Below are 218,132 nucleotides of genomic sequence, written 5' to 3'. Positions count from 1 at the left end.
GGCGTTCACCCGCGGGCCCGGCTTTCCCTCCCCACCCTTAGAAGGGTGCGAGGGTGAAGTCCAGCCGCCGCCTGGCGCAGCACCCCAGCCAGCGGACGCCTTGGCAGAACTTGGTTATTTTTTAAAAGCCCACGTGGAAGCCAAAAATGTTGCCCCACGGAGAGAGAAGATGCCACGGCCCTGTCCCCCTGCCAAAAGATGTCCACCGCTTCTGCCCAGCAGCCTCCTGAGGGCTTGCCCTTGAGGAGCTGGCTGGGCGCCCTCGGTTTTTGTGCCCCAGATCGTGTGCAAGAAGTATCTGCCAAAAAAACCCCAATGTAAATCTTGTTTTCTTCTGCATTTTTATCAAGGCGCCTTGCAGATGGGAACATCACCGCCTCGCCCGTGTTTCTGTCAGGGTGAGGGAGTTGCTGCCTCCTGGCCTGCTGGAGGAACGAGGCACCCCCATTTTGTCATGCAGCGAATGCCACAGGAATGAGGATGCCGCTGGATAACTTATTGTGCAGGTTGTGGGCTTCGGATGGTGCTTTCAGGTGGCTGAGGGGCGGGCCCATCTTCTCTGTATTTCTCTCGGCAAACCTGTTTTGTTGTAGAAATGTCAAATCGGGGTTTTCATTGCCCTGCATGATTATAAAGCAGTCCAGGGAAATCAGTGTCACTTGGCTCCGGATGATGGCAATATCACCTTTTGAGATGGGCGGAAAGTCACCGACGGGCCGTGGCACCTCTGCTTGTCAGGGCAGGGGCACCAAAATCCGTGCTCTGCCCTGTCTGTCTTGGGGTGTGGGTTTGATTTATTATTCTAGAAGTACCTTCCTGATTGCTTGTCAGACTAAATAATTCTCAGTCCTAAGTATCTGCCCCAGTTTTTTCCACAGTGGTCAGGGAGCTTTAAACCCATTTTCAGCTGGTCACTAGTTTGAACTTCAAAGCACAAAACAAAGCCAAGAGTGCCATAGGTAGTGCCCCATAAAAATAAAAATGTAAGTATTTACTTTAAAAAAAATATATAATGCCACACTTGCAAATAGCTTTCATTAGTCATGCAAACTAATCTCAGCTGAGATTTATATTTAGCTTTCTAATGCTGAAATGGACTTTGTCCACCTTTTGGTTTCGATCAAAAAGGAGCTGCAGAGGAACAAGGTGCAAGAGTGCAGGAAAAAATCAGTTTCGTCCTGTTCCTATGACTTTTCTTTCACTTTCTTTCTTTCATTTCCCAATAATGACAGCAGAATTTGTACAGTGCAAAAGTGACCATTTCCACCTGTGCAGCTGGACTGACCTGTTACGAAGTTTATGCACTGGTCTAGTCTGAAACAACATTGCCCGCGGTACATAGTTCACATACATTTAATACACTGAAGTACGTAATACTTGCCTCTTGGCTAGTGGTAGCTGGTTACAGAAACCTGTTGCACATTAGGTTTTATTAAAAGAGTCCTACGGGTCTGCATTCCTAGGAATTATAAAAGTCTCCATTTTCTGTTTTGTCTTTGAGAGGTGTAGGTGAAAAGGAAAGAAGTGCTCCCTTTCCAGTGCTGAATCAGAACAACGGCGCTGCTGGAGCGCATGGTGGTAGTGGAAGAGGCCAAAGACTTCTGTACAAACTGCAAGGAATTTTGTGAAGGCTAGTGCACTGAAACCCCCATTTTTCTGGTTCCCATTAAATCCTTGTCCTCACAGCTGCATCCAAGGTCACAGAAAGGGCAATGCAGCAGGGACAAAACTGTCCCCAAATTATTGTATAGGATGTGCCTTTCCTGGATTTTATTACCTATCAATTTAAGATTATTTGAAGTGTTTCAAATACAGAAAACTTGCCTCAAATATATTTGTAGCTAACCTGATATGTTTTACAAAATGTAGCCATAAATAGAAGTTTATTTTCCATACATCCCGCCTGCATAACTATTTAAAAATTATGTTGTATACTGAAATTACATTTTTACTATCGACAAGTACATTTTAACCTGGATCAAACAATATAGCCATTTCTCCAGAAAAGGAGGACCTCTGCATCTGTCCTAGACTCGGGCTACTGGTGCAACATTCTCTGTGGTTCCTTGGTACCATGTTGCAAGCATCTGCAAGGCTTATTTTGGGTTTGGTCACAGGTTGGGAACATGTCTTTCAGGTCGATCTGGGGAGTACTTCCTGAGTGGCTGTGCTGAGCAACATAAATGCAGCCCCTGTCTGTCGTCTTTTTATTCCAGCACAGACAGCTGCTATACCTGGTATTTTTCTCCTACATCTTCTTCCCTTGCTCTGTCTTGCACAGCTGGACCCCAGCTCGTACCTTCAGCCTTGACAGCCTAAATGAGAAATTTTGCATCCTTCCATTTCTGGCCCTATCTCTTCTGCAGAAAGGCAAATTCATTATGAGCCTATAATTTCTAAGATATTACAAATGTGTAGTCTAACAAGAGTACAAATGCATGGCAGGATAAACTTAACCTAAACCAGGAGGAAGCAGAATCTCTGTCCTCTACACCTAGAAGCCATGACCATTAAAGACAGGAGAGATGTGAATGGCCTCTGGTGACCTGCCATAGGATCTGGTGGCTGAGTGATGTTTTGCAGTGAGAGAAAATTCATTTTGATACAGCTGTTTTTACTACAAACAGAAGAAAATTAAAACAAATTTTAAAAATGCATATTACTTAATAAGAGATTCCTCCCATTCATAACTTGTTCAATACTAGATGATAATTATTCTTAGCAAATATATCATTGACCATTTCTTCTTTAAAAATATCTTTCTACACTAGCACTGTCATCTCCAAGACTCCTCAAATTCCCACACAAGAAAATTTAAAATACCTGAAATAAATGAAACAATTGAAGAGGAGGTAAAGAGTGTCCCAAACAGAGGAAGAAGAACCAAATCTCCTATTTGGCACATTGTTACTGATTCTCAGTAGAACAGTCTGGGATGCTTCACTGGCATGTGTCAACATAAATACTTGCCAAAGACAGTACTTATCATAAGTACTTACACTTTTTGCCCCTACAGACAATATAAGAAAAAGATTAAAATCTTCAGTCCCTTACAGCATTTGTACCTTCGTATTTTGAATAAGAAGCACATGTAAATCTTTCCAGTCACCACTGAACATAAGCAAAAAATATTTAAGTAAAAAAAATTACTTTAAACTTTAGTGAAGGCTAAATACATCTGTCAGTAAATATGAATTGGTTTGTATTTATCATTATTTGTGCATGCATTTTTAAGACCTAACAAAAATACCTGTAGGTCGAAGCATTTGTGCATAATGTAAGAAATAGTTTTTGCATCAAAATGCGTGAAACTTAAAAGCTTAAGAGCAGAAATATAAAAAATGTTTCTTGCTTTTAGCATGCTGTTTGATTACACTTCTGAATAATTTTCAACACTTGAAAATTCTGTTACAATAGTAGTCTCAGCCATTGAGTTTGATGACTTTGTTAGCTCTGAATTCCACAATTAACAGACATTCCCGCATATGAAGAGATATTCCCATATATTTGTCTCCAAATATCCATCTTTTCTGTGTTATCTGTACAAGTTCTGTCCTTTCTGTAGAGAGTTAATAATAACTCAAAACTTTAATTTTGCTCTAATATATTTTAGTAAGAAATTCCTAAACGCGACTGAGTTGTTTGTTATTGAACAATGGAATGATGTTTACAAATGCAGTTTAGACTGCAATACTGAGGAAAGCTGTAGACAAATAATTAGTAGAGATGATTTCCCTAGAGGGGAATATTAGTGTTTACTTTTTTTCTGTGTTTTTAATCCAAATCCTAAACCCTTACTCCTGATCTCGTTGAGCAAGCTGTTTGCCGAGTTGTTGGAAATGATGTCTAAGTACGTTCAGGCCCATAGTAAATAATTAATACCTAATGTCAATTCTTTCCACTAATTGTATTTCTTCTGCTTATTTCTGTTTGTGCTGTGGGATATCTTAAAAAAGTATCTCTTAGTAAAAAAGCTTTGGATTTTCTTCAGTGCTTGGTTCTGCCATTCATTTTCTGCATGACCTCTGTGAAAGTACTTAATCACTCTTAATAGCATGAGTGGAACAAGAATGCATTCATTAATATTTGTGAGGCTGCCAGATACTATGCTGTTGCAAGCATTTACAGTACCTTAAAAAAATCATAATTGCACTATCCAGCTGGTTAATGTTTATCCAGTTACTGAACAGCTAAACAAAAAGCAGAGAGGCAGACCTACTGTTTGCTCTCCATCGGTATTGAATTTGACAGGAATTTTTCCATGCTAAAGCTGTAGAATTAGTCAGTAGATGAAATACCATTAGCAGGCCTCTGTAGAGAATAATGAGCTGAAAGCATGCCCAGTGCTAGTCTGCAATTAGGGTGAAAAGTGAAATATGGCAAGAATCAGAATACCATTTTCGAATCTCGCTTTCCAGAGTATAACCTTTTCATCCCCACCAGGGGGAGTGTACTTGAACATAGTAATTAGTGGGCACAAATAGTGTGTGTGAAGAGGATGGTTTCCTTTGCCACTTTCTTGAAATAGAAAGGGACTTTGTGATCTTTGCGAGCAATTTATTTTCCCCCTGAAATTCCTTTTGCTTCAGCTATCGCATTATGGCAAAGAAGCAGCACGAATGTTTTTCTACATCCTGGGCTTTGAACATATTTTGAACATTCCTTTTTTTAAGCACTGATGTCAAGTACAAGATCTAGCTCAGAGTTTACCTAGAACAGGACACTAAACAGCAAATTAAAGTCTCCTACATCATGTCATATATATTTATTAACATTGCACGTGCAGCTTTGGCATTAGCATAGTCAGAGAGGTCCAAGTCTATATCTGTTCATCTTGGGTACAAGTGCCCAGGTCGTCCCTACTGCTCCTGATGGTAATTGAGGCATAACTGACTATTCTCAGCAAATTACTGTACTCTGCCTCTGGACTGCTCCTCTTCTCTTTTTTTCACCACCCATCAAACCTGAAATACTGTTCAGCTCCGTAGTCCATGAAATCAAGCTCATATAGAGGGGTCAGGTTAGACAGAGACTGGATTGAGAGCAGCCCTGAGGAGAAGGACTTGGGGGTGTTGTGGGATGAGAAGCTCAACATAAGCTGGCAATGTGCGCTCACACACCAGAAAGCCAACTGTATCCTGGGCTGCATCAAAAGAACCATGGCCAACAGGTCAAGGGAGGTGATTCTGCCCCTCTACTCCGCTCTCTTGAGACCCCACCTGGAGTACTGTGTCCAGCTTTGGAGCCCTCAGCACAGAAAGGACATGGCCCTGTTGGAACAGGTCTGGAGGAGGGCCACAAAGATGATCAGAGAGCTGGAGCACCTCTGCTATGAGGACAGGCTGAGAGAGTTGGGGTTGTTCAGCCGGGAGAAGAGAAGGCTCCAGGGAGACCTTATAGCAGCCTTCCAGTACCTAAAGGGGCCCTACAGGAAGGATCGGTAGGGCCCTCTTTATCAGGGAGTGTAGCGATAGGATGAGGGGTAATGGTTTTAAACTGAAAGAGGCGAGATTTAGTTTAGATACTAGGAAGCTATTCTTTACTGCGAAGGTGGTGAGGCACTGGAACAGGCTGGCCAGGGAGACTGTGGATGCCCCATCCCTGGAAGTGTTCAAGGCCAGGCTGGATGGGGCTTTGAGCAGCCTGGTCTAGTGGGAGGTGTCCCTGCCCACGGCAGGGGGGTTGGAACTAGATGATCTTTAAGGTCCCTTCCAACCCAAACCATTCTATGTGATTCTATGATCAGTCTATGTTGTTGGATAGTAGGAGATGGGCAGGCAGCAGGTGTCATGATTTGTTTGCGTAAGCAAATTTGCAGCTTTAGCTTGTGGATATATTATTGTAAATTCTTCAGATTTTCTTTGAAATAATAATTTGTCCCTTTGTGTCTAAAGAAAGATATAGCCTCATTTGAAACCAAGATTTAAACATACTGTTATGAAGTGCCTATTCAGCTTTTCAGCACTTGACAGCAAAACCTGAAATATTTTATGGTCTGCTGCATATAAAAATATTCATGTAAGTCCTGTTGGAACAAATGGGTTCACACATATTCTTTACAAGTGGTGATATCAACATTTTTACAGATGTTTAAAGGCATTTTCCTCTTTGAAATATAGTTGGTATCTCTCCCAGCCGATGAGAGCACTTAGAGTACTTCAGACTCATTGTAGGGATCTGAAGAAGGGAGTGCCCTCTGCTGCACTGTATGCAGATGGGAGTTTCAATCAAATTGTTAAAGGGGAAAGATTACACTTGGAGGACTACCATCAAATTCACTGTCAGTATTCTCAGCAGCAGTTACTGATACTATCACTGGCTGGTTTTGTCCAAAGCACCGCTATTACTTTCAGTCATTCAATGAGATAAAATTCAATAATAATTTATTATCATGGACTACTTCTAAGTGGATAATTTCTTCTCAGTACATGTGAAGCAAACGGTACAGGTTATGGTGTGACACTCGGGTACTATTACTAGCCACAATAGGGCAGGGACGAAAAAGATTACACTGGATAACTTCAGGAGGAATGGCTGGTGAGGGGGAAATAAATGAGAATCATTGAGAGCAGAACACACATCTTGTAAGGGGAAAAATAGTAGTCACAAACCAAGAGCAAGAATTTCCCAGCTGGGAATACAGCACCGGGAAGCTATTGCCACTGGCCCGGGCAGTTCATCGGAAAGGCACTGCCTCCGCGGAAGGGAGTGCGTCGCGGTGGTGAGGAGAGCAGGAGAAACAAGCCCGTTGAGTGCCGGAGTGCAGAAATGCTGTTGGACTGGAGTCTCAAAGGGATAGGACATCTCTAGGTAGCCTTGGGAGGAACTCGAGTGGTTTCCCTTGTGTTTATGTGGTTGGTGAAGGCACCAGGCTGGAGGCAGCTATTGGGAAGAAGATTGTTGGGAAAGGGAGGCAATCAGATAAGCAGATGGAGGGAAATAATACCTTCTGTTTGTGATATGTATTGTTTAGCTTCCTTACTCTGTAGTTGTATCCCTTTCAGACAGTACTTTCAAAGTACAGAGCTAGCAGAAAAATGGAAATGAGGAAATACAGCAAATATCTATGACCAAAAGTATTTCTGTCTCCCAATCTTGTGCTCACTCATGCCATAGAAAATGCAGGATGCAGGGACATCAGCATAGAAAAGTGCACCGCATGAGGTTTTTTTCCAAAAAACTCTTTAGAAAAGTCTTCAGGAAAGGTGTTCAAGGCCTCAAATGTGTGGCAGAAGCAGTGTAAATTTTACTGGAATTTTTATCTCGCTACATTTTTTTGCAGAATAAAACTTGACAACATATTTGCAATAAGCATCAAAAGGAGAGGACTGGATTCTCCTCACCATTCTCTATCTCCTGTAATCTTTTCTTTTATTTCCTTTCTCTTTTTTCTCTTTTTTTTTTTAATCTTTTTTTTTTCTATTTATGGCAAACTGACACGATAATTTCTGGGAGTTGGTGGTGTTCCCATAGAAACAGCCTTGATTTGATGATATCACTGCAGGTTGCTGCTGTTATTCTGCTATGTTCTAATTAAAATAAAATCTTCCTAGATAAATTGCATTTAAATCTTAAGAAATTTTTCTAGGTAATTGGGCTGGTATAATCTTCATTTTTCTTTTGACCATGTCTGTGTGGGGGCTAAAAGACTTACAATGATCAAGACACCATTCTTTTCAAAGCAATCTTTTTGTCTCAGTTCTCCAGTGTTCATAAAACCCAAGTGGGCTTTTATAGCTAATAATAGTAGTTATAAGTGGCTTTAAGTGATTTGTGGAATAAGAGCTGTAACTATTACATGCCACTGAGGAGCTGCTTCTTTTACTCAACGTTTAATACTTTGCAATAACAACTGTTGTTGTTTCAGCATCTCAATGCACTTTGTGTTATTATGACTTAAAGTGCTAATGAATTCTGCATCAAAAGCCAGATGTTTTAGTATCTGGGATAAAACTCCCCAGAGAAGGAGTTCAATTGCCTTGCAGTAACTGTCCTGGAAGTGCTGCCAAAGGCACGGTGTGTCAAAACCACTCTTTTTCACCTTTGTGTTTGCATCCACCTTCCCTGCAGAGCCTAGAAAAGGCTTAATTGCCAACTCATCTTTTCTAAACACTGAGATGAAAACAACGTTGTGGGTTTTTTTTAGTTGTGAAGTGAATGATGTTAGGGGATGGAAGGGCAGGCAGAATGGAGTTACTGAAGCAGCAGGACTGAGTTTGTGTGAGTTTGAGAGAGACCCAATGCAATTATTGGTGCAGACAAAGATGCCTCACCTTTGGCAAGTGAAAACTGCTGCTGTGGGGTTTGCTGCCATCCTGTTTGAGGAGGCAAAACACAAAGAATATCATCCAGCCCTCATTCTCTGATTTCTCCACCTCTGGCAATCGAACCCATGTGATCACAAGCATTAGTACTTCTTAGTAAAAGGCAACATGATTAACACCACAACTGTCATCTCTCCCTAGGAAAAATAAGATTATTAAGTCTTTTGCAGAGGAGATGGTAATTTATAAAAATGTAGAAGTCCCACAGGTGGAAAATCTAGGAACAGAATTTGGGGCAAGATCTTTTTTTCCACTTTCTCTATGGTAAACTTGCCATCAAATTCCCTTTCATTTAGTGCTGCTATTGTGCTTTGTCATTTGTTTTTGATCATATATTTATCAAGTCACTATGTTCATCCTCAGATAAACTCTCATAAATAAAGAAAATTTACCTGAACATCAGGTAAAATGGGCCAAAGCGGAACACGTTCTTAGAAACTACTGGGAGATGGAATGCATCAAGGCAGAGATCACCTTTTTATTCTGAGGCTGGAATATGCTGTTTATCAGAGGGTCAGCGAAGGCTGATCCTAGATATTGCAACGGTAAAAAAAAAAAAAAGAATATTTGTTCCCTTAGAAAGTATTGCACTACCCAGACCTGCCCAATCAGCTCATCTTGTAGGCATGGCATGCACTCCAGCTCAGAAGCTAAATGAATAAATAAACAGAACAAGCCCAGATGAAATAATTTCTAATTGAGTTTCCGAGGTTAGCAAAGCCACACTGTGCAGAAGAGCAGCCCAGCCCTAATCAGGCTGATTATTCTGGCGTTTAGCATGGGAGGGCTGCAGAACGGGAAAATCTTCCCCTGAAGCCGCCCGGGTTGCCCACAGCTCCCTTTCCCTCTAGAAATCCCTGCGGCAGGGTGGGTGCCAAACTCCGCAGGTGCTCTGCAGCAATGAACCTCGTGCAGCACATTTCACCGGCCGAATCAGTCTCTGTACAAAGGGCAGAATGACCTTGCGGAAAACGAGCCACCATCACGTCGCTAGCAATCAGCCAACACCTCTGGGTTCTACTGGGCTGCCAAGTCTACCCCAGGCAACTACAGTCCCTAACAGTCCCTACCCCAGTCACTAACAAAACACGCTTTAAATGTTTCCAGGCAACAAAGTCACCATGTCTTCACTGGTTATGCCATTTGCTTTTTTACCCAGCAGGCAGATACTTTGTCTGAACAGCTAATTTCTGCCTTTTCTTTGCCTTCTAGTACTCCCCGGCGTATTGAATACCACCACCTTCTCCAGTTGGGGGACAGTTTTGGAGTCCCAATGAAAAAAGGAGGGACTTTGATGTAGAATTTGATGAAATCAGAGGTTTCACACCAAGTGGCTTTTACCACAGCTATTGCTTTTAATGTAGTTAGTGATCTGTCTTTGACATATCCTTTTCTCTACTCATTGTTGAGGCCATCTATGTTACAACAGATTGACCCTTTATTTCACTTCTTTCTAAGATTTCCAAGTTTTTAGTTTGTTATTTGAAGCAAAGACAGAAAAAAATCCTTTTGGTTTGACTAGAAAACTGTACTTTTTAAATTTACAGTTCATAAATATCCTGTGAATGAAACAAAACTCTCTTCCTTTTTGGAGGGTGGTACATTTCTTTGTGAGTTTTGATAAAAGTATATACAGTTTGGAATAAAATCAAATTTATTAGGCAAAAGTGTTGTGCTTACACCAGATTCAGCTTAAGGCATCTTAGCAGCATCAGCAAAAATGAATTTTGCCGCCTGGAGAAGAGGTCTGTGTTCTTCCTACCACAGGAAGAGGAAGGGAGGGAGGGGAAGGACAGAGCTATGATGAAGAGCAGCGAGGGCAGTTCAGGAGAGCCAGACTTGCTGCTGCCAGAGGAATGGATGAGGATGACAACTGCTTATTCTGAAATGGTGCATTTGTGTCCTGAGCAACAGCCCTGACTGTGTTTTCAGGCTCCGGCTTTGACAATGCTGCCCGGGTAGCTGTCACTGTCTCTGCCGCTTGTAGTTGACCTGTGTACATAACCGGCTTTCACTTGGGGTACAGGAAGATGATGTTCAGATCCTTTCCTTGCCTGATTTGGAGCAAGGAATTATATTTATGTGGGATATTTTAGGAGAGTACCTTGGTCATTGACTCAGGGAGTGTTTGAACATCTGCTCTTGAAACTGTCCACTTTGGTTAACTCCAGTCATTAGAGCTGGCCCTGGCAGTCACAGACAAATGCCCTGCAGAGCACCACTGCTCGTTCTCTGGCCCGAAGAACATTTGAAGTCTATGAACAACTCCTGCACTAAAGACTGTGGGAAAACAGTCCTGTTGCCATGTCTGTGGCACTAAACCTAGATGTGGTTCTTGGTTCCCAAAGCATGGAATCATTCTTGATTCTCACCAAAATTGCCATTTTTCCATTCTGTTTTTCACCCCATTCAGCACACAACTGAAATTTTCATTTAGTTTTACATTGTTTTAACTATAATATACTTTCACATCATCAACTCCCACTCTGATTGTAGCGTTTCCTTTTTATAAGTGACAGTACTGCAAGGTTCGGGTGTTCTAGAAATTTGAACTGAACTACAAAAGACAGAAGAAATGGATTTTCTTTATTTTTCTGAATCAAATTTTGTTTTCCTAGTTTTTAAAGTTCTACGTGTTTTTATGGAACTGTGCCAATCTGATCCAATGTGTTTCTGCAACCTTGGGGCTCACACAGATGACTGAGGTATGAGGGCTTAAGAAGTTATTGCACATCAGCTAAGCCATGGCAACTGTCCTGTGTTCAGGCTTAGCCCACAGCAAATGCTATGTAATGTGAGTTATCTTAAGCCTCTTTCATGATGGACTTATCTCTCCTCTGTACTTTCCTGGGAGGCTGCTGGGTGTCGTTATTCCAGTTGCACTGATTTGTCTGTTTGGGGGCTCTATCCCCCTATTCTGTAAGTAATTAAATCACCTCCTCCTATACATTTAACCTTTAAAGTCTTTCCTTTTTTACTTCACTTCATGTGGCTGCTGCTGCAGATATACCTTATCATGCTTTGCTCTTACGTGGAAGTCTGTACTAAACATTACAGACTGGGTAGAGGAAGGTTTTCAGCACAGAAGAAGGAAAGAAGGGGAGTGAATGCAAACAAGCCTGTACACAAAAGCAGCGAATCCCTCTCTAGAGGAACGCCTGCTGTATAACAGGCCTCTCATCTTACCTGGCAGCTGCTGCACGAGACTCCGAAGGTGTGACCAAAAGTGATGGACAAAGAGGGAAATATAACGGGTGCAACCAGGAGCGCCCAACAGATGCAAGACCGAGGTGTGCAGCTACTGCTGGGGGGTGACCTCGGTGCAGTCCTTCTTTGGTTGTGGGGCAACTCTCGGAGGCACTGCCAGGGCTGCAGGCCATGCGTCAGGTGCATTTGTATTGCAAATGCTGGAGATGCAGACTCGGCAGCCAGGCATAGGTTAATGCCTGGAAAAAGGGCCTGGAAAACAGCAAGTCTAATTATGACGGTCTTGCAACTGAAGTAAAGAGGAGAGTGTGACTGCTAAAGGCTCAGATACCAGACAAATGAGCAGAATGTCTGTAGTCTATCCAGGGAATAAGAATGGTCTACAAAAATACCTGAGGTGCTACGTCTGCAGACCGGGACAAGTCCATTGAAAGAAACACAGCCTGACCTGAGCACCCATCGTTGCTGAGCCCTGGAGCTTGTGTGCCTCCTAGGATTGGGTTAAGTATGTAACCATTTAGAAAGGGCATGATCAGAGATAATACCCAACAATATAGAATCATAGCATGGTTTAGGTTGGAAGGGACCTTAAAGATCATCTAGTTCCAACCCCCCTGCCGTGAGCAGGGACACCTCCCACTAGACCAGGCTGCTCAAAGCCCCATCCAGCCTGGCCTTGAACACTTCCAGGGATGGGGCATCCACAACTTCTCTGGGCAACCTGTTCCAGTGTCTCACCACCCTCGTAGTGAAAAATTTCTTCCTAATATCTAATCTAAATCTGCCCTCTTCTAGTTTGAAGCCATATGCTACGAGATGTTAGGAACTAAATAAACAGACACAAAAGAGAGTTGCAGCTTGAGGGCTATGGGATTCAGTTAGCTGGACAACTGACCACTGCTTGATTGACAGTAAGCCATTGCTGTTTGTTATCCTGTCTTAACAAAGTACGGCTAGTGATAAATCTGGTGTCAAGTTGAGCTCTGTGGCGGAGCAAGGCTGTGAGTGAATTTGGTTCCTGGAAAAAAATAGGATTTGAAATCAATTTAGGAGCAGCCAATTTTGGCTTAGCAGCTGCACCCTGGAGAGCCAGGAGCAGGAGCGAGGCATACCTTGGGGGAGCAGCCAGTGCAGGGGGGGCCTGGGGAAGGAATTCATTTGAGAGTGCTTTGTTCTTATGGCATGAAACACAACAGGTCTGAAACAAATAAACAGAACAGTTTTAGAACAAATGTCTTCTTGTCCACCTTTTTAGCCTTTGGGGCCTTGGCTTACTCTCCTAACACATAGAGGTGGAACTAATGCAATCCTGACGTCCACGCCTCACTGGAGTCCAAACTCAATCTTTTTTCCAAAAATGAGCTAAATATGGATCAAATGTGGATCGGATTTTTGCATCTCAGGCTCTTCCATGCAGTTAATAATTCTAGGAATATTCTTCCCTCATCGTTTGTGTAATGAAATGCAGCAGTTATTTAGTGGCCTACTGTGAAATGAAGAACGGGACCACCTGTCAATGGCTGGTGGAGCTGGGTGCTGCAAAATCGTCCTGCCAAGTCACCAGGAGGCTGCCACAATTTCAGAAGAGATTAGTGCAGTCACGGGACACCTACAAAATCTGCCTCAAATATCTGCAGTCAGGTGATTACTTTCTATATGAGGTTTTATCTCTCTGACAGATTGTTCATTGCAGCATTGGGTCCGTGAAGAGAAGACAGTTGGCCTATTTCACTATTTCATTACTTTAACATTAATGAAATTTTATAAACACATTATAATGAAGAGAGTTGCACAGATTAAATAGAAACAACCAAACATTGCCTTAGACCCATAAGCAGATCTTTAAATTCTGAGACAGTTGCCAAAGTTGTGACTATTTTCATCATACTCTCCTACACAGAGAAATAAAATCTGTGCTAAACACGTTAAATATCTATTAATGTATATGAACATGTAAAAAGAAAAAGGGTTTGGTTTGACATAAATGTGGTTGTCATTACTGTAATAAAGTATACACACACCCAAACACAGGAGGATGCTGGTAGAGAAAGCTGATCCTCGTCTTCTGCTTCAGTCTCTCAACGTGGCTTAAGCTGACAAAAGGATTAATGACCTTGTCACATCACAGAGGTTAGAAGTCACAAACTGACACTGCTCCTATTGCAATAACTGTAGAAATAACAATAAAGGCAAGAGACTAAGAGGCCATTTTGATAGTGGTGTTCACAGCTATTCGTTCATTAAACCAGTAGAAGTTTAAACACACCAGTTCATTGTTCAACCCCCCCGGCCAAATTTCATCTGCTTGAGGTAACCAGACTTGGCTGAACCGGAGTGCAAGCCCCTTGTGGGAAGTGATACAGATCCCGTCTGTGCTGATTCACAGAGGCGTTTCGCAGCTCACAGCTACGATGCCATAACTCTTCATCTCACGCTGCAGCAGCACATAGATTCTCGAGGTTTGTTTCTCCCAGGGTCCCTGGTTCGTTCCTCAATGTATCAGTCAAGGCAGCAGCCTGCACGTGAGCTTCCACTGCAAAAAAGAAACTGCATGTAGGACCCTGATAAGATTGGGAAGATAGCCTAGTAAATACGATTAGACAACACCGCATCCTAGGCAGCCAACATCAGCAACTTTTGATGTATAAGTTGTCCATGTAGTGGACTGGGGCATTAACTTTGAAAAGTACCTTCACCAAGTAAAACTTTACAAGGAATTGCATTTGTGTGATCTGTTTGGAGGCATAATTATTACAAGCTGCACAAATCGGGCAGTTTAGTCCAGCAACAGCTACGTGGGGAGAGGACAGATAATACATTGCTATTGAGGTGCTTTGCATCTTTATTCCCTACTGCTGCCCAATTTACCTCTAGTTTTTGTACCATTTAAGCTATATCATCTTAAAACCAAATGCAATTAACATGATAACCATCATGCTGCTAAAATAAGGTTGACCTAGTCCCTTGAGTTTAGAATATATTCCCAACCAGTGTTCATATTCCCTAAAGCCACTGTCATAATCCAATATAATCCTCATGGGTTTGTATGCACGCGTGAGCCGTGGAGCCTTTCATCTCCCACACTCCTTAGGACTGCATCTTGCCCACCACACGACAGATTTCAACTGCACCCTGTTCCTTTGAGCGACAGGAAGCAGGAAAATACAGGTCTGGCATTCCTCCCGGGCCTTAAACAAACACATACCTAGCTACGTGGCTTTATGAACATATTCCAGCTATGAGTAACGTTTGTATAATTGCATGCATGGTAAAGCATCGGGTATTTTATCACAGTATCTTCGGGACATGAATTGTACATTCCGTAACAGTGTGACTGTGACACCAGTAGTGGCCACATCCTGAGCACAGTCTACTCTGATACCCATGGAGTGACTGACAGGAGCTGGACCTTGCTTTCAGGTTTAACTTCCAATGCAATTGCCAGAAGTTGGACTTAAGCGTGCAATCTGTCTTGAAAGATAAAGTTATTTTACAAAGCAGCAGTCTTTATGCAAAATTTCCTTTGGGTTGGCTCCTGAGAGGCACTCGGTCCTTGCTGCTCACCAGGAAGCCTGTTGGTATCAGCAGTTTGGAGAACGGTCTTTTCTGAAACACAAGCCAAGGTTCCCCAGCCAAGGTTGTCTGTGTTGAATCACTGGCTCAAAACAGGGTGCAGTATAGTTGCAGGAGGCTCTTTATCCCAGAGAATGAGAGGAAAATCATCTTGTGTATGTGTGTGTTTTTCCGTCTTTGGAGCTGATTGCATTAGGTGATGTATGTGGTTGGTCACATCACAATGAATTACCAACTCGAACATTTCATGATGATAAGGTTCATGGATCACTGGAGACAGACTTTCTTTGTTTAAGTGCCCAGAAAGAAGTTGCTCTTTGGCATTTTTATTTTTCATTAAATAAATCATGTGAAACTAGAGACTTGTTCCCCACCTCGTGCGTGACATTTAAAAAAACCTGGGATAAACAGGAGAGGATTAATGATTATGTAAGCACTGAATTTTACAAAGGGGAGGATCCCAAATGCCCTCGCTTTTGTTAAGTGGCAGATCGTAGCCTGCAGAAGTTTTGGATGAAATTACTTCTCATGAAGTCCGGAAAAGTCCAGGGACACACCACAGTCCAGGAGCTGGCCACCACTGATGCTGGATTCTGTAGCTACACCTAAACCCAAATTTCCTGAACACCATGCTTTCCTTCTGCATCGTTGGCTTTTATGAGCAGTAAATAACGTGAGACCAGAGAACACTCTCTGATTGCAGAGCCTTCCAATGATACTGTGGAACACAGTCAAACTGGTCTGAAAATACTGTTTAAAGATGACTTTGCTTTAAAGAAATTGCTAGTTGTAATCCCAAGCATTAAGATAATCTAAAAGTGATACGAAGGTAAGTCGGTTTTGCAGAAGAATCAATGATGCTGTGACTTCTGTCATAGAATATTGAAATTTTAATTTAATTGAAATTTTAAAATGGAAAGCAAATAAGAATGGATAATGTAATTGCAGAGTCATATTCAGTGGATTAAACACTTTGACCACTATGTAGATGTAGCATATGAAGTTCCTTTTCAAGGACTTTCAAATTGACAGTTTTCTTTCGTGAATCAAGAACTTTTAAGCGATAGCTTTTGGTAAGCTTGGTGTGGTAAATGGAAACAAAAAAGATGATTGCCCTACCACAGAATCACAGAATGGCTGAGGTTGGAAGGCACTTCTGGAAGTCATTGGGTCCAACTCACCCTGCTCAAGCAGGGTCACCTACATCCAGTTGCTCAGGACCATGTCCAGGCAGCTTTTGAATGTCTCCAAGGAGGGAGACTCCACAACCGCTCTGGCCAACCTGTGCCCATGCTCAGTCACCCTCACAGTGAAGGCTGCGCTTGCTGATTTTAAAGGTCCCTTCCAATCCAAACCATTTTTTGATTCTGTGGGAGTGTTCAGTCAGGTTCAGCAGGGCTTTGAGCAACCTGATCGAGTGAAAGCTTTCCCTGCCTATGGCAGGTGGGTTGGACTACATGGTCTTTTAAGGTCCCTTCCAACCCAAACCATTCTATGATATTATGCAAACTGTTTCCTGATGTTCAGATGGAGTCTCCTGTGTTTCAGTTTGTGACCATTGCTTCTGGTCCTGTCACTGGGCACCACTGAAAAGAGCTCCACCTTCTTTAAAGCCTCCATTCAGATACTTGTACACGTCAATGAGAAGTTCCGCCGAGCCTTCACTTCTCCAGGCTGAACAGTCTCGGCTCTCTCAGCCTTTCCTCACAGGAGAGATGCTCCAGCCCAGGATACTGTTGGATTTGCTGCAAGGGCACACTGCTGGCTCATGTCCAACTTGTCGTCCAGGACCCCCTATGAGTAATCCTGGTTCCACTGCAATCATGCAGCTTACAAGTAACATTTGTTAGTCCAGAAAATTTGTGACTAAATAATAGTATGCTAATTTTTAAGAGACTTAGCTACTTGAATCCCAGCCAGCTAAAGAAGTAGATGTGCTAATGCAATCATTTCTATTGAGTTTTCTGAATGGTGGTAAGTCAGAGTTGTACAGCCTGGGTGGTTCTTGCCCTCATAATAACCAATGTCTATAGTCCAAATAAGTTACCTACTTAGGGCTGTTTCTTTTACAGCAAAGCATGGTAGTGACAGCTATATGTCATCTATATTTCAAATGCTTTACCTCCTTGATTAAGGAGGTACCCCCAAAAATAAAAAAATCATTTGATTGCATGATCCTTAATATTTGCTTTGCATGTGTTATTATGGCGATATTTTGATCTGCAGCGTCATTTCCAAGCACTTCTATACATGCTGCTTCTGCTACAGGAGCTGAAAAATGGCATTAATCCTCCTTTACCACTGGGTGGCGATCTCTTAAAAATTATGAACGCTAAAAACCTCTTGCCCGATCTTTTAATTTCGGTATAACTAAAGGAAAACTCAGAGATAAGACTTTAATACTTCTGAATAGCAGTCAGTCTAAAGGAAAAAAAAATATCCAAAAGTCTGCTTTCTAAGCATAAGACATCCCAGCTACGTTGAAAACAATACCATCATTTTATAATGTCACCTGTGCCGAAGTATTCAGGTGCCGCAGAGTTTCTTATGACTTCTTCAGAAGCAGCAAAGGGCTTTCTACACAGCCAGATGTAACTCACAGCTTTAAAAAAATGTTTTAGGTGTAAATCCTCTCTGACTGACAGGCATTTTGAAGTGAATCATGTTTTCAATCACTGACTGGGATTTTACTGATCTGGACACATTTACACATAAGTAAAACTTTTCTGCTTGCAGCCTGAAGGGACTTTGTCATGTCAGCAAGTCCCAAATATATACCTATTTAGTATAAGAATTTATAAAGATTTAGAAACACCTAAATGAAATCAAGCTCTCTAGGAGTGCAATGCCACATTAGCTAATCTGCCTTTGAATTCGCCCATCCTTTTATAGAGTTTTTCAAATTTTATAATACTGAGAGTGGTCTGTGACCATCCTTTTACAAAACAGTGCTGCTTCCTAAAGCCAAAACCTTTCCGATTTTTACCGTACGTTCAGTACATGTAATGCTTCTTATTTGCCATCCTTCTCTACATTGAACAGTCACAGTGGAGTAGCTGGTTAAAATACGTTTCTTCTCATTCTTTGATTATTGACCAGATTAGGAAGCCACCAGGAAGCCTTTCCCTCCAAAAATGGCATATCGAGTGCAGTTCTGCAGATACACTCATTCCTTTATCATGCCCTCAGATATGAAAGTGGAGGAGGCAATATGTGAGCAACAAGACAGACAAAAATAGACAAACTTTTTTGAGAAACCTAGCAATTAGTGTTTTCAATATACCGAGTGTATCTATTGTCCCCAGGCAGAATTTCTAAATGGATTTATCACGTAGCCTTAAAATGCCACTGTCTGTATACAAGCATTGCTGAATACTCCAAGTTCTTTTAACTGGTTGAACTAGCAGGTTTGTCAAATAAGAGTTAGGTATAGGTTAGATACAAAACTAGCAGCCAGTCTTGCATCCCTAGAGAAGAAATCTCCCAGGTTTGAGGAGCTTTACAAAAGCGATACCTCACAGATGCGTGCATTATTGCGCTGCCTCTATTTGAAAAGGTACTTGTAGTTTAAGGATAATTTGATTAATGTTGAGATATGATTGAAAATGTCTTTTATATATAGCTATACTTCTGTTAAAGTTTTTAACAGCTGTTTAAAAACTCCAGCAATAATGAGCTCCACATTTGGCCCGGATGGCACCGCAGTCCTGCAGCAAAAAATTTAGATTTAGTATAAGGTGATCACTACTTTTTCCCAACCCAATCAGGAGCCACGAGGCATGCTTATTTCCTTTGGACGACAATTAAATATAGAGATGTGGTTTTCAGTGAATGAGATAAATAGGTTGAGCCTGGACTCTGGCAACTGCAAACAAAAGCACATGAGCAAAGGTTGGCACCACACCCGGCTACCCTTAGCTCCTTTATTTTCATTTACTCAGCTTAGCTACAGCTGAACAGCTTGTGATAGGCCTCCTCGCAGTCGCAGCACATGCTGGAGAGGTTAACAGGATCAAAGGGTCTTTGGATCTCCCCAGTCTTTCATCTGTTGCTTATCCTAATGAGATAAGAAAATAAGTGCCATAATTTTTGGAGTTCATAAGACAGTGTTCAAAGTATGAAACCATAAAAAAGCAGCATCGTGGAAGGGAATAAAAAGTTCTTCGCTTAGCTACAAGACTTGAGGAGTGCAGTGACTCTACTGGAGCACAGTTTCCAAAATGTTTGTCCATATGTAACATGTTATTACGGTAGCAGTCACTCCTGCCCTGCATCTCACGGACTGACTGACTTCTTCGTTGCTGGCTTTTGGATTTCAGCAGGAAACTTAACCCTCTGGATGCCGTGGAAACACATAATCGCCCTTCTGAGCAATCGCTTGGCTTGCAGCCAAGACATTCTTGCCTTGGCTGAGTAAAATGGAAAGGAATTATGGCCACAATAAAGCATTCGGCTTACTAATTGCTATTTAATTGCTGTTCAGCATTTCCAATGCATTAACTAGCAATGACGGTGTTACATAAACACTCGAAAGCACAAGCCGACTCTTTAGGACGCAGGGAAAAGCACAGCGTGTCTGAGTGTGCATTTGTGCGTGTGTGTGTGTTCATGTGCGTGTTTGGAGGCGCTGGACATGAAAAGGCTTCTCTTCCCTGCTCTGCATGACACACAGCCATGAAGCGTATGGATGTCCCCACCAAAGGAATAGCCACTGAGTCTGGGGGATTCTTACCTACAGACTTAATGTCCCCAGAGGATGTATACACTTTCAAATACCAGAGCTCTCAGGCCCAAAAAATGGGCCTCCATTTTTTTAAGTGAAACTCCTGCGTTTTTGCTTCCTCCCCCACCCAGGAACACCCCTCTCAAAATGTTGTGCTTCATTAGAAATGCAGTCTGAAAATGCAGGATGAAAAAAGAAAAGTAAAACAAAAGCAGAGAAGAATCATTTCCTCTTCTGTACATGGGGAGAAGAAGAAAGGCAGGGAATAAATTCAAACCTAAAGAGATTCGATATTTTTAGGAATAGCTGTCAACAAAAACCAGTTCCCTTCAGCTCTGGAAGAATGCTCAATTTTTCATGAAAAATCCTTCGTGTCACTGCATGGCTGCTGTGTGCCAGCCTGTCTACTTGCACAGGACAGACCCGGAGCAGTTATAATCTCAGGCTGGGTTAAAGACAGTCATAATGCCCTGGGAATGTGTGGGATGTGCTGGGCTGGGGGCAAGCTGGTGCGAGGCCTCCCTGTGCCCCCGGCCCCTCTGTCCCCATCCCCTTGCACAGGGAGAGCTGGGGGAGGTGATGGGACTAGGACCGTAAGGCACCCTGCAGCATATATCCAAAGCCTGGATACAGTCAGCCTGATGCGACGAGCGAAGTGCGGTTGTGGTTACAGAGAGCTGAGCCGTCGTTGATGTGTTGCATTTCAAATACTTTCAGAGTGCTGCAAATCCTGAAAGCATTCTCAGCTTTGTGCACAGCAGGAGCATGGACCTGCATTTCCCATGCACCCCACTCTGTATCTCTATATATCTGTATTAACCTGCATTGGCAGGGTAATAGCTAATTCACATATGTGAATCTTATTTTATTGTCCTCTGCAGGCTCTTATAGAATGAGGGAACACCGATCCAGAAATCCCATCAGTATTGTCCCACCAGCAGCTGTCGAGATGCCTTCCCTATGAAGTGTGCGCTCGTGCCGGTATTCCTCACCCCTTTCCTGCGGCACTCCTCCATCAGCGTCTTGCGGCGCAAGGGCTGAGCCACCAGCATGTATGGGCGCTGCGAAGATCTGAAGAAGTGCGCTCCTTCTGTAGGCGCATAACGTGGGCAGATGTCTCCGACATTTTGGTTACGATATCTCTAAGGATTATATAATTTCAAATCCATTTTCTGCCACAAGCTTCATGTCTGACTTTGGTCAAATTACTTAATCTGCAAAAATTGGGCGTAAAATAATTTCTTGTAGAAGCCCTTTGGGGCAGAGACTTTCTCTCTGAGACATAGCTGTGTAGCATTGACTACAAAGAACTGTGGATTTTATTGAGAGTCTCTTGACATTCTTGTAACATATAATGAAATAATTACATAGTAGTCATGGGAAATTTTCTCAGTAACCCATAGATTATCTGGTTTGAGGGATTATTTTGGTTATTGAATCTGACTTCGCATATACGATGAATTAGGAGGTTTTCATGAACAATTTCTTGCTTGAACTGGAGCCTCTTTTCTATAAATAATTCTATTACCAGCTTAAAATTGCAACAATTTTTTAAAAAATTACATCTTGTTTATAATCTGAGTTTGCTGCCATCCTGTCCCAGATCTTGTTATATCCTCGTCTGCTAGATCAAGGAGCCCGAGATCAAAGTTTTGTCATGCTGTGGCTCCTTTGTTAAGCTAAATAGATTGAACTCCTCTTGTCTTACACTGTGAGGTATGTTTTCCAGTGCTTTAATCATTCTTGTATGATCTTGTATGATCAGTCTTCTCTCTAATCATTCCCAGATAAATGAACTAGACGTTCTTTTAGAAGTGGCTACACCAGTGGAATGATGGAGGCGATGTGCCTTCCCCACTCATTCTCACCAGTCTCCTGCTCACACATCAAGGTTTACAGCAGATGTTTTGGCCGCGGGAAGCTTGCAAAGAGGGCTCGCCCTTCATGCTCTGGTTGCCCTGTGATCTCTCTAAGAATTGTTTTTGTTTGTACACATTGTTTGATGCGACCAGAAGACCCAGATTGGACTCTATCCAGGACCTGTCTTCGATTTTTACCCACTAACTCCAGTCTTTGCGTTAGCTCAAGCTTTCAGTGATCATTAAGACTGGGAATTATATTTTCTTCATGTCACTGATAAAAAAAAGTTAAATGACAAGAAAATAAGAGCCAATTCATGTGAGATTTTACTGGCAACACAACCACGCTAATTTCCCACTGACAGTGAGATTTTGGACCTGTCAAGTTGTAGCTATTAAAAATATGTACAATATTATTTTGTGTTCCTTTTGACTCAATAAAAACATAGTGTCTTTCCATGAATATTTCTCTGCCTAAGGTTTCTGTACCTTATAGGTTGTACTTTATAGTCAAGGTATTAAAGTATAAAAGATATTTTTTTTCCCTGCAGTTTCTCCATCCAGTGTTCAAAACTGAAAGCCATCTCCACATCAGCAACAGCAAGGGCGGCTGCGAGTGGGCGCTTCTTGTAGATGTTGTGCTCCCAAAAGAGCACCCACCTGCACCTAGATCTCCCTGCTTCAGGGACACACTCTTCTGCAGGCTCCCACCCACTTGACAGTCTTGGCTTGCTCTTGGACTGTCACTAGTACTGCAACCAACTCCTCTCCATCATTTTTTGAAGTCTTATTTGAAGATACTGGTATTTTGGTATTTGGACAGCACACAGGTTTACCCAGACAATTTTCAACCTGCTCTCTTTTTCCCACAAAAAAAGTGAGAAGTCTTGAAGTTTACAAGTAAGCAGTGAGAGCCTCTCCTCCTCTCGCTGCCAGGACACCCAGCCACATTAGGTGAACAGATGAACCTCCTGCTGAACCCAACGAGTGGCCAGGAAATGCCAGTTCTTCCTCCATGCTCTAAAACTTCTCAGCCAAAGCCTTTCACTGCTATTTAATCATTTAATTCTTATTGCTAATCCCTAACCTGAGTTGGCAGATTTACTGCTCCAAGGCTGTGCTTGCTGCTGACAGATGTGAATGTGGATATATGCTGTCTCCTCGAATTTGAGCAGCCCCAGGGTGGGCACTGTGTCGCCCACTGTGTAAAGGTAACGTCCAGGGACTGCTGCAAGGGGCTGAGCTGGGGCATTTCCTTGTGTTGGTTCATGCCTGCTTTAGGGTTCTCTAGCTGCACACCAAACTATCTGAACAACATTTTTGCTTGGTTAAGAAATGATTGGCTTCAGCTCAGGCTGGAAAAGGTCGGTGTTTGTGGGCACACTGTGAGAAGTGCTGGGAGAGTAAGGCACACGCGCTGATGTGAAATTTAGAGTCCTTCCGTGATGGTTTGCTCCGGACCCTGGAAACACCTGCACTCGCCGGTTCTTACGGGGCTTTTATCTACTGCTTCTTTATCAGAGCTAGTCATTCCTTTTAACATGCACTTTGCAGAAGCCATTTATGGCTTCAGCTTCCCCGAGGCCAGATGGCTGCACTCCTCAGAGTCATTCTAGAAAGGGCTGAGTTTTGGCATCTATGCCCCCTTACAAATCTTATTGCTGAGAAAGATCCTAGATCATCCCCAGTAAGAGGCTGTTCTTTATGTTACTCTACCTTCCCGTAGTACATGCCAGGTATTGTGAAAGCGGTGACGGTCTTTGCTGGTGTCAAAATTATCCTAGGTCCATACAGGGACTGCAATCCTTCAGCATGTTTCCCACGACCAAACTAATGTTTTCAGCTAGATCAGCTTAGTATAAATTTCTTTCCTCGGTGGAACTGCTCCTCCTGTGTCCATAAAACAGCCAACAGAGACAGCCGGCCATTATTTCTCCCTTTACGACCAACTGCTTGGAAAGCTGGAAGGAACCAAAAGAGATCCCTGGCTCCAGCCTCCTGCCCTAAGGCAGTGTCAGCTATATTTCAGAAAGGCCCTTATCTTAAAGCTGTGTACGGCAAAGGCAAGCCTTCCAAGCTTTACTTTTCTAATGTCAAATCTAAGCTCCCTTTTTGTAGTGGAGACCTAACTCCTTGTGTTAGCTACCAAGGACACAGCAAGCAGATTATTCTTTCTTGCAGCAATTTTATAGGTGTTTCGAAACCATTATGTTTCCTGCTCTTTCTTTTCCTATCTAGATTAAAAAACTCTAATTTCTTCAGACTGTCCTCATATATCATGCTTTCGAGGCTTTTGATCATGCATATTAAGTACCTCCTATAGACGCTATTTACTGTCCCTCTTTCTTAATGCCTGAAGGATTCAAACCTGGACTCATGCAGCAATTGCAATCTCATCAGTGCAGAACAAACTTCCCAGGCCACGCTACTCTTGATTCTATGCCTTTTCTGCAACAGTTTAACGGCCTTGTTGGTGGGTAAAAAATGAGCCAGAGTGTCTAAGGGGCTCCAAGTATCAACATGACATTCCTGGTCACAGGGGTCAGAACGCAACTTCAGGATGAAAAGGACTCAGAGGCCTGGACACATAAGACATAATCATCAATTTTCTACAGTTTTTTTCGTTGTTGTTGTTGTTTTGCTTTCAAAAAGACTTCCTGCTGCTTCTGCAATAAACTAGAGAACAGTACATCAAATGCATTGTCAGTAAAATTATAGGGATCTTATGCTCATTAAGGATATAGACTCTTTGGTAAATTACTGTCATTCTTCACTTTCATTGAGTTACTTGTGTGATGCAGTTCATCCAGACTGCAGCAATTCTCGCTGCCCTACTTGTTCTGCTACCACAGCCTCTCATTTGTATGCAGTCCTTGCACTACTTTCCTGGTAAATTCCATACTAAAGCAAAGGTCTTCCTAGCAGCCATATTCCCGTGGTTCTGAATGGTGATTTCCAATGTGATAAACCAAGGAATATCCTTCCTGTCTTCCTTCAGTTCCTTAAAATCAGCAGGATGCTTCGTCTGAGGTCAGCTGGAGGGGTTAGGAATCCAGAAAGGAAACTTCAAGAAGGGCCACGGAAATTTCATGCTCCTTTTCTCACAGAAGGCAGCAGAAATTGTGTGTCTAAAGCGTATTAAAGATTTCAAAAAATGATGTAAGAATTCTGTAAAGCTCAATTGTGAAGCACCCCTTGGCCTCAGGATGATATGAAAGGTTTTAAGCCAAGTGGTCACTTGCTATTTATGAAAGATTTTTAATCCTAAAGGGTGCTGTCTGTAACTCCCTGAAAATAATGTGATTAATTTCTGAATGTTTTGCCTACTTGCATGAGTACTTCCACGTTTCATTTTTCTTGCAGAGAGTACAAAGCAGCCACACCATGAAAGGAAAAGGATTTTAAAGAGAGATAGGTTCACACTTTTTTCCGCCTCACTCAGAGAGATATTTTTCTTCTGTTGCTTTTCTTCATTGAAATGTTCTTCATTTGAAATAGAAGAAACTGAAACATATCTTGGTACTGTGTGGTAAATATACCACAGAAAACACCGAGGCATTTAAACAGATATACGAACATGAGCTGATCACTAGCTGATGCAAGAAGCAGTGATTCATGAATTGGGTACTCAACTTGAAAAGTAATTTAAAGGAACTGAATTTTCAAGGAGGATCTCAGCTTTTCCTGAAAACCAGAACTGCCAAAAGAGAAGCAGTATTTAGCATTTTAGCCAGCCTTGCCAGCTCCGTGCCTGGCAATGTTAAGTTCCAGAACTGTTTTCATCTGCCTTTTAATTTCCCTTGGAAATATCCCATCCATTTACGAGGAACCCACCTTCCCCACCCACTTGGCGGATCGCAAGTGAAATTATCTGGCTGACCAGGAGCAGCCTTACCTCCGCGTTCTCCTCCAGCTTTCCCTCCTCGCCCATCTTTTACATTCACTATTTACATTTGCAAGCCATTTCACCAGGGCACAGGCTGCTTCCACTGAAAGCTTGGTCATGGGGTTTTTTTGTAGTTTTTGTGTTTGTTTTTTTTTAAATGGAGTGATTCATTGTGTCCAACCCCAAAGCCTGTTTGCTAAAACATCTCCAGTTACTGATTCTCTAGGTGAACCCAAACATCCATTTTCAGTAGCTCATAGCAAAGGGCAGCCGCAGCCACCAGCTTTGCCAGTCTCCAGCTTGCCCCAATTGCCGTACTCTCTCGCTCCTTTCAAAAAGGGAATGTAAGCTGATCAGTGAATAATGGCTTTGCTATTGCAAGTATGTGAACTTAACCCACAGGGAATATTCTGGAGAAAGGAGTGAATTCTGAACTAGTGCTTAAGATTTCAGAAGGTGGCACTGCCGTGAGTCACGACTTCATTGGAAATTCAATGGCAGAAGTGGAGTTTGCCAACAGGAATAGGATTGTAAAGACTGAAGTGCAGTTGAATTCAACCACAGCTGCAAAAAGGTGTCTTTTCCAACAATAGACAGCATTATATCAGATTGTCAGATATTTGGTCTACGTTTGAAGCGCAACATATGAAAATAATGTGAAAATACAACACAGCAGAGACAGGGATATAAGAGAAAACTGTCTTCACAAAATTCACTTTCCTGGTGCCTTTTGCTAGAGGAAATTTTTTAAACCATGTGAATTTTCTGCATTGAAGTCTTCTCATTCTAAAAAAGAGGTTACCTTGGTGCCTGCCTAGTTCATAGCCCTTAGCTAATTCATGTTTGTAAAGCACTTTGAGCTCCTCAGATAATGAATGGTACTACATGAATGGGAAAATATAGTTGATCTCTATTAAAGATAAACCACTGTTTAGTCTGGATCTCTCTATAGTCATGGGAAAAAAACCCCTTCTCTCAGCCCTCTCTAACACATGGGTTCAGAATATTAATTCATTCAGGTTTGCAATATTTCGTAAATTCTTAGTTCTTTGAAGTTACGTTTTATTTTCAGAGATTGACCTAAAACTACGAACTCTAATGCATCTCAGGCCTGCAGTTTAGGCACATCCTAATTTTTAAGATGGTATACATTAATTTATTATTAAACCAGACTGATTGGTAGCAAGACCTTGATCTCAAAGCAACCATTTGACTTTAACAGAGGAATAACCTTTCAAACTATCATAAGTTCTGGCGCCAAGATTCTGCCATGACCTGTGTTATGAAAATAATATAATCTGTGGCAATATAACAGTACTGAGTTACTACCGATAGCCTCATAGACCGTAGATAACGAGCACATCATGCCATTTTATAATAGCTCCCTGCAATGTAGTTGCAAGAGAATGATAGATTGCTTGTATACTTTTTATGGGACTCTCATAAGATAGCGCGTATCTTCCAGCACTATCTGATGCATAAACTTCATTTTAGTATATTTGCCTGTCAAAACATCAGATTTATGGTGTCCAAGTGCAGTCATACTGGATCTGAGCAAAGGTCCATCCAGGCCAGTAGCTGGGCTGTGCCGGCAGTCAGTAGCAGATGTTTAGGGAGAGAGTATAAGAATAAAGCGTGTGCACAATTATGCTTCCTGCAGTATATCCTCACAGACCCCAACAGTCTAGATGGGGACTACCTGAGACAGAGGTTTAAGCCATGTCTTTGTACTTAATAGGTTTTGATAGATTTTTTTTTTCCTTCTGCAAATTTATTCATTTCACTTCTCTCAACCTACCTGTACTTTCTGTCTTGACAAAAACGTATGGCAAGGAATTACACAGCTTAACTAATTGTGAAGAATACTTCCCGATTGCTTTAAACCAGCTTCCTCGAGCTTTTGCGTAGAGGGAGAGAATTATGGTGTCCTGCTTGCTCTTCTTCGCTGTTTGTGATTTTGTATAGCTGTGCTGTCTTTTCCCTACTGCGCTTTTTCCAAGCAAATCTGTCTAAACTCATCTTGAACAAAAACCTTTCTGAAACCGCGATCATCTTTTTACTTTTCTCTATACCTTTTCTAGCCCTATCACATTTTCCCTGAAATAAAGACCAGAACTGCCTTCAACAGTCACACAGGTCAAACCATGAGCTTGCACTTTTCAGTTTTGCTCTGTTCCTTTACCGATAAATCTTAACATTTTATTTTACCTTTCTGGACTACCACAGAGTACTGAGCTGGCATTTTTGCTGAAAGAGCCAGCACAAGTTTCAAGGTCTCTTTACCAAATAGTAATAACTCCTGGAGAGTTTACGATTGTACGTGTATAGTAAGGATTGTTTGCCCTGGACCCATTACTGTACTGACTTTGACTTTCATCTGCCATTTTATTTGCCAAATCTTGAGATTGTAGTTTAAACTCTGACTCTTCTGAATAATCAATAGTCTTGTCACCTCGCCCTCCGCTGCCTTTTCACCTCAAGCCACTTTCTGCACTCTGAAAATCGACTGTTTATTACCTTTTGGATTTTTTTTTTTTCTTTTAAGCTATTATTGATTCATGAGAGGACTGTTTCTTTTATCCAATTTAATATTTTATTTCCCGAGTAACACGGGAATCGTTCCGTTCAGATCTGAATGGAAGACAAAACTTTTTAATCCCATGCCCTTTATACTTTCACAGCCTGTCTTCACACTCAGAACGAAAAGGAAATGTCTTTCCTTAAACATAACAGCTCTGGATCCTACAATCAAATACGTATCATGTTAATCATATGTATCATATTAATATCATCATATATACAATGGTTGCTGCACGCTCAGAGCATTCGTTTGGCCGTATAGTCTTATAGTGATGCCATAGCCTGAGAAACACAATAAAGCTCACAGCATATATATGAAAAATCATTTCTTTTACAGAAGTAGCAGGAAATCTAGATTTTTCTGCATATAAAACTTGGAGAATAAAAGCAGACTTGTTCTGCTATGGTTGAGGCCAGCAGGAACTGTTGATATGCTCCACTAAATATCAGATATCAACAGTACAAGAAGAAAGCTTTTCTGTGCTTTACAGCTTTTCTCAATTGGGAAATTAAATGTCCTTTCATCTACCAGCCATGGATCAGGATAAACTTTAGTACGTTACTACTTAAAATGCCAATATAGGATTTGTTGTTAGGCATTCAGTCATGCTCATAAGGCAAATAACAATAAAACAGAATAAGTGTCAACCCTGCTCCCAGTTTGTTATTGGCCTGTTTCTTCTGACCGTACCAAATTAGACTGCTTGCCCATCGAAGAACATACAACATGCATCAGGATTTACCTCCAAACCTCTTTTATAACGGATGTCACTTCTGAAGACACACCATCGTGTCTTGTTCCTTTCTGGCAGGTTACCCTGCTGCATCTGCAACCAGCACAGAGCACATTGTGTCCTGCTCCTCAGCTGCTGGTCTTCCTACTCCTTCAATCTTCCAGCCCTGGCACAATTTACAGCTCAAAGCCGGCAGCATTTGCAGCACTCATGGCAAGCGCATAAAGAATGAACCGTATTCCTCATGCTCTGGGCAGGGGATAGAAGGACTTTTCCCTGCAGATTTCTGGCTCCCCCCTCCAGGTCCCTTCTGGGACGTTTTCAGAAGCAGACCGTCGAGCAGGTATTGGTCCTGTGCTGTTTGCCATCACTTTCTGTGGAGCTGCCAGTGTGGGACACATCCATTTCTCGGGTTTTCTAAGCCAGCAATAAGCAGAGCTACTTGGCACGTGAGAGTCAACGCCTCTCACATATGGAGATGGGAAATTAAGAAGCCTTACGCTGAAAATTCAGAATTTGGAGAGCAAGAGAGTGAAGGACCTTTCACCTAGGCCTTAGCAGCTCCATACGGCCGGGCAGAGGACAGCAGCAACCATGCGATGGGAGTGAAGTTATTAGGGAAGGCGACAGAGCAGAGATTAAAAACTGTTTTGGTGCCCACTGAGATTGCTCCGGGCCCAAGACAAAACAAGGCTGATAGATTGAGCTGGAGCCTATGTGCTATTTCTTAAAGCTCTCCCTTCACCACTTTTAGCAGAGTGAACTGTGCGTCCCCTGTAATGCCTTGAGCACCCAGACATACTCTTACACAAGTGTTAAAAACAGCAGATTAAATCTCCTCCTCTCCAGGGAATCTAATAAAATCATAGGCCCGGATTACTCCTGATTTAGTTTACACAGTACTCTTAAATTTAAGCTAAATTAAGCTATTCCTACGGTGTGTTATTAGTTATGGATAGGAGACAGCATTATAAAACCTGTGAAAGTTGTGTCCTTAGCCAGGTCATCGGTGTCAAGAGGAAGGCCTGCAAACACAAAAATTAACTTTTATACCCCTGTTCCTAATGAATAAAGCTTATGGGTATTTATGTTGAATGTAATTAAAAGCCTAATTAAAACCTTGCAATCCCATAGTTGTATTTTCCTTTGAAGTACCAATCTGCAACTTCAGCATGCCTCTCAGGACGGCGTCGGGCAAAGCGAGTGTTAAGACTGACGCATCAAAGAGCAAAAGCTTTAAGTGTTATGGAGAGCTTAAGTCCTCCAAACAGGATCACTCCTGACAGAGAATCAGAATCAATAACAGCAGCTATTGTCAGCGCCCAACAAATAAAGCCTGTAAACTCCATATTTTCAAACTGGTCAGAGGGTGAGAAAAAACTTGCGTGAGCAATAGGCTGAGTCTGGGATACACAATTCATATAGGTTAAAATCTCAGTAGTTTCTAGAAGCTGGTTCTCTGACCTCCTTGCCTTAAGTTGGTCATGCAACTTGCAATAGCTCCTGCTCCAGAGGAACTTGTAGCTCCCTTTAAAAAAAAAACAACAAAACACTTGGATTTTTTTTCTTTTTTTTTTTTTCTGAAGTACCTATGACAAAAGAAGTCTTTTTAGTGATTTTTTTTTTCCTGGAGCTTATTACAGTGGTATAAAAAGACAGACAGTCTCTATGAGACTGAGGTTCTTGCTGGAGAAAATAAATTTTAAGGACCTACTATGTGCCATCTCAAGAAATGATCAATGTTAAGCAATTTTACGTATACACAAGGGACTATGCAATGGTCAGCCTGACACAGCTGGAATTGCACAGGTAAAATCCTCACTCTTCTTGCAGATTAAACTTACCAGGGCACTCTAGATCATCTTAAGGTTACACCATAACTGATATAAAAAATACTTCCCCTGGAGGTGAGTTTAAAATCTGGAGAGTCACTAGAAAGAGTACAGGAGCGTAAAAGTTGTCATTTACCGCAAAAGGAAAGTTCCTGGAGCTGACAGACTTGGGTGTCTCCGTGGGGAAGGAGGCTGAGGACGCCAGTTTGTCCCAAAGGACGTGGGTGAAAAGCTTTTCGCATCAGCCCCTCCCTACAGTAGGAAGGACGTTGTCTATTGCTGTGTAATTGTGAATATTTTATTGTTTGAACATGAGACAGTTTAACTGCTGTAAAACCCAGTGTGTCATGTCACCCTGCATGTGCCTGGAGCTGTCTTCCATGGTTTGTTTTTTTTTTTAATGCTGAATATGACAAGGCATTTTAAAGATACTTCATGTTCTAGTGCAGGCACAGGAACTCCTGCCAAGTACTCGTTCACCCCTAGGAGCAGAAAGCCATCCCTTCTGCTCACGCAGCTCCCATGCAGACGAATTCAAAAGCATTTAGCAAATATTATCTGCCTAGAAATTGGTACATGGTGTTCAAAAGCACAGCCATATTTAGATAAAATATAGCAAAGATATAGCTCGTCGTAGCAGTTGCAAAAGGTGCATGCTAGGCCTGAACCATTGAGAAATCATCAGGGACAAACGCAGACCTTACCGTACTTTTGTGTAAAGGGTCCTTGCTCTGGCGCAAATAAAATGCATGACTTTTGGCCTGCTAGCACAGTCAAGGTTCACTGAGGACTTGGGTTTTGGACTGTGTTCCAGTCTGGGAGTCCTCAAAACTGGGCTCAGGTGAAAGTCCTGGGAACAGGCAGGAGATTTTTGTGTCTTCTCTTTCTTCTGGGACATGCTTTCATCAAGGCATGCTCCAGAGCCCAGGATCCCCTCTTGAGCTCAAATGCCAGCACGATTTCTTCCACAGAAGTGCGTAGGGCTTATTTTTTCATAACAAGAGAGGCAGATTTTTACCAGGTCAAACCAAACGTCCATCTAGTCCTGTACCCTCTGACGGTAATTGATAGCATATATTCCCTTTCCTCATATTCTGAACAGGATGAACACGGGCTAATCCCTTTGCTATGCTCTCCCACTTCTGACAACAGATCAAGGCTTTCTGTTCGAGAAATTCCCATTGGGGGGTTATAACCCCATCTTTGTGTTAATAGCTCTCCACGGACTTTTCTCACTAGAATTTGCCTAATAGTTTTTGAGCCCCATCAACCACACTGAGATACCTAGCCTGACGTTTAAAGCTCTTACTAAGGAAGGTGGCCACTTCAATTGTGTTTCCCTCATGCCTGAGGGGACTCAAACCTACCTCTGTCAGCAGAGTCACCTGAGGCTGCAAATCTTCCCAGTCTGTTGAAAAGGCAGGTTTCTCTAACTACTTGATAGGGCAAGGCATCTTCATCCTCAGGCATATTTTTAATAGCCTCGGGGCAGATTCAGAGTGAAGATTAACAGCAGAGTAACAGAGCAGCTGCTCAAAGCAGAGAGCAATTAGCTGGCCTAATGAGAGAGCAAACCCCACCAGTAAGACTGATCAAAATGGCACAGTGATGATAGATTGCCATCAGCACGAAAGAGAACTGTCAATGTGCCTCTCTTAAACCAATTATTTTAGTGAAAAGTCTGCATGCTACCTACATGTTTGGATCTGATCCATTAGCAAGGATAATGAGTGTCAGGCTTAAGGTCCTTCAGATCATGCGCCGCTTCCTACGGGAGTGGACAGGCACCTAGGTCAGTCACCCATAGTCAGCTCCATCTTCAGATGAGATCCCGCAACTCTCATTCGCAAGAATTTCACGGGTGTGTTTGTGAACAGATACGGACCTTAGACAGAGGGATCCCTCCCCATAAATTCAGCTTTATTTTATCATGTAAAAATGGCTTCTCTCCAAGTTCTTTAGTCAAGCCTTCGATGAACCACACCCCTTCTCAGGCCTGGCAAACATATCCAAATGGTATTACCGCACTACTCAAAGGCAGATGAAAGCAGGTGGGGAGCTGTCACAGCAACAGGCAGCAGCAGCACAGCTCCCACAAGCCAAAGCACAAGTAGCTTTGATTTGGCAAAGAAGGGTAATTAAAAACATGCTCCTCCAGGATCCCTGTGGCATTAACTCCTCCAGGATCCCTGTGGCATTAACTCCTCCAGCAGTAGCTTTTACTTTCCATTTTGCTGGTTGAGCAAGCCCTGTTTTCTCTCGAGGTGCTCTAGGGGATGTGTGGTAGACTCAGAGCCCTTCTCAGGTACAGTGCCACCGAGGAGTGACGCGGGGCGTGCAGGGACGCTCCGGCCAATGCTACAATCCCCAGGCAAGACAGGAAGGACAACATTTTCAAAATGCTTCCTGCGTGTAATAGCCTATGCTGATTTGCACAGGTCCACGCCTAAATGCAAATCCTTCACACATACTGGCAGGTGGCATCTTACACGCAGATACCCAAGTCTGGGTGTCACACATGTCCTGAGAATACCCCGTTTGTCAGTGCACACCGAGCATTCGCATGCATAAGTACCCAATCTCAAGAAGCCCAGTTTCTACTGCCATATTTTCCTCTCCCCAAAGAGCAGACACTTCTTGGTATCACTTCTAGAAGCCTTTATAGAGCATGCAAATGCCAGAAAGGACCAGCAAAGCTTTGGCAAGTGGCCTTTCCCCAGCCTTGCGAACGAGCTGAGGATCTTTGCGGTGACAGTTCAGGCCCGAAAGCAAGTTAAAATTGTATTGCTGGTTACTGCTCTGGATTGCAGGGTTTGGAAAGGTGTCGTATGACTGCTGCTTGACACGGGCATTTGTGAAGCAAACATTTAAAAAAAGAGCTTGAATAGCTCTTAATTAAATGGGTTTGCATTGTGCTGGGTGAGGGTGTGCCCCATCCTGGCTGGCAGAGCGAAACAGGTAAAGGCCAAAGCAGTAACTAACACCAAAAGGAGGGGAGGGAGTCGGGGGGGCTCCGCACACCTCAGGATTTAAAACTATCTTCAACCTTTGGTCTTGTTCTCAACGGGGACAAAAAGGGCCAGAGAAGATTTCATTGGGGTTTCTAAAGAAGCTGTTTAGCCGCAAAAAGCTGATCTAGAGGTGGAGGACAAAGGAACAATGGCTCTGCCGAAATGCTACACGGGGCTGAGCTGAAACCATCTCGCTGAGAGGTTCTGTAAGGAATAATTTCAAGTCAAGGCTGGAAAAGATCAAATAGCAGCTGGAAAGCAAGAATATACCAGGGAGGAGGGGAGAAAGGAGCTATACTGCTTCGGCACAAACGGCTGAAAATACAGGATAAAAATTACATGTGTTATTAGGCAGTTCTTTTGCATTGTTAACTCTATTTGCCTTGGTAAATAAACCAGAAATGTACCTCTTTAACTTCCTCATCTTAGCACAGTTTTGATTGTTTCTAAGAGGTTATGCTGAAGCTTAGATCCACAAAGGTACTGAGACACCATTGAAGCAAGTGGAATCAGACACCTCAATGCTTTTGTCAATGCGCCCATTTAACCACACTGGAAATCTGCAGCTGCACGAGGGGAGATACATACTCACACAACCACACCACTTAAAATACACATTGTAGGTTATAACTAAATTGGTTTTCCAATATGTACAAGTGTGATGCCAATGCTACAAATACAACTACAATTCCATTTCTGCCTGTTCTCGTTAAAGTCCCGGCCATAGTTTACAATGCACAGCATCAGTAGCTGTCCTGGAGAAGGCTGTGCAATGACCCCTACGTTTAAGTGATGTTCAAACTCCCACGTATCCAAAGGTTCCTCTCAGGGATCGAAAACTTTAGAAAGCCCATTTGAACCTCTTGCTACCACTGACTACAGCTCAGTTTTCTTCGGCAGTTTCCGCATAGCCTGATTTCTGGTCTCAGACCAGATGCATCGTTCCACTCAGGTACTTACTGACGAGCTTTACTGTAGCCCTTTAGCTTGAATGTCCTTTCTTTAAAGTAGGGAGGATGCATGGGTTTTTTTCAGGAAGATGAAAGAATCAGTCTTCAGTGGTGAGCTCACTTCTCCAGAGCTCTCCACAACTGCAAGGTATTGGTATTAATTTGAGTTTAGGTTTAAGCATAGGTCATAGGAATATCTTCAGACTTTGTGGAAATGTTTTGCAGGAGACAAGCCCAGCCAAACTTCTGTTCCGGTACAAAAAGAGAAGATCAATAAATAAAGCCAGAGAGGTAATATGGGGTAAATTACTAATTTAAAAGGTGACTGTATGGTAAATTATTATAGCAGAAAAATAAAAATGTATGAATTAAGGAAGAATAGCTGTCTATAACAATAACAGATAATATTTTAAGTGCTTCAACTGATCATTTCAAATGGGGCCTCAGCTTTTGAAAGCTGCTTTCAATCATGGTCAGCAACGTTTGCTGTTCTGTGATTCCTCACCTTCTCACCATTTTCCGTTTCACATGCAGTTCAGCAGATGTTAATTAACACCTGCGATAGCTAATTACCTGGAGGCATTTTCATATCTACTGTTAGCCAGCTGAGAACTGAGCCAGAAACAAACCGTAGCTTCCCAGCCTTGCAGGAAGAATTAAACTAGCTTTCAAGGCCCCGTGTAACGTGTAGTCATTGGTTTGTCTCTTCCTCAAGAGAATGCCAGTGCAAAATGGTGTCCTTGTGTGTTCTGTACCTCTGGTCATTTCGTAACTACTACTTCTCTAGCTACTTAAGGGTCCAGCAAGGAGGTTTCTATAGCATTGGCATGCCAAGAAAAAAACCCCAAAATAGAGAAGCCAGAAAACATGTCTTTTCTCCTCTTCCTCCTCCTCGCAGAGGTCTGAGCTACAGCATTTCTAGGAAGTACTGTTGGCAGGATTTCTCTTTGAAGTTTACACCACGTGCCTTGTCCTGAACCCAATGATGTTAAACAGGACAGGTAAACCAACCCTGATTTTTGGAAACTTCTGTCGCTGAAAGCGCATGCCAAGATAAACACAAGCAAGGACGAGCAGACTACGAGGCTCCTTCTGTTTCTCAGGTAGTCGGATTTCCAGAACCAAGACCAAGGCTCAGTTCTGCTCCTTTTCATAAAATTGAGAGGGAATGCACCCAGAAGGACATGAAGAAATGAATCTATTATAACTTTCCCTTTTCCCTTGGACACTGAAGTGTTGCCCACTCTCCTGTCACTGAACAGTCCTAGCGAGATCAGTTCATCTGCTCAAACACTTACAGGCTGAGGATAAGACAAAGATCTGGAAAGCAAAATGGACTGAGGTCAGCAGTGAAAACAAAAAAAAGAAGTGAGCCACTAAAGCTCAAGGATACACAGTACCTCTAATTTTTCATTTCAACGGACATAACATAGGTATGGTTCTTATTTTCAGGAACGCAGAAGATCGTGCTTTTTATCTCTTTAGCGTAAAAGGAACTTTGGATCAGGGGAACGACCTGAGGCGTTGCGAACAGGCAGCAGAAGATTCATAGCACGTAAAGGCTTGCATCTGAGAATCAAGCCTCCTTCACACATCCCAGAGCAACTGATAGCCTGGTAACTAATAATACCCCGAAAAAACATTCTAACTCATTTTTACTCACATGGAACATGACATCTCGATCTGATGAGGATTACTCGCCAGAGTAAATTTTTCATTTAAAATCATGCCTTACAGCTATCACGGCAAGCTGTTTGCTATCCCCCAAACACGTATTATCTGATGTTATATTGCTTTACCTAGATAAAATGGGCAGCAAATCAAATTCGTAAGCTGCAGTTGCTAATCAATATGCTTTAGTTGAGGACTACATCCAAATATTGTTTCTTAGAGCTACTTGTGAATTTCAGATGTGTCATTAAGGATGAAACAGATAAAGAGAAACTAGTTCACTACTTCTGGTGTCTATAAAATTGAGCAACTTTATCCCATTTGTTTTATTCTGAAACGAAAAATCACAGCCAGCAGGTCTGCCATCTTATTTACAATACATTAGTGATGAAGGGGAAAGGTTTGTTTTTCAAAATGGTGTAATTATATGGTCTCAAGTATCATTCTATAACTAACTCTCCCTCACCCCAGCTTTTAAAAGACATCTTATAAAATACTAGGTTTGGGTTTCTTTCTTTTGCCCTACCAGATAGGATCCCAAAAGGCAGCAAAACGAACTTCCAGTTTGTACGTGGTTTTCTTCCAATTAGCTCTCAGATGTTTGAATGAGCTAAATTAAATATGGGCTTTAACGTGAAGCATCCAGCTGCACCGGCCAGGCCAAGGCTGGGAGTTCCGTCCTTCAGATTTTAGCCCTTGTATGAGGTTATCTTGTTAATGGGCGAGAGGCTTGATATTTCAAATATTAAATTATCAGTGCTTGCACTACAGTGAAAACAGAACTTAAAAAAAAACACCCCAAAACCAGTGAAGGTTCCTCATCCTGCTGAAACTGTAAAGGCCCCCTCTCCATTTTTTCAGTTCAGTTTAAGTCATACCCTGACATAGCATCTGAGGTTAAAACTCTTGAGGCTTTCAAGACATTTATTCCAGTGTTTCCAATTTAGGATCATTTTCTGCAGGTGCTCCCTATAATCTTTGTTGAGGTCCAGACTGACCAGCCTACAATAGCAGGGAATGATTCACCAGACAGCTACTCACAGATTTATTTTTAGTTTTGGCGAGAGCAGGAATAAGCAGGCATATATTTTGCAAGTTCATTTGAAAAGTTCACTCTATTTACTAAATATTTATTTTTGCCTCAAAACTGCAATCCTAAGCAGTATGTGGAATAATATTAAGAAAATTGCACTACAACTGACATAGCTGAGGTGGAACCTCATCTGCTTATTTCCATTTATTTTGTCAGTAAGTCACTGCTTGCTTTTAAAAACAAACAGCAACTACTTTCTCAGCTGCCCCACTTCCTAAACCTACTTCCTGATACATGGTCTTTATAAAGATGAGGGAAATACCTATATTAAGAATGCCGACAAGCCTTTTAATAATTCAAAGCACAGAAATGCACCATTGTTATAAGTGGAAAACTATTCTCCAATACAAAAGAAAGGTCCAATTTTCTCCACTTCAAGGGTTAAAAAAAAAAATAATTCAGGTGCTCCATAAAATGTGGTCTTTTTCTGTATCAGCTTAATTTATTTACATGTGCATGGATGACTTAAAGCTTTACCTGATGCTCAGGTGACAAACAAAAGGACTATTTCTGCCCCACAAGTTGGTTATGGCCAACAGGGCTTCTCCCCCCTGGCTGTGGTGCACGAGTCAGCACGAACCTAGAGATATTTCTGCGCGGCCCTTGCAGGGAGGGCGGGGAAAGTGAGACGAGGCAGGCAGCCCGTTTTCTCATGGATCTAGTTTTTCAGCGGCTGCTATCAAATTCATTGAAGCAAGGATTTGGCTGAGCAGGAAGATAGAATTACGTCTCCTTCCCACAGCTCAAGGTCAGGATAAAGATGGAGGATGGCTGCGAGCGAGTCATTTTATCTGCATTTATTGACTTTATATTTCAACTGAATTTCCAAGCTGAAAGTACCGTACACAAGGATTAAGACACAGCTAATATTTAGTCACACATTAACCAGCACTGATATCGGATCTTAGCAGCCATCTGAATAGCACACCAAGCTTCTTCTCAAATAAAACCCAAACTGGTAGGTATCTTGTGCTGAAGTAAGGACATGCAACTAATAAACCTGAGACATTTCTAAAGTGTAAATAGAGGTTCACTGTAGAAAGAGGTAGCTCAGAGGTACAGAAGAGAGGAAACTGTATTTTCACAACAGCGTAAGGATTAAAAATGCAGAAAAGCATCTGCATGAGATGTATAAAACACTGTCCAGAGGCCTGGCATGCTCAGGCCTCTGGATAGTTGTGAGGATCTGACCCTCGCAGAGCTCACGCTAAACCAGACGCAGGAGTAAGAAATGCACCAGAGCAATATCTGCTTACTTGTTCTTCCATTTTGGACACGCACATACAAAAAAGGTTCTTTGGGCCCTAGAATAAATGAATACAGGCGGAACTTTTTTTACCTATAATAAATACGAACATGTTGCCTTCCAAAGGTGGTACGACAACCCTGGCAGCAAAGCCACCCCTTTCTGCCCCCTTTCCCCCTGCCCCGGGCTGACTGTAGCTGAAGTAAGGTTTTCCTTCATCCGTCTCTCCGTTCCCAGCTTCTAAACTTTCCTCCTTCTCTCTCACACCCCTTTGTCTGAGGCCGGGGTTGCTCCAATTGCTTCTTCTCAACAGAAGGATTTCAGATGCCCCTTGACGGAAGAGGCTCCACGTAAGAAAAGCATCTCCAAGGAGAAAAGTTTAAGAGCTCCCCCCACAACCGCCCAGGTCATTGCTTGGCCAGCATATAGTCAGGAACATAAAAAGGCAGCCCCAAACCAGTACCTTGTAGTTTTACTAAGTGAAATAAAAAAAAAAGCATATGACTGCACATTGGGTGGAAAAGAGCTTTTATGGAAATAGATTTGATGCTGCAGTCTCTTTGTCCTTGGGTTTCAGAGCCTGAAGGAGTAGGTGAGTGAAGGACCGGTAAGTACTGAAGCCAGCCAGGTTGCCCGAGTTTATCGCACAGGAGCTTTTGAAGTTCATTATATATTATTACACACATTGAACCATTGGGCACTTGCCCGGCATCTACTGTATCATTTCAGTGACTGGTTTAATCTGTATTTTCACCTGGAACTCATCTCTCAGCTCTTGTTTCCTTTCAGGTCACTTTTTATTTTTAATTGTCCTTAAATCATTAGTTACAACCAAACAAAATCGTAACTGCATAATACTTGACTGCTAGGAAATAATTTTCAGTCCCTGCCGCTATGTAGTATCTTATCTCACAGTCAGAAAAAGTCTAAAACCATTTTAACAATAGAAAGTATATTGCGAATGCATTTAAAATAAATAAATCAGTTGTTGCTACATCCCCTACTATCAAGAAATGTGTTAATTACCGAATGTTTTTTGATGAGTTTGCTCTGTAAGGCACAACACCAGTACAAATCTGGCTTATGGTTTACTTTATCCAAAAAATCCCGGAGCTGATAGATGGAGCAGACAGCTGCCCAAGTTAAAGCGCATTATCTCGCTATCAAAAGAGATCCTGGGAATCTTTAACCTTGCTTCACAAGCCTTGGACACAGTAAAGAACATTTCCAGTGGTGGCCAAGCCCTTTTCCACATTAGGAGTACAACCCTGCCTGTGCTCTCCAGGGCTGCTCTCCTCTCCCAAAGAGAGTATTTACATTTTATCGCACAATTTCTTCATCAGAACTTCATTATACCAGTTATCACCAATTATGCAAAAATCATGTGTTCCCTGGGTAAACAGCGTGAATTTCTAGGTAACAACCGGCCTCCCCCTGTAACAGAACTACGGGAGACCAGACTCTGAAACACAGTGAGAAGAGGGAGAAAACCAGCATGGTCCTGCCTTTTGCATATTTCAATACGACACGATGTGGGGCACGGGCAAGCGCCTGCCCCTCGCCATACCTCTCTTTTGACCCCCGGCAGGGGAAGGAGGATGGCTTCACAGCAGGACAGGAGCAGGTACGGCACCGCCGGAGGTCCTTGGCCCCAAAATTAGAGGAGAGCACTTCGTTCCCCCCTTCCTTCGAGAAGGCAGCGCGTGAGATGAGAGCAGCAAAGCCCCTCCTTGGCTGAAGAGCAGAGAGGAGCTGGGTGACGGGCCTGAGAAGTCACTGCAGTGGCTCACGGCAAGGGCCAGTGGGAAGGCAGAGAGAGCCCAGCGCCAGCCCTGGGATAGCACCTTTGAGTCCGCTCACCACAGTACAGGGAGTGGGGTGTTTATTGGTGTTATTTCGTTAAGACAATCGCGTCGTCCTGTCAGCAAAGGGTTTGGTCTTGGCGGTGTTCGTGTAACGCAGAGGAGTCACTGGTCTGGCGGAGGTGCTGGGCTCCCTGCAGTGTCCGGTCAGTGGCCAATGCCACGCACCTCCATGTCGCCCACGGGGCCAAGCGACCCAGCTGCGGGGCAGCCGCAGGCTCTGGGCCACCTGTCCTGCCGGTGTTCCGGCCACCCGTCCCGTGGCGGCTCCTCACGGGGCCGCGGCTCCGGGGGCGAAGCCTTCTTGGGCTACTCGCTCCCTTGGGCGTCATGGCCCCGGGCACCGCCGCCGTCGAAGACCTCGGGGCTGTCGGCCAGCAGCGAGGTGCGCACCTTCCTCCTCTCCTTGAAGCGACCCGAGTGGGAGACGCGGAGGCTCCGGCGGTTGCCGCCGCCCGCCCCGGCGGCCTCGCCACTGCCGAAGGGAGACGGCTGCTCCTCCCGGCCGCCGGGGCTGGGGGGGGCGGCGGGGGCCGACTCGCTGGCGGCGGGGGGCGGCGGGGCGGCCGCCGCTTCCTTGTGCTTCTTCTTGCTGGTCAGCGACTTCCACCAGGGCCCCGCCGAGCTGGCCTTCACGCCGGCGCGGGGGGCGGCGGTGGCCGCCGCGCTGTCCGCCATCTCCGGCTCCTGCGGGGGGTGGCGGGGGTGGTTAAAGAGAGCGAGGGCGGGCCGGCAGCCGGGCACGCCGCCTCCCGGGACCCCTCCACCGCTCCGGGATCCCGCTTCCCCAGGCACAGGGGAGGCGGGCGGCGCTTCTGGGGGAGGTCTGCCCTTCGCCGCGGGAGCTGCCGGGCAGGGAGGGGACCGGTCCTGCACGGACAGGCGGGTGGGCACCGGGGGAGGATTTTCGCGCTGTGCCCCGGTGACAGGCCGGGAGGCGCCACCCCGCCTCCCCCTGCGCGGCCGGCAGGGAGACTTCAAGGTAAATAAAGCGGCGGAGCTGGTCCGCGAGACCTGCGCTCGCCACCCCCCCTCAGCCCCAGCGGCGGACCCGAGGCCCGGTACCGTGGGGGCCGCTGCCTCCGCGGGCGGGACGGGGCGGGCAGCCCGCGCACCTCCCGGCGCCTCCTGCGATGGGGCACCGCTCCCTCCCTCCGCCCGCCGGCTCCGGGGCGCAACAGGTAGGGCGGGCGGCACTGACCTGCGGGCGGCCGGCAGCGCTCTCCTTCTCCCCACGGGGAAGCGCGGCCGCTCCTCCCTCCCTCCCTCCCTCCGCGGCCGGGAGGCGGCTGTGCGGCGCTGCGGCAGGTGGCGGCCGGCCCCGCCGCTCGCCCCCGGGGGCGGGGCGGTGGCCAGGCCGGCCCCGGGGCCGGGGCGGCTCGCGCTCACCTGCCCGGATCGCGCCGACTGGGGCGGGGGAGCGGCCGCGGCGGGGCCGGCCCTCGGTCCTCCAGGTTGCAGAGGGCGGGGAAAGGTCGGCGTGACCCGTCCCCCCGCTGAAGGGACAGCCGGCGGCGGCGGAGGGAGCCGTGGCGACAGCGTGGGCACAGAATGGCCACCCGGGGCTGCCCGCGGCAGATGCGGGGCCGCCGGGGTGCGTGGCCGGAGCAGTAACGCCTGTTGTTCGTGCACACGGTAGATGTTGCCGGGGTGAATGTTGTGTGGCCGTGAAGAAAGTAAGAATTGCCTTTAACTGCCCATCTTTAAAAAAGCAAATGTGGCTGACGTGCTAAGAAAGGCAGTGCCATCTAATATTTATACTTAAACTGGCTTAGAATCGGGACTTTGAATTTCTGTGTGATGAAAGATGGCCATACAAATGTCTTTCCCTTTTTTTTTTTATTCATCCAGAAAGGAGAAAAAATGATTTGGTTGTGCCACCCTATTGTGTTAAACGTGGTGATTTGCTCTTTGGAGAACTATGCCACGTAATATACATTTGATCCCTAACACCCCTCCTGTCAGCTACACGTTCAGTTACCCAAGGGCCCTGTGGAGGAGTTCCTGAAGGCAGAGGTATTACAACCTCATCTTCTTTGGCAGGTCAACTTCTGCTACTTGCAGCTTCCCCGAATAGCCCATAAAGGTAAGACATATGGAAATCGGTGAATGCAGGTTACTGAGGGAGAGGAGCCTGGGGTGTGTGTTTATATTACTCTCTAGATTGCTCTCTTCAAACCCAAAGGCTGGGATAGGGAAGCATGCGTGCACAACACACTCAAAAGTACTCTAAATTGTCTATCATTCTAACTGATACTAGCAGCAAAAAATCTCTCCTATGGAATAAACCAGTAACTTAACTTCCAGTGAGAAAAGATAGCCTTTACATTCCCTCCTAACAGGTAAGCAACTAGCATTTTCTACGATGCATAGCACCAGGGGATGGGGCTCTTTTGGGCCAAGGACAGCAACAGACCATAGGGTCAAGTTTCCCCCACAAACTGTAACGTACTGCTGTACTACTCATTTGTATCTACGGAGAAAGGGAACACGAGCATCTCCCCTCATCTCGTGTCCCAGGAAAGTGCCTGGGAAAAAGGGAATTTATGAAGAAATAAGGGTAAGTCCTTTCCACAGAACATTACTGGTTGGCATTTATAGCTTCCATTCTGGTTATAGGCTTATACAAAACATTTACCACCATATTACTTGTTTATATTATTTTCATTACCATGGACCTGACCTCTTAGCTCACATAATGCCAAACTTAAATCAGTGTGTTTTTTTCAGTTCAGCCTGTTTCAAAGAATCTTACAATGGAAGAGATTTGTCCTTTTTGCTGCTGCACTGAAAGCAGGGTCTACTGAAAAGAGACAGGCAGGTTGGAAAGCTTTCCGAGAGACGTGTGAGTGCGAGGGTGCTGCCTGCATGAGTACGCAGTGGCACAGGAGGACAGCAAAAGCTGCTCTTGCCTTTGAACGTCAGTGCTACAAATCAGTCACAACACGCTGTTCCGCAAGATTGTCACTAGGGTTAGTGTTTATATGAAAACAACTCTTGACAGTGAAAATGTATGATCTGCCCCTTTCTTACTGCAACAGTACTTGTTGCATGCCTTCAGTACACATATATTTGCGGTGTTGACATGAAAATAAAATAACCAATTGCCTCTTTTGATGCATTAAAGTTAGATATTATATTCATTTAATGTGACTACTGAAGTTAAATTCTGTCCTTTCTTTGCAGAAGAGGATAAAAATTAATGGGGTTTCATAGTGCCAAATAGGGTGGATGTGCAGCATTCCAGCAGACGCCCCAGTACACTGCAAAATAAAACTGTAGGGCCTCTTATCCTACACTGTAACATGCTCCTTTTGTGTAGGATTGGATCATGTTGACATAAGGTCTCTTCATAATTCTGCAGGCTCTCCAATATTCAGAAGTACACCGGTGTTCTCAAGATTCAGATTCCCAAAGACTAATGTCAGCTCTCAAACTAACCTTATTTATAACACATAAACTGTTACTGCAGTGGAAAAAAAAAAAAAAGGTGCTTGATGCGCTTCCTACCACCCTTTTTCCAAACTTTGCAGACCCTCTGCTGTTCAGGTTGAAACTGGACCCTGGAAACCTTAGATTACCAAACCATACACTTAACTAATTGTGTTGAGGGGACCCATCTCACATCATAAGGGAGGCACCATCCACTGCAGACATCAGCCTTCCTGACACCATGGACTGCGCAGTGTCCAGCTGCACTCTGGAACCTTTCCACTTCCAAAACATAACAGCAGCTTTAACCCTGATATTAAATGCGGTTATAACTATACCAAGGGGATCCAACGATGCCCTCAGAAGGATAAAGGCCACTAGTGAATATTGCTATCCTATCTCATGCTTACCTTGAAGCCCCAGACCATCCAGCAAATATACTGGACTTCTGAAACTTGTGATTCTCAAATGCTAGCCGTAAGGCCAAGAACATGTTTGAGCCTACTGTAGAAAAGAACATGGCACTGACACCTGTGAAGAGCAGAGGTCTTTTTAAGTCTGTATTCCCAGCAATATTCAAGAGCATGCTTGAATCTTCAAGTTTCAGTTCCTAAACTGTAACCCTGACCTGACGTACAACTGAGGAATTGGCCCTTAGGAAGAAAATCCACAACACTGATACCTGCTGGCACAAGGGGGCCTCTTAGCATTCAGCATTTAAATTAGTTCTTGAAACTCCTAGATCTCAAAGCCTAAATGTCATCCTAATTTTAACCAAAGGACCCAGGTGTGCAGGAAAAGACCGCACAAAGAATGGGCTCCCATCCGCATCAGGCTGTCTACTCTGAAGAAGCCAGCAGTAACCTCAGCTCTTTAAGCCTTAGATTTCCAAGCGCTAGCAGCATCTCAAACCTCAGCCTTTATTATAAGCACAGGAAGGACTCCAACCCTTTTGTAAAGGTTTCCCTGCTGACACCAGGCTGCTGCTTAAGGCTGTGGGACTGCAGCATCCACACCCAGGCTATGTCTATCCTCCCAAAAAAACAGTGAGTTTGAACCCTGCACCTGGTGAATTGGCTCTCTTGTTAGTGGTGACTTGCTGGCATGATTTTGACCTATGTCAGTGAATACCCACTGTTCAGGCATGGTTTGAAGGCAGTAAGAGCAAAGGATTATTCCCTCTAGGCAGAATGGATAAAACTACACCCATTTGTCTCCCTCCATAATCCTCTGGCTTTATTGCAACAGGTCTTGCACCCTCAAACACTTCAATATACAACGACTCCTGATGTTGTAGTCTAGGACATGCGTTGCACCATCTCAGCCTCAGGGTATGAAATTACCAGTTTGATGCATTATTACCAGTTTGCATTATTACAGGCGATAAATCACAGTTTTTTATTCAGTGCCTCTAGAAAAAAAAAGTACTCAAAGACCATGGGTGACACCATAGGACCCGGAGGGAACCTAAGTTAAGTATAATGTAATGTAGACAGGGCAAGTCCGTGCTGGTTGGCATGGGAGAGGTCCTTGACCCCATTTTATTGAGGACACAGATGTAGTCTTAACTTTCCTAATCTTACCTCCAATGCTAGTGTGGACAATATCCTTGCTTACAGGGGATAGCTGCCTACCAGTAGCTCTATGAAGGGAACTAACTAGTCCTGTACTGGAACGTAAGACATTAGCTTGTATTAGTGCTAGTGCTCATCCTCATTCAATGGGAAGCTCATCTTTGTTAATAAATCTGTCTCAGAACACAACAGATTCTGAAACTTTACCTTAACAACACCTATACCTATAACGAAGCCCCAAAACTTCATCAAAACAGACCATAAACACAGTTCCTCAAACTTTCAGTTCCTGACCAGCCACCAGCCCTTTCTTGTATCCCATGATTCATCCCCCACAGCAGAAACAAGCAGAGGAAAGTAGGCCCCTAACATCACCAGGCCTTTTCTTATGTCTGCATATCTAGCAACAAACAGGCTGCTGCTTTGAATCCCAAATGCTAAACCTCATCTTCTCTCTCACCCTTATAGTGTCTGAAGATAAAACTAAGGTCATGTTTCTGTAGCAGAACATAAAAATAAAGATATTTGTTGTTAACGTCAGTAGCCTTCCTAGCTCTGCAGGCCTTACAAAAAAATCAGTTCATCCAATATCCATACTCCTAACCAGAGAACTCACACACTGTACAGAAAGAGTTGATCGTTATTGATATCAGCACGCTGCAATTCTTGCAACTTCAATAACAACTCAGTTCTTTAGGCTTTAGATTTTCAAAGCCTATCTTTATCCCTACTTTAATTATAACTGTAAGATTCACATCTGTAACAACAAAAAACCCACCATAAATATCTGTCTCTTACTGACATCAGCCCTATTCTGAATACTGAGGGCTGTGCAGCATCCAGTAACAATACAGGTTCTTCAATATTTGCATTTGTAACCTAACTCTAACTGTTACCTTGTTACGAACACCTATGGACCTCAGTCTCCTAATGTTCTTGGGCAGCAGCATGTGTAAATAATATGGATCTTCTTGGACATCGGTCATAGCCGTACCTGCCCTATAGTAGAACAGAAAATAAGGTATCTTCAAATATTGCCAGCAGCAATTTGTGTTCTTCGAGATCTACAGTTCCAAACCCTCCAGCTAACCCTACTCCTCATTCTAAGCTTCACCTTAGTAGTAATAAGTGGCGTGTACTTTTGAGAAAAGAGAGAATACTTTGACTCCCACCTTGTCAGGCCCTGCAGAACCTTGCAATGAAGGCAGCTTCCAGTGGCAAGCTTGGTTCCTGACATCCCCAAGTCTACTGTAAAATGAACCCTGAAGGTTCCCTACTTACAACCTTCTGCTCATTTCTATTGTAGCTTATAAAGCACTGGTTCCATCAGACACAAACTTTCTTCCTAACTGCAGTACTTGTAACATCCTGCGGTAATCCAGGTCCTTCAGGCTTTGAACTGCCAGTCCTGGCTCTAGCTGTTGCATCAGCATAATTATATCCAGAATGCCATGCCTTCAGAGAAAGATAATGTAAAGTATGGTCCCCATGTAAGATCCATTGATGTCCTAAATCTGCAAGCCCTAGAGCATTCAGCAATAATCATAGTTCCCTAAGGTTCAGATTTCTGAATCTTAACCATGATCTTTACTTTAATCAAGGAATTAATCTCTACAGCTAAAGAACATAAAACGTATGGACGCTCTCACTCTTATCTTCACAAGCCCTGTGGTGTCTTCATTCCCTTTAGATAGCTGTAGGGGATATAGCGATGTAATTCTGCTTTGAAGATCCAGTTAAATGGCATTCTTCTCCTTGTGTAAGTGTTTTGAATTACCTTCCTACTCAGTGTTTTCATCAGTTCCTGGTTATTGACCAGGGGGTTCTGTTTGCACTCGAATCTTCTTCCTCCCTTTTCTGCTGACCTTGACTCTGTACTTGTCAATAAAGAAATAAGAAGGCAGCCAGACAGGCTCCTGCTGCTTGTGCCCTTTGGGCAAGGTTTGGGGAAAGTGCAGCATCGAGGGAAAGTATCGTAGCCTCTCCAGCTACTGCCACTTTGGGGAGCTTGAACAGCTGGAGAAGTGCTGTGGACCTTTCTGTGAACCTTCCTCCCATCCCATCTCCTTTTCTGTCCTCTCCAGCCCCTTCTCAGAGAGCAGGGCAGCACCTACTTAGCCATTAGCAGGATCGGGGGAGCAAGCTGCCTTTGCCCTGTCTGTACTCTGCGTGGGGGAGCGTGGTACTGGAGGCAGCTGAAGGTAGCGCGGAAGAGGCTGGGGGCTGCCTTCATCTCCAGGTGGGAGGGAGGAGGAGAGAGCAGCAGCCTAGCTCGGTTAGGAAAATGCTCTCCCTCCAGACATGTGAGTCCAGGCGGGGCCCTGTGCAAACACAGTTAATCATCTCATGGTGATTGAGATGACCTCATTTGTACAGGTCTGCACTGTGCAGTGTTTGAGCTTATCATAAAAGAGAATATGCAGCTGCTCCACGCGCTCTGCAAACCCCTCTCAGTACCTTCACTTTCACCTCCTTGCAGCCTGACTTTAAGCGCTCCTTCAGCCCAGCTATTAATTACCACAGGCACTCCTGCCACCTCTCCGAGACCTTACCAAAAACCAGAGTTTTGCCCAATGCTACACCCGCAATCCCTCCTCCCTCCTGTATCCTAAATTTGACAATAACCCACAGCTTGGATCTGTCAAGCACCTTGTTTCAGAGGAGATCCCAGACCTGATACATTCCTTCCCAGAGTCTCAGGCCAAGTGCCCCAGCAGCTCTGTCTCTCCTTCATTAAGCTCAAATGTTGTGTGAGCTTTGAGACTGTTAAGTGTATAGGAAAGTGTAGCTTTACCTCTTGCTTAGAAATAAAATGAATGTGGTACCAACTCACCCAGTTTTGTGCTCTGTTAGACCCGTTCTGTAGCTTAAACTGACAGCAGCTCACAGAGCAGTACTTTAAGAGCAAAACTCTGTCTCCTTTGTAACTTCATTTTAGAAAGGTTTCCTGAGGAAACAAAATATCTGCACTTAGGCTCTTTGTCTGCTTCTCTTTTTGCAAATTCTGCTCTTTTCCTGGTGACTTCTGCATCCTTTATCCAATTCCAGTGGTATTTGACAGCGGGAGAGAGAAAAGTAAGTTTCACTACAACTGATCCCTGGGTAGAGAAGCCCCAAATCAGTGTCTCAGTTGAGGGAACACTTCAATAGTTCCAGGTTCATTCTTGCCTGGCAGCTGCCTCTTCAGTAACCATGTGCTTTGGAGTCAGACACAGCACACGCTGCCCCGTCTCCGGCGCCCTGTTCTCAGGAAACAAAATTCCTTTGCTCAGTGGCCCCGTCAGGCTCGAAATATTTAAACCTGACAGCAACAAGTCTCGCAAAGACAGGGGTATGAAGAAGAGATTTCAGCTGTTCTGCAGCACTCAGGAAAGTCACTACCTTAGAAACCATTAACTTCATTTAATGTTTCACTAAGCGTGGCTGAGACACTTCTGCTTTATGGGTGGCAAGTCGTCTCACCCCGGTAGCTCCAAGGACCAGCTGTAAGGGGGTACAGAGCTGTGCCCATCACACCAGAAGATGGGGCTAGCTGAATGGCAGATGGGAAGCATGGGCGGATGCCGGCAGTCGGGGACTGCTGCTGCACCCACAGCGCTCCACCAAAGGCCTTCTCCAGTAGCTGGAGGGGAACAAGGTTCCTGCCGAACATCCAGCTGCAGACAGGCACAGGTATCTTCCCTGCTTCCCGAGGAGCAGAAACAAAATGACCTAGCAGGGAAGTTACATCAGCTGAAACACAGACTTCTAGAGCATCTTCCAAATGACTCTCACTACTCTCAAGCAGCGCCTCATGTGAGATATATCATCACACTCTGCTGGATGCTTTGAAGCAAAGGGAAGATCCAGTCAGACACATTTTTTTCTGCGTACTGGAGTATAGGTTTGCATTACAGAGACACGTGCTTTGTCTTCTTTAGCAGTCAGTTTTGCAGAGAAAAGTCCGCTGGCTGTTTATTTCCATGAATGGTGAATGTGGACCAGAGACAATCGTATCTCAGAGGTGCTGCTCAGCCCCAGGTGCAATGGTGATGGCCACAGTAAGTCTGACATAAGAGATGAAGGGTGTGCAGCACTAATGTAGCATGGAGGGGACAGGGTCCTTTTATCTCCACACTCAGCATGCCCCTGAGGATGCTTGCCATCGTTTATCTGAGACAAACATAGACAATTCATTAGATATTTGTGTTTTAGGATGCAGAACCATACTGTTCCCTCCATCCAATAGACTAAAAACTTCTTCACTCCAAGGAGACCCTGCATGGGTGTTTCTAAACACACTGCTTTGTACTGTCATTGAATCCTTAGGATGGGGCATGTGTTGAAGACCCCAGACCGTGAGCCATGTCAAAGCTACCAGTTTGCTCATGGTAGAGGGAAAGGGAGAAGCAGAAGTAGAATGGCTTGTTTGTCTTCCTGCAAAAATAAAAAATGGCACTAAAATACTGTTCGTGCCTTAAAAAAATAACTCATTACTGAACTGACCAGAAAAAATAAAGAAAATCATTGTTAGTCAAATGTCTGCGTTCAAGGGAGTGGCAAAGTGCTCTGATGGCATTGATTCCTGGATATTGATTGGATTGATATTGTGATTCATTGCTTGCTTGAAGTTTTACACAGAGGTGGTTCAGGGTGGCTGCAGGAAATAAATGTGTGCATAGGGCTTAGCTGTGGTAGTATGGGCATCCAAGTGCCAATCTGAAACTGCTGACACTCAGTAAAACTGTTTTAAGTTTTCCAAGTAGGAAAGTTTCCAGCAATGTCAGGATGGTAATTAGCGATTGATTTTCATTTGGCAGCTTGCCATGTGGTCAGAGTCACAGACACCAGAAGTCTTTTAACACATTTAATGGGATTTTTCCTTCCATTTACACTATCATAAATTACAAAGCATATTTCACTTCACAAAATAAAACCATTTCCAGATCATTTTTATGACAGTATTAAGTAGTACATAACCTACAACAAATAGTCCTGTAAAAGGCAGGAGGATCTATGGAAGTACTGGGAACTCAGACTATTTAGCATTTGCTCTGCAATCTGGGTTAATCTATCTAGCCCTTAGTTATTTCTCTAGAAGACGACAAATTTACAGTCATACCCTACACCTCCCTTCATTATCATAGTTACACATATTTTTCAATTTGAATAGAAACATGTGCTCCCTGAAATAATTCAGGAAACTGCATCACTGAGTTACCAAGCATATGATACAAACTATCAAGATGAGGGATTATTATAATTTTTTTTTGTATTGAAAATTGAGTTTGGTAGTAAAGTATGTTGATGTTCTATGCTTGCAGAAACATCTCATGCTCAGAAACAGTTCTAACATTAGGAATAAGTTGCAGTTAGACTATGAACTCTGTAGGTCAATGTTTGTGAGGGGAGAAAAATATTAAAATTTGGTAATAATTAAATTTACCAACTCCCACATTTCCTACACATTCTTTCTTTTTTTTTTAAACAAACCATCATGAAACACATTCAAGATAAATACCTACATTTGTAGCAGATTTACTGTACGTTTATAAATACAGAAACATGACAAAACATAACTCGATTTTTACAGAAAAACCAAATCCTTCATAATTAACCCAAAAAAGTGCTAACTTTTCAACAAGGCCAGAAAATATCCAGTGTCCCAGCATCACTTAACTTACATATTACTGTAATCCAAGAAAAATCTGGCATGTGAAACTGATACTACCACCAGGACTTTTGAAAAATTCTCAATAACATATTTTACATTGGAGTAAAAAAAAAAAAAAAAAAAAGAGTAGAAAATACTATGTGTTTCGGGAAATTTCAAATGTCTAAAAGTGTACAGTTTAGGATGCTAGTGCCTAAATGCGAAGAAACCTAAGGAAAGCTGGAATACACACAAAAAAAGAATTCTCCTTTAAAACACTTGCAATGAAAGAGGTATGTCAGGATAATACTGCATTAGTGGTAATTGTTTTCAATATATCATAGCAAAAATGCTGGAAAGAATTACGTGGAAAATAATCAATGCACCGCATTGATTTATAGTTTGTTAAAATAAAATGCCATTCTTTCAGCTAGGTAAAGTAAAAATATCTTTATAATATAGGTTCTGTTTCACAATTGACATATATAATTATGTCTCATGGAGAGGGAAATGTATAGGCGTATACAAGTAACACTGATTAAGTACCTTTTTGCTTCTCTAGCCATATTAAAATATGTTTTGTGTTTCTTAATAAGTTAACAATAAAATTGTTTGCAACTTCTCAAAACAAATATACATCTGAGGCAAGGCAAAAGATACAAGGTAAGAGGATTTTTTCTGACCTTTTTTTTCCCTTCTACAAAAAGGCATATGTCTATGAGACATAAGCTTTCCCTAAACATTTTGGCATCCATCTGCAACTTTGCAGAAATTGAAGTGCAGTCAAGGAACTTTTCCTTTATGTTTAAAAAAATTTAAAGAAATGTTGTTTTTCCTTCCAACTAATTATTTTAAAACAAATGGCTTTGAAGATGCGCCTCTCTTCCTCTAAAAGAGAACATCTTCATTTTCTATTAAAATCTGCACAATTAACTTCTGGTACCGCATGTCATTCAGCGTAGCAAGGGTACTGTCCTCTGGAGGTCTCATTAAAGTAGGTCCAAACACTATTCCCAGGTTTTCAGCATTCATAAAATTTTCCTTTTCATGCAAGGTAACCCTAAAATAGAAAAAAAAAAGAAAAGAAAAAAAGAAAAATAAGTAGTTGTTTACTTCCCAGAAGAAAAGAATATATGCGCCTCAATCTGTAGTCCCACTTCACAACAAGCATTGGTAGATAATGGAATTTTTCAGTAACAATTTCTACTTTCTCTCAATATAGTAACTGCTTCCACGGCAAGTACAATGCAGTTTTGGTGGGACTTTGAGTTCCAGTGCCTTTAAAAACCCCTCAAGTGATTTTTTTCCACATGGCTATCCGTTAGGGTGTAAGAATTAGTGTCAATTGCTTTTTTGAAAAACATAATCATGGTTTAAATGGTGATGTACAGAGCAGGCCTCTACTCTACAATAACTACAGTTCCCTGGTGTGTTGTACCGGCGGTGCGGATGTGCTTCCAAGAACATGAACCCAGATTTTCTTTTGATTACCAGTGATCCCCACGCTTCCAGCCTGCAGGAAGCCACCCATTCACGCATTTCTGCCTTGCTGGCTGCCTCAGGCCAACCAATATCTGAGTGTTCCCGATTGCTTGTTATACTTTAGGGGTAGGCTGAAACCTGGAGCAGCCTGAAGTCAGACTGCTACAAACGCCATCTACCCTTGACAGAGAACAGAAATACTTCTAGGAAGGAGCCGGGGCTGTCTGTTCCCTGACATGGGGCATATAATGTAAATACAAAAAAAGTAGGCTACATGTGGCTGGAACAAACACAGGCTGCCAAGGATGCAGAGAAGTCATCCCTTAGGCCTGCTGGGAAAGGCAAGGTGTGCTCGGGGTTTCCCTCCAGGTAATGGAGCTGGATCACATCAGTGTTGTCGCAGCAAGCCTTTGGCATTGGAGTTGGGTCCTGAGGGTGCTCCTGCATTGCACTGTAGAGGCAGCCCTGGTCCCTTCATCGGTCACGGTCCCTCATGGACCAGACACTTGCCGTTACTAAGTGGAGCACGGGTGAAGTTTCACATCTCCTCCACACGCAACTCCTCTGCCAGGGTGGAGCACATCTGGTTTTGGAGCCAGCTCTCCTGGCAACGGCTGAGACTGGCCTTGGCCATGGCAATTCCCAGCTGGGCAGCAGCGGGGCAGTAGCTTCCCCCATGCCATCAGGGGAGCACAAAGAGGCTGAAACCAGGCGTAATCTGGTCTTCCCTTGTTTGCAAGGTCTTTATATGACTGGGTTTTGCTTCTACTGCTGCAAAGAGTGGCTCTGTCACAGAAAAACACCATTCCCCTTTGCTTTCAGGACAGAAATCTGTTACTGCCCTTACAGATGCGTCACCATCTTCTAACACAGGTATGTTAGCTGTGCTTTGCAAGGAGAAGAGACAAACCACAGCTGTCTAGCCCAAGCCACCTCTACGCAAGTATATGCATAGCGCTCTGCTTTCCATCTGAGGCTGTACGCAGCAGAGACGTTAAACAGCAGTGCCGCGCCACATGCATCTTCCTGGCACCTCTGTGCAGGAGCGTGGGGCTTGCTGCATGCCCTGGGGTGAACACAGAGAAGATGCACAGCTTCACCGACACATCAGCATGGATGGAGTTGTACATATTTCGCCACAGGGGGGACTGCTCATGCTGCTGTATTTCCTCCAATTTTGAGCAAAAAGTTATCAGAAAGACAACTGCAGAAAACAATTAATTAATTGGCTGACAAACTAATTTTTCATCGCTGACATTGTCCTCTGCCGGATTTTTCTGTGCTTTTAACAACAACTTGGTGCAGTTTCTTTTCTGTTGAGAAGCAGAGCTGGTGTAGAGGCTGTGATCCTGGAGTCTTTTCCCTGACACCGGTGCATGTTTTCTCCATGCAGGAAGAGCCTTATGGGGCTGGAGTTGGGACTCTTAAGCTACAGAAGAGCATAGTCAGAAGCTAAAGGATCCTTCCCTCTTTCACATTCACATCTCTCTGACAGATCTGCCATAGGAACTGACATGCACTTGATTTCCGTGTGGATGCTGAAAGCTACAATTTGGGAAAGGAGAGGAAATTCATTGTGTGACTTGCAGGTATTTGAGAGAGAAAGCTTAATCAGCTCTTTGGACTATTTTTGTCTAATCAGTAGTTCAGCTCAACAGCTGCAGAGGTCGTGATCCTGCAGCCTTTTCATAGACTCCTTGACACCGGTGCATGTTTTCTCCATGAAGGAAGAGCCTTACGGGGCTGGAGTTGGGACTCCAGCAGTTCATGGAAAAGAAGGAAGGCAAGTCAATACTTGGCTATTAAAAATTTGCTGCAGGGACATGAAAGTATGTCTGTGTGCAGGTCCCTGGCTTGTCTACAGCCTCCCCGGGACTTCTTAAAAGCCAGCATGGTTCATCCTGAGTTGCCCACACATATGTGCTGACAAGGGTGGGTGTTTGCACATCTCATTTCTGCAGAGTGCGAAGAAGCTCCAGCGTGCCCAAGTACTGTCTCACCAAAAGGAAAAATTACTCAGTTGTAATGACCTCAGCCTATTCAAAATGAGGAAAAGGCTCTGCATAATGAGAACCCGATTGAGCATGAAATGCACTTCACACAAGCTCTCTGATGCAATTTTATGGGAGTTGAGGTCTTTTTGGGTTGGCATTAATAGTGCAGAAGAGTGCAGATCAAACCCAGAAAGTACTCCAAATTTGCAACCGGGTTGCAAGTAGTGGGACAACTAAGAAGAGATCAAAGGCTAGCTGTATAAGAGGTGAGTAGTTTTCTTCCCCCCTTATCCCTTTTTCTGTTACTTCCAAGTAGCACCATAAACTTTAACCAGAGAAAAGGGACATCTTGGGCAATATATGCTTAAACGAAGGCCTGCTTTGAGATGGCAGTGCCAGTCTTTAGTCAGCTTCAGTTTTTAAAAACTTACAAAGAAGACTTCCCGAGGCATGTAAATACCCAAAGTAGCAAAGAGGAGTTAGCATAGTATTGAAAAACAGTTCTTAGTGAAAGTCATTTAATGAAAGTGAGGCACCCTCTTTGTAGCACTTCGTAATTTTCCTAGGTACCTAGCTGAAAACTTGGCAAACTTGGCAGTACATTCCCAAGTCACTTTCAAAAATGAAATTCAGGCACTTCTGAAAACTTTGTATGTCTTATGAAGCCTTATGTATGCATTATGTATGCCTAAAGAAGCTTTGGAAAGCAAATGTGGCAGAGTGTGTTTAAAACCGAAAGAGATACAACTGGCAAGGGCCTGTATTGCTTTTACTAGTCGTATAAATACAGGCCCTACTTGATTCTTGGCTTAACTGTGATGTGAGCAAACAACTCGTAAGAGACAGCTCTTTCCTTTTAGAGTTATGTGTCGTTCAAGAAGACGAATCAGGAGGTAAGGGGAGGCAGAAGAAAAACACGATCAAGTGACTTACTGCAGCACACCTAGCACATCTCTGAAGTACCCACCATTCCGGTATTTCTCAGATATTATCTGCCTCAGAGAAGCATGACAAATCTCAATTAACTCTTCAAAGGTTTGTGATGATCTGCCAGCAAAAGGATCTATATGTATGCATAGCCAACATGCATTTATACAAACATAGCCTGCCTGTTTATTTGTAACGTTACTGTTTTACCGGCAGTGCCACTAAATGGAAGCTTTATTGGTACTTTCAGTAATACCTCTCATTCAAAGCAGAAAATTGTGAAGCTCTTCAAGAATTATCCCACATGCCAATTAACTCACTTTTTGAGATGAATCATTAGGTATCTAAGTGTCTCGTAGTGCGCAGCAGGGAGTAACATCAACACTTCATGTATTGCTTCTAGTCGTTCATCAGGATTGGAGATTTCTGTAAAAACACCAAACAGGATTAATGTTAATAGAGCTTTCTACTTGTAAACATCAATAATTCAGGAAGCTAAGTTATTATTATGGTGTCATTTACCAGCCATTGACTGTGCTCGGAGGGATAAATATTAAACTCAGAAACATGCAGCTTATCAGCAACTTTTGCATCCTCAAAAAAAAAGACTTTACAAAGAAATCTGCAACAAAGACCACGGGATAGTCATCTCTATGGTCTGTGGCTCTATCTACAGGCCTGTATAGGTACAGTATCTGAGCTTTGTTAAGTGCTTCATAATACTCTGCCTACAACTGACTTTTTAAAATCTTACATAAGATTACTTCCATTAGCCTTCAATACCAGACGGGAGTGTGGCTATAAGCTTTAGACTGTGCTTGAATGTGTAAATTTAGCTAGAGACTGAAATGACATGGAATTACATAAACGAAGATTTCTGAACACCTTTAAATACATAGGTATCAGTGATCGGAGAGCATCAGTGCTCATTTGGCAATCTCTAAAAATCTGAGCAGGATTTACATGTATTTTACATGAAAAGTATGGATTCCTAAGCTGTGAACTGAGTCAGAGTTGTATTTGTTGCGTGACTTTCCATACAAATGGCACCAGCAGCTTGACATTTTAGAAGATTAAGAATCTTTACGTCCTGCTTTTAAGAGATTGGCGTATCGATGTGACGGGAACTGCTTCCTCTGGGCATGTTCTTTATAGAACAAGTGATGAGCAAGTGTAATTTCTGTGCCAAGGAGGAAGAGGAGAGTGCAGAGGAGCAGTATCTGTGGTTGCACGGGGAGTGCAGGGTGGGGGCAGGCAGAGGGGAAGGGAAGGCAGCGCAGTCACACAGGCAGGCCGCTCTGCCTGCTGCTTATCCACGTACTGGGTGCCATTTCAAAATTACTAAGGTTAATTGTTAAAGAAGAAAGCATGCTACTTCTTCAGACACGTCAGTTCTTTGGCATGCTTTGCTAATAATCTGATTTTGATGCAATCCATCTGGTGAGTTTTCATTAGGGACTATCATTACGTGGAAAGCTATGCCCTGGAGAGCAGAATTTGAGGCAAATCTCAGCTCGCTCTGACAACATGATGGCAGTGAATGCTGCTGTCCTCCTCCTTCTCTGGTAGTGTGCACCCACGACCTGCCGGCTCTGGGTGGGGGGTGACTGTCCGTGCCTCCCATCTGGACACGGGTTAGATACCGTAGGACCTAACGAAGAGTGGATGCGCCTGAACTGTGGGGCAGGTGTGGTTCGCAGTGTGCCTCGTTGCTCTGATCCCTCGCTGACTGAAGGAGGGGACCTGCTTGTCAGTGGTGGAGATTTGTTGCCAAAGGAGGCCACCACGCAGGACATGGGGAAAATGGTGGGTAAATGGGAAGCATCCTCAAGGCTCACACTGTTTGCTCATCCCTGACCTGTCATAGATCACCCGGTGTTGCATGCGTGACACCAGCCCTGGGATGGTGTACCTGCATGATGTCCCATCTGCAATAATATTCAGGCAGAAGTTTCAAGTGAAAGAAGGACATGACAGAGACGTAATGAACAGAACGGTGCCCGACTTATTGTCTGTCTCTTCTTTTTCTTTAAGGTGGACAGCTTTATGGATGGGAAATGTAATTAAAGATCAGTACACATTACTACGCAATACTTACTTGCTGCCTCTATGAACTTGGAATAGGTGTCATAGGTGATCACGGGAATCGGCAAGTCTCTGAAGTACAGCTTCAGTGCTCCGGCAATGATGTTTATGTCTGGATAAATAGTGGCAGAAATATCAGCCTTGTCACCATCTGGAAGAGGAGGAAGAAATCTTTTTGAAACCAGGCTAATTTTGACTGAAGCAAGGCTAGGCTTCTAATTCAGATTTATTGTCTCCAACCTGACCAGAAAAAACAACCTGAAAGCATTTGGAAGGCTTAAATGAGAATATATTGCTACCGACTTTACAGTATATGAATGAGGAATGGTAGGTTCTTTATCTTTTAGTAAAGAATTTATTTGCGTACATCTTTTGGAGAGGCTAGTGATTACACCAACAACATTTGCAGTGTACCATCTCACACGTAATTTTTAATGTTGGATGAAAAATCATGTTAATAATATATTTATTGAATTTGGCCCACTTATTCACTGAAAATAAGCTATTAATAACTTGTTCCGATGTTGTATTTTGTATCTGCAGATCAATGCACAGGAGTACGAACCATTCTTTTCATTTTCACTTGGGAAAAAAGAGGCACAGAGAAATAACATAAATTTCTAATGACCCTCAGGAGGAAAATTCAGAGTAAACATCCAAATCTTGTAAGTCCTGCACCAATCTATCTATACTGATTAGCTAGCAAGAAAGCTGCCTGATTTTCTGGATGTCCTCTAATGTCCTCGTATTTGACTTATTTATTTATAGCAAAGATTTGAATTTAAATAGACATGCTATGGCATTTAGCTATACAATTTATTCTGAAATGTGTATCGCAATTTGTTAAATGAATATGGATACTTGTAATGGATGAACAGCTAAATAGATGAATTATGCAACTGAAACGACATACATTTTATTTGCCACATATTATAACACAGTTAGTCGGAACTCCATTATGGAACACTTTTAATCACATGAGCTTAACATTTGGAAGTGTTGCTGGTAAGCCCTGACCCAACACATGGCTTGCAACAAGTGACATTACAAGAACTAGCGGCGAGGTTGTATCACTATTATTTTTCGTGTCCAAATGACTACATCTGTTCTGTAATACCTCGTACCCTCATACCCACATTTTTCTCCAGACCGAGAAATTCTGTCCTGCACTCCTGGGGCCTGTCCTTGGTGGTCCTCCAGTAGACAGACCAGGTAGGACACTGGTCAAGCAGGGGCTGAGGCTGTCTGGATTTAATCCCCAGCTTTACCTCAGGCTTCTTTGAGATCAGTTACACCCCGTAGTCCTTATTCCCCACCTTTCAAGTGAGGATAATAGCACTTCCCTTGCAGGAGGTGGTGAAGATCAGGACCATACGGTGATAGGGGCGGTGAGAGGTTATGCTTGCTTGAACAATGGAGAGGAGTTTGCTTGTATCTGCCAGGATACAGGTGCAAGCACAAGCTCGGGCTGCTACCACCAAGGCACTGACATGCTGTAAAGCCATGGCCTTGCTTGTCTCGCAATAACCAGTGCTTGTAGACATGCCCTGATACAGACAGATGAGTGGGTGTGCTTGATACACGGCGTTTAAGATGGTGATAAAGGCTTTCACAGCAGAGTAAAAGAGTTTTTATTGATTGTAGACATTTTAAACAAACCTATGGCATTAATCTTGGAAGGGATATGTCCTGTCCAATGTATGCACATAATTCTCATTAAGACTAATAGCACTACATGTTCTCATCAAGAGGAGATTATATGCTTAAGTGTTTAAAACAAGTAGCCTTTCTTGATGCAGCTGAGCAGTCTGAATACATCCATCAGCATTTAATTTAATACAGCATCAATAAGCCCTAGGAGGATGTTTACACTGCCCCAATCTTTTGTTTAATCCACACGTTCCAGGCACGGCAGCATTAGTCTTGTAAAGCTTTGTGTGGAGAGCTCTATTTAATTGATGGACACGGAGCACTCAAAATGCTCCACTGAAAACAGATACCTCCAAGGAGCCAGCAGCTGCATCAGAACAGATATAGCAAAGCAGAAGGTTGCATCTATTATCCAGGTCACCAGCACACTAAATGGAACTGTTATTTATTTAGTACTTTTACAAAGCAGCCCAGCAAGCTTCCTTAAAGGGGCACTTCAGCTAGAGTTACTTCAAACTACAATGTACTTCAAACATACCTCTTATTTACATACTCGCGTACTGTAGGAAAAATGCATTAATTCCTGCGTCAAAGATTTTTCTCTTCACTTCAGAGACAAATGTAAATCCATTGGAAATGTAGTGAAGATTATTTTAAAGTGAGCGTGACAATACATCTGTTATAATATACATTCCTGAAGTGGGTATGTAGGGGAAGGTGGATTTTTATTTTCCTTTTGTAGATTTTGGATCCCACCTCCCCCCCCCCGCCCCGCCCCTGTCAATTTCAGCAATTGAGGGCCCTTGGCAGGCTGCACTTATTTCTTACCTCACTAAATTCCTGGATTTGTATTTTTATTTAAACACACTTAAAATTCCAGAAAGAAAAGTTAATTCATTGACGGTAAAGTCATGACATACTTCACAGAGGATCCTCTGCAGTAGCAGATGAACTACTACAATAGATGAACTACATCTATTTTATATGGTACCTTCTGCATTACCACAATCATTTTACTAACTCTCCCATACAGTATCTTTCCTCAGACTGTAATTAGCATTTCCAGTATCACTGCAGTGGCCATATGTTAATACAATCTTTTTTTTAAATTTATTTTGGATTGCAAACATATAGTCAATTTCAGCTTTACAAAGCTAATCCTACCCAAACCCTGTCATGTCTCTTTCCTTGTTACTTTGGTCTCAACAAATTTTGTCGCATTATGTTGAAGTTTGAATAGCTGAAGACAAAGAAAGTCTTTATTCTGTTCCTTAAAGGTTTCAGCTAACTTTGGATGCCATGTTAGTCATCAGCTAACATGGATGCCAGAGAATGAAATGGAATAAGTATTATGTTCTTAAAGCCCTGGCTATGCCTTCTGAATGTGGAATTACATTTCTACTTAGGCTCCTTTTTCCTTAACACTTTGTTTTTATTGCACGACCTTTGCCATGCTAATGTGCTTCTGTGGTTTTTCTTGGATTTGGCGTTTGACAGGTTTTCAGCTACACTGGCAAAAGAGTGCGAGTATGAGTTAGGATGCCTCTAAGTAATCATGTAATATTTAACAGCATAATATTTTTAGCAAGTGTATTGTACCAGCCAGTCATACAAACAAATGGGGGGACAGAATGCACTGGTGACAATGGCAGCTCTGTGGATAAAGCGCACAATGAGGGTTTTCTGGATGCCACAACCCCACAGCTCAACAATGCTGACAGAGAGCAACTGTCGTTCTACAGCACCAACATTCACCAGATTAAATAAATCCACATTATTCCTCTCCTTCTCATTACAAAAATCACTAAAATGGAACATTGTCAGTGCCTCAGAGAGCCTAATGCTAATTTACAGTAGGGGTATTTACACTGGTTTGCCTTTGGAAGGGAGCCTTAGTTGAAATCAGATGAGGACCAACTTCTCCCTGTTTTAAAATCAACTATTACAGCTCCATTGGGCCCAAATAATATTACGTGGGATGCCATTCTCTTCCCGAGCTGTTAACTTTCAAACCTGCCTTTGCTTTTCTGTTCTCACTACAATTCTTTGGAAGCAACAAGTGAGTGTCCCTTTGGCCCGGCGGAATCGGTCAGAGGGAGGACAGGCTTCTCGTCACTGTGCCCCTTCAGCTGCATGTGGAATCAGCAGGAGAGGGACCCTACGGCCGGGTCAGCCCCTGCACCTCATCCCTGTATCATCCCGTCTTCTGGCTCCTGCGGCTTGACAAAGAGCTTGTGAAACCAGGAAGCTTGATGGCGCTACTTGAAGGATGCGCCCTGCGCATTAAACGGGGAGTTCTCCTTGCTTGTTTGTTTGCAAACCCATTTATTAAAAGCTGAATTCCCAGAAATGCAAAAGCGTCCTGGCATTCTAGCCAGGTGCCTGGGGACTGACTGGGAAACGATGGGCAGGGAGGGACCTCTGTAATGGCAGAGTGCAGTGCTCTGCTACTGCAGGCACCGCGCCATACAACCCTTCTCGTAAACCCCTCAACCTCCATTTTAAAACTAGATGAGGTTTTTATCCCTGCTCTTAGCAGAAGGTTGTTTCAGAGCCTTACCTTCAGACGGTTTAAAAATGGTCTTTAAATTGTCAGACTAAATTTATTCCTGGCCAGTGTGCATCTTCTAGTGTTGTGCCAGGACTATCCATTAGATTAAAGAGTTCTCTTCTCTGGTTCATACCCCTGCTCTCAGCTTCTCTGACAGGTAACTACCCCAAGCTCTTTTAAAACACATTTACCTTTTACTATGTGGTGTGCTCCAGAGATGTTTGAGATAGTGACGTTGCCACAGATACGGCCATTTCTGCTGCAACGCCTATCTATTAACCAGAACCGCTCAGGAATTTTCCATTTTATATTTCAGAAACAATTTTTCCTATGTTTCCTTTTTACTTTCGAAAAATATGTTAATTTCCTGTAGTGAATGTGGAAACAACAGTTTCGTAGAACTCCCCACAAACTTCACTTTCTGGGCAGAAAATGCAATTTGAACAAAAAACCTTCCAGGCGTTGCTGGAGGTGAGACCTGCCACCTGGCTCGCACCCCCCTTCTCTCCCAGCTCTGTCACCTGGGAAAGAGATCTGGGAAATTCCACATCCTTGGGAGAGTCCACTCCCTGCTGCTCTGGCTTCTAGGGCTACGCTGGGGTAACTGGGCAGTAGAAAAGCAGATAAGCATCCCACCTGCGGGAATGGGATGCAAAAGAGAAGGTGGGGTCCCTGTCTCTCTAAACTTGGAGCTGACTGGGAAGCCAAGCCCTGAGCTGTCAGGTTGGAAGCGTCTTGCCAATTCAACCTTCTGCCAGCTGACAAGCGCCTTCTAGCTGCACAGCCCACAAAGCAGAACAAAAAAATTCTATTTTGGTTTTCTTTAAATCCCCTTCTGCACAAGAACCCCAACTCCTTCTGCTTTTCCATCTCAGTTCAGGGAGAAAACATTTTGAAAAACTGGAAAGTGAAGTTCTCAGCTTCTGGTCTCAGCAATACTCTAGTGATGCAGTTCTCATAACAAGATCTTGTTCACCGTTCCACTGGTTTTAGCATTATTCATTGCAACACTCTCTCTTTCCTTTCTTACCCCTTTTCCCTCATGAGATTGTTAAAAGAAAATGAAGACACAGCTTTTTATCAATTTAAGCCCAATGGTTTTCCCCGCAGCCTGTGTATGCAAACTCAGTCCTTGCTTTCTCCACTTCCATGTTTACCCATGCTTTTTTTCCTTTGGAAATGCCATACTAGTAGTGACCTTACTCTTCCTGTTTCTAGGTGCTGCCTTCTTTGCCAGTAAATTGCACTTTCTTCCTTGCTGTGGGTCTACTTCAAGTGTGTATCGCCACCAGCTCATGTTATGAGTCTAGCCAATAATAAAAGATACGCTGTCTGTAAAACTGAGCTGTCTCCAACAGTTCCAAGCATTTGCAAAGGGAACTACTGCTGCAGCAGTGCTCAAGTCATGCTCAGACATGAATTTCCATCTGCTTTCTTCAAACTCTTCCCTCTTCAACCTGTGCTTCTCCTTCTGGGTTTCATTCAGGTTGGTACACTTAGAGGAGGATTAACAGACGGAAAAAAAGGGTTTGCCACCTGCAGGGAGCAGAGTGGGACCTATGGGGACTGTGACCCTCTCAGTAGCACCGCTTCACATGGCACATCTGCAACATGGATCTTCCTGTGATAGCAGCCATATCACTGTGCATCTCTTTCACCCAGATCATGGCTGACCTATGTGTGTATATGCGTATGTTCACAACTGCAGCATCCAACACATTTTAAAACGTGTATTTATTTTTTTTTTTAAAGAGTATTTCAGTATAGCACGAAAAGTCACTTCGGCAATTTCTAGTTGGACTTTCTTTGCCAGTGATGTCTGCGTGACAAACTCTCCAAACAAAAAAGTATTCAGCCGCGGCCAGTGTAAGAGGTGCCACCCATAGACCTTGCTGGCCCTGCCCAGCCTCCCCCAGAGCCCCCTCACCTCCTGCCCATGGGTCCCCAGGGCCCCAGTCCCTGCCTGAGCGACATCATAGCTGTCTCCAGCTGGGTCATGGCCATGCCTGTGCCTGGCCGTGCACCCTTCTGGTCGGTACCCTGACCCCCAGGCTGACCTTCTGGCTTGACCTGGACCTGCCTCGTCCCCATGGGCTTGCAATCACTGGGCTGTGTCTAACCCTATTCCCTAATAGGGCAGAGGTAACAACTGAAAAAATTAAGTAGGAAGGAAAACACTATTTATGGGAAAGGAGAAGAATATTTATGTAACTTCTTAAATGTACTTGAAAGTGTGTTTTCTGTTGATGAAGGCCATACTCTGCACTCACATATATACTTAAAATTAGTCCTGTGTGCAAAGACTGTGCACAACCAGAGCCAAGATAATCAGTTAAATCAGTTCAGAAGGGCTACTAGGATGATAATCAGGCAGTGTTTAATTATTAGTTTTTCAATATGTGCTGTACAACCAATGTCCCCAGTGCTCCTCTCATCTGTTGTGCAGATGCAATCACGTGCGCAGCGGTGTGGTGCTTTCTACAAGGCTACACGTGGAGTGACTTCCCAGTTGGAGTTCCTGGTTCTTAAACTCATAAATAGATTATCGTATTGTAAAGCACTGAGTCTACTAAAAATAGGACTAAGAACTTTCCCCTGGTACTATCTAGGCTTGTACTTGAACTAGGAGCTCAGGCTGTGCTGCTAGGTTGAGCAATCATCCCGTCCCCCGAGCACTTAGCCTTCTGCCTACCGTTACTTACTGTTTAATTATTCCTTCCAACTATGAAATATGCTTTCTTCTTACGAAGAGCACTACGGATTAATTTAAGAACTCAGAAGAGACAGGTTGCTTTCTGTACTTCTGCGTATATGCCAGTTTCATTACCATGGTACCTACATAAACCCCAAAAGAACTGAAAAGTCCTAGAACTGAAAGCTTCAATTACAAATTGTTCAAGATTAAAAAATGCTATACCTCGATCAAAGGCCATTTTCACATCTTCAATGTGCTCAGTGAAGCCTGAGACTCTATAGAGGCCCTCGGACTTTAAACCTGAAACAAAAAGTTCCTGGTTAACTTTGCTTCAGTATCCAACAAATATTCAGGCTTACAAACAATAAAGCAACAAATCTAGTAAGTGTAGCAAAATATTAATTGTAATGTGGAACTCTGGAGCATTTAAGGAAGGATCAAGATAATTTTAAATTGTTTTTTAAAGAATTAAATAATTTTAGAATTTAGACTTTCTGATTTTGTTAGGCACACAGTTGATTATGTTAGAGGAAAATCTTGCAATTTGCTAATGGTGGGGCATGTGATGTTATCATGATTTATTCATTTTATGTAGGAGATTTTCCTGGATTTGACTATAATTAATAAAGCTTTAGAGGTGTCCTTTCCTTTTACTAGTTGCTTAATGATAAATACCAATGCAAATAAGAGACCGCCTTTCCCTATGAGCACATTTATTCCCAGTTCTGCTGTCCGCTTTTATTTATACACTGCTGACAGATGATGTTCTCATCCACATCAGCACATCCCTTCTACAGTTCTTTAACCGTGAGAGACCTGCTATTGCTCCAGACCAACATGAAATGCAGGGCAGCCCAGCAGAGCAGGCCCAGCTAGCCAAGCGGAGTCACACACGCGTTATTTATTTTAATCCCAGAGCTCCTTATTGTGGCTACACACAGTGCTAACCTACTTATAAGATCTTTGTTTTCTTAAGAGCGAAACGCATACCTTACATAGTTCTACAGGAATTAAAGAAAGAAATTCAAAGACGTTGAAAAAACAGCGGGCAGCAGGTTTTATCTTAATCAATACGTGTACAAGTAAGTGATTAGATCTCAAATGCAGCATGGCTTCCCGCTATATCATCAGAGCAAAGCTCTTCCGTCTTAGTCCAAACTATTCTTTCTATTTGTCCCTGCAATGATGATATAATCCTGGTAGAGCTTTACGGAGCAATGCAGGGGATTTACTCGTAAATCTTTGATTCATTTCAGTAGATGCTCTGTGGCTTTGAAATCCCTATGGCTGGTATCATCGTGTTGCCATGCAGGTTACTGCGATGCCATGAATTCAACATTATGAGATTCCCGTGCTGAAGCTATGACTAACAAGGAAATTTGGCTTATTGGGCAGCACGACATACACGTTTGCTATCCAAAGCAAAAATACATGATCATTACTCTGTTGTGTTGGAGGGGGTATGGTTTTTCTCCAATCTGGCATGCTTCTGCGTAGCAAAAACCTGTCACAAGCTGGAGCTTTGGCTGTGACATGGCGCCCGAGCCGCAGCATCCCTCAGTCAGTAGCTGAGCATCATGCGAAACCCTGCACAGTGTGTGACACACCACAAAACGTCACAGCCTGTGACCTCACTTCTCTGAGTCGCTTCCAGTCACTTGTGTTCTCTCGCCCATAAGGTCCGGAAAGGTTATTAATAATGGGTTTGATTTAAACCGATTACTCTGGAATTAGAAGTGTCTCTAGGTATGTTAAAAGAAAATAATGAAAAAAGACACACAAACACGAACTTAAAGTTCACTTTAAAGTTCACCCCTTTCAGAAGTGTAATGTAATACATGTTTTGACATGTTTTCAGAAAGCATTTCGGGAAATTGCATTATGAAATGTCATGATTTAATTTTCCCAGCTAATGCAAAGCAATGTATCACCTACGCTAAAAAAACCACCTTCTCTCATCCTGTCTTCGGTGTGCATGAGCATACTACCCTGTCCTAGCTAAGCATGTAATTCAAGTCTTCATTTAATCATGTCTGCTGCTTTCCTAAGCACACAAACCTCTTGCTTCGATCTCTCGAATGCAGGAATCCACAACCATCGGCCTCTGGGTATTGTGGGCTTTCACCAGTGTGGTGAGATCGCAGCAGTAGACTCGCTTTATCCTCTTGAGGTCTGGCTGGCAGTCGTTGGGCACGTATTTGGAGCACTGCTTATGTACGTTCAACCCGCAGTCTGTAAACAAAGTTGGCCAGGTTAATTAATCAATGCTAATGCCGATAGGTCTTGGCTAACAATTTATTTCCTTGGGCCACATGAAACAAGGGGCATAAAGCTAGAATAAATAAGATGGAGGTGGGAAGGACAAGCATGGAAATCTCCTGTAAAAAAAGTACGGTGGGCAAAGTGAACTCCAGCATAGTCGTTAAAAAACTATAAAAGCTCTGGATGTCCTTCACACACCTCTGATACAGAGGTGACTGCTGGTGCAGTAGGGGTCAGTTCACCGCCGGACACGTAGCGATTGCATTTGAAACCATGGGACTTAACTTCTGGGTATTTTAGTCCAGCCTTTTATAAAATTAGCACAGTAATGACTGTCTTCTGCTGGCTAGCTTGCGGCTTAGCGCTGCTAAAGGGTGAGGGACCTGAGATTCACCTGAGCACTCAAATTGTGACAGCTCTTTGAGGCAGTGGGCCTCCCTTCCCTTCCCCACTCCTGCATTTTGGCTCGCTCTGCCACATCGGCGGCCACCCCACCCCTGACTCATCACTTCACTGGGGACTCAAGTGAGCCCTGTGTTTAGTCTGTAGGTCAGTTCAGGCATATAAAAAATGCTGTGAAAGGCATGGTGTAAACAAAAGTGATTCATTTTATAAAATCGTTCTTGGTGTTTTCCTCCAGAATCAAATCCTACTCTTGGTTGCACGGGTGGGTTTCTATTAACTGCTTGATCTCCACAAATTGAATTTTGCTAATAGGTTCAAACATTCAGCCAAATGAATGTATAAGCCTCAGTAAAGCAAACACGAGTCAGATTATCTCAGAGAACTGCGATTCCTGTTTTAATGCCTTCCCAGGCATGCCCACCCCTGACAGGACCTTTTGGGCTAACCTAACATGTCTATCATCACTAATAAGTTATTTACTGGTTTTTCATGTTGATTTACTGCCCGAGCTATTCAAAAATGTAAACACGTCTTTATTACTTGCAGCACATTTCAATATTATTCTCTATAAAATATTCATCAAGCAAAATCATATCATCACTACGAACACACCTACACATTTAATGGAACTGGTGTTTTTTGTGTGTTTCTCCATACAGTTATTACTGCATAATACATTATTGTTCTGTGAAATCTAAACAAACGTGAGCAGCTGCAGTTAGGATCCTCCCTGTATTATTTTCAGTGCTGTTGTCCAAGCCTGTGAAGTTAAATCCAAACGCATCTGTCTACTTAGAGTTAAATGTTGGTAATTTAATGAGGGAGAGTATTACGTTTCACACTAAATAAATAAGCCTTTTCATAAGTTTAATATTTTATGTATGTGAACAAATACACCTCTATGCATTAGTGAGGTCGGTTTTTGCACACTTGTGTTTAAGATCAAATAGCTTGAAAAGCAAACTACTATTAATTTTCCTCTTTGTTTTTAATGTCCTTCTCATATTCTTTGTGTTGCCATCATTCATTTACAGGCAGAAAAGACGTAGCAGTAACCGAGACCGCACTGATTAAAACTGTGCATTTCTGAAAGGTGTTTTGACCCTTCGAACTGCTGTCTAAACTTTAGGTAACCTCCTCTGCCCCTGAAAGGCAGATGTCAGGGTCGGATGTGTTCGGTGCCGGCCTGAGACCCGCAACGCCCAGAGGTCAGGGCAGGGAGAGGTAAGACAGAAGCATATTCGGGGGAGACGCTGAAGGGATTGAAGGTCCGTAGAAAGAAGTTATGAAACCCCATTTCCAATGCACTTGCTGAATCCAAAAGCTTGTGATGCGACAATTATTGCATTTCTGCGAGATGGTAATTTTTCACAAAAGAACAAACAAATTTAAAATAATTAAAACACTATTCAAATGCTATAGTTATAGAGGCACCAGAAAACAAATCCTTCTGGGAAAATGAAGGTTGTATTTTTTGCTTCGCTTGAGGTGGGATACTTAAGGCTTGCAGCCACGCTTGGTGTTTTTATAGGACACAGGTGACAGCCTTTTTGCAGACAAGGGCATTTCTCAGCCATTGGTGGCAAAAAGATGAATTGTGAAGCCTAGCTGCTGGCTGGCTCTGCCATTTCCAGAACTTGTTTCTTAAGACGTAAAAATATTCAGGGATAACTTAATGACACCATAAAGCACAATTCTTAATGTATACACCAAGGCATATATGCACGACCGAAAGGATGTCACCTTCAGCGACCAAGGGCTGGTGGCTCCATTTCTAAACCAGATAATGGGGAAAATGACAGCATTTTAACTTGCGCGGGAGGATTTCTTGCCTTGTTTTGTACCGTAATCCTACCCCCCTCCTCCTGCAGGGAGTGCTGGCTGGGGGCGGGAGGGAGAGCCGAGCACTTCAAGAGAAAGACAGAAAATGTTGAAGGGCTACCTGAACACCTCACTCCCTGAGCGATGAGACCCCACATGAAGTTGGCGCAGTATTCACACCAGTGCGGACCTCGAAACGTGTGGACCTGTAATACAAATGGGGGGGGGGGGGGGGAGAAATGGGGTCACTGGCAGGCAGATGGTCTGACAGATGGAACAACTGAAACTGATAAACAACAGAAGATGCAGTACGAGAAAAATCACACAGTGCCCACATCTTTCCAAAGCCTAGATGAAATAAACCATGGGAACATAAATTTGCTTTGATCTTGAAGTTTATCTTTCAATAGGTTTAAGATAACAGAGAACTGGGCTGCACTGAAAACAAATTGGTTTTGCTAGCTGACATTTTAGCTATCACAGAGGGGAGGAAACCAGGTTCACCAGTCAAAGGAGAAAAAAGTAAAACTAATAATCCAAGGAACTCTAGTCAGTGCTTTTGTTTGACTAGTTCAGACAAAACAGGAATGATTCAAACGCTCTTCAACAGATCACTTGAAAGTAGGGGAAATGTCGTGACAGAAAGTCCCTTTGAGTGCACCACGTTTTAGTTCCCCATAAATGTGTGTGACCACAGATCTGGTGCAAGAGCCATGTTCTAAGAGCACCGGGCAGATTTGAGCACGCTACAACTATGGTGTTACATGTGCATTTTATATGTCCTTCAACACAGGGCAAAACTTGAGGCGGTTGCTGTAAATTTGTATCGGGGATGATAATGAGTGATTTGTGCAGCCACTCCAGGCAGCGGTTGGGTGACGGTCTGATTTTGCACGCTGGAATCCATTAGTGATAAAAGCAAATTACGCCCTTCCCCACTCCAGTAAGTAAACTGAACTCACACAGGGAAAAGATGTCAGTAGGCTCTTTTTCAGCAGAGCAAACTTCATGTTGCCACAGTCCACACATGAGTAAATAAGGAAGAATAAACCGACCTGTGTGCTGAGAGAGCCCACGGCTCCCACGCCAGGTTTTGCAGACCACCGCTGCTTCCTACACTACTTTTCCAAAGGCTACGGCAGAAGACCTTTTTTATTTAAGATGTATGTTCTGGTAAAGTAAGCATTTCATTTTCATTGAAAAGAAGAGTAAATAGTGAGGTCTACACCCGTGTGAATGGATGTGGTATGAGCTAGTTCTGGCCAGAGACTTAATTGAGCTTAACAAAACATAAATCACACACACTCAGGCTGCTATTGCTTCCTTTTCCTTCCCTCTGCTCTTGTTTACCCGTTGGGTGGATGGCTGAAAGGCCACTTCCACCCCCTGGGATGGGGAAAGCTGCTCTTTGCTTTTCATAGAGTAAAAAAAAAGGTCATTGCCCTTTTCAAATAAACTTGGTGAAGTTTTAAGCCAAGCATTTGGCTTGCTAATGTTTTGGCCCCATTTGTCTGCAGGCTCATACCTAAACAAGTCCGTAGTCTTGAGTCCATTCCCCAGGAAGATGAAGTACAGTGATTTTAATACAGACCTCTCTTTATGATCTAGTGATAAAAATGTGAGCCTGACCACGAATGACTGCTGACCAACTACTCACAGTCAATAATTGCATGAAGAAACTTAGGGCAACAGAAATTCTTCCTCCCTTTTAAGAGTCAAAGCTCTGAACCGGAACATCTGGCTGGTAATGCTTATTTTTTGAAATGGTATTTTACCGCTCAGAAAAATGTGTTATCTCTGGGAAACAAGACTTTGCGATAAAGTTTGAGATAAATATATATATACACACACACATCTTGCTCATTTCGTACCTTATTTTATTTTGCAGGGTGGGTAGTGTGAATTTCAGACACGGCTTTTAGTGGGGGTAAATGGCCGTACCTAACATCGGCTGACGACCTGAGCTTCGGGCATATGCTCTATGTGACCTTGAGTGGATATACAACTATGGATACAACTAATTATGCTTGCATCTTTAACATTTTTAGACTGATAACCACATAATTAGTAGGTCTGCACCTGCATTTAATTGTGGGTGAAAATCACCTGCTGTGGCAAGACAGCTAACTATATCTTCTGCCTTGCAGCGGTTTACAAAAGCCAACCTCATGAGAAGTGCTTGTAAAAGCTCAGTCAGGATTTTTAAAACCGCACCATTTCACATTTAAAGTCCATCACAGTTGCTAGGATATTGGGGGCCTACTTGCTCGCTTTACATAAAGCTTATTTCAGCTGATCTCGCTGTGGCATATTTAGAAAATGGCAGCTGATTATTCCTTGATCTCTCCTGTCATTAATGGGAAACAGTCATCAACGCTGACTGAGGGCTCCATCTGAGAAGTGCTGACTGCGCGCCCTCCCCTTGTTCCCTTCAGCTTGGTGGCCCTCAAAGGTTTGGCTCTCTCTATTCATTCACTTCAATTTTTCACGGATCTGCATTTTAGCACAAATGGCGAGTTCCCAACTGAAATGCCCTGAGAAAAGCGAGTTTCTGTGGTTTCTGGTCAAGCTGAAATAGGGAACTACTTGCTATCTCTAACTGGAAAAAGGAGATCTTCAAAAGTTTCTAGATGAAGGTGGAAAAAAAAATCTCTTAAGATGCGGTTTTGAACTAAGTCTCTTATGGCTTGCCATTAATTTTAAAGAAATAATGAATGAAGTCTGTTTTGAATGGTAAGTGGGAATTTTGCCTGCAAACTGCCCTCATCTTTATTTTAAATAAGGAGAGGTGACAGCAGGCCTTAGGTTTTTGAGACGGGCTTTTAGGTTTTGCCCCATCCTTTGTAACTGCATCATTACAAACACCCTGGGCTTAGATTTTTGGAAACATGATCAAGATCCATTTATTATTGGTCCCTACACCAGCCCGCGGTCTCAGGAGACTTCTCTGTGTACACACAGCATAGGCTTGGGCTGCTTGGGCTACAGTCGACGCATAATTCCAACTTTTAAGAAGAATTTACAGAGAAGCATTTCTTCATATAAGCCAAAACCATGACGTTTTCAGACTATACACTGTGCTTTTCTTGTTCAGTCTTTCATCTTCTTTCCACAATGTCTAACTCCTAACTTCTTCACTCTATTTCCTTTCCAGCTCTTTCAAGGAAAAGTTGTTTCTTACATTGATCCTCTCTTCTCTGCTGGACAATCACCAGGCTGCGTGTCTCGTTGCCTTCCTGTGCTCTCACCTTTGCCCGCCAGCCCTCCCCTGCCCTTGCTTCCAAACAGCAGAACCCCCCGTAGGTGCTATCTCGTGCCATTTTAGTCTGTGTCTGAGCCATGTTCACAGGGGGAGAAACTAAGACCAAAGTTAAGGAGTGCCAACACAGTGGCAAAACAAAATAATCCCTTAAGCAAAACTGCAGAAACAAACTAAAAATTGCCCTGAATTGAAACACATGTTTTTTATTGGCATTATGTGGTGCTGTTTCCGAGACAATTTTGTTTATCTTTTCTATTTACATCCAAAGAAAATAAGAGATTTTTCAGACTTTGGCCTGAATACATGGGCATTTGTACTCTCCTGTGGACTCCTGCTGAACCTGAGCTCTTCGCAGGGAAGAAAAGCTGAGTCGGCTGTTATTTTTGTTTAAATACATACACATAATCTTCATGATGTCTGTAAAAATGCCTCCGCCAGACCCTTTGTCTCCCGGACGCAGTGTTTGTCTGCAGTGATTAAGACCAGGGGAAATTTATCCCAGAGCCTCCTTTCTCCCAGCAGATCTTCTGACTTGTCAGTAATCAGCTGCCTCTACTCCACTAGCCCGCCTGCAAACGGGATTTGCCCATGCTGTAGTGGCAAACAGGCACAATATTGTGGTAAATGCACATTATTCAGCTGCATTCGTTCACTTAGAGCAGCACAGAGGCCCTCTCGTGAATTCCCAGACTAGAACAAAACGTGCGGAGCATCCCCAAACTCCACGCGGCTGTCCTTGGGCATGAGGTGACCTCACCACCAGCTGGGACCCCACTGAGTTGGCAGGTAAAGCACATCCCGAAGAGCCCTGCTGGATCCCAACTGTAACGAGATGCAAGAGGACTTTGCGATCCAGTTAGGCTGACGCCCACAGAGTTACAGAAATACCTCTGTGTTTTTCTAAACAGGGCTTCAGAGATTTATTCCCTTTCCTGAATTACGGTATGTCTACACTGGCTTATGCAAAGTTGTCCCGCCAGACAGACGCCAGCTCCAAACCTAAATCCATGCGACTGTGTTGTGTGCTCAGGATGAACCCAGCTTAACAAATCAGTCTGGATCCTAAATCTTTTTTTGTTGTTGTTCATTTGCCTTTAGTGCCTTGAAATTTGTAAGAGAGGCTGAAGGAGAAAGCACGGATGCTCAGAACGGCGCCATTCTCCAAGCTCCAGCGCTTCTTTTTAATTTTTGTATTAGCTTGGAAAGGATGGAGGGAGATCCATCCTTGCTCTGAACGCCTGCCTTGAGTCTGTTTCTTCCTTTTGTTCCTTCTCTCTTCTAGTACATAAGATCTTTGGTGTAAGACCTGCAAAAATCTCATCAGCTTCGCTAAAAATGTGCCCTTCGTTTTTAAGATTCTTTGTGGCTAAATGACAAGAGCTAAAGAGTGTCTGTTTGTTCATGAAGAACTGCCTATGACAAGATTATGATGGACATTGTGACACGTAACCTTTGTCCCCATGAACTGAGCTGAATGATACAATAATACACATCAGTATTCACTTAAAAATGGGGAAGACAACTCTTTGAATGTCTGCAAAATAGCGTTCTCCTTCAGATAAACCCCATATCATCATACCCTGAGTGCTGTCAAAAGCCATTAAGAATTTTGCCGCAAGACCCAAAAAGCCATTCTTTCTCTTTTAAATAATTTCTTAATCCTTTTACGTAATGAATATGGAATATACTAAAGATGCTAGACTTAAATTTATCCGTCTTTTAAACCTCAGTGTTCTAGTCTAAGCATTCTATCCACATTTTTTTTTCAACTGGACATGTTTTAATATACTCCTTTGGAAAACTAACTGTATTTGCATAGTGAACGTATTTGTTCATTAAGTAAATGTAACACTTTTGACTGGCCTTTCTGGGCAATTTATTTTCTTTAATGTTTCTTCCCTAAGTTTTTTTAATTTCCTTTCCTAGGATAAAAAAAAATAATTTTGTGCTGTCAAGCTTTTGAGTACATATATATTTTAATCACGTGGTTTTCCAGTTAAACTATGACTCTTTGGAAACAGAAAGGAACAGAGAGTGTACAACAGCTAGATTGTGCAAACGCAAAGTTAACTGGGCACATGTCCAATTATAAATCAAAGCCAAAACAAGGGGAATTTTGAAGAGGAAGGAATGCATAGGTCAAAGTGGAAAAAAATCTTCGTCATGAGAAAATATTTTCTACTTAAACTAAAATAGTTTTGATATTAAAATGATAATGAGGGCAAAACCCAGAAAGAATGAAAGCTAGTTTAATCAAGCAATAAAATACAGAGTACTTCCCCTATTTCTTTCAGTGCTGATCAGTGAGGTAAATATTGACTTTTCTGTAGACTGGGTCAAGGAGGGGGAATAAGAAGAGGGATGCTATTATTTGCTTTGCTCACTAATATTAAGTTATTGATTTACCAACTACAGCAGAGGCGCTACAGAGGGGAGCAATGTCTGCATGGCAGAATATTTAGAAAAATAAGAAGTGAAGCTTTTTTGCCAAAGCAGGAAACCAGTGAAATCATTTTAATCGGTGCTTCTCCTTTCTTGACAGGCCCGAGATGAGTATCAGAAAATTCTCTTTCTGCTAATGAGCTGAACTATTCTGACAGTGACCCAGATCGGCATCCTCAAGGAGCATTAAGTAAACTGAGGTTTCGAAGCTGAGATGCATTCCTTTCTTGTCTTGTTACTGCCTCTTATTCTCTCTGTATCCATCCCGATAAGCATCAAACCGCAATTTGACAGCATTAGATACGGTAACTGGCTGGCATAGTCTGAAACCAGCACAGTCCTTTTGGCAACACATTTTAGTACAAGCTGCCTGGAAGGTCCGTTTCCAAAGCTGAGTCACTTCCCTGCTGCAGCATGCCAGACACAGCACTTGGGGGGGAAAAAAACCCCTAAGAATCTGATTTTGTATGTATAAGACAGCAAAAAGATGATCCGTTTAAACACCCCGGTGTTTGTCCAGCTATTTGGTTTAGTTTGACAAGCAAACAGAAGCTCAGATCCTACAGCTCAGTGGGACTCTGAGGGCATTTCCTTAGCATATGGTGGTGGAACAAAAGCTGGGAGACAATACCCCTGCCGCGCTCTGCTTTATTGTTAGGGAGCACCCGAGCTCCCTCAACTTCTGAAAACAGAAACGGTCCGAAACGTTTGCTGGTAAAATGCTACTGGCTTCTGGTAACAGCCAGGCTTTGAAAAGGGGGCCTTTTTATCACTGAAAAACAGATACACTTTAAGGTAGAGACAATCAATATGAAGTACTTTTTTTCTTCTGAACAAGAAAAGAAAACTGAATCTGGGCAAAAAGAGCTAAAATGCCAATCGAGTACTGTACTGAGTAGCAAAACCGCTATTTGCATTAAGTGCCTATGTAAAAGCACATTAAGAATGCAGTCAAGGGAACTTAAAGTAGAAAGTAAAATGTTTTTTTCAAGACTTTTCTCAGGGCTAGTACAGATGGGTGCGTGAAAACCCCATCACAGCAAAGAATAAAATGTGAGGCATCAAACCAGAACTTTTCAGCTGAAAAAATAATAGGAAGTTGTGCTTACCTTAAAATTGTGTGCTTTTTCGTAGTTGAAATGGTTGTCATTTTGAGTTAAGGCTGCTCTTCTGACCAAGGAGGTGATCTGTGAATAGGCAAAGAGTTTCAGAGGTTGCCACAAAAGTGCCCCCTTGACTCCCACCTTCACCCCCAGGGCCACGGCCAGGAGCTCTTGGCGCTTCCTCCCTCGCTTGGACTTGTGAACCACGGCGCAGTTTTTCTCATTTTCCAGCCACAGATCCTCCGAGAACATAGCGCTGGGATCCCAAATCTTTTCCCTGTCTTCCTTGGCGCCTGGGAGCCTGACTGTAGTCAGTACGGTACAGTTTGTCCAACTGCTTCTGATGTTAGACAGCAGATTTGAAGCAGCTGCAGCCCATTCTGCCGAGACCTCTGGCATGTGACTTGAATGGGCCGTCTTGTGGGACGGAAGGAGCTTCTGCATCTGAATAAGTAACGGCCTGTGCCGTGCGATTTCTTAAGGCAGATGTGTGCCTCGAACAATAGCCTGAATTCATACACCGAGCAACCTTCCCCCCCCCCCCCCGCCCCCAACCCTCCCCGAGTGGTGGTCTCCAGCTAGGTGCTGCCGAAATACCGGCCCCCGGAGTAGGGGGGTCAAAACGGTGTTACAGCTTCACGCCCAAACGCGTTTCCAGGGACAGATCACTTCAACTCCGCAGCACGTTAAAAATGAACAAACAAACAAAAAGCCCCGGGAAAGCCCACACAACCGAATCCGATACTGCATCCAATTACACTCAGACTCGGAGACTTATCAGCCAGCAGTCTGCATGCCCGGAGATTAAGACCTTAAAACCACGATGATTGTTTAATCCTACGGGGCTAAAAAAAAATTATTTTTTTTTCATATCCTGTACAAAGGGAAAAATCCAGCTGCAGTCCAAGCATTAATAGCACTTTTATGCCACGTTTTAAACCAGGGCATTTTGTCAGCGTGCACTTGGTAGCACGGAGCTAGCTGACTGTCGGGGGAAGTCGAAAGCCCAGCTGGGAGGATGCAGGCGAGGAAGCCTCCAAGCCCTGTGCAGTGCTTGAGTGAAGGCAGGGGAGCTTCACGGGGGTGGAGGAAGCCCATGTCCCCGGCCCTGTTTGCAGAACAGGGTCTGCGGGGTGGCAAGAATCACAGAATCACAGAATGACAGGGGCTGGAAAGGACCTCCGGAGATCATCTAGTCCAACCCCCCTGCCAGAGCAGGGTCACCTACAGCAGGTTGCACAGGAACGTGTCCAGGCGGGTTTTGAATGTCTCCAGAGACGGAGACTCCACCACCTCCCTGGGCAGCCTGTTCCAGGGCTCTGCCACCCGCAAAGTAAAGAAGTTCCTCCTCGTGTTTAGGTGGAACTTCCTATGTTCAAGTTTGTGCCTGTTACCTCTTGTCCTGTTGCTGGGCACCATTGAAAAGAGCCTGGCCCTCTCCTCCTGACACCCACCCTTTAAGTATTTATAAGCATTGATAAGATGCCCTCTCAGTCTTCTTTTTTCCAGACTGAAGAGACCCAAATCCCTCAGCCTTCATAAGAGAGATATTCCAGTCCCCTAATCATCTCTGTAGCCCTATTGATTTGAAGGGAGGAAGTGATTTATGGTTAGAGCCCAGGCACAGGAGGTATCTGGAGCCTGATCAGTCTTGCAGTGCTACTTTGGGCACCCGATTCACTTTTTCACAGGCAGGTAGCTCCCCGTCCCAGGACACGGATGTGTGACACCGAGCATCCCCTCGGAAGCACGTTCAGTGCCCTCTCCCCACCAGCTTCCCTCCCTCCCTCCAGCTCCCCTCTCCTGCTCCCTCAGCGAGTACACACATTATCCACCCGTAAGGGGAGGACATGAGTTACGCTGTGAGATTTAATTCTCTAAGATGTGTCTAACACTCAAGATGCTGCGACAGAGCAACCCGGGGCGCTTACCAGTGCTATTGGGAAAACTGCTTCTTTGAACTGGAGACACTAAAGACCACTTCAGCCTTTTACAGTCTGCCCCACTTCAACTTACCCGGAAAACACATGAAATTAAAGTATTTAATTCACTCATATTAACTTCTGAAGTTAACTTGCCTCTTTTTTTTTTTTCAGTCTGCTTTTACCTCAGGCTGATAAGCCGTAAGGTTCATCTAATTCACTTACTAAAGCCTCCCCCATATAGACTGCCTGCTCTTAGCAAAAGCAGTGCTCTCCTGATTTGAAAGCCCATGGGGACAGATGGTCGGCCGTCGGTAACATCAGGCCGAGCAATTTCAGATAGTGCCCTACTTAGGGGTTTTCAAGAAGTTGTGCAACCTGCAAAATCAGCTTCTCCGTTATAAAACGATGCACCTATTTCTATGTATAGCATACTTAATTCCTTTCTTTTCCAGGTAACTCGCAGCACCTCCTTTCGCGTGCTCCCGTCCTCCAGAGCTTCTGCTCCTCGGCAGGGAGGATCCCCACACAACCCCATGGCTCCCTGGGCAGCTGCCGCCTGCCCAGTCTGTCCCTGGGGCTCGGCAGCGTTATCTGCCCACCGCTGACAACTGGCTGCGACGCATGTATGAACATCGCTCTGCTTGGAGGAAATCCCTGCTGCTCTTCCATATGTCCTCCCGCTAGTGTGTCCCGATTTCTGCTAGCTCAGGACCTTTATCTGCTTTCCAACAGATAAAGACATATACCTCCCCCGCGTTCCCTCAATCTATTTCAAGAGATGAGGAGCACTGGTTTTAAGTACATCCCTGACCCCACCAGCAGCAATGGCTTCAGTCTGGGCCATCATGAAGGAAACTTAGGAGCAGGTTGAAGTTCTTACCACACTCCAGTTTCTTTTCTCAGTACCATTTTAAATGTATTTACATTTATCTGTACCAAAACCCCCAAACTAGCTCTAAGTTGCTAGACACCCCTGGAGCCACAGCATCTAAATCCCCATATACACATAAGCTACTATCTGTCTTGCCTTCCAGCATAACAGCTAAAGTCAGAGAGAGGTCGCTTCCTAATAATGCTCCGATATTTGTATTTATGTCACCAGACTGATAAAAATCCCATTATATAACCAATGTGTTTTACATAACATGGCAGATTTGACACTCAACCTATAGGCTTATGACGATACATCTTGGAATTTCTATTTATTAAACTATTTTTGGAAAATCAGAGTGTCATCCTGGGATCAGACATACAGTACTATATCTAACGGAAAATCTGAGTGTTCGCACAGAAGCATTAAACTCGATAGACGTGGAGAAGGACAACTCAGCCAAACCAGTTCATATGACTAAGGCGGATCAGTATTTACTGTTTATCATATATGAAATTTTATTTATCCCCAAGGTTGGGTTTTTTGCCTTGCTTGGGCCCTGTTTAGACAGTTGTTTAGTGGGATCCCTTGCAAACACAGGATGTGTACAGAAGGCCAGCAGTGAGTGCATCCTCTTAAGAAGCTTAATCATACAGAGCCCGACCAGGTCTGATGAGTAAAATGGTGCTGTAAAACTGAGATGAGCTGGACCACATATATAACCCCTTCCCTCCCTAAATACAATGCAAACAACAGCAACGACAGATTCTCAGCAGCGACCAGTTCCAACGTACTGATACCACAGGCCAACCCCGGTGCTCTCTTTTATCCTTTTTTTTTTCTTAATACAAAATTTACTGCTCATGGTGTCAACTCATTTAACGAGCATCTCTTGATCAAGTTAGCAAGTTAGCCTGCAGCTAAGGAAAAGAACGCCAGCGGCTAAAAATATTGTTGCTGGTTGTCACCGAACGTCTAAGCCAGCGAAGGCTGAAAGGCAAATACGGGCTGTCTGCGTTTTCAGACCAAAGGATTTCTGCGCAACATATGATTTTAGTTTACTAGTCTCTCTGCAAAACACATGTACTGCATAGCAAATTGGGCACTTACAGCAAAATAAATGTCACTGAACCAGAACAACAAAATTAAAAAGGGGGGGGGGGCACACACACGACTCAGTTGTTGCGCCATTTCCAGTACGCCTTCGCAGAGCTGAGCCACGCCATTGTCTCTCCCCTCAAACACTGGCGTCTTGTTCGCCAACAAAGGCCTCGGGGGTAGGAAAGAACAAACTGTAGTACGAAAAGCTTTCGGTTCTGTACATGTGGCACGATTGCTGTCGTCGTCGTGTGGGCAGCGCCGAGGACAAGCAAGTGGCGGGGGAACTTCGCATGCCGCCCGGCTTCTCCATGCCGGGAAGAGATGCTGTGCGAGCGATGCCTCCTCTCCCCCAGCTGCCGCCAGGTCGGCGTGGGCTGGCAGGGACGGGGTCTCCAGTGGCAGGTCCTTGGCTCACCCCTCTGCCTGCCGAAGGGCACAACTGCGGCGGGCAGAGGAGCGGCACGGGCATGTCTCCTTGGACGACACCACGAGTGAAAGGGAGATAGATTGCTCCGTGATGAGCAACGGTGACAAATCCACGACTGATCTCTAACTAAATACACTTAACACCGCAGATAGATACAGTCATAGGTCAAAGAAAGGCCTGTTTCCTCGCAGGCACGGCATACTCGGTAATCTGCCAGACAGATTATGTTTGCTCAGTTGCAAACACGCGGTGGAGATGACACACGGTGCAGGAATCTTGCAGCTATTTGGTTTTCCCCTGGTTTTCTCCCACGGACCCCTTCCCACGATGTGCTGGGGAGACAATCCCGGTGAGGCATGCAGTGCTCTAAAGCGAAACACGGCATGGAGGGGAAAGAGTGGCGGAGGCTAGCCAGCCAAAGCCTTCGCCATTCCACAGAGCCGCCAGCCCGTGCCTCCCACTGCCCCGGCACCGGGAGCTGCCGCTAAAAGGCTTCTGTGCCGCTGACACAGTGGGAGGAAACAAGCTCCATGCAGAAAACGTTCTGAGCATGAATCAGAGCACAATGCCTGCGGAGCGGCACTTGCCAACCCCGTCTTGCACAACCCACTTCCCTAAGGAACCCTGCCGCTGGCGGGAAGGCTCTCCACGTCAACAGAGCTCCAACTGCAGTCGCTGGGAGCATCCCTTGATCGCAGGTCTCTCTGGGCTCCTCAGGGGTGCTGTCTTGCCCACTGAAAACCCAACAGTCTCTCGTTGCCAGCACTAAACTTCCCTAAACTTCCTTTCAGGTGAGCCGGAGCTCAGTAAACTCAACATCGTCAATAAAAAATAAGCACCGCAGGTTTTTTTAAAGAATTAAGATATATCTATAGATTTGCTTTTTACTCCTCGGAGTTTCAACTTCTTCTGTTTACTATTTCTAATAACAGCCAGTCCCCCTGCAAATCACGAGTCTGAGGAGCTGTGGACAATATGCTGGAAGCATTTATGGCAGCGCATTATCTGCGCTGGGGTCCTGTTCTGGAGAGCCTGGGTGCGCTTCCATCACCAGTAATCCCACCTATCTTTTGAGGGTAACCCACTTCAGAGCAAAAGAAACTGCTCATTTAGGAGGACTCCTGCAGTAACTGCTCTGAAGTTAAAATTATTAAAATTCTAATCTTTATAATTCTCCTAAACCAATGCGATTGACTGTTTATCAGCATCGCAGTGACCAGTTATCATTTATATGCACTTCTTTCTCACAGGGTATTCAATCCCCTCCCCTGCAGATAAAAGATGTAATTTACCTACAGCAAATGGAAATATAATCTCCCTTAAACTTCAGATCCCCTTTCTAAATCCTTCTCAAATAGACTTTTCTGTACACATCATGATTATTTTTCTCAAAAGAATGTAGTGAACCAAACGATACAACAGCCAAAGGTGAAATGCTGTCGATTCAGAAAGGCACTAGCGAGACTATTATTAAAAATAATAGTTGCTGTAAGCCTCTTATAGAGGATTAATATAATAAACTATTGTCTATTTTGGAACAACAACTGGAGGTTACATTAAGTGGTATGCAATTACATATTCATCTCCAATTAAAAAAATAGTGGGCGGACTAAAAGCTTTTATGTGTCAGGCAATTGTATCACTTAATGCATTAAGCTGTGTATTTCCCATCCGCTGTTGTATTTAACATGTCTGAAATAGTATTTTTATTTCTTATTTTTGTAAACTATAATAAATACGCATTGTATTACAAACACAATGTTGGTACCAAGGAAGAAACAAGTCCAGAAATAAGGAAAGGATCTGGGTACAGGACGAATTAACTCAGCGATTCCCCCTGTAGAGATTAACACGGTAACAGCAGGTCTAGCCTATTTATTGCCTCCACTTCCTTTCCTCCCACTCTCTCCTTTATCCTTCCCAATCTATCCCCACACTTGTCAAGGTCATTAATGACGTTTTCCGGTCGAGTTAATGAGCCTTTCCTCCGTGCTTAATATTCATGACCCAGAGGGTAGCAGAGGGATGGAAGAGCAGGGGCGTGAGGGCTCAGAGGGGTGGGCGAGGGCAGAGCCGGGCACCGCGGCCATTGCTGCCGCCACCGAGGAAGAGGAGCGCCAGGTCCCCCACCATGGGGCTGGCAGGAGCCACTTCACCTGCAAATAGGGCTTTCTCAGGGAAAGAGCACTGAATTTATTTCTGAATTACTTCTTGTTCCCTGTGTGGATGCAACACATGTGACTGAATTTAACTGACTGCGATGTATGTGAGTAAGTCCCGTTATCACACCTATAAATTAAAGCATTACCTATGATGACAACCGATCTGTCATCAAAACAAAATTAAAACAAAACATTTATCCTGATCTTTGTAAAAAATACGCAGTGATCCTGTTATTCTGTTAATTACGTTGTTTTTGTTGACAACAAAACTAACAGAGTATTTTTCTAACAAATAGACATTTAAGGATGGAATGGATGGATGGATGGATGGATGGATGGATGGATGGAGGGATGGATGGCAGGCGCCTAATCTAAAACAGTAATCTGGGCTCTCTTTATAACCAAAGAAGAAAATCACAAACCTCCAGACAGTGATTCAACCTCTTTTATGAAAGACCAAGTTTAAAATGGGTGAGCTTGAATTTCCTTCTTGCAGCTCATTTATGGATCATATAAAGAAATTAGATGACTCAGGTAGAAACAGATAGCTTGCTTTAAGATATTCAAAATTAGGTAAAATTAATCTCTCTCTGAACTATTTTCTATTTCTATTTTTCTATTATCTATTCTTTCGGAATAAATGGAATAAGGAATAATTTACTTTATCAGCCTCAACTGTATCTGTAAGTAATTATAGAATAATAGCCGTACTTGTTTTGGTTATCAATATTTCCCATACTATAGACCTGGCTAAGAGTCACGCTCTGGAAACACGGAATACTCAGTTTACCATATCATTTGTTACACAGCTGCGTGTACCTTTTTAGGTTTATCGGGGCTCATTGGATGAACTTTTTCCAGAAGTATAACTACAGAGGAGTCAATCCGTAATTAACACTAATTTCTGATGCTGACTATATAGGTAGCCAGTATTTTGACATTTCGCCCACAGAGGAAATAGCCTAGCAACATAATGAACTTAATATCATATACAATGGCCTCTCTGAGGGAAGAGGGAAGTGACTCATGCTCTCTGCAAGATATGGGACTATTAGTCAAGAGACAGAGATTTCAAAAAAATATCCTAAACATTATAGTTTTTAACCAGATCCCCAGTGGATGCTGGCTCAGCACCACGTAAGCTGTACGTATATATGACCCGTTCATCTTTTTATGTTTTCGCTACGAAGCTCTTGCTTTCTGAAGAAACAGCACTTTGTTTAGGGAAGCCAGCTTGCCATTGATTAAAACCGTCGCTGCCCTGCAAGGAGACTGCGGAGCTTGAACCAGAGCCAAACCTGCTGAGCTGCCACAATGAAGCGGAGAAGTTAATGCGCTGACTTCCCCGCTGGGGAGAGAGCAAGAGGAAGGCAAGAATGTCCCCTCTGAGAAAGGTGACGCCTGTAGGCACAGCACAGTGCCCTTGAAGGGATGGGGAAGGGGCTAGAGACGCTGTAAGCGCAGCAGCCCTGCCCTCAGGGTCCTTTCAACTTGTCCATGTGGGGTTGTCGTTAACCATAAAGTGGTTGTGCGTTGAAGGGGCTGGGTGGGGTGCCACGCTCAATCACAGGGTTAAATCGGGGACCATGTTTTGTGAGACTGCGTTAAGTCTGTTTAATGTCAGGACATCAAATGAATGAGCTCGGTAACAAATCCCAGCGCTATACAGCTACTGTGTTGTACAGCTGGTGGGCATAAGGCCTGGATGTTTGACCGTGTGCCTCATCACACACCCAAACACATACATAGCACTGTACGCAAACACCTACGTCCTCACTTTTGGGATAATTCTCATTTCTGTGTCTCAAACGCTACCATGCCCTACAGGCTGGTGTTATCTCAAAGCAATACGGTAACCGGCTGTCTGCCCCCAGTAAAACTCAACGTACAAAAAATAAAATACAGAAAAGTCTTCTCGTTCTCACTTTGCGTTCTGATACTATGTGATGGTGGGAGTAAACATCTCTTGAAGTGAGACCAACTCGGCCTTGTGGCATACGCTCCAGGCTGAACCTTACAGACCAGAGTCAGAGCCTCCGTTCATATAGAGAAGCGAAAATGCAGCCTTCCTCCTCCCCTGGGATTAAGACAAAACGCGGAGGAAAACAGGCTTCAGGAAAGTTTCCCAGAAACCACAGAGTCAGACAGCAATGGCATTTATGTTCGGAGCCACTAACCGCTCGGCAGAGCCAGCTGATCTCTGGAGGGGCTGCAAAGCCACGCTGAGGGAGCTGCCAGAATGTAAAGTATGCTGGGGCACTCTCGGGAACCGACAGCAGCGCCCTCAGTTTTCCCCCCAGCTCAAGACCAGCTTAAAACAAGCCTTCAATGTGGGTTAAAATAAAGATGTACGCAAAGCGAAAGAGAACAAACAATTTGTGAGTTGGTGATCTGTGAAGCAGCGGTCACCTTGTCTAAAAAAACCTGGCAATCTATAAAATTGTGGCTGGACAGTAAGAGCTCAGGAGCGGATTCTCACTGGCGTGACGCTCGCAGGGAGATGGGGATGATAAGCGGTTTGCAGGGAGGAGAGTGCCAATCTCAGAATCAAGCAGCAAACAGGATTTTTTCTCTAGTTTTGGCAGCTGCTGGGTGGTGTGAAGGAACTCCAAAGCTTCAGTCGCGCTTATGAACAGCACGACCGAGTTACACTACCGCTCAGCAGTCACGGCACTTTCAGGTAAACTCCGCCATACAAAGACCTAGAAATGCAGTCATGTGTTTTCCATCATTAGTAACATTTCTGTCCCCTTTTACTGCAGCATCTTGTGACTTCTTCCTTTAAAAACACATAAACTAGGTAGACAATCTAAGGTGAAAGGAATTCTTCATGCCATTTAGAGCACAAAAGAGGCAATTAGCAAGTAAGAACACAACAAGTTTTCAGGTTGAAAGAGTACTTTTTAACAAGCCTCAGCCATTGCACTTCACCAAAAAAAAAAAAAAAGAGAAATGCTAGTTTTATAAAAATGCTGTGCTTTATGACTGTGAACTTCTATTTCAGTATCCTTTAGGAATTGCGTGGCAAAAAAAAAAAAAAAAAAAAAAGAAAAAAAGAGGGCAACAGGGAACTATTTTCCACGTGCATAAGTGGAACTGTGGCATGGAGGGGATCACTGTCTTTTGTGCTGGGCCAGCCATGGCTGTCTTATGGCTTGCCTGAGCTCAGCTCTATATCCACGAATCCCTCCGTGTCCCAGGGCATGTTCCTCTGAGGTGGGAGCATATGGTGTCTACAGCGTACCCGTTTGTGAAATACGTGTTTCTGTCCCATCAAGCTTCAAGGAATGTCACCCTGTTCATGCGAGACGGGGTCAGATCCTGGCCTGTCATCCCAAAAGCAGCAGTAAGGCTGTATAACTGCTGGTGTATCGCTGACTAATGGCTCTAAAATGCATGCTTGCTTAGAAACAGAGCAGGAATCCATGCAGACAAAAGTGATGTGGGGTTAAAGAAGAGACAGGAGGCTCTGCACTCAGCTGTGATCACTTACCTATTTCATTATAGGCATGAACTTTACCCCATATATTATGTTCCCTCTTGGTAAATAAGAAACGTTCCCATAGCTTAAACCTGTACCAGCTTCTGTTCTCCTTATGGACACAGCACAGAAGGAGAATAGTTGGGATAGGAGTAGCACCACTTGTTGAAAAGTAGCAGGATTGGGCAATTTCATCCTGTGGAATATGTACCTTTCCCCAGCTCCTTCCAGCTCACTCCGCAGAAAAAGCAGCTCAGCGCATAACAAACTTCTTCCGAACGCGGCTTCTGAGCAGCACTCAGCCCTCACTCAGCTTCCCTTTTCCCACAAAGAAGCAAGAGAACTACGTTGTGTCGCAGACAGCACGCGAAAAGCAGGGCTCACTGCGCTTCTACAAGGGCGTGTTATAGGATACACAAACCACTTGAGATCACAGACTTTGAACTTGTATAAAGTACCAGAATGTCTCCAAGTTGCTTTATTTTCCCTGCGAAAGAACTGTTTTGCATCATGTTTGCTTTGCCCGCTGCTTGAAGCTGGTTTTGCTGCTCCTTTACTCCGTGGGTAAGTACCAGTGCGGCTCCCCTTGGAAACACACATGCATTGCCATGCCCGTTAGAGAAAACCTCAGACGAAGAGTGACCCCACTTCTCTGCTAGTGAATGAACCCATAAAGGCCGTATAATCCTAGTTTTGTTTTTCCGTACGGCGTGGCATCAGGTGTCATTTGACCCTCATATCCTCGTAACTCCCTGCGACCTGCAGCCCGCCGCCCTCCGGTATGAAGCAGGGGCTTTTGTTCCCCGTGGCACACCATGCACAGCTGCTTCCGCCATTGTTCGGAGGGGGACAGATGGCTGCTCTCAGCACAAAAAGGAGATTAAAAAAAGAACTGAGGGAATAACAACACTACCCCGCCTGGGATTTAATTCACGGGACCTGTAGGGCTGCCACCACCACGAACTCAAACTGCAGTTGACTCTGCCCCAGGAAAAAGCTTGTAGTTTTTTGCAGAACCAAAGACATTTCTACTGAGATACGTAGTTGCCATCACTCAAATATTTCTATTCTATTACACCCGTTTAGCTGGTCTGCATAGATACTGTCCTATCAGCAGCACCACTTTTAAAGTACTCAAAAAGCAAGATTGATACTGTACCTCTATCCATGCCCATAGTTAAACTCCAGTAACTTGGCTTACAGCTTATTTATTTTGTTTTGCTTGTGACGAGGCGCTCATAAGAAACGGCTGGGGAAACGAGTCAGAATAAATGAGTTTCACCATTACGACCAATGCTGCTAAGACGTTCTGTAGGTAAGAGATTTCATCCATATCTCATAGCCCCACTTAAGTTAATGGAACTAAACAGCACAAAACTAGTTCTGGAATACTTAGCTTTGTAGCCACTTTTCTGCCTTGAATTCAGCTTCCGATCTATGAAATCACGCTGAATTCTCCCCTTTCTGATTACCGTATAGCAAAGGATGGCAGCTGTTGCAGCACTCCAGGACGAACTCTCTGGGGAACTATGAATACCTTCATTGGAGCGTGTATACAGTGATCTTGTCCACTAAAGTATCTTCTGCGGTTCAACTAGCTAGTATTTATCTGAATTTATATATTAAGTACAATCCCTGATTACTGTTTGGGACAGGGGATTCTGGACTTTGTATATGTGTGCTACTTAGTGCCATCAAGTTTTTCGGTAGAGCAGAGATTTTTAGTTTGCAACAGATGAGCTTCCTAGCAAAACCATGTAAAAATCATGAAATTAAAGTTCTGACATTGAAATAATGGTGAGATCTTCCCAAAGCACTAACTGCCAAGAAAAAGTTTAGCAGCATACATAAGGCACAGCGTTATGTCATGGATATATATTATGTCACCAACAATCAGAGCAGGATTTCTGAATTCCGCTTGTTGTAGCACTGTTGACCACACAGACTAGGCTAAAACAATTAACCTTTCTGTGCCTCTGTTTCTCCATCTGTAAAACTGACATAACACAAGCCTGCCTATGGTCCTGGGGCTTCTCTAAGATGTAACTAGTATTCATGAGCCTCTGTTAGGACGTATGGGGAATAGCACAACAGAAGTACCATTTTATAAGAGCTAGTAAGTTTGGTAAAATTTGTAAAATTCAGGAAATGTTCTTAAAAAACCCCCACACTCAGGCACATGCTGATGTTCATTTCCATCGACTGTGTTTAGTGGGTTGTTATGTTTAAGCAATGTTACTGCATTTAGGAATGTCTCTTTGAAGGCACTTGTCAAAGTGGCCATATAACTGCTACCACCCTCTTTATTATGTTACCATCACTAGATATTGCCAAAAGGACCAGTAACGATTTTTCTAAACTGTTTTATTTCACCCTCCCTGTGAAACAACTGATGTGCACTAGATGCGCAGGAATGCTGTGATATGAAGATGAAACCATTCCACAAAGAATAAAAAGCTCCTTTCAAGGTTTTTTTTTTTTTTTCCCGAAAGGTAAAAAGGAAGGTACTGAGCACCTTTCGTCTCCTTGGAGACAATGCCAAGAAAGCCCCCAGCACCTTCTGTCACTGGAACAATTTCTTCTTTCCTTCGGTGTCTGGGAACAGCAGAGACCCACTCCTTCACGCTGCCGGAGCTGGGGCTGGGACCCATTGCCCAACAGTGTCCCACCACAGCTCCTGCCCCTGCCCCAGCAGCTCAATCAGGCTCGGACCCGAGGATGGTTTATCTCCTAAACGCAGATCAGCGTCTGTGCGAGACGTCATTGTCTATTTGTGGTTTTGCCAGAAGAACCAAGCTAAGCCTTTTTCTTTTTGCATCTAACCACACAGAGAAAGGTTTGTATTTATCCCCTCAGGCACAGCTGTACAAACCAGCTCTATCTGGGAGACTTCTGGAGCAAACCCGTGGCTTTCAGCAGCTTTGCACAGCTGCGGCCAGCGGATGGGAGCACAGAAACCCACGGCGCTGACGAGACAAGAGACGTAACAGGTCCCATCAAAGGCGCTCGGAGTTTTACGGTCTCAGCAATGCTGACGGCAGCACCAGCGGCAGCACTGGAAATGCCCGAACAGACGATGTGCTGCACATCTTCCACCGCCACTAAATCAACCAGAGCTGAAGGCATTCAGCACACCACAGGGTTAGGCCAAGGGTTAGGATAAATCAGAGGGAGGAATCATTTGCTTCATAAAGTACCATCATTTTTCACTTTACCCCAAAGAGCAGAGGGGCATATTAGTCAGTATGTTTGAACTTAGGGGCATTTTTCAGGGAAAACATTTTTTGTTGCTGAATACATGACTCATCAGACCGGGAACTTTGCACAGGGAAGTTCTGACCAAGACACAAATTCCTTTCTTTTTTTTTTTTTTTTTTTTTTTAATACTGTAGAAACATTAAAGTTTGAAATATTTCAAAAAGTAATTTTCTGTTTCCAGTTTGAAACACTTTGTTAAAAACAGTTAATAAAACATTAAAAATAGTTGGAGCAGTTTCAGTCAATATCTAACCCAAATCTTTTTCTGCCTTTTATCCTGCTTCCTCTGTGCTCAGTCATGAAAAGTTGAGTGTTTTACTTTTATTGCAACTCAGAACAAAGTAAAAACAGAAGCGCAGAAATTTGCCATTACTATTACAACCCTCCGCTACGGTGCTTTGATAAAACGTTAATTTCAAAGGCGATCCTCTACCGACGACTGCTGAGCAAAGTTGCATTCCCCCGTGCGAGCTCAATACAGAGACACAGGGGCTTTGCATTCGTTTTCTTTCTGATAATCAGTTGTTCCCCAGGGCTCTTTTAATCAGCAGTGACGGCCTCAGTCCCGCCGAGAACGCCTTTTCTGCTTCTAAAACAAAAGGCACATCTCTAAATACTTCATAATTTCAAGCAGAAAAGAATCTTATTCTCCTGCTTAAAGGAAGCAATAACAAAAGACTCATGTCTTAGCAGGCTTGTGTGAAATAAGACCATCTTCTGCTTTCATTTTGATGCTCTCGGGACTTCCACCGAAAGACAGACTTAACCTCTCTGGCACGGGAAGAAGGAGCCATGCCACCGCCATGCCCTTGCAAAGGCCAACTCACCAGAAGTGCTCCTGAAGGAACGCCTTAGAATGACTCTCAGCTGTTTGTAAAGTATCGCACTCCAGCTCCGGACAGACATACTTAATATAGAAGGCATTAATGAAGGATTTACTCAGCCAGCAGCAGACAATGCGGCGTTTTAAACCCCATGTTTACACAAACTAGTCAAAAGACTTGCCAGTGCACAAGACGAAAGCTAAAATCAGACTTCACTGGTCTGAAAGAAAACCATGCCTTTTTTGGATGGCACATTTTCACACCACGCTAATTGCTTCCATTTATATTAAGTTAATTTACAAATTAGACAAAACTTTAATTTATTTAATTGCAACATTAAACATAACAGCTCGTCGGCTCTATGTTTTGAAAAATAGCCTGAGCACCATATTGCCCATTCAGATAAAATAAGTTAATTTATCACTTAAATGCATTTTCACTTCATTTTAAAACCATCTAACTTGCTTTTAGAAGTTTAACGAGTTGGTTTACTATTGCTGTAATACAGGGAGATTTCATTAAACGACCTGCCATCTTCTATCAACATCATCATCATTACATGCTGCCCTTGTTTTATTTTAATTTATAGCAATTTTTTGCAAGTTGCCAACATGGGTTCTTAGCAATTTAACAGAAGTACAAGACTGGCGTGGAAAGCAAGCCAGTAGCTTCCGTTTCCCCTGTGCTCCACATGAAATTCACACCCCAGTTTCACAGCCTCCAGTGCTGGATGGAACTTGCAGGGCACCAGGCCTGGAGCCTTCCCTGATGTCTAGGATGAGGTCTTCCCAGTTGGGGGCTTTTTGCTTTCTTACTAATCTTCTTCATTAACTTCATCAGCAACGAAATGTTGCCAAAAGAAAGGTTATCTCCACAGGCAACAGTTCACAAATTGCCTCAAGCTTTATAGGTCAAACATCCTAAATTTGTTTGCAAACTAACGGGCAAAAAAACGTGCCTTACAACACGTGTGGCTCCACAACGTGCAAGCCACTGAAGAGGCTGGTACTCTAATATCGGTTTCTAGCTTGGTTTTTAGGAACAAGCAGCCGGTAGCAGCAATGGGACAGATCGTGGTGGCAACAGATGTTTCTAAAGGAAATCACTGCAATCCCCAGGTAGATGCAGGTTAAAAAAACCCACGAAACCGAACAAACACACCCCCCCCCCAAACCCTTAATAGATATTACTGTGTATAAATGCCAAAGAGCAATGGAGGCTACATCAACACCCTCAGTTGCAGGCTCTAGTCGCACACACCAGGCAAACTCCCGGGCTTGAAGGAGCAGCTGTAATCCCCAACAGACTTTCAGGCTGCTTCATCAAACCACCCAGATTCAGGTCCAAGGTATGCAGAGCTTGACCGTGCCGCTGACTTCCACACTGCCACCTCCATCCACGCGATGCAAATCAGCATCGGTTGTTGGTGAGATAAAGCCCTACACCTCTGTACCACCGCAGCTGTATGGACTCTGCAGGGCAGGGGCAACATCTGTCCCAGGGAGCCCCTGGGACAAAGAACCAACAACCTGGAAATGAACAAGTGGTGGCTCTCAGCTAACAACGAAGCCACTAGTAGCTGTTCCCCCAGCTGTTTACACTGACAAACTGGAACAGTCTGACCAATGACAGTCTCATCAGTGTGAAAAACATACAAGTTTACTGTCAAGGGGAAGAGTTGGGGACCATCCAGATACTAGCTTTCTACACCCAGCCAGCATGGGCCAGGTACCAGGTTTTGGCACGTGGCGCGCAATGGGAAGGCACCGGGGGAGGCATCACTTCTTAAAAACGACGGCAGGTTCAGCTTAGCACCAACGAGATCAGAATGGCCTTGGGGATCAATCAGGGATAAGGAGATGAGCTCCTTGGTCTCACATGGACCAGTGTCATGGGAACTTTATGCTACAGGAGAAAAAGAAAGGTGGAAATTGGGGCAGAATTTTCCCTATCAGAAAAACATCAGCTGGGCAATCAGAAAGTTGTCCTGGGCAGCCAGAGCAATCTGCCCACAGCACTCCTCCCAAAAAAGTAGACCGTCAAAGACAACTTACAACTGCAGTACTTTTATTTCTTATTTTTGAATTATAAAATTTCCACTTGAAAGGAAGAAGAATTCAGTGAATCTTCAGCCGAGCTGCTTCTGCGGTTCGGCACCAGTGCTAAACAGGGATCTCTGCCATCTCATAATGACAGACTTTTACCCTGTGTATTTTTCACCTGCTGCTTCCTGCCCTCGTGTAATTGCCTGTCTCACTTTAGAAGTGGGCCATCCATCCTACTGAACACATTTGGGCCACAATTTTCAATGCAGTTTTATGTACACTATCCATACTATCAATATTCCCGTCATTTCCTCCTCATATTCAGCTGAGATGACTCTGCTCCCATAAACGCGTGAAGCATCAAATGAGAAAAATACTTACTGAGCTAATTCCACTGGTAAAGTTTCATTTTTATTCTCTAAGATGTCTGGATTCACTAATACACATTAACTCACTGCCTAGAGAATCATTTTTATTTTTATTTTTTTTAGAAAAAATGAAATGTCCTCTATGGTTAACCGTATGGTAATTCATGTAGTGAACTGAATGAGCAGACACTCTAGATTTACAGAAGTACTTCTCTGTATGCTTTAGCAATTCTGCAGTTTACAGTGATTCATATTTATCGAAGCCCTTTAAGATTCAAGGGTTTTTAAATGGCAGGGTCACGGAATAAGAAGAATTTTCCTTTGTTTGGTAAATCTGTACAGTCTCACTATTTACTGCTAACAAGAAATGTCATCATATTTATCATCAGCAAATCTTCTAAAGTCTGCGAAGTATCAACTAGCTGCACGGTTAATTTATAAAACTCATTACTATTTTAAATTGTTACCATGTGCTAAACAACCCGTAATGGCGAGCATTGACTTTGACACCTAATTTCCCTCTGTTCATACTTGGGTAGGACTCCCAATTGACCGAGCAGACTCTTTTTTTTCCTCAGTAGTGTTTATTATTTGCATTGCAATAGTGCACAGGAGCTCGAGCCTTCAACCAGGTCAAGCCAACAGCGATGCTCTACAAACACGGAGTAAGAGACCCTTCCCTGCCCTGAAGAGCTTACAGTCTAGAAAGCTGCCCCACCTTCATAACGAGGACTTTTTGCCTCACAAGAAAAAAATATGAAATGGAACGTTACCACAACAAATACATTCATTTTTAAGCTTGTGAAGAAGAATTTGCAAATATTGGAGCAAGTACCCAACAGTAGATTACTAGAGTTGTTTTTTTTTAAAGTGCGCTATATATAGTACCCCAGGTAGTGAAGCTCCTGTCTCTCCTTTGGTTAAGTGCTGAATCAGTGATTAACACGCAAATGAAGAGGAGGAAGGAAGTAGAAACCCTCTTCCAATTCACAGGTTTTTCTCCTTGCTGCCACTGTTTTGCCCGGAATAAACAGATCCTTTACCTCGTCAGAGAATAAATCGGCACGAGGTCAAGAGGGGCATAAAATTTATTCGACGTTTATAAAAATCTAGAGCTCTCCTTGAATATTATCATGGGATGTAGGTAATTGCACAACTAGATACTCCATTTTATAATTCCTAACAAACCCCAATCTGCCTGAGAACCAACCCTTGCTATTGCAAAACTCCGCAGTCCACAACACATACACAACTAAAATATTTTTAGAACATCTACTGAAAAATTACAAGTATTTTAGTTCAACATGAGCCTCTCTTAGACTTTCCATTGAAATACATCATTAAAATAACTTCCTAAGTTTATAAATAGACTGCAAACTAAAACATTTAGGAGACAAGAAATACCAAAGAACTATCCGAAGAATTCCAGCACTGCCCTTCTCGGCACAACATGAACCTACCTACTTACAGACAACATATTTTGTCTAATTTTGTGAGTATATATATAGATGTATATATACCCACACACATATAAATATATATATATATTCATAGAGTCTGTCATTCCATGGACATAATAGGAAAGAGGCAAACGTTGAGATAGAGGTGTCGTGGATTAATGTGACGGTTTATCAAAGAGTGTGAGGCGACCAGACTTGGCTGAAAAAGCAAGGGATTTGTTCTGTGTAAAATTTCTTGTCTTTTTTCCAAAATTTTAAACCCTGGGGGAAACCGTGGGCATTTGGTGAAAAGAGTTTTCTGGCGAAAATGACACTGTTTCAGGTCTGCCGTGTCTGGGGAGGATCTGCCAGCCAGACAGGGGGCTGTGTTTCGGGTTCTCAGCTTAATGGCAGACTGCCTAAGGGCTGGGGATCGTTAACTTCCAACATAATTAGCCAATCTATCAGGCAGATTACACGAAGGCTGAGGACACTCAAAGAAATCTGAGGAAGCGGTGAGGTGTGAGAGCTGAGGATGGAGGTGTGATGTGAGAATACATATGGTCACTTGGACTCTGTAAAATATTTTTTTCTTCTTTTGAATGAAACATTTCAGGCTCAAACATACATTTTCTGAAAAATAAAAAAGAAAAAGCCTAGGTGTTGCTGGAAAACTTCCAAATATCTCTAACCTGGACTCCTGCCGAAGGAGATAGATAGACTGTGCTTACTGGAAGAACCAGGACTAATTTAATGAGCAGTGGGTCTACTTTTTCAGCAAGGAAGATAAAAATAAATATTGAGCAGCTGCCTACTTCACTACGCAGCAGCCAAAGGTGTTAATCTACTTGATAGACCATAAATCTGCACAGAAACCAAAGAACAGTGGGAGTATTTTATATTTATGAATCTATTATACTCACATAATATAACATTAGACTATTTGTCTTTAGTACATCTGCATATGTATCTATTTTTTGATATGCTATGCACATGCAATATATATGCACATAATATGCATACCGATATAGAAGCATCCCTATACCTAAATTTAATTATTTGGCCATATTTGAAAAGGCAAAAGAAAGACTTGGCGTGTCAGCTGGAGCCAGGCACAGTAAACACCAGCCTCGCGCACCCAAAGTCTGTCTCTAAACCAGACATCATTGTGCTAAATTGTTTACAGGTAAAATAGAATTATCAGGACGTTTCATCAGAAATATGCAAATATTTAGACTTCTGGAATCACAATTTTGGATATTACAGTGCCACACAACCGTATTTTGTAATAGCAGACATATAGGAAAAAGTACAGCAATTAGAATGATTGAACACATTTTTTTTCCATATGGATCTAAGTTCATAGTCAAATCAAAACAAAGCTTTTACTCTGAGCAAAACGTGTCACCTGTTCTTCTTCCTGCATACCCTTCAAATGTTTTTGCTGAAAAAAAGACTGTGCTAGGAAGTGTACTACTAAAATAGCTTTCTATCTCGAGCAGCTGTGTACATTCACTGTCAGCGAGTGTGTTCGGTAAATAAGAACCTGAGCTGCCTACCGAAGGAAGATAAATCATCCTTCCCTAAAATGATACCAGTAATTAGCAGGATTTATTAGAGCTAGCATCCCTTCTCAGCCATCAGGGAAGAGTAGTGCCTTACATCATTTGAAATGCCAACGAGGATGGGAATTTTCTTCTCTCATGCAGACTTCGCAAGAAACTTCCTTGCTTTATCCCCTTCAGGGTGAAGGAACTTCCACGCCGTTTGTTCAGGCCCAAACCTGGAGCACCCACCAGAGGCTCTGCACCACGCAGGTTACAGCCACCGGCCCCCTTGGTGGGGACAGGACGCTCAGAGCGCCCAGCATCTGTGCGGAGCTCCCTGCCAGCCGCCGCTCCCCAGCGCTTCTCCACCAGCACCGGGAACTGCGCTTCTCCCATCTCCTTCTAGGATACGAATTTGTCAGTCTACACAAACATCTACTCGGCTGAATTTCTGAGATGGCTAAATTTTGGAGAGTGAACGGGAAGAAAAAGAAACAGGCAAGATTGATCTGTGAACCTCTTTTTTTTTTTTTTTTCTTTTTTTCCTTGAGATATCATTCCAGCTGCAGGTCATGCTTCGATTCTGCTGTGGATCACCTACCGCGTTTCTAGTTTTCGTAAAACAAGAGCTGTCAGGGCCAGGCATGTAAGATAAATCGTTACAAGTAATAGATAAATAAATACAGCCCAGAGAGATTCATTTTACGCTACTTCAGGCAAATCCCAATTGATTGCAAGTTTCTAGGGAAAGCAACTTGCTTCCTTATTTGTCTGTAAAGTGCCTAGTACACATCGGTGCTTTTAGAGAAAATAGATATTAATAAAAAGAGAAAACGTTAATAGTAATCCTCAGGATATCTGTGAGACGAGCAGATACTTGCTTCTGGGTGATGGAAAGCAAGTGACAACTGAGGGAGTGAGCATGATCTAGGGAGAAAGCCTCCAAAGCATTTTCTGAAAAAGCTGTCTGATTCACTTTCCTTTCTTTTTATTACAATATTGTGACTAAAAATTTTGCTTGTAACAACCGCAAAGCTGGCAGGCCGCTGCCTTACCCTTAGTGGTAAGAAATGCTCTATTCAGCCACATTATGCTCTTTAAAAAAAAAAAAAAATCAAACACTCCCTGTGTCATTTGTTTTATTTGTTTCTTCCCACGGCTTTATGGAACAAACCAGTGGCTATTTTTCCATCACGCTGACTTGCACTCGGCGAACAGCTGATTACTCACTGTCGTGCATGTAAATCTTTGAAGTGCAAAGAAAAGAAAAGAACATCCCTATTTACTTCTAAAGTGAAATCCCAGCATCCAGCAGAATTTTAAAACTGATCTTTCTAGGGCAGTACTTCTTTCATCCTCCCAGCACTGAATATTAAAGAAGCGAGATCTGTCTTAATTCAAGCTGAGCTCTGACCCTTGAAGTCTTATGATGCTGTCTGTATTTACATGAGCGCAGACTATTTTCTCCAAGCCAGTTCACAACACGTACGTTCCTCTCAAACTCTCTTCCCAATCCTGAATGTTAATGTCCCTCCTCGTCCCCTGGCTCACCAGGGAATCGGGAAGCTGCGCAGTCTGGATGCTGCACAACAATTTTCATCAAAAGCCTGGTATTATTCCCATTTCACTGACAAGAGGCTGACTCGTTATATTAATCTTTTCTCCTTTTTGGCACCTAATTAGAGTTGCAGCTTGCATTTTTTTTTAATAACATTTAATAGGTTATATTATTTTCTATATTCAGATAACAGATCCCATTAGTTTCACCTGCATTTACTCAACCCTTCTGCAGAATCTAATTTGGGCGCTCAGTAGCAGAAGTGGCCTCATTAGCCTCTGAACACGTTTGAGCTACTTGCCAATACGAAACGAGGGCTCTGAGCAGGGATGTAATCCAGCCCATTGTGCAACTTTCAACCAGCGTCATCACTGCAGTGGACTTTTTTTTTTTTTATTCCTTTTCGTCACATGCCTTTCACTTCCATAAACAGCAAGGCAAAGCTGCTCGCCCACAGCCAGCCGCTCACCCACAGCCACGACTTAACAGTCATCCAGAAGTGGAAACAGTAGAGACTGTCGTCTGCTACAGCTGTGGCATGCAGGGGAAGGCAAAATTTGGAAATCATTCTTCTTTTTAAACCACTTGAATCCAACCCGTGACCGACAGCGTGTTTCACTACGTAACCACGCTACTTTAGCTGGGCAAAGTTTCTCCAGTGCACTGAGCGAGGCAGGAGCCCCGCAGGAAAGAAATGGGATCCTGCAACCATCATGTAAACATACAGCTGGGGTTGTCCTGGCGACCCTCTGGCATCTCCTGACTTCCAAATGCTTAACTTTGCGCCTTCGAAGCTCTTTTAATATTGACGCTTTTCCCTCATTTGTTCAGACTTCTGCAGCAATGTGAACCCCTTTCCTGGGCTAGAAATCTGAACTAGGGAACCCCAGTGACCCCGACATGGTTCATTGCCCAGACTGGACCAAAGCTTAAAAACCCAAGGACAGCCATCTGTAGTACGAGCTAGCACAGCGACTGTCAGCAAGGTGCAGGTGATGACTTTGTGGATGGGTCAGTCATCGGAAGAGCATGAGACATTAATGGATTTTTCACAATTGTCTGCTGACGTCAGGGCAATGATGAGCCCTCGGACACAGAAGTTTTAAGCCCTGTAAGGGAGAGAGTCGTGGGGTACCAACATCACCGTGACGGGGCACCAGCCTGAGCCTGGCCTCTTCTACCTTGGGCTCCTTCAGGCTGTCTCCATTAAAGTGAGTCATTTGTTGGAGCTGACCCTCCTCCACAAGGAGCTGGCATTCTTCAACAGAAAAAATGCCACGTAGAAAAATTCCCAAAGAACTCAATTAGCTGCAATCTCCTACATGCTGTCAAAACCTTGTACTTTCCCTCAACCTCATCTAAGCGTTTTTCTGCACTCAGAGAAGAAAAGGCAGCTTGACACGTGATGTGGAAACCTCCCAGCCAAATGGCTGAGGCTGAGCAGAAGCATTTTTTTTGGGCCTTTTTCAAATGGAGAAAATCAGGCATTTATCCTTCTGCACAACCAAGACAGAAACTCACTAAAGTCTCATTAAAGAATCGAAGGAAATTCAACCTCTTTTGGAACTGAGCACTCAGAAAAACAGAGAACATGTTTGAGAAGTTTACTTGGAGATTTAAACCGAACCGAACTAGAGGAGACCATCTCATGCATATTTTTGTGAGATAATTTTTTAGTACTGCTGAGCACACGTAACTCTGAGGACAGCCAGGGGAACTGGATGTTGCAGACCAGTTCAAAACAGATCCAGTGTCTGCTGCAGTGATCCTGAGTGATCCAGTGTCTACCCAGGTACGAAGACCCACTCTGGAGGCCTTTCTTACCATTACAGAGAGGACACAGTGTGTGGTCCTCAGTCTGGGACCTAACTGCATCACAGAAGGGCAATGACCTTTATCCAATGCCCAGAGCCCCCATTTTGAGGGATGGGGATAAAAATGGGCAGTTTCTCAGTGGTCTCTGCTAGAGGAGGACAAGGTAAGAGATTCCCTCCATTTTATCCTCTATAGGTAGAGGTAAGGGCACATTGCCACTTCCAAAGCTCATTCCCAGATGCTAAAGACAGCAGCAACTGCTCTCCTCCCTTCAGTCCACATGAAAAGGGAGGAGAAGGCCGGGAGCCACGTGTTACTCAAGAGCATGAAGAGCAGCTACAGCAAAACCTCTATTTTCTCCATCCCATACAAAAACACCAGCCACTTTCTGGAGAGGCAGGAATCACCCACCTCACAGTTTCAAATGAGCAGGTTTGCAGATGCTGTCAGTGAGGTGCTCAACTCACCCACGGCCACGTCATCTCCTAGCAGCCATCAAGTAGTGGAAATTGCAGTCAGCTACAGCTGTAGCATTCAGGGCAAGGCAAAATTTGGATTTTTTTTTTTTTTTAATTTTTAATTTAAAGCCACCTGAAGCCAGTAAGTGGGATATAATAAGTTGGCAAGTTGCAAGGTACCTGGCTAGCTCTCTGTAAAATACCCAGAAGTAGGCTACATGGTGCTGGTGGAAACCAGTAGAGCCCTTGTAGCCAGGTGTTATGCAGAAGAGGTATGTTTACAAATACGGGAGGGAAAAAAATAGAAGAGATGCATTTTATAATTACATTTACACTTACAGAGAGGTAAAAAAAGCATGCCTAGAAACTGTACCTATGGAGCCTAAAAGTTATTATTAAAATAAAAGGCAATATTGGCTTTAAATTAGGTTGGTTGCCTACAGAAATGTGATTGCACTGTGTGTCAATCTGTTTTGCCACTTGCCCTATCTTTTGAGCCAGCTGGCTAATTCTAGACGGAGTTGATGGAGCAACAGATGTCTGAGTTTCAGGAAATTTGGTAGCTGGACTGCGATGAGGGATGCGGTGTGAGTTCCTGGGCTTTCTCCCGGCTGGCCCAACATGGAGCTGTAACGCCTGCTGCCTCCTTCCCAGGTACTGAGAAGGAAACGTCGAGGGGAGAGGAGGGTAGGAGGAACGGGGGTGAGGGAGGGAGGTGTGAAAGATCTGGAGGGATGGCTGGGCTGACTGAAGCGGGATTAAAGTGTGCAGAAAGACAGAGCACAAATCTGCAGGGAAGCAGGCATCACCAATTCCACTGTCCACAGAAAAAAAAAAAACCAAAAGCACCCCTATATAACTAGTTCCAAGTGTTTTGTGTCAACTAGAAATACCTGGAATTGCAAACATTTATTCTTTTATGTATTCACAGATTTTAGTGCTTAAAATTTCAAGGCATTGCATATCTTTGCTATGGGACTCCCTTTAACCCCTTTGCTGCTGGTCCTTCTTGCGTCTTCTGTGCTGCGGCAGAACGTGACCGTTTTCCTTTGCTGTGCCGGTGCTCCATAGGTAGAAACCAGGGTATCTGTGTTGGGGTTTCTGAAGCATAAAGTGGGAAAAAGCCAAAAGAAAGACTTTTTCTTGTCCTGGGAAGGCAAGAGGGGAAATAATGAGGAAAAATAAAGGTGGTGCAGGGTGGTTTTTAGGATGATAGCTTAAATAAAAGAAAAAAAAATGATCCAAGGAAAACCACAGGGTGAGAGGGAGATACTCCAGTGCATCAGACTGGAGACACGTCTGTTCGTTTCTCAAGTGACATTTTTACTGAGAAGATCCCTCTTTTCAAATTCTTAAAGAGTGTTAAGGCAAAACCCCTACTGGGGGATGCTTTTGAGAGATAATAATTTTATTTAGCAATTGAATTTCAAACTTGGCTGCACTTTCTCACAAAAGACTGGGGCAAAAGTTGTCTTTAGTGTCATTTTCCTCAAGATTTCTCGGAGCAAGACTGGAGAACGTGGCAGGCAGAATGCCAGTGTAGGACCCTGCCTGTGAAACTTGAAATTCTGGGGCTCAACACGTTTGGTTGCTGCCAGTGAATGAGGAGGGCTGAGGAGAAACACAAAGCGCCCTGTGTTCCTAGCTATCTCAATCTTTTTGGCTCCCAGAGAACAGGTGCATTTATTTTTTTTTTCACGGAGCAGCTCTGAATTGTCTTTTTCCCTCTGGATCTCTACTGTCACTAGTCCCCCTCCTTTCCCTTTCCCGCTCTTCTTCCAAAAAATCTACAAATAGAAGAGCATGGAGGGAGCCGGGCATGTCTCCTCATGAGCCTCAGCTTCAGGGATGGAGAACTAATAACATACCGGGGAAAACAGCTTTTCTTATACCCTCCCTGGGCATCCTTCTCTCAAGATTCTTGGGAAAGCCCTTATTTCCACTTTGACACCTGAAAGAAGGTAGCAAGGGCTGACCCGCGAGGGCTGAGCAGCCTTGTACAGACTGCCTGTTCTGATACTGCTCTGATTAATCCTGCTACGGCCAACACAGTGTGATGTCCATAGTTCCCTTTGCTAATAAGGGAAAAGCTGAGACTGCAACACACCTAACGTAAAATATTAAAATACTCCCCAATGAGGGCTTTGCACAGCCAGCCTGGATGACGTTGCTGGGGAAATTAAAAAAGGGCAATGATGACAGTGCCAACGCTTTTTTTCCTGTCTGTCTGTGTACATGAACACACATTAAAAAAAATGGGTTGTTTTTCTAGAAAAAAGGGAAATGTTACGGACATAGAATTGCTTAAAAATTATTGTAAGAAGAAAAAATGTATATACATATACATGTTTACCACAAAAATAATGCTTCCAATTCTGCAATGCCTATTTTTGTCAGGCAGATCTTACACCTGCCTCAAGCTGATGCAAGCTTTTGGAGAACCAGATCCAACAGCTTCTTAATCCAGAACTTCTTTTGCTTCATGTAATTTTCACATTCACATATTAGTGATATTCAATATTCACATAATAGTGATGCTATACATTTGGGGCCCAAAATAGTTAGGTTTATTTCTTCATAACCTTATTCCTTTAAATGATGGTAAGCACAGCATGTATTACCATTCCCAGATATTTTAAAAGGGCTGTTCCTGAAAATGAATACTGTAGCTTAGTATTACATATTAGTTGGATCCAACCCTTTATTATATATTATGTATATAACTTCAACGTCATTAAGACTAAAGGCAGTTTCTGTAAATCAATAATTCACAACTTTGATCATTGATAGTTTGTTTAGAAATGCATCTACGTTGTTTAAAGGAAAAGAGATGTCAACGGAACTAAGATCAGCCAATGGACAGATCTTTATTTCATATTTTTGATGTTTTCTTCTTCCCTCATTGCTTCTCTGGAAGTGATGTCACTTGTCAGAAGAAATTATTAATGCTCTGTTCCTTAGTTGCAGCAATAGGAAGCCACATTTCTTATCATGTGCTTCTCTTTGCAACGTAATCTGGATTAACCTCAAGTCCCATTCTTGAAAAAATTATTTGTCATTTCCTCCTGTGTGAGAGATTCATGTTGCAGAATAGGGACTGAGGCCGACCTTCTGCCCCTTAGGGTAGTATTCAAGTGGTGGGAAAGATTTGCAAATATCCAATAGGAAGAGGTATAAATAAGAGCTGGTGCTACACCCTTTTCCTTCTCTGGGAATAGGATAGACATCACAACAGAGCTACGATTTTTATCACGTTTGATCATCCCATTGATGAGCAAAGGATGGGACAGTAAGACAGAGCTCGGTGTTCCTCTTTTAAGGTCCAGGCACTTGAATTTCTTCTATCTATCAGCAATGGCCTGATGCTGGAGTTTCCCCTCCACTGAAGGGTGTCAATGGCAGTAATTCAATGTCTCTTACCCTGGGGCAAACTGGTGGTGACTCTTTGTAGCAGTTAATATATGGGGCTTTCTAAACACCTGTTGGTTGCATGTTCCTGTTGCTCACCAGCTGAGGAGTGCAGACAGGCTAGTTACAAATCACTGCATCTCCTATCCCTCTTGCCTGGTGGAAGAGGCTGAAGGGTAGCTGGCGGTGACTGCAATATTGGAAGACAATATTAAACTTTATTGCAGCTCCCTTTAAACAGAACAGCAGAACCTCTCCTGAAGTGGCAGCACAGCACCTGCATTTTTAGAAAGTCGGTGACACAGATTTAAAATAGAGAAAAAAATTAATCACTGAAGTGGGACATACACTTTCTTATACAGATCACGTGATCAGATTCAGCAATACTTCCTTGTGTTGAGGTGTCTGGTTCAGAAGATGTGGAATCTAACCACGTTAATGTTTTTAATCTTTTTAGAGGCTGTATTTTAAACCAGTTTCTGGCTTGGACAGTCTCCTTTGCCAGAACAAGTTCCCTGGACTCCTTTATTACACCACCAAAGGTTCTCAAGCTTGATTATGAGAGAAAAAGTAAAGCCCTGTAAAAGCAAAAAAAAAAACAGACTGAATTGAAGGGCCCAAAGTTGAGGAAGGTAAAGCTTGAAGCACCATTACCGGAGATACACCCATGAGGGATTAGCAAAGTCATAGGTGAGAAAGCTTCAAAGTGTTTAACTAGGAAAAGGATGCCCTACTTCGTAAGTCTCTCCTAAGCACACACTATGAAATCTTACTCAGAGTTGCAAAGCTGAGGTAGTGCGACCTATTGAACCGAGGGATGAACCAAGAGGCGAAAGCTGATACGTTCAAACCTGGGCTTTGCCCCCATCTCACTGTCCACAGGCAATTCACTTAACAGCTCCCTGCGTGTTTACGTTGCTAGGTTTAGATGCAAATCATATGCTTATCTACTCATCTGAGTGAAGATTCATTAAAGTTAGGGGAAATTTGAAAATTCAGGCTTTGAAGACTAAATCTGATAAAATTTCTGTCACTACCTGCTCTGTACTTGTTTTAACACTAGCTATATAGATGTATCAAAAATTCTGCCATTTTTAGATCCTATACTCTTAACTATCAAGACATCTATGAAAGTGCGGTTAAGGCAAAACGTTGTCTTTGATACTGTGCTACAGAAGAATGTTCAAGGAAAATGGCTGATGACTGAGAAGAATAAACAAATGTTTTAATGCTTTTCATGCTATTTCTGCTGTTGTTTCTGTCTCTTCTGCCTCTGTAGTTTCTTCACAATAGCTCTCTTGTCTGCTTTCGCCACTGAGATCAATAAAGAGATGTTAATTAAAAGAAAAACTGCTGGAGGTTGTACTTTTCTGTTTGGGATTTATCCTGGGCCCTGTATGCAACACCTCACTGTCCTTGACTACACTGCCAAGCTAGGACTCGACTTGTCACAGACACACGCTCGGGTACAACCCTGATACCCAGTGACAGTTCCACGAGCACAAACATGCCTCCCTAACATCCCCCCGCCGGACCGCCTCCTTTAACAAGTGACTTCGGAGAGCAGTTAGGTATACAAAATACACTGAGCATCAATATTGCCATTCCAAATAAACCATCCTGAGGACATGTTTACAAAACAACCCTAATTACCACCGCTATGCCATTGACACGCCATTCTCGAACGAGACAGATCTGCATTTCTCTCCTAAATTCACTGTTTGTGCATCTTAGCCTTCCTACCTGTGAACTGAAGGAAGAAAGTATCTGCACGTAAAGCCACGTGTGCAAGGCACTGCGTGTGCAATGGAAGCTGAGGTGGGGACCCAGTGGAAGCCAGGAGAAAGGACTTCGCTGGCTGCTGAGATACAAACGGTAATTCAGCTGGGCGCAGCATTTAACCCTACGGTGGTGAACGGCAGAAGAATATCCAGTGTTTTTGGCTGATAAATGCTGAACACAACAAGACAGCAGGTTTTTACTACACCCAGCCACACGACCACCGATGGACCAACTGCTCTGTTGTGAAAATGGTGGGGCAGACAACCAGCTCAACAACGTGGATTCAAGTCCAACAGAATACATGCTGCTACTGGAAGGAAAACTGAGAAGGCCAAAGAGCACTGACATGCTTTCCGGGAGCAAAAAAGGCATCCTCTGATGCTCCGTGTGACAACTATTTTCACTAGGTTCAGAGAAAGCAAGCCAAAAAAGAAAAAGGAAAAGGCATCCTGCTGAAAATAAAACAGACGGTTCGAGGTTCATTATTGTGCGTTTTGCCTGCACCTATGCGTGGGCTGAGAATCCTTTCTGCTAGGTTTCTTGCTTTTTAAATATATCACAAACGCACGCACAGACGAATCGTGAGGCATAGACCCGTCAGGTGGCAGACTAATGTCAGCACTTCAGCCTCCTGGCTGTCAGGCCTGATTCCAAATAACCTTTTGTCTTCTTGTTCCAGCTACTGAATTACAGATCAAGTGAAAGATGTAATTATGCCCCACAAAGGCCACAGATAGCATCTTAAAATACACTGAACTGTGAACAGAACAACAATAATAAAAAGATAAACTAGGATTACCTGTGGTGCATAGCTAATCCAAAATGTTCCTCGGTCCCACATGGGTTATTATAGAACTGTTTGCCTATTTGCTGATTTCTGGTTTGCAGATAGAGGACAAATATCCCCCTCCCCAGCTATTTTTAGTATAATTTTGATATTTGAAGTCTTGTGAAAAATACAGCTCCCCTGTTGCAATAAATACTCTGCTATACTGTCAATGAGTTCTATTGTATCTGTTTGCTTTTCTGAAGACGATGCAGAACTTGAGCACTTGCATTTTTTGAAGTAGTATGAAGATGGGAATATCGAGGCTTATTTTCTCTGCACAAATTTAGCTGCTAAATCTTTACAGAAAGAAAAGACATCAAAAGCCTATAGGCATATATTCTTTCCTCCATTAGCTCTGAGTATGTTATGTTGGATTGGAAGTGCTATCAAATACTGAATTAAGTTGGTTTTTCATCCGATTATTGGAATATTGCATATTCAAGGACTTTTCCTGAATTCTTGCACAAGTCTATAACTATTCAAAATACTAAATTATTCTTAGCAACACCTGGCAAGATAAAAATAGGTCATGGGTGTTAAGAGTGCAAACCTCCACAACTATTAACACAATCTACATACAATCAGAAAGGCTGCTGATGGCTGAAATTTTTAATCTCCTCTTTCTTATTAATGTCATGATTCTTACCTTTATTCAAGAATTTGAACTTACATTTTAAAAGGAAAACGGACAGGCAATAAAATGGGACAGCATTAACATTTCAGTCACTGTCCCTTTGTTTGCAGTCTTCAAATATAATCTGCAGAAGAATCAAATTCACCATCCCCATCTTTTTGCACCAAAGAGGGTTCTTCTGAGCCAGAGAAAATACGAATATTTATCACTCCACAGATATCTGAGGCACTAGCTGATACAGTATGCTGTTCCCAAGTCCAATCTTGAATTTTGCTGCAAGTGAGATGTTCTGCTTGTGTAGTCGAAAGTCCAGATACTAAATTGAACTAAATGGACTGATTTATTCCCATTACAAAATTCTACTTAAAAGACATTGAGCAGGTAGACGTCTGAACTCCATCCGTGTTCTAATGCGCAGTGCTTTAATCTCCCCATTACTGTCATCCAGTAAGACGTATGGTACCAAGATCTCCAGGTAACCTAGTCAGAGCAACAGCTCACGTGCTCCGTGAACTGCACTTGAGCTGATGTATTGAAGAAGCCGCCTGAAACGGCTGTACGAGCTGCCTATGCTCCACCTGTTCAGCAGGCTGGCTGGCCACAGCCCCAAGGCACCAGACTCTGTGGATGTATATCACAACATACTCGTCCATGTTTCTAGTTCTGGGCAGCTCCAATAGGACTCCCACGTGCCTCAACTCACGGCTACGCAGGTTGGCTCTCATTTCAACACCTTTTTTGTAGAGCATACACCGTGACCGGCAAAGGAAGAAAATGCTACATGTACCCTAACTACTTACTTTTTTTCTTTTCTTTTTTTTTTTTTAATTTGCAACATAAAAATTAGTGAGAAATAGAACAAAAGAAATTACAGAAGGTTTTGTATTTCTCATGGAATCCAATGTCTATAGTTGGAGGATACAGAGCCTGTAGACTGATCGCATGTGGAGAAGGAAACTTAAGCCACCGAATTGAGAGCTTATTAAAAAACCACACACGGAAAAATTCCCCACAAAGCATCATGTGGAAGTTATATGAATCCTGCATTGCACGCAGCATCTCATAAGAAGCAAGTCATATCAAATGATGACTTGTCTTTATTCAATTGGAACCCTGCCAGCCCACAAAGAAACCACAATCCAGCCTTTTCCCTTAATTCCTAGTACTTTGAGGTCTACAAGAAACCAAATGATGTGAACAATGTCCTTGAAAATACACTCTCTTTAGTCCAATCTCTGCCAGTATACTTCATTTTCAGCCATTCTGGAAGTGCCTTAAGCTTTGTCTGCAAATTCACTTGGCCTGACATTCGGTAATGCATTATAGACCAGATGGATTTAGGAAACTGCACTGATTGGATTAATCAAATTAAAGGGAGGGGAAGAGGGAAATAAAAGGAAATTATTTTTTCCTCTACTTCCTAAAATATATAAATAAATAGAACTAATTGATTTGAAAGAGTTGCCCAGGTGTCTCTTTATGTACTAAAACACAGCTTTGTGAATGCAGCCCAGCCGTGGCTAGGGAGCCAGCAACTGCGGGCAGAGCAGCAGACCTCAGTTCACCGTCTGAATTACATGCTGGTCTACTAGTATTTTCCTGAGAGCTGGGAAAATAACAGACATAAAAAGCCTTACAGAATATGACCATCAAAAGATACTACTGAAAATGAAAAGAGGCATAACTTCATCTCTGTGGTATGAACCTGATGAGATTCTCCTGATGCCAGAGTACAGATGCTCTGGACACATTTTTTATGTCCTAAGGCAAGCTGTAAAGACATTCGGCTTTTGCCCCGCCACATCCCCCGGCATCAGATAATGCAGTAGCTCCAGCCTGGTTCTTGTGGGTGAGAAGAGGATGGAAAAGGCAAGGGGAATGCGGCCTTCTTTTCCCCTTGAAGAGGACAGGCGTGTCTGGGGCACAGCCAGTGTCAGGCAAGGAAAGGATTTATCCCCACAATCCTGTTGTCGTAGCAAGGTTTTATTTTCCACACTCCTCGGCACTGGCATAATGAGCATACCCCAGTTCAGACCTACATATTTACCTCCCTTTTTATACGGCCCGCTTTGCTGGCAAGAGCTCGCACTGAACAGCTAAACCAGTCCTGTCAACTCAAAGGTCCATACATGAGCTACAGCAGAGCAGACTGACGGATGACAGGATTTATCTCAGAAATCTGGCCAGCAGTGGACATGGGTCAGCAACCCACAGCTCCCTTCCAGGGAGAGCTGCAACAACCTGTGCAACCAGCACTATGGTATGGATATCTCCTATGCTAGGGAAGCTTATCTTCATGGTATCTGCAGGTAGTCCAAAGTATCTAACTTCTTAAAATATCCATAGGAAGAATTAAGAATTTTTAGAGCAGACATACTAAACATGGTATTTTTTCGGTGATGGCTGTGGCGCTGTGTTTTCTCAAGGATGCGGTGTGTGAAAAGGCATTTCTGTAAGCTAGGTGTATTTATTCTTTCACCAATGGAGACGCAGCAGCATAGGGAAAACTGCAGCCTGGTTGACTTACCAGGTGTCATGCAGACACAGAATAAAGGCATATTTTCTGCCTTTGAGTATTTTGCCCAAACCACTGGATGCTATTACCTTAAAATACCGGTGTATTTGCATTCTTTGCAAATTGCTGTGCTTTGCATTCACATAAGGAGAAATGTTAGGTTTCCTTCATTTGACTTTTAAAATGCGTTATATATTCCTACATGCAGCCTTTCAGACAAGTAAAATAAGTAAATCATACTCTGTCTTTGCATATTAATCCCTCTCACTATTCACACAATTCCACTGAGACTGGACCTTCTGTAGGACCATTGCCATGTACACCTATTCCTTGCTGCACGGCATTTAATAACCTGTGTATCAATATAGCAGTGACCCTAAAGAGTAACTTTAAGGCTGAAGTACGCAATGGTGTCCCAGTGTTAAGTTTTTTAAGAACAAGATGAACACTTGTTATTTAAAAAAGGCATCGGTTGGTCATGTTCCCATGAAACTACACTCATCGCACAAGCACAAATGGGTGCCAGCAGTGTAAGGTGCCCTAATACAGTCCCTGGAAACTCTTAAGTAAATATGCCACCTAGTGTTTAATTGGGACAATTTCATTCATAAATCATCTTGATCGATTCCTTCCCAAGCTGTTCCCTGCAAGTCTAGGTGGCATAGAGTCTGGCAGAGGTACCTGGAGATGTCTTCTCAACCTTCACCCCCTCCCTTCCCCAAAAACGCACCCTACAGCTTTCTCACTGAAGAACTATCTTCCTCTTCAGGGATTGTTTAGCTCCTGATGGACTCTGCCAAATGGCCAAGCTACACTCCCAGCCCATCTTTCTCATTTGAGGAGCTCACACCTCAGACTGCCACGAGCAATCCAGAAGGCGCTGAGAACTGACCCCGGGGGGTCACCCCTGCTGTAAAGATCCAGGGCTTTCCACATCTCCCTGCCTACAGGTGCTGGGCATGATAATTTTGAGAAACAGAAGCACTATTCCCGGCTTGCAGCTTGCCCAAAGGAGACAATGAGTTACCACAGCAATAGGTATTGTTTAGATGGATGGATGAACCAACAGAAAATCAGGGAAAGAGGCTTTCAAAGTGTAACAACAACTATTTCCCTTGACAAGCAGTGGAGACGTAATTCCTCCTGAGGCTATGGCAATGTTCTCCTTCCTTGCCTCTAGCCCCTGCTTAATAGTGGCCAACGTGGCTTAAATGCAAGTAACCCTCTCACTCTCGACAGAAGAGATACTCCATGTATGTACGTGGCTTGCCCCCTTCTCATGTGCTTGAAACATGCCAAATTGTCTTCTTACATTTTCTAATTGAGATTCTCTTGATGTTTCTGTCATGGTCATTCATTATGTTTCCAGGGATTAAATTGCTAAACTGAGTCACCATCATAGCACAAACCATCCTGAGTTTTCGGTAATGTCTTGTTTGCACTTTTTCCAGATCAATAAAAACCTTAAATGAAACTCCTGTCCCTGACGTACTTCATCAGCTACCTTTCCCCAGCATATCAAGCTGCTGCCTATCTTTATTCTTTGCTTGAAATTCCTCTACCTACTTTTGGTCCATGTGACCGCGTTCATGTGCCAACCAATTTGAATTAATGTCAAGAGTATGATTTCATGAGACATTGTACTACTTTGATAAAAATCCAATTATTCTGCATCTGCTGCATTCTTTTCATTCAGTACTTTTGTAAATCTATCAAAAAGGCAATCAAGTCTAACTGGCAGTATTCATTCTACATAACCCACGCTGACGACCGTGAGCAGTCCCACTGTTCTCCGGGGCTGAGAATACATTACAAGAAGGGCCCATTGTTACGATTTGTACTTTTCACACCACTGCGTCCTCTTTTCCAAATATCAGCAGTTATAAAAAGCACTGGTTCCTGACCTTTGCAGTCAAGCCTCAGCTGAGAACGCCATCAACAGCGTGTGCTTTGCTGTGGCCATTAGGAGTTGTCGTCCTGCCCAGGTTGCTGCCTCCTCCTGCCTGGCAGCTCCAGTGAGCCCTGCTAGCCCTGCAGCCGAGACTGCGGCCGACTGATTGCTGCTGGCCCAGCCCAGAGGTGACCGGGGAGATCCCCACACCTGGATTCCCAGTATCCCAGCTGCAGGGTGAGGGTGCAGGCTGCTGAGATGGCTCTCCATGGCGAGAGCCCGGATCAAACAGAGGACGTTTGCTTGAGCTCTGCACCTGACTTCACTCGAGTGCTCACATGCCTCTGGGGTGAGACCTTCTGTGCCCTGAGCATGGGAAAAGATGCTCAGTGGGTATTACATACACGTTTTGTGCTCAGAAAGGATAATATCTAGAGCGTGATGGGAGAAGCGCCAGTCAGCATGTAGGGACACAGAAAGCCAGCCAAGATGATCCTTGGCAGAAGGTTTCCAGGGCACCCACGATACAGAAGAGGAAGAACTTAGCATATCTTGGCTACCATTAAGTATTTCATGGAAGCCTTGGACGTTAGGATCGTAGCTGCAGTTAATTTCTCACTAGTGAAGTGATGATTCATAATTGAATCACAGAATCATAGAATGATTTGGGTTGGAAGGGACCTTAAAGATCATCTAGTTCCAACCCCCCTGCCATAGGCAGGGACACCTCCCACTAGACCAGGCTGCTCAAAGCCCCATCCAGCCTGGCCTTGAACACTTCCAGGGATGGGGCATCCCCAGCTTCCCTGGGCAACCTGTTCCAGTGTCTCACCACCCTCAAAGGAAAGAATTTCTTCCTAATATCTAATCTAAATCTCCCCTCTTTCAGTTTAAAACCATTATCTCTCATCCTACCACTACAGTCCCTGAAAAAGAGTCCCTCCCTATCTTCCTTGTAGGCTCCCTTTAAGTACTGCAAGGCTACTGTAAGGTCTCACTACAGCCTTCTCTTCTCTAGGCTGGGATGTGCTCTCCTCCCATGGGGAGGAATCAAATAACTGCTCCTTAGCTACATTGGTAAGATGTCTTCATCTAGACAGAATGAATCAGAGCCTAAATAATACTTTTTCAGGCTCAGAAAGCCACAGAGTAACAGGACTAGAAGGTACTTTAGGAGGTTTTTCTCCTGCCTGCCTCAGGTGTCACTGCTACCTGTGCCATTTCTCCAGATGTTTTCTAATGTGTTTCCGTGCCTCATGATGAGGGAGATTTTGTCACCCCCTCAGGCACTCCATCCCGCTGTTTCACTGTTCTTTCTTTTTTCCTCCCTTAATAGCTAACCTGCAATGTTAATCACTGTATTTCAAGCCTGTCAATCACTGTATCTTTTGTCATGTCCAGCATGAGCACAGAGGACAGGTTATTTTTTTCCTTATAATTAGCCAAGCAAATGTATGACCTAAACAGGCACATCACTAAACCCACTTATTTTCTAAACAAAATATAAAGGATAATTATTAATCACTATTTAAACAACCTTCCTTTTGACACTAATTCCAAATCCTCCACTAACAGAAATTAATCTCTCTCTTATTCTTAACAAGTTGAACACTTGACTTCCAAGGTCAAAACATGGCAGTTTAGAGGCGCTTGTAAAAGTTTAGTGCCTATTCCTACACCGTGTCTCGAGATTCAGGCAAGATAATCAAGTATAGATTTTTACTTAAAAAATGGTTTTTCATTTTCCAGCGACTAGACAAATGAAATGTTTACACTGAAGGTTCCATCCCAATCCCTACGGAAGTTTGTTTCTACTGATTTAATACCATCAAACTATGGAAAGAGTGTAAAAGCCAAGACAAAAAAACCTCATATAAGGCTTTTATCTTTAATACATCAAACTAAGCATGGGTTTTATGCAACAAACATTTAGCTTTATTAGAATTATTAAGCTCTTAACAGGAAAATACCCAAGAGGAAAAGATTAATTTATGTATTCAGCAGAGCCTAGCTGCAGATACAGTACTGTACTTGAAGAGCCAAGTAGTGTTTGCTTTAGGACTACTATAAGCACTTCTGGTGTATCTAATCACTAACCTGACATTCTCATTTGACAAAATTTCAATCTACAGTTGTGATATTAAGGTATGAAGTTTTCGCACCGCCTCCGTTTGGCTACCTTTCTAAAACACTGGATTGGGAAACATTTTGGTGATAACAAAACTTTATATTCACCTTTGCACCATGTGCTCAGCGGTGCCTTAAACTGCTCTAAGACCCAGTGAAATCTTCGTGGGTCTTCCCATTAATTTCAGTAGAATTTGGATCAGATCATATCTGTTGCATCATGTCATCTGTGTAAATCAGTGTTGTCTCCAACTTATGAGCTCTCTTCAGGCGTAATCGTATCACTTATTCTGCTTAAGGCAAAAGTCATGAATCCTAAGCTGACAGTAATAACATAACATAAACCAGGATCCTGGAGAGATGTTAACAGCTCAAGGAAGGACTGTAGCAAATACTTCGCAATGAAACCTCTCTTTCTCTTGATTCCCTCAATTTTCATTACTGTTAAAATGAGACAAATTATTCCTCTCAAAAATCCTTGCCTAATCAGGCAAAACATGAGCTATTAGTTAGGAATGCCACAGTCAACTACAAAGCAGCATCCCTTTTCCTGTGCATAAACATAGACAGCCAGAGGGAGGGAATCGAAAAAGATACTTTTCATGATTTTACTTCGGTAGCTTTCTTATTTTTATTTCTTATATATTGCCTATTTCATATTTATCATTCTTTAAACAAAAAAGAAGCTGTAAAGAGACACAGCTGAAAAATACAAAAGAATGCCAACACTGAAAAGCAAAAGAAAATGATCAGCCAGCTATATTTCCAGTAAGATGGTATCTGTCACTCAAAATATAAAACTGCTTACTAAAATACACATACTGGTAGATCTACCGTAGTCATATAAAGTCCTCCTCGCTGTGGTACAATACCAAAGAGTATTCTGGATGAAATCAGTACTAAATTGCTAACAATTATTTAAAGAAGACAGTGGGGTATGTAGTTAAGCACCCATGTCAGGGCACGCTACAATTAGGTACGTACATGTGGTAACCTGTGTGTAGACTAATACTCTTGCAGGACAAGCAGGAGTGACTGATGAAAGGAATTATGACGTCGGAGTTAGCTGCTTCTAGCAGCAAAAACGCCACACACCTTTTATCAGTGCATGTATTACTGAAATCTGCAGCTAAAGGCCACCTTCATGTACAGGTTTTATGTTGCTGCTTATCAGCGTGATGTCTGAGCATCTTCCAGGGAAAATCAACTGGGGAGGAGTCCCTTGTGAATTCTGTGGATATGCATACAGGAGTGAAACTGTAACCCCTAAGAAAAGGTGGTGGGTCGCTGATGTCCCCGTAGAACAAATTTTAATTTGTTCTGACCAAGCATGTTGCAGATACCAGGGAGCTGAAGGCGATGTAAAAGACACCGGGTCACATTATCAGCGCAGTTCCAGCCCACAGTCTGCAGAAGCAGATGCTTCTGCTCACTATCCTCTTAACCCTGTGATCCGCTGCTAGGACAGCACAGTGCCCTGCAGCCCTCCTGTGCAAGGACAGGCTCAACATCTGGATAGACATCCCAGCAGAGGGTTAAACACTAGCCAGCAACCTGTAATAGGATCATTAGAGGTTTAGAGGAGCTGCGGAAGCGCAAGAATAATGAATAAGTGAAAGACTGAAAAGATTTCTTTATCGCTGGCTAACAGCAGTACCTGTAGAAAATTCAATGAAGAGACAAAAATGGAGTGGTAGGATGAGGCCGAGAGGCCTACAGAAAGGGACGTGGTGTGCATAACAATGTAGAAGTGTAAATACTTACAAAAATTGAACTAAACCAGAGATTCTCATAAAATTGGCTGTCTCATGCAGTTTTGATGTAAGGAAAACTGCAGTGCCCCTAAAAAATTTAATTCCATAACGAGATTACATCTCCAATTAAGGGATGTTAGAAAACAGTCTTTCCTGGAAGTCCTGTGTTTTCTTCTATGGGAAACTATGTGTGAGCAGCATGACTAATGAGGACAGTAACACCAACTACTACTTCTAGCGAAGTTATTCTTCCTTTTCTGTCACCTTTGCCTTAACAGGAATAGCTTTCTTATCTGTCTGTTATTTGTGGGGGATTTTCTGCCGAGGAAACCTATAACCTCCCAGACTCCATAATATGCTTATCATTTCAGCTCTTTAGTTCTAGCTGCAGTATTAACTATGGGCTCTGTCTTTGGCACTTAAATGCCTGGTAATGAGTTCCAGCAAAACAGATAGAGAGGTTACCATGTCAAGCAGCAACATACAGCTTTCTGCACTGTCTTGCTGTTATGTGAAGTCTGCAGGTACAGCTGGCTCTTGCTTTAGCTCAAACTGCTACACTACTCCTTATGGAACATCACCGTTAAATGCCTCTTGCTGCTCCTGGCATGTACTTGCAACGAGAGAGCAGCACAAGCACTCCAGCCCAGGCTCCAAGCAAACTCATATTTCATGTACAACCAGTATGTTTGACCTGACTGAGACAGATCCTACCTGGAGAGAAGCTGATGGGAGCTTTGCCACGATCCAAGTAAACGGAGACCTGGCACTGACAAAACAAAACATTCCTTAATCTTGACTGCGTTTACCCACAGTTTGTCCTCTGTCAGATAGGTCTAAGATTATTCTTTTTGCAAATTCTTTAAGCTGAACCGCTGCCAAAGGTTTTCTTGAACTCTGGTCTCCTGTTCCCATCACGTCCCCCGTGCTACCAGACGACCCAAACCCAGGAACTGCTCCTGCGTAGCACCAGCCCAGCAAAGCAACAAGGCGTTGGGCACAGCCTTTGCCTGACACGGGGCACAGTGTCACAGCGTCCAGCTCCCACACAAGGCATGGAGTGGCTGCGGCGGTGCACAGGGCAGGGCACAGGAGTGGGAATGTAAGCGCAAGAGCAGGGAACCGGGACCGTTTCTCATCAGAAAGCGTGACAGCTTTTACCTCCTTCAGGTGCTCATGAAATTCCAGCTTGCCTTTGCTTCCAACATTTCAATTCTTTGAATATATTTTCCCAAGTTACACTTGCCACAGTAGGATTAGAAAGTGAGATTTTTCCTCCTTGCCTGGGAGACAGCGACCGCTGACGCAGTGAGGGCAGTGGTTGCAGGATAACACGGTATGTGATTGCGATAAACGTTTCTGAACTACATATTTTACTGACAGACTCCTGCAATTTTTTCTCTCCTACATGCGAAGATTAATTGCTTACAGCAAGTTACGCTTCTCCTACATTCACCAGTAACGTGAAATACTGGTAATTAATTACAGCACTTACCAGTACCAGGTACTTATCTGCCCTACATCTTCTAATGTACGTTCCTTTGCCCCAAGTACAGCATTCCATAAGCAGAGCAAACAGGAAGCAGGCGACCACAGCCTGCCCAAGCCTAAATCACAACCCTGAACAGACAACATATAATCTTCAAATGTTCTTTGCACAAAAAAAACTACGCCTCTACCCAAAATCCTTTTTAAAGCTGGATCCCGTTAAAACGACAATTGCCTACAGTGCTAAGAAAGTATTCGTAGCATGCTGTTCTCCCACAGCACCTCGGTCCTAAAAATCATTGTGGCTCCTTTCAGATCAAAGATCTGTTAAACTATTTGGACTAAAATTTGGAATCTGTGTCTACAAATCTAGCACCTCTTTAAAGCTAGACAGAAATAACTTTCAGATAAAATGCTGGCACTAAGCATAAATGTTTTTTAGGCATGTTACAAAAACTGTTGGATAAAAAGGCACGCACAACAACAGCTTAATCCAGCCCATGTATCGCAGCCCCTCTTCTGGAATGGGCATGACTCCACTAATTACAACCTCCAAGAAATTATCATTATGGGAACAGACAGGTACCCCAGGCCGTACCAAGACATTTCATCTGGATGCGTTCTCCTCCCGCCAGCCCGTGCTTTGGTGTTCCCCTTCCATCGACCTACCCCACGGGGAGTGGCGGTGCTGGAGTGACTGAGACATGGAATAATCTCCACTGTCAGTGTGGGAGGCGACAGAATGAGCAGATTCCCTGGATGGTGTTAACAAACCCGCTAAGGAGACTAATGCCTTCAGCTGTACTTTCACACTCTGGAATTGGTTTCAGTATAAAACAAAATCTCACTTGTAAAAAGCCTAATCTGTAAGAGGAGTACTGATGCTTAACCTCAGAGCGCTGAATTCTCACATTCCTCTTGGGAAATAACGGAAGTTTCTGTCCTGCATGTATGGCTTTTCCCCCAACGCCATCAATTCTGAAACATTCAAAGTACTCCAGGCAGCACTTTCAAATGAATCAGCTCAGTTATAAAAAAAATTACATTTTACATGGTCAACTGGCCAGAGAAAACACACCTTATAAAAAAACGCAATGATTTTTCACACATGCAGCAAAGAAATACTGAATATTCATTCACTTATTTCTAGGGGTCTGAAATTTATTGCAGTAATTGAAGTGGGTGAAGGTTTTGATTTGTGGGCAGACCATGGCCTTTGTCTAAAACGCCGTACAACACATGACAGCCTCAAGCAAGATGTCTGATACAACTGCCACTGAACTACCACTTCCCCGTATTATTTTTATATTTTAGAGGACTTCTAAAGTTTATATAAAAACAAACATTAAATTCCCCTTATCCTCCTTTGTCCCTATATGCTATTCCTGACAAATGTTCGGTACTTCACCAGTCTATTCCAAAGCCCAATCTGTATTTTATCTAAGGTTACTGTGAGGAAGAAATGGAAATGATGATCCCTGAGTCTTTGCTATGCAAACTTCTCTTGAGCTTCTCCTGGGAACATACGAAGCAAAAGCAACCATGGTAGGCTTCAACATAGGGACTTCCGTGAACTTCTTTCAGTTGCTAATAATTTAGCTGAAGCAACCCTTTTTTCACATGGGTTTCCGTAAGATGATGGAAAACGACTGATACTAGTAGAGAAGCCCATTGTGAGTCCTCACCATCAATAGCGAGGCCTCAGCTGCTACAGCGGGTCTTCAGCCTGTGAGCAGATCACCTTGCCTATTTTGCCCCCCTCCTCTTGTAGCTGTGATTGCTCCTGCTCCTCCTGGCAAGAGAAATATGTTAGAAACAGCTGCTCTTCCTCCTTCTGTTGCTTCCCCGCGGTGGGAGGAAGGCAGAGAGGGTTGCCAACAATGTAATGGCTTAGCTGAAGCTAGTTATTTTTACATGATAGCGCAGCCACGCAGCCCAGGCTTGCAGGCAGCAGCCTGCACGTATGGAAAATTACATGAGTGCTAATCCTTGTACGGTAAGGACCTGTGGTACTGCCTTTCGCACCGTGAACCACCTCGGGGGTAAATAACACTTTACACACTTTAATTTCATTCAGCTGCAATACAAAAGAAGACCTAGGCGGTCTCTTCTCCCAAGTAACAAGTGATAGGATGAGATGAAATGTCCTTAAGTTGCGCCAGGGCAGGTTTCGATTGGATATTAGGAAAAATTTCTTCACAGAAAGGGTTATCAAGCATTGGAAAAGACCACTCAGGGAAGTGGTGGAGTCACCGTCCCTGGAGGTTATTTCAGAGACGTGTAGATGTGGCGCTTAGGGACATGGTTTCGTGGTGGACTTGGCAGTGCTAGGTTTACAGTTGGACTTGATAATCTTAAAGGTCTTTTCCAACCTAAATGATTCTACGATTCTACAATTCTAATCCAATCACTAATGAGGTCCAGAGGTGTGTTTTCACTATCAACCACAAGCTACATCAAGTCCAAATATTTTCAAGCACAGGTACCTGGAACTAAGGATGACCGCTCCACTTACTTCAAGCAAATACCATCATTTTTTGAGCTGTCATCAGACGAAAGTCTTGCCCTCTCCTTTGTGCTGCATTTCCACCCAGATGAGGTGGATAAGGTAGCAGATCTGGCTAAAAAAATTCACGCGTTTTTTTTTTCTGGCTGAGTTCGTTTTAATCTGGAGCTGTTTTCTAGTGTCACCTGCTGTGTACCTGCATAAAACATATGTCGGCAAAAAGGCGTTGGTGAAGGAGAGAGAGCAGGGGTGTCTTCAGCAACATTTTGCCTTCTGTTGGTTTAAAAAAGTTTTTATAGTACTTACTCAAAACCACCCAGCCTGAAAAACAACCCCCAACCCCAAGCACAACAGAAAACACAATCTGTTAGGAAATATATGGTACGAGAACAAACCCCTCTGAAGTCTCTGAGAGCACTTTAAGAGATACAAAAGACTGTTGCTCCTCAACTGCAAGAACTGTCAGTAAAACTGAATGCAATTTTGGAATTGAGTTTTTCCTTGTACAAAAAAATATTCTCCTGACTTGCTGGAGAGTGTAGCATGATTTTCAACTGTCATAATTGCTTTATTACTCTACAGTCTCGTAATAATGTTTACAGTCACCCCGATGATGGTTCAATATTTTCTCGATATAAAAGAAACTCTTCCACAACATCCTCTGGACCGTTTTCCTACCTACACCTACACAAAAAAGTCTGTCACACTGCACTATGTTTACTTCTTCGTGTGCCTTAAATAATGTTGAAATTAACTTTCTTGTGCCTGATGCAGCACTGACAACCAGACGATGTTTAATCAACTGAACGAGCACGAAACCCTTCTCTATGGCATCCACTCCTCTTGCATATTACAATACCATCCAATTGAACCAAAACCTGTTGTCATCAGTGGATTCATTTTGAAATAAAACCTGAATGGAGGACGTGTTGCTGTGCCATTCTCCAAAGGCCTTCCCTGCAGCAGTATGCTTTCCCTAAAAAATGTCTTTTTAAATGGAATTCATTTGTTATAGAGGATAAATAGGTTTACATGTCAGGTCAGCTACTTGATCAATTATTACTACTGAGAAATCCAAACCAGTATATAATCAGCCGATGCAGATATGTGAACCCAACAGGTAACAACCTATGCTAGGAATGTCCTGGAGTGATGAGGATACGCATAAAAAAGCTGGTCTGTTTCATGCTCAGTATTATTATCTGATGGCAAATTCACTCCCTGCTTCCCAAATACAAACCGTCTCTAGTTCCCAACCAGCTAGCCGGCACACTGAACACTACAATCATCAGTTACACTGCGTAAATACTCTTACAAATGTCAGTAAGTCAATTCAGCACAAACACTAGACTCAAAAAAAAAAAGTTTGGTTTGACAGTTCTTACTGCCTTACCACCTGGGAAATGAAAATATCCACATGTCACTGCTTACGAGACTGCTTCTCTTATGTAAAAGAATTTCTAATTTTATATCTTCAGATGGCGGCTAACTGCACAAAATTCTCAATTTCTCATCAGGTAAATAAATCCTAGTCCACACAACACTATGGGATACGGGCACACGAGAGACGGAGATCAAGGAAAGCCCACTTCAAATGAGAAGAGCGAGAAGAAAGGGAGGCAAACACACAATATCCCGATTTCAGACCCATGAGAAGAAAGGGAAGAAAACACACAATTATCCCAATTTGAGACCCATCCACCAAAGACTTGGCAGAAAAGAGGAGCTTTGCACTGTGAATGGAAATATAACAAACTTGAGCCGTGGTGAAGGGTCAGTGGGAACCAGTTCCGTAATCCTACTGCGGAATATGCTTGAGTATACATGGACAAAGAAACATAACTTGTGAACAATTTTAGATGCAGTTCCTAAGTTAACCAGTATAGATATATCTATGTATATATTTTATTTTTTTGTTTAACAGTGAAAACATTTGCATTTGGTACTTATCAGAAAGCTTCTGTCATAAGCTCCGGTCAAATATTAGTTTGGAGCCAAGATCACATTAACGGGATATAAACTTTTCAGTGGGATAGTAACACTTAATGAAGTATAGTAAAAAAGAAACAGGTCTTTAGACAAAACACTTCTTTCCCTCAGATTTGATAGAAAGACTGGTATTAATTGCCAAAATTTTAAACTGAATACTTACCTTTTCAACCGGGGTATTTTCTTCACTTGTTACGCTTGCTTTTCTTGATTCGTTTTTCGTTCTGCTCAGCCTCCGGGACACTTTTTCTCTAAGCAATGTGGCGTATCCAATGTGTTCATAGATGGGGTTTGTTGTCATTTTGGAAATATACTCAGAAGCCTTTGTTTCTATATACAATGTTATCAGGCCATCTGTAACTAGATCATGGATTGATTCAAATCTTTTCTCCCCAACGAAGTGCTTCCCATCATAGAACAACCTGTAGTTTAAGGTCTGATTACCAAATCTGCAAATACCAGGAAAAAAGGAGGGAGAGAAGAAAGAGAGAGAGGCAAGAGTAAGAAGGAGACTGGCAAAACACTTAGGAGGCAATTTCGCTGATGAGTCTATGTGTCTGGTTTACATATGGAATATGCACTTGGCTGGAACTGGATCTCTGTGGAGAGACCAACGCAAGTTCAAACCCAAACTTGACTGCATCACTTGGACTGGGCTACAGAACTGAGGCCAAGTGTGCGCAACAAGCTACGTGACCCAGACATACGTGGTTTAAATCTAAATCCTAAAGGGACTACCGCAGCGATCGGAAAGGCATGGTTTGCATTCACAAGACCTTATACTAGGATGCATGATTGTGTTAGGGGCTCTTCCATCCTGAAACATTTTTGAGGTGCAGAAAGTGGATGCTTAACCACCATGGGCACATTTACAGTCAATGAAGAGAGATGGGCACCTCTAGCAAGAAATTCAAATCCTAAGGGGCTGAATCACGCTCTGCAGGAAGCCTGGGAGATCGAGCTCCTAATTCCAATCAAGCTCCCAATTAAACACCCAAAGTTCTGTGGGATAACTCTGGCCCTATTTATGGCAGGTGTAACCTATGGGGTGTTTTTTGAAGTGCTTTAAAAACCATTGTGCTGTAGTAGCACATTCAGTTTATAACACCGAGGTTGGAATCCAATTCTTGATTAAAGGATTCAAAGATACGACATTAGATGGTCCTTATATTGCATCAAATGTGCATGTCTCTGCATACTTTGTTGGGCATTCAAATCAAACTGTTGAAGCCTCTTATTCTTTCGCCCACACTTTTCATATGAATTCCCAATTTATAATCTAATTCAGTTTTTAATTCTACAAATAATTGTCCAGATGGATTTAGAAATCATGCTGTTGTGTCAAAACAACAGGCACTTTGCCACAATCCCCATCCTTTAGTAGATCCTTTCATTCTTTATTTTGGAATCCCTCTCCAAAGCCCTAAAAAATTATGTTTGTTCTTTTTCAGCTGACAAAAGTTGCTTTTAATTTACACCATTTTTTAGTTGGCACGACGTACCAGCTTTTCCAGCTCTACCATCTGCACATCAATACGATTTCTGAGGATGATTTCAGCAGTGTATCACAGCTACTTGGGGTAACTCCTTAAAGGATTTTTCCTTCTGGCTTACCAGCAGAAGGGTAAAAATGCAGACTTTTATTTTGTGTATATCCCACAGAAGTAATAATGCTAGAAACATTGTAAAGTATTGCCAAGGAGTTTGTTTCATCAAAACCCAATAGAATATCTTGTCCTCTTGCAACGAACCCACAGCAGCTTTACGACTGTTGCGTGGGCAGGTTTTGAATGGCACGGCTAAGCCAGGAGTGGCTGTATTTTCAAGGAAAGACATCTGTAAAGGGCAGTGGGGTCGTAGCTTGGGCTCCCACTCAATTTTTCATTCAGTTGAATCGCAGACTCTTACTTCTTCGAGCAGTAGCATCCCATGCTTCACACTGTATTTCTACAGCAAACTTGAATGCCAGTTAGGGAAGAAAACTGAAGACCAGTATGCTGCCTTCGACAGCTGGTCAGCCAGTGGACTTCATGATTTTTCACGTTTATCCAGGGTTATTATTGCCGACAGTTGTTGATGTTTGTGTGTAACACATCACTGATCTCCAAGGACAACCTGGCTGTGTCCTCTGCCGGGACACTCCCCTGTCCTGTACTCACTCACATCTCTTACACCGTTTTCTAGGAGAAGCTCCATCTTTACAACACTCAAGGTTGTAAAGGCTACCCTACGTGGAAAAAATTTTGACAAGAGGCACAGCCTGCTTCTGAAAGGGGACTTCCTAGCTAAGTGCTAAAGGAGTGACTGACTTGCTGTAGTACTGCGATGGTCACACTGCTGACAAGAGGGTGTAAAATCACTCTGACACCGTGAAGTGGATTAAGTAACAGTGGACACAGACTTCATTCGAAAGGGACTGATATAATCACTCCATTAAACACATTTACATTTGAACTATAAACCTCCATTAAAACAGCATTTACCTGAGAGCAAGAGTATAGCAGCCGGGTTGCCGCTGGCTTTCTCTAAGAATATACGCTCCTTCTACGCCAGCAAGTATTTCATCTGCTTGCTCCCGAGAAATGATCCCGTGAAACCTAAAGGAAGATATTTCAGTGACTTACAGAACAATCCGACCAGAAACACCTCCCCCTCCACCCCAGAAACCACTCAAAAACTTCTGCACTGCAGAGCATCGTCATCTAAGCCATCAGGACAGCGTCCAAGCATCTGAAAGTGGCAGGACAGTCATGCAGCCTGGGCAAGTCCAGCACAGAGGCAAAGCAAAAACTACGCTCTATATGCAGTTTCAGTCAGTGTAAGCCAGTACGATACTTCAACCACACCCAAAGATTTTTTTCTGTAAATGCCCCATCTTTTCACAACTTTTCTCCTCTACGAGTCTATGCCCCTCTTCCTTGTTTCTTTTCTAGAGCCCTTATCACAGAATTGAAAACTAGGCACAAATGCCCTTTTTTTTTTTTAAAAAGGAGATGACTTAAAATTAAAATGAGACGTCATTCCTACTATCAGTTTGCTTCATTTCTATATTAACATTGCTTCCTCAAATTTGTAAGGGAAACTGAGATAAAAAAATGGCAGCAATTACTCAAAATTCTATCTTGCATATATTAAAGTAGAAGAAGATACAGAGTACCCTTGGGAAAAATATTCTGTATTTCAGTGAGTTGCTCATTCAGTGTTGGAAAAAAGCAATACTTCTCCAATTCTTTTGTCATTACTAATTTAAGAAAGAAGGAGGCCCCATGATGCACAATTAACCGCACAATAATCAATATTTAGCGGTGATCTCTCCATAAGTACAAATGCAGTCTTTAAGGCAGTTTGAGTCTTAACTCCTACACACATTTTGCTAACTGCTAAGTCTCTGAGGGGATCCTCAGAGGTTTTGAAAGTTTCTATTTTTGCTGCTGTCTGAAAAAAAAGGCACTAAAATGTACTGGCCCTTCAGCATTTTCTCTTTTCTGACAACACGTATGAAGTGGCGCATTTCTAACATTGCCTCTGGCTCGTGAAAGAGAAGAAAAACACATTGGCTACGAATGCAATTGTTGTTCTGTTCTCTTTATGTTGTCTTCTCACTGCTAATACATATTGGAAATATGAGGCTTAGGTGATCTTCCCACTGTGACTTTCTATTCAAGATGATGTAAATTGACTCATACTTTCAGTCTGTACTGGTGGGGACACAGTCATTTACTGCCACATCCAAATTGAAACGAGCATCCCCTAGATGACATAATTTGAGCATGTCTTTACCAGTAAACTCATGGTAATTCATAACTCTAGCTAAAAATAATGCGCACAGGCTATTTGCCACCAAAAGCTCATTATAAAATATAGCAGGCTTTAGGTTAGATATTAGATAAAAGAGCTCTTCTGGTGATCGATTAAAGAAACTGCTGGGACAGGACACGCGGGGCACCTGTGAAATTTCTTCAACCATGGGTGATTACTGCGGAATCCAAGCTTTCTCACAGATGTTTTTGCTACATTTATATAATGGCATAAAGGCAGCTTGTACGCAGTAGAAGATCTCCTGAACTCAGACGCCTGCCTCTGACAGCAGCTGACAATAACTGCTTACGGAAAGAGTACAGGAAGCAGTGACATATTTCTTTCACTTCACATCCCTGTCCATCCATCACGGGTATAGCCAGAAGTTGTGTCCGATCAGCTGTGACCTTACCCTTCATGATTCTGAGAATCTCACTTGTAAACCCTTTAATATCTTTATGCTCTCGGCCTCCGCCGCACCCTGTGGCAATGAACTTGAGAGGGACACTGTGCATGTCCCTCTCGTGGACATCCACTGAGGAAGACCTGTGCATTTTCCTCACGCGGCAGGAGCTGCATTCCTTTGCTCCACCGTTGTTGCGCCTTTCCGTACCTTTCATTTCTTTAACCTTTCTAAAAAGGAGGCAGGAGGATGGGGTAGCGAGGGACCAGAACTACATGCACTATTTAAAATGCAGCCACATCATAGATTCATATAGTAATATAATAATGTATTTTCTGTTTCTTTCCCTAGAAATCTCTGATTTTCTTTCCAAGCGCTACTGAGCACTGAGTCAATTGCTTTTATAGGACTGTCCCCAGTGGTCCTGAAATCTTTCCAAATGATAGTAACTAACGTGATCTTGCCCTGGCAGGTTCACCGAGATGCCTTCTTAGAGCTCCTGCCAGCCCCAACGCCCCACAAACCCGCAGAATGTCAACAGCCAGGCAGGTTCCTGGCTTAGAGATTGCTGTAATGGTTTTACAAGTCCTGCTGTAGGGAGCGCGATGGGTTACTCTGGTAGGTACTGTCTTCAGCTCTGTTGTACTCGAGTGGCTAGATCTGAATTCCCCGTTGTCAAAGATAATATTTAAAAAATGAAACTTCAGTAATTAGGGGCAAAGCTAGTGGCTCTTGAGCTTTTTGATAGGAGAAGAGGATCATTAAACACAGATGATGTGTCTGGGATGGAAGAAAAAATAGAGCATGGGATGAAAGTAATTTAGCTAGCGATAAGGGCTAGGGCCTCAGCAGATTACCCTAGTAAAGGCCAAACAGCAGCTCTGCGAACGCTGCTTAGCGAGAAGGTCTGGGTGGTCACCGCAGTGTCTTTTCCCCTCAACGTCACCTGCCCAAATCTCCACGCCGATGCAGGATCCAGCCCCTTTCAAGCTATTTATTGGCAAGAAGACTGCTGAGCACAAAGGAATTATACTCTAGTGGTCCGATATTTTCCTCACAACAAAGAATACACCTCCTCCTTGGGTATTTCAGACCTCATAACTTTAGCAGGGAGAACAGCATTTAGACGTGTACTTCCACAAGCACGTACGGTGGAGAAAGTAAAGGAACCTACACAAAAAGGCAGTGAGAGAGGTAAGCTGCTTCTCTCCTCCCCATGCCATTGCAGGACCACTGGGAAGTTAAAGTGACAACCAAAACAAAAGGAAGAAATACTCCACACAGTAATTTTTTCCCAAACTGTCCTGAGAAAAGCAAAATAAACATGCAGGCTTACACAGCAGCACAGTCCGTGGATTGTGAGCAGCGTTACTGAACTGTAATACAGCTAAATTGCAAGGCTTTCAATACATTTAGCTCCCAGTTGAAGCGAAAGGTAAAATAAAATATTTTGTCAGACCTCCACTGTGTCTTTTTATTTTAGTTCTAGAACAACAACTTCAGGATACACTCAACAGATACTTAAAAGAGTAAAATACTTACTCTCTTCCATAATACTTTGGTCTGTTCTCCACCTAAATTTTGAAAGAAAGGAAAAAAATGTTAAAAACATACTCAATTTTAAATAAGCGACATAAAATAAAGTACGCTTGATTACTAATGAGGACTGCTGCACCCATGTAAGTGATCTGCAGATTCAAAACTGTGACTGGAACACGACTGCACAGAAGAACAGAAAAATGGAAATATCAGAGGTGGTTTTACTGATGGATTTCTAGGAAGAGTAACACATCTTAATGGTGAAAAAAACTGACATAATTGTATAAAAATACATGTATAAAATCTGAGGAAATAGATAAAGAATAGTTTACTACAGTTTTGCAAACCTAATATTTATACTATAAAATAAGACTGTTTTTGTTATACACGCATTAGCTTCTTAAAAACACTTTTTGCCTATATGCGGCTACTAAGCAAAGATAAAAAATTTAATATCCTTGGGAGAAACAAGGTTTCTGGATTTAGACCTAGTCTTAAATTCCCTGAAGCCTCAAGAACTTGCGGGCCTGACCCAAAGTCCCCTGAAAGTTTCTTGGAAGGACTCCCATTTATTTTAAAGAGCTTTGAACCAAGTACTAGGAACGCCACGTTCTTATCTAGAAACTCTGAGGCTTTGACTCCTTTTTAAAACCCCATGTTTTTGCCAGGTTGGCAAAAAGCAAGCTCCCCAGCCCCTGATTTCATCTTTCTCCAGCCGTTGCCTCCCACAGCAGGGCAGGAGATGCCAGCAGGGGGCACGGCTGCCCCAGCTTTCACAGAGGGACCTCACCCTGCACACAGGCTTGTGCCATTATTACATATCTGACCATTACAAATTAATTGTCAGGTGTTTTTGTTTTTTTTTTTCTTTTTTTTTCAGGTGTATTCATACATATGCGTGCGTTTAAACATCTTTATAAAGAGATGCTCTCTCTCCAGCGATGGCACTTCTCAATAGTGTCTTCTCACACTTCAGCCAGCATTTTCATGCACGAGCATGACAGAACTTAATGCAAGAAATACATAAAATCTCCTGATTATTGAAAAAATATGATATCTGAGTGAGTGCATACCTGAGGAAAGCTGCCCATATAAATGGAATTACTGCTTCATACATACCAACGCACACGTAAAAAAATAGCAGTTTCAAGACTGTTTCATCCTTTAGGATAAAACCAATGAATTTGCATCATTTTATCTGACTGGAAACAAGGACCGTGTCCTTATTTTGATTAAATCTCATTATTTCACTCATAAAAACTTTAAATTGATGAAGGTTTTTTTTTTTTTATTTCTGAATAGCAAATGCGTAAATGTGACATTTTTGATTCAATAATCTACATGCCACGCACTAAATTGAAGCAGCTGATTTTCTACCCTGCAGTCACTAAGGCTACAATGCAGCGCAAGACGAACGAAAGTCTGTACAAGATAATGAGAATCTTCAATGGAAGACCTATGGGAGTTCAATCAAGTCCTTGCTGCGCTCCTTTCCCAGCTTGGCATTTCTCTTCTGGCATGGCACTAACAATAGCAGTATCACACCCTTGAAACTCCTGCCTGGGAATAACACCTTGATGCAAACATCTTTGAGCTCTGAGGGGCAGGAATAAGAGGAAAAAGCAATCGCAGAAGTGAAAAGAGAGAGAAATCAGAGGAACCGCCAAGTTCAAGTGCTGCGTTTGTATGTGCATGTACGGCAACTCAGAGAAGAAAGGGTATTAATTAATTTTTTTTTTAAACTTTATATTTTTATAAGTAAAGAAAAAATCAAGAAAAAGCCACGTTACCTCAGAAAGGAGGTTGTTCATATGTTCATCTTTAGTAGCCCTATATGACTTTATTATGTTGCAACTGTGCTGCTTTCCTGTCATCCTTATAGACCTTAATGTGCCCCCAAAGCGTATATTTATCTGGGAACTTAATTAAAAAATGAGTATCAGAAGCTGGGTTAGTTGAGACCATCGCATGCAATCTTCTCTTTCATGGAAACAAAGGCCACTGAGCACATGAAAATGATGACAAGGAACAAACAGATAAACTTTTATTCCCACAGAAAGCCAAATAAATCCTTTACACCACAAAAGGTAAAGCATGACTTTCATCTAGGATTCACAGTCTGCTTCTTTTTAAAAATATAGATGTGCCTTGATTGTATGTACACACAGAATAAAACGCAACACTTTCAATCTATCTCAGAAAGACAGAAGAGTTAACAGTACTAGCACGCATCCTCAAAATCACCTGTAAGCACAAGTTCCCTCAAAAATATAAATATATATGTGTATAAAGAATAAAAACAATCTGGAAATAACTCCTTGAGCAAATGAAGGCACATTTTGTATCCTTGTCACAACTCCATTTGTACAAAACCACAAATTTATCTGTGAAAATTTTATCATTTAACCGGCAACTGACTGAACTGCCCTGGACACTGCGATTTCCATTTTTCCTGCTGCTCATGACCTAAAAGACTTGTTCTTCTGAAAATCCACATGAAGCCCATCGAATCCTATATTCTTCCCCCTCCTCCCTAAAACAGAAACCTTCACTCCAACATCTTTTAGCATCCACATGTCTAAAATGGTCACAACTTCAGCATTTGGCTGTAGGCAAGAAAGATACTGTGGTATTCCCTAAAATGATCCACCGGACCACCCGGGTGTCCCAGAATCTAAAAATCCTCTCCTGTGCTCACCGCAATTTTTAGCCTGAAATAATCATTTCGCTCCTAACCAAGTTCACTGCCAGGAACAAACACGAGGAAACAAAGTTACAGAGAGATAAAAGATCAAAATAACATCAGGGTCTCTAGATCAAAACCGGAATGTTGGACTGAACTTGGAAACAAACCAAAAGCCTGCACAATTGATGGAGCAGAGGCTTAAAAGTATCAAAGGAGCCAGTAGCTCTGTTTTGCGCCGACCACAGACTCTGTACAAACTTCAAGGGAAATTCTATATATCCTAGAAGGCAAAGGTGACTGAAATTCAGTTGGGATTAACTTTCCCTTTTCCTGCTATAAATGGGTTTGCACACACAAAGTCAGGCAGATGCGCCCAAGAGAATTCATAGCTGTGGACAGAAAAGCAAATTCACAGGTAGAAAAGTGACTGTTTCCCGGTGGTAGGAGCCCAGAATAATCAGCTTTATTCTGAGGACACATACACTTAGGGTTTTTTCATTGATAATGGCTATGAAAAACACTTTAATCACTTTCCATGGAGCCCTCACCATTTCCTTGTTGGAACAAGGGCCTCCTTTCCCAGGTGACCCGTTGGTTTTATCCATCACTCTGGCCCACCTCTTTAGATGCTGAGCAAGGGGAGAGATCAGAGGGTTTGAATCATTTATGCTAATAGACAAAACCAAAGTACAAAACTTAGGAAAACTACATAAGCAAAAAATAGGTCTTTCACTACTGGAAATATATTTTGCCTTACAAAAGCTCCACAGCTTGCTTTTACTACTCCCATACAGAGGATAGATTAAATGGATTCTCTCTCTCTCCACTAAAAGTAAGTGGCAGCTTTCGATTCAAATGTGAGATGGTGATTTTCTGGCTTAGAAAACAGTATTATTGCTAATCTCAGACCAAAAATGTTGTTGCAGAGCAGGCACTTCTGGTCGTTGTTCCAGACACCATGGGGAAAATACTGAAAATTACTACGGAAATTCATAGTTGTACAAATTAGGAATCAGCAGTGAATGCCAAAATTGTTTAAAACTAAAGTCAAGTTGATCAGGAAATAAGATGTATGGTGAAACAGCCTAAATTACTACTAATCCAGCACTCTTATGAAGCCAGCAACATTCAATGAGATCTAATCTTGAAGCATGCTCAAAGAGAAATGGAACGCGGCACGGGTCCCTCCTGGCACTCTCCAAAGGCCTTTGGAAGCTGATGTTTGAGAGACTCTGCCTTGACTCCCAGCCTGCCAAACCTGATTTCCTCTCCCCACCCCAAAAACACCCCCTGACTTGTACACTTGGTCTAGTTTTACAAGTTTTTTTACGATGTTACAGCATATTTTTCAAGATGTACTGGGGTTTGAGGTCAACACCGAGAGGAAATAAGCCTTCTTCAAAAAAATACACTAGCTATCTAAGCTAATTCAATATATTAGGTTTACATAATTTTGAAGTTTACTGAATTTTAATGCCCTGGGATTTGTGGCTCCTCTTTTGGCCAGGATGGTTTAGCCCTGGCATGACACACTCCTGCTAATGTACAGATTATTGTATTAAAATCCTACACCACTCTGCAAGGGAACTCATCACAGAACTACTGGGAATCATGCAGGCAGGAGGTGAGCATCCCCTAATGTGATAGATTTTCATTGCAAGCATTGATATCCAAGCCACACTGCACTGAAGATTTGAAGATACCCTGAAGAATTCTTTCAGCGTAAGTACTACCACAGAAATAAGATAACCCTAATTTCAGAAAAATTTAATTTCCCTTCAGCTTCATTGCACAAGACGTATTTCCTCGTCCTGTGGCCAAAGCTGAAATCTAGAAATGTTGGAATGAAAATTTAGAAATCCCTCTAGGACAGCAATCTGTCTGTAATTCAGCAGGGCCAGCACAGCATAACATTGTATATCTACCTACTTCAACCACTGCCTTAATATATCCATGAAGAAAATATATAAGGGGAAGGGAAACAATAAGGTGGGTAGCTGCACCTGGCTCTCTGTGCTTCTCTCCAGTACACAAAAGGAGCAGAGAAAGAAGATCCAAGAGTTAATAACGTCAGCGTGTTCACTCAGAGCAGGCAGTGAGGCATTTTCCCAAAGGAAGTTTAATCTGATATATTTTCTGTTTGGAACAATCCTAATTATTTTTCAGTAATTCTAGTTGACTAGATTTAAGTATGTTTTTCAGCTCAGTTTGACATAGAGAGAAACAGAAGAGCTGGAAGAGAAGCTTTCAAGACAAGCACAGTAAAAAAAAACTGTACAGAAAAGGAGTTTACTGTCTGAATTGTTCAGCTTTTGGCAGAATTGTCCTAAGCCAACTGCAAACCTTAGCCTTACAATTAACAACCGAAAAGGATTAAGGAAGACTGTAAGCCACCATTAAATGGAATGAAGTAAAAAATGATGTTGTATTTCATTACTTCTATAATTTCTTTTGCCTCCATATTTTTCTTAAAGGAATTCCAAATAATTTCACATCTATGACTCTTAAGCAATTTAAATTAGGAGAACATTCTTTTTGAAGGGAAATATTTATCTACCTTTTAACCACTTTCTTACTACTACCTTATCAGGGTCTCTGGCACCAGTGTTTTCAAAGAGAATCAACTCTTGGTTTTGCAAAAAGTACCATATCATAAAGCCTGTTGCTGATTTTGTTAGTAGGATTAGCAGCAATGTAACATCTGTAGTCCCTGGCCAAGGATAGGCCAATTATAGACACTCACCACATACATACATAATGAAAAGATGGTCTTCTCCCCTAAGATGTTCAGTCAGTGGCATTCAGCATGACTGATGGGACCGCCTTCATATGACAAGCCTATCCAGCACACGAGTATGTTCATGTACTTTGGCTGTGCGATGAGGGAGGAGCAAAGACATTCCTCGGAAAGAAACTAGCAACGCACCCACCCCCAGAACATATTCCACCGGCACCGCCCGTGTTTCTGAGGCTCTCCAGAAAGGCGACATGAATGGTTTTGGAAGTCTGCATCTCCTTTTGTCATTCAGTCACAGAGCCACAGGGATGCCGGTGTTATGGCCACTCGATGGATGCACATTCAGTCAGGTGACGGCGAGGGACTACGGTGCCTCCAGGACAAGAGAGTAGCTGGGAGCAAGATGTCAAAATAATTCAAAACACTGGAGGGGCAGCGACTAGACAGGTCTCCGCAGAAAATGATCCTGGCATCGTTACAGATCATAAAATGAACATGAATCACCTGATGCTGTCTGTTGCAAAAACTGCCAAAACCTGGTTTATACTGGGGTATAAAACCAAGACTGGAGTCAACAAGACACCTGTGAGTGTCTTAGAGTGTCCTCTCCTTGCAATGCCCACTTGGAAAGCCTCTAGCTGGAATACCGAGTGTGGGTTTGGGCACCATGTCTCAAGAAGGACTGGAACAAATAACCGGGGTTTTGGCAAACGTGAAAGACATGAAAGGCCTAAAGAAGAGAAGACAGAGAGGGGCTGCAGCAGACAGGTACGAAAAAGGCCACTTTCAGGAGGAAATAAAAGAATTTGTGCACAGTGTGCTTACTAGACATGACAAGAAGTTATAGGCTTAAACTGCAAAACAGAACCTAGAGCTTAGATCTTAGGAATGTGTTAAAAATAATTAAACACTAAATAAATAAGCAGAGGCGGTCATGAAATCTTCAACCTTGAAAGGCTTTAAGAAGGGGACATGCATCTCACCTTGATGCAGGGATGACAACCTCTTGAGTTTCTTCCCTCCCCGATATACCATGATCCAGCCTATTCCTCATCTCTGCCTGGATTGCTCTCAGGAGAGAGGGATTTGCAGGGAGCAGACTGAATAGGTTGTATAAATCACATACAAACCCCCAATAATACCATGTCTCTGCCCAGCTCTGTGAGGCTCTCAGGAGAGAAGGCAGCAGGGAGAAGGTAGTGGACTGAGTGAACTGTTCCAGAGGAGAAAGCCAAACCCACAAGTGATAAACTGGTCACCGCTTACCTAACTCACAAAAATCAGCGCTGTAACCTATGGAGAAAGTAAGATGCATATCGACCCGTTTGCAGGACGACCCATCACAAGGAAACATGGGAACAAACAAGCAGCTCTGCCAGTTACTGTGGCACTGACTGCAGGCTGATTTCCACTTGGTCAAGGTTATTTCCATCATTTTTAAAGACAAAGAATTTAAAAATAATTGGGTTTGCTCATTTGCTTACTTGCTTATACCAAAATTTCAAAAGAGCTGCTTTAAGGCATCCTTTCTGAGGGTATTTTTAACTTGGGTTTTTTCCCTATCTATGACCTTGAGCAAACTGTCCAGCAGCCAATAATCAATACACCAGACAAAACAGTATAAACTCCAGAAGGTTAACAAAAATCTCCCCCAACACAGACGTCTGCTATTGCTACTAAAACAGAATATATTTCTGTGTATATTCAGCTCTAACAGAAAAGAGCAAGACTGAATGAGAAAAAAACAACTATTTTCTCACCTAGTAAAGAAAATAATGTGCTCCTGAACATGAGCTAAAATAAATTGAAATAAATCTTAATCAAGAAGGCTGCTGCTAAATAGTCAGGGGAGACAGGGTCAGGTTCAAACAACTTCAACAGCAAAAGCAGGAGTCATCTATTTTGCTATGCAGCTTCCACTCACACAGAAAGGGCATCATTAAATGTAAGAAGGAATATCAATGTTACCTTGAGTGCAAGATGAACAATTTAAATGTGGAATTCAAACCGTGCTGCCTTTTTTTTCAAGAATGATGTGTTGAGTCATTTAAATGGGAGGAAAAATACCCCCAGCAGCAGCAGATAAATGATGTAAGCCGTATCAATACTCTAAATGTTGCTTGCCGTTCTATAACCAGTGAGAAGCGCTAAAACATTCCTATGAGACATGCCACAACAGTACATCTTCCCAAACCTACTGGCATTATGTCACCCACCCTAACACATCCCCAAAAGCCATGCTTCCTACCCACCTCTCTGCTACCATCTGAGGTAAACACGCAGTCCTTCAGCAAGGTGGCCTGTGAATGTGCTCGCGATGTGCCAAACGAACATTTATAATGCTGGAGACTGGTTATAAACGCGGGTATGGGCTGGAGGCGTGGAAGGAAAATCAGGAAACAACCCGTCAGAACTAAGAGTGGATGGGGTGGGTGGAAAAGGAGGAGGAGGGGGCCTTAGAGAAGGGCCTGCGTAGCGTTGTGGGGTGTGAGGCACGCTGCCACTGCATTACACCCGGAGAACATCTATGCACGGCGACAGGGGAAGGATGAAAGCAAAAATCCAAGGAAGAAGAATAATATGAATTCAGTTTTTGTCCTGTTGTTGATTTTATGAGTACTGTTCTGTACTTGGGAACCGCCGATGTTTCTCTAAGTCAGGCTCTCTGCAAAGTCTGAACGGGAATAAGGGAGCTTAGACAGCGCCAGCTGTTTACCCGAGTCTGGAAAATGCGGAGATCCTATTAGCTCCTCTGAAAAGTACTAAGTAGGAGAATATTTATTTCCCAAATGATGAACAACATGGTAACCTATAGATGCTTTCACTTCAACGAAGCTGAATATTTTGATAACTATTTAGGAGAGGTACTATTCATAAAAGCATCTCTAACACACGCACACTCTCTTACTAATTTGTACCAGGCAGTTACAATGTGTCAGTACATATTGGTTAGTCATGATGGTATTTCAAACAGATATGCAAATATTTTGGAAACAAAGGATAAACAGAAACCTACACTGCAAACCTTCTGAATTTTCATTCTGAACCCTGAAATTCAGGAGTCCTTGTTTGAAAACCATACAAACTCCACCACGTTCATGCCTGCTTCTCTTCCATGTTCCAAAAAGACGTATGTAACTGGCTGATCTGATCATCCTATGTGTGTAGCTACATCCATACACGTACAGAAAGTATAGGAAGAAAGACAGACAGATGTGTAAAGTTTCTATATTTATCCGTATTAGTAAATGCAAATTCATCAACTGCTCAATACTCTGTTTCTTATCTTGAATATTGAAAAAAGACATCAGACACCTCACAAAGTATCAGTCAGAGAGCAAAGACAGTGAGACCCCCTTCTACATATTATTTAACCAGAGACAAGGAATACCGGCCTAAACTGGAACAGGTATGTAGATCTGTACAAGCACATAGTACTTTCAACTACACATAGGCTTATTGATAAACTTTATCTAGGTCGAGATATGAAACAGGCTTTCATTTATTTTGGCTTGAAAACTACTTACATTTGACATAAAAGAACTAGATGAAGAGACTGATATGTAACAAGGATAAAAGGAAATAAAAAATTAGGAGAATGGCAAAATCACACACGTACACATCACCCACTTCCAAGGAAAAACGGAGAGGAGGGTGAAACTTCCCAAGAAGCTCTCAAGCAAAGACAGAGGGATAATTAGCAAGTTCATCAGTCCCTGAAGACAGCTAGATACAGTTTGTGCTCATTAGTCAGAAGTTGCCATCCTGTCTTCCAAAAAGATGGCTGTAACTTTGCCATTTTGCAGTGATCAATAAATGCACCAACTGGTTCATACCCTATTCCTCTGACAAAGAGGAACATCTGCCTATTTGCAAATCATAACCCAGAACACCAGTAAATCAAACTTGATGAAATTCAAGTGGAACAAACGTTTCTAGTTTTGTTTAGCTGTAACTACTTAAATGAAATATTTACTATGGCGCCTGCAGAATCATTAGAACGCTTTCTGCTCCATTCAGTAGTCAATGGACTGTTAAAACGAGGATGATGTGGCTTCGTCCGAGTGCTCCACCACCCTACTACTGCAGCGGGGTGAGACTTCATGGACTCTCGGAGTGATGAGACTTCCTGTCAGTCCTTAATGTGCCTTGAAAAAAAACATTGGCAACTGGGTGTCAGGAGGATGGGGCCAGGCTCTTTTCAGTGGTGCCCAGCGACAGGACAAGAGGTAACGGGCACAAACTTGAGCATAGGAAGTTCCACCTAAACATGAGAAGAAACTTCTTTACTTTGAGGGTGGCAGAGCACTGGCACAGGCTGCCCAGGGAGGTGGTGGAGTCTCCGTCTCTGGAGACATTCAAAACCCGCCTGGACACGTTCCTGTGCAACCTGCTGTAGGTGACCCTGCTCTGGCAGGGGGGTTGGACTAGATGATCTCCAGAGGTCCCTTCCAACCCCTATCATCCTGTGATTCTGTGTGATGAATACAAGGGAATTTTGAGCAAGCAATATTCCAGCCTCCCTTCTTTCTTTCATCCATAGCTGCACATCACAGGCATTCTGTGGGACAAAATTCACTGTGGAGATACCACAGAAAAATGACACTGGGTACAAACCCACATTTTAAACCTAACAGGAAAACCTGCATGTGGCCAGTTTAGAGGGATGCTGGATACATTTCAACACTCCACGCATCCTCTGTGCCAATTTAACCAAAGACTCTTCCTGGCCTGTGTTCAGCCCCCTCCAGTCCAAGTCAGGCTTTCCACTTTCGTTACCCATTTCAGCCGAAGAACTTTCCTCCTTCTGTCAAGGTCTATTCAAAATTGCTCTTTGGCTTCATTTGCAACCCACAGACTACTGCTGCGTCCTCCTTGTTTCTTTTTGTTCTATCATAAAGACAGGATTATAAAAACACAATTAAAGCAGCAGCAATATTATAAGAACTTGAAGATACAGGCTCCATTAAGTCTTATGTGTACAAACATTTTCATTAATGAAAATAGGTTTCAGAACAATTCTGCTCATTTTCACTTAATTGCTGGCAAATGGGGTCTCTTGGTGTGTCGCTGTGTGTGTTCTGAAGTTTCTTTCTATGGAAAAGATAATACAATATTTTGAATTATCTTAGATAAGCTCTCAGGACTGACAGTAAGAGACACCTTCTCGTGGTAGTGTCTGCCTTTTTGCAGTAGAGCGATTTGAACAAGTGCCATGAAAATTCCCATTTATTCTTATTATTTACCACCGATTTTATGGCCAATTTCAACACCTATTACAGCTCTCTAGTACTTTACCACAGTATAGACATTGCTTTTAGAAAGATGAGGGCAGAGAGAAAGAGAAAATATTCAGCTTGTAAAGGTCACTAAGTGAGCAGAATAAGGGAATTCATGGACGACTTACTGCAATGATTAAATACTTATTATCCAGACAGATATACTCCGCAAGCATCTTACTAAGGCTTAATTTTAACAACCTTGCTCAAGCTTCCCTAATTTCTGGAAGTGAGCCATTAAAAGCTTTTCCTTATGTACAAATATAAAACATTTCTGCACCCAAAAGCAGGACTGACAAAAGTGACCAGCATTTTTACAACGCTTTTCAATATTGCTGTTGTTTAAATTATATTCTAGTCATTGTATTGTTCTCAGTTTGAATCCCATGCTTCAGAAGAAACTTTGAGGATAACCTAATACAGAATAATTTGCAGTCGTTCAGTTTTGGAAATGTGTAAAGATCCTGTATATTCTCTATTAGTAGTGTACAAGATGGCAACATCATTATAAACCTGCCAGTGACCATTTCAACAGTTACGCTCTATGAAATGCCACTAACCCTACACTTGTTTTGATAAATCCGGGTAATGGATACCCAGAGGGCCAAAACAGTTCCTGACCCTCTGGATGGTTAGATTGAAAGACTCTCAGCAGTACAGTCTGAATATGCCATCATTATTTTACCCTCTTACAATCACTTAAGCAAAAAAAAAGGGGTAATTTTTTTCAAAGAAAAGTCCCCCTTTTGCAATCATATTTGCTTTTAATCAAGGAACTATAATTTTGATGCTTTAAAGGCAGAGACAATAATTTCTACCGCTTCTGACACAACCTATTTGTAATTCAGAATGACGACGAAGGCAATTAACTGACATTTTCCTACATAATAATATAAGTTAAGACTCTAAGGCTTTGTCTACACTAGGGAAATTTAGACAAGTTTCTCACTGTTGCTGACACTGGCTTGGCCAAGACACTGTTAAAAATATGCAAGACCTTATGCAGACAACTCACCGGCCTCAAAAAATTGCTGTCAGCAATTAAGGCTTTCTTGGAACAGAACAGGAATAGCATTCACAGGTAGGAATATCTGAATGACTCTAAACAAGTAATCCAAGAGTCACGGGTCAGACTCACGCCCTCTGTGACGGGAATTTGTAACAAGCCTATTGTTTAACCAAAACCATTCCCAAATAATGTCACTATCCTTCCTTAATTCTTTCACTTTATTAAAAACTACATTTCTTTAAAAGATATTTTAATGTTCAATAGTCTAATTCAGAAATATTTCTTTAAATTAATAATTCTTTAAAATGTTACAATAGAATAAAACCAGGAAGTCGAATGCCTGAATTATTTTCTGATAATATATTTTTTTATCAGCATTTCTGTATAATAAACTCTAAAAGACGCTTTATAATACTACTTTGTCACAACATGAATCTGATTCTTTGGTGCCTATCATCACACTTGCACAACATGTAAAAGCTACTCCTCCACCTGAATGGTGCTTTTAAATGAAACTTTTTCTATTTAAAAAATAAATCATTAAAACATTGCTGGAAGGAATATGGTTACAAATGAGGATATTGGCAGAAATCCAATGTTATTGAGAAGGTAGGATATTCACACTAGTCTCGCTGCCAGTGGTGATTAATTAAAAGCCGTTAGATACCTGAAGCCCTAACAGTTCATTCAGTATGATTCCCATTGCAGGGATGACCTGCTTTTGCTGACAAGATATTTATGCAGGCAAAAAAAAAAAGAAAAGGAAAATCATGATAACAAAGCTCAAAGACACAAAGATATAAATGTTCATGTTTTATTTACAGACCCAGCTTTTAGTCTGGCGGTTTGTGTATCAGGAAAGGTGATTTCTGTCTCCACAGTAGAGCTAATCAAGAAATCCACACAAATCAGGTGGCAGAACTGCAGAGATCTGAGGCTAAAACCCTCGTGACTATGGAGTAACAGAGAGGTAATGGAAGAGCAAATGAATGCGGAGAATGTGGAAGACAGCAATGGAAAAGATGGAGGAATGACGAAAATGCCAAGTGGTGAGAGCAAAAAAAACAACCCCAAACCTTCGCAAGTTTATCTGTTGGTGTTACAGATTTTGTTTGCAGCAGATGCTTGAATTTCCTTGCAACCAGTGCAGCATTCGGCAGTTATGAATGAAAGACATCTTCCCATAAGCATGAAGGATTTAAAATTATTTGCACTTTTTACATCTGTCTGAAGCAGTTTGAATCCTAAATTATACAAAGGAACACCCTCAACACAGTCCAGTTCCTATGATACATACACGGAGAAATAAATCTTTCCACTGTCATTCACACATCCCACTGACACCTGCTCTCCAGATGTTGGATGAGCATCATGTTGCATACTAAGTAACTATCATATTGCAGATTAATATATTTTCACACACATAACACAAAATTAGATGTTGAGATTTTTCCATATATCTGACAGAAACTTAGAATTATTAAGACACCGCCTTTAGTGAAGCAAGCCTATACAATCACCAGATTACACTGAAGTCAAACTAGAATCAAGATGAAAAATAAACCCCAAACCACCTGCCTTACAATCTGTGTGTTAAGGAAAAGCTAATAGGTGGCATAGGAACACAGCGCTGAATTTTCTCTCTAGAATAATCTGTGATGCTCTCGAAAACCAATATATAGTTCTACTTTATATAAAAGCAATAATATACCACAAAGAACAATCTAGGTATTGGGACACCCCTCGCAATTATATGTAAAAATAAATTTATAAAAAACAAAGCACATAATTATGTTGTAGTATGATTATTTTTTGCCATCTTGGGTCAGAGAATCTGTGTTTCTAGCAACCAGGCTCTGAACACATATAGTTGATCTACACAAAGACTCAAAATCCAAGTAACAAGACGTCAATCAAAGATCACATTTGTAGGAATTCATACTGCTTCATATTCCTACCTGAATATCTCTTTTTTCAGTTGTTTAACCAAATTAAAAAAAAGTAATCAAACCACATCAAAATAGGAATCTTTTCAGTTTGCCAAGCGAGCTGCTAAAAATGGTTCATTAGTCAGAACCAAACCCAAATTATATGAATAAGACAGTTTTTACTTATTTTGTTATGTACCACTTTGTCAGTTACGTGCTCATTTGGTTAATATAATACGATCTTAGTTTCTTTCTGCAAATCTTTGGAAGTGACCTGAATATGAACTAAATATGTACGGTCTTTAAACATCAGGAAAAGGGAGTAAAGGATAATTTCAGTTGTATATAGTTGTATAATATTCTTGAGTCTAAGGAAACAAGTTCAATACAGCACAGTGGTAAAGAGTTTGCTATTTCACATTTACTCCACTTCTGTAGATAATCTTGATTCTGGAACATGAATACAATTGCTACTCCAATTTAAAATCACATTTTAATGTACTTTTAAAGGAGAGTAGCAATCGTATTAATTTGATTTGTATTAATTATCATTCATGAAAGCAAGCTAAAAAACGCTTCGATTTGAGTTAGCATTATAAATTTTGGATTAAACTTATTCAGACCAAGTCACTTGCATACCCACACAGGTGAGTTCAAAGTGTAGGCAAGGGTTCCTCAGCATTCAATTCTTATTAATCAGATTTCTCAAGACAAGTTCTTCCTCAAAGTAGTTCCAGTATGAAAAAAGAGAAATAAAATATTAGACAAACTATTATCTCAATGCAAAGAATCCCCTCTAAGGCTGCACTGGAAGTAAATCAATAATTTACCTTAACTCTTTTTAGCTATACAACTACTAGTTTAATACCTGTTATGTGATATTAATTTAGTAAAAACCTGAATGGCTTCTCCTTTAGAGAATACCAGCCACAGAGACCTATCTGTCATTTGTTTTGAATGAGAATTTTGGAGAGGAAGGTCTAGCTAAAACCCTTCAGCGCACGTGCACTGGAGTCCCACAGGGCTACCTGAGCCTTATCTTTGACAGGGAGAAGGGATGACACGAGGGTTCACCCACTCCGTTTTTTTGCTTGCCCTCCTTAGCATCCTCCGTCTGTTCCTTGGGACCATCCCAAACTGACAGGGCTTGAAGGCTTCCAGTGTGAGGCCAAGACCTGTCTCCCCTGCCCTGAAACAACTGGTGGATGGCATTTGAGAAAAAAATTTGCAATGGCCTTTTAGTTAAGATGCTGGATGGACTCAGGAAAACTGGATTCAATTCCTGGCTTCGCAGTGGATCTTATTCATGACCCTGGGACATCTGCCTATGTCGTGGTACAAAGCCTTCTGCCCCATGTAAAACTGTTCTGAGACTGTTATCTGTTAATATTTGACAGATGCTGTGCAAGGGCCCTCCTTCACTGGGAACACAGTGTGGGAAGCAGGTCAGAGCTCAGGATGATGGTTGAGAATAGAGCTATACATCACGCCAATGAACCGCAGTTTCCATCTTCTTTCACATCATCTTTTATACCTCGTGTAATCACTTCATGCGTTCAGTATTTCTATTACTAGTATTACATGTCTATTTGCACGAAATTTGTCCCTGACATTACAGAAGATAAAGCTATCACAGTTTTATTGATTGAGCAGAGACATCTACATATGTTTTCCATTACTATTATGCTGTGCGGGTTGAGGAACTGACATATTTAACTAAGCAGAAATAGAGAAATACAGAAAAAGAAAACAGGGAGACAAGATGACTCAGCCAAACCTTCAGCCCTATAGATTTCTTAATACCCTATAATCTTTAAAGTTCCTGTGACAGAACCGAGCTCTCCAGCTATCAGCTCAGTATTTTAACTTGAACATGATCCTTGGCAGAATGCACTCAACAAACCGGAGCATCCTGCAGATGCAGAAAGAAAATACACCTTCCTTTTAACAAGGAAACACAAAACTTTGGGTAGCATACAGAAAAGCACAGTAAGCAATGATTAATGAGTATTTGTCTAATGAAGGGACGGACTCCTGGTAGTAGAATGAGGCCTCCATGCCTAACTAGCAAATATTAATCTGCTTTAATTAATGATCCTTAAGAAAAATTATTATAAAAAATAATGGCTCAGAAAAATTGAAGTGAATACTACCCACAGACTGTACAAAAGATTTTCGGTAATCATATGCTGCTGACAATTCATCAGATTTAACAAGGTAGAGCGAAAGAAGAACTGACCTCCCGAGGACAGATGATTCTCTTGGGACGTGGTGCCTCCTGTTGCAACTGATACACTGTCAAACACAAAAATGTACAGATAATTAGAAGACAGCAACATACACAAACTTTTATTCAGATGAGTCTTTTTAGCCAGAGGCTGCAAAGAAAAAATGCAGATGTAAAGAAAATGAGGGCAAACGGACGTATTTCAGTGCATCAAAGTAATTTATATGAAAATCGGTTGTTGACCTACAAACTAGCTGAACTGAACATTGTTTTAATTTTTAGAAGTATTATCTCCTTTTGTACTTGTCCTGCATTTCTATACCAGGGAAGACAAGCTACAAAGATTTATTAGGTCTATCTCAGGATAAAATCTCGTTTTTGCTGTAACAACTCAAAACAGGATGCCTACCAATAACAACAGTGTTTTCATGGATTAGGCCAAGCATGTTTGAAAGGGTTCACCACAATCTCATAATTTATTTCAAGATTTGCTGGCAATTACTGCCAAGCAGGCAAACATTCCTTTCAGAGCAATTACGCCTTATTCAAATGGCCCTGGATCAATTCTGCGAAATCTTCTGAGGGCTGGAGGAGAAAGACCCGAGGCTAGGGGTAGTCGCTGAACCCTGGCCCCCAGCCTCTTCACTGCGTGTATTTAATGAGATCCTCTCCTTCCTTTCCACTCCAGAGTCGTGAGAGGAAGCTGACATGCAATGACAGTAATCAATTCCAGCGCAGACAGACTGTCTCTCCATAGCTCCAGTAAAAATCCCAGAGGTCTGGATTGCCTCCCTCGAGAAAGGCCTTCTGCATGCTGACCTTCTTGTATTTGGAAAGAACATGTTGTGTCTACGAATTTTTTTAAAAAACCAAGTTTCTAGGACAGGGCTCTTCATAATGCTTGTGAAGCTCAGAATTATGCCCCGAAAGGTGGCAGATTATAGGAGGAATATAAATGCCTGTAGGTTTGATAAAGACAAGAGCCTAGTTGCAGAAAGTGAATTGAAATGGTAGGTGTTACTCTTCAGCACCTTCTCCCACCTTCTGCACCTTCTCTTTGAATGGGGCTAGGAGGGATGGAGCCTGAGAAGCAGGGAAGTCCTTGGCTTGCACCCAAGTTTGTCACTCAGGGGATGTGACAGCTTTGAGGCAATGCTCTCCGCTACTGCCGGAGTCGAAGAAACCATAACCTCTCCTTTTCCCAACCCAGCCTTCATCCCTGGTTCCTCAGAGGGGCTCAGAAAGAGAGTTCATGATTTCTTATACTTCCTATCAGTTTTAATGCATACGGATGTGATCCAGCTCTGAAGTTGTACTAAGGTTCTGGATTTAACTGCCTTCGTTCAGCACAGCCTGACTTCCCTCTACTTTTGCACAAGATTCATGGCAACTAGTGGTCTTTCTTACCTCTTTCAGCTGTGTGGCTGAGTAAGATTCAAAACCTTCCTTTTACTCTTTTCTGATCAAATGACTTGTGTATCCAAAAGGATTGCCAAGGAAAGCATGAAAAATGTGCTTCAAAAATTAGAGACCGTTTTTTAACACTCTCATTATTCTGGAGCCCAATATCGTGATTTTAGAGTCTATTTCTGAATGTCTGAAATCACCATAACCACTGATTCAGCAAGTTACTGATGCTTATGACTAAATATATTCAAGAGGAAAATAGTAACTTTTTTCTTCCCCCATACATTTCCAGCAAAGAAATGGAACTGTAAGGATTCAAAATATTGCAAGAATATGATTGCTTCATATTTAAAGTAAAAGGTTTATTTCCCCAATTTATTAATTTCAATTTTAATTGGAAAATCACACTTCATAAAAGTTCTGCTTTCTAATAATCAAACCTGTTAAATATTAACTGACAGAGCAAATTAAGCTAGTGAAGCTGTTTCTAAGATAACCTTGATAGCTTGTGGTGCAAAACAAGCTGGTCTGAAGAACACATCTGAAGCCTACCTTGTGACGTGTAGCCTACCTTGCGATGTGTTGCATTTGTAAGAAATGAGAAAAGCAAAGGGTTCTCCGAAAGGACCAAAAGGCTCACTGAGGCTGATATCACTGGAGAAGCAAGGGTGGGGAGAAGAGTCAGCATTTCACAAAACAAAGGAAGGAATGACTAATAGGAGAGGGCAGATATATGAAAGACTTGAAAGCAAACGCAAAAAACCTGGATGCTGATAGGATGCAGTGGGATGAATCAGTGCAGGGATTCATGATGAATGCAAGGAAGGCAAATCATCTTAACAACTGTGTTTTGAATAGACTGGAAAAGGTTGCCGTCATTCTCAGAGAGGCAGGGGTAATTAATCTGCTCAATAATCTGAACTGTGAAAGACATCTGATTTACAAATACATCAGAGGAAAACGTAGTAAGATTATTGCTATACAAATAAATAATAATAATAATAATGAATTATATACTGCCTTAAATGTGCAGGATGAGAAAATGGCCCCAGGTAACAAGCATGATTGAGCTCGTGAACGGTGGTAATCACAGAAACCACCACGGATGGGAAATGGTTTCCTGGGAAAGATAAAGAATTCAGATTTGGCCATATTAGCTTTACACTGAAAGACACTAAACTGACAGAAAGACAGGCCAGTGTAACTAGTGGAGAGAGATGCAGAACCATTAGACGGAAGGAGAGAAGACAGATCAGGAACAGAAGGAAAGGACTGAGAACCACCACTGGCCTCGTGGTACAGGAAGCCAAGCAGTTCAGCAGGAGAGAAATGACAGAGGAGACAGACAGGCCGACAGCAGCCAAGGATGCCCAGTGAAGACACACAGCAAGGCAAGGGTGGAGGAGGTAAAACAGCAGTGAAAGGCCAGGTGAGTGAAAAACTAGGGAAAGGCAATATCTCACAGACTAAGGTATTAAGGAGCAAAGCAAGCGTGACCCTACCAAAAGCTGCGTTCTTCCCTAGAAAGGTTCTCTCCTGTTTCTGCTTCAAATGATTGCGATATGAAACCCCGCTAATGGGCTATGAATACAAGTGCAATATTATGGCTAAGGTGACTTGAGAAAAATGTGCCCTACAGCTAAGTTCCAATGAGCGCAGACACCTCATTAAGTGACCTCATTTTCAGAAGTGCTGAACATCCTGCAGCTCTGCCCAATTTCATTATATACTTTTTTCCAAAGTGCTGGGCACTCACACTCCGGCTGACATTGCCGAGACCTCAGCAGAGTCCAGGGGATGGTCAGGAGCTCAGAAAGCATGTGCCCCTCACTTACTTGCTGGAATGGCAAACAAGCCTTGCCTTTCTGTCTCATTTTAACCCCTCCGCCTCTGAAAAATCTTAAAATAGAATCCGATGTCTAAGGATATGGTTAACTGCAATAATAGAAAACCAGGCTTATTTAACACAGTGGTAAGCAGTGATCGACATCTGACCCAGTCTACTCCAGCATTTAGAACTGACAGGCAGGTTAGAGACAAACCCACCATGATCATAAAAAGATGACACCTGAACATAACGATTATTGTTTTAGCCCTGAAAAAAATTAACCTTATAAAAAGTCAACTGCATGCAAAAAGAAAATGCATTATTACTGCTTAAAGAACAGCATTAGACTGGGAGGAGCTTTTTGTTCAGCATCGGATGCAAATTAAATGCACAGTAATAATACACACTAAATATGAAACTGAAGTGCAGCACTGCAATAGGAAAATGCAGTAGCTTTTAATTGGCCCTTCAACATCTTTATCAGTTTTATAATTCATATAGTTTGCCAGCATTCATAGCATCATAATCACCTGGAACTCAGCAAGTTAACAAAACTTTATTATTGAATTTCTAGGGGAACATTTCTTTGAGATGTCGGGTAACTAGTTAGAATATACATCTCTCTTTTGTTCCTTCTAGAGGACAAGTCTTGTCTCACGGGATGAATAAAGAAAATCCCACACTATGTTTTAGAAAGAACTGTCTAATTCCGAAAGCTGATCTGCGAAAGTAACAAAGGGGTGACACACAAGAATCAACACTTACTCCTCTTCTGCCATGGAAGGACTAGCACCAATTCCTTCATACTCTTTTCATTCTGCAGCGTGTCAGGAACTCAAGCCTTCTCCTTTAACTCACCTATGACTACTGTTCAGTGACGCTCCAGCGGAGAGGAAAAATTTCTATCATTGCCTTTATAAAGCAGCAAAGAAACGCACTGCCTTCTCTCTGAGAACATTTCACAGCGTTCCTTAGTTTTACCTCCTCGTCCACGTCTCAGTCAGGCATTTATCCATGTGCCGAGCTTGAACAATATGAGCTGTCCTATTTCTGCAGGATTACTCACATGCTTAATTAGGAACCTAAGTGCCTGGCTGAAACAAAACCTTAATTTCTAACAAAACTGAGTCTCAGACACTGTGCTTATTATTTGCTGAAGGGCAGGAGGCAGGGAAACTTTGTGAGGAGCTGAAGCATGGCATCAGCTGATGCTCTGCATCTTGCCACATTGCTTCGCACCAATGTACTGACCTTAAATAATGCAAATAAACATTAAAGTGGCATTGACATTAGACTTGCTTAGCACATGCCAATCTCAACAGTGGTAAAAGAAGAAAAAGAGCGGTTTTACATCTCTTCAAAACTCAAGCATGTACGGGCTGTAGCTGGAAGCCAAAAATGACTACGCGGTTTCAGCAGTCAAACAAATTGCCTACTTGTCACATGAAGCAGGTACAAGCACCGGTTCTGCTCCAAGAGGGCAGCGCAGCACTGGAGCAGGTTACCCACAAAGGTGGCAGAGGCTCCGTCCCTGAAGGTCTTCCAGACTCGGCTAGATAAAGCCATGGCTGTTCTGCTCTACAGCAGACAATAGTCGTGCTTGGAGTGAGACGCCTGATCAGCTCACCCCAGAAGTCCCTGACAGCCCACATGTCTGTGATTCTTGTCTTCCTTCCTTTCCTACCTCAGTGATGGTAAAATCACAAAATGCCATTTCATGTAATATTCCCAATTTACAGCAGACTACAGAAAGAAATCTGTTATTGGATATTTATTTGTTGATCTGTTACTCACGTATAAATGCAATCAAACCCACTACCTAGAGACTGCTAGTAACTTGCCTTTTTTTTCCCCCCACATCCCTTCCTGGTAATACAAAATTATTCTTGGCATTTCTTTTATTCTCTGTGTCCCAGGGCTATTAGAAAAAGTCTGAAAAACCTTGTAATCTGTGAAACCTATGTACCTTCTAACAATTCTTCATAAGCGAGTATCTTCTGCATTAGAAGCATCCATTTTTTCCAAATACAGCTGAAACAAACTTGGACATCACGCCAAAGAGTAAGGCTTGTTCTGCTTTGATTGGGATTTGCCCATGGATATGTGTAAGACTGTTTATTTGAATACTTAAAAACAGGAAAATTTGCCATTGTTGAAAAGCTAGAAGGACTGAAGTGTTGATCACAATGTCAATAAAAGGCAACACAGTGCACCTAAACTTCCCCAGGACTTAAAAAAAATCAAAACTGTATGCAAAGTAGTTTAATAGTATGTTAGCAAACTTTAAAAGCTACTAGCTAAGATACACTGAAAATAACTGTTAAGTAGGCAGGAAACACAAACTGCTAAGAGTGAAATACATGCACTAAGTTAAAACCGTGATGAGACAGGACAGTAGATTGCATCATAGACTAGTGTATCATTGGACAGAACCTCTATAATTAATTTACCAGACTGGGATTTTTCAAGCAGAGTAAAGCAGCATACATTACCTAACATGCAATGGAAAATATATGTCTGTGGCTAAGCAGTCTCAGCAGCAAATCTCTGTAATCTTAAACTATTTTCTGCATTTTGTAGTTGTCTAACTTTTTCCAAGGTCATTCATGCATGGGGTTCAGATGCTGAGGCCACGACTTTGTCGTTACCACAATATTGGCATCCTACATATATCTGAATAGGAAATTATATATTCATATTCTTTGTTGTTTGGTTGTTTGGTTGGTTTTTTTAACTTTTAATAAGTTTCCTTGGACTATGTGTAAGCTATCAGGCAAATGTAACTAAGCTTTTTCACTGCATGCAGTGATCTGTCTGCTGCCCCAGTGGGGCAAGAAGGTAAGTAAAGGCACGTGCTTATTCCCTGACTTTTTAACGAAAACTTCCTGCAAACAGGGAAACATCTGTCATTTCAAATCCTGGTCTCACCAGAGTCAATGGGAGCTTTTCCATTGATTTGGAGTAAGCCAGGTTCCTCTTCTAAAAACACCCACTAAAGCGTCTGCGTCTTTCCAAGTACCCAGCAAAGTACGCAGGAATGGCCCAACTCAAATCAATGCGCTCTTGCTGACTTTTAAGGAGGGTTTTTTTATACATTCAAAATACTGCAACAAAAAAAAAAAAAAGAGAGAGAGTCTCTAGAAAACAGTGTTCTGAGAAGCAATTTTTGTAATTTAAAGGTGTACTCAAACTTTGGTTGAAAAAATCCCAGTCCACTCTGACGCAGAATGTCATTCTCAGGTAACATACAGGTGATGCCTTTGAAGTCAGCAAGGTAGTTTAATGTGGATATAAGTGAAGCCAACAAGTTTATTCCAGTCTTTAAAATTATACATGTGCATGCATGTAACTACTGTGATCCTTGTCTTTTTGTAGTTCCATCTTGGTAATGGCACTGTACTGAATTTGAAGTTGCCACAATAAAAGAGACGACTTTCACTTAGGATAGTCTGTATCTGAAAACAGCACAAAATACTCCCTCTGCACCCAAAGCTACAGTTTCATTCAAGTCCCAGTAAGGGTTTAAAATAAAAAGATCAAATTTAAAGGCCATCTTTAATAAGGGTTTTAAAAGCCAATATTTTGTCTCAGATCTGTACTACTTTATTAGAAAATACATTTGGAATAAAGCAAAAAGAGCATAAAATATGCACTTCTGCACTGCACTCTATGTAAATGATTTTTCTAAAGGCAGACAGGAAGGTTCAAAGAACTGATAATGGTGTCTCCAACTTCTAAACCACCACTTCAAAAATCAACTTCTATTGCTAAGGATCAAAAATATTATTATCTTAAAGTAATTTGGTGACCCATATAAAAAGACAAGTATACTCAAGCCTGACCTTTAGTAAACACATGAAGCATTAACCTCCTCAGCCTCTGGAACTTTCTCAGCAGAGAAAGCAGGAAACCCAAGATTCACACACTTGTAAGGCAACTGAGAGAGTCTGCTGTTCACGACCCTCCTGCACTTGTGCCGTGGAGAACCGGAAAAGTTCAGGTTTTGCTGGTGTCCCATACAGTAATTTCTACAAGCACCTAGTACATTTATGTCTTTTTTCTAAACAAAGGAAGGGAAAAGACCTAACCGTGACACCTTGGTAAGGTACTAAAATTATTCAAATTTCTCGTATACTCACAGTATGATTTCCATATTGGAGGCTGGTATTCTTCAGCATCTAGAATAGAAGGAAAAAAAGGGAGAAAGAAATCAGTCAATTGGTCACTGGGTCAAACTGTCAGCATGCGTTTTTCTGCTGAGAGACCTCAGCTTGTCAGCAAAATTCACATTTCTTTCCCAACAGAGATGCTAGCTCATTTACAGTACAGCTTCCTATGCGAGAGAAGAATATAAATTTCAACCACTTGTGGATCCAATGTGCTTCTCCCAAATCATTCAAATATAACAGGAGTTAATTTGTTACCAATTTGCATACAGTTTCCTGACTCACCAGGATTTTTAAAATAATTAACTAGACTGGTAACTACATTATTTATTTGCTTTACTTGGCATCATAAACCGACAAATCACTACTGGTTTCCAATCAGGCTTCTAACCCCACTGTTAACACTGTAGAAGGAGCATCAATGAATAACACACGCCTTAGCTACAACGATGCACAGCTCAGGCTGGACTCCGACACGCAGACCTGCCGGTTTCGGCGAAATTCAATTACACTTTTTGAACCGACTAGAATATGAAATTTGCGTATTTTCCAGAAACTGCATCAGCAAAAATAATTTTAAAAAGTTAGAAGAAGGAAAGTCTGCCACACCTGCAATTGGAAACAGATGATTATTGCCTTTATCAACTGAAGGGGCAAAATACGAAAAAGATGCGAGAGTTATACAATGCTGCTGGGCAAATTTTTGGCAGAGGGAGCAGAGCCTCTGTGTTTAAAAGTATAAATTTGTAGAGCCTGAGCTAACCGCCCCCCGCCACAACCCGCGCTAAGAGCACAGCGAGCAAAGGGCTCTCCAGGCTGGCAGGCAGACTGGTGCAACTGGAAGGCACGGCGAGCATACAGTCCCACCCCACAGGGAGGTTTCCAGCTCCCAGCAGTAAAGACTCTTGCTTCAACCTCCAGAAATCCCAGCAGAGGCCCAGCTTGAGCAGTAGGAGCTAAACAAGTTACCATACACCAGCCACAAAGGGTGGGGTACTGGGTACCAGTTTGGCTCTGAACTGCCCTGTTGCCAAACACTTTGAAGAGTCATTTACAGGGGGTATGTCATTAACCTCCTAATACTGTGCAAGGTAATTAAGGTGTTTGGTATTTACTAAACTTCTACTTAAGTTATGCTAATGTAATTCAATTATAGTTGCATAGCTCATGCTCCCTGTCTATTTATATACACACAACCGCTTTAAATATATCCCTGCAAAAGTTTGTTTACTAGGCATGTTAATCATTAACTACCATCTGCCAGTTTTAACTCTGTTGCTTTAAAAAAAGGATAAATCTAGCAATGATCACAGTTACTGCCTGGAATAATACCCTGCGACAATTTGCAGATATACTGATTGGGAAACCCATTCACTTCCAGTTTCAACTGCATCCACTTCACAACTTTGGCAAAATTTAAAATGCTCAGACTGACAGAGTTATACCGTGCTGTGGCAATCCAAGAGTAATTAGCTTGCAAGTTCATTATACAGAAGGATTATTTTAAATTATATGAAGCTATTCATGAGATCAGTGAAATTTATTCATGCAAGAGCTGGCTAAATTTTTCTCCTCTCACATTATAATGGTAATATATTACTCTTTTTTTCCCTATACATCTGTTGCTCCAATAGAGTTCACCATAACACCATAATATGGTGTATTAAATTCCTCTGTCAAACTTCTGCAGTACTGCAGGAGAATTTCTGAATTTGCTTGTTCACTTAATATTTTTTTCCAATAGGAGAAACATTGAGATAATCCAAATATCTGATTATCCATACTTGTGACTTCAAAAAAAGGAAGTAATAGTGGGTGAAATGATGAAAAACCAACGAGTATCAGTTGTTGCTTTCATCTTCCAAATTAATTAGAGAGAGCACGGTAAATTGAACAGTGAAAGCTGATGTACAAGTGGCCATAAAGTACTTCATTAGCTTGAGACAGACTGATGGTGTGGAAACACTGCAGCCTAGGTGGAAACAATCGTCCAGGAGATAGTGATAAAACAAAACTCCCCATGATTACGTTAGATTTGTAACAGTTATGAATCTGTCAGCCCAGGAAAGTGTGGACAGAACCATTCCTCAGTAGCTAAAGTAATTCTTAAGGGCAGCATACTCGGAGGAAAACCACAGGTCACCAGCTCCACAGTCGCCCTTACGAGGCACCGCACCATCCTCTGTGAACCCTCCAGCTGACAACGCGTCCCTAAATCCCAGGGAACGGAACTCCATACAAGTGAGAGTATTAATATTGTTTATTGTCAAGCTATCATGCATGACATTTGATGGCACCCATTTGTAGGGAATAAAGGACAATTAGTTTAAATACAACCTGGAGACAGAGGTCATGCTTAAGGGTCGGGGAGATGTTTAATGGAGCCCAGGTAAAGATCTCTTGTTCCCTTTGTGGAATGAGGCCACTGGGCCCCTGTCTAGACATGGACCATGTACAGTCGAAGATGCCATTCTACTCGGCTGTCAGTGTGGAAATTACGCTCAGGACAGCAATTACCACATCTGAGTCACCAGAGGAATACATTGACTCTCCTCCTTGTATGATACAGTCGTAGGACTCCCATCCTGGGCAACTACATTTAGACTAAACTTCAGCCCTTCTTAAGTTAGGGGTCAAATGAGGCGAATTTTACCTGAGCAGACTGGATTACTACTATTTGCCCTTTTTTGAGGTTTCTGTTCTGTTTCTTTTTTCATAGTAGCCCTCTTTTATTGTGAGGTAGCTCTACTAATTAGATTATGCTTCACTCTCCACCACCAGACTGAACACAGCAGGTTCACAGAAGTTGCCAACAATAGTTTGGGTGATCAGCTCAGTTACTATGTGACACCTCAACTCCTGCAGCCTCTGCCTTCAGTTCTGCCCTCGGTAATGGCCTCAGCAAGGACCACTGCCCTCAGCTTTGATACACTTAGCAAAAATCAATCAATCAACCAATCAATCGATCAGACTTGGCACAAAGGACAAATGCCCCACCTTAATCTCTCATTAAATGATATTCCTAATACGAACTTTGATTGTAACGCCTATCACAACCGTGATGGTCAGCATGGGAAAAAGGGTCCACTGAGGTACTCTGAGGCACAAGACAGGATTCTCTCCTATTGCTGTTTTCTTGAAGGGTTCACACTTCCAACAGTGACTGTTCGTCTAAATTCAGAAACTGGGCCAGCTAAAGACAAGGTTGAAAGCAGCTGTCACAGGAGAAACACAGAGCACAAAAGGAAAAGCTCAACAAAATGTTCCAGGGCCAGCTACGATATGTCCTTCTGAGTCTAGAGAGACTCACTGTAAAAGAATTACAAAACGCCCAGAAGTTTAGGTCTTTTTTATTATTTCAAGTCTTACCAATACTGTAAATGACCTTAGCAAAACCAGAAAAGCTAAGGAAAGACTGGAAAGACTAGAACTGGCAGAAACCATGAGAGACTTCCACGAACAATAGTACAGCAATACTGTTAACTAAAAGCTTTGAAATATAACAGTTAAGAAGGTTAATATTTATTAGAGCTGGAAAAGTAACTAGAAGTTAGTTGTATGCTAAAGAGAAAGGCAAAAGGAATGGTGAATGCTGACTCTTGGGGAATATTACAGCTACCAGAAGGTTTTTCACTGCATGCATAATTGACATGAAAAGATACTGGAGAAAATTGTCAAACCAAAAATGACACTGTGGAATTGGGAAGTGGAAGTAAAAAAAAAAAAAAAGCAGGTTAGTTCTTCACTTAATTTGCTTTACTCTTCACAGAGTAGAAAGGATGAAAAGCACTTTAGGAATAAAATATTTTCATAAAGCTGATGGAGCACTGTAGAACTGATTACGCGTAAAAAGACTACAGTAAAGGCAGTACTGAAAAGTTGGCAATGCTTTAAGCAGACAGATAAAAAGTAAAACTGCATAAGATTTATTTTTAAAGCAACATGAAGACAGAAGACAGTATTTCTGTAAATGACGGGTGGTAAATGGTTAATACATTACTCAGAGCCATTCTTAAGCAATTTCTGAGAAATAGGCTTACAGTAATTATACAGTAAGTAAAGGTACCCATGAACTTCAAACCTTGTTCTTCACCGTGTCTGGCTCTGTACCAAAGGTGATACCTCTCTGGATGTAGTTGTGAAAGACACTGGAATGACTGAATTGCTTTTTCACTACTTTCTTGGACTTTGTGAAGATGATGATGTAATGCCAACGCTTGTGGATTTGTGCTACCAGCACTGGGACTGACGTAGCTAAAGCAGGTCTAGTAAGATACCGACTAAGCTAAAACTTCGATTCTTCTGACTACCGAGACTGGTAACGCACGGGGAAGAGGAAATTGTTTTACAGGAAAGATCACAAATTATGTCACATGAATTAAATATTTCTGACTTATAAGTGGCATTTCTAATTATAAGGGGAAGAGTAACAAATATCCATACCATAGTTGTACACCACGCCCTGTTCTAGATATTCTAAAATGTATTAATGATTCCTACGGTAGTAAAGAGTTACGCAGACAAGTAGCAGGACAGCTACCAATACGTGACTGTCCTTCTTTGCTAATTTCTTTATAGCCCGTATGAAAGAAGAGATTTTATTTTGCCTTTCTCCTTACTGTAAGATTATAAAAAATATTCTACAGTTCACCTTGGAAGAACTACCTCAGCCTGGATTCTCTGCCACCACTGCCTGAACTTCAGACTTCCTTTCCAGTAACAACTAATTTTAAAACTATGACCTGTGTGTGCAAGAAAAGACCCTTGTGTGTGAGGAAGAGCCAATTTGGAAGCCGCTGGCTTACTGGCAGTGTGAAGATAAATGATTCACCAGATGAACAAGTCTAGTTACTAATTTTCTCATCTTCTATTGTTATTTTCAGAATCTATTATTCTATATCTATAGATTCTGAATCTGTATCTAGATTCTATATTCAGATTCTATATTCTATAGAATCTTATTCTATATCTATCTATTTCTAGAGTCTATATTCAGAATCTATTAAAATACTATCTAAGTATTTTAATGACTTTTGTATATTTCCTTTAAAGAGATTTTTCCCAGTTTTACCATATACACTTTCATATTTATAGCTTTGTTTCAAAAACATTTAGTGTACATTATTAAATACATTTTTCTTACTTTTATATATGTAATTATATATATAACAACAACATATAACTGTTGACTAAAAGGCTGTGGAACGTGAAGTGTTCTCTTTAGGCACACATATTTTTCCTATATTTGTCTTCATACAGCCAGAATTATATTGTACAATTGACTATAATGGGGATGGACATCACTGAATCCCAGAATGGCTGAGGTTTGAAGGCACCTCTAGAAGTCATCTGGTCCAACTGCCTGCTCAAGCAGGGTCACCTTCAGCCAGTTGCCTAGGACCTTGTCCAGATAGCTTTTTTGTACCTGCAAGCATGGAGACTCCACAACCTCCCTGGGCAACCCGTGCCAGTGCTTGGTCACCCTCACAGTGAAAAAGTCTTTCCTGATGTTCGGACAGAGCCTCCTGTGTTTCATTGTTGTCCTCATTTTCTCTGGTCATGTCACTGGGCACCACTGAAGACAGCCTGGCTCCGTCCTCTTGGCACCCATCTTTCAGGCTTTTTTAGACTTTGATGACACCCTCCTGAGCGTTCTCTTCTCCAGGCTGAACAGTCCCAGCTCTCTCAGCCTTTCCTCATAGGAGGGATGAAGTCCCTGCATCACCTTAGTGGCTCTTCATTGGACTCTCTCCAGCATATCCATGTCCCTCTTGTACTGCGGATCCCAGAACTGGACACAGTACTCCAGGTGGGGCCTCACCAGTGCACAGCAGAGGGGAAGGGTCACCTCCCTTGACCTGTTGGCAACACTCCTTCTAATGCAGCCCAGGATACCATCAGCCTTCTTCAAGGGAAGGGCACACTGCGGGCTCATTTTCAACTTGATGTCCACCAGGACCCCCAGGTCCTTTTCTGCCAAGCTGTTTTCCAGCCAGGCAGTTCTCAGAATATATTGGTGGCTGGAGATTAAAGTGAGAGTAATAAGGAGGCTTCTTTGCTAAGGTCAGTTATTTTTCAACATATAAAACGTAACTGCATTATTTATTTTCCACTCTGTGCTTAAAACTTAGCAATTATCAAAGCTCATTTTCACCTTATCCAAACCCCCAATGGCTAATCTTGTTGCTTGTGAAGGGCTATTTTCATTTTTTTGCCCTCTCACTTATTAATATGTATGCATACACAACTATCTCACATTGCAGTCATTTTGTAAACTTTTTTAAATAGGCACTTTTTTCTGTGTTTGATTGTCATTTGGCATATACCTTTGGGCGTTACGATTACTTCTCTTACATCCAGTAACTGTCCTTGCAGGCATGTCTGACTACACTTTGAGAAAGAACATTCTCATTTTTTAAGTTGCAAATAATCATACTGTCAAATGAGCTGCCTCTCTTTAACTCCTGAAAAGTCACTGTTCCTTTGAAGAGCAAAATTAATTCTCTTGCAGTTAATAATTAGCGATCTAGCTGTTGAAACATTTCAGCGTGTCAAAAGCTCCGTTTAATGTTTCATTCAGAACGCACAGTTGCCTATGGAGGAGCCCGTAGTTACCAGCTTCATCCCTGAACTTTCTCGTCATTGGTACGTGGACAGCTAAAATACGGAATGAGGCTTCAGCTTTTGTTTTAATGAGACTCTTCAACTCTCAGTGTAAGGCACAGAAACAGAAATGATCAAATTGTTTATTTGCAACATAGTTTATAATTAGTGTATTAATTCAGATGATGGGTGCTTCCCACTGTGCTGTTCTCTCCTTTAAAAAAAAATCAGCAATAGTGTGTAATTTAAAATGTCAAAAAATGCTCACAAAAGGGGTGGAGTTCTCTCTTGCACAGCAATTAGACTGAAACAGTAAGCTTTTAATAACCACAATATAAATTGACAGCTATTTTGTATCTTTTGCTTTTGCCTGCCATAAACTTGCTATCAGAAGCCACTGCTGTAAAGTAGCTCATTGAGTCCGTTCTACGAATTGGAGTCTTTCCAAATTGTGCTCTCTCCTGCTTTTGCTTCAGATTTCAAAACACTATCTTTTCACTAATAGACAAGTGGACAGTCCACGGATAATTTTGTTTAATGCACATGTCTGTTTTACCAAAATGCAGAAGAAAGACAGTGCAAATAAGTAAATTTAATAATTTAGAAGAGGTATCGAGTATCAAATAAAATATGCCTGTGAAATAAGTGAATTATTAGGGCCCTACTCCAACAGATCACAGGAGATTTGAATTATTTGAATCCACAGCTAAACCTGTAGAACAAAAGCTTAAGGAGCCAAGTTCTGCAGTTGGTGAGGGGTATTCAGCCAGCTATGACCATCCAGTTGGAGCAATATCCCATTTAATTAAAAAACCTGCCTTTCTATTCTGCACAGATTTAAAGAGAATTAAAAGCATTGAAAGTATCATTCAAAATTTGGAACCGGAAAGAAGGAATATGCAGGGTTCTCAGTAACAATAGGAGAAGTATAAAAGGGAAGGGTATTTGTACAACCCTAGTTTTAGAAGTCTCTTTAGGAGACTAGTCTCGCTTAGGGCTACCGCGTGGGGCCCAAGAAATAGAAGTAAACAGGTTCTTCCAGAGAGCAAATCCAAGAACCTGACAGGGGTCTAAGTAAGCTGATGCAAATATTCCCAATGCTTTAAATATTTCCTGGGAAACCTGTAAGATTTAAGAGTGCAGAGGGGTATTCACACTGCCTAATCTTAGGCAGGTAGGTCCTTTTTAATGCTGCATCACACTGAATCTACTATATGACCTTGGATGGCATTTAAGAGCCTCTGTGATTTAGGGGCTTTGAACCATTTTGTTCACTGAGCAACAATGAAGAATTTCCTCATGCAAGACACTGCAGGTTTGTGTCTAAAAACTAGAAAGGTAGACAATGAAAAAAAAATCACAAAATATCTCCTTCATGCTTGATTGCCAAAAATCTGAGTTAATGGCTGCCATTAAATTTAATCTGGTCACTAAAAACCACACCGCAGTGCTTGTTACCATTCTCTATTTTAGCACTAATGCCATTATAATTAAAATGTAACACAGTTATTTTCACATTTTCATGTTTTTAATCTATAAACCAGGGGTATCAAGACGTTAAAATGGCACAATCAGGGCTCTGCCTGACTAAGAGATTGACATTTCTTTGGTAGGAATACACAGATGACATAAGTTAAATCACAACACATTAGCAGACCTCCTATCTTGCACGGACATACTTTAGCTTCTAACTAACGACCAGTTCGTTCCTGGATAAAAATCAAGACCAGATAATCAGTTGGCATGATGAGAATAGCTCCGCTGAAGTAATTTTATCCCTGTGCAGAATGGGGCAATGCATTTCCAGTCATTTACTTATTTCATCCTAAAAAAAAAACCAACCCTAACCCTCCAGCCCGCAATCCCTGGACTCAGCAAAGCAGGCCAGGCATTGTATGAAAAAGCACGTGACTGAAATAACCGCAATAATGCCAAAAAATGGCATTAAAAGGGTCACCGTGAAGTATTTCAATTAGAGCATTTATGTTGAAATAGTGTCAGCACATTCCCTGCTCCAGAAATGCACTCATACATTGACATGATGCCCGTTTATCTGGCTTGTCAAAGGAGCCAGCACATTCCCTGAAAACTTATTAACCTTTAGCAAAATCCAAATCATTGCTTTTGGTAGCTCTGCTATTTTTGACACGTGTCATTTTATCATCTCTCTAAGCAAGGACGCAAGCGTTTGCCTTTGACTATTCGAAGGTATGAGGGGGTCCTCATCCTGCAGGTGACTGTGGAGCCTGTTCAACAGCTTTCCAGGGATCATCGCCATCTTCCCCATCTAGCTCCACGTTTGCCCTTCTCTGGATACAGAACTACAGGTATTTTTGAAAGGCTGAAACCGCAGACTCAGAATAAATTGGAAACCCAGTAATTCCTCTCGCTCAGCAAAGCCGTGCGATTCAGAGAACTTACATCGGTAACTTACAAAAATCACAAAATGCGTTGTACTCAGCACAGGGGCTACTCATATACTAGGGACCTTACTGAACTCTGCAGCCTAAACACAATTTCAAGCCTCGGACATCAGAGATGAGAACTGCTCTGCCATCCAGAGCACGCGTGATGACCCGCAGAAGAATAAAGGGTTAGCAAATAATTAGACCTTTCTTTGGCTTCCTTTACAGCTCCTGTAATATTTGCTGCAATATTCGCTTCTATACATTAAAGCATGAAAAACAGGAAAAACACCACCCACCTGCAAAGCATATTAATCATTCCCACAGCTCTCTGATAAAGCTCTGAATAATCAGGGCTCCTAGGTTAAGAGGCAATACTCTACCTGTGCACTTCCCCTGATACAAAAACAGGACATTTTTATTTTAATTACAGTCTTTTGGTGGACTTCTAATTACAGGCTTCGGTGGATCTAAGTGTGTCAATTACATTCAAGGCCAACTGAATTATTATGTTACGCAAAGTTACTTTCTGGATCTTCAGTTTATCTCTTTTTAAAAAATAGTTTTGATTAATCAGTGTCAGCTATTGCTGAGGCACCCACCTTCTCTTCAAATATGTGGTAGAAATGGACAAACACTTCACAAGTCTTTTCTATTATATCGCCACCCACCATTTACCTGCTCCCTCAGTACTGCTGTTCCTGCAGTTATTAATTTGGATCTAAATAACAGAGAAATGTTTATCTATCTCCTTAATATTCGCTTCCATAATAATATGTTTATGCTGACAAGATTCTTATGTCTTAGAAAGTTCTATCACTTTTCTCCCTGCAATGTTAGCAATAAAAGATTTACTACCAGTATTTAAAATCGCTAGAAAACTATCATGGACTATTTCACCTCAGAAGAATACGGTTTATGCATTGTTTTCTTACTCAGGAGGAATTTTAATTGCCTTGTGGAAGTCTGTAATTCTTCCAAGAGCTTTTTACTGCAGCCTGGCACTTTTACAGTTGATAGTGAGTTCTTACAGTACCATATATTTGCAAAATACCTGGTACGAAACACCATAAAATTTCAAATACACTTATGTCTTCCACAAGTTTGATCAAACCAACCAACAGGGCTGTGCAAAATATCCCAATGCCTGGGCAAGGGGGACGATTTCGCTTTGCAACTTGGAACGTTAACTGCATTTTCCCTACAGAAATACTGGTTAATGACAAGTCATAGGAAGCAAACCCCATGTCTGTCGACGATTTTCATCGTCAAATTAAACCAAATCCAAACCAGTGCTCATAGGACAGATGCACAAGTGCCTCCAGTGGCATTGAGTGGGAGGACAGAATTTAGCCACCTGTAACGCATACAGAAAAATGTGACTGCAGCCTGGCTAATATCCTGATTTGCTCCTTTGTAAATTCTAAAGACGCATATAGCACAAGAATATTGAATTTAAGTGTCTCAGAACAGATGAAGCTTCTTTGTATGTGATAAGTAAGTCAAATACAGTTAAAGCAGTAATTCCCATATAAAAATGGATTTTGCTTCTGTATAACCAGAGATAAGCTGGTTGCTTTTGCATAAATAAATTACAAAGGAAGGAGAAAGTACAATTTTTCTCGGTAACTTTTCTCAAATTTTCACCCTTGTAGAAATCACAAAGAAAACTTGTTTCCTACCCCACTATATCCCACTTATCTTGCAGATGTACTCAGAAGACAGTCAAGCCAGTACTTAAAAGCTCATCCATCAGACCTTTGACCATAAAATCACTACAGTAAGAAAAAAATACCCTCTTCCTTGGAGTTATTTTTAAATAAATAAATAAATAAATAACGCACAGGTGCCACAATTTTGAACAAACCCTCTAACTCATCCCACTAAAACACTTCATTTAAGGTCAATTAATTATGAATAAGGCTATGGTTTTGGCATAATGATATTTAATATATTTCACGGCAGAGGCGCAGAGAAAAGAAGCAATGTTCATCAAAAGCTTCTATTTGCTGTAAGCTTCCAGCAGTTAAATAATAACCAACATTCAATATAATATCAGTTAGCAAGTACACTTTCTACTATGATTTATACTCTGAACAATAAAGTTTAGACATCAGCTATCCTCATTTATTTTCTGTGGGCCAAAATCAGCAGCCGATCTTTATGACCCAGCACAGTCTCCCCTTTAAAGAGCAAATGAGCCAGAATTCTTTAAATGCCGAGACATAACCACAGCCTTGCCGATGAAACCTGGCTAAATGCACTGCAGGATTACGGGAGCCCTTTGGTCTCTGGGTCTAAACTCACAGGGCACGTGTGCAGGTACCAGTACGCTGCGAGATCAATAGCTATGGACACAAAAAAAAAGATGCTTTCCATCAATTGCTTCCTAGTAATGAAACCAAGGAGAGCTTTGCTCCTCTGATAATGTACCGGTCTTCATCTAACAGAACAAGGTTCACGTCCAAGTATTTTTTGACTCACAAAGCAGGAACGTGCGTCTACACGCTCACAGACTCAAACTGACTAATGTTGCTCTGGAGCGCAGAGAGGGGAGAACAAAACAAATTCCAGCCTTTCCTTTGGAAAGATCTGGCAAATCTCCAAAGAGATATGATGCAATTTATTTTTTTTTAAGCTAAAGGGAAGGGTTGGTGCCGAGCAAGAACTGCAAGTCTTGGTAGCAACCACCGCTCTGCAGTTCTGCTCCTATCCTGGGAGACAGGAACGCTGGGCAAAAGGATGAGCTAATGCTCCCATCTCCGACACCACCAGAGCTAGGATGGATATTTCGTCTCATAAAGACACCAATCCACGGAAAACATTTTTTTAAAAAAGATTTTCCTGCTTTTCCTATACGTTTCTTGTATCATACAGGAAAGCCTGTCAGAGCTTGTCAGATCATCCTCGTAGCTAAACCTTCCAAAATATAGATTTTCTTGAGAATCCAGAGGCTGAGGTTGGTGGTTGTCTCTGGGTTTACTGGCAACACCAAAGGTTTGTAACTAATGACTGAGGCAGTGTGCTGCCCTACAAGCCACCCCAAACGAAGCGGAGTTTTTGCCAAGTTTTTGCTTCATTTAATCAACATCATTTGATGCTCACAGAGAGACAGTGAACAACTGTGTCAGCTTCGTGCACCAGGAACTATAAAAATATTCAACAATTATAAAATATACATTTATTTTAAACTTTTACTTCTTGTGCTTGTTATTTTCAAGGATAGTTAAAGGTAAACCAGGCTGACAGAGCAAATATGCCTGCTTATGACAGCAGAAAATAGATCTGAATATTAAAAAGAAACACATCTCAAAAAGCAAGCACGGTGAGACTGAAATCCAATTTGTAAGATAAAAGCTAACCAGACCACTTACTATTGCCATCTGATAGCATTCAATATTGCTTGAAATTCATTAATATGCAAGGTAACGTAAGTACAGTGCATGTATACAAAATTAATTCTATTAATTTCTACATTAGAAAAATCTACTGAAAGTGGAGGGGAATAATTATAAGGCAGTCTTACCCATCTGTGGAAAACGCATAGCAAAACCAATCTAAACCTCAGGAGAATAATTATCCCAAGAGACTTCCACCTCCTGGGAGTGCCCATTATTGTGTTAGGAGAACATAAAACTGACAGCTATTCAGAAAGACCTCCAGAGCAATTTTGGCTTAGCTCTACTGCTTATCTTGCCTTGTCATCTTTTTAGAGTATCTACAAGCTTCCAGCTAACTTACCCATATTATATTTTATTTTTACAAGCCAGCAATAAATGCGTTTTTAACAGCATATACTTTGCCTATCAGACCAAATGTTGGAAAAATGCATCTTAAATAAAAGGCTATTCAAATTTAAAGAGTTTTATAGAGTAATAATATTTCATTTAGATCTGCCTACTAACTGCTGATTGCTTAGTCACATTAGGTGGAACTCCAAACGAGACAGAAGCAAAGCATTTTATTATCATTAAATATTCCCATTATGGCAGCATTTGGAACCCAAAATCAGGTTTGGTGTTATGTCTAACTGCTAACAAGTACAGTTTAAAAATAAAACACAGCAGTTGCTGACCTAAAAGTGCTTGTGATTATAGTGTGTGGCAAGCATCCAACAGATAAAAGGAAAAGGGATGGAAAAGCAAAAGGGTAACAGGAGGGCTATCTGTGTCAGAGTCGTAAGTACCGGTCACAGCATCCTCCCCTCACTATTAAGAGAATAGTTGCATCTGAATGCAATGCAAAGATAGCTAGAAAACAGAAGAATATGGTGTTAAAAACAAACAAAAAACAATTTAAGAAGCACGGAGCATCACACAAACACATGAGGGATAACTTCAGCTGATTTATTATTACATTAGGAAGCTTTGCTTATAAATGTTAAGAAAAATGGTGGAGATTTAGTTCCTTCTGAGAGCATGAGAAAAAAACAACCTCAATACATTTATGTTACATTTTTATTGAAGTGACACATCACATAAATAATAAAATTATTCTGGATCAAGGTTTTGTAATAACTTATTTCTACTGAAGAGTGAATTATTCAAAAGCAGCTCACCCTGAGCACATCCTTCCTCCCTGCTTAAGGTGTACCACAGAACAGCACCTGACTTCACTGTATTTTCAAAGACATGCCTATACCCTATCGCTCGGCAGTTTGATTTCAGTGCCTCATTTTATCTGATGCCAATGAATTTACTTACACCACTGCTGTGCAAAGTCTGGTCCAGAGTACCCAAACGGTAAACATTTTCAACAGGGAAATGCTTCTTTTCTGAAACTAATTTATTGTCTAGAAGAACAACATTTCCTCCCAGCTTCTCACTCATTAGGGTCCAAAACTCAGTCCCCAACGGAGTGAGGCGGCCAGATTTGAAAGAAGTCATGTATATCTGATGAGGTCCACGAGGCACACAATTGGTGCCATTAGACAGCGAAAATCAGGAGAACGCCAAGTTCTGCCGCAGACAATTTAGGATGACATAACCCTTGGCTAAAAGGAGCCATGAAATGTGAGCTTCCATCTAACAACCCAGTGGTTGTGCGCAAAAGCACTAACAAAAAATCAACATGAGGTGGTGCTTCGTGATCATTAGCTGCAAATCACACCTCCCCAAGAAATGCATTGCAGGCGCTTTTAATATAGCAGGAGAGTCTTGCACAAATGCTAATCTCAAAACACTCACTTGAAAATGCTCCAATGGTTTTATAACAATGGAAGCGACGACTGATTAGGTGCCAAAATGGTTTGATGCCAGCTCTGAAGAAGGCCTTTGCAGCTCTTATGATTTCTCTCAAAACAGATTCAACTTTAAGTTGCAATGTCCTTCAAAGCACAGGTGTCTTTTTGCTCCAGTTCTAACTGGGATTTCAGAGCTGTGCCTCCGCTGCTCCTGCTGCTGTGCAGGAGCGTCAGCCTAGCAGGCACACTACTTTTTGCATATCCTAGACCGGTGCACTACATTCCCACACCACTTACTCTGCATCTAAATTATTATCTACATTGTTTCCTGAACAATAGGTGACAAATACTCGCATGGTTTACTTAAGAAGGGCTACCAAATATGGATTAGCTTTAAATTTATCAAAAAAGTGAATGCAAGTGGGAATAAAGTAGCATAATCAGTACTAAAGGAACATCTCCTAGGAGGTAAAAAATGAATGCAGCCTGCAACTGAGTGAGACCCCCATGATATTCCAACTCAATAAAAATTTTTATATTGGAGAGTGACAAATTTTGATTTATAAAACTTACAATTGCTCCATTGATTTCAGCAGGGCGGGAGTGATTTATTTCAGCCAAAGAGCTGTCCAGAATTATATATAAGCATCGTGAGCTCAGAAATCCCAGTGGCCGTGGTGGTAACGGCAGATGGTTCTCACGCTCCTAATGGTAAGCTCAGGACCACTGACTGCAATGTACTCCACACTGAAGTATCAAGAACTTACGTTTATCAATTATAATAATTTTATTCATGCACTAATTAATAGTTGCCAGAGTCAGCCACTCTCTGATTTGTCCCTTACAGTCCAGAACTCTTGCCACTGAAAGGGCGCTTGATTTTTGCACCCATATCCAGACCTACAGAAGTATTTTCCCATGACAGAACTTACAGGAACCACTAATGTAGTAAAGATTAAAATGACCTACAGAACTACAGAACTATATTCCTCAAACTATCCACTGGATGAACACGGATTCCGCTGATCACTGAAATAAATATCTAACCTGATTAAAAAAAACCCTATTGAAAACCTCTCTAAAAGCTAAGCTGGAAAACTACTAAAATCCTAGGCTAGAAGCAGTATCAAACACTTTTTAATTCAAATCCAGTTTACATCCAATTCCTCCATCCATAAATATTGTGAAGATAACCTTATTTCAGAACTGAAACCTGAATCTTTACCTGTAACAAAAGTAAAACACAGCAGCCCTGACCAAACACCGGTACTATACAATCAGATTTAAAAATGGATGAATTCCAGTGGCGCTATATATATAGCTGAAAGAATTCATTGAGGTCCACCTGTTTTCTGAATATGCTCATATACATTTACTCATATAATGCTCATATGTATGCTCATATATTGTTGGTGAGAGTGGAGCGGAGGGCCATGAAGATGCTCAGAGGGCTGGAGAACCTCTCCTGAGAGAAAAGGCTGAGAGAGTTGGGGTTGTTCAACCTGGAGAAGAGAAGGCTCCGAGGAGACCTTATAGCAGCCTTCCAGTACCTAAAGGGGCCCTACAGAAAAGGTGGGGAGGGACTCTTTATCAGGGAGTGTAGTGATAGGATGAGAGATAATGGTTTTAAACTGAAAGAGGGGAGATTTAGATTAGATATTAGGAAGAAATTCTTTCCTGTGAGGGTGGTGAGGCACTGGAACAGGTTGCCCAGAGAAGCTGTGGATGCCCCATCCCTGGAAGTGTTCAAGGCCAGGCTGGATGGGGCTTTGAGCAGCCTGGTCTAGTGGGAGGTGTCCCTGCCCATGGTGGGGGGGTTGGAATTAGATAATCTTTAAGGTCCTTTTCCAACCTAAACCATTCAATGATTCTATGTTTTACCAGAATATATTGCTGTAGATTTCTATACCTTATATATTCATTAAGATTCAGTCTTTATTTTTACAAGTGATATCTGTGTACTCCATCTCAAATACTCACTACAACTCTTCTGATCACTTCAGGTTTCAGTGTATTTTTCATAAAAGAGTATATGGAACTATCGTGAAGTTTCCTTCCCTCTTTGGACTGACTTTCAAAATAAATTTTGTGGTTTTACCCATTTTTTTATTCAGAGTTTCACAGGTCCAGCTAGACAAAAGACAAATCAGTGACTCAGCTCAGGGACATATCCGGAGGGAATACCCTGACATCTGGAAATGACAAAGGATGGGTTTGCAATTAAAGGACAGTACTGAAAACTTCAGACACTGAGTTTCTAACTCTTCCAAATGCTCCTTGTGTTACTCTCCATCCCTGTAAGAGAGAGAAAAACAACAGTCTTTCTCCCAGCTTCGCTGAGCTTTCCTGGAGATGGAGCCACCTTGTCTTGAACAGCAGCAGAACCCCAGCTCAAATCTGGCCTTTAGATCTCATCTTAAAATGAGACACAAATACTTCTGCTGCCTCAAATAACAGAGCACGTTTTGAAAACAAGCGGCTCTCTACCCCAGCACAAAGCGGGGGCAAGGCAGAAAGGGAAAGAGAGAGAAGTAAACAAATCCAATCTTCAGTGAAAAGTTCAGTGGAGGAAATACTTCTAATCTGACAAAAATACGCCTGTAGTGCTGCAGTGCTCCACCTGGGGCACAGAAATCATAGAATTGTCTAGGTTGGTAGGGACCTCTACGATGACCAAGTCCAACCATAAATCAACGGTAGCTGTTGATGGCATCATTGAAGAGGGGTATGGGGAAAAAAATTGCTGTTGCATTATGAGTCAAAATGAGTCTCAGGAGCTTTCCTTCAACATTTCCAAACGGAGATCTCCATAGCAGGCAGCAGGAGCTGAGTTCCCTCCCTCTACTCTGATTTCAGCTGCAAGCCCTCCATGACAGAACAAGTAAGAAGCTGTAGGGTATGGACGTGGAAGGAAATCGAGAAGGAGCTTGAGTGGCTGTGCTCGCACCTGGTGGCACATCCCAAAAAGCGATGGCTCCACACCTGCCCAAAGCACTGCAGAAGGCCGAGGATGAGAGAAGGAAAGCGGGTAAGACAACATGACTCCTGCCACGGTTCCCTGCCCTCACCGTGGCCCCTGGAAGAAGAGCCGCTCGCCCGTGGAGGTTGGCAGCGTGCCGGCACAGCCACAGAAGAGTTTGCTGGATCACACCTGTGTCTACCAGCTACCCTCTAGCCCAGCGCTTTAGTGTGGTTTCTGCTCTCTCACACTCCTCATTCCGGACAAAAAGAGCAGGTCAGGTCAGACAAACCTGCTGTTTATCTTGGCGGCTGATTATTTCTTTATTTTTAGTAGCACGGTGGGGCCTCGGCAGCCACCACTGCCTCTTGGGTTCATCCCCTAAGTCTTTCTGCAGGCTGGACTTGCCCCATGTCACCACCTGCTTCTGAGGGTCTTCAGTTCTGACCACTGAGGTGAGTATTTTCCACCGGCATCTTCACTACATCAAACGGTTATTAGCACTCTGAGCACTCTTTTCATTAGCCAAACATTTCTCCACTCTCTTTTAAGCTGAAACCACCACTTCTACTTAATGGAATAGCAATTAACTTGAAATACTTGGCTTTTTACTGCAATGCATCACTCTTTCACAGTCTGATATGCTAATAAAAATTGTATGCTAACATAATGTATAAAATATCATCTCTGATTTCAAACTAAACCAAAATTTATTGGCTCCAACAGCGCAATACTGATCTACCCAATGAATATTAATGTATTAACTTAGGCAGCAGAGTCTTACGCCATCGGGGAACTAAATCAGAGCGGAGCAGACCATACAGTGCACTGCAGAAAGTCTCAGTTTTTCTGTTTCAATAGAATTTCAATTCTACTCAAACCTTAATGCAGCTCCAGACTGAAAAGTAAACTGAAATGATAAGGTATTTTTTGCTGTGTGGCAGCTCCCATACTCCATAAAATATTCCTTCAACACCCTAGTAAACAAACTAATTGGCAATATTGCAAACAAAAATCCCAAGTTCTTTCACTTCTTCTAAGGCATCATTAGCAATTATAGGATGCTGGCAGGAGAAATTATGCTCAGTTATATCTCTGCAACCCACCTCTCTCCTGCTTACGCTCTTAATCCTTACCCAGCTCCACTGAAAATGCAAATCTTTACAATTATGACTGTAGGGATAATGGTACAACATCACTGCAGTAAAAATGCCCATTTACCTCAGCGGTGCCTAAACTCCAAGCCTTGCACTGGCACGGATAAACATAAATTAACTGCAATGTTTAAATGCTTAAGCTACTATTGAGCAACCACCACCCCAAACCAAGCAAACAGCACTGCTATACTCCATAGAGAGCTACACCCAGCCATTTCATCTGAAAAAGGAAGCTGATGCAATGCAAGATGACATGAGAAAGTGATGATTGATTTAGTTCCTCATGAATAACAAAGTACTCCCTAACTCCACGAAGGAGCAGATAAGTGCAGGAAGTAACTGAAGTGCAGAGACAGAAGTTACCAGCAAACAAAAAAAAACCCAAAACCAAGTATGGTGGGACAGACAGAATTATCCAGGAAAAAAACAAATCTCAAGTAGATGTACAGTTCAGTTGCGTCTCTTCTGATTTCAAGTCATGTACTTCTTTTTCCTGTTCAAATTGGACAAGGACATGTCTACCTTGTCCACTTCTAAAAGTTATTGTTATATATCCAATTCCAGCTCTATTAATTATTCATTTACTGATTTGGAATTTCATCTTGCAAATAAACTGTTATTGAAAATCTTTTGAGAAGTGTCTCTTGTGACCTTTGAAATGTTGTCTTAGAAGAAACATAATTCTGAAATACAATTGTGCAGCAGACCTTGCACACTGATGTCTCACTGAGTAAACTGAACTAAGGTCAAAGTCAACTGCTCTTTTGTTAGTCTCTGGTACCAGAAACTAACCAAGGAGTAAGCCAGTTCAGCTTGAGTAAGAAATACGATTAATGAAATAGTGCACATTTGGGCTGCCATTAATGCATTACAAAACAAACAGATGCGCCAAAAGTTCGACTTGAAAAAGCTTTCATAACATGAACATTTATTAATCCTACTGACAAATTCTAGTTACCGGCAAAATGTACTAGAAAACACATTCACTTGAACGAAGTATGTGTAAGAGAAAGTTAACAGTATCAAGATATAAAAGTTATAGTAACAAAAAAGTGGCAATACCAAATGCCCATCTCACCCAACACACCATTTCCAACAACAGGGAAGGAGTCTAAGAGCAGGACAACCAAGCTGAAGGAGGTTCCTTCCTACACGATCCGGAGTGCTTTGGACATAAACAATCCCGCAGCATACATCAGTACCCACACAGAATAACTACGGGAAAAGTTTTATGTATGCATTGCTTTTTCTTAACTTTAAAACACAGAATGTAGCCAGCTGCCATTATGTGGTCTCTGAAGTAAAAAATTGGCAAACTGTAGACTGTAGGTTTACTTCCTATATTTCAATTTTATGACACTTTAACTGCACTGAATTCAAAAGCAGTCACACTGTAGTATAACTGTAAAAGTATTATGTTGAACCAGAGCAATTCTTCTGAACAACGTGGCCATTTACACCAGTATCCTAATATAATACATATTTATAATAGAGTGCCTGGTGAGATAAATTAGTCATACTGTAAATAGCCATCAGGGATATGGAAAGTAATAGTTTCTCATGACCTGCTACATGTGTACAAAAGCAGGTGACTGAAATGATGTAAATATGAAGATGGTATCTTTAGCAGGCACTCCTCTGCCCTGGAGGGAGAGCGACGGGAACACCATCCATGCACTTCCAGCTTCCCTGTGCTTTAATGAACACCCGAGCTGCAGATACACATCCTCTCCGTGAAGCAGCTCTGCTGGTTAAAAAGGCAACAGAGAAGAAGTATAAACACAATGCTCGGTCACTAGGGGTTAAGATCAGGAAGGTCAAAGGCCAGCTACAGCTGAATTAGCCAGCTACGCAAAGGGAAACAAGAAGGGCTCCTGCAAGCAATGCCAGCAGCGAAAGGAAGTTCAGCGAAAACGTAGGTCCAGAGATGAATGGGGTAGACAACCTACTGACAGGCAATACGACCTCTGCATGGACCTCTACAGCTTGGGAAAGGGACAGGCGGTTGGCAGTGGGGAAGTAACTGGTTAGGGACTTGTCAGCAAAACTAGGTGTATTTATTCAAATACCTGGGGCGGGAAGGGATCCATCCAAGGGTTCCAGAAGAGCTGGCTGATGTGATTGTGTGGCCATTATGTATGAAAAAATGCACATGATCAGGGTAGGTCCTCAGCAGCCATAAAAATGGTGGTATTATGCTTATTTTAAGAAAGGCAAGGAGGACCAAGAAAACACCAGGCCGGTCAGCCTCACCGCAGTCCCTGGACACAGCAGGGAACATGTTCCTTGGGAGTCCACTTCCAGACACACAAAGGACAAGAAGGCAAACAAAAACGGTCAACAGAGACAGACCATGCTTGATCGAGCTGACTGCTTTCTGTAACAAAATGACCTGCTATGTGGATGAGGAGAGAGAGGTATATGCAATATACCTTGCCTTATTAAGGTTTTTGACACTGTGACCCTCCCATACTCATTTGGGAGTTGAGGAAGTAAGGGCTAGAAGAACAGACTCTTAAGTCAGTTGAAAATTGGTTGGTTGGACTTGGATCAATGGCTTTATAACTGTTTTGCAGCTGGTAATGAGCAGAGTACCCCAATATCAACAGCAGGCTGATGTTGTTCAATATCTTCATCAACTACCTCAGCAACTTTGTGGACAATAGTAAATTAACGTTTAGCTTAATCTCTCCCTGAGAGATTCTGAACCCTCCTCCAGTTCAGAAGGACCTTAATAAACTCAGGATTCGGACAACAGAAACTTAATCACATTCAACAAGAAGTGCCAAATTTGGTGTCTGAGACAGACAAACTCCTCAATACATCACTGCAGGTTGGGAGTTGACTGGTTGGGTAGCAGCCTTGCTGAAATGACCCGCGGGTCACGGTGCACCCCGAACTGAATACGAACCAATGGCATCCTTTCTTCAGGAATAACACAATCACCGTACAGAAGGGACGTTACCCACAGCAAGAGGTTAAGGGAGCTGGGCTTTGTTAGTGCGGCAAAGGGGAGGCCAAGAGGCAACCTAATAGCAGCCTACACTTGCCTAAAGAGCAGCTGGAGTGATGACAGAACCAAACTCTTCACAGTAGTAGCAGACGATGTGACAAGTGGCAAACATCACAAACTACAGCCTGGATGGCTCAGACTGGACAAACGTGATTAAACAAGACTCTGGGCAGCAGTGGCACAGGTTGCCCAGAGAGATGGTGCAATATCTATTCTTGGAGGTTTTCAAGACTAAGCTGGAGAAAGATACGGTGCTGGGAATGGTTGTGATTCAAGACCTCCAAAGTTACCTTCCAACCAACTTTTCTATGGTTCAATGAAAAGACTATTGCTCACACAATAGCGCCCAGGCACAGCCCTCCTGCCAGATGTCTCAGCTCCAGAAGTGCAGCAGGTAGGGTTAAACAAAGCCATGTTTTTTTGCCTGCACAATGTAACCGAGCTTGTTTTGGATGGAACCGGGTCAGGAAACAGTTTAAACAAGCATATCTGTGGGAAGATCTGAGAAAATAGTTACTTCCAGCAAGACAGCCACGATAAGCAATTGAGGATGGGCTGGAAAAAAAGCTGCAACACGTTTCAGTGTTGGCAATAGCTGCTATGTCAGTAAGTAGCTGCACGCGTCTTAGCTTCTGCCAGGATTGCTCCCTGAGCACACCAAGAACTCCACACCTTCCTCGTCTCCTGGCAGCGGCTCTACAAACAGCTGCAAGAAGTTTCATGTCTTGTCCTCTTTTTTGCTGATTTCCAACCAAATAGGCAGGTTCAGCTCACTGACACACATCACATTTCTCAAAACAGTGAAACTCCTCGGATCTGGAGTTCGAAGTTTATCATGCTGCATCCATGCAGAAATGCCAACCATGCTGAACACAGCCTTAACATCTCAGCCAGAAGTCTCCAATAAGAGCAGTTTAGAAGTTAATTAACAAGATCCAATTAGCTGATTAGTTAAGATCCAACGCACATAGGTATACAGAGCACAAAGCTAATAAAATGGTGTCACGATGGTGGATGAAGAGGTAAGAACAGCCTAAACTTTATCTAATAGCTTCTGATGGTGTGCCACTGGCAGAGATTATCCAGCGGCAGAAAGCCTGTCAACAGCCACAAGGAATACGTCAGGGATACCACAGGATGCAGTGCTTGGTATATTCTTTTCAAAGAAGATAAAATCAACGTTATCTTCTGCCTGAATTGGAAAGAAATGATGGGTCAAACTGGCATGTAATTTACACTTATTTAAAACAGAATATATTAATCTGATCCAATCTCTATCACACTTAAGACATACCTGTGCATTGGGACATCTGGACACAAACCCACTAGTCACTGGAAACCTGCTGAGACAAACTGGTTTGTTCCCTCTGTCAGGCCCCGGATTGTCCGAAGACTGAGCCCAGACAGAGTGCGCATAATGAAAAGCTCCTAGGGATTTGTCTCAACTTAGCCAACTACAAGTTGTGCATCTAGTCTTAACTAGTCATTTAGGCTACTAATTATGAGTCTAAGAGATGCCTCCAGGTGTGTTGGAGTCCTGTGCAAGATGAATAGAGTAAACCCCCTCTTCTGCTCCCTTGCCCTTCCACCAAGGCAGCGACATCTCTCCACTCCCACCACAGGGAAGAAGCCATTTCAGAACAGTACGACAAGTGGTCAGTGGGGGAGGTTTTCAGAGGATTTTTATCGCTATCTCTACAGCACACAACCTGCTATGTGACTGTGTGCAGGAAGAGAACATAAAAGAGAAATACGAGATAAAAATATTGCTTAACTAATTTTTTCAGACTTTTGGCAATTATTCTGAAGTCAAGAACTTCTCATCCAAGGTTGAGAAGAGGTCCTGAACGTGTTCATGCACAAAGGAGATGCACTACATATATATGCATATGCACGACTTTATATAACTCAGGGCAAGGTTGTACTTCAAATTGTCTAAACCCGAAATACTATTGCACACATGAATTAAAAGAATGCTGATAGAGAGAAGATCTCATGGGATCAATTTCAATCCCTGGATGAATAAACACACATCAAACTGATTTCTGGGGAATGCAAAATTTGCCCCTCGAGTTTTAATTTATGTGACAGCACCATAGGAAACTGATTTCCAATCCACAATATAAATTTTTGCTACATATTTTGCTGTTGCTACATTGTCAAAGATCCTATTAACGATATTAGGATCTCCACAAAACATGAAGAAGTATTGTACCACCTTTTCCTGCCAAAGGAATTTAATCTTTAAATGTCAAATACCTAACGTAGAGAAAACCCCCCAAAGCCTCCTGAAACTCAGATGCACTATCTGTGTTTTATAAATTAGATGTTGGCTGCTGTGCAGCTCTTCTCAAAAAGTATCTGTATCTGTGCTTATTTCAAGTAAGAATTCTTTCGACCCTTTTTACAACAAAGGTAGGAAATGGTAACAGAATTGTAAATAATTAAAATGATTTCTTTTGACAGAGAGACAGGAAATCACTGTTTTAGTTTCTAAATCCTGAGTTTAAGAAGTTCCCTTCATGAGGAACGTTCGCTCATTTTTTAGTGGGCACACGCTTCAACAAAGAAAATTAAAGAGGGTGACACTAAATGACAACTAGCAACACCGATTTTTATACCACAACATGTTTTCTCTTCAACTGAACTGAACGGTGACAATAATGAAGTTTTACATTTTTCTCTCATGTGATACCCATTTACTGAAGGTGTTCTCCTCTCTGTTCCCAGGAGAAGGTCGGGCTATGCTCACAAAGACAGCTCTAGCGAATGGGAACGGCTGCACGGCTCACCAGACCCATTAAGAGCCTTATGGAAGAGGCCCTTCCCCAGACTGGATACTTGGGGATGGATTTGTGGCACAGCTTTCGTTTTATGTTCCAAGGGGAATGCTTCAGTGAAGTAAAATGCACCAGCCTGTAGCTTGTTCCACTCCGCCAGGGAGGAAAACAAAAGGAAACGCATAACTCTCCTGAAAAGCCATCCAGCACTCAAAGCCCCAGTAATGACAGGGAAGGAAGCAGAAGATTATTCTCACGCCTGACCCAAACTTAGCTTTAAATGGTTAGGATGGCAAAAATAAGAACAATGACGTGCTGCCTCATTTGGCACTTAACACAGTACAACATCTGGAGCAAGAATGAAACAAAGAAAATCAAATACTAGAGGACTGTACCTGATCTTGAATCAAATCCCACGTATTACTGACAGCTCTCTTCTCTCAGACCTATCTAGTGTTTCTCGCTATGTCCCTTCTATTAAATAGAACGGTCTTTTTAGTCCTTTTTGCAGAGATCAGTGTGCAAGGGGGAGAGGTCAAGACCCAGAGTAGACGTCATTAAAAGGCTGACAAGGTGCAGGGTCCAGAAAGCGTAAGACCATGAATTGCTCCCGCGACTGATCATTTTCAGATCCGAGTATGGTTAAAATTGAGGGTACTTAGTACTTAACCAGAATTGAAGCTGCATATGAAAATATGGCACTGCTTTTAATTACCACACTCAGATCCTTCAGGGAGGGTCCTAATGACCAGGTATTTTGTATGCCAAGCTATGTCCCCCTCCCAGCTGGCATCAGCTGTACTCCCTCAATTGACCTTTCCTTGCAGCTCCTTTTAAAGAAATGAAAAGGCCATACAGCTAAGCAAAAAAATCTCCTACCAATAACAAAAAGTTAAATTATATTTTAAAAATCAGTCTGACCTCTGCACTGCTACCAAAGAGGCTTCCTCACTCCTAAAAATAGTACAGGAAATTTTATCAATTTACACCTCAAAAGCCCTATAATCTTTCTGGAAAGCCTTCTTCAGAAGAAAATGAACTCAGAATAGTGAAATTTTAAAAAGTTCTTGTAGTTGCTCTAACAATCATCAGTACTAATTCTGTAATCATCTAACACTAAAATACCTTTTGAAATGTTTTTGTCTAATGCTTTTGAAAAGCCCATCTCCCTCCTGTTTCCCCTTCTCCAATGCTGAGATACTCCTAAAGCCATAAACTTTTAGAAAAATGGCACCACACACTTTGCTCTGCATCCACAGGCCACTGCCATTCATTCAATTTAAGAAAAGCAAGTAATTCTTGTGAATTGCAAACAAAACAGTATTTTACCCTCCCTCTCTCGGCTCTTCAGCACTGTTTGCCTACCAGTGTTTTCAGTATCGCGTGTATACTAATTAACAATGCTGCTCTACAAATAAAAGTGTTGTGAGATGATAAGAGGTTTAAAAGACAAACAGAAATTGTTACACTGAAGTAAGTTTGCGACTAAATCTCACCATGAGCTTAACCACTGAAGTACTTCAGCACCGAAACAGGTCAGTGTGTAAAACAGGCACCTCAACTGTACTCACCTACGGCTTCTTGTGGATTAACCACTATATTCGTGTCTTCAGCCAAAGTGGCCTGGTCATTTTACTAAGTTTCACAGGACGCTAGGCCTGAGACTGTACCATGTCCTATATATCACACCCTTATTTTTACTAATGTTTGATGAAAACACACCTTTTTGAAAAGCACTCAGTGTTGACTGAAAGAAATTAAGGGATAGAGATTGCACCATCACCCTCACTCATTCATCCTTTCTCACGTTGAATCGAGTACCTTATTTCTACTTTGACTTTATCCGGTTTCTGTTTCTGACTATTACTCATTTTCAACCAAATTAAAAAAAAAAGCCTTTAGCACTCCTTGTCTCCTCTCTGTGGAGGAATTTGTACGCTGTAATCAAGCTCTCCCTCAAATTCCTTTTTGATAAAATGAGCCTGGTGAGTTTTTTACGTTGACTGTAGAAGATGCATAAATTCCTCAGGCCCCGTATCCTTCTCGTGTCTGTCTCATTTGCTGCTACCTTTTACAACTTCCTTTTTGAAGGAGATGAGGGCTGACTCAGGACTTTACCACCAGCTCCACCAGTGACACGTAGACTCTAAGTCATCGATCTGCCTCTGGTCGTTACTGCCCTGCTTACGTGTTCTCAGAGTTTATGAGCTCATTTCGTCAAAGCCTATCTCAAGTTACATTTTCACTATCACACTTCAAAAAAATACCAGTCTGCTTGCTGGGACACTGCAACCCCATTCTGACACAGTCAGTCAGAGATCACCCTTTAAAGCAGGAACTACTTTAGCTTTTTTTAGGTTTTTATTGGCTTAGCTTGTCCAGATGAACATACTGTTCCATACGACTGCCTCGTCTTCCTCATTATGCACATCCACTGAAGACGTGCAGCAATTTTGTGTACTTCAAGATTATTGATCAAAGCTTCATTCCTCTACAGCCCTAACAGCCATAAACCCAGTTCAATCTTTATTCCTCACAAACAAGTACTTTGTGGTAAATGTCATATTACTTTTCAAACCTATTCAGATCACCACACTATGATCTGTTTCATATTGAAATTACATTGAAAAAAATCTGCAGGAAATCAGCAAAGAAGCAAAACTAGGGCCAATGTCCCGTTTCCTTCCAGCTCTTTTCATCGCTCAGGCTATTTGTAAAGCCACAAAAAAAAAAAGCAGAGCTCATCCACACTCACCAAGTTACTCAACTGTCATGGAGCATAAAGCAAAACCAGGGAGAAAGAGAAATGCAACCGTAGTGCACCGAAACAACAGCAAATACTGACAGTACCATACCTTTCATGACAGATTTACTGGCAGCTAGAAGTACGCTGTGCAGGAAAGCTGTCCAGATCCATCTTACTACTCTGGCACCTTGCAAATGAGTATTTTGCAAATCCCAAATCCTTATTGTCACAAAACCACAGGAGTGCACCACCCCCATTATCCAACACAGGCGTATTAGAAGAACTTTCCTAATCCTTTATGTAGCGAAGGAAACAAGTTTCCAAAGTGGTAAAACTTAAATGCTCATCAATAAGTATGTAATTGATAGAAAGGATAACTCTTCACTTTCCTCCTAAGTTCATGAGAGTTAATTGAGAGTTAGTCAAGGGCCTCTCTGCATCTTAAAGATTAGAGATTTTTAAAAGCCACTGAGATCCAATACAGTCCAGTAGATATAAAATATGGTTTCGAACTGCAAAATCTCGTTCTGAATTTAGACTTTGAACATCTCCATTTTTTCCCCAACTAAATAGCATCTTAAGGTTACCCTTACATTTTATCAGCTGCATTCTCAAGAACGAAAGTAAAATTTGCGAGTTACCAATGCGAGAAAGGCCGCAGGAGGGATTTAAGAGTTTGTTTTATTAAATTTAAAAGCAATGCATACCGCCACCAGCCCCGCTGGCAGGTAAGGGAGCATGAGGGCAGGAGGACATACTACTGGGGGGAGAGCACAGGAGATTGCCTTGGGGCAAGGGAGCCCTGAAGAGCACGGGAACTGCAGCTGTAGACATCGGGGTGAAGCACAAGGTGAGGAGGTGAAGTCACTCAGCGCAGAGGGTATGTTCAACCCTATAGGAAACCAGGTTTCATTGCAGTTCTGCTCATGGAACAAGTTGTTCTTGATCACGATGATTGCCCAATCGAGGAAGTATTATATTCACCAGCTCTGCTGCCAGGCCTCACTGGCGTAACTGCACATCTGAGCCAAAGACTTCATTCATTGTCCTTTTATTCCTGCAATTGTGAATCATCTCCGCCTTTGCATATTCATGCCTAAGCCTGCAATTAACCTGCCAGCCGTCTTACTCATGGTTAGAAATTGCCAGGTTCCTTTCTTATTATTTATTTATTTTTGTTTGGGCAATGAAGATAAGGTAAATACATATAAACTTAAATGGTATTCTACATACTCTCTAGCCTACGCCTGATTATTAAGACCAAGTGACTCTTATCACGCTCAGATACGAAGTCAACGTCCTATGACAGAACAGCCTACCTGAATCGAATACTAAATGGCATTTAAGAACTAATTAAAACTTGGAACCAAATAAAAGGAAAGGCAACATGCAAATCTTCCACCAAAAAGCTTGTGTTACAAAGAATGAGTGTTTACTTAGCAAAATACATGTAAATACTTGTGTTCAGGTATCACATATTAAAAATGACCTCTTTTCCATCTTCCTATCAGCATCAGCACAATGCTATCTTTTCACACTTTTCAAGTACTGAGGACTTAGCACTGTAAATGTGAGGGTACCTTGGACTTTGGCCCTGTTTTCAACGGAGATTCTGAGTCCTAACTTTTCACCTCTAGAAACTTCCAACCAGGTGCTCCCAGAGTACCAAGCTGCTCACCTAAAATTAAGATACGCTAATCATCAGTCGTTATTGAAGTCACTGCTTTATGCCAAATTTTCACCTCCTTTTCATCAAGGGAAAATCTCCATATACAATCAGTGCTAGCACTGAAGTTCTTTGTTGCCTGCTGATGAGCCCAGAAATTCAATTGCTCAGTTATTTAAAATACGCATGCAACAGAATCACTGCAGGTTTGCCAACTGCCTCACCTTGGATGCACCACGCTACCAAAACACTCTCAGTTAGTGTCTTCAAAATGCATTCTGCATTTGGCTTTGAGTCTTTTCAACCTTGTATTTCAGGCATTTTGAATTATCGGGGGCACTCTCCACCACTCAAGTCTCTTGAAGAGAGGTGATTCGCAAGCTACAGGTCAGGTAACAACATTCTCTTACACTATCAATGAACGTTTTGACTATAACCCTAACAACATTCTCATAAATGTGATTACCACATAGAGTTGAAAGAACTTGAATGGCTGTGTTATAATCAGACTAACATTATGATGCTACAGACTGAAAACAAAGAGCAGCTTCAAACAACCACACTGCCGGAGGAAAAGAAGGCAGAGGGAGGCTCCTCTTGCACCTAAGACGCTTTGAAGCTAGAAGCATTAGAGGCAGGTCCAGACTAGCAGCAAGCCCATAAAGTAAACAAAAAACATGTAGGTAAAATTTGGGACTATCAGCCTTTACAGTGTCTCTTAAAACAATTATTTCATTGTTGATATGCTCCGTTGCTTTCAGAATCAAACTTCCTATTAAAAATCCTCATGTGCAGCATAAACAAAAACCAAAGAAAGCACAATATAAAGAAATGCAATCAATAGCTCTGGGTTGGTTATTGCACAACACTTTACACTTCTGATCTCTCAAAGTCATACAGTCATGTCTTGCTTCCTTATAATAGACATTAGAGAACAAATTATAGACTTAAATGTAAATGATCTTGCACAAGGACATGGAATTAGAAGTCAATCTATTATAAACAGTGTTCTCCTGACTGCATTGCAAGTAGGGTGGGAAACTAAACCTTCACTCCTGCAGTAACACCATGTGAAGGAGTAAATCAGAATTTGTGTGACCCAGTTTTGGCAAATTATTGTAATATAGATAACGCAGATTTTAAATTTTAAACCAAGAATGAAGCATCTATTTCCACTTCTCATGTCCAATAAAGAAAATTACTTAATAGCAGCTGGGCATTTGTCATGGTCTTGGCATGTTGTGCCAAAGACCCACAGAAGTTATACTGTTATGGCTTTACATACCCCAAAATAGTAAGCAAGCCCATCAGTAAATCATCCCTGAATACAGGATGAGGTTGTACCAAACTGTTCTGAGTTGGGTTATTGAATTTGGGATGCTTGATCAAGCTGGGAGTGGTGCAGAGGCATCTGCTCAGAGACAGGCAACCACTGATTTCTTTCTGCCCAATTTTTAAGCACAGCAGTATATAGTGAAGTATCTTTCTAGCAACATGGACAGTATGATATATTTGATGAATTCTGAATTCTTACTAAAAAAAGCTCTAAGCTGTCATATTAAGTTCGCATTAGCAGCCCCTCCCTGATGAAAATTTTGTTAAAATTGAAGTCGATTATACCAGCCTCATTCCTTAAGGCATTTGTCTGAACTTATGGAATAAATACATGTAACATAAAAATCACTTTCCACAGCATGCAAACGTACGTTATTGTATAAAACTTTCATGTCTTATTTCATTAAAAGAAAGACAGTCTTCAACACACCCAGCTCTAACAGGTCCTAAAAGACAATTAATCTTGAGAAAGGACGTTGCTATTTTGAAATGTAAAACTCCTTGTCTTTTAAACTCTTTCTGCCCTACATCTTTTGCCATTTCCCTGTGACACCCACCACCCTACCAATTAAGTTCAAAAAGCTGGAGGCACTTTCTGTTTCTTCCCCTGTCCAAGCACTGTTCATGCAGTGCTACTTCTTCACAATGTCTCCAGGATCATCTCCTTTCCAAAACAAGAGAAAAATTGTTCTTCACATCCCACCATCTCCCATTTCTATTGCTGATCTTTTCAACAACTGTAGGTCTACCTGGATCACATGAAGGAAGGTTGCTTCAGCATGAAGATTTCTGGAGTGCCCTGGGGTCTCCAGTGCTCTAACAACCTCTGTCTGGACAATCGTAACAACTTCTCTTGGCCTTTTGTCCTCTAACAGCATTTAAACTTGCTACTGGATAAATGTTCTTGGAAATCACTGTATTTTTTTTATACATGAAGTTACCTAATTACATCAAGCCCAACTAACGTTCTTCCCCAAGACTAAATTTGCCAAAAAATGACAAGGCCCAAACCTAAATACCATCCATGTGGACTAGACAGCTTGCCTAAGCCAGCAGATCTCCAACCTCATTCTAATTCCGAGGACGCCAATGATGACTGAAGCTTTCCACAGACCTTCAGCATCTCCTGTCAGTGGAGATCCGATTCAATGTTTTATGTACTTTGTTTGCAATGAGATCTGTGCAGAATATTTCCTGCACTCCCAAACCTCCTGCTACCACTCACAGTCACGCCTGGAGTACAGGCAACACAGGAGCCATTTCTAAATAGCATCTTAACAGACAAAAATCATATTTTCCGTGGAGGAATGATACTCATCTTGCCCAGATGAGCAGAAATATCAACATATTCTTTGGTTTCAGTCACGCTCTTGAAAAACCTGAAGCATTTGATAAATGAGCGCTTTCCTCAGCAGAAGAATCATGACTGACTGAAGCCACACCGTACAGTTCACACCCAGGTGGTTTTGCTGAGCAGAGAGCAAATGGAAGCAAGAAATTACATTAAAAGGGTAATCCTTAAAGATGGCGTTTTAACCTCCTGACGTCTGACAATCACTTCTGCCAACAAAAGTATTCTGCACTGCACAGGACATAGACTACGAATGAATAAGGCTTTCTGAAGTGGTAAATGGTGGTTTGTGCAGTGATTATCTTACGAGGTTCCCAAACCCAGCTCCAGCATTATGGGCAGTATAAAGCAATATAAACAATAAAACATAAGCAATATAAGCAACAAAACACCAGACTAAAGACACAGCTAGTCAAAACCTTTGCCAGTCCTAGAAAAGAGACGTGCATGTTAAAGTATTTTTAAGCAAAGCTAAAACACCACACCTCCTGAGTTCTGTTTTTCTGCGAGACGTCTAATCATTATCTGTTTAAAAAAACAGGATGCAAACAAAGTTTACAAGGGGAGCGAAAGCGTGCGGGGCTGCACATGATCGTTTCCTGTCGGGCTTCAGCAGCCGCTGCTGCGACACGCGCCCAGCAAGAAGCGGCAGTAGGAAACGCGAAGCAGCGTTCCACTACGCAGAATTCAAAGCAGATTTTGAATGACAAAATACCACAGCACATGTATTTATCTCGGATTCCAATATTTTGTAAGTTGCCCTCAATGTTATAAAAAAATTATGCTTTCCTACTACCTGAGATTTCTAGTTTCACATGACTTCTGTACTTGTTGAAGTCTTTCTAAAAATGATAAATTTGGAACATCTGACTCCTCTGGAGGGGAAAAAGATTTTCATCTGATAATTAAATTTCAGTAAACCGAATACCTTTCTGAAGATTCTTTTCATTATGGAGGATCTTTTCTTTAGAATTTGATCTGTAATTCACATTGTACAATTACTACCTCACATACTATTTCTGCTATCACATATTCTCCTACTAAAGAAGCAGGGGACATATACATGGGGCACACATCCTAATCCATGCTTTGCAATTTGTTTCGAAAGCTTTCTTCTTTTACCAAGAAAGAAAGAGCAAACATCCGAGGAAGTGACAAGGTAGCTTTTTCCTCTTGGATAAGGTGCTATTTTCTTTTTCCTTTCTTTTTTTTGTGCGTGTATGTCAGTTCCATCTATGTTATAAGAAACTTTATAGCATAAACCAAAACACCAATATTTTGTCATCAACAGTCTTGCAAAACACCGATGACTCATGTATCAAAGGCACAGTTCCCCAGCCATTCCCTTCACTGCAATCAGGTACTACCTTAAAAATCTGTCACTAAACTCTACCAGTGGTGTATGAGTCTATGAACTAAAGAAATCTGAAGCGGTATCTCAGCATCCAAGCACCTTCACTGACTCAATCTGGTACCACTCTCACCGTGCTACTTCAAGCCCAACCCTTAGATTTTGTTGTATACAGCCTAATACCGCAACAGCTGCTCATGTGAACAATATCATTAGTGGGTTTGCATATTACAAACACTGTTTTTCCAGAATAACTTCTCTCATCTTCCAGATAGTTAAAAATGAACTCTATCCCACATTACAGAGCATTCACCTTCACTCATTAACTTTCATTATTTATGAGAGCAGGGCCACTCTGCAACTACCTCTTGCAGTGTGCTCCCTAAAAACTCAGGATTGGGCACTAGTAAACATATAGAACTTTCAACCAAAGCACTTGTAGATTTTAAAGGAAAACTAAAATGTAGGAAGCCCCCAAACAAACAGAAAAAAACAGCATGGGCTTGGGATGCTTTGAAAGTACGTACCAGCTTCCTACCACTAAAATGATAGGTTTCTTCTTTAATTTCATTTACTCCTTTCTACTACTACTCAAGTGTTCAAAATTTCCCTTCTTGCCCTGCTATTTTTCCCTTTTCTATACTGTCTCTATTGTCCTTTTCTTCTACAGTAATTTTTTTCATTTTCCTAATATTCAAACTCCATTTGTTCCTCTTTCACTTTTCCCTACCCCTACGTCTGACTAACCTTATCCTTTAAATTCCCCTTAAAGCTGATGAGCGTATTGGCTCAATGCTGCTGCTGGAAAGAAGCTAGAGAAATTAAGGAGCAAAATTACCTAAGTTTGAGCATTCCTAAAAAAGCTGTGCTTGTTAAGATCTAAGTAACACAAAGGTAAATGCAAAAGTCCCTTATTTACATAAACAGCAGGAAGAATGTATGAACATTAACATGCAAAACATCTATCCGTGAACTGCAATAGCCTACAATATCGCTTATCAACTGAAATTACAATCAGAAGAATGAAAAAGATTTGGGACATGAAGACAAGACTCAAAAAAACCCTCAGTAAACTCCACTTGGAAAGTGGGCCATAAGCCTGCAACTTTTCTGCATCCTCAGTATTTCTTCTGCTCACTTAATTACATTCCAAACTCCAAATTTTGGCTAACACATTTGCATATGCTTTGTACTTCAAAGGCTGACTTGCTTATTAGCATAGCCTAGTTCCTGTTACTTGTATAAATAACTACGAACAGGAATCACACTGATCTAACTGCACTTGATTTCCATTCTCTGTATTGGGAATTTTTCAGATTCAAGCTCCCATGGAAATTTTTTGTCAGTTTGGTATAATCAATTTTTGATTATGTGCTCCTACAGGAGAAAAAAAAAGTCTTTCGTTAACAGAAGAAATAAATTTTGTTAGGGAAGTTACAATTGTTTGCAGGCCCAGTGGTAGTAAAATCATGATGTCAAAACAAATAAATAAACTAAGATAGAAAGTGACAAAGTCTTAAATACAAAGTTTAGGAGAAGACAGAATTTGATCTGTTTTTCAAATACTTTGGAAAAAAGACTTCATAGACATAGAATTTTGCCTAAAAAGGTTGATTTTGACAGAGTTAATTTTACATATTTGAAAAAGTATTACAAAGTTTACTTCACTTAACAAGATTTTTTTTTTGTAAGCATAATAAAACTGTTGAAGTATAACCTATGGTACACAGGCCAGGCAAAGTGCATATACAGGCTTGCTCAGTTCTAACTCACAGCAATACTTAGGGCCCCAAGGTTAAACTTCAGGTGAGTACTATGGCCACCGAGAAGCTCCTAAACCAGACCTGTTAATATGTCCTTTAACAAAACACAGTGAGGATTTTATCAGGATTTTTCCTCCTCAGTCTATTCAGTCTATAGCCACTCCTTCCTCTCCCTTGGCAAGGAATGTTTCTTCTGAGAAATTAAAGGTGTGTTTTTTCCTGAAAGAGCATGTACTAAATGCTTTCTGATGGCATCACCACTTCCTGCCATTGACCATAATAGCTCTTTAAAAGGGAGATTTATCACTCTCCTGCAGGATGATCAGAACACCTCATGCTGGCAGGCAGGACAGACAAGGAGCTAGAACATTTTCTCCTGGGGGGGTCAGGACGAAGTTCGTTTTCTGGTGTTTCAGATTTTTACCTATCGCGTGCATTTAGATACATTTTGGGAGTCGTTCTAGAACCTTGCTGGAATTGTCACCCAGTCAAGGCTTACTCAGAGCCATCATTCAATGACAGTTCATTGACACTGCCCTTTAACAGGAGGGTAGTAAGGACGGTGGACAGACATGCCAGGGCCTGTGCCACCTAAAAGAGCCCAGTACTTCCTCAGCATCCCAGGTTCCTCAGTCTATTCTGACCAGCTATGGCCCCAGAAAGTCCATTCAGATGGGGCTGATCCACCCAACAGATCAGGACACGTTCTCCTCGGTAATGTACCCAACAAAGTCTGGGCAAAGCCGGGTGTTTCGAAAAGTGTGCTTTCAACTTTCTTCTAGCCAGAAAACAATGTACAATTATCCATTAATTTTAATACCACAGAACCTAGTTTGTATAAACCATATATCCCGTGTCAAAACAAGAACAAAGAGGAAGTTCCAGTTTCTTCATAGCTTCTACTGAGCGTACAGTCATCGCCAGCATCGTTATGGAAATGAATAACACATCCTTTTGGAAATGCATTGACAAGCATCTCTTTGAACTGAACTCCAAACTCAAGATGACTAATGGCAATATGCCCAACATGTTGGTGTGCTAAGGCAGCAAATGAGCCTGTCATCCTTGCATTTTCTTCTGTGCCACAGTCCCCTGTGCCCTGGCTCAAAAGTGATTTATTACTAATCAACTGAGAAGACACAGCAAGGAGGAAAAAGGAATAAACTTCAAGTGTTCAGAAATTAGCATATACATTGCCTGAATGGCACTACCTTTTCTGCTAATCCTACTATAGGTTTTGACAGGAAAAAAGCCTTGTCTGACATATGCTCATTATTAAAAAACCCAAACCTCTTTGTTTTTTGAAGTGCAATGCAACATCTTATCATTCCTTAGCATTTTTGAGCCCTGGTTTCATTTGCTAAGTTTTTTACCCTTACATGAATTTTTATATGTCAAATGTTGCCTTCAGCATATGTATGTTCTTGGTGCTCTAAGAGGAGAAATGATCTATATATGGGGAAAATGATACTTGAAAGACAACAAATGACCAAAGACCCAAATACAAGCACTAGCAGAAGTACCCATGGATACAATTTTATTTTTTTTGGTGGCATATAAATTACATTAAATGAGATTTTTTTTTTTCCAATAGATTTATTCTATGGGAGGGTAAAGCTGCTTTTAGAAAACAAAAGTGTGCAGTTCTTCACTTGATGTTACTTATTCTGGAAACGAGCAAAAATATACCAAGGGGATGGATTGTTTGTTCCTTGGCTGGTTTGCTGCTGACAGCACATATGCAAACAGACCATAAACTCAAATAACTTTTAAAATACATGAATTCTTGCCATATTAATATTTCCTACATTATAATTTAGTCATCACTGCCTGCTAGTCAACTTCTAATTTATTAAGTACATGTTTACAAAAAGATGCATTCCATGGAAAATTCCCATCAAAAAGTTAATCTGTCAAAATGAGTAACGTAGAAATAGCTGCTGTAGCTACCACATAATCATCAGAAATATCAGGGGGAAGACGCGTTACGCTGCATTTTGAAGATAAACGCACTATAGATTTTACTATTACACTGCCAGATGCTGAGATCTCTTTTAATGGAGTTAAGTGGAATAAATTTATCAAAAAAATAGCTTTATATATGCTGAACCAAGCATTCCAGGGAAAAAAAAATGCATTTTCTAGAAAGTTAGGGTTTTTTCCTCAAATAAACAATCCACAAGTCAGAAAGTTTTTAAAAAAATGTATTTCATATATAATAAACAGAACATTGTATTTGTAAATAGTGTTTTTAGTTGACAGGCTACCTTTTCAACCCCTTTGTCTTGGGATGCCCTGAGTTAACAAAACTGCGCGCCAAGATCCTGGCCATCCTTCCAGTCCCTGCGTCCCTTTGTCACGCAGGTTTTGGCTAAATATACTCGCAGGCATTTATCCACCTTTCAAACACTTCCTCTTCAGATCGGCACTCCACTGCGCACCAGGAAGTGTTTCCAGCCACATCCCGCCCCTCTGTGAACTTGCCTAGCCTTTACCACCACTTCAGACCTCTTCCAACCTAAAAAGAGATGATAGGAGCAACTTCACTTCCCATGCTTAGCAGTTGGTCTAGGATTTAAGCCATAACCTATCTTATTTCTTAAAGCCAAATGTAAAGCTTGAATAAGACAGACTCAGTCTAAGGCTACACTCCACCTACATAACCCCAGAAATACACTTGCTTGATCTATGTTTAGGTCTGCCTGCTTTTCACGTTAAACATATTTTCCACCACAAGTGTGTTCTTACCAACCCTTCTGAAGACTTCTTTTCTGTAATCTGTGAAGCATGACTTCTGCAGCCCCACTAGCTCCTGATCTATGGGCCATAGTTCATTTATCCTGCTGCAGATGAGTCTTTTATCTCAAAGCTCCTGCTCCTTGCTCTCTTCTGGGCTTCTCCCACAGGAGACTGACACCGTTACACAGTCATCACCTCCCTATGAACTTCAGAGCTTCTCCATCTTCCTCGTAGAAGTCTGTTGTTTCTCTGAATGACAACAAATTGCCTTCTTCATGCAGACCTGGACCTTCTTTGGACTAGATGATCTCCAGAGGTCCCTTCCAACCCCTGTGATTCTGTGATAAATCTCACCTTTGTCACCGGTTGCGAAGGCCAGCTTAAAGCAAGGCCAGCCAGGCTTTGACACTACTGCACAAAGCATCAGGTCTGAATGGGGGTCCACAAGCCCTGGTGGGATGCCAACACTCAGAAACAGGGTTACAAGGGATGTCGTAACTCCAGAAAAGCACTGCAACTGGCAGCTGGAAACTGCGCTTCAAGGCTGGAAGGCAGGAAAGAGTTCAAAGTAGGTAAGTTTGGGAACTGCTGACACAAAAGAGAGATCGGCTTGAACAGGCACTAATAAAAGAAGGTCATGAAAACTGCAAATATCATCTTAGCATTTTTCAAAGATACTCCTCTACAGTTCTGTTTCTAAAAATGACACATCAGACATGAAAGAGACTTGCTCGCATTACGGAGTACATTGCATCATGCTAAAATAATCTCAGTGCAGTCAGAAAATTTCTTCGCAGAGAAATGACCCAATTACAGGAAAGAAATTTAGACACCAGCTTTACATCCTATGCCACTTAGTTTGTGAGATGAAGAGCAAATGCTGATTATGCTTGTATATCTGAAAGACAAGTTCACAGATTCAAAGACGTATAAATTTCAGACCCCAGCAAACATTCAAGAGTTGAAACGGTGTCAACGAAATGACTTCTTATTCTCTTAACTTTCAATTTTTGAATGTTAGGGTACATAAAAAATTTGGGAGATACGGCTTATGTACACGAACATGAAGTCCTCTTTCCTTGAGCCCTAGCTCTTTGGCAAGACTGGATTAATAGTTTAGAAATGAGACCTGGGCACTCCACGGCAGTACTCTCTGTAAAAAAGTGGGCAGAACTCGGGCACCACTTGAACACACTTTGTCCACATGAAGCTCAACAGGGCCCAACAGTGGTCCTGTGCCATTCTCCATAGGTAAGGAACTAAACTATTTCCAAAGAGAGCTCCTTCCCATCCTGTATCCTGCTGATGGATATCCTATATCCATCCCGGCGTCTCCATAACCTCAGAGCATGGGACTGGCATAGACTGTGAGTCAAAGTGTTAAAAAAAAGTCACTTTTCAATCACCCACCGCTCACTGCCATCCACCGGGGCATCCTGGCCACAGGTGGAAGGCCTTGCGGAGAGACCGTTTCACACCAAATGAATCCACAGTCTGCAACAATCCCGAAGGATTTGCATTTTCCTAAGAGCAAGCCATGCTAAACTGCTCTGAAGGCATTTGGTCTTACTACTTTTAAATCATGGGAAAACTTAGCCATTTGTAGTGGTTCTAAGAAAGATGAATTTGTTTTTTAATACTAGAATAATTGCTTGCGAGCTAACAGGACGTACCTCTTTGCAAAATGTCAAGTTTGTATACTATAAAAATACTATTCTGTTTAATCCTCAAGCTCAGACCTGTTAAAGTCATAGATGCTTTCAGGATTGTTGCTCTTCCCCTACACCATTTCTACGGAAGATTCAGTCAATGCCTCTGAGCCAGAGACCTCAGCAGAAAAGAACCTGGCTGGGATTCAGCTACGGATGATTTCTGGAGTGGAAAAGAAAGCATTTTAGAAACACACAAATATTTAATCGTACAAAACGCATATATTGCATAGTAGCGCCAAGAAGTAGATTTAATCCTGAAGCCCTTAAGATGCCAGAGCTCAGTGATGCCGAATGCTATGGTCCCAATTAGTACAAATACTTATGTACAAGCTTCCTATTAAGTATCACTGTAATCCACTGAAGTTTAGGACAAGCGTGTTGCCTCAAACAAGCAAAACTTGTGTTGAATGCAATAGGAGTTCTGTCTGTGTAAGGTGGAGAGGAAAGGCCACCCCGAACAGAAACCCAGTATCTGAGGGTAATACTGCGGCTGAACGACTAATCTCTCTTATTAACGTAAACCTTATTTCCCCGTTCAGAAAATTCTGTCCCACCTTTTAAGGTGTTTTTAGTCGGGTGGATATAATAAAGTTAATACTCCATCCATAAGATTTCAGAAGATGAGATGTAGAGCATTTAATTCTATTACAGTTTTATCAAAAGAAGCTCCTTTCATTCAGTTAAGGATCAGAAAGAAACCACTTCTAATCCAATGACTGTTCTAATTTTAGTAATGGAGACCTAATTTAATTTTAGACATGTAGATAAAAGGATACTAAAAAATGAGACATGTCAATGAAGGTGTTGTTACAAGTACTGTAAACAACTGCCTGTTTTCTCTTATCTGTCTTAAAGCCCTGTGCGAAAATGTCTTCACTGAAACTGCTTCCTTCAAGAGCAAGAAAATAGTGTAAAAATACAATAAAGCTCATAGAGACACACTAATGATCCACACTCATGCTCATAATTTCAAAGAATGTCAGGAGCATTTATACTAAATCTTTAGAAGTGACGACTTTCAAAACAAAACAAGGAAAACTGTAGTGCTGTCTATGGGATGAAATCTAGTGCCCATTTTCCTTTTCTACATGTCCTACTCACAAGAGACCACCTCCACCTGCCACCCGCCGTCCCACGCTGACAAAATTTTTGATGTCAGTTGGCTTCCCACACACACCAGAGGAAAACCTTGCCAGCAGCTTGGAAGACACTGTCAGTCACAGAATGGCAGCACTAGAGCTATCTGGGACGGTGACCCAGCATTCCAGCTCTTGCACTTGCTGTTCATGGCACCAGGCCTGTGCGGGTTGTTGCTCGAGGTGCCAAAGCCCTTCGGCCCTGACACTTCCCTGAAGTTGCACAATTGCTTTCCTAATCTAATGGGCAGGGCGAACAGAGGCATTTTGGTTCAAGGAAGGTGTTCCCATCCCTCCAAATGCTCCTGGGCTTGCCACCCTGTGCAAGAGCGTGTGGACATGGTGAGGGGCAGAGCGGGGGAATATCCCCTGGAAGCGTTCAAGGCCAGGCTGGATGGGGCTTTGAGCAACCTGGTCTAGTGGGAGGTGTCCCTGACCAGGGCAGGGGATTGGAACTAGATGATCTTTAGGGTCCCTCCAACCTGAACCATCCTGTGATTCTATGATGAGCACCAAGCTGCTAGTAATACTGGTAATACATCACTCTGGTTGCTACATCACCTGCATTCATCAAACATGTAAATGTGCTAAGAATGTACTAATTACTGCCTTCCCCATATAATTTTCCTGTTAATATCTTCAGTTTGCACAGTGGTTACTAGTAGCAGCAGCCGCCAAAACAGCAGCAGCAGTAACTGGCATCAATAGTTTACCTATGAATTTTTAGGCTACCTATACCTGTTTTCTACATTTATATGAAAACTTGTACTGTTTCACTGTCAAATGTTGCCTATTTGATACATCCAAAATACCCTAACAAATTACTTACTTTCTGCATTTAGACATTCAGTATCATCAAAATCATGTTTACTAAGCACCCTCAACATCCAGCCAGTTTCTAAGTATGGTCAACCCAGTAACTTGTCAACAGGAATTCTCCTTCTACAATTAAAATCAAGAAATCATTTTTTATCAGAGCAGATAACACAGAAGCAGGCCTATCTTCTAGCACAGCATTGATCAAAGATAAAGCCAAGAGCAGGAAAACAGAAACTTATCTCCCAAATAAAACAACATCCTACTAAACACAAATAGTTGAGAATGTTCATGTACTCCAGATATACCTGTTCATATATGTTACTTCAGAGCACTGATATAAAGTAACAAATTTGCTCTTAAAAGTCATGCAGCAATATAAAATCCCAGTCTGTAAAGCGTACTGCGGAGCCAACCCAAGATGAATCAAAATTGTTGTTTCCAAAGTGTTTACATTCTTTTGACAATCAGTTACAGGGAAGCAAGCAACTGGTCGTATGATTAACTGTTCATATGTCAAATTTTAATTTTGATATTGTGATGTAAAATCACCTACTTTCCGTATTTTTCCAATTTGCAGAAAAGAAAAATGGACTTTCAGCTACCCCTTAACTGCTGCTATAGAATGATTTTACGCCGTTTTGCAAGCCTCCATTTACTCAAGCTTACTCCCTGCAGTCAATGGTGACTAATAAGGAAGGACTAATGAGCTTAATTCCCTCTTTCTTTTATGCTTTTAAACAAACAAAAGCCCCTGCTTTCTTCCTTCTTTTCAACAGCAGAAAAGGAGGGGAGCACTGGCAGCCCAGGACCAGGGTAAGGACAGATGAGAGAGCGGCAGATGGAAACCTAATCCCTAGCAACCTTCTCCCACCCCAGCCCCCTTCCCCTCCCCAATTCCCCATCATCTCCCCTATTAAGACCTACTGAAGCTGACAACCTGCCTCCAACATTTCCTCCCCTCCAGAAAGGCCAGGTGAGTCTGGGACTTCAAAAGAGGAGAGTGGAGGCAGAGAGACCCCATAGTCAAACACTGAGATTTCAAAGAGAAAGGAGAGAGGAGAAAAGGTACTCTGGCAAGAGAGATAAAGTGAAGAGCAAGAATGGGAGGCGAGGATGGATGCTTATTAATTTCTGGGCAGACCAGGAGACTAGTGATGAGATTTCTGGCAGGATAGGGGAGCGAAAATGCATTTAACAGTAAAGTTGGTCAAGTTATTCGGAGACTGGAAACAACTTGGTGTAGAGTTAAAAAAACCAAATGTGTTTCCCTAGGGATAAAGGGTAAATGGCAGCAAAATGATCTCCAGCTCTACCAACTTTTATTTCAAAACACAGACTAATATATATTACGCGTGATACTTTTTCATAATACTGTGAGAAAGTTGTCAGGATCCTGAAACATACAGCCCTGGAGAGGACGGAGAATAATTTCTGAAACTTCACCCCACGCAGACATCTCTTCAAATGGCCCTAATTTACATAGACATTTGTTAATGTACATAAGGAATAATAGGAGGGAATAGCCAGAAAGCAAGTCCGCTCCCCATGGCTTCACTCCGCTTGCGTCTGTCAATACACTGGGCCTCATTTTCATCTAAAATTGGTGTCATGCTGCAAAACGTAGTCATTCACTTTGAGAACTGCAATTATTGCTGTGCTCACATGCAGCAAAGCACCATCTGGCCTGTTCACAATGCAGGCACAATGCAGGAAGAGCGAGTGCTGATGTAAATGGTTTTCCAGGAATACTGAATTCCTCCATAAAAAGCAAGTGCACTTGGTTTCAATAATCGCCCACAGAATCAAGCATTCTTAGATTTAAAAGAATACTCAAAATTTTTGAATGAACCCTACTATCATCTTCTGTTATGTATCAGTCAACATTTCAGAGACCTGAAGAGTCACTGAATATTAGAATTTGTATCTATCTGGATGCATTTCCAAAATTTCTGGAGGAATACATGACTGGCATTCCCCTAGGCATACTTAGGCTACAAACGTATATTCCAATTTTTTAGTCGAAGCAACCTATGGATTATTCAAACGCGTAAGGAAATAATACGCAATCCACGCGATCCTTCCAGTAAAAAATTACACAGCTAGTAAGTACTTACCATTTTTTACAACTATTAGCATTTAAATATACATGATCCAATGCTCAAGCTAGTATTTCAGCTATGCCTCCATGAACAGCGATAATAACATTTAAAATGAATAGCCCGCTACAGTCACAGAATGCATTACTGAGCATATACTGAATTAAGCTGGTCACACAGATGGTGGTTCCTCCCCTGTCCTTCCCTCCCCTCCACTTTGGAAAGATATGAGATCAACAGTGATGTGATAACGTAGGCAAAGGTACACTGAGAAGCACCAGTTTGGATACAGACTTTGGCGAGTTTTACACTAGAATTTAGGCACAGATCAAGCAACTGCTTTGGCAGCAAGAGCAACCCAAGGTGCTAGCAAAGGCGGTAACTCTGAAAACCAGCCGCCCACCGCATTAGCAGAAATCACACAGATTTATTTGTTCCAAAGACGCTATCACCTCTTGCATTGAAATCTGGTAAAAAAAAAAAATCACTGCTCTTGGCAAAGCCTAATGCCTTCCCAACCAGAACCGAGAGAGGGATACTCTGTGGATTTTGGATCAAAATGCAGGAGGACTTGGGAGCAAGGTTTCCGTTTGGGGCCAAAACTGATTATAACGCTTCGCAGAAAGCAAGTGGCAATTCACTTACCAAGCTGACACATTTTGACATTTTGTTATGAAGAATTAAACTTGCAAATTTCAGCATAACTTTGCTGTACATGTGAAAAACAAAACGGTAAGGACTACCAACCATAGAAAGAGTGCTGTATCTAAGAAAATTTGTGTTCCAACTCGGATTCAGTTTACTTACTCCAAGCCATCTGACGCTGTTACGAAAACACTGAACACAGCTCTTGAAGAAATGAGCATGGTCTTTTACCGAGTCATGAACCCTCACGTCAAACACCAAGGAACAGGGATGGGACCGCAGCTGGTAAAAAGCCAGAACTCGAGGCTCAAGGGGAGAGGAGAAAGGAGAGAGGGACCTCGGGAGTTCTGGCTGTGCCAGCCTTTCTTTGTCCATAGAGAAAACCCAGCTAATGGCTATTAAATCACAATACATGACAAGGTACTCCAAAAGATCTCATTTGATAGAGGAAAGAAGCCAGCATTAAACTGAGAACAAGTACAACAAGGAACAGGCTGGGGAAATGAATAGGAAATTTAAAAAGATAGCGTATTATTTGTTTCCAGAAGCACGGCATAAGATGTTGGATACAGCAGGCATGTCCACCATTGTTCAGATGATGTCTTTGTTATGAAAGTAATTTAAGTTTTTGTGTAGAATACAATACACAACCAGGACAGATAAATGAATTTCACATCACCCAACTGAATTGTCTGCAACTGGCGGCAATATAAAATTAAGCTTGTACAGATTACTTCCAAACACCTCAACAAATACTTACACATATTAGCAAGTATGTATTAAGTTTATGAAGAGACACTGAAGGCTAGTAATTTTAAAACCATTTTTAAAACGTTAAGAAAATAGTACTTCTACAACAATGGCAATACATCTGCTAAATGTCAGTGCATAATAGTGACAGGGTAGAGTTGCTCGTGTTTTGCAGCAAGAAGGCCGCCAGTGCGTGCGGTCCGAAGGATGATTTACAAGCGTGCTCTGTTATAACCATAAAAGGAGGAGAGGAAATCTGATGGCCAGAAATAGAACCACTGTAAATTAACTACAAGGGGAAAAAAAAAATGCTAGAGAAGCACACGATAAATGAAATGGTTAGCAAAAAGATGGGCAAGCAAAAACAAGGCCAAAAAATGGAATATCAAATTAACGTGCAAGGATACCACCCAAAAATGCTCTATAAAAGATGGTGTCGGGTATGAACTGACTGCTGAGATCAAGGAAACCTCAAATTACTGTCCTAGTGCTAACCGACTGTGTGAAGGAAAGACCAAGTTATTTCATCTTGGTATCTTGGTCTGCAAATTAAAGGCAATGATACATACCCACCTCTTGGACAGGGCAATGGAGAATCAATCCATGTCCTGACAGAGCTTCGAACCCTGCGTGTGAAATCCTGGCCCCGCTCAAGCCAGTGGGACTTTTACTGCTGACTTCAACAGCGCCAGGATTTTATCTACAATTTACTGCAAAAAATGTTGGCTGTTTACTATTCAAAAGGACTTTGAAGCCCTTAGACTTAGTCTCGGTTACTTCCCAAATCAAATTTGCTCAGTCTGCAAGTCAGGAAACAAGCGGGGATGTGGAAATCCCACTCCCTTCTTCCTGCCTTGCCTACTGCTGCCGTGAGCAAAGAATCACGATTTGACCCGAACTGACAGTTTTGCTTTTTGCGTTAAGAGAGAAGCAGCCAGTTCATTGTTATGCAGCTAAGATGGATCTTTACGTTTGCGCTAATGGAAAACTGTAAAGTTTTACCTATGAAAAATACACATACGACTTGAAGACGTAAAAAGCTGGCATTTCTATATTGCAACTTTTCCTAGAATAGCTGTTCTTCAATATCTGCCACAGAGAACTTATTACAAACACATAAAGGAGATGGAATTTGAAAAAACTCACAAGATCATCAAGAAATATTTCATGCTATCATTATCCCTTTTATTAAACATTTCAAAACGCAAAAGAAACTGTCAATAGTACTATTCTGAATCCAAAAACAAACATTCAGAAAAGCTGAAATTACAGACAAAACGCAAAGCAGTTTCCTGTATTAAACAATGCCACAAAATAACACTCTCCTGGCACTATTACCAGGAGATAACTTCATGCCAACATCGCGGCTTCTCCATATGTCGGTTAAGAAGACAGAAGTTGTTAGTGAAAACTTACAGAGTGCTTTACAGAAGCTAGGAAGGAAAAAAAAAAAAAGGAAGGAAAAATCCTAATATATGCCAAATTCTTTTCAGAATAAATAATATCTCCCTGGAATGTATTACATCATGCTTTGAGTGTATTTGCAAAGTATTAAGAGTTCAGAAATGTATGTAAAAGCAGTAACCGGGAGCTTCAATGCCCATATTTATCATTCGAATGTATGCTACAAGCAAGAAGTAAAAGCACAGCTTTGCTGCAGGCGAAGAAGGTGTCAGCCCACGCGTCCGCATCAGCCACCAGGTTCTGGTTTCATGTGTCCCCATCATGACCAAATGGTTATGCAGTCCCTTCCCACCATGACATCAAGACACTACCTGCTGTATTTCAGTTTTTACAAATCTATGTTCTGTTATTTCAAGGCGCTGCAGCTAAAAGCATGTCTAGACAGAAAAATGTGGCAGATTCTACCTCTGCCGCTTAAGTCTATGCATTCACAAGTCTTAAAACGTAGCTACCGTATGATAGACTTATGGACTTTCACGATAATCACAGCTGCTCACAAAACATCTGGAGCAAGAAGTGCCAAGTCAGAAGCCAGTGTGTGTCTTTGGATTGAAGGTGGTGATAATGTCGTCCTCTGGATTTGCACTGACCTGATCTCCCAGCACAGTGTGCAAAGTCCATGTGTTGTCTGGAGTGGCAGTTTTTTAGAGAAAGCCATAAACCAGCACACTAGAAGGTTCATTTCATCACTCATTTTACACCAGTGGCAGCAATGACTCAAATATTGGTGCCAAGTTGCCCTTGGAGTGCACGCAGCCCACTCACCTACAAACCCCTTTGCAGCAGCAGATGCTTCCTAACTTCCTCCATCAACCTGCTGGTTGACCTTGCTCTGTGTTGCAAGGCTGTGGCAGCAGTTAATCGCCAAATTCTTCTTCTGCTGCATTTGAGACAGTGAAGTGCCTTAATTTCCTGACTGATTAAATGCCTTCCACGAACGTAAGGTATCAGCATCATCAGTCAAAACAGCTGGTAGTGTCTGACCTGGCCCCAAAACTGGCACTCTCTTGGAAATGAATGAACAGCTTCAACAACCAATCACTTTGCTAAGTAGACATCATTTAAAGATACTTTAAATTATAGATACTTTAATTTAGATCTATCTAAAATATAGACACTTCATTATTGCTAGGGTAAGTCTCAAGATGAAAGGGAAAAATTCTGACTTGAAGTCACAGGAAGCTGAAGTTTCTCAGTGGTTTAATCACAAAGTTTATTAATATGTTATTGTTTTATCCGCAGACATTCTTCAAATCCTAATGAATAAATTTTTTTCACTTTTTTTTTTTTAAGTTGTGTAACTAATCAGACTGAAAGGGATCACATTCAGTCACTCATACAGACACAATAAACCAGCTTTCATGTCTCCAGAAAGTTGAGTTTCAACTTAGTATCAGTTCCAAAATGACAGTTCCCGCTTTTCTCACAGGCAAATGAGACTTACTGTAACTTGTCGCCCAATTACCACCCAATTTAACAGAGAGTTAAAGATCTCAAAGCCATGAAGTTCCTGTCTGTTTAATGAAATTCCACACCTGGACAGAGACTCTGCAAAAGACGGGAAGAACTCAAAAGCTTTAACACCACTGATAGCATGAGAGGGAAGAACCCCACCAGGGACATCATTCTGCAGACAGACAGACAGCCCTTCTGCTCGCCTGATGGGCAAGCACACATTTCCTTACCAGTAAGTCCACACGTAACTAGAGGCTAAAAGGGCAGGGTGGCTTTTGGCCAACCAAGCCCAAAAATGTAGAGGGTACTGCAACAGGGAGCATACAGATTTGGGAAGAGGCGGAAGAAACCATGGAGGGCTGCGGGGAGTTTGGGTAGAGGGGGAAACACGAGCATGTGTGAGGGGAAGGCAAACAGGGACAGCACGTGGGGTCTCACGTAGGATGTAACTGGGACCTGGTGTCATGGCAGTGGGTAGTCTAGAGGACTCGCGATAAAGAAGGTTAAGGTGCTCATCTATTCAAAGAATGCCATATTTTAGTCCCCATCCCCCCAGCTGTCCACCAGAAATGCCCCAGAAATTGCTGTCAGGACCAAGCAGTTTCAATCCAAATCAAAGCCTATGCCTGCGTTATCCCCGACAGTAAATAAAGTCTGTAAGAACAGCTGGATGAAACACAGAATTGAAACAGTTGATGGAAACAAAATAATCACAGGCTTCATCCTCACGATGAAGACTATCACACAACATTTAGCCGACCAATTGAGACATGCTGTCACTTCATTTTGATGATGCAATCAGCTCTACACGGTTGATCCATGTACTATGCGGGGACCTGCTGATAAAAGCGATGTTCTGCGAAGGCAGAAATGTCTATCCATATGGAGCTCATTGCAAGAACGAGGCTCTCTTTACACTCCTGGTTGGATTTCTCACTTATCCCCATTATCCGTTATTGAGCATTTGCAGGGATCTAATATTCTGAACCACGGAGCCAATTCCAGTTTTACTGCTCTCCAAAGCATTTCTACCAAGGAGGTTCCAGAGATTTAAGTATAAGCAGCATTTACTCCCTGTTGAAAAGATTTAAAAGTTTTATGTTTCTCAAACTATTTTTGCAAAAAGTTTAAATTAAGATCTGTGTCATCTCTGAAATTCCCTACTTAGCTATTTGATGTATAACAAGTTGTTTCCCAAGATTCAATGGGACCAAAGTGTGTCATATAAATAAAGATTTTATGTTCTTTATTTTATTATCACTTACGATCATCATGCATCTGAAAATTTAAAGTTATCAAGTTACTGACAGATTAAAAGAAATGTTTGTAGAATGTGTTTAAATTATAGGAATTTGTTTCCTAAAATGCCATGACTCAGATAATCTCTCTGCTTTTAAAGTTATCTTAGTCTCAGATGTAAAATATTTCATATATGAAAGAAGCTATTAATTCAGTATTTCAAAGCTGCAGTTTAAAAATTCTCATGGTAAAATATACTCCCATGTAGATGTTATTTATCTAGAGCTGCTGAAGAGGACAGTTTAGGTTAAAAAAAGAACCAAAAAATACCAGAAAACTTTGAATCCAAGGATTAATAATTAACCAGTTGCTAGTAATGGCTTTATTGAATTGGAAAGACAAACTGTCAGCTGCACAGAAATTCACAATATTTTTATAACCCAGGCAGTATGAATTATTGAACCTGAAAATTGGCACTATTTCTCCAGGCAGAAAAGTTTTCTTGGCACTAGCCCAAGCTAATACAATAAGTCACAGAACATCACCGTTTCCAGTCCACTGTTCCAAAGGAACAGGGGAAGAAATAAAAAAATCATAGAAAAAAAGACTGCATCCTTAGAAGAAAAAAAAAAAAGAAGTCTTTCCATGTAGACAGCAAAACAAAGACTCTGAAATGTTCATGTATGAGTACGCTTCTCCCCTCTTCCCTGTTTCCTTTAATACTTTGGCATTATAGGGGTATTGCTATCTCTGTTTAATAATCACATTTCATCTAAGTAGTTTTCTTGAGTTCCATCTCACACATCTAATAAAATACACAGTGTTTCCGAGATGTGCCAATAATGTACACACAAATTACATGTTATATTTTATATTTTTCAAAAGTAATGTTTTATCATATGGTTGACGATTACATTTTAATATTGATGTCAACAGCAGCCCATGAAAATATGCACCTTGACTCTCAACTTTGAAATTTTATGGCTTCTCATCACTTGGTAGTAGACTCTCCTTAGCACCATTTTTGCTTTGTTTGTAATACAGAATATTGTCCTTTTTTTTCTCCGAAAGCTCCCAGTATGGTCAGCTGGGCTAAAATTCCAAAGACCATGCAAAGACGCTCTATCAAAACCTAAGAATGCCTCAGATACTAAGGAATTAGCAAAATGCATGTACAATTATGCAATTAATAGTGCTTCCTACATTAAAGGCGTGGAATGATAAAGGCACCAAAAGGTTTTACAGTTATGAATGAGAACATACGCATGAAGCGGGGCACGAGGAGGACCTGAAAAGAAAGGCACGGGCACTGCAGAAAGCCTCTGAATAGCAGAGCAGTAGGAAGTGATTGACATGCTATATACCTTAAGAAAAATCAGATTTTGGGTGACAGATACTGGGATAAGGAGAGGAGAACCTTGCTAAGCAAATGCTAGAATGAGATTTCTGCTTTTCACTGTTTCTGAAAGGGTGCCGGCTGCCAGCTCACAGAAGGAGGAGAGGAGAGGAGTGCCAGAGCCGCGCGGGGAGTGGGGACCGGGGACAGGCAGCCGGCTGGGACACCCCCTCTCTCCGGCAGCAACAAGCTGTTCAGTCTGTTCAAGCTGCCTGATGGATCTTCACCCTGCGGCTCCACTCTTAGTCAGGCTTAATAAAGCCTCCCTCTGTTTTCCTGCACATCTCCTCTAGCGCTGGGGATCACCACGAGCACTGGGAAAATGATGTGCAAGGGTGCAGGGCTTGCTACGGCAGAGGGCAGCCGCTCAGAGCAGGGCAGATGCGCTCCGCAGGAACATCCTCCTCAGAAAGGGAGAGGTGGGAACACATCAACCCAGCTCAGGTACCTCTGCCGCTTCTGGAATAGACCTCCCTAGCCACTAACAGCAACACATTTCATAGAATCATAGAACGATTTGGGTTGGAAGGGACCTTAAAGATCACCTAGTTCCAACGCCCCTGCCATGGGCAGGGACACCTCCCACCAGACCAGGCTGCTCAAAGCCCCATCCAGCCCGGCCCTGAACACTTCCAGGGATGGGGCATCCACAGCTTCTCCGGGCAACCCATTCCAGTGCCTCACCACCCTCACAGGAAAGAATTTCTTCAGTGTAAGCTTCTCCTTACTCAATCAACATAGAGCCACTCATCTTAAAAATATTAATGTACTATAAATAACGTAATAAATATAATAATGTACATTAATTACAATGCACTATAATATTAAAAATATTAATGTAAATAATTTCTTCAGTATAAGCTTCTCCTTACTCAATCAACATAGAGCCAAGCACATTAAAATCATATTAAAAATATTAATGTACTATAAATAAAAAACCTGAAACCAAGCGAGGACTGCGGCACACGCTCTATACACATCCACACCATGGGTAAACTGAAATCAAGTACAACCAGCCAGGAAGGGATGCTTCTCCAAGAGGGGTATTTCCAGGCTGTTCGGTCTCTGCATCTTACTCATGCAGCTGAACTATTCTCCTGCAAGGTCTAAAAATAAATTCGCTTTCAGATAAAGCTCAATGTTGTAAATTTCAAACACACAGAGAAAGGTTCAGAAAAAAAGCATGGAAAATATTGTATTATCATAAAGAGAGTTCATGTTTGAAGTTCAAAGAAAAAAGTTCGCAGAGCATGTGCTTCTTGCCCAAAACGGGTCAGATCAAGATTAATGGCTGGGTAATGTGACAGCTTTTGAGTACATGTATATGTATGTTGACTCTATGTTTAAACTTAAACAAACTGATCATTTTGGTTTAAAGAAAGAACGTCTGCTCTCTGTTTCATGTTTTCTGAAAGTCTTTTACCTTCTTCTGTTAACGATATTTAAAAATTACTAATCCTGCCCAGTTTTCTTTCCCTTTGAGCAGCAAGAGTGTCAGTGATGTCTTATTAAACAGTTCAATTACTCTTACGTTTTCTGACTCTCTAAAAAGCTTTTTCATTAAAAACAGCAGCACAGCTAAGTGACAGGACTTTACTAAGCTTGTTTAGACCACACCTGTCCACACTTATTAAGGCCCTTCATTAACACTTACTCCTCAGCTGGGTCTATCACAGTCAGCTGTGACAAAGGCATGCAGTTTTAGGAGAGTGCTCCAGATTTTTCCAGGAATAAAGTTGGCCTACTCTGGCCCCCCAAAATACACCTAATTGTACAGGTTGTCTTGCTAAAACATCTCAATCCAAATTCCAAACCACAGCAGCTCAAAACTGAGACCTCACTTCCTTGGGTGCAAAAGCAGCTTGGCTGGCCCTCAAACCCCTGCATCTGAAGGGACAGTTTCTGCTAGCTTAGGCCTGACAAAAACAAACAAAAACCAGCTTTGACTGCCTAGGTTCGGCACTTAGAATTATTCTTCCTGTCAAGAATGATTATCTGCTCCCTATCTACGATGAACAGACACAAGCGCTTACACATTCACGCACAGTTTTTACAGTTTGGACATTTTTAATGGGTTTGTAACTGTAGGTAGCGTTGATACACACGCTAGGAAATTTTGACAGGACTGATAAAACCTTCGAAATCTGATTTTTAAGTCACCCTGGAGGATACATTAAATCTTGCTAAAAGGAAGCGAGCTAAATGGGGAAGAAGCGAAGCGAGTTAAACCTTCCCAGGCGGTACGGTAAACAGAGATACCACACTGGAGGCTGTGAGCAAATACATGCCACACAGCAAAAAAAAGATTTGAGAAAGTGGAAAAGGAAACCAGTGCAGCTGAACAGCAGGGTATGAGAGGTTATCAGAAGCAAGAAAACATCCTTCTGAAAGCTGGAGTCGTGTCCAAATGAAGGAAACAGAAAGACTCATGAGCGGTTGCATGTTAAATGGGAAAATAATAATACTTTAAAAAAAAATAACAAATCCAAAGCAAACTCACATCACAATAAGGCAAGCCAAGGCTGTCTTTTACAGCCTGAGAAACGCCTAGCAGAAGACGTAAAAATTAACAACAACCCCTTTTTCATGTCTGAGTGCAAAGCCTGCCAGTCTGGCCAATAAATGATGAAGGGATAAAAGCAGCACTTACAGCAGAAAATAATCAAGTATTTTGAGATCTGCATATAGAGAACCCAGAGTTTGGAGAAGGCGCCATGTCGGAACATTTCTTTATGGGGGACTGGTTGTATCATCCATTTTAAGCAGAGGTTTCGGTGGAAGAGGCTATAGAACAAACATATGAACAATTTGTCAAGATCAGATGATACTTATGAAAGCTTCTTAAGGAACTCATGGATGAAACAGCAGTATGACTGTCCCTTTTAAAACTGCCTCAGTATCAGAGGACTGGAAAACGGCTAACATCATGACAGTTTTATAAAAGGCCCCAAGGGAAAGCCACGAAATTAGGACTGGAAAAGCACAACAGATGACAATGTGGTTAACCAAAGATACGTAGACTATCCCATACAAGGACTGGCCAAGTACCCTGTGACTCTTCAGGTTGGAAACGAGCTGACTGGGGCACTGTGATAAAGGGCTGTATGGCACTTAAAATTTCACACGTATAAAAAATGAATTTTCAGTTTCTTCCAATAAAAGAGGTAGGGTGCATGAAATGAAATTACACGATGACAAGTTCAAAAGCAAGTGAAAAAGGTATGTTTTTAAGTAACACATTCAAACTTTGTAGTTCTTTGACGCAGGACGTTCCAAGTTTACACAGGTCCATAGAACAACTAACCAAATTCATGAAATGAAACATAAGAATAAAGTACATCTATTAAACTTCAGAATCCAGCTCTTTGTCTCAGGAAGTTCCCAAGCCACAGATTTCTGGATGCCGACAGAATATTCTGCAGAAGTTTACTCAGTGCATTCATCCTGTTCTTACACTCTCTCCTCAGGATTTGCTGGTGGCCACAGGTGGGAAGAAGACACGGGGCTGTAGCTGAGCCTGTGGCCAACACTGCACAGCTCCTCCTAGGCAAAAATGCTCCAGCCACAGGCCCGGGTGCCATCCTTCAGCCAACTGCCCAGCACGGGCAAATAGCTTGCAAAGTGACCGAGAACAGGGAAAACATAACGGCCACAAAGTCATCTTACAGGAGTGTTTGTTCCCCTTCATACTTTTTCAGCTCACCTATCTTCTGCTTCATTTATTCTACTGCTTCCAAAGGCAGGGAAAGCAAGGACCAGCATGAGCGAGGTGTTTTGAGAAAGTGATGCCAAGGGTTGGAGGTAGTCTCCTCATACTTGTACCATTGTAAGGCTGATTTTTACTTTCCTCTTACAAAGGCTGCCCAAAGAAAAAAATCTCTCTGATGAGATAAACCCAACAGTAATACTGCAGATTCAGACAATGAGTAGCATGTCTGTTTTGATTCCCATATGCACTGAGGGGAACTCTACACCACTCTGACAGGTCAACTAGCCCTAGAACCTAACTTCTCAGAGAAAACCTGAAGCCAGACTCTCAGCTGAATTTCCCCAAGGCCTGGTTCCTTAGGAACACAAATTATAAAGACTGGTGTGTTTACTAGGCAGAAGGATGGAGGTTTGGCTGTTTCGGGAGGAGCAATGGGAATGAGATGAAGACAGACTGGCCTAAAATTTGGTTTGGTTTCAAGTAATAACCTCACTACAAAACTCTTTTTTTCTTGGTATTTCAGAAAGCTGATCTGGGCCTGAAGGCAAGTTTCTCATTCTTTCTTAGAGCTCCCTCAAATGAGAGATGGCATCTCCCATTACATGGACTGCAGGCTCCAATAAATCACAGAATACAGTAAACTGAGCTGACTACTGAGTCTTACCCATAAGATCGTATTTCTTTAAGTTTGTCACAACCTGGCAGGTAATCAGAAAGAAAATGCCCTTGCTCTTTCGCTTATGGGAGCCTTAGATATACAAAAAATCCTGAAGTCATTCCTGCTTGACATCACACGATCAGACTCGGTATCTGCAAGCAAGATAAACATATTCATGGTGGGAAAAAAAAATCTGTTAAAATAAAATATGCAAATGCTTTCAGGCTCGCATGTCATTGATACTTTGGAAAGGTTTTGTGCGCCCACGATGTTTCTCCTTTCAAGGGTGGTAGGGGACACGTCCAAATCGCTACCTCAGCAGCTGCTATTCCAAATGGTGCTCAACAGCCCCAGAAATGAACAGCATCAACTTCTTTAAGTGCGTAGCAGTGAATAAATCTGTTCTGAAATGTTTACTAGGGAACAGTCTGATCATCAGGGATGAGGAAAGTCAGTATCAGACTAAGTCACTGTCAGAACATAAACCCAGGATAACACTGATCACATCATTGGTGTTACTTGCAGTTACTCACCTGGTTCAAGCGTAAGTCTACCTAATCCCAAGCCTAAGCGTCGCAAAGCTTTACATTTGGAGGGAGAGAGTACATACGAAAAAGGAGGAAAAAACAAAAAGAAATCTATCTAAATTTTACCGAGACAAAGCATATCCTAAACTGATTTTACAAAGAGAATCAAAAATGTACAAGACATTAGTGACACACTATTATATAAAACAAAAATAAGGCAAACTATACTAAGGGAAAAAAGGAAGTCCTCAATACGTCCCTTACATGGGCCAAAGTTCCCAACGAGGTCCAAGGGGGGACCTCAATTCATTCTCTAATGCATTCTCTAATGAATTGAGAATGTTTCCTGACAAATCTTCTACTTTTACTCCATGTTGATTTTGATTTTAGTCTCTGGTAGTAGCTGTCTGTTTCCAGTCTTCTGACTAACTTCTTTCCAGTTATGAAACAGGTGCTGTGAAGATTAGTTAAGAGCTTACAGAATGATGAAAAAAGTTTTTCTTTAAAAAATCCTGCTATTATTAAGCTCCTGATTACGTATTACAGTATATCCAGGATTTTTGAAGTTAACATACTTCTTACAAACTCTAGACAGTGATGGGGTTTCTTTCTATAAAACACATCCCTGTTAGATGAATTTGTGTACACTTATGTTTTCTAGACACTCTGGATGCTTTCAATCAATACAGGAGTCAGCGTGCAGTTTTCTAAAGCTGCTTAAGAGGTGAAGCTGAAAGCCTTTTCCTGTAAAGTGAAAGTAAATTACACTACTCAATTACACTTACAATCATTTTATATTGAGTTTTTTCTCCTTTAATTTTTGAGAAGTCTGTTTTGATAAGCTTATTACGCATATTGATAAGACGGATCAATTATTTTAAAAAAAAAAAATCAACCTGAACCAGACTCCCCCTCATTTTCACCATTTAGGCTACAGTACTTGCCGATAACTATGAATAATATAAATTTTAAATTACACTCTTCAGCGAATATATTTATTACTGTCGTATCTGAGCAAGAGGAAGCAATTGCAATATCAAGTGATGACACGTACTCATCAAACCGAAAGAGATCAAAGGATCTGAACCAAATACAAGACAGAAAAGGCTTTCATAAGCCAAAGCCCTCTGCAGCAATTCTTTGAAGACAATGTGTCTCCTCCTTCTCAGTTAACAGAATTAAAGAAGAAACAGCTCATGGGGAAGCAGGGGGCAAATTCCCACTATTTTCCTAACCATTCTCGTTCCTGTTATTTTCTTAAACATACACATGCATTTTGATACATGTAATTAATAATAGCACGCCAATTCTTCAACATTTTGACTGTAGTTTACACCCACTCATTCTTCTAGCATTCTTCAAGTTACAAGATTTTTGGGCCCCAAACTGACGTTTATTCTATATTTATGCAGCTACCAACCTCCCTTCCCGTGGCCTTTTCATGCAATCTGTATATAAATGTATGTCGGCATAAGCGAAACAACAGTAATTATAATATCCTGTTCAACAACATTCAGCAAAGTAGACCTCCAGTCCTGACTCTTGCACCTCCTGCGTGCATGAAATGAATGCTCCTAACTCACAACGACCTGTTCTGTTTAGCCAAGTACTACTCTGAAATGAATCATCTTTGTCTTCACATTGTTCTACCCTTTTATACTTTAACCATCATGTGATCGGCTCCCATGCTAAACAACACGAAACTAAATAAAAGAAGAAAAAAGCCTTGAAAATGGCAGGTTTAGGTTTAAGTTTCTGATGTCAAGAATGCATTATGTCTTCTGAGAAAAAGGGAGCAACGAGCTTTCAAGAATATATCACACAGAAAGGAAAAAGAAAGAAAAGAGAAGCTTAGCGGTACTCGACAAATGAGGATAATTAATGCTATATTTCTACACCTTTCAAGTCAGTGATCCACATTACTATAACTTAACAGCGTTCAGGAACAGCTGTTCCAGAAACACTATCCCATAATATTCCCATGTCTAAACATTTTTTTTTTCATTATAGCTCGTTAGCCCTTTTTTTTTTTTGAAATAATTTTCATGTGCAAACAAGGCCATATTACAACCTGGACACATCTGCCAAATTTTGTATTTCTAGAAGAACTCACACAGTCTGTGTTGATTTCTTAAGTTGCCAGTGCTTAAAGATTTACTGTTACATTAATCATTAAAAGCAATACACTTAACTCTTTGGATTTGCACTTAAAATTCATTTTTTCTGGTTTATTTTTAAAATCAATGGTACAAGGCAATTTAATGGGTTTGGGAGGAGAATTTCTTGTTTTTTCTTTCTTGGAGCTTATTGAGTGAACTAATCCATCGCTTCTGAAAGGAAGCAAAACGACTGTTTAGCAAAGCACAAACAGCACTACCCAGCAACGCCACCCAACAGCCTGCCCGGGAAACCTCTCCAGTTTATGTTCAACAACGCTTTTTTAAATTGCAGGAGAAACCACTCAAACTGCAATTCGGAAAGCCACCACAGTGGGCTCTCCAGGTGCTGCATGGATGGAAATGCAGCTCTCGGAGAGTTCCGTAAAAACCCGAAACCTTCTATCCCAGAAATCATACTGTATTGTGTGTGCACCTCAAATGCTAGCACAGCATAGGATGCTTCTTCACTTTGACAGTCAACTGTTGGTTCAGTTGGAGGGAGAAAGGTTATTACCTAATTTTCCATGGCCGGCGACTGCTGCTTTCAGGTACGAAGCTCCCCTGCTTGTGCGCTCAACTCAGAAACACCAGACAAAGCCTGAACCCAACATTCAACGTTTCGTATCAGACCTAAGGCTTTTCTCTCCCACATGCTTAGATGTACTCATCTACTACCAAAATGACCAGAGGTTCTACATTAAAAACCTGTAAAATTCTCCCTCTGTTAAGTAACATGGCCCGATACAGCAACCCGCTTTGTAAAGAGGGTTCAGGATCCTGTGTTCTTCTCTCTACACAACCTAAATAAAAACATCTCTTTTTCTTGTCTACATAATTTCATAAATTCTCATCAATCTGACATCTACTTACCTCTATCCTCCAGTTCATCCGTTTTACTTCTCAATGGCTTACCGATTTAACGCTGTTTTTAGTGTCAAAATGGAAGAGAAGAAAAAAGCATGCCTGTCAATCACTATTTCCATAGCTTTTAATTTGCCTCCCAGCCTCAAGCACCCACTCAGGAGCACTGAAGTTTCATCCTCGACAGACAGTTCTATTTAAGTCATTATTTACTGTTATTCTCTAAAATTAAGCAAAATTTCCAACATGCACCGATATGTTAGACACAAATGAGCATGAGGAAGCTCAGAATTGAAATCTGTCTTTCCATTTTTGTTAAGACATCAAAGGGTTCAATATTCTTTCAGTAAATAAGTTTGTCAACACAAAACAATCTAACTACATGCTTCAGACTGCAAAATAAAACAACTACGGAGCTACCACAGCACGATGCTAAAAGCTGTCCATCATCTTGGTTTGCCTGGCAGGAGATCTGGAGTTATGGAGAGTACGCTCTCTCAAGAAGCGGGTATTTATACAAATTATGTATAATTTAAGGCTTGTACATAATCTTTGGAAATTCATCACCAATGAATTAACATGTTCTATATATATAGGATGTAAATGCACTGAATATTAAATATGTTACGTACCAGTACTTGGAGGAGCGGAGGTTTAGTATGTAGCCTATAATAATTTGCCCCATCGTAACAGCAGATGCTGCTTTAATGGAAACTGCATAAAAATACTCAGATAAGCAACTACCCAGTCCTGTAAGCTGCTGATTTACTACTTCAGTGCAGTGGGAACAGAAGGTACCAAGCAGCTTGAAGGGTCAGGACTTAATACCTTGTGCTCATAACGGGTTTTTCATTTAGAAAACAAGATCTTTTACAAATAATTAATTCAGCTTTATGACACTTCTGTGCACTACAGAAATTTGGCTGCAACATTCAGGTTTTTTGTAAAGCCCTAGACCTTGGAACTTTGAGGAACCTTATACGAAAAACTTATATGAAAAAGCTGTAGCTCTTAAAAGTTCATTAATTGCTAGCCTTAATATTGGAATCGAAAGAATGAAATGTGATCCAGCTGTAGCTGGATCATAAATCCAGTTGGGTCATGTGTTCAGAAGGCAAAGGAGAAGAAGGAAAAAGCTTTTCAATCAAAGGAAGAAAGAGGGTTTGAGACAAATCTACCTACTGTTCTATACAGCACCCTGTTAATAAGATTTTCCTATCAAGGTCTCCTTGCAACATAGGTGTGGGGTTTTGGTTTTGTTTTTAACCTTCAATAGAGAATATCAACATTCCATATTTCAAAACCACCCCAAATTTTTCCTCTCTTTTAGGAGCTCTTGGCTGTAGAAAGCAGGACCTAGAAGTCACGGTGTGCTATCACAGCAGTAACTACTGGCTATACACATAAGAACAGCAATGATGGATCAGATCCGTAGATTGATTATCTCCCACAGTGACTATCAATAGATGCCTAAAAAAGTGTAAAAGGATACAGCAGGCATATAGCGTATATATTTCACCAGTTTCCCCAGCCTACGTACAGCTCAGGGACTTAAGACAGAGGTGATATCATTGTGTTTAACAGCAGCAGATGGATCTTTCTCCTGTAAAAGTTACCTAAACATGAAAACAGCCCATGTCAGCCACTAGCATCCCCAATTTTCCATGCCAAAGAGGTCCACAGTTTACATACGCCTCTGTGCTAGGAAGCACCCAACCCTGAACACCTAACCAGGGTAGGGTATGGTTCACTATTAAGCTACACATGCTCAACCACAACGTAACCCCTCCAAAGTGGGAGATACAAAGGCTGGCACTGTCTGCGGGGCCACAGCACTGTACGACATGCAGAAATAGTACAGGGCTACACACACACAAAGGTAGGGTTCAGCCACACAAAAAAAACATCAAACTACCTTTAACAGCAACTACATAAAACACCTCAGAAAAGCTGAAAATGGAGGATCTGTGTGGGTCTCTCACGATCCTCTCATCCTCTCCTCTTTCCTTTGGAGCACTCTGATCTAGTTTATTGCGGAATTAAGGAAGAAGCAGCCTGGCTTCATGCGGTAGAAAAATATTACAACAAATACCCCATGTCTTTTGATGGCCAACTTACTTAATGCTGAAAGAGATGTCAGACTTCTTTGGCTTTGGACCACAGCAGAGGCCCTCTGGCACCCTGCACATCGCTGGAGCCGAACCACCAGCTTCTCCCAGAACTTCTGCCTGCCCTTGCAGTGGCTGTGCCCACTGTGCCTCCACATGACCTGTGCTTGCCGTTCTTCTCCCTTGCCATAACCCGAAGCCAAACATTCAACTGATCGATTTGTCAAAACAAGATAAATTTTTAGCAACTACGCATCTTCTCAACAAGCTGAAGCTCATTTACGAACTGAGGTCTCCATCTCTTCTAACACTCAGTTTTCTTCTTTGATGCAACAAAAAGCCTAACTCCCCCAAAAGCACCTCATGACATGTTGGGTTTTTCAAAAGCTACAAGCAATGTTTAAACAGCCAACAAGAAGGTGAGAAGGAAGGAGAGGAATGGCTACATGACAAGCTTGTAAGAAGAAATTGAGAAATGTGACTTGACACACAGGTCGCTGCAGGTGACACGTGATTTACTGATGATAGGAAAGAGCCCACCTAGTACTTTCTATGCTGTCAGTAATAATACCATACTGGAGACACCTTGTCTCTGGGGAACTGGGCAGCTTGATAAAGCTATCCTCAGAACAGATGTCTTATTTACTGAACTAATTCTTTTGTGATGACCTTGATCAATAATACCAGAAGCAAGGCGTGCGACACTTGCGCGTTCTTCTGAATTTTAAAAACCCTTTAACCTCTCCTTACCTTACCAAACACATCAGCCTGTGCTTTCAAGTTCTAACGTATTCATCGGCAAACTTCAAAGCACGTTAATGTTACGACAACACTATTGCAACATCAGTTTCCTTCTACCAGGATATGCTCACCCTCCAGCCCTGGGATTTGGATTATTGCTGAGTAAAACAGGGTGATGAAACTATTATTGCTGAATTGTGAGTGATTCATGGTTAGTAATAACCACCTCCAAATATAAAATTCAAATTTACTTGCTCATAATCAAAGGTCAGAAAAAGACAGCAAGAATGGGTCATTATTCATAGCAGTTAAAATTATACATTTACACTAGCTACTGTATATAATTCTTAGGCAAACTGAGACTACACCTGTAAAGAATAGGATATATATAGAATTACAGATTTACAGCTTCTTGTATAAATCCTGCTACATTTCCCTGCAACAAAAGCTTTTTCATGCAATATTAATGCGCCGTTCCTTCACGTGCAGTTCTCCAAATATTTAATCTCCTAAGCATCTCCTCCTTTTGTAGGAGAGAAGAACAAGCGACAACAGACTGGCTCCCCAGCATGGGAACACCTTCTGCCAGCACTCAGTGTTGGAAGCAAAGCAAACCCAGCCGCTGCTGCCCTTTCACCAAAGGTATGCTTTCATTGTATATAAACAAAGCAACTTTAAAGAAATACTCTTTGTCTAAAACACCGGGCTTACGACTTGCCTATCCACTGTAATAGCCAAATTATTATCACTTGAAACACGTAAAACATAATGGGCACAGGGATAGAGGAGGATTGTGTCTAATACTCTGCAATGTAAAATATTCCTGCCTACAATCGCTCGGCGCTTGGCATATCTAAGCCTTCTCAGAACCATCAAACAGAAGGCAAGAACTAGTCAATTGAACTGGTATCCAAAAAGGTCATCATCGTGACAGCATGAAAGACTGTTCGTCTGATCCTCCACATATGTCTCCGAGACAAGCAGAACCATAAGAAGAATAAGACTTTTGCTTTACAGAGTACCAATATAAGCTTAATTGTGAAGCAGACATGCATTGTACCAGTTTCCAGGCTGTTTTATTCTCAGTAATCACAGCCTACACATTCAGTAACTAACTGTTGGACCAATCACTACATCAGAATGGAGTACTTTGGCATTTTTCCCTTTTGAATTTTTATTATTTTTAATAAGAATGGTGAGTTCTATATAATCATCAAATACAAAAGACTTCAGCTTTAATTTGGAGCAAGAACACCCTGGCCAGCAGAAGCCTGGCATGAGGAACAGAAATAAAAAGATCTCTTATTGCCCTTTTAAAAATCAAAAGCAGCACCTTATCAGCATAATGGCAGCATTATTTAAATAGCTTTCATGTGCCATTTTCACAACACTATTTCTATTAAATCATTGAGAATAAACATATATTTTCATTTACTCATATTTTTCCCAATTAGAATCTCTCTGAATCTGTGTACAATAGTAAATTCATTTCTTCTCACTTGCTTGCATCTTAATTAAAATCAGCCTCTGTTGACTTTCATTTTTACAATACATCTGCCTATTTCACATCGTAGCACCTTCGTGACCCCCAGAGAGTCATGAGCCTTTAATATTTTATTTTGACCTTGTTAAGTTACTGGAACCATCAAAGATTTTTCTTCTTCCCTCAGTAAGCGGTTTTCTATCCTTCTCGAAACACAGAGTATGTGTGAAAACACGTTGTTGAGAACTATGCTGCCTTTCAACAACGGATCTCCATTAATTTATTTTAAAAAAGCAATTTGTTGCTTTTCAATTTATTACAAGAATTAGTTTATGAACCATAAACTTCATTATTAATTAAATGAGGATCGCTGCTTAAATGACACTTAAAGGCCTTTTCCCCTGAGTTTCAGGACAGAAAAACAGGTTTTGATTTTCAATTAAAAAAAAAAAATCATCACTAATTGGTGATTTTAAAAGAATTTATAGCGGTTGTCTTCTACGTAGGTATCTGAATTTACAAAAGCAGGGGGGTTGTGGAGGGAAGCTGTACCTTTTCTTAGAGCAGCTGATACAGCTGAAATGTGAAAACACGCCGACGAGACGCACAAGCCCTTCTTCAGGCCTGTAGCGGAAAGCTTGCCTGTGTGTTTAAACTCCATCATTTGGTCCAATAACAGGTATTACTTGAAATGCACGCAGCACACGAAGAAGCATCGGCTCAGACAGGAAGCAGAAAGGCGCACAGCTATCCCTCCAGCCTCCACACCTGCCTTAACACCCGCAAAATTTATCTTTGGAGCACACGGAAGACACAAAATAGCAGGTTTATGTGTTTGCCTTGGGTCTTCACCCAAGCTCTCCCAGTGTTACCGCTCTCACAGCACAGACTCAGACTTGGGCAAAGGTTCTGGCACGGAGAAAGCCTGGTTAAACACTATCGTTTAGCAGGCTTATATTCGCATTTACCTTCAGTGAGGACCCCTACCTGACAGGGTGCCCGAGCTATCTAACTGTTCGAGGGAGGCCACCTGGCAGAAGACTTTTCAAGCAGAGCTCAAAGCCTTGAAGTGACGTCCAGTCACTGCACACTAGCTTTGGATGGCACAACTGCGCGGAGGCCGAGACGTCTGACATTTAGGAATACCGCTGCGTGGAGCCTAGCTGGGAAACATGATGGGTTGTTTTTTTTTTTTGCTCCTCAGACAAGCAGAGCAGGCACAGCCACCAAGGTCTCTTCACTCAAGCTCGTATTTACATTCCAGCGAGCAGAGCCTCAAGTTCGTCAGTCGTGTACAGTCGGTATTTGGCTACTGGGTGGAGGAAACTGGAGGCAGCTGGTGACAAAGTGGGAGACGTAAACTGTTTGCCAGGAAAAAAGCTGACGCGTTTCAACAATAACCACAAAAAAGTTTAAATAAAGAAAGAACCGAACAAGTGAGAGTAAGGGTCAATGGTAAAATGGGGAGCGGCAAGGGAATATGTCTATTTTAAGGAGAAAGCAGCATGAAGTAAAGCATAGAAACATGTGCGGTCCTCTTTAGAGGAGAGAAGAGAAAGAAAAAGGTGCTGCTTGTGGTTGGATCAGCACTTCATCTAGGGAGAACAACAAAATTTAGGGGCTTGCAAGGAATACAGCTAATAGGGCACCCGGGCACGTGCTATAGATTACAGGAAAGTAAAGTGGAATTCCCAGTGGAAGTAATTATAATTTCAGCACTTCATACGCTGTGCAGATTTACCCAAGGTCCAAAGCAGAACGCTTAATTTGAGTGCTTATCATGCCCACCTTCTTCCCTCAGCACAGCATACCCCCTTTCCCCCCCAGCCACCGTCAGACACGGCTGCTGGTGGTCAAAGTGCAGCCTAAGTTCTGACACCGAAGGCAGAGAGCTATATATAAAGAAATACAATACAAATACCCACGACTCTCCTGTAGATTTTGTTACCAGTGAGTGGTAGCTTACTGAAAAAAATCCTTCATAAGCTCCCATCAGAGGGGGCCTGTGACAAGTACCTAATATTATTGAAGCTATAATTAATACCCTCACAGTGGCTGTTGAGACCAGTACACGGACCACAGACACGAGCTCTGAAGGAAGGACAAGTTCCCTAGCTGTGAAAGCAAAGGAGCAACAGATTCCTAAGTACAAATATTTGCTTTACTATTAGTTGACGGCTGAAGTCATAGCTCTCCGTGCCCCATCTGTCCAACCACTACAGCTAACCACCTAATGTCACTGTGCAGGCTCCAGGACAGAACCAAACTCTGGTCTTTAATGTAGACACAAGTTCAAGTGAAGACTATAAATCCTACCTGCACGTTTACAGAAACATAAGTGGGCAGGCAGAATACCTACACCATAAAATTCTTGGGCAGCTTCCTCACATCAAATATACTTGAACTGCTTAACGTTTTTCCTCATTGATACGAATTGGCTGGAATTGAAACAGAAATGTCACATTGCAAATGGTCACTTGCAGCAACACATTCTTAGGCTTCAGCAGCCAGCATTCAGGAGCAGACTTTTCTGCCCCCCGGGTCTAATGTGACTACTTTGTTCCTACAACACATCTGTGTTCACCTGTATTACGAATACATGATTTTAGAAAAGAAGAGTAGAGAGAGACACTGTCTAAGAAAGGAGAACTATCTGTATTTTAAGAAAGGCGGGCAAGAGACAGAAGAAATCATCCCTTTAAAAAAGTAAGTTAAAATTCCCATCTGCCATTCAAACTCTAATTTCTATTATAATCACCCAGTCAATAAACCCTTTTACTCCTTATAAGATGGATTCTAGCTAAGCCTTGCCTTTCCATGCAGGCAATAGCAGCTAACCAAAATCTTCATGGAAACAGAAGGAACCTATAGATGCTCTGCACCACTTTGTGTTCAGATGGGCCAGGATCTGGCTATCAACCACTCTGACTTGTACTCACACATATGCAGGTCAGCTATTACCCCAGAAGTTCTTAAAAAAAAAAAAAAGATTGCCTGTAATTTTACAAATATCGTATCCTAATGCTCAAACCTAACCATATATTTGGATGTTATAGACACTAATTTATGGACAGAAGCAAGGCAGATCTGTCATTACCTCAAACCAACAGCAAACACCAAGAGTGGTCTCAAACTTGAATTATTTATATGGTCTCAAGACGTACAGCTTTATTTCTTCTCAGAATGTTTGTATATGAGTATATTTTAAAAAAAAAGAGAGAAAAGACATGTTTTGTTGGAGCTAAAAATGTATTTGCCAAGACAGGATTATATGAGCAATGCTTTAATTTGGCTTCAGACGTTCCCTATGAGATGGACAAACGCTAAACTGCTCTTAAAGATGGGAAAAAGATCCAGCAACACATTACACAGCTTGATCCAAGCCAAGCATCAAGTCCATGTCAGAGCTGAGTCCTGCAGCATGGTATTCTGCTGTTAACCACAAACTTCACTTCCTTTTTCCATTACTAAAATGTGTAACCTTCCCTCTTCCGTGAAACAGAAGTAATGATACTATTTGGAAGTCTTCATATTGGTAGGTTAAACATACATATAAATTCTACCAAATTAAATTTAAAAGCAAGACTGTTTGGTTAGATTATCTAAACAATATGCTCTAAGACTTGCTGAGTTCTGAGAACTGAAACCACAGACAGCCAAAATACAGCTGCACACAGTCAGATATGGTGCGTCTGCTAATATTGGAAACTTTATCATGCTGCAGCAAATTTAACTTGTGATTAGTATGTGCATAGAAGAAATAAAGACTGAATGCACTGGAACAAAAACAAAAAAACCCTCCAAGGTTGTAAGTTATGAAAGCCAAGGGCACTCAGTTATTTTATGAAGCACTTGACAATATTTATTAGTTGTACTGCTCTGGCATCTAAGAGCCCCAAGCACGGGCCAAGGCTCAGCTGCGCTCATCCTTGCAAAAATCCAAACCAAAAGATAAACTATAAACTGCTGTAGGCTGTAGCTAAGGGCTTTATACGAAGCAGGGTACTGTCAAGTGCCAAACCCCCTGACTTTTAAGTATCTACATCTAAAGCCCAGAGCTGGGTTCCTCATCTAGATGTTAAGTTTGGTGCTGGATTCACCTGCTGAGTGGGAGGCCACCTGGAGTCAGCTGCTATGAGCTGCTTGGACCAAGGATGTGCCTGAACGCCCACTCTTCCCTGCAGGTCAGGCATTTGAACCAAGGCTGCAAGGCAGGCACATCTGTCATTTTGGGAGACAGATCCTGCAGCCTGGATTCAGTAGAGCCAGAGGGGATTCAGAGGCACACACTCTGCATCCCTTCTCAGAAGCTGGAACAGTATGCAAGAAAGACCTTGGGATTCATGGACCAAGGAGTGGGGGGGGGACATGCTTCTGCAGCTTAACGGTGAGAGCACCAAGGAAGAGAGTCACAGGCTTTTAGGGTTGTTTCTGGTTTTATCACATAACTTACATGTAAAAATATACAAATGATCCATAAAATAAAAATCGCATTGCCCAAACAAGTACCTTAACTAACAAGCTATTGAGCTGGGTTGACTCTTGCTTGTTTACATTCTGGTCGTGTAACTCTTGCATCGCAAACATGAAAACAAGGCAGAATTTCTCATGCCTACTTCTTTCAGGTGCTTTCTACGTAAGGCAATCAGGGCTTGCAATGTTCGTATTTTTTATTAAAACAGTTGGAATAAATATTTATTTTTAGGAGCCAGTTCTTTCTTTGCATCTGGCTGTAAGTGTCACACGCTGAAACGGTAACATAGAGTAAGTTGTGTAAGTCACACACACCATCTTTAAAAAAAAAAAAAGAACATAGCTGCTCATTGCCTTTTAAATTTATTTATATTTTTCTGCAGTTGTATTGATAGTCAAAGGAGACCGTCTGCTTTTCACAGCACATATTGCTATGTTTAAGAAGCGCTCTTACAAATTCTCAATTTGGCACCTCAAGCAAAACACTGAGTCACGAGTCCCTGTGAACCCCAAAGTTGTTCATCCTCCTATTTACTCCTTCAGCCCACTGAAACGCCAGGATATTACTCCATGCCGGATTCTCCTCACTTAAACATTAGAAGAACTGCTCGCTGAGCGGAGAGGCGGGCGGCCGTACTATTCTAGCATCACTTTCAATTTCAGGCTGTCTCGACTCAGAAATGCACCGTAACTTTTCCGTCTTCCCGCGGCTCTGCAAGCAGCCAGCCCTCCCGGTCAGCGGGGCAGCAACGCCCCCCAGCACCCCCAAAAAATCCACAGCAAGCGCAAAGCTCCGCACCCCCGCGGCGCAAAACCTGGGGCGGTTTTTCAACCTGGAGCATTTTTTTTTTTTTTAATCCGCATCGGGAATATAATGGTTCCCAGTATTGCAGAAGAACTCAAAACGCCCTGGCTGCCACCAAGGGGCAGATCTGGCTGTCTGCGACCGGCGCGGCAGCCCCGCGCAGCACACCGCGCAGCACACCGCGCAGCACACCGCGCAGCGGCGGGGATGCGGGGCCGGTCCTGCCCCGCGGGGACCGCTGCAGGGGACGCCCGTCAGCAGGGCGAGGTGGTCTCTGAACGCCCTCGGCCACCCAAACCCCGAAGCGGGGAGCTCCCGATAACGCCCCTCCCGGGCCGGGAGGGATGCTGCTCCCCCGCCGAGGGAGCCGGCGCCGGGGTCTCCCCTCGCCCCCGCCCCACACAAAGGCACGGTGGGGAGGCGAGTCGGGCCCCGCCGAGCCCCCACGCCGTCCCCGTTCCCCGCCTCGGCCCCTGGCAGGGGCATCGCCGCCCCCCCGGGGGATAGCCCGCGGGGGGCTCGGGGACCACCGCGGCGGCTGACAGCGGGGCCGGGGGCGGACGGGACGGCGAGTCGCTGTGCAGCCAGGTAGCTCCCTGCTTAAAATGGAGGGGAGGGGAAGAAATGCGGCGCTCGCCGGAGAAACTTACCGGAGGAAACCGACGAGCCGGACAAACTGGAGTTACTGGATGCGGCCATGGTCCCTCCTCCTTGCCCCTTAGCTGCGAGCCCCGCGTCGGCCCCCGCTGCTGTCCGGCCGCCGCTGCCGCCAGCCCATGGCAAAGTGCCGGAGCCGGAGCCGCGCCGAGCCGAGCCGCCGCAGCCCGCGCTCGGCTTCCCCGCGCCACAGGCGAGCGGGGGGCGGCGGAGCCCCGCCGAGGCGCTGCCGGCCGCTCTGCGGGGCTGGGCGAAGCCGCTCGGCGGGTCAGGGAAAAAGGCCCCGCGGCGCTTTCCAGTGCCTCCCTCCGCCTGAGGAGCCGGGCTCACCTTGTGGCGGGGAGAGCCGCCCTGCCAGCGCCTTCCCTCGCCTCCTCCCTTCCCGTCCCTTCCCTTCCCCGCCTCCTCGCGGGCAGCGCTGACAGCCCGCCGGGGAGACCCGCCGCCGCCCGCCCGCCGCAGCTCCCCTCACGCACACAAAGGAAGCGGCGGCGCTGCCGGCCGGGCTGCCGGCCCCGGCTGAGCGGGCAGGGTGGGTCCCGGGCGGGCGAGCCCCGGCGGCGCGGTAGCCCCGCCGAGCGGCGGCCAAGCCCCTTTCCGGCCGCCGCCTGGCACGGGGCTGGCGGCGAGCGCGGTTCCTGCCATGTGCCGGCGCCCGTCCCGCCCGGCAGCGCCTGTTGAGCGCCTCGGCCCGGCGCCCCCCTCGGCGGTGCCGCAGCGCGGGCTCCGCGCTCGGCTCCGCTCCCCCGGGGCGCCGCCGCCGGCGTTCGTCCTCCCCTCCCCCGGAGACCCCCGCTACGGCGGGCTGCGCACCTGGGGCAGGGCTTCGCCCCCCGCCGCCCTTTGTCCGCCTCCGTTCCCGCGGCTTGCCTCCTCTCACCCTCACTTATCTTCCCTTTTCCTTGTATTTATTGTTTTTTCTCCCTCCTGATACCCATTTTCTTAAAAAAAACAGCTGCCAGGTGCGCAGCGGAGGCCGTGGGCGCTGCGGGGCCCCGGCCCCGACACAGTTGGGGCTCCCCGCGCACCCACCCCCCCGAGCGCTCTGGGGGGGACACCCGCAAAGGGGACAGACCAGCCCGGGCCGCTGCCCTCTGTCTTGACGGGGGAGT

At 42.3% G+C, this 218,132-nt stretch overlaps 2 protein-coding genes across 2 annotated transcripts; both read right to left on the bottom strand.

The window, feature by feature from the left end:
• Nucleotides 1-38,888: 38,888 nt before the first annotated feature.
• Nucleotides 38,889-41,903, bottom strand: PRR15 (proline rich 15). Its single transcript, XM_063323906.1, has 2 exons — nucleotides 41,753-41,903; nucleotides 38,889-41,238 (listed from the first exon to the last, which is right to left on the bottom strand). The coding sequence occupies exon 2, from the start codon at nucleotides 41,227-41,229 to the stop codon at nucleotides 40,861-40,863; it is 369 nt and encodes a 122-aa protein (XP_063179976.1). The 5' UTR covers nucleotides 41,230-41,238; nucleotides 41,753-41,903; the 3' UTR covers nucleotides 38,889-40,860.
• Nucleotides 41,904-50,395: 8,492 nt separating this feature from the next.
• Nucleotides 50,396-217,698, bottom strand: CHN2 (chimerin 2). Its single transcript, XM_063325096.1, has 13 exons — nucleotides 217,014-217,698; nucleotides 149,051-149,089; nucleotides 141,689-141,744; nucleotides 125,814-125,845; nucleotides 122,554-122,667; nucleotides 120,234-120,519; nucleotides 75,875-75,952; nucleotides 69,183-69,267; nucleotides 66,632-66,805; nucleotides 64,796-64,873; nucleotides 57,691-57,828; nucleotides 55,913-56,018; nucleotides 50,396-52,249 (listed from the first exon to the last, which is right to left on the bottom strand). The coding sequence occupies exons 1-13, from the start codon at nucleotides 217,060-217,062 to the stop codon at nucleotides 52,078-52,080; spliced, it is 1,407 nt and encodes a 468-aa protein (XP_063181166.1). The 5' UTR covers nucleotides 217,063-217,698; the 3' UTR covers nucleotides 50,396-52,077.
• Between the last annotated feature and the right edge of the window lie 434 nt (nucleotides 217,699-218,132).

This window comes from Chroicocephalus ridibundus, chromosome 2 (assembly GCF_963924245.1).
Source record: "Chroicocephalus ridibundus chromosome 2, bChrRid1.1, whole genome shotgun sequence".
NCBI classification, from domain to species: Eukaryota; Metazoa; Chordata; class Aves; order Charadriiformes; family Laridae; genus Chroicocephalus; species Chroicocephalus ridibundus.
This window is presented reverse-complemented; position numbering and strand designations above follow the sequence as displayed.

Excerpts from the sequence above, each read along its gene's own strand:
- PRR15 (XM_063323906.1), bottom strand. The coding sequence starts at position 41,229 with ATGGCGGACAGCGCGGCGGCCACCGCCGCCCCCCGCGCCGGCGTGAAG.
- CHN2 (XM_063325096.1), bottom strand. The coding sequence starts at position 217,062 with ATGGCCGCATCCAGTAACTCCAGTTTGTCCGGCTCGTCGGTTTCCTCC. Across the intron at positions 57,829-64,795 it reads GAAAATGGCCTTTGATCGAG|ATGGTGACAAGGCTGATATT; the intron begins GTATAGCATTTT and ends CTCCTCTTCCAG. Across the intron at positions 52,250-55,912 it reads CTAATGATTCATCTCAAAAA|GGTTACCTTGCATGAAAAGG; the intron begins GTGAGTTAATTG and ends TTTCTATTTTAG.